Source organism: Mixophyes fleayi, chromosome 5 (assembly GCF_038048845.1).
Source record: "Mixophyes fleayi isolate aMixFle1 chromosome 5, aMixFle1.hap1, whole genome shotgun sequence".
NCBI lineage: Eukaryota > Metazoa > Chordata > Amphibia > Anura > Limnodynastidae > Mixophyes > Mixophyes fleayi.
In genome coordinates, this window is record NC_134406.1 from 102,588,790 (window position 1) to 102,877,147 (window position 288,358).

Sequence of the window (288,358 nt, forward strand, 5' to 3'; positions counted from 1 at the left end):
ACTTCCCAGAGCTATCTTTCAGTGCCAATGAGCTGTGATAAGCTATTGTCAGATGATCAATCCTATCACAATGAAATAGTTGAGGAGAGGGTGGCCTAGTTTGTAATATTAAAAAGACAATCAGTCAAACAGGCGCAAAAAATGATCAAAGAAAGGCAGCTTGTAGCAAAGAAATAGGTCACACCAGAACCTATAAACAAATTGATAAAACAACAACTAATTTGCTGACAGGCGCCAATCAAACGGAACAGATCAAACAACTCAGTATAAGTATTAAACACAAACACAAGATTCTATCTAGAAGGAAATAAAAAAGTTCATAAAGTTCATCAATGTACCAAAATCCTGAGATGTGGAAGGTTCTTCTGTATAGTTCCAATCACTTCATACTTTTCTCATCGATATATGGAGAGAGAAAAAACAAAAAACAAAAACATAGTGCAACCTGTATACTGGATTAGGGGATATAAAGTATCCCTTTGGTGCCCGTGCACTGAAAATAGCAACATAAACACCACGTGATGTAAAGGGTATTCTTTTACCCCTCAAGGGTGTACACTCACCAGATGACATATTTAACCAGGCATATACATAAATCACACTCCTCCCATCAAGTAGATCTTCCAACAGCGGGATTACACTCGACCATAATTAATCCAAAAAAAGAGATAAATGCTCCATAGTGTAAAACCATTAAACACTTTACTCGAAAAATAAATAAAGATTCAAATCAAAAAACCAAATAAAACCTCCAGACCAAACACGATAACGGGGAAAGGATGGACCCTTACTGTCCCTTAACTTGCAGCCAGCGTAACAAATGATAATATTAAGCGAGCCATCTTCCGGGCAAACACTCACATAAACTTTGCTCAGCAACACAAGAAGCAGGCCGGCTAAAGGAAATCCCCCACTAGGAGTGTCTGACGTCACAATCCCCCGTCATCCAACGTGTTTCGGCTCGCCTGGAGCCTTTGTCAAGGTGCATGAAGGGGGTCTGAGTGAAGACTCCTTATATACTCTCAATGTGCGGACTCCACTTTACAAGTCATAATCAAATAAACCTATAAAACTCCATATATATCAATACAATCAGAATATACTCCAATGAATATCTAAATAAGTAAAAATACATATAAAAAGATATAAATACAAAAAATAAATAAAATAAAATATACATAAAATTATATAGTCATAGAGGTCTCCCATCCCCCTCTTAACCGGAGATACTCTTGCTTAGCTATACAGACGTGTCATATATATATACTGTGATCAGGTAAACCCACATTACACAAACCTCAGTAAAGACAAGGAACTAATCATCTGTAAGGAACCCCTTAAGTACAAAATTGTGATTGAGACCTTCTGGGGCTAGAGTCCCAAAGTTGTAAATCCATCGCATCTCACATTTAGCTAGAGTTATAGAAGTATGTTTCTGTCTCCAATTACCTTCTACCTTCTCAATCGCTAAAAAAATTCTTTAAGCCACCTCCCGCACAATTAGGATGGCTTTTGAAATGAGAGGACACTGAGTGATTTTCACAACCCTTCTTAATATTTCGTAGATGTTCCGAAAGTCTGACCTTAAGTGGGCAGGAGGTACGCCCTACATAGAAAAGGCCACATTTACACTCCAACAAAAATACCACGTTTGGAGTGTTGCAGCTTAAAAAGGTCTTAATAAAATATTTGCGACCCTTTACTTCAAAATCAGAGATTTTATTTTTCTGATCTGTGAACGTTGCTTTGCATGCTGCACAAAGTCCACATCTAAAAAATCCCTTGGAGGCCACACCTGATCTTTTAACTTCCATAAGGGAACTTATAACTAAATTATCTTTCAAGTTAGGAGCACGTCTGTAGACAATCTTAGGGTGTTCTGGAATCACATCTACCAGCACCGGATCTTTTTTTAAAATATTCCAATACTTAGAAACTACTCTCTCTATCTTCCTGTATTGAGAGTTATATTGGGTTATAAATGCTATATTGTTATTATAAGATTTACAACTTTCAGGACGAGATTCTAATAGTTGATTTCTATTTTTTCCATTGACAAACTCTACAGCTTCATCAAGTAATTGTTCTTTATAGCCCTTACTTAAAAATAGTTTCTTCATTCCAACGGTTTGCTCCATTAATACATGAGGATCTGAACAATTTCTTTTCAGCCGTAGGAATTGTCCTTTAGAGACATTCTCCAACCACTTTCGGTGATGACCACTAGTGGTGACAAAGTAGGAATTTGATTCAGTAGATTTCTTATATGTTTTGGTACAAAGATGATTATTAATAATGTAAATACTTAAATCTAAAAAGTTGACTTCATTTGAACTAATGCTAAAAGTAAACTCTACATTAATCTCCTTTCTATTTAAGTCCTCACAAAACTGATTCAAGCTTATATGATCCCCACTCCAGATGAAAAAAACATAATCTATATACCTCATCCAAGTATACCATCCTGCCATATGGTCGTCTCTTCCCATAATGCCAAAAATAAATTGGCGTAACTGGGAGCGAACCTGGTGCCCATAGCAGTCCCATTCCGCTGGATGTAGTACTTACCCCCAAAAAAGAAATAATTATTAGTCAGAATGAAATAAATACTCTCTAATATGAAATCTTTAATAGAAGAGTAATAATTTTCTAAAAAATGTTTAATGGCCTTAAGACCATCATCATGAGTGATGACCGTGTAGAGGGACTTAATATCAGCAGTCACCAGGAACCATCCTTCCTGCCATTGGATAGACCCCAACTTCCTCAAGACATCCCCTGTATCTTTAAGATAAGATGGATTTTTAATCACTAGGGGTTGTAGATGATAATTAACCCACTGGGACAAATTAGATGATAAAGATTTAGTCCCAGCCACAATTGGACGTCCCGGAGGGTTTTGGGTGTCTTTGTGGACTAGCGGGGGATTTCCTTTAGCCGACCTGCTTCTTGTCTTGCAGAGCCAAGTTTATGCGAATGTTTGTTTGGGAGATGGCTCGCTGAATATTTTCATCTGTTACGCTAGTTAAGGGACGGTAAGGGTCCATCCTTTCTCCGTTATCGTGTTTGGTCTGGCGGTTTTATTTGTTTTTTTGATTTGAATCTTTATTTATTTTTTGAATAAAGTGTTTAATGGTTTTACACTATGGAGCATTTATCTCTTTTTTTGGATTAATTATGGTCGAGTGTAATCCCGCTGTTGGAAGATCTAATTGATGGGAGGAGTGTGATTTATGTATATGCCTGGTTACATATGTCATCTGGTGAGTGTACACCCTTTAGGGGGTTAAAGAATACCCTTTACGTCACATGGTGTTTATGTTGCTATTATCAGTGCACAGGCACCAAAGGGATACTTTATATCACCTAATCCAGTATACAGGTTGCACTATGTTTTTGTTTTTTGTTTTTTCTCTCCATATATCGATGAGAAAAGTATGAAGTGATCGGAACTATACAGAAGAACCTTCCACATCTCAGGATTTTGGTACATTGATGAACTTTATGAACTTTTTTATTTCCTTTTAGATAGAATCTTGTGTTTGTGTTTAATACTTATACTGAGTTGTTTGATCTGTTCCGTTTGATTGGCGCCTGTCAGCAAATTAGTCGTTGTTTTATTAGTTTGTAATATTATTTGGGATAGTATGATGTCACTCTGGCATAGCTAGGGAAGGAAAAGACCTTAACCATGGCAGAGATCTGACAAAGAGGTAGCAGACATAACCCCTGATTTTTCTTACAGCCTGAACAGAGGGATATGATAAAACTGAATTTAGCACATCCACTAATTACTTAGTGATAGGCACAATTAGGCAAAGAAAATGTTGAGGTTATAGTCACTTTAGCAAATATTACACACAGGTTTTCTGTTTATATTTAAAAAGAAAGGGTCATTTACAAACTGCAAAAATGTGGCCTCACAGGGCAAATGTCATGTCTGTTTGGTGGCAGAGATTTCAAGTCAGTCAATCCTTTCGCTGGGATGGAGTTTGCACTATATAGGGTCAGTCTTTAAAGAAAAACACTTTTATTGACACACAAATACCATATGTAATAAATCACTAACATATTAGAATATGAACCTGAAATAAAGACCGTCCCAATGCACAATTACTCTCATTACTCTTATTTAAGACATAAATAAGGCTCCAACAAGCATCATTTTAGGATCAAACTTAAAATATGTAATAAAGGAAGGTCCCTAACTGATCAGAGGCAGGACTTCATTTGTTTCAGAATGTGCATTTCCATATTTTCCAATGTTTTAAAATAATTTCTTAGCAAACCTTACTGAAGATCCAGTGTATCTAAGCTCATGATGGGAGAAGCAGCCTCAATGGACATTGGTGTACATCATGACATTACATTTTTGTGATTTTAAGTATTCCTTTTCAATTGATATTCATTTTAAGCCCAGGGAATAAAAACAACTAGTGAACATTGCATTAATTATGCAGAATAAGAAGAATTGTACTGTGCAGATAGTCGATGTCAGGCGCAGTCCCCGCTGTTCCTCAACAAAGTGGGGAAGGCCGCCTGACGGAACCGGCTGGGGGATCCTGTTGCTAGGCAACAGGCACGCACGTTTCCATTCCGCCGGACACTTGCGCTCTGCTCCATCCTGTTGCTAGGCAACGGGGCGCTCCTCTGTTCAGGTGGTCAGCGTGTCTAATCGCCCCTGTTCTCCTCCAATCCCCCAGCAGCAACCTTTATTTAAGACCTGCTCTGGCACCATTAGGGTTATCTGTTCTCCAGCTATTGTTTTCCTGCTCCTGTATTTTTTTGACCCGGCTTCCCTGACTTCCCTTCTGGATTGAGTTCTGTTCCTGTTATGACCTCGGCTAGTTTGACTATTCTTCTGGATTCTGCTTCTTGTCCTCCTGGTTTGACCCTGGCCTATCTGACTTCTCTGTGGATCACCCGTTGGTACCGCCTTTCTCTGTTTGGCTTAAGACCCGGACCGTTCTGACCAATCTCTATCGCTACACTGGTAACTAGGTACCCTGTGCAGCGAAGCCAAAACCTCCTTGCGGGGCTCCCTGGTGAACATCAGGGGTACATTATACTTCGCATCTCCTGGTTCAGTGGTGCTAATACCAGTTAGTGGTTTCCCTACTTTGAGTCCTTGCTCCCGAAGCCTGACAGTCAACATTGACAAAAAGCGGCTGTTCCATGTATGAAAATTTCCAGAGTCAAGACCAAAACATGAGTCTGTCCAGGATAACAGCAACTAGCTTCCTTCCTTTTATGCTGCTGGTGCCTAGCAAATCTACTCATTAGCCCTGTGCACCAGCACAGGATATTTAGCTGGGATCCTCTCATTTTTCCCTTACTAAATAATAGATCCTTCCTCTCCTGTGCAGGTGATAGTTTATACCGAACTAGTGTGCTGTAAATTCTTATTTATATTGACTTGCTGTTGTGACTGTATTTTGGATTCTGCTGTTTTGTCCTGCCCTTGACCTCTGCCTGTTTTCTGGATCTGCTATTGACTTTTTTCTGCCATGAGCTTGGCATGTTTTATCGTTTTTGACTTGGACTCTGTCAGTCTTGACTTCAGCCTGTATTACTCATTATTCTATTGACCTACACAAAGAAAAATTCTAACCACACCAAATATCAACCATCCCCAAGAATTTTGAAGATTGTAGATCCATCTAGAATATCTAAAATGTAACACCCATTTCCTTCCTCTAGTGTTGGGTGTGTGTTTTTAAACAAAATGTGCCTTGACCTGTGATATTCCCTTTACCTTCAATCTTCAGTAGCGCAGTGCCTCCACTTTGGTCTGAGTGCAGCAGGCTCTTCGTTGGGTTGTGTTCTGAATAAACAATCCCAGAGGGAGACCAGGGAACCCTCCGCCCTCTACTAATAAAACCACAAGCACTCACAAACAATAACAGTACACAAATTGCTCTTTGAAAACCATGCTGACCTGTTTATTAATCCAGTTATTTGCGGCATCTCTGATTCATGCTTAGGATGCACAATTCTGCATTGTAAGGAGCCTTACGCTGCAGAATTCTGACCTAGTAAGGACGCCGTAGTCCAACCAGTGCATCCTAAGCGTGAATCAGAGAAGCCACGAATAGTGGTAACTATACGTATGCAGTAATCGGAGGGATTATTTGTGACAGAATTTGCTCAGGGAACTCAGCCCATCGTTGGATCTTAGGGTAAGACTAGTTAGCCAGCGTTAAGGATTGGAGTTGTTACTAATGGAAAAGGCTATAATCATATTTTCCTTGTCTCTGAATGATTTTTGCACCAACACATCATCAATGTTAAAAAGTAAAAGTTCTGTGCATGACCCAACCAAATAAAATCTGTCCAAACCTCACTCAAATCTCTGAAAAAAATTGTAACTGTTTATGCTGGGAGGAGCAGAGTATAATATCCAATGTATCTGTGTTGCTAGACAGATAGACAGATCCAATTTGCTTTCTCATAGCAAGGTAGACAAGGGTATATAGCCATAGACCCAAACTGTGTCATGGTTCAGTGGCTAGAGACATGCAACAGCTAAAGTCACTTGGGGGTGACATTTACTAAAGTGCGGCTTATGGAAACAGCAGCTTTTTCTGTGCTTTTCCATGTGATTTACTAAAGCCAAAACCACTGAAACTTCCAGAAATCAAAGCTCCACATTACGCATCGCCATCCTAATTTTTTAAATTAAAATAATACAAAAGCTAAATCAAGATGTGCAAAAAAAAAAATGCAGTGGCTGTGAGAGGCAAAGACCTCAAATTGCACTTTGAGCTATTCAAAAGTAAGAAAAAAATAAATAAATAAAAAAATCCCTCCCTCCTCACTTGTAACAGCCCACTACGACTCTGTATTGGTTCCGGTCCGCTAGAGGGGGGGAGGGGGCAAACAAATGTGTGGGCAGATGAGAAACAAGTTAATAGAGCATACTGTTTAAATTTCTCCAAAATAATAAACAAAGCATAGTACCCCAATTAATCAAAAAATCTGTAATAGTGCCCCCCATTACTGAAGAAAGGAATCATAGTCCCCTGTATAATAATTATATAATGACCCCTATTTATAAATATATAAATAAATATGGGTACTTTTTACTAAATATATACTTAAATATTGCCTACAGAAATTAAATAAATTAATAAATAATATTGGTACTGTATAGTAAATTACTAAATTTTGACCCAAATTTTTCTGTTGTGCAGAGAGATTAAAATACACTTTACTGGGACCTTATTCTGTTCTTGATATAATATATAATATAATCAATATGGATAACAAAAATAACTCATAGTTGACATCAATTGCTTCAGAGGAAATCCTGATGCAAAATGAGTAAATGTCCGGCAAGTCCATCTACTTAAAGTATGGACAGTCAATCAGGAGCAGTCACTCAATGGAGAACAGAGACAGAGCAGGAGAGACAGAAGCAGATCGGAGAATACGAGACTAGCACAATAAAAATTCTGAACATACTGTTTTGCTAGAAAGACTCATTTGTTCTCCACAATGTTGACAAATGCAAAAACTAGATAATTAGGATTTATAAGATTTAATAAAGCTTAATTGATTTTATATATTGCATTTTTGGTAACTTACCAACTTAGCATGGTTTCGTAGAGCCTTTTTACTAAGGTAAAACAGCCAGCTTCAGGGGCAAACGCAGGATTTGCAGAGGGGGGGTTTCCACACCACGCCACCAGTGGGCGTGACCAGCATGCATGGGGGCGTGACTATAATTTTAGAGAGTGCTTGGCTGCTCTCCAACTCTCCCTATCCCCATAATATACATGGGCAATGCTGCGTGTACTACTGTTAGGTGCATGTAACTATCTCTTTTCGAGCAGAGCCTTATGGGGCAGGGTCCAGCCACCTCAATTATACATTGCCCCAGGCTAGGAGGGTGGTTTCCAGGCACTAGTAAACCCCCCCCCCCTCGGTTTGCCTATGAGCTTTGTACACCATCTTGGAGGTAGCAGTAACTAGGCTTCAGCCACTACTTTTGAGTGAGAAAGGTTTAGAACTATTTGGGAGCATTTCATAGCAAAATTGCATGAAATGCAAATCTCCAGAATAAAGTTTTAATAGAAAAATAAAATATTATTATATAATATCTATTTAGTGCTGGGTTGTTTTATTTCCAGTTTGCACAATTTTGTCATACTCATTTCTTACACCATTGCTGCCCATTCTTAAACGGTGCATGAGATGTACTGATTGACAAGGGCTCTACTCTATTCAATTAACCGAGAGATGTCATCAACATCCTTTGAATCATGCCTGCATCACACTATTAAACACTTACTTTGCTAACTATCCTTACTCTCCTCCCAAGTCCTCCCTCCTCAGCAGCTCTCATGATTCACTATATCTCAATGATAAGAGCAATTATTCAGCTTCATACTGTGAACATTGCGCAATCCAGTAGGAGAAGGGCTCAAGCAGTGAACCCTCCTACGCGTTGCTGGATTCTTCATATGAACACCCCTGCAAGTAGTGTTAGGACCACAGGTATATGACTGATAGCAATTGTCATAATTAACAGATATATTAAAAAGAATGGCGCACACAGAATTGTTTATGTTTATAAAATTGGTATGTGTAGTTATGCTGAAACTCAACATTTTTGTTTAAACAAACGTAAAAAACAAATCAAAATGTGAATGAGACATTTATTACATAACTGTTCCTATGTCCCCCTAATGTCATCAATTATTGAATGCATAAATTATGGTCAAATGAGATGCATTTTAGAATAAAATATAAAATTAAAGAGAAGGTCCACACCTGATTTTAGGAAGGACTATGAGATGATGTTTCTATTATTACCTATATGCACATTTCTGTCATGAACCATAAATCTGCAAAATGTTGCACAAAGTGTCAGCAAAGACAAATGTCAAATTACAGAATGTGCCATGATCTAACGTATGTACATGTAGTATAAATATAGCATAATCAAGCATAAACAGAGCACTGCACCTCTGCATATTTTCCAGTTTATGTATTAACACCTATGACTAATAATTAATTGTACCTTGGAAATGCAAATATCCAGAGAAGGTTTTTTTTTTGTTTGGAATAATATAATAGATGGTCATGTTCATAATTTTCTTGGTTAGGTCAATTGGTTGAATGATAGTAGCAACTTTTATTCTGCAGTTTCAATCATAGAGAACTGCTGTTTTGTCTTGTGACTCTCAGATATAGAGATATCTCCTGATTAAGCGTCATTTTTCTATTTAAGTAGGTGCTATATTTATTATGCCAAGACTGTATACAGCAGAGCGAAATAAGGCATTATAGTATGTAATGTATTTTATGGCCTGTATAGCTAAATAGTAATTAACTTCATAACCAATCCAAGAGCTTCATATAGTTAATTAGCAATGCTCAGGAATTATACATTTTTTAAATCTTTTTTAATAGAAGAGGAATTGCTCAAAGGTGATACTAAGCTTTGAGAGTTGTTTTCCTCAGTTCACGAAAACACAAGATAAATGTACTTCTGTAATTGTGACTACACATAAGGCAATTGTATTGAATTGTGTAGTAATTGGTGGACTGTTATCAGCTGTTATCAGCTTTTTGTGGGAAAGGGCATTTGCATTGATGCATGTTCGATTTGACATCATTTATCCTCATTTTTTAAAATGAAATGAGTTAAAAAGACATTGGGTATGATACTGAATTGGATGTACATTTGTTGTTTAGTGTAAAACATGCACGTTGGTAGTGCGAATGGCCACAAAAAAAACGTATGCCTGCATTCACATTCAGATTTAATCGCATCTTACACTTGCGACTCCATGTGACTTTAAAGTTAGGACATGGGAGGGAAGGGGAGAGAAAACATATCACTTGCAGGTACCAGCGGGTTGGGGCAAATACATACAGAGGATGATAATGGTTGCAAGCACTAGCTAGCCACTTCTGATTGGTTTATTGCGGATTCGCCTCAATGCTTTTGTGGATGTAACATACATAGTAACATAGTAACATAGTTGATGAGGTTGAAAAAAGACACCAGTCCATCAAGTTCAACCTATTTTGGATCTCCTGCGATCCTGCACTTATATTTACCTTAAAATGTTGGCTACTTTTTTTTTAGTACATGGAAAGGAAAATTATACCAGTTGTATTATAGAGGGGTTTTTTAAAAAGAAAAAAAACAACTAACAGCGAATGTGTTTTACTATCAAAACAAATGTAATTTTTTTTATTTTACAAATGGGACATTCGCAGCAAATCCACAATGGGAATACTTATCTGGACACGGGTCTTATGTATCTATTCTGTGGTTCTTAAAGACTACCTTATGGGATTGTTCTGCGATTGTCAGAACTCATTGGGTGTAAGCGGAGCCAATATTTTCTTTTGTTACAATGTACAAATGGGTTGAGAGTAAGGGAATCCAATGCACGCCTGACATAAACCTTGTGTATATGCTACTGGTACAGATGATCTGCATGTAAATATTCTATTTTACAAGCATATTTTTTGTTTAATGGATGTATATGTTCAACTGAACATCAGCCCCATTGTATCAAAAATCCAAGGCAAATAAATATAACTGAGGCAAGGAAAATATTATTTATAACCATTGTGCCTAAGTGAGCAAGTGGGAGATTGCATGAAATAGGAAGCCTTTCGAATTGCATGTGTGTCACAGATAAAGATCACTGCATGATAGGCAGCTAGACCAGTAGTTAGATAACAAGGCACAGAGAAAATGTTCAAGGTAGGAACAATCAGCTTCCAGGTGTCATTGCTTCCTGCCTTTAGCTACTGACTGTTTCTTTGTTACCAGCATTCTCATTGTATGTCTATTTCAGATACAATTATTAACTCTTTAAAGTGAAATATATAGCCCGTACCAATGTTGATAGTTATAAATGCTGTATCAAACTAAACAATGTACTAACTAACAAAGTGACACTAATGTAACTATAATTTTTATTATTGAATCTTATGTTCTTTAAAGATCCCAGGACATATAGATGTCATCTCATATTTAGTCGGCATAAAGAGAATTGATACTATTAGCGATTCACATTATTTAACGTGACTGGACAGGGGTATCCACCCCCTTTATCTTACATTCAAAGTGACAAAAATTTTAGATAAACTTGCCTATATGAACTACAGTAGTAATAGAATTTTTCATAATGCTTTAAACAGATTTTCAATTAGTTTTAAGCTATTATTCGTTGATCACATTATATAGTGTATTATATAGTGCATGGGTGGAGAAAGAACCATGGTATTTCCAACTGAGAAATGTTCTGCTCTGTCTTAAAAATTAGAGACTAAAATAACTACTGACTCAAAGGGTTGAATTGCACATTTATCTCTTTGTCACAATAGTGTCATTAATTACAATTATATATGACAAGATAAAAAAAAAAATCTATATTTTGTCCAAAATGTACTGCTTGGTAATGCAGTTTTTTTTATCAGAACAGAAAGCTGTAAAATGTGTAATCTAAAAAAAATAAAAACAGTCTTTCTTGTCTTGCAGTGGCCTGAAATAAATACACGCTGGTGTTATATGGAACTGTATAAGGTTTATATTGATCACACTTGATTTTGGATATATCCACTGCTCAACCATTCCAACAATATCACCCTTCTTATCACTTTCATTCCTATATCTCTCACTAATTCATATCATGGAAAGCTGTTAGTGAAATACAGGCTTTATTTGTTACTCTTAAAATATCCATGTCTAGTGATTAGATATGTTACATTTTCAGAGCAGAAATATAAAATAACATTGTAAAATATAAGCAATACACATTGATTTGGTGTATTGTAAAACAGGGTTAAGATAAAAGAAAAAGAAAAGAACAGGAGAACAAAACTCATCCAGAAAAAAGTGAAGAATTTAGAATGGAACAAAGTTAAACATAATGACAATACTGGGAATACACAGGCAATAAAGAAAATACAACTTATAAATACAGTATCTGAAGTTTAGCGTTATTAAATAAAGATGGTAGTTGTACATAAATAAAGCTGAGCATAAACTGTATAGCTGTTTAGCAAATTGTTCCCTAATATTCAAATACATATTAAAAAACATATATTTTACTATACTGTTCTTTTACTACAATAACTTATTGCCAAGTACATGGTGCTTAGCATCCAAACATTTTTCAAGACACTAAAAATTATGGATATGTTACCAATTTATATTTTATGTCATATTGTATTGTAATTGCATTTATCACTCAATATCGGTAATAGTCATTTTACTGACATACCACACACCGACACTACTTACCCCGACATAGTTATTACGAAAGTGGGATCTCCAACATGTTGATCTTCCCGACTGTTAAAAAAAGCTGGTCTTAAGGGGGCACTGTAACTAGGAGTTTCTTGGAGAATGTAGAGGGATTAGTAAAAAGCATTGTTCAGCCGGCTCATAGTTACAGTGACCAGCAGTAATAGTGTCGCGTTCACAAGTGACGTAATTGTGTGTGCCGGGCTGTGAATCTGTTCAAATTCTTACAAGTTAGCTTTTTTAACAGTCGGGAAGATCAACACGTCGCGGATCCCACTTTTGTAATAACTATGTCGGGGTAAGTAGTGTCAGTGTGTTAAACACCGTAATTTAGTACCCAAACCCTCAATACATACTGTAGGAGTGCTGCATGAGGGTCACATTTACTCTTACAATACTACTGCACTTCACAATTGAATTGCCTGATTAGGCCCTATTTATCCTTTTCAGAAAATTACATTATTTATATATATATATATATATATATATATATATATATATATATACACACGTATATAGTAGATAATTTACTTGAAGTAGTTTGATTGAGTATGTGTGATAGCTGATTATGTTAAGGCAAGGTTCCTAATATTATGTCTTGACTGTCTCAGTCACATGGCTGAAGTTCAGTGCTGGCTATAGATATTTGCAGTAGCAGAAGCCGTTTAAATATGAAATGACAGCATATAATTATAATATTTATGAAATACCAATATATAATTATTATTTGCATCTCTCCTTTAATGAGGGGTACATTTCTGAAATCGAAGGTACCAGGTAACTAATAATTATCCATTGCATATACCTATATAAATACCTAGACATTTTTGTAAATTGGTGTCGGGTTGGAACTGGGCTAATGATGATTTTTTTTAATCAATACTGGAAATTTTTATCAGGAGAAAAACAAGAAAAATATGACATGCTTTGTTTTGAGAAGATTATTTAAATAATTTCTCCCATAAAAAGTATATTTTAAATTACTGCACATTCATGTCATATATGCAACAATGTCACATCAACTCTTAAAAAGTTCTGAGTAATTTATTTCATAATGTTGATGTATGAAAACAGGTGTCTAATAAGTTAATAACTTTGCACACAAACTATATTTCTGAATAGTTAATTTTATAGAAATAAAAGAGACAGTGGTACAAATGATTTATAAACTGTCCATTAATATTAAGGTTCCTAAATAAAATATAGAATTGAATCATATGTTAAATAGCACTGTACAAGAAATGTTTGCAGGCACAGTTTCTTCCCCATAGAGCTTACAGACTACTGTACTTTTTACAGCGTGGGTAGAGGGTGGTAAATTCATTTTTTAATATTACAAAAAGAGCTGGGTTTCGAACCAGGTTCGCCCCAGTAAAGGCAATGATATAACTGTTATACTACTCCTTGAAACTTGACCCTTAAAATGCAAACACTGAGTTCAACAGTTTTTAAGACATATAGAGAGAGGCTATATCTTCATTACTAAACTTCCTTATTACTACTGCAGCATTTTATTTTTCCGTCTTGGGAGAATTCTTTTATGCTTTACTAATTAGTTTATTTGTGATTCATACTATAACAGTCCAAGAAGTCTTCTGTTTCATTTCTCTCACAACTGTGTATCATCCTTAGTGACTCATCTTGGTCACATGATACCATATGATGCAGACCCGCATCTCCAGAAACTTGGATTGTAGTAACATTCAAATCCTAAAGTCAGATGTTTTCCAAAACATTGATGGGTACAAAGCCTTTTTTCTTCCCACTGATGACTTTGAGAAAGCCATTCTGCTCTTTCTCTGAACTTGCACATATCTAGAATGGAAAGAAAGGAATATTTAACACTATTGCATTTCTGCATTTTAATATTAACATTTATAAACTGAAAGGCAGTAATATTGTTCAACAATTATATTAACATTGCAAATCCTGATAAATTATACACTGTGCGGTGCACTGTAAAGTGTACAAGATCATTCTTGCAGCACAAACCAGTTCCACTAACTAAAGAATAAGGAACAGGGTTCATATGTGAAGCCAGATACAGAACATTATTTTGAATAATTATTGCCTGTTAATGTATTTGTTTACTGTAGATTTATGTGTTTTATAGTTAAGAGCAAATCCAGCTACTGCGTGCAAAATGTGCAATTAAAAACATGTTGTGCTTCAATGTGGAAATATATAATATACAATCCGATAAAACCCGAGAATGGGTGAGGGGGTCACGGCCTTGTCCAAGCCTAAAAAGTAGTATAACATAGAGTTGGCCTGTATGTGTGGGCAGCATGCTCGAGCATGTAGTATGTGCTGTGCATACAAAATAATGCATTTGCACCATTTGCAAAGCAACATGGTTGCTCAGCAAAATTTGCACCTAGCTCTTTGTCAGCCCCCTTTGTGTAAGAGATCAATAATGATTTTGTTTTTAAAACCCCCAGCCCCTAAAAATAAAGAGAAGCCCATGAAATCATGGGCACAATTCATATTTCACATATTCATCAAGATGAAGCCCAACTCATTTAAACCTTTCTGTGTCATCGATAGAGTTCAGGTTTTATATCATGCCGTGCCCCAAGACATTAGCAATGTCATCATATGTCAAATGACACTCTCTCCCATAGACTTAGCATCTTCGAACTTGAGCTGGGAGGCACGCGGTTTTCATGTAATTTGCTGTGTGCAAACACGGGGAAAGTGATGTCATAGAGATCGTTATTCCTAAGCATCTTAATGTTGCCCCCAGTTACATGCAGGAAACACTAGTGACATGATCACCTGCATGAAAAAGATGATCTTTATCTAGTAAGCTCAGATTATCTCTGCCACAGTTCATAAAAAGTAGTAAAAAAAATGCTAATAATACATGAAGTTTAAAAAAAAAAAAAAAAAAGAAAAGAAAACAACCAGGTAAAGAAACATGTTCTACATTTAAATTTTCATATAGGACCAAAAATTCACCAAATTTTATGTTCTATACTGTGGAAGAGGATTACACACTCTGGGCCTCAATTGGCAGGAAAAAGTAACTTTGCAAAGTAGGTCATATCATTTTCTGATCCATAAATACAATTGATACCACTTTCATACTGCCGCCCCTGCAATATCCCGGGTTTTTGAAGCCGGGTTTTTGCAGGGGCTCCGAGCGTTCCAGCTCAGAAACACCATTCATACTGCACCTCGGACCCGGGAATTTCCCGGGTTGACCCCATTCATACTGCACATGTCTGTGCCCTGGCAATTTGAGGGAGTCATCACCAGAGCAGTTTTCATTGACTGAAAAATGAAGACTGGATGCTGCTCCAGTGTTTAAATCCTGTCAGAAAAACCTGATCTCTCTCTCTCTCTCTCTCTCTCTCTCTCTCTCTCTCTCTCGTTTTCTGTGCAACCCGGGTTTTTCCATTCATAGTGCAGGCAACCCGGGAATTACCCCTCGATAAATCCGGGGTTAAAGAGCTCGACCCAGGAAAAACCCGTGATTTTGGTGCAGTATGAATGGGGTATTACTTAAATGTACCCTTGTCTGGTGAACAGGTTACAACCCCCCCCCCCCCCCCCCCGAAAAACAAAAAAACAAACAAACCATGATTCTAGCTACCTTTTCCAGAAAGAGAAGCAAACTCTTTTCTTTCCATATGGCAGTCCAGTCTGGGCAGGTAATTATAACATGCCCGGACTAATACACCCCCTGAATGGACAGGATTCATGTCCAATCCAGTTAGGTGCTATATTAGGTACAGACCTTCCATCCATATTGCAGAATAGTGTGTCCTATTGAAATCAAGGTATCCAGAACTAAAGAATGCTCATTTTGTCTGGCTATAAAATACACCCCATATTGTCATCAGTATACTCTCCCAATCCTTTTGAATAAAAAAACATTTGTTACTTTTCTTGCAAGCTTAACAACCTCTCTACACTAAATAAACATTAAACTCAGTTCTTCAACCCTGTACAAACTATAAAATGCATAGCAGGGAAGTTTTCACCAAATAACACACATGTGACATTACCTTTTACCAAACCAAATAACGACACGGACACCAAATTAAAGTTGGAATGAATGACGGTATTTATTTATATTTAGACTAATAGGACTGTAAGGCGGACGAGAGCAGGGCAGTCAGGAACGCAAAACTAATAAGGTGGAAAGGTCAGACCATAGTACCACCAACCCAGGATCATACCTTATCTATTGGCCGGTGCTAAGATCAAGTCCAACGGCAAGACTACGCCCCCTAATTAACTCCGCCAGTATAAACCATACAAACTGGCCCAAAGGTCCTCCTAACACACGGACCAACCATGGTATGACACCATAACCACAGAGGGGTAGTGACCTATGACAAGATCACCCAAGCACCATATGCACAGTTACAGACTGCACTGCTCTCCTACTCTAACCAATAACCATACAAGATATCTCAGAATTGCAGGGAGGGCGGGAGGAATCCGGAAGCAGGAAGGCCTGTAACCTCTGAGCACAGACTTATAACTGTGTATAAGTCCCATCCCCTTCCTGCTCCTATTGGCTGAAATTCCAGGAATCCACATATCATAGGTTCTTTGGCAAGTCACTCACCTGCATGATTTTAACTGCGTTTAGTCTAAGGGACACACTTCTCTTACATTCAGTACTTCCACACTACGCACACACTGCTCACATACTGCACTAAGTACTCACACACTGTACATGTTACACTCAGCAATCAAATACTGTACAAATATCACACTCTATACTTTAAAGGAGAAATCATCTAAAAGGGAAATCATTCTGTAATGGACCCTGAAATGTGTGAATGTCATGCCCCTTGCGTCAGAATTGGATGTGCCGGCTCTAGGGAAAGGTGTAAGAAAGTGTTTGCTTGCATGGCCAGCAAAAAAATATTAGAACTCTGAGCCCTTAAGGGAAAAGCTGAAAACATGTACCTCTCTCCCGTTAGGATAGAACCACCAAGTCCAGCTAACAGGCTCAGTGGTAAAGAATGAGTGCTGGAGGACACCCCCGCAAACTCGGAGAGAACAAACAAACAAATATAAGGCCACTGTGCCACCGTGCAGCCCAATATACCTAATTTGATTCATCAAGAGAGAGGCTATATCTGTACACCCCTACACTTCAAACATTTTGGCTTTTATTAAAAATGGGAGATTTTAATGAGAGCTTATAAGGGACACAAAATCCATTATGTTTGCTCTTGCATATCAGTCTAAATAGTAGTTTTGTAAGGCTTTACTAAAGGTGTCACAGGGGCATGGCCAGATTTGGGTAGAAGTAACAAATGACATATTAACAGTATATGTACAGGCTTGCTACTCAAACCCTGACTGCTACCACCCTAAAGTCGGGTTTTAGTGGCCTTTTCCCAAATCTGGATGTATGCCTTAAAACAATGCATTCTGAGTAAAAGTAAAAAAGCAAAAATAAGAACATAAGGCTAGACTAAAATAGTAAGTGTATTTTCTTAATAAAATAAAATGATAATTTAATGAGCAGGAAACTGGTACTGTCAATTTAGTATGTAATATGTAAAGCCAGTGACATGTGCTATTTTAGTGACCTAATGTTCCTTATTGCATTATTGCATTTATTATAAAACCTGACAATACCACATTGCTGTTCCTCCAACGGTGCTGTATCTTGTGTCCCAGACTCTTAATAGCTGTCACAATGAATGAAGAGCTTAAGGAGTGAGACTCTCTTTTGTTCTGTTGCAGTGCTACAGCTGCCTTGAAAAATATAATGCTAGTAACATAGATGGCAGGTAATAATCCAGTGATGAAAAATAATAAAGTGTGTGGCTTCAAAAAAATGAAACTTGACACTTTTTCTTTTCTCCAATTGGAACTACAGAGTACAGCTTCTCTAGACTTGTTGGATGGATGTTAGAGGATGTCAAACTGGGAAGGGTGTTAGACAACTATGAACTGAGTCACAGCTGAACAGTTGCCAGGGGTCGACACTTATGACGACTATGGTATGGCATTTTGTAACAACATGTTAATTATTTTCATTTTTTAGAACACGTTGTTTGCTATAATACTTTAGCATTACACACATAGATATCATCATCATCATCATAATCATCATCACCATTTATTTATATAGCGCCACTAATTTCGCAGCGCTGTACAGAGAACTCACTCACATCAGTCCCTGCCCCATTGGGGCTTACAGTCTAAATTCCCTAACACACACACAGACAGAGCCAGAGACATAAAGAAAGACTAGGGTCAATTTGTTAGCAGCCAATTAACCTACCAGTATGTTTTTGGAGTGTGGGAGGAAACCGGAGCACCCGGAGGAAACCCAGGCAAACACAGGGAGAACATACAAACTCCTCAGATAAGGCCATGGTCGGGAATTGAACTCATGACCCCACTGCTGTAAGGCAGAAGTGCTAACCACTATGGGAAACAATGCAGGTATAAAATAAAAACATATTTATAAATCCACATTTCTTCTTCTAAATTCTGCAATGGTTGTGATGAAACAGTAAAATGTAGTTATAACATCTGATTTTATGGCAGGTATGTATCTCGTCCATTAATGCAATATTAATCACCTTAGCATTTTAATATCACATTGTAAATAATAATAATAATAATAATAATAATAATAATAATAATAATAATAATAATAATTTTAAAAAATAAACCACTTTTAATCAGTAAAAATGATTTCTGGGGATTTTTAGAGCATGACAAAGGGCTGTGGTGTCACAGAGTATTATGCAGCCTGTCTCATCCTTGTTGGAACAGTAACATTTTCTGGTTAAAATGAGATGTGTTTCAGGGAGTGCTTTGCTGCATAAATATGAAATTAGAGATATTTTTAGGCTACTCACGCACAATATGAAAATAAGTCACTTTACATAAATACTTTAAAATAATGGTGTTCTGGATAAATGAAATTACCCAGAAATGGCCTCTAATGTTTATGTGCTTATTGTTCAGATGCAAGTAGCTTAAATGTTTCTCTAACTCACATAATTAAAGTTTTCTTATGCCATTGATATTGACCAATATATCTCCGTTCCCTGGTCAGAGATCACTGGCACTGTAGCGATGTGTATGCAGCTTGCATATCACACTTTATCTTTGCATAGCTCCCACCAACATCAGTCTTAGTTCCTTATAGTCTGTTAAAAACTGTACTATTGCAAAGTATGTTTTCAAGTGCTGTTGACATTGAGTCAAAATAAGCAATGACTAGTAACAGCAGAAGTGTCAATTATTATGACGCTCCTAGCTACATCACAGAGCCAAGTGACTTAACATACTAATCAGCTATGAATGAAGAGGTTTTTTGTCTAGGGAATGGTATATGGGCTGCAGGAGGCAGCTTAGATGATGAGAAAGTGGTTGCATTATGATAGAATACAGAGATATGAACAGGCAACGTGGTGGCATTATTTGGCAGTATCATGGGCTGGGCTGTAACTGTAAATGGTGGACATTGAGACTTTATGTGTTGGGCATGTACTGTTTGTTCTGGATGTTGGGCTATGTATGATGTACTGTTTGTAATGTACGCAGTAATTTTTATTTATTTATTGTCATACCCCATAATGGTAAAATGTTCCTTATTGCCATACTGTGAACCATGAAAGCAATATACCCATACTCTAATCCACTAAGTGTAGCAGAAATGGTCAAAGTATCATATGTATCTCATACCAAATGTGTGTACAAGATATATAACTTGAGTCATAGCATATACTCAGCCAGTCTCCTAGTGATCCTCACCTCTCATCATCAAAACTCCACTGATGTACACTGACTCAGATCCCATAGAGCACCTAAAAGTGACTCCTTTAAATATTGGTTTCTGGTGTTATACCCAGTGGTCGAAGTGGACATTTAGAAGTGGTGGTATGGAAAATATAAGTGAATAGAGTTTGATATATTGATTTTTTTTTTCTTAAACACTTGTCCCCTTTATGGTCAAATGATTCTCCCTTCCCCCCAAATCTGTGTCTCTACATTCCCAACCATCCTTATTTATCAGTTGTGTTTTATCAGTAATCCTACTCTCCCATACTTCTGTTACTGCTGTATCTCTTCTACACCTTGAAACCTCTCGGACTTCACATACACATGGCACCTGGTAAGATTTTTTTTTTAAGAATCTAGGGAAAAATCAATAGAAATTATACAAACAAAAGTTTGACATCAGTAGTTATTTTACACATTGGCTACTGGGATATCTGCAGGTCTGAAGTATATACTCCACCATACTCACTTATTCTGAGAACATCTCTTGGCATGCTGCAGGAAAGAAGGGACACTGACTGACATAAAAAGTGGCTCCTGATAGGGCAATTGCTCCAGTTATCAAGTTAGAAGCCAGCTGTCATTGCAGGAATTTCAGACAGCACTCCTGCAGCACAAGAGGACCCTATTATAAGTAAGTATAGCGGACAGCCACATTTTGTAAATGACAGTGGCTACTGGGGAAGGACAACCCCAATTAAAAACCACTTCATGAGACAGTGGTTATTCGGGAGTTTGAATGGTGTGGTACAACTGTCAAACCATAATGCAGGGGACCCAGAACAAGCTCAAGGAGGAATGTAACTTTCCAAGTAGCAGAAAGGATGATTTAGCTTTGATCCATAAATTTGCAAAGAAAGGTTGCAATATAATATAACAGAATTTATTTTTTGTGAATTAAAAGTCAACTGCAGGATAGAGAAAAATATTTGTCAATAGAAAGTATATTTAAAACATTTAAAGAGACTTTGCAAGGTGATATATACTATCTGTTCTGGCCTTTTGTTATCAATTACAAACCTAGTGGGCAATACCTCTACTTGCTGAGGGCTCATGTAGAGTTGGACACACAGCTATTATTTCAATAAAATATGTATTTCTGTATTGTACATGTGTACCAAAAATGAGTATGCATATGTATATATTGTAGCATCTTATACTTATGAATCCTTTTGCTTGCAGAGGCAGTGTCACAGTGTCAGTACTGAAGAAGCCACTGGCTGGTATTCACACAACTAAATTGAGAGGCGCAGAGTCTAACGCACACCCGGTATTCACCATGGACCCGCGCAACTAGGTATGGGCTTCGCTGTGTGAGGTGCGCAGGTCACGGTTCTCCCATCTAGTCACAAGTGCAATGGATCATACACAGGATGGCAGGATAGCGAGTGCAAAACAGCCGAGGCGAGGTACGAGGGGAGTTTCCATAAGAACGGTCAGAGAAAGCCAAGGTCAGGAACTGCTGGACAAAGAGGTACCAAATCACAAAGCCAAGGGGTGGTCAAGAAACAAGCTGAAGGTCAGCAATGATAAGCAACAAGCAGGATATGACACTTGAACGCTTGAGACTGGAGAACCCATACTCTGACACCAGACTGTTGGGAGGAGGTGCCTGATATAGCTTGACATGTCCCTGATTGGTAAGGGGAGATTTTAGTGGTCCGATGCACCTGACCGTCGACATGCCTGGGGTCTACTGTGCATGCGCTTGCTGCGAAACCCGAAAGTGCATCCCATTGCTAGGCAATGGGAGGCGATTCAGCGGAGAAACAGGCGTCCATCACCGGCACGTACGCACAGTGCTAGGACGGCAGCCCCCTCCCTTCTTTCCGCACTAGAGGTCTCCTTTCTCAGAAACTGGGCCAGAAGACGAGGAGCATGAAGATCCTTTTAATTGACCCAGGATTTCTCTTCAGGACCATAACCCTTCTAATGTACCAAAAACTGTGGTTTACTTCAGGGAGTTCTCATCTTTAGGATGTGTTCAACTTCAAACTCATCCCCAGACGTGGTCCTGATGGGAGGAGGAGGTGGCGATCTTTTGTAAAATTCATTGATAACAAGAGGTTTTAGAAGGGAAATATGAAAAGAGTTATGCACTCGGAGGGAAGAAGGTAACCGGAGTTTGAAGGTAACAACATTCAGAACTTGAATAACAGGATAAGGTCTGATGTAACGAGGTGCAAACTTCATGGACGGCACTTTGAGTCTAAAATTTTAAGGAGAAAGCCACACCTTATCCCCAATATGGAGTACAGGGATCTTTTTCCGATGGCGATCCGCAAAGTGTTTGTAATGGTCCAGAGAGTGTTGTAACTTGATTTGCACCTGAGACCAGATTACGGAAAAATTGTGAACCAAATCTTGAGCTGCCGGTACAGTGGAGTCAGGTAAGTCCGTGGAGGTAGACAAAATCGGATATCTCCAAATAGGGTGAAAAAAGGGGACATACCTGTGGATTCATGCAGATGATTATTGTGGGAGAATTCTGCCCAAGGAAGCAACTTACTCCAAGTGGATTGTTGTTCAGAACAAAAGCATCAAAAATGTAGGACTCCAAAACCTGGTTGACCCGCTCAGTTTGACCGTTCGTCTGGGTATGGTATCCAGAGGAGTACTTTAAATTGATTCCCAGACGTTTGCAGACGGCCCTCCAGAAGCTGGAAACAAACTGCACCCCACGGTCGGAGATGATCTCCCGAGGGCAGCCATGCAGATGAAAAAATGTGATGAGTGAACAAAGATGCCAATTCCGAAGCAGAAGGTAGACCCTTGAGGGGAACATAATGAGCAAATTTGGAAAATCGGTCATCAACTGCCCATATGGAGGCGTGACCAAGACTGCTAGAGAGGTCAGTAATAAAATCCATAATCATCTTCAGCAATGGGAAGCGGAAGCAAGAGACTGGCAGGAGATTGTCTAGGAGTTTTGTGTCTGGCACATACGTCACAGGCCTGAAAAAACTTCTGTACATCAGGGATCAAGGATGGCTGCCAGTAAGAATGGGAAAGAAGTGCCACCGTTTTCTTAACACCAGCGTGTCCTGCGATTTTGGAACTATGTGCCCAATTTAACAAATTGCTGCGCAAATGGACATCAACAGAGGAACATCCGATAGGAGGAGTTTTAATAGAAGATTATGTCAAAGCCAAAATGTTCACAGAATTCTTGATGGATTTGGCAGGCATGGAAGTTTTAGAGTCAGAGGGATCGAAGGATTGTGAATGAACATCACCCTAAAATTCTTGGAACCCGGCCAGAAGGTCAGAATGAGCTGGAACCGACTGAAGAATAGAGACCAATGGACTTGCTGGGAATTAAGACAGTGAGCAGATTATAAATAAATGAGATTTTTATGATTAGCGAATACAGCGACCGGAAAGCAGACACCCTCTAGTAAGTAGTGCCATTCTTCTAATGCGAGTTTAATAGTCAGGAGATCCGTGTCTCCAATCCCGTAATTAGCTTCAGTGGAAGAAAATATTTTGGAGAAAAAAACTTAGGGTCTGAGAGTACCAGAGGAATTATTTTGGGACAGGACTGCCTCTATGCCTACAGAAGAGGTGTCAACCTCTAAAAGGAAGGGTATATGTAGATCAGGCTGGGTCAAGATAGGAGCCGAGGAAAAAGCTTCTTTGATAGCCTTAAATGTTAGTATTGCGTCATCAGAGCCAGACTTGACTTGGCCTCCCTTACGAGTATGCGAGGTGATAGGAGTAATAAGGGTAGAAAATCCCTGAATAAATTACTGGTAGTAATTTGTGAAGCCAATGAAGCGTTTTGTAGCTTTACCAGCTGGGGCCAGTCAAGGATGACTTTCACTTTGTCTGGGTCCATTTGGAGGCCTAAACCAGACAGAATGTATCCCAGAAAGGGTACCTGGTTTGAACAAAGAGGCCCCTTTCGATTTTACAATATAGGCGATTTTCCCATAATCGGAGAAGCACTTCTTTCAAATGTGCATGGTGGAAAGTTAGGTCCTGGGAAAATATCAAAATATCATCTAAGTAAGCCACCACTGGCTGATATAACAGATCTCGGAAGACCTCGTTGACAAATTCTTAGAATACAGCTGGGGCGTTACATAGCCCAATAGGCATAACAAGGTACTCGTAATGACCGTCTCTGGTATTGAACGATGTCTTTCATTCGTCCCCTTTCTCAATCCTGGTTAGGTTATAAGCTCCCCTGAGGTCCAATTTCGTGAAGATTTGAACTCCACAGATCCAATCGAACAGCTCAGGAATGAGGGGAAGAGGATACCGGTTTTTGACCATGATGGCATTGAGCTTGACAAAAAATATTCCCTGCGCCGGCAGGAGAAGATGATTTACGAATAAAACCTTGTTTGAGATTTTCAGAAACGTATTCGGACATAGCCTGGGTCTGCGGTAAGGATAAAGGAAATACTGTGCCCCGGGGTATGCTCTTGCCTGGCACCAGATCAATGGGACAATCTCAAGGACCATGAGGAGGAAGTGATTCCGCAGCCAGTTTGCTAAAAACATTGAGGAATTCAGAGTAGACCTTGGGGAGAAGATCACAGGAGGATGTAGCCCAACAGGAAATTACTGGATTACCAGGAATGATAGTTGTCAAACAAAATGACTTACAAGAAGAACCCCGGGAGGTAAACTGAGCACGATGCCAATCGAATTGATGAGAATGTGTCCTTAGCCAGGGTAGACCCAAAATAATAGGGTTAATAGATCGCAGGAGAACTAGAAACTTAATCCATTCTGAATGGAGAGCTCCTACCATCAGCCGAACAGGAACGGTGATGCAGGTGATAGAGCCATTAGAGACTTGATTTCCATCTACTGCGGTAAGCGTCAGCGGCTGAGGCAAAGGCATAGACCAGACTGGAATATATGAAGTTCCCCGCGGATCCCAAGAAGGCAGACAGAGGTTGAGGACCATCAGAGAAAAAGAGAATAATAGGCATAAGAAGTTCAGTTTTTTCCTGGGAACAGGGAGAGGAGGTGCCGTTTTCTGGTCTCTTGGGGCATGCAGAGAGAGGATGTCCAGATTCTCCACAGAAGAGTCAGTAGCCAGTTCTTCAAGCATCTATCCCTTTCCTCAGGAGATAGTCATGAACTATCAATTTGCATGGGCTCTTCCGTGGGGAGCACCGGAGATTGAAATTGAGGTGCAAGGTGCGGAAAGGATCGGCGACCACAATCCCACTTCTGTGTGCGTTCTTTAATACATAATGAAATTAAGTCGTCCAACCTAGAAGGCAGATTTCGTGATGCTAAGTCGTCCTTAATTTTGCCATTCAATCCTTGCCAGAAAGTAGCGATAATGGCCTCTTTGTTCCAACGAAGCTCAGATGCTAGAGTCCGGAATTGGACCACATATTGACCTACAGTAAGAGTTCCTTGACTAAGGTTTAAGAGACCAGTGGACGCAGAGGACACGTGGGCAGGCTCGTCAAACATCTTGCGGAAACTTTCATTAAAGGTCACTGAATTCTGGACAAAGGATCGTCGTGTACCCATAGCGGAGACGCACAGGACAGGGCTCGGACTGATAGGAGAGAGATTATATAGGCCACTTTAATTCTGTCTGAAGAAAAGATTTCGGGTGTGACTGGCACACTGATTAAGGAAACCGCAGCACTTCTTTGGGTCACCGTCATACTTCTCTGGAGGCGGTATACGCAACCCACGGGGGCTTGTGGAACTAGTGGAGCTGGTGGAGGCAGAAGCAGCAGTGTAAGCTTCTATTCCAGAAGAGAACCGCAGAGCGTATGGGTAATGATCCTTGAAGAGTGTCCAAACGGGAGATCACACTCTGGATGCACTGTAGAAGCTGGGCCTGATTGGCGTCTTGTGTGTCCACAAGTTGGGCTAAATGTAAAAGAAGATCCCGGGCCGAAGGTTCGTCCTGTGTACTCATAGCTAGAGGATACTGTTACGTTTGTAGTACTGTAGAAGCCACTGACTGATATTGACACAACTAGATTGAGAGGCGTGGAGTCTAACGCACCCCTGGTATTCACCAAGGACTCCCGCAAGGAGGTATGGGCTTCGCTGCGTGAGGTGCGCAGGTCGCAGTTCTCCGAACTAGTCACAAGTGCAATGGAGCGTACACAGGATGGCAGGATAGCGAGTGCAAAACAGCCGAGGCGAGCTACGAGGGGAGTTTCCAGAAGAAAGGTCAGAGAAAGCCGGGGTCAGGAACTGCTGGACAAAGAGGTACCAAATCTCAAAGCCAAGGCGTGGTCAAGAAACAAGCCAAAGGTCAGCAATGATAAGCAACAAGCAGGAGAAGGACACAAACTCTGGAGACCGGAGAACCAATACTCTGACACCAGACTGTTGGGAGGAGTTGTCTGATATAGCTTGACATGGCCCTGATTGGTAAGGGGAGATTTCGGTGGTCAGATGCACCTGACCGCTGACATGCCGGGGGAGAGAAGCAACGGGACTCGGGACTACTGCGCATGGTGTGCCGCGAAACCCGGAATTGCAATTCAGCAGAAAGACAGGCGTCCATGTATGCACAGTGCGGGGACTGAGCCTGACAGGCAGAAAGGGAGAGGGAAGGGTTGGGCAAGTGTATGTTGAGTAAAGTAAGGGTGTGATCACATAATTACAACTGAAGTATACTTGGACGCAGACTTTTTTTACCGGTGTTCGAGGGCTGGTGTAACCAGATGCAATGATGATGATTAATAGTGCTAGTCTCTTCTGATTGGCTGTTTTCTGTTTGTGTGGTCGCTATGTAACATGAAATTGTAGCTATTTTCTCACAATACTTGATATTTACATTTAGACTTTGGAAGGATAGAATACTTCTATTTCACTTTTAAGCAACATTTAATTGCATTTAATTCAATTTAATTCACCTTTGTGTGTTTGCTTTTGCATTTAATATTTTATATGGTAAATGTGACTGTCACATTTATTAATAACTGTTAATACACTATTCTCTCTTGTGCATATGACACTTCATAATTTATTATATTTTGTAAAAACAGGGTAATGCGACTTTCATATTTACTACTAACCCTGTCAAAGTACATCTCTATGCTATCTCTTCACTACTTCTAACCTATTGTGGGATGTAAGTAAATACATTCCTGCCATAAAAGTTGCACTTGCTCTTGTACAGCTGGGTGTATATTGAGATGCATCCAACTGAACATATGCATCTAAATACGCCTTTTCATGCATGCGTCTTTTCTTTTTACACTAGGATCGCAAAATGTGCCCAACTCTATATGAGTCCCTGAATGTCTAGCTAGAGTAAGCTAGACATTTAGGTTAAAAATGGTGACTTCGTACCTGTAAAAACATTACAAGAAATTGTAATAAAAAGTTGGTTTTATGCTTTCTAAATTTGTCATTTATTGCAACTTAAACGGATACTTCATTCAAAGAAAAAGGATATCATAGTGATTATTAATTTGCACATGCAGCATTAAATTAACAGGTACACTCATCAGTTGGTCATAGTGAATGTCAATGTAATATGTGTTAATAAAAAAACAGCAGCTATTAATTGTATGAATTATATCTAGAGGCACTGTACTGTGATATTATGCTCAATTTTAAATAAATTGATAGCATACAACAACTGTAGTTGCATTTTAGAATTCAATCAATTAATTTGTTTACAGAAAACATTTTTTAACACTATGTAATGGAAACGTGTCCTCTTTTAGTTATACAACAGAATCCTTAAATAGTTAGCCATGCCCACAATCTGTTAGGCCCCAATCCTCCACACCCTGGTTTTAAACAACTGAGCCAATAAACTGTGGATGATGCAGCTCCCGTTGTCGTTTGCAGGTCTTAGAAAATATGGAAGGACCCCTCGACATCTGTGCAGTTTCATTGCTTTCTGGGATTTTCCGCTAGACGAGTAGGAGCAGGACTTCTGCTGCCCCCCCAAACTTATATATTCCGATTATGTGTACTTTGGGGTAGAGGAGAGATCCCAAAATAATGGAGAAAGCCCTTGGGTTTTCCTGGAATGCTCCCAGCGCCAACAAACTGCACAAACAGCTGGGATCAATGGAACATGGAAGCTGCTGACTGGAATGTAGAAATGTGAAAAATAAAGTGGACAGCATAGGGTAGGGGGTGGAGAGTGGTCGCTCCAAGTACACCAAGCTACCAGGAGAATATGCCAATAAGTTTATCCTTATGTAACAATATGTCTCCCAAGTTCTGAAAATAGCAGGGTTGCAGTCAAAACTAGTTTTCTAAAAAGTGGAAACAGTTTTTATAAAGTAACAAAAAAGAAAAACTGAAAACCAAACTTTAATACATAAATATTATCCATCTACACAGCACTGCTCATCATCATCAACATTTATTTATAGGGTGCCACAACATATGCAGCATTGGACAGTCATCATACAAGTTATATGAATATGAGTAAACAAATGAACAAATTAACACAATAGCAAAACTGGAGAATGGAAATACAAATACAAATCGTAAAAATGCAAATAGAATACAACTAATGGAAAATCACAGCAGACACACAAATAAAAAGTCAAAACATAACAGGTACATTGGAAATAAACTAAGAAGGTGGGCCCTGTTCATGAGAGCTTACAAGGTTGAAAGAGGAGGAAATCAGAGACAGTAGGATAAAATTATACAGTCTATTGCAGGAGGAACAGGTGAAGGGAGTGATCAAAGAGAGGTCATGGAGGAACAAGTGGATGGAGTGATCAAGGAGAGGTCATTGAGTTAAGGTTTAGTAGGCAATAGTGAATAGGTGGATTAAGGGAGAGCACTTGAAATATTGGAGATTGGGGTAGAGTCTAGTTGGGTAAGGAAGGGAGCTGAGGAGCAGCATAGGAAAAATCTTGTAGGTGGGAGTGAAAGGTATTGATAAAGAGATTGAGCTGGCCTTTTAGGACAAGTTCAGACATGTATACAGAGAAGGCAGTGAGGGCTTTATAGGTGAGGGTGAGCAGCTTGAATTGAATTCTGAAGGCAATGATGAGTGAGTGTTGGGATTTATAGAGTGGTGCAGCAGAGGAAGAGCAATTGGAGAGGAAGATTAGCCTTTCCTGTGCATTCTGAATGGATTGTAGTGGGTTAAGGAGAATAAGTGAAAGGCCAGGAAGAAGGTGGTTGGGGCTGATAATAAGAGAATGGACCAGGGTTTTGCATATGTACTGAATGAGAATGGGGCATATGATTTGTCAATGACTTCATCACTTCTAAATCTAAAGGCCATTATTTGCTTCTAATTCTCCTGGATATCTCCACTGCATTTGATACTGTTGACCACTCTCTTCTCACAGACATGCTCCAATCCCCAGGTCTTCAGGACACTGTCCTATCCTGGTTCTAATCTTACCTATCTAATCTCTCCTTCAGTGTTGATTTCTCTAGATCCACCACCGTTTACTTTATCTTTTAGCTCTTCTCTATCTGTTCTGTTCTCATGGAAAACTAATTAGCTAATTTGGGTTTCAGGATCTTTCACCAGCTGTGTTCTCCCATTTCATCTTGGATGCCTTCTCACCAACTCAAACTCAATCTTTCGAAAATAGAGCTAATAATATACCAACCAGCCAACATAAATTACCTACCTCACATATATATTTTTGTTGACAACATAGCAATAAATACCACCCCTCAAGCTCATTGCCTAGGTGTGATCCTTGATTTAGAACTATCCTTTGCTCCCCACATCCAACCTATAGTTGAATCATGTTACATACATCTAAAAAACATTTCCAGAAAATGCACATATCACTGAAGACACTGCAAACACTATAATTCATACACTCGTCTTCTCCAGCATTGCCATTCCCGAATCAGACTCTCACCCTTATAATCTATTTTTCCCACAGTAGATAGATTGATTTTCCCTGCAAATCACTCTTCCATTGCTTATCTGTTAGCCTTTACATTGGCTGCCCATTTTTTCAGAAAATAAAATACTTCTTCTAACATACAAGGTCATCAGCAAAACTGCACCAACTTACATCTCTTCACTTCATCATCATCATCATCATCATCATCATCATCATCATCATCATCTATTTATTTATGTAGCACCACTAATTTCACAGCGCTGTACAGAGAACACACTCACATCTGTCCCTGCTCCTTTGGAGCTTACAGTCTAAATTCCCTAACCTACACACAGACAGAAACAAAGACTAGGAGCAATTTAATAACAGCCAATTAACCTACTAGTATGTTTTTGGAATGTGGGAGGAAACCGGAGCACCCGGAGAAAACCCACGCAAACACGGAGAGAGCTTACAAACTCCACACAGATAAGGTCATGGTCGGGAATTGAACTCATGATCCCAGTGCTGAGAGGAAGAAGTGCTAACCACTAAGCCACCATGCTGCCCTTCACTTGACTCTTCCACAAAGAACAACACCCTTCTTCACAAGATCTGCCTCTCTCATCCACACACATTACCTGCAGCCATTCCCGGTTACAGAGCTTTATTTGGGCTGTACCCACTTCTGGAATTCTCTCCCTCACACAAGAAGACTTTAAACTAGTCTTCAAACCTTCTAGTGCTCTCAGCAAACCCTGAAGAGGTGGCTTGCTTATCGAATTCCTTATTCTTAACCTCCCTAGACTATGCTCTTTCCACCCTTTACGCAGTTCACATAAATCCTCTATTGTACTATATATTGTAAGTTCATGAGCAGGGCCCTCTTACATCTCTGTCTGTCTGTAATACCCAGTCTTGATTTATTACTGTGTTTCTTCTAATAGTACAGTGCTATGGAATATGCTGGTACTATATAAATAAATGTAAAGACAGAGGGCAGAATAATAGGAAACTTGATGAATTGAAAGTGAATGCTGTCAGCATCTGAGCAGGATTTTATCCATTGGAGCTCAGTGTGTAGCTGGAATACTTCTGTAGGTCATTAAAACAGGAATGGAAGTAGACGGGAGAGAGAAGAGGTTTTAGAGCAGCTGAGAAGAGGGTATGGTCAAGCCAGTTGAGATGCCACTGTGTGCGCATAGTTTTGGCTGAAGGTAGGGAAGCAGGAGATAAGATGGGGTAGAAGGAAAGGAGATTGTTATCGAAGTTGTATATGTTGCGTAGATGGGAGAATACAAGGTTCAGGCAGTGACCATCAAGGTGAGTGGGACATGAAGTCCATTGGAAGAGGCAATAGGTGGAGGTGATGAAGAACATTTTTGAGGTAGTAGTGCCTATAACGGTGTCAGTAGGGATGTTAAAATCCTGAAGAATACGAGTGAGTATATCAGAGACGAAATGGGAAAGCCATGTGGCAAAGTTGTCAAGAAAAGAGCCATCGGTAACAGATATCTATCTACACAAGGTTAAAGCTTTCAGAGTAGAAGGGATAGCAACTCAGCTGCCAGGCCACATGGAGCTTCCACCCCTGCTGTTCAGGGGCTCTATACTCCTTTTCAATGTTTTAGGTCAGCAGGGTTATAATGAGCTCCTTGCTGTGAGACAGTCAACAAACTGTTGCGGCTCCAAAAATAAATTTTGTGAGGTGAAGGGAATGCTGGTGTTCACTTAATCTTGGGCCACAAAATGAAGTGCAGGGGGGGGGGGGTACAGTGGAGGAAGAGGAGGCAGTTCATTATGGTAAGTGTCAGTAAGGTAAATGTGGGGAGAGAAGGAAGGGTGCATTTGCATAAAAACCTTTGGGGGTCTCTTCAAAATTTTGCTATGGGCCCTCAAAGTTCTTGATATACTCCTGTCTCTCCACATTACTTTTGGCACTAGATATGTCACTGCATATTTCTTTTGGCATAAGATATGGCTCTGCACACTAAAATTATCACTAGATATGGCTTTGCCTAATAAACTTGGCACCTGATATGGCACCCTCTGGATCTAGCTGTGTACTGAACAGGGCTGAACTGAAAAGCCCTGAAAACATATGCAGTCAGCTCTGGTTAATGGAAAATAGAAGCAAAAAAAGGTTCCATGAGCAATATGGGAAGCAGAAGGTAGGTACTGTACTAAGTAAGTAATGTACTAAGACACCCATTAAAACCACCACCTTTACACTACACTACACTACACACATTCTCTTGCAGTCTCTTGTACAAGCAAACTTCCCATTACATACCATAAGTCTGTCATATACACCTCACACTGCTTTTTTATTTTAATGAAGTGCAATAAACATTTTATAATATCAGTAATGTGCAGTAATGACAGAACATCTAAACTTGTAGCAAGTTGAGGAGAATGAGGCGTAAGCTGTGATCCTATAGTTACTTTTTTAACAATAGTCCCAGTATGTGTGAACATTTAAAAAAACACATTTTCTTACAAGTGCAATTAAGCTACCATCAGTCATCATTTTGTTAAAGTTCTAACAGGCCAAAAACATAAGTATCCCACAATCACCAGAAATCAGAACTGTAAGCTCTGCTTTCAAGACAAGTTTTCTCCATGTGACTGAACTTCTTTAATAGTAAAATTAAGCAGATTACCTTGTTCATAGAAACCCGAGATAGAATATGTACCTGATTTTCTTTCAAAATGATTTGCCCTTGCTCTTTGATTCCAATGAACGTTCTTGTACAACGAAAAAGTCTCTCATTGACCTGGACTTTTTGTACAAAGTTAGCAGGAAAGAACCCAATTCTGTCCTCTATTTTACCCTGTGGGAAACAGATTATATGACTCAAGATATATTTTAATTGCATTTTACACTAAAGTCATCAGTAATGGCAAAATAAAATAATTTATTTAAATGTATTTAAATATTAAGTATGCTTATATTGGCAAACCCTGTTGTTAAATACAAAGATGTCATGGTAACATTTGAGTACAATTCTATACTGATACAGGGGAAATTAAATGGATACTGAATACAAACATTGAAATAAGTCAAAAACATATAATAGAGCACATAGAGGTGCTAACTAACCATGTCTCTTCATCAGACCTCTTTCAGGGCAAATCTATTTGATCTTGTTGTTCTTCAACCACCCTCTCTGAAAATCTACGTAATCATATTATTTCTATAGTCCAGTCCTCTAACTAAAAGGTTGAATGGAGAACTCCAGAGAGCATGCTCAGGGATATGGTGTATACTAGGAGGAACTTAAATTTCTGCAGTAACTTTTACATTTGTCAATTCATCATTTAGGTATACAGCTCCCATTTCCAGGCAGGTCATCTAAGAGCTGTTTATGAAACTTAAAAGCTCTGTATGTAATGTAATTATAAGGAGAAGATGGGCCACAAAAGGCACAAATACATGCACCTCTCAAAACATTTAAATGTATTAAATTATACATGAAGTAAGGTTACTATTGGAACCACTGAATAAGCTATGTTTTGTGCTTTGAAGCTTGTTAAAGAATGTTATGTTTTCTATCTATAATACTGGAAAATATGTTTAGATGTACTTTACAAATTTACTGTAAATAGAGTGTCCATTCAATGCATAGCCAACACATTTGGTTTTATGACATGTCTACTCTATATACAAGTTTATATCACTGAGCCTGATTCATCAAGGCACGTATCTGCCGATTTTGAGCGTATTGTATGTAAAATCACTCTGCGCATACCCAAAACCGTGAGATATGTCCGTGAACACAGCCCTGTCCACTGCGACTTCAAATGCAAACGACACTAACTACAGTCTATGATTTCAAGGAAGTTAACTGGGTGGAGAAGGGGAGTTTTGCCATAGTGAATTTACAGTAGGGGCATGCTAAACTCAAGCGCACGCAGCTACGTCCGAATCCAGCTACGGCCATCTTAATGTTACTTGTATTTCTACCGTATCTCTTGCTCTAGCTAAGTGCTAGTCTAAGGGATATATTTACTAAACTGCGGGTTTGAAAAAGTAGAGCTGTTGCCTATAGCAACCAATCAGATTCTAGCTTTCATTTATTTATTGCATTCTACAAAATGACAGCTAGAATCTGATTGGTTGCTGTAGGCAAAATCTCCACTTTTTCAAACCTACAGTTTAGTAAATATACCCCTAGGTCCTGATCAGTAGTGATGACAGTCTTGTATACATGCTATAATGTGTTTGCAATCACGAGCAAATATAAAAATTTATATTATACTCAGTAGACATAATAAATGTATTTTATGAGGGGGAAAAGTTTAAAATATGTTGTAGTTTATTTAAACTGTTTTCCCATTAATTCCTATGTTAATAACAGGTGACTTTAATTCAGTAATTTGTATGTTCTTTTGCAAATTTATATTCCACATAAGTATTGGACGTATCCTGCAGCGACTTGTGTAATAGAGCACGGCAGACCTGCCCTCGATTTCGAAAGTACACAAACCTAGAGATCCGTGCCTTGATGAATTCAGGAGTAAGCAAAGCCTAAATACGTGCATATAATACTAAGCGCGGGTTGCGTTCAGAATATGTGCCTTGATGAATGAAGTCCGTGTGTCTACAAAATACAAGGCTTCTCATGTAAATTGCTTTATATCAGGTATGTTCAATTTCCAAGCTTAAAATACCTTATTTGTCATGTATTTCTATTATAATATAACCTGGTAATCGTATTAGGGTACATGTTTTTAATAAGTCAGTAAATTATCCTTTAAATGTACATGTACACATTTTACAAACCCATTTTCTTTCCCACAATCCGCAAATGAAGGAAGAAGAAATGATACCACAAGATAAAATCTTGAAATTACAGAAAACTTAGTTACAGTTTTGTTCTTTTCTTGTATAAAAGACATTTTGAAGTACAAAGGCAATATCATTGTTGTTGGCATATTTAAAATGTACCTTCCACCAGTCTTCATTCGAATCATCCAGTATAGTTATTTTATCACCTGGTCTGCAAAAAAAAAAAAAGTGTTTTAAAGCAGCCGCTTTTACAATTGGTATACAAACATATGTGGAAAAAGCATTAAGCCATTAAAGTATTAATGGCTTTGTAAGAATGTAGTCATTGAAATATTTGCTAGCTTTGTAAGGTTTGACTACCATTGAAGTATTGTATGAAAAGGTAAGTTATTTTTTTCTGCATGAAAAACATTTGTTATTGGACAATAATAATTGGGATGGGGTACGTAGTTGCGAATGCTTTAATTCTGACAATGGGTACATATATAATAAAATGGCAAAGGGGCTTATACCGACATATAAAAAATAGAGACATACCTAAAAAGTGACATTTCTGATTTCCGACATGAGTTGGTTAAATCACGACAGCACAAAATAAAGGCAGTAAGACAGGTGACAGCTGAAGGCGTGACACTTACATTAGCGACATTAAGGGGGCAATGAGAGGACCTGGTTGATGTCTAATGTAGACACCTTGCTAAAAAATATGAAAAAAAAAATGCTAGTCCCTTTAAAAACACTAGTAACCATAGCGCTCGCAAAGTTTTTAGCAAGCACCGCACACACTTTTTTTAGCTACTTTTTAGTAAGGCGCCTCCATTAGACAGCTGCCGGGTCCTCTCATTGCCCAAAAGTCGCCTAAACTCTGCTGATTCAATAGCTGAGAGTTCTGAACTTCCACTGGCATCACTGGCATTAATGTAAGCACAAAAACTGTGCGGCGGTGTTACGAGCTGTGGCGATACGCGGCTCTCCTCTCCTGATTGCGTCACATCCGGCTTCCAGGTCCCGGCCATCACCATGGCAATGATCAGGAGGCTATCTGCGACAGCACTGTGTCCTGGCATCTGACACAGCCCTCCACAGGTGCAGATTAGATTAATTTGGTAGCTTCAGCCCCAGGTGGCTGATTAGATCTCCAGGACCTCCTCAATTCTGATTGGGCATTTTATGTATTTAAGACAGGGAGGGCTTAGTCTCCCTGCCAGTTATAGCGTTCTCTACCTGTGTAGTTGCTGACCTGCTCATTGCCTCCTGACTTCTTATTGACTCCTCGTTGTGACCCTTGCCTGGCATTGGACCTTGTCTGTTTGTTTGTAGCCCTTACCTCTGCCTGAACATTGGAATTTGCTGTTTTGCTTGTGACCCGGATCCATTAGCCCGTTTTCCTGACTACTCTGCGTGCTTCGGCCTACCACTGACCAACCACTCCATCCTCGTGGCACCTGCCTCCTGTTCCAGCTTCGCTACGGCCGCCATAGATAAACCTTTACTATGTTCAGCTTAAGACCTGGGGGCATCCAAGTACCTGTGAGCATACTCAGCTCTACGGGAAAGGCAGCTGCTAAAGGTGAAGACCTCATTACCTATTGTTCTAAAAGTTTATCTTAGTGGCCTGTAGCCCTAACAGGCGGGAGCTTCATGGAATGGGTTTCCATGGCGAGCAGCTGCATTCAAGCCTCACATCACCAAGACCAATGCCAAGCGTCGGATGAAGTGGTGTAAAGCACACCGACACTGGACTGTGGAGCAGTGGAGACGTGTTCCGTGGAGTGACAAATCAAGTTTCTCTATTTGGCAGTCAGATGGGTGAGTCTGGGTTTGGTGGATGTCAGGATAACATTACCTGCCTGTCTGCATTATGCCAACTGTGAAGTTTGGTGGAGGAGGGATAATGGTACGAGGCTGTTTTTCAGGGTTTGGGCTAGCCCCTTATCTCCAGTGAAGGACAATCTTAATTCATCAGCATACCAAGTCATTTTGGAAAATGCTATGCTTCCAAATTTGTGGCAACAGTAAGGGAAGGTCCTTTTCTATTCCCACATGACTGTGCCCCAGTGCACAAAGCAAGGACTACAAATACACGGTTTGACAAGTTGACTGGCCTGACCTCAACCCCATTGAACACCTTTGGAATGAACTGGAACGCGAGCCAGACCTTCTTGTCCAACATCAGTGCCTGGCCTCATTAATGCTCTACAGAATGAATGGGCACAAATTCCCACAGAAACACTCCAACATCTTGTGGAAAGCCTCCCAAGAAGAGTGGAAGCTGTTATCGCTGGAAAAGGGGTACCAACTCCATATTAAAGTATATGTATTTGAATACAATGTCATTACAGTCGCTGTTAGTGTAATGGTCAAGTGTCCAAATACCTTTCTCCATATGGTATGTGCTATATGATCTGGACTACATAGTAATATATATATATATATATATATATATATATATATATATATATATATATATATATATTTTAATCTTTATTTCAATATCTACAAAACTAGGTGTAAGGTGGGGGACAAAATATTTGGTAAATGGTGGCTATAAAATAACAAAAATCTGACAATCCATTTGAAGCAGGCATTTGAGTAGCCAGAAAAGGATATGTAGTAAAAATATAATACTGAACAAGAAGAATAAATTATAAGTATACCAACAACATGTAAAGAATGGTAAATGGAGGAAAAAGCACTTACAAATGGAGGACAGGGGACAAGTGATTTAATAAGCTTTTGGAAGCTATTAAAGAAAAGGGTAGTGGAAAAATTTAAAGGTTACCCCTCCCACCAACACTCTTGACCCCTTACCTAAATTATGGGGTACCTTCTCCAGTGGTCCCTTCTCTGCAGAATACACTGCAAGCTTATCAGGTCCTCCTTTGTGATACGTGGAACCCCAACAGTGTAGAGTTGGGGCTCCTAGTAGAGGGAGCCCATAATTCTGATAATGGCGAACAAGTGGAATGCAGCTAACATTTAATATATATATTAGAGAGGGTTGAATTAGCAACAGATTTTCCGTAGGAGAATGCATGAAATGTATATATTCTCTAAAAAGTATGTAGAAAATATTGGTATGATTTACTTTTAAATAGATAGATCTGTCTAATTTATTGACTCTCCAAGTTTTAATTTACAAGATACTGTATGTAGTGACTATTTTTCAATATTGCAACTGTACATATAAAGTCCTTTGTATTTGTTTTTTCTTTAGTTATGCATTGATAAAAAGCCTCAGCTGGTGTATGGTAATGAGTTTTCAGCAATGACTATTTGGTATTCTGCTTAGCTGTCAGAGTTATAAGACTTGGGCCATGAATAAACTGTGCAAATATTTCAGGTGGCAAACTTGATTTACTGTTCTGCAGTAGAAAGGTCTTCTGATGCCAGGAAAAGTTAGCAATGAAGAACTGACAATTTGTTACTGTATTTTTCAAAGTGAACCGATCATTAAAATAAACATCGGCAATAAGAACCTGTGTATTTAAGGTATAACGTACGCTTTACTGTAAGTAATCCTGGATATTATAAGTAACCTCAGATTTTTGTGACCTGTATACGAGAGCACAGCTACAGCCTTGTGCTTCTATAACGTCATAGAACCCTCAGTGACTTCTAATATTTATATAATTTACAAAGGGGGCACATACCGTGTATATAATGATGGAAACAGGTTTGGGTACATCTGTATTTCTCTTGCAGCTCACTGCATGCACAATATCACTTGTGCCAATATAAATAGTAACTGACAAATATTGTTGCAAAGAAAATTGCCAGACATGTACAGCTCGGTGGATCTTTTGAAGTGACATTTTAGAGAAAGTCTCTTACCTCATTTCTAAGTCTTCATTTTCCTGTGGTACAAATTTGTACAAGGCAACAAAAGTATCTACTGTATCCTTAAATAGAGGTTCCTGCAGCAAAAAAATATATATACATATACATCATACAATAGTAGCAGATTCTTATAAGCATATAAAATGGTTTTGACAGTATTTTTAAAGTAAAATTAATAGAAAAGTTAGCACTGCAAAAAAATAAAAAAATAAAATAAAATAATGAATTTTCATTGTGTGTATTTAATAATGGCAAATATAAGAATATGTACACAAATGATTAATAGTAACAATTAAATATTTACATTATTGTTTTAATGATCTAAAACTCTAGGGTAATCAAACTACTTATGTTACTTTTAAACATTGCAATTTACATATCTAATTCCAGTATGAGCATGTCTCTGTATCTCGAAAAATATTGTGCTCTTGACTGTGCAGTCTTAAAGGTCTAGTCCGGTGGTAGTCATGAGAGCGACTGCCATAAGCCCGACAATACTTACCCCAACATGGATTAGCCGAAACTGTCATCCCCGACACAGCGCTATATTCGACTGTTTAAAAAGCAGAAGTTTAGCAATTGTGACAAATGATGCCGGGATGCCTAAATGACGTCACTTTCAAGGACAACAGTAGTAGTTCTGGTGTTACAGGGATAAAGCAAGGAGGCACCGCCAATCCAATGTAGAAGCGTTAGTAAAACAGCTTGGACAAGCGGCGCCTCCTTGCATTACCCCTTTAACACCATAAATACTACTGTCACCCTTGAAAGTAAAGTCATTTAGGTGTCCTGGCATCTTCATTCTTTACAATTGTTAAACTTCTGCTTTTAAACAGTTGGATTAAGCGCTGAGTCGGGGATGACAGTTTCGGCCAGTCTATGTCGAAGTAAGTCTTGTTGGCTTTGTGATAGCCGCTCTACCGTACCCAACTCATATAGTTAGACACCAAGGATGACAAGTGCTATTTCTCTCCACCTTTGATGCATATGGAAAAGTACACACCTTTAAGTCATATGGGGGTCATTCACATTGTACTGGATGACTTAAACGACCATTAGTCCTTAAAAAGATCTGCCTTGTATAGGAAAGCTACTAATAATATTAAAAATATATATGTAGGAAGGAACCTAAAGGCTGCTAAATATAAAGTGAACAACTTTGCTAACATAGCCACAACAAAACTAATGTCATTGTGGATTTATAGACTGAGAGTGTAAGCTATCAAAATTCTGTGGGCCCCTGCAAATGAGCTATGACCAAAATGTGACTCAATAACTTGTTGTGTAAAACTAATCATAACTGGATATTAAAAATGAATGCAAACAAAAATGTATATAGACTCGAGGAGCAACTATTGCAATTATTTTTGTGCCATCAGTTGTATGTTAGTATTATTATTATTATTATTATTATTATTATTATTATGATTATTGTAGATTTCTAAGGTACCACAGTACAGTAGGAAAAACAGTACATACATAAAACAGTGGCATACAAGGTAGACAAAATAAACGCAGTCATGAAAACAAAGGGTATGAATAAATTATATATTAGATAGACTAAAAATACTCATTAGAGAGCTTACATTATAAGTGGGAGGGCACAGCTGAAACAAGAGGAGCAATTGTGGTTCAGAGTAAAGATTGGGACAGTTGTGAGGGTGTGTTAGTGTGAATAGTGTTACTGGTGATAAGGTCACCTCTAAAAAAGAGATGGGTTTTCAAAGAGCGTCTAAAGATGTGAAGGCTGTGAGAAAGTCTGAATGAGCATGGTAGGGAATTCCATAAGTGGGGAGCAGCATGGGAGAAGTTTTGTAGGCGAGCTAGTAATAGATGAGCATAATTATGTAGTTTCAAGATTCTATAAATTTCACTGAATATTTGTCCTAATTAAGAGTCTCTTTGTTAAAAGTTTGTCAAAGATGAACCAATCAGAATGCAGAAACGCATCATACTGCTGTCAGAATTTTTTTTTTTTCTAGTACCACTAGAATTGGCTACTTAGAGCTAGGTAGGAAAAAATATTGTGTTAGTCTCAGCTAGCTTCAAGAGCAAGGCCAGGTAGCAGAGAGGGAACTAGCAAGCTGTGGGCCCTGTGGGGAAGCTGGGAGGAGGGAATCGGGGCCCACAGTTTGCTAGTTCTCCATGCAGTGGGCCCCATTATCTCCATGGACCCAGGTGCACTGTACCTGCTGCACTAAGGGTAGTTCCGCCACTGCCAGGTAGGAGAAGAAACTTGTGTTCTCTATTTATGGCACCTCCACCTGCAGAGACCCAGTAATTTACTGATTGGAAACATTTGTCATTTCCCTGCCATTCTGCAATCATTACCATCATCATTTTTGTCACAAAATTACCAAAGGGCTAACCAGTGTTTACTTTTCATGAATATTGAATTCCTAATATACAGAGATATATTCAAACTTTATTCCTGCACAATCCTTGGCAGACAAAATGGATATAAAGGTCCAACATTACAGTTTGTCAAGACATTTAGCAAATTATCTCACAAGTTCTATCACAAGATTTTTTTCCCTAAAGCTCATTGCAGCAAATGTTATTTACCCAACATTATTCTCTATTACATTACCCAAACCCAGTCATGCACAGCAAGAAGCTACTAATTATGTGACGTCAGTCTTGCTCCCGTTCTATCTCCACATACACCTCCCCTCTAATAGGTAGTACTGACAATATATAGCTATTATTAGAGATGCCAAAAAAAAGTTACAAAGGGGTTCTTGAAATGGTAATTTGAACCAGATCTAAATTTTGAAAATTTGCAATAAATTATATATTAGATAGACTAAAAATAAATAGCCAGATTCAAGCTAGGCAAAAAAAATCTGATCATTTTCAAGCCAGATCTTAAATAAATATACTACATACTACTTTTAATGTTTTCAAATTTGAGCTTAAATCAAACACAGAATAAAATATAAATAAAAATACTATAAAATGTAGCCATTTTACAATGAATTTTTTTATAGCTTATTTCATCGCCTTTTAGCTACAAATTTTGAATATTAGTTACTACCTTAGCAGTTATAAAATACACATCAGGAAGTCGAACCAAAAACTAAGTTTGAAATTACATTTAACTATTTGAAGATTTACTATATCACACACAAGACATTCACAGATACTACAAACGTTCTCATTAAGAAACAATGAATCGCTCGGCACATCAGTAATTGATTTATTAGAGTGTCATTATGGCCTTAAATATGTTGGTAAAGCATAGCAGCATCTTAAACTGAGAAATATGCTAGAAACATCAAAATCTGGATAGATAAGTACTATTTAATCACTCTGTGCCAAAACATTTCTTTATATACTATAATGCGAACCCTAGATCCATGATGGGCAACTCGACACACTTTTGGGGCCACATGGTGCAACCCTCTAACTTGAACTTGAAGTATATTTCTGGTATAGAGGAAGAGATCTCCAAAATAAATTGGCACAGTGTGAAGTGTTTCAGATTGTTACACTAAATACCATCAATGTCAATGGACTCAATCAAAGCTACAAACGTGCTCATGCTTATATGTTTTTACTTTTACATTTTTAATTTATATTTATAATGACATTTTTATTTCTATAATATCTATATTAATTCACAATTGCAATATTATGTTTTTATACTTCTATTATATTATCATGAGGATACTGTTTCCAAAACAACTTTGCTTCCTGCAATAACTGCATAAACCTTATTTATTAATGTTTTTCCTCTCAGAAGAGTGATGTTTTAATATGTGCCACTATTGCCTTATTAGGCTCATTCACTTTCTACTGCTGTCTCAGCTGACAAGAGCACTTCACTGTTGACTGATTTAATACTGAGCCGCTGATTAAAGCAGCAATCCTACATAGACGTTTTATTTTTCTTTAAATAGCAAGTTAAGTACCTTTGAGCATGCATCTGATTTTTTTAGCTGTCCTCCTACATATCATTATCTCATTTTCAAAACCTGTCTGGGGGGCACAAAGTATGGCTGCCAGTCACGCATACAGTCTCACAGCTCTCAGCATGCCATGTGACGGCAGAGGGAGGAGAATTCAAACAGAAGATAAAATAATTAAAAGCAATAGAGAAGTAGTGTATATATATATATATATATATATATATATATATTGCCAAGCAGCTGGTACCATATATAATGTGGGATATACCGAGCGTGTGCTTATTTTTCTCTGGTTTTGTTTCAAAATATTGCCTTTTTGTCATAGCAGCTGTCCATCAAGCCTTTTTAAGGCACATTTGGGTGTGGCTCACAAGCCAGCCTTTGCTAGATGTAAACCCCTATACCTGGGAGGTAAGTGCATCTGATTTTAACTGCATTTAAATAGTGTTTAAAGCATATAGGTCAGTGTAGGACCTGCATATAATGAGGTACCCTTGACATTGGATGCTGGCTTAAGTCTTTTGATCAAAATAAGAACTAATACCTCATGTTTTCATTTTGCTAGACACACACAGATATGCAGTTTAAAGGATAAGCGCTGTCAAATTTCTTTTTGTTTTATATATATATATACAAGTTAACCCGTGCATGATACTCATGCATTCTAGTCAAATCAAGCTACTTAAGGTGTTAAAAAGGTTCTTGTCATGCATTTGAGGCTAGGCCAGGCCTCCTCAGGGGAAGAGCGTTAATGATTTTGAGCCCTCAACTCGTAAATTTAGCCTTTACTACCCCTCCCACGGGGGGAAGGGGGGATGCTGGAAGTTAACTGACTTCACTATTCTAATTTTTTTGTCAAATAATGTCAGTATACCAAATTTCAGGTCAATTGGATGACCCCTTTCTGAGAAAATAGTTTTTTCCACAGACACACACACACTAACACACGCCGCTACACATGCAGGGGCGGATCTAGAAAATGTTTGTACCCGGGGCGATGTTAGGGTGGGGCGATTTAGGCCCCGCCCCATTTCCGACTTCTGAGGCTGCCGGCGGCTGCACAGTATGTGCAGGTCTGCTCGGCAGTGACAGGCAGGGACAGTGTGCTGCCCGGCTGCTCTGATAGTGTTTAAAATACAATCAGAGCAGCCGGGCAGCACACTGTCACTGCCAAACGGACCTGCACATACTGTGCAGCCGTCGGCAGCAAATCCCTGCTAGGGGGGCGATTGCCCGATCGCACCCCCCTGGATCCGCTACTGTACACATGTGTGTTCATGAGGTAAAATTACCTCACGAAAATGAGTTTGACCCCTCAACTCGTAAATTTAGCCTTCACTACCCCTCCCACGGGGGGAAGGGGGGATGATGGAAGTTAACTGACTTCACTATTCTAATTTTTTTGTCAATAATGTCAGTATGCCAAATTTCAGCCCTTTCTGGGGTTTTTTTTCCACACACACTAAGAATTTAGTAGGTCAGTGTATAACTCTGCCCAGCAGGTGGCGCTGCAGCTTGTTGTTTTTCTATAATAGATATATATATATATATATATATATACACACACACATTTATATATATATATATATATATATATATATATATATATATATATATATATATATATTACTTCTCTATTGCTTTTGTTCATTTTATCACCTGCAGTCTATGGGTAGGTTACAAATAAACAATTTATTTATATGTAACCTGCCCATAGACTACAATTATCCCAGTTCACTTGCATGGTGCACATGAGAGTCATTAGATTGGACAATACACATAAGCTATCTCAGAGACACCTATTCAATATAAATTTTTATTCCACCCGTATTGCTTCTGTGATATCGTGCAATTCCAGTTTATCTTACACACAGGAATACTATATAGCCACATATACACACAATCCTGTCAGTCAATGAGCGCTTCACTCTTTTGTTGCAACATTAATTAGGGCTAATATCTGTCACTGCTCTCGAAGTGCATTTTGTCCTACTTATCTCCTTCACTAGTAATATAATATTAATATAAGTTTAATAAGCAACATGTATACATATTACTGGATTGTAAGTCTATAATTATTTTCATACCTCACTGGATACATTTCTGCTAACAGCTTTCGATATGTGTAAAATCATTCTATAATACATACCAGTTTTTGTTATATACGGTCCCAGGGAGCCCTAACAGTGCATGTGTTATATCTCCTTGCTGAAGCACAGGTGTATTCATTACAAACTGTCACATTTTTAAATATCCACTAATTATTATAGCACTAATTATCGTACTAATTATTTAAATTATGTTCTTGAAAACATGCACGTGTAGAGCTCTCTCAGGACTGTATTTGAGAAATACTGGTAAATACAATTTCATCATATTGATGAGAAATATTGTTGAATTTATAGTCACATAACACCTGACAAATTCAATAAAATTAGCACTTAGCACCAAGTTGTCAACTGATTCTTAACAAAAGTGTCTGCATTTAAAAATGGCATGTCTATAACCATCAATACTCTCCGTGGTTTAATTGAGAGTGAATGGTTTCCATGTTCTTCTAGTCTAAGTTGTTGATAGGATGTCTGATTTATTCATCCTTTGATTTCCCTCTGTAAGAGTGATTGCATTGTAGTTGATAATACTCTGATGTGACATATATGTCAACTTAAATATGAGATTTAGCCTTCCTGACACTGCCTACTTGAATAGGTTAGCTAAGCCCAATATGAGCATAGCCTGCAGACAAGTTCTTTGTTATGCAGTCACACAGCGTTAACTACTGTATGAATTCTAGTCAAAAACAAACTTGCCAGCTCATAGTGTAACATTTAACAGTAGTGCACTGTATATGTCGACTATTTAATCTCAACCAAGAACATTAAAATTATGTTCATGGCTATTTACAAAATGCACATGGAGTAGCCTACAATATTTGTTTTTTAGTTACTTTATATAGCACACTACATGCTGTTGTTTTCTATAACTACAGTATGCCCCTTATGACCTGGTACAATCTTGGTGCCTTGAGTGAGGGCTTTATTTTCAGTTACATTCTTGGTCATGCTTCCACAACTGGGGGAACTGAAGCATAGGACTCTGTCATTAATGAGAATGGCCCAATGGACTGGAAATTTGTAAACAGTTACAGAAACAGGTGGTTAATGTTTGAGTGAGGGTTGGTCTATAGGAAAATAAAGGCTCATCAAATAAGGCACATAGTGCACTCTAACCTCATTTTGAAAATATCATAGTTTTGTTTTTTCTGTGGTGTGACAATGTTTACACACAGTCTGCCCTCTCTCTTCTTCCTATCATGCACATAGATGACTCAAAAGAAGTTAGTAAAGTAATTATATATATATATATATATATATATATATATATATATATAGTAAGATAAGAGAAAGGGTATCCATGGTGGATTGGTGGGTTTTGTACGGTGAATCATATAGAAAATATTTTTAGGGAAAGGGTTCAGGCTGTATTTAATTTGTGCATCAAACATTCTGTCAGGATTATGAACGGGATTGTGTGTTTAAGGTGATTCCCTTGTATACTTTAGGTGTCTTGCCTTCACTGACAGAGATGTGTTCCCTCATTCAACAGTTTCAACACTAGTCATGTGACACATATTAGGCAAACACAAAAGATCCTTCTTACATTTACACACCAAAAATAATGATGGCACAGTTATTATATTGAAGGAGAGTAGCATAAATGAATGTGGGATGGGGTGCATACTGAATAAATTAGTAAAATGAGGAAAAGAGTACAACATAATGTTTTTGTGTAGCTAAATGATATGCTTTAAGGGCCAATGGGAAAACTCAGAGATGACCTTGATTTTAATCTACACAAATGTCCAATTTTTACTCAATAACAGTATTGGTAAAAGTTTCAGAGATTTCTTTAGCTACAATATTCTGGATAAAACATATATTAACATATTATAAAGCTCATGTGACATACATGTACAGTACTGCATGTGTTTTAAACTGTACAATAAAATGCGAAAAAATGTGTGAGATACAGCCGATAGATGTGTCTACTGTACTTAAAGATACGTGCTGTATAAACACTGTGTACATCAGAGTTTAAATTCTAATATGGTACATATTGGATAGTGTACTATATCATAATGGTAGTTCATTTGAAAATATTAAATATTTTTTGCTTGTGACTGTATGCTTAGCAAGTTGATAACATAATGAAATAGCTGCACAAAAACTGTTAGTTTAGGGCTTGCTATTAACTTAAAACTAATATTAACAATGACTGTATTCATGACAATTAAAACTTTTTAAAATAAAGACACATTTAAGAATATTTTGAGGAAGCATTAAAAAGCTTTGAAAAAAGCATTATTTTTTAATCTATGCAACTTTTTTATAAATTGTGATATTAATGTTGTACTGCCTTCATAATTGACCACAATTTACACTATTTCCAACTAGTCTCGCTTGTATTAAACACCCCCTAAGGTAATGTACTTAAATGATTTATTTGCAATCTGGAGTGGAAAATCTATAGAATGCACATACAGTATTTTGCCATTAGCAAAATAGTAAATCAGATAATAAAGTGAGGGAAATAAATGTATGCACTCTGAAAAGAATGTCTAGATGATAAAGATTTTTTAAATAACTTGCTTACCATATTATTAAAAGAAAATACCACAAGCAGACAGAGCACGTTCAAATTACTGTAGATGAATGGCACAATTGACCTAATTAGATAATATAGCTCATGGAAGTTAAAAATAAACTATTTTAGGCATTCAAAGACACCAGTATGATGGGTGATACAACATTTGTGACATGGGCTCTATATTAACAGGGAAACTCTGCAAAGCAATCGGTTATACCAATCATCACATATGGTAAATCAGCAACATAACGTAGTTCCAAAACCATGCATGTAAAATCTTATTATAAATGCTTTACTGAACAGCTACTAATCTATAAATATGCTGATGATTTACATCTGTGTTTAAAAGATTAAATAAAATTTACATGCATATGCATTATACAATATGTATCTCAGTTAAATATTTTTTATTGCTATTACATCTGTTAAAACCACAAGCATTACAGTTTAAAAATTCTATAAAATCTTTGTACCGTTGTATTAATGCTCTTCCGTTGCTGTTCTTCACTGAAGTGTTCTGTTCCATTTTCTATGTAGCTGAAAACTGCAAAGCAAAGGTTATTTTTCATAAGTTGGTAACTAGACTATCTAGACTAATGTGAGAAAGCTGATGGTGAACCAACTGTATTACTCATAAATAACATAGATCAACAGGCACTGACTGCATTTAAAAATTATACATGACAAAAATATCTTAGACATTATGTCAGAGCATAATAATCATGCAATATTTTGTCAGCAGAAACATAGGAATATGGTGTATTACACTCATCTTTTTAGGTTACATTGCTGAGCTCTACCTTGTTAGACAAGTAGCAAACAATTTAATCATCTTACCTCTTTAATCACTTTATTTTGGCAAACAAAGTTGCCAAAGTTAACATTAAGGTGGGAGACTGTTCGTAATGGAAATATGAAATTTTCCTGGCAAACAAGAGCTATATTGACATAAGTAGACAGTAAGTAGATTCTAGATCATTATGTGAAACTTGTGAATGGAAAAAAAACATTAATTTAACTTGCCCGGCATGTACAACATCCTTCATACAAGCAAAAAGTAAAGATCTTGAAGTAAAACAAAAGAGTAAAGATCTTCTGGAATGAATATACAATGTCCTTGCTAACAATAGTGCATCACTCTTCTGTATAACAAAGTTTTTGCCCTCTTTTGTGGTTACAGAGTTAACTAGTTAGTGAGGTTGAAAAACCTTTTATAAATTGCATTTGCTGATAGGTGATCCAAAGGAAGGCAAAGTAAAACACCCAGAAGTGTGTAACCATTTTACCCTCTGGGGGATATTTATTCATTGCCTTTACCTGGCAATTACATAATCCAATACATGTTTAAATATGTCCAGTGATTCTGCCAGTACTACCTCATTTGGCAGTAAATTTCATTAGAACCACCCTCATAGGGAAAATGCCTTTCTGTATAGTAAAAACATTGTCCCTCTAGTCTCAGCTGATGCCCCCTTGTTACCTACATGGTGTAAAAAGCGTGCCAGATAAATCTCTGGGTTTGTCCCTCAAAATACTTGTTGATATTAATTAGATCACCTTTCATTATCATTAAAGCTCTCAATTCCTGTTATTAATAAATTGGCCCATGTCTCTACTGGGATACCTTAGTTCATTTTCATTTCAATTCTCCTAAATTGTATTGAATTTTATGTATAGGTAGCACAAGTATTACTACTACCTAAAACATTACTTTACTGTAAACTAAACCTAACTTCTCTACCTAACTTGTCATTTAGTCCACATCCTTTTGTTGTATGCAAATATGGACACATTACTTAGACCTTCTATAAAATAATCAAACAATAAAGAGGATAGGATCCAGCATTGATCCCTAAGGAACATCTCTGAATATGGGCATCATGGTGGCTAAGTGGTTAGCTCTTCTGCCTCACAGTGCTTGGGTCTTGAGTTCAATTCCTGACCATGGCCTTATCTGTGTGGAGTTTGTATGTTCTCCCCGTGTTTGCGTGGGTTTCCTCCGGGTGCTCTGGTTTCCTCCCACACTCCAAAAACATACTAGTAGGTTAATTGGCTGCTATCAAAATTGACCCTAGTCTGTGTGTCTGTGTGTGTGTTTGTGTGTATATGCTAGGGAATTTAGACTATAAGCTCCAATGGGGCAGGGACTGATGTGAATGAGTTCTCTGTACAGCGCTGCGGAATTAGTGGCGCTATATAAATAAATGGTGATGATGGTGATGATATGTTACATATGTGGCAACCTTCTGCTTTCTAGCCAGTTATCTACCTTTGTTCATTTTCCCCTAGTCCCAGTGCTAGTCTGTTATTTGGAAATGTAGCAAATGTTTTACAAACTCCAAATAAATCACATCAACTGCATCAATTTAACGCTTACTTCATCATAGGAACTTATCAGATTAGTTTGGCATGAGCAATTCCTTAAAAGAACTATTTTGACAATTTGTGATTAGTTTATTCCCAAATGATTTCTGGCCCACAGATCTAGAGTTTCCAGGTTTTTGAAATTGCTATTCTATTAAATATTCGGACCATATCTGCCTTTACCAGTTTATTAACATATTTCATATGTAGTCCAATGGTACTCTGCACAGAATGTACTCAAGTGTCTCTCTATTTTTCTGGAGTGAGTGTATCCAAACAAGATCCCTTTACCATATATTGGGCATGTCCAAAATTCAACTTAATCTGGGGCAGATACAAGCTCTGAAAGTTAATGTGCTTAAGCATGTCAGGAATTATATTATTTGTATGTCAGTTACTAATTGATACTGGTGGATTCCATTGGCAAGGCCAGTCTTAGTGAGAAAAGGTGTACTGTGCCTTTAAGTAGAGCAGGTGAGTCTGGTTACTCAGGTAATAGCAATTGCAGAAATTAGTCAGGGCTTCAGAGCCACCGAGGTAGTTGTCCAAACGACAGGAGTAAAGAGCCAGAAACAGGGACAGGCTGGGCTGGGGTTCAGGGGGGCATCTGCCCCCTGGGCCAGTCCCATATTAGGCTACCTTGGGCTGGGTCGCAGGGCCACATGCATTTGTTTCCCTTTAAAATAGGCTGCTGAGTCGAGTCTTGCCGACCAGGCTAGGATTTGCCAGCAATCCCCTGGCCAGATAAATAAGTATTCATGAGCCAGAGAGGTAATCATTCAAAAGTCAGTGATTACACAAGAGAAGGAAGCCAAGAAGTTACAACTTACAAAATGCTGGTTCACAGAGACAATTTTAATAAACTGTCAATGTGCTGCTCACAGGAATCTATTTATATAGTCCTGAACCTGTCTTAACAAGCCTCCGGTGCTTGTAATTCATTCTTAGCAGTAGGTTATTAGGCCATTCCATGATGTAGGTCTGAACAGATGAGGTGACAATAAAAAGGGTGCAGTAGGTTGTTAACTGAGTCTATGGCTAACTTTGCAGAAGCTGCACTGCTGCATCTCAGTGGAGCAACCATACCATATTAGACAAGAGGCATCATTTTAATTGATGACCCCTGCGTGCTAACAGTTGGAATTTCAGAGCACATGAGACTTGCACTACAGAGAAAGTCAGAGACTGTACTAACACAGGGCCTGGAAAAGCTCAAAATACCTCTCACTCTCTTGAAGGAGTTGCTAAACTCTTTTCCCTCATCTATACTCACCTACATATTAGGGAACACATTAGTGGCCATTAGAGCCTCCATAGCACAAGCTTGGTAAACCATATATCCACACTCCATAACTAAGACAGTAGTCAAAATAGATTGCAACTTTGGTATGGAAGCTTTGCAGGTCAGATGTCTTGTCTCTTTTACATAATGAATACAGGCCTGTCAGAAATGGAAATCCCCCTTTCCCATTTGATTTATGGTCCTGGGTTAGTTCATGAGTTCTCTTGGACCTACTGGGAAACTCTCTCCTCTCCTAATACTGCAAACACTAAATAGTATCTATAATTCATTCCTTTGTATCATCTTTGTATCATCATTGATACAATTATATGATTAATAATTACGAATGGACAGTTAACCGTGGTTAGATTATATTGCAGACTGAGACTTTGGTGTGATCAATACAGGAGCTCTACATCGAAGTAATAATTTGGAAACTTAACTCTTTGATTTATTTATAGATTCTTAAACTCCCTTTACCGATCACTATAAAGTTATGATTATGGTTTTATTATGAGGATCATTTCATTGGATCAGTATACAAATATTGTAACTCCATATACATACTTTTCTAAAGCAATATCTATTGATTTTACATATACAATGAATTTACAATGAATATTGTACTTTTATAGATTGTTTTTTCTTTCTGTCCACGTGGAGGTCAATTATATCTTTCATAAATATATTTTTGCATTAAGTTTTGATGTTTGATATAGAGCTGGTTTCTTTTCTTTTTTTTTATTTCTTTTTTTTGTTTAATTTTTTTGTATCTTTAACGTTCAAGGGAATTACCATCCCATAAAGGCTATTAGGAGGGGTTTTTCTTGCTTTTTTTTCCACTGTCAAATAAAAGCATCCATTCTCAGAAAAGTAAAAAACTCACCACTATCACTGCCTCGTCTGTTTATATCCAACAAATACGAAGCATCACCTTCTTCGGGTACTTCTGCCAAATCTGTAGTCTGCATGAGATTCAATAGAGAAAACACCTTTATTATGCAATATATACATATGTTTGTAAATTATGTTTGGATTCTAAAATATATATTTGTAAATAGTGTATTTTTATCAAAGACACATGAAGAGGAAACATAGTGACAGTAGAGATACAATTTAATAATATTCAATAATCATTGATGTTCAAATTACAGGAAATTAGTTTATTGCAAAAACTATATGCATGTGAACTTTCAGTTATTCCAGTTGTATTTTTTTCTTATTTGCAGAGAATTATTAAATGCATAGATTAAACACTAGACCTATAACAAAGTATATAATATCAATACAACATGAAGGAACCGGATGGTGTCAATTCAATGTTCTGTGGTGTGGATGGTGTATAATAAAATAAAAGTTTAGGGAGAACAAAACGATTGTGGGTTTCCATACAGAACTCTTAACACCAAGGGGTATATTTACTAAACTGCGGCTTTGAAAAAGTGGAGATGTTGCCCATAGCAACCAATCAGATTCTATCTGTCATTTTGTAGAATGTACTACATAAATGGTAACTAGAATCTGATTGGCTGCTATAGGCAGCATCTCCACTTTTTCAAAATACTCAGATTAGTAAATATACCCCCAAATTCTTCCAAAGAAATGTGCAAAATTCCAGGCCCAAATATGGAATGAGCTGTATACTCTGTGGAACGCTTTTAAAATTTTTCGAATATAATGAGAAGAATATTAAAACATAAAAGAAAATAAATGGAAACAGGACTCTAGCACACTATATTCTAATTTTTTGTTACAAACAGTCAATCAGATACATATGTGGCTTAGTGGTTAGCACTTCTGCCTCACAGCACTGGGGTCATAAGTTCAATTCTCGACTATGGCCTTATCTGTGTGGAGTTTGTATGTTCTCCACATGCTGGCATGGGTTTCCTCAGACAAGCCAAAAACATACTGGTAAGCTAATTGGCTGCTATCAAAATTGACCCTAGTCTCTCTATGTGTGTGTGTGTGTGTGTGTGTGTGTGTGTGTGTGTTAGTTAGGGAGCTTAGACTGTAGCTAGACTTAGCTCCACTAGGGCAGGGACTAATGTGAGTGAGTTCTCTGTCCAGCACTGCAGAATTAGTGGTGTTATATAAATAAATAAATGATTGTTTAAAAAGTATTCTTGCCATTTCCCATATACGTGTTAATATACTGATGAGAACTTACCAGCAATTAAATGAATGCATATTAATTGGAGGGAACATTTTTAAAATAATTCTCATATTGCAATACCAACCAATCAGTAGAGAATCTAACAGACTCCTACATCCTGCCAGTTGTAGGAGCCTTCTAGGGATTTGGGAGTAGTCTGTTTTCTCATTATTTTAGAACTACTAGTATTATTTAATTAGCATGTTCAGCTAAGTCACTTGGACTAAGTCAGAGCAAGAGCAAGGCTGTTAACATTTTGTGAGAAGGGACTTCAGATCAGTTGGAGACACACAGATTGCATTTGTGGCCAGGGGACTAATTTAAATTTTTAATAACCCTCATTCTGTAATAGCCACAGAATTGTACTATGTTTACCATAAAAATTATTTCAGTTTATTGCTATGGTTTTTGTCTGCAATCACAGCATAAAGCATTTGCTACTTTTTAATGGCTGTGGAAGGGGAGGGGTTTGAGCTTGAGGACCAATTAAAGCCTCAAGTTGTGAGTAGAACTATGGCGACCCAGAAAAATCGGGGTAGGGAATGGATATATTTGTAATATATGATAATGTAGTTTTAAAAGTAAATTCCACTTTTTTATAAACATTTTTTTTAAAGTATTCTCTCACCCCCGCCCATACTTAAATTATGTGGTCACTTTGTTTGTTCTGTTGCCGTGCCTGTGACATCAGGTGAAGGGCCTGAATGTTTGGTAGTCTGAAGTAGAACTTTCCTTCAGCTACTTTTTGCCAACAACAAAGTCCCAGTGCCAATAGCTATCAAGCTGAGACAATGAAACTTTACTGTACGAGAGCAGGGACAAAGCTAGAAATGTCTGTGCCCCATAGAAAATAATAATGGGGCCTACAATACAACATCTTAAAGTCATACCAACCACAATGTCTGCTCCATCCACAGTCTATATCCAATAGGGCAGAGTATTAATAGCATTAGTAGCAATCTGGCACATTAGTCTGAATTATATAAACAGTAAATTTATTGTTATGATTTTCAAAATCATAAAACTATCTGGCAAAAATTGCTATGAAGCCATATTAAATTTGTACTTTATGGCACATTTTTTCCACTTGGACAGGGTGAAGCCCTTGGTCAGAATCTTAAAGCATCACAATAAGAGTTAAGGTTAACAGAACACTCTGCTGATATCTACTCACAAATTGGACTCTATGCCAGAATGCCCCTGGAAGCAAATCAGCGCAGTGGAAGAGACCACCATAATTAAGGTAAAAGGGATGAGAATGTGATCAGATTACTTTTATTACTTTTGAAAAATTATCTGAATTACTTTTTAATCTGGAATAAGCCTTTATTAATGTGTGTTACAAACTGGAAATCAATCAGTTTCTCTGTAGACTGGGGAATTTAGAGTGCAAAATAGTGCATTTCATTGTTTGCTCAAACAGCAGAAATGCGTGAGGACAAACATACACCAGGGGGTAAATGTATGAATCTCCGGATTCTTCATCTCCGGCGTGTTCAGCCTCTTCAGCGCTTAAATTTAAAGCGGCGCTGCATTGTAAAGGGAAACTTCCCTTTACAATGCAGCGCCGCTTTAAATTTAAGCGCTGAAGAGGCTGAACACGCCGGAGATGAAGAATCCGGAGATTCATACATTTACCCCCATGTGTTGACCTACGTTTGAAGGTGTTTTCATTTATTTCAGTGGAAACATAAATGTTCATTGAACGGCTGTGTATAACACTTCCCCTTTACAAACAATGCAATATAAAGCATTTTAAATGTGTGTAAAAATGCCTGTAAGTACTACACAATACTTGAGTAATGTGCAGTACTTTCAGACAAGTGAGTCAAGGTGCGCTTCAGATGTACAAGGAATGATTGACAAATACAAAAAGGTGAAAATTCAGATTTAAGTGTAATTCAATAAATTAAACAATAAAACTGAATATTACATGGGATCTGACATTCCTCCTGACCCAACATGTCCCCAGATGGCTATGAGTCCAGTAAAGTACTACTGCTGAGGGAGGCCTTTCTTCAAACTGTGTGTTGTCCCTCCTCCATGAATTTCCCATATTCTGTTTGGAATAGACAAGTGATAAAAGCAGCAAGGAGAGTGTCAAATATAAGGGGCCCTACAAGTTTGGGTGGAATGTTAGACCTCAGGTAAGTAATATTCAGTGTTCTTGATTAACTTAGTGAACACTAGCCAAAACTACATTTTCAATTTTGGATGTAATTAGCATTTAATTAAGGCAAATGTTAATGTTCTTGCTCTCTACAAATTTCTGTCCACAAGTATATTTTACATATCTGTCACTCTTTGCAGGCTATATAAACGTTCACATAAAAGGATAGCGCAAGTAACATGCTTATATTTTGGTTATGCGTAGTGGGAGAGAAATAGGAAAAAGTCAACTCTTTACCTTTCTGTCTATAGTCATTTTTGCATAGTTCATTTTTATCCTTTTGAAGGCAATTTACAGTTATCATTCTTTTGGAACTGATGTATACATTTAAATGGATAAAATCCTCCTTTGAACCCCCAAATTTAATGTATTTATTATTTTTATCTTAGTCACAATTATCTTTTTATAGTGAAATATATTTATAAATCTGTATATATAATATCAAATCTACAAACAAAAACTTAAAAGAGCAAGTGCATAACTGTTACTGACATTCTAAATTTTATTAAGTTTATGTGTGTGTGTTTTATCATACTGTATTAGTACTGATGTAGCAGAGCTTAAACAGGGCCAACCATTAGGTGAACCTAGGGCTTTAGGGGGGTCCTAAAACACTAAACGAGTGACATAATCAGTGTTTTTAATATCCCCCATGGCAACACCACACTGAGCAGAGGTGCAGTAGCAGCTGTGAAACTGCCGCTCTGCTCTTCCGTGTTTGTGAGTTGCTGGGAGCATGGCTCTGGGCTATGATGCCACAGCACAGAACCACACTCCCAATCTGAGGAGCAGAAGTTGCACTCTATGAGGTGTGATCAAAATAAGTGGAGTTTTCAGGGTGGACATTGCAGTGGAGACTCATTACGTGCGGCTTTGTTGGTACTTAACTTCCAGATTAATTTCCCCATTAGGTGTTATAAGTAGAGCAGAACCAGCACCCCCATGTACATTACAGAATCTGGTTAGTACTATAAAAGCATAATAACCTGAAAGCATGATTCTAATAATGGTGATGTGTAAAAATTATAAAATGGCCAAATGTACTTTATGTGAGCTCTAACTTTGCGACATTGGGAGTTATTTTCTAAAAACATACAAAAGTGTCACTAACGGCAATTGATTTTCAATGATCTACTTCCAGATATAGGTTACTGCATACATTATATGCACATTTTAATAAATAACCCCATTGCATAATTTACATTCTTCCAAAGGATCAGATGACAAGTTAAATAAAATTATTTAACTATATTTCTCACTGCTTCTTACATGTCTGGATGTCATCTGTTAGTAGGATTCTATATTATGCAACCTTTAAATAGCAATTGACACCTACCATGACACAGCATGACAATGATTCCAATTGAGCAACCAATAATTGCTCTATCGCCCCCTCATTGCCAATTTGAATTACTAACAGGTGGATATTAATTATACAGTTCTGAACATCCAGTTCTGTCTGTCACCCCAACACCCCTTAGTTCATCTTATGTTCTAAATGCGGTAGTTGCCAAATCAAGCAGATTCAACCGTTCTGACAACTGTCTTGGGTCAGAATTAGATTAAACTTTTATCAGGTGAGTTGTCAGAAGAATGGTTAATGTGTAATAAAATGTATATCATATCATATTTAAAATTAAGCAATATGTGTTGTTATATTTACAAGCTAAGTGCTGCTAGTTTGCAGCCTGTTCATACCCTACAGTTTGAACTTCCTGAATAGGGTTGAAAAGTGTGTGACCCCACCCATTTGCAGCTCAGTAGGGACCTCAGTGTAGAGTTATGTTGTGTTCTGGTTGAGGCAGAGCAGAGGCAAAACAGGTGAGACAGAAGACCAGTTGGAGACCAGTGTTTCCACTTTTGGCTTTTTTCCTTGTACTTCCAGCTTTCCCACAGTGTTTCCACCGTGTTTTGCCATTTTATTCCATATCCCCACCGTCTTTTTGTCATTTTATTCCATTTTTTCAGGAAAAACAAGTCAAGACCAGGAAATCTGGCATTTGAATGTTGAAAAACTGTTAGCTCCAGACAGGAGATCAGGAGAGCTGCAGAATAAGGCTGGGTGCATACTACAGTTTTTTCAGCAGTAGTGTGTACACTGCAACAAGGAACGATTACATTCCAAAGCCCATTGTATCGTTGATCAAGTTTTTTAAACTGAACTAAAAATCTCATTCAATGAGGGAATGATATCATTCCAATTCTGCACTGTGTATGCACTCTGCAGAATTGGAACAACAATTTAGCATCACTTGTCACTGAAGGAGCTGGCGTCCGGGGGTCCAAATAGCATGGCAAAGTGAGCTGAATTAAGCATCCCGAGGGATAAACGCAGCTGCCCTGTGCTTGGGTGGTGCCTGCAGATTGATTTGAGTACCAGACATAGGCTTCCAGAGTCGTCAGAATCGCTGCTTGCTCACAGGTTTCCCTGATAACAAGGTTCCTGCATCCAGCTGTCCATCAGACATATGAATATATATCCCTCGGGCCTGTTGTGGCACGGTGCAGGAAGGTGAGCAGGTGACAGGGCTTTCCTTGGTTATTACTCTACATGGTGTAGGATGTGTTGCAAATATATCAATAGGCTTAAAAAATAATTGTCCAGTACCCAGAAAAGAAATGTAAAACAGGTGAAGTAACTATACTTATTACACCAGTGCACATTGCATTAAGTTCTGTGACACACCAACTCTGCAACAAGGAGTTGTCAGCCAAGGGTACGGACAAATCTGCACCAGTGCTCCATTTGTCCTCTGACTGCGTGAATCACATAGTAAAGTTTCCTGTGTTGCAGTGTCTGCATTGGCACTGAAAACTTCTGTACACAGTCCAACTTATCTGCTTAGGGAGCAGTGTTTTCAATTATGTGGTGCATTGTAGCTGCATTTTGATGCAGTATAACATACTCCATTTCGCCAGAACACTCAGGTACTCAGAAATTGTCCATGCACAAGAGCTAGGCAGGTTATTAGCACGGAGGCTCCATTCTGCGGAACACACTGTCATACACAAATTACCTCATTAGATTTCCTCAGTTTCATGAACTTTTTCACCTCTTACTTGCTGACAAGTGTCAAATCAAATACACTTGTTTAACCCTTGTGCTCCAGACGAACCAATGCATTCCAACTGACAAAGTTAAAAATTAAGCCATTTGGACAAGGAAAACAAACACACTATATCCATTAGATGGACTCCCGCTCTGTAGAAGGTTATTAAGACTTTACTACCAACAAGCTGAAAAGCCTCTAAGTTAAGTGTTTAGTAGCTCCTAAGATCTGAATGGCAGAATGAGAAGGAATTCATACTGCGGGAGTCTCTCTGCTTTGGAAGATTGCATTTATTGGTTTGCATGTGCTGTGTCTACCCACTGACACCATAACCCAGGACAGCTGTCATTTACAGCCAATGGTTATGAAGATGGAGAGCACAGATCTGAAGCTAATTGAGTATAGTGTGTACACATTAATTGGCAGAGTGATCGGGAATTCAGTTATTAGTAAAATTTCAAACAATATTATATCATTTGAAATTTGCTGTAGTGTGTACCCAGCCTAAGAGAGAGAGGTTACAGCCCAAGACATGGGATTGGATGGAAACAGGACGGAGTCTTGTCCCATGACAGCTGGATTTTGAGAGGAGATCAGGAAAGTCCTGTGATTGTGAGAGAGAGCCAAGACTGCTACAGTGGCCAGATGGAGACAGAAGGATGCCCTATCCCTGAATAGCTTTAACAATGCCAAGTGGTTACAATGGCTGACTGAGAAGGAATATGCTGCAGTGAAGTGCTTGTGTATGTTGTGTTATACCACTACAGAGTAAGTGGTAAGCAACTTAGATGTCATCATCATAAAGAGGGCTGAAGAAATGTGTTAGCACTCAATACATAAGCTAGGTTTCTTGTTTTCTTTAAGGCAGTATTATTTTGTTTTATGGTTGTTAATAATTTTTAAAGACAATTTATATCTCAAGCTCTGAATTATCCGGCAGAGACCGATATCTTCTATATAAACACTAATGACTGACCAAAAGACTGTTACCTTTGAGGCTAATCCAATCACAGTGTCTATTAGCAAGATAGTAACTCACTCTACATGTCTAAATTGTATCTAAAGGAACAGGGCCTGGCTGGCAGACTTTAGCCAGGGGTGCAAACAAACAGCACAGACCATTTAGTAGCAGCCCATCTTTAAAGGGTGGTTTTCAGTACAATATACATATCAATATAAAAAAAGAGGCTAGTTTAGTGTTGCTTAACCAGTGATACTTTATTATTATAAATTATAAATCTTAAATAATGAAAATAAATAATGCATCAAAAATCAAACCTCACTTTATATTGCAGTTTATTTTTTACATCTTCTCCTAACAGCATTTTTTTTTCACATCTGGTTGATTATAATGCGTTGTAAAGGTATAACACTATATAGCTATAAGATCACAACAATACTACAACTTGTAGTACAATATTCTATGAATGGGTGACGTGGCCGCATTGAGTAAAATGTGATGGGGCCATATATGCACGCAGGGCCTGATTAAGGGTTCTGGCCGCCCTAGGCTAATACGGCCGCAGCGACCCCCCCCCTCCTCCGAATATATAGGTGTATAGGAACACTCCTGAATATGAATGTTCAGGTGTATTCTCCAGCATTCAAATTTAGACAGATTGTGCCATTGTCTCTTACCTGTTCTTGCTCTTCTCTCTTGCAACTTTGTTATCCTCTCGCTGGCTTCTGGAAAGTTGGCGTCCTGTTTTGAAAATGCAAAAATGTATTATAATGCAAACCCTGAATGATTAGGCCCTTTAGTTAAAACAAAACACTCCATTATGGCCAGCTGGAAGGTCCCCATTGGACAGGCATATATAAGCAATATCTGAATATTTGTTGTCAATCAAATACAAACCTCTACCAGCCCCATCTCACTAATATTTAGTATTCTAGTGATTGCTGAGACCACCCATGTGACCACCACACAATCATGAGATTCTGCCCCCCAAAGCTGCTCTATTTTTTAAATACCCCCTGCAGCCATTTTCCTTAACCACAACCCCCCCACAGCCATTTTCCTTAACCCCTGCTGCAGCCATTTTCTTTACCTCCCACCCTGCATCCATCCCCCTTGCAGCTATTTTCCTTATCTCCACTCTGTAGCTATCCCCCCCGTCACATCAAAACTCCCCCAGTCACATATATCAGCCCCCCTCCTCTGCTCTCCTTCATACATATCAACCTCTCTCCCTCCCTATAGATTTTCATGGCAGCCCCCCCCTCCCACCCTATAGATTTGTATGACAGTCCCCCTCTCCCTCCCTATACATATGCATGACAGTCCCCCCTCTCCCTCCCTATAGATATGCAGGGTAGTCCCCCCCTCCCTATAGATATGCAGTGTAGTTCCCCCCTCCCTATAGATATGCAGGGTGGTTCCCCCCCTCCCTATAGATATGCAGGGTAGTCCCCCCCTCCCTATAGATATGCAGGGTAGTTCCCCCCCCTTCCTATAGATATGCAGGGTAGTTCCCCCCCTCCCTATAGATATGCAGGGCAGTTCCCCCCCTCCCTATAGATATGCAGGGCAGTTCCCCCCTTCACTTACCTGTAGTTGTGCCAGCGTCACTCCTCTCCTCAGATCAGCAGATAGGAAGTGAAGACGTCCTGCTTCCTGTCTGCTGCACAACAACAGGCAGCCTGGCGATTGGCTATGTGTTGCTAACCACTGACCACCAATGCTTTTGAGCGTCGAGCCCTCCACCCCCCCCCCGCGGCGACCCCCCCTCCCCCACCCCGAAAAAAAAAATGAATGAAGAAAAAAAAAGAAGAAAAAAAAGAATGAAAAAAATAAATAAATACCCGCAGCGCCGCACCCCCCAGGACCCAGCGCCCCAGGCTGCAGCCTGGTCAGCCTAGTGGTTGATCAGGCCCTGTATGCACGGATTGCATATGCTGCCTGCACTGCATTCCCACTGGACTACTAGGCAGCCCAAAATACATTTTTATTGTCCAAACCAGCACACCCTGTAAAGGAGGAAGTACCACCCTGTAGTGCAATAATAAGGCTTTTGATTTTGTATAATTCATAGAGGTAGAGTCTGTGTATATGTAATAATGTACCCCATATTGTGAGAAATAAAGATGCCAAGACTTTCAAAACAGATGTCATGTAATGTCTTTATTGAAGTGAGGAGGTTAATCCTTAAAAAAAAAGTGTCCCCTCTGCTGCAGTGAGATTTCTTACATTATGAATACACTTCGTTTATTGTCTACTATTTATGTGTATTGTGTGATACTTCAAATTAGCACTGCAAAATTCTTAAGATACTTGCAAGTCTGTATAGTACACAAAACGTGTACATTTGAGTCAGATATGCTACAAGCGTATCTTGCAGTATTGGGCACAACAACCAACACTTGCCCTGCTCCCCCAAAAGAATCCAAATCAATACTATATTTGCCAGCCTAGGATGCTGTTAGTAAAATCTGGGAGACAAAATGTGTGGGATTCCCCCCAACGAAAATGTTAATACCAGGGCTGATGGGACTATAGCAAGAAAACCTGCAGTGTGGAGTCACGACCATCAATAGACCAGTCAGCACAGAGCTGAATTCCCTAGAGTGATTGGGCCGCACAAAAAATGCTGGCCCACACACAGGAAAAAACAGACCCATACTGATAGTACTAGGTCTATTCCCACACCCCTGAGTGGTTGGGTGTGGGTTAATAAATATTTAAAACAATATAAAATCATTTAGCAATGGTGCAATGCTGATTCCTTACACTGTATGGGTATGCTGGCACTTGTAGTATGGCAAGTGCCAGCATACACATGGCTGCCAGGGCATGTTTGCAGCTTATAGAAATGTTAAAGAAAACACAAACAGTGTAGAATAAAATTATATTTATTCTAAACAAATACATACCCCATTCCTCTTTAACCCCTTTATTTTCTCACCTACTTCCACATTGGCACCCTGGAATCTACGGTAGCCATTATAGTAGGTACAGAAAATAATGAACCCCCATAGGACACCACTCAACATGATCAGTGAAGAACCCCACAAATCACTCATAACCGGCATTGTGATTATATTTGTTAGTTGGGAAAGTCCCATGCACTGAGGTCAGAGGCGGGGGGAGCCTGGGTTGCCTAATGAATAATCAGGCTATACTGCAATGTGATCTGTTATGTGATCTGTATATTTTCAGCTGGCAATGTGGTATATGCAATGTCGCTGTAATGTGACAATTGTTCTATGCTATATGACAATGTCAATGTTGCATGTGAAATTTTTGCCACTGTTCCAGCATTCAAGATGCAGAGAGCCTTACACGATTTCTGCCCTTTAGACTACTTTATTTAAAACCAGCATGAATATATTACATTTACATATTTATCTTAGAAATGACATATGACATATTTACCTTTTTTGTGAATATATCGCTAATGAAATTTATGGGACTCTAAATACTTGGGTGTGCCATTATTTCTTAAATACTACTATACATAAAACTGACTTCCCATCAGTGGACCTACCTATCTGCTATATTTAACTATGCAAGTAAGTTTTATTAAGGGAGGGTTATCTAAAATAAACAACCCTTTTCATTTCAGCACACAAAGCAAGTAGCATATGGCAGCTCCTTTTCATGTGAATAAATGAGTTGAATGCAGAAAAATAGGGTACTTGGTGTAGAGTGCTTTATGTCAATATGGTATAATGAGCATTTATGGAAAACTAGATTGGATTGAAATATGAAACATGCATTCCATTCAAATTTAGTGCTCAGGACATGTGTCCAAATGTTAAAGCTACTAATCTAAAATATAGTTGTTGTCAGTCCTTACAATGCATTATCTGTGTGTATCTAGCAAAACAAAAGCATGAGTTATTGGTTCATATTTTCATCATAACATTTAAACCTGCAACCCGACATTAAGGGTACCTCATTGTATGACATATATGCTTCAAAAATCAGATGCACTCACCTCCCAGGTATAAGGGCTTACATCTAACAAGGGTTGGTTTGTAAGCCACACCCAAGAAAGAAAGAAAGTAGGCAGTATTTTAACACAAAAGAGGACAGAAATAAGCCAGGGTTTGCTTATTCCCACACTATTCATGTATTATATGGGATTAACTGGCCTATTTCTTCTCTGTTTTTGTTTCTAAAATTACAAATAACTATCATTTAAGCACTTTACACTTAATATGCAAATGAGAATTCAGTCTTTGACAGAATGTTTGCATTTGTGTATGCATAAGTTTATGTATATGGTACCACACAGTATAAGCAAAATATATTTACCAAATGAGTTATATTTATAAAAAAAATATTTGCAAAATGATTTTGAGTTTGTCCAAAACATACAGTATAGATTTGGTACATCCTCCTTGATACATAATAAAAACTAACAAATATAACAAAAAATGATATATCTGCCTTTAGTAAAATGATACCGTAAACACCAGATTTATTATTATTATTATAATTATTATTATTAGTAGTAGTATATCAGTAGTAGTAATAGCAGTAGTAGTATCAACATACACTTCTGTTTCCTTCAAATAATGCATTTTATTTAGAAGTATACAGATATAATACAAGTATAAAGATACATTAAGGCAACCAGCAAACAGCTGTCAAACCCAATGCTATTAGCAAATACTGTGTAACAAAAGGAGAGTGGAACATTTACATATAAACATCTGTAAAATTACTGCTAGAAATTAAATATTGAAATGTCATAAGAAAACAATGTGACAACTGGCAAAAAACCTTTTAAAACTAAAAATATACCAAGCACATAGAAATACAGTAGTAATCATATAGATATACGTATAGATATACATAAAGAAAACAAACTCTGCTAAATCCACAAAACAACACACAAACATGAACTAATCTAGCAACTGAATGTCATGTTATTCAATGTTTCATAAGTCTGTATAATCATCTCAGGCATTTCTACCACAGAATGGTTGTATATGCCAATTCTGTGCTCATACAATTACTTACTAGCTCTAGATTGATGCCAATTTCATTACCCCTGCTTTCTTATATTTACTAAAAACAAATTATCTTGTTTTGTGATCTGAAATCTATGCAAATCACAAAACAAGATTGATAATTTCGCTGAACAATAGAAGTAAGCCCTACATGTTGGGCAACAGTTAAAAAGCCACTAAACCTAAATATAATTTGACATAATATGAAAATGTATTTTAAAACATTCACAAATAAGTATGTACAAGTTCTGCTGATCTTGCAGAACTTTAGATGTAGATTTGATTCTATTTAGTGCACACTTGCTATATAGTTAAATTAAAACCATTGCAGTTTATGAAATTTAGGGGGAGGGGATAAGAGTTATTAAAATTAGGTTTATTATGTTATTTTCAGACCCCCATACATCGGAATGTCTTTTATAAATACAAACTACAGAATGTATGAAACTACAACTAGCATATTTACATCAATAAATTAAAAATCAAACAGTATGGCCCCATCCCAAAAAACTCAACCAGTCCCAGCACTAGACAGCTTTTCCATTAAAATAGGGAGACCCATGAATGGGGGTCCATCTGCTATAGTGAAAGCCAACAATATCACAGTTAACTCTGGAAAAGCTTGTGATTCGCAAAGCAACTAATGACGCTCCTGGTCAATTCAGAGGTGGGTGCTCCTCTTGAGCAGTTACTTGTGACATCTATTATTTATTTATTTATTTTACTACAATTAACTGACAAGGAAAGAAAATCTCCCATTGCATCACGCAGGACAAGATGAAATCAACATTTTTTTTAAGAATAAAGTGATGACCAAGAGGTTTTTGGTGAGTTTTATTTTAATTAATCTTCAATTTAAAAGTGTCTATATTGCTATTATAATCAGTGGTCTTATGGACTCTTTACCATTATACTGAGACCACTGAGTTATCAAAGTTCCCATCTTTTTCATTACGACAGGGCCCCACGGAGCAGATCTTTTCACCACAGAGCTGGTACTCTCTATGCTGTTGTTTGTGCCCCCTCCTTTTTTTAGAGGCTCAAGCCCTAAGCTGATCACACTGGGGCTGTTTTCCACTATGATCAGAAGTTAGGTATGCACAGGAATATTGAGGCTATGCTGTAATGAAAGATGTTATGGAGTATATAGCTGGATAAAAAGCCAACAGGAAAAGCATAAACAATAAAGTAATAAAGGAATGAGTAATTGTCATAATTAAATGCAGGAGTTAATCAGTATTGAAGTAATACTGGAGCAGATTTTTCAGTCTTAGACAAGCAAGATAATAAACAATATCACTTGCAGCAATGCTCGCGCAGATTAACACAGAATCTAGTAAATCAATGCAAAACCTCTCTTTGTGTAATAGTGAAATATACAATATCTCTTGAAGTTACACTGGACCAGATTATACAGTCTTTAGGCAAGACACGTTAATGCACAATGTATCCTGATGCAAGGCTGGCACAGATTAACATTGAGGCCAGTAATCACTGCAAAGTTCCTCTTTGTGTAACAGTGAAATAAATAATATCACATGAAGTTATACTGAACAAGATTATGCAGTCCTTGGCAAGGCAAGATAATGCACAATGTCTCTTGAAGCAATGCTGGTGCAGATTAGCAAAGAGACCAGTAATCACTGTGAAGCCATTCTAGAGAACAAAGGATAGTTATTGCAGTCTGTGCCTGTGGATTCTGAGTTGAGGTAGATGTAGACCAACAGACAGGAGCCAGGAGACAAACAGAAACAGACATGAATGATTCAACCAGATATCTGGAGCCCAATATCAACAGAGCAAGAACCCAGCAGATTTGTATGATGCAATCTAGACATCAGAATTCAAATGAATGCAGAACTAGGAACAAATGCAAGGTCAGGAACAAACTAGGGCAAGATAAACTGGACAAGATACAGGAGTCAGAAGGCATGATTGTCCAACGCTTTCCGTCACTATCACTGGCCAGTTATAAAGGCAGGAGAGGACTTTCAATAGTGCAGCTCACCAATCAGCTATTCAGGAAAGGCAGACATGCACAGCCGCACAGAACTAATTGAAAACAAGGATATAGAGAACAGTTCTTCTGAGGGAGACACACTTACACAGCAGCTCAGATTTGATAGAAAACAAGATGCAGGGAACAACCAGCTGAATCCTAACACTGGGGGTCCCTACACTGCTGGGAACCCTGTTATAGTGAACACTAGCCCAGGCTGTATTATGCTGCTGTTGGTCTGTAGGATAGTACGATTTTAGAGGAGCCACATTACCCAATTTTTTCATTATGTATTACAATTTACACAGACTCCAGTCAAACTGGAGCCAATCTGCTTGCATTGAGTCAAGGGAATAATAATTTTGTTCACTTTGATAGGTACATGGCTTAAAACGCCTGTGATTTAAGCAATCTCACCTATTAGAATCATGTCTAAAATATTTTACTTTTTTACTATGGTTTTTAAAGCTGATGCTTCATACATTGTGTAGGTTGTATCTTGGCCAATCTTAATGTTTTAATCAAAACTGACATTGTGTTTGGAGCTATGACAGTTTTGGCCTGTGATAAATTGCACATTACATAGCATGAAAACTGCAAACAACAGTTCAGTAATTCCCGCCCACACACAGAACTTTATGCTCAGAGAGACTTGCTGCAGTGCCTTTTATATACTAAGTGAAAAGAAGTCAGGTGTGCACAGAAAATAATGCTCTCCCATAAGAACACTCATTTTTCAAGTAACTTCAGATATTAAAAGTTACTTAAATGTTTATTTCTATATAAATTAATATCTGTTATTAATAGCTATTTTATCTAAAGGCACTTGTGTTTAAGTTAAGTGGTCCTGTAAATGTAAACTATGCTATATATGTATTTATTTGATTCTACTCTCCTGGGAAACCCAAACGTTAACAATATTCGATTTATAGTTAAACTTAAAGGTGCCCGGTTTGCTTATGAGCAAAGATGCATCTGTATTTTGAGCTGCATGCACCTTAATATATGTGTAACTTTAAATCTATTGTCTAGAGCATCTGGAGTAAAGATGCAACAATCCTCATCATCAACTGCATACCTCTCATAGACAACATATTTCAAGATCCATATAACTCAATGCTCTATGTTACACTTGAAAGTTAAAACCCCTCTGCACTTGGAGAAGTGAATCATAAGTTATACGCATGAGCAGTGCATGCATTTTTTTTAATCAAAATTACATGTTTACATTGTGTAAATGCATTTACATACAACTCTAAAGCATGTCCACAATGGCTATAAAGACCTGAATAATTTAAAGTTGAATCTGGCATATTCTGCGATTTTTGTGGAAAAGAAAACAGCCTTTAAGCAGTTATAAACTATACATTTGGAAAATTTTGATTGTCCCTTGATTTGGAATAATACGATTCTAATTATTTAATGTAAACTGAAACTATCATGAAAATATGATTAAACATGATTATCCATTCTACATTGTGTTCAATCAAAACTACTTAAACTATGCAATTGTAATTATTTAGATTTTTTGTTGATCTGTTTTATAGGTTTTAAGTTCGTCTTACTTTTTCAGTATGGTACTTTGAATATCTGGTTTGTATATCTTTACAGCCTGTATGTGTGGCTTTTTCTATCAATGCAATTAAAACGCTAATTATTATTTCCTAGTTAGTACTAGTAAATACTAACTATTCTTATGATTTTAAGTATTACTTTTAAATTACCAAACAAAATGCCGTACAGCCCCAGTGAGTACCATTGTGATGGATTATAGTGTTTAAAACATTAAGTACATTTGTGGAAAGTCCCAGCAAGCCCTATAGATCTATAAGCACCAGCATGCCCATTGTTGCCAGAGGCAGAGCCAGTGTCAGGGATCATTGGTACATGTATTTTTACAAACTAACCTAATAGCAAAAAAAAAAACCACATACACACCAAATGTTTGAATCTTTTATTTGACATAAATACTGACCCACATGCCTTGTTTTTCACATTATTACTCATCTAAATCAATGAGGAATCTCCTTTTCTTCCATCCTCATGTAATTCAATAGAACGTTTTTTTTCTTTAAAGAAAACTTTAACGAGAGATGTGAGCATGGGAAAACTACTCTGGTTGGTCAATGGTCTTTGAATTAACTTAATTGGCCAAGCGCAAGCGTACCCAAACAGGTGAACTAAGCTGTCATGGCTTGCTGAGACTTGTAGTTCCACAATCTTAAAGTTTTAAACACTATAATCCAGTACTCTCACACCTCTGCCCTAAGGTGCCAGAAGGAGTCCCATTAAGATCAAGCACGGGAATGGATTCACCAGAGGGTCTGCACATTTTGTTTTGTAGGCCCATTATATTTTGACTAGGAAATTTGGCACTGTGTTGACCAGCCTGAGGAACCCACACTCGAGTCTCCCTATTACAGTCATAACCAGGCCATTCTATAGCCCTGGTGCTGTTTCTCATTTGGACGTTTCCGGGGGAAGATGCACATTTTTATTCATTATCCTTTTTTTTCACAATTACTATTTTACAGTGACTATCATTAACATCACCACATTTCTTTACACCCGAAGAGAGCCACAAAAGATTTGCCTCTGGACATGTGTCATACTCTAAATACAGTTAAGTCTAGCACGGTGATCTGCAGCTCCAAGCATAGGGGACAGTAAGTTTAAGTTACATATAATTTAGAATTCCACTTTGATCTACTAAGCAAAATCAATGTCTGCAGCCCAGATTTGGACTTGCATCTAACTTAAAATCAAACCCAAAGTGTTCATATAGCCCAGACAATAAACAGTTAACCTATGAATTGTTAACCAAGCTAATGCATTACCATCCAGTCACTATATTATAGTAATATTGTTCTCTATAGACACTGAAAACTGTGACAGCAGAATAAATATGACAACAAAGCTCTCACCCAAAAACTACAAACTGAACAAGAGTGACAGTAAACCAAAAGAAGGAAATGTAATCAAAGCTATGCATTATTTTAATAATGAACTGTATGGCATTTTTATACAAAGATTATATCTTTTCACAAAAATAGTATTATGATGATGATGATTAAGATTTTCTTTAGATGAATACTGATTGATCCTGTTATCTTTAATGTGATGAGTATGCACAGCCATTAAATTAAATTTATTGGAAGGCAGAGCTTCACCCTGGCGCCAGTGACTATTGTATTGTATCTTCTCTCTGTATTAAACTAGAGTAAAAACTTGTGTTTGGGCTTTGAATAAGACCGTTTACAGAGTATTGCCTTAGTCATACTTTTGTTTCATTTATTTTCTTACATGGTTTGAATTATTTAGAGCAGGGGTGTCCAACCTTTTAGCTTCCCTGGGCCACATTGGAAGACGACGAGTTGGTTTGGGCCGCACATAAAATACACTAACACTAACGATAGCTAATCATCGAAAAAACCATAGAAAACATAGTTAACATATTAAACTTACTTGGAAATGAAGTTAGTAAGAGTTAGGAAACCTGTTGCAGAATCATTATTAAAGCAGTAGTCCCATTTCCAGCTACAATTTAACTTACCTGCATCTGCCCCTTAGTGGGGTTCGGGGAATTAAATGCCAAAAACTTTTTTTACCTCTCTTTCTGCAACCATGATTCATTTTTTTTATTGGCCAGTTTGAAATGGTCACCGATATAGGTAGCATCAGGAGGACTAATAGAAATCTACAGAGATCTAAAGATAGGGTGGTGGGAAAAATGGCTCATGGAGCAGCCTCCGATGAGGGTAACAGTGGGTGAAATTTTCACCCTACTCAGCACTGCACATTTAAAATGGTTTAAAATATAAAAAATACAATTATCTCTTAATATTTATATACATACAGAGAACACAGCTAGTTCATAATTGCATGGTGCAGAAAGTCCAAATTCAGAGTAACAACAATAAGATACTGGATAATCTTTCACTGCTGCTGATAGTTCGCGCGGGTGACTCCTCTGTGCTGCGCTACGCAATGGATGTCGGGTGTGATGACGTCACCCCTGACATTCACTGCGAGCACCACATGGAGGAGGAGACCAGGGAGGGAGCCGGAGCGCCAGCTGACGTGACCGCAAGGTATTTTTTTTTTTTTTTTGCAGGATTTTTTTTTTCAACACTGCCCCCTTGCCACAACCAAAACTCCTGCTGGGCCACATTTACAGGCATGCTGGGCCGCATGCCTGTAACAACCATGTGGACAACCATGATTTAGAGTATTATACATATACAAAACATTGCAACAGTAAAACAATTAAACCTACTGGAGCTAATTATCTAACAAATGTTGAGAAATACTGTAGAGCCACACTTTATAGTGTGCCTGTAAAGGAGGCCACATCAAAATACTTTCTATGCAATGACCTTGTGATATAATGGATACATTAACCTCAAAACATGGCCACGTCAATGTATCGTTAAGAAACAAAAGCACATTCACACACTATTATCTGTTTTATTTTTTTTATTTAATTACTATGCATTTACCCTTCGGCTATAAAGCTAACAAAAAACCGAATAAATATTTAAGCTAGCGTTGATAAGCATATGAAGGGCAGCTAAACTAGGCCTGCAATTCAAAATAAAAACTACAACAGTGTTACTAAAGCACCAAATGAGCAAATGACTAATTTATACAGCTAACTGTGATTAATAGCTTTTCACTCCTGTGCCCAAATTTACAAATGTCAGGGAGTACTCTTCCTTTTTAAGCTACTAGAATGTCTGCTGAACCTCTCTCCCACACATACTTGAGATGTGGCATTAATAAAACGCTGGCTACCCTGGTGTTATACAATCAAGACTATTTTGTAAGGCCAAAAAATATTTTCTTATATGTCCTGCTTGTATAAATTCAAGTGTATCAGTAAGCTAGTAAATATAGAATGCAATCAGAAAGTTTAAAGGTCACCTATAAAATCAGCAACTTTTTGGTATATAAAGATTGTTTTTCTAAAACTACACTGGCCATAGTATACAATTCTTTTAGATTAAGCAGAAGATAACAGATGGCAAGATGCAGCAGTAACAACAGTAACATTAATTAAAACAAACTATTACAGAGCTCCTATTGGGCGATTCGGACCCACTTCCAGAGCTGCTCTTCTTGTTTTTCTGTGCCAAAGAGGTCCCAAACCTCAGGGTTTCATACACAGGGTCGACTTTGTTACCACATGCTGAAAAATACAAAATACATTTTGACAATTAGATGCATTTTTAGTTTCTTTTTGTACAATATTTATCAAAATATCTTTTATAAACAGTCACATTAGGCACAGTGCTATGGGTGGCATGTATGAAAACTGTTCCAGCGATAGATATAGCAAAAATAATGTTGCCCAAAGCGAACAATAAAATTCTATTTATAGTGTGTCTAGTATAGTTGCCACAAACATCTGATTGGTTGTTTTAGGTTATAGCACCTTTCTTCACAGTTACCCATGGAAGAGTCTTCATAAATGTCCCCAGGTTTATTAACTACAACACAGTACAGTGTAATACAGTATATTTAACATTTTAAAAAACAAATAAAATTAACAAATTACCTGAATTAATGTATACATGAAATATGTAGAAATGGAAGCCACAGCAGGCTTATTTCAAGGACATTGCTAGTTGTGATTGGAATATTACACTTTTACACACAAGGAAGAAGGACCATTTAATTTAAAGAGTAAAAAGTGCAACTGCCTGGGCATCATTTTATTTAAAGGGCAAGAGGAGCATTTGCCTGGGCACTATCAGACTAATAATGATATTGGCTTGTAGTGGTCGGTGTCCTGTTTAAGATTAGTGCTCACTTTTCATTAATGAAATTATTATTTTTATATTGTTGTCAGAGCCACTGCTTCAATCAGGTCAGGTGAGAGCTTTATCCCACCACTCCTCCTGGCCGTGCATAAGCCACTCTCACTCCTCAGTCATCAGCAGAAGTTACAGCTTCAACAAGCAATAAAAGCAGGAGAAGGTGCATGGTGATGTAACTCACAGTGCTTGTCCTCTTGCAGTCTATGTGACAAAAGTGATGACTGACATATATCTCCTTTGGTTCCTAAGTAACCGATTGTAGGACAAAAAGCTGAATGATGTAGATCACCACAGTTTTCCATGTGTAATGTGAAAGCAGTGATTGTGGGTTTCAGAACTAAGGGGTGTGGAAAGGGAAAATGGGGGCAGCAGCTGTGGACTGCCTCAGGCTACATGCAGGACTAAAATGCCCCTGGTTATGTCTCTGCCATCAGCCGAGACCAGTGTCTATGTTTTTGTTTGGTGACTGCATGTACTGCTGGCTATGTCCTTAAATTGACAAAAATAAAGCATTTCTATTTATACTGGTTTTGACAATGTCAGAAATGGGTTGGCATGAATTCCAGTTCTCTAGATGTTAGTAAGTACTGGGGTTTAATTATGGTGCAATTACACTGGTAGAGCTTGATTAGGAGTAGCGACTAAAGAAAAAAAGTGTTAGCTGACAATCAGTGGGACTTATAAATTATGGGTGCAGTGGTGAAGCAAGACTCCATGGTGGGTCTCTGGATGAAGGGCCACCAGTGCCACTACCGACCTGCCACAATATAAATAATTACAATTATAAGGTAAAACCTTGTTATAACATAAAGTATATCATTGTAAAACATAATGACAATATGAGTGACTGATTGTGGTGCCCCTCGGCTTACCAGGCACTTAGAGCACATGCTCCACCCATATCCCAGGCTTGGTGTTGGTAGTTGGGGCATAAAAAAAGTCATGTACTAGATGTGAAACATTTATAATAAGTGTTCTTTATTTCATTCTTTGCATCTACTGCAGCTCTTTTCAGATTCTGGTTATAATAAAGGCATGGCTCATATTTGCATTTTTAAAAAGAGTTGAACGCTAACAAACATTTTTTTTTTAAAATAAGCTCACAAACAAAAACAGTCAGAGCCAGGTATATTGAATAGAATAGATTTAAAACAGAATTTAGAGAAAATATAAAGAATGGTGCTGAAATTCCAAAAAACACCAGCCTTAAGAAATGCAAGAAAAATAACTATATACTATTCTAAATATAGTAAATAGATTCTGTAAAATGATGTGTACGTCTCTGGGGGTAACCTGTCTCTCCAGTGCCTACTTCTGTAAAGTCTAGTGTGCTCTGCTTTACTCTCAGAGTAGGAAGTTGCTGGGAGAGCAGAATGTGGTCTCTGATTGTGCAAGTTACTGTGGAAACTGGGCATGTGTGTGTCTCTGGAGAAGCTGTGACAATTTTGTGAAACATTTCTAAAAAATGGAAAAAGGCAGAAATGGGTTGTCAGGTTTTATTTCTCTAAAAAGTGTTTCACTCCTCCAATACCTCATTTATAGAAGTCTGACAGCTTATAAATATGCAGCAAATTATTAGAGTCGTTTTCTGTGCGTCTTTTTTTGGGAGCCTTAAAAATGTTGCAACATTTTAACAAATGTGTCACAAAATTGTATCCCGTGAAGGCTGATCCTTTTTGGCAACATAAAAGAAAAAAATGCTATTACAAAGGATTTTTAAAAATGCTCCTCTTCAGTTATACAGCTGTTGCAATTTGTGTTCCATACTTTTTGGCTCCATTTTACCGGCAATCTGGTTTCATGAATGTCATCACATATCTGCAAATGCTACAGGAGCAGCTATCAATGTTATTTTATTGCACATCCTTTGCATTTCTTTTTCTCTCTTTTTTGCAGTTGCAAAACTGACTCAAAAGACTTTATTGCTTTGTGTTAAGCTTGACTAATTTGTATTTCACCTACAATCAGAATCCGTATGTGCTCCAGGATAGGTAGAGCCTTACATAATTTGAAGAGTAACTATCATAAAATTTAAAAAAACTAGTAATACATTTCATATATTAAGAAATAATAATTTTTATAACATGGTTGAAATTAAATAAAACAACAGAAAAAAATATAAAACAGACTTTAATATAATATCATATACTGAGCAAATACATCATAAGTGTCTTTAGATATCTGACAGGCAGTTATTGATGCCAGATATTATAAAAAAAGATCTCCAACAACCACATATTCTGATTTCTAAGTGAGATATACTGTGAGTATAAGGGTTTATTGCAAAGTTTGATTTCAAACTTATTTTCCTAATTTGTGAAACTGAATAATGTTCAAATTAAAATCAAGATCAGTGTGTTGTAATCAGTCTCTTATTAGTTTTTCAGTTTCTTGTTATTTCCACAATTATGTAAAATGTTTCTTTACATATAATTCAGACTCCTATCTAGGTGTAGGATCTTATACCTCCCCGACAATTCTGATTGGTCTTATTTTGACATAATTTTCCAATCAGGCCATACCCATGATCACCACAAACCACACCCCCAGAGCATCCAAGGTCCTAGGCACCCTCCTGTGGTAGGACACACATTGGCACCTTCTCTTCTTGAGAGAGAGGTGCCGCCTGTTACATTGTAGTCCAAAACGTCAATCCTGGGCCACTATTAACATGGTGGATCAGCGACCAGCAGCTTCACAGGCCAGAGGCTGCCGGCTCCATGTCAGTGGACGGCACTCAATGTGTGCTCCTCGGATGGTACTACGGTGAAACTAAGGTTACTGTATGAGTGACATTATGTCCCTCATTTAGTGTTTTAGGCACTCCTTAAACTCTAGGTTGCCTAATGGTATCACTGGCTCTGGCTGTATTCTGTCAGACATAAGCAGGTTTACTACCTTAGCACATTGCCCCTAGCACAGACTTAATAGCTAATTAAATAAAATGTCAAATGAGGAATTGTTCTCATTAAAGGGGCTGTCCACCATCAGTTGACTTGTTCATGTCCTCCTGAAACTTTTATTAGTTTGTTTTAGTTTCTCTGAACTATATCTCTGTTTTTTAGCCATGCCTTTATATTATCAGACAGAGATTTTGTTTATATTTTGTTTGTACCTACATACAAGACAGCCCTGTGCTCTCAGCATTGGATACAGTTGTATCCAGAAGCAGCTTTGTGTCAAATCCCAAAAAAAACAACCATAAACATTTTGCCTGATTAATAGATGGATGAAATGCAGAGGAGGGAACTTGAAAGTTAAAGCAATGTGTTTAGAAAACGTTGCAGGAACACATCAAGAAATGAAAATTCACATGGAGGTGGATAACTGCTTAAATGTGACATATGCCTTTTTTATACTAAGAAAACATTCGCAATAAACTCCAATGCATACATCTAAATCTGGGTACACACTACAATGTTTCCAGCCGATTATCAGACGATAAACAATCGGTTGGCCCTATATCACATTAGTGTGTACTCTGCAAAGATGAATGATTATCGTTCCAAAGCACATCTTATAATTTCATTTGATTTTGAAGCCAGACTAAAAATGTTGTTCAACAATGGAATGATGTCTTTCTATTTCTGCAGTGTGTATGTACTCACGACCGACAGTGTCCATAGATGTCTATGGCGTGTGCAGAGTCAGGGGCGAACGCAGGATTTAGAAGGGGGGGTTTCCGCCCCCCCCGGAAAAGAAAAAATATTGCGAGAGGGAGCTGCTGCGCATGCGTAGCAGCTCCATTTTGGCGAGTCTGAATTCTACAGCAGCCGAGGCGCTGTCAAGCAGCATCCGCGGCAGTGCTGTATTATACTACAATACAGCACTGCTGCGGACGCTTCTTTGACAGCGCCGCGGCTGCTGTACAGTACCGTTGGTTCACGGAGGGGAGGGGTTTCTGGAGAACCAGAAACCCCCCCTGCGTGCGCCACTGAGAGTCACCATATTTTCAGCTGATGATTATGTAAAGTGTGTACGCATGAATCGTCATGCTGATCAGAACCCTTTTTTTTTCTGTTGTTTGTAAAATCGTTAAAGATGTCGCATCGGGAGAAATTTTCTGTAGTGTGTACCCATCTTAAGACATAAAAAGAGTTTTTTTCTTTATGAATACTCACCAATAGGCATTACTTCCTTAATGCATCCAAACTGCTCATGTATAAGTAATGGAGAACTATAGTATCGCCGAAAACCTTTTGGCTACATAATGCCATTGATTGAAAAAAAAGAAAGAAAAGAAAAATAAATAAAAAAAGTCAGTTACATTGTTATGAAAAAAGAAGCAAATAGTTGCAATATGTTTACAGAAGACAAAATCTTACATTTATTTTACAGCTTATACCAGATTTATAAATCTACAAATCTGGCTCAGCTATCATTTCTCTTGTTCATATACATATATATAAAATAATAATTATGAATTATTCTGATAAAAAAAACATTACAAACTGATTACTCATATGTGTCATAATTTAACTGACTGCCAAAGGATGGTACTTTAATACGGAGAATCGCAAGGTTTATCAAACATTATAAAGTCTATATATACATTCTGTCACAGAATATTAATATCTTTTACTTTATTGTGCAACCATTTTAAATAATACAAAGGAAATCTGTTGTATTTAAAATGGGATACTCTCATTCTTTATTACATCCAATTAACATAGTTTGAGATAGCAACATAAAGAGAAAGGGCTAAATACAATAGTATTCCATTACATACATCAATACATATTTTTACTTGAAAATGTATGTAATAGTATTGAAAGCATATACACGTGTTAGCTTAAACCTACTTAATATCTACAAATTCAGTACTCATCTAACGATAACCTACATTAGTCATTAATTTCCCTATTCTGTTTTGTTTCATTTAATCAGCAAGTCAGCATCTTCCCTTTGAAAAACCTGCATCTAAACTATGACACAATGATACAATCTCCATATTACCCTAAATCACAACTTCAATAATTAACACAATTCCCTATAAATGTCATGAATTGGACATTCTGAAACTCTTACCATGCTCATTCTTCCAACAATGCTGAGAGTTTCCTTGCTCCCTGGCACCACCTTCAGTGCACAAGATGGTATGTGTGAGCATGCTTGTTCTATATAAAACATATCATCTCCGTCCATTGGTCCCGCATTCATGACCCCTAATTGCCCCTCAATATTTAAACCTGCTCTGGTGCCAGTTTATGAAGACTATTGTCCTGATAAGTTGACTTCAGGTTCCATAAGTGTGTTTCTGATCATTATATCCGTTCCAGTGTGTTCTTGGTTATTACAACTAATCCAGTGTGTTCCAAGTTATTGCCATCTGTTCCAGTGTATTCCTGGTTATTACAAGTATGTCATTGTGTCCCTGGTTATTATATCTATTCCAGTGTGCTCCTGTCATTCTAGTGTGTTCCAGGTTGTTTCCATCTGTTCCAGTGTGTTCCTGGTTATTACATCTATCCCAGGGTATTCCTAGTCATTACATCTATTCTATTGTGTTCCTGGTTATTACATCCATTCCAGTGTGATCCTGGTTATTAAATCTGTTCCAGTGTGTTCCTGGTTATTGCAAGTATTAAAGTGAGTTCCTCATTATTACATCTACTACAGTGTGTTCCTGGCTATTACATCTGTTACAGCATGTTACTGGTTATTACATCCATTCCTGTGTGTTCCAGGTTATTTTAATCCTTTCCAGTGTGTTCCGGGTTATTCCATCCATGTCAGTGAGCTCCGGGCTTTTTGCTGTCCCATGTGTACTTCTGCATTCACACTTGGTGCCATCTACCTGCCTGTCCAACCCGATACCTGTATGGAGGACTGAAACCTGTGGAGGGATAGCAGCCAAGCCCATATTTCTTTGACGGGGTCTCTGGTGAAAACCTACCATTCATTACACTCTGCACCACAATTGCAGGTAGAGTCATATCAGTTTGAAAGTTTAAATCCAAAAGTACCTGTGGGATTCCTGTCAATGATGTGGGGAAAGACCAGTGCCTTAAGAAGTGTGGTGCGGGCGGTGCCGTCGCCCAGGGCGCAAGGCCAAGGGGGCGCAGTAGCCGCTCACTACCTGCCTCCATACCTGCCTCTAAGAGAGAGAGAGACATTCACATTCACTTACAAGACTTTGAAGCTTCAACCCTTAAGTCCCGCAGTGGAGCGCATGTGCGTTCCACTGACAGGAAGTTCGGCATTTGGAGGAACGCAAATGCCGAACTTCCTGTCACTGCGGGACTTAAGGGTTGAAGCTTCAAAGTCTTGTAAGTCAAAATCTCTCTCTCTCTCCCCCCCTCCCCCCCATGAAACAGCTCACAATATACTAAACTCACTTAAACCTATACATATTAACTGCATAAAATATTACAATACCTATTGCTATATATTTTTGAAATATACCACTGTGTGTGTGCATATAACAATTCTTTCACTAAAGTGCTAGCCACACCCACTTGTCAAATGCCACTCCCACTTAGATGGGGGGTGCCGGTGCACTGTCTCACCCAGGGCACCAAAATTTCTAGTTACGGCACTGGGAAAGACATATATCTACATGCATACATCCTCTTATTCGACAATAAGATTTTAATTGAATCGACTCATTCTTTACTTAGCACAATATATCTTCTTCAAAATAACTTATCATATCCGTCTTTAATCTATGCTTGTGTTAGTGAATAAATCAACCTGTTATCTCAATTTTATGTACCAATGCCATAAATAATATTATACTGATTAAGTTTTGTTTTAAACTAATTTATGGCATTGGTACATAAAATTGAGCTCAGAGGTTGATATATTCAGCAATACAGTAAAATATAAGTTAATTACAGCAAGCACCATTTCACGATGCATATGCAGTACATCATTATTTTTACAATAATAGCTTTTATTATGGGTTTTTTGGTTGACGGAGGGGGAGGGGTTACAGAAGACACACATCAATACAATAAATAATTATTTTAACATTATAAGTTATGGCACAATTAAATGCTTTTAGTATATTTCTTTACTATAAAATAATTTGCATTGCTGTAAAATTTATTATGAATTAAAATATGAAATGTGATAATGATGTAAGCTGAGTGTATATCTAATATATAAATGTCTAGTATATATATATATATATATATATATATATATATATATATATATATATATATATATCATATATATGTAGATTAGTTCTAAAATACATTATGGGCTCTCACATGTGGGTTCATCAGGCATTTCAAACATTAAGGGGCATTTTTAACGCAGATTTTTGCTTGCGACTCAAGGAGCTGCAAGCAAAAATCAGCATTGAAATTACCGTAGTAACGGTAATAGTGTGCGGCCTGCATTGTTCTAAAGAACAACACAGGGAATTGAGTCTGCCTCTAAGGGTGGTGTTTATAGTGGCATCTATATGAATACAGGTTCTTAAAAAGTCTGACATGAGAAGTTATTTTGAAGAAGATACATTCTGTTATGTAAATAATGAGTTGATTTAATTAAAATCTTATTGACGATTAAGAGCATGTATGCTTGAAGATATAAATATTTCTCCACTGAATAAGGAATTGTGATTATTATTGAAATCAGGTAGGGTAATGATATATTAGATGCAGGTTATTCAAGTAGAGGGAAGATGCTGCTTAAATTAAACAATATAGGTTAGCGGAATTGATTAATAACCTGGTTATAGTTAGATGAGCATCAAGATTGATTATATAGATACAGATTATAGAATGAAGGATACATGTTTATACTCTTGAAGTACTCTTAAATAAGTTTTAAAGTTCAAATATTCCTTGGTGTATAAAATGAAAATCTATTGTATTAAGCACTTTCTTTTTGGTATATATTTATTAAAACCTCTAAAAAGGAAAAGTGGGAGTGTTGCAATAATTTTCTATAATGTACTAGATAAATCATAGATAGAATATGATTGGTTGCTATTGCAACACCTTAACTTTTCCTTTTTTGAAAAGCTTTAGAAAATCTACCCCAAACATTGCTAAATTGGATGCAATTAGGAATGATAATAATGATAATATCCTATTATCTGTAATGGTTGTACAATAAAGTAAAATAAATTAGTATGCTGTGACAGAATGGATAGATATATAGATAGATAGATAGATAGATAGATAGATAGATAGATAGATAGATAGATAGATAGATAGTATATTGTTTTGATAATCCTTGCAATCCTCTGTTTCTAAGAACGGCTCCTGGTGGTCACATATGAATAATTAGAGGCCTATTTATCATCTGGTGATTACACCAACGTTCAAAGTGATAGAAAATCTGGTTTCACACTTATTTATTAATAACATTTCACCAAGGTCTTGCCAATACTGGCAGGCATCAGTAATATGAGTCTTAATAAACCAACTGTCAATTGGTCTTAAGGGCCATATATTGTGCTTGGCCAAAGGCAGAGCAGCATTACAACCATTGGCTGATCTCATATTCCAGCCAGTCCAATCAAATGATCAATCCAATAGTTTTCGATTGTCTATGATTAACCTTTCTGGACCACGCCTGGTGGGCCAGAAAGGACACCTTTTAGGTGAGCTGGAAACTCATCAATTAGCAAGAAATATGTCATATTTAACATGCTCTAAATATTATTTATACTTAACATAATTATAAATGATGTCCCTGTGACAAAATGTTGAGAATTATAGTCTGGTTTCAATGTTTCCATGAAAGAAGATAATGCACCCCATATAGTGAAATATACATATATTATAAAAAGCATGGTGGGAATCCCATATTTTTTAGATGAAATCCCTAAATGAGGTGAAATAGTTCTAGCAATCTGTTTATTTGTGTTTATCAGGAATTTAAATTTTGTTTTTGGTGGAAAAATGGATAAACAGAGAGCCATGGGAGACATAAGCTTGCAGCCTCAGGCTTTAACACAGGTTACAGAGCCCCAATGTTACTTCTATTACTTTATATTTCAGAGTGGGTGCATTGTTCCCTATAATGTATCTGTAGTGGTTTTATGATAAATAATTGAAGTATTTTAGTATTTTATTGTCATTGTGATTATGTTTTGGAATGCTTAGTTTTTTGTTTAGTTGCAATTTTTGTTTTTCTAACTAGGGAAAGAAAAGCTGTCAGCCTGTCACATAGCTAGCTGTGTCTTGTGAGGTGATTTATCTGTGAGAGGATGCTGCATCAGGGAGAGTGCAGGACTGGTGCTTGTTGTATGTGTAATCAGTCTGACTGAGGTAAATTTGAAAAAGACAAAGCAAGTGAACAAATATAAAGAACTTGATCTTTATCACTCGCCAGCATGGATGCAGAATGTCCGAACATGACAACCATATTAAAATATTTTGTTTTCTGATGACTAGTGATGTCACAGATTGACAAATATAAGGAATTACATTTTGCAGAGGAGACAATCAAAATAAGGATCCATTTGTTTACTCACCAATTTTCCCATGCAGCGCTGAGAACTAATGGTTTCTGTACATTTGTGATGAATGCTCATCTTGCAGGCTTTACATCGCAAGCCATGTTTCGTATTAGTCCCTGTCAATGAACACAGATTTTAATTAACCCAGATCAGTAGTTCTCATGTAACTGACACGTTATTTGCTTGAAATGTGGATTCACTCAACAAACATTTAATATTTTAAAATATTCTGTCACATCAGTGATACAGTGCATTCTTTTATTCAACATACAGTAATATTGCTGGATATGTTAAAACAATTGTACTGTATTTACATATATTGTAGTGAACACTAAGACAACCGGGATACAATTATGTATTGTTCTGTTTTCTTTAAAGAATGAACAGAAACAAATTCTAAACTAATGCTCTTGAACAGTTATACAAAGTTCAACAGAACATCTAGTCCTTATGATCTGCTGCAATTAATAAATACTTTGGTTCCACCATTGACTATAAACAAATATGACTCCAACCATCATTTACAATTAATACTGCTTATTACTATAATCTGTGCTACTGGGTAATTTTAAATACTTTAAGGGTACAATTTAAATTTATTACATTAAAGTTTTTTGATTAACAATAACATTTGCTTTTCAGACCTCCCAAGTAGAACCCCTTTTATGGTCATTCACATCTCTGTTCCTTTTACAATAGAAATGTGTAGAGTGATGCTGGATTGCAGTATGTTTGACAAATAATTTGCCTTAAATATTTTTTAAAAAAAATAAAAAAAATGGAAGCGAAAATACTTACTTTTTTTTTAATCCATGGAAAACAGTGTATGTACTACTATCAAATATTTTGTTCTATATAAATAATCTAAAGAACTGACTCTCAGGACAAACATGTTTCTGTGGCCATATGGTAAATATAAAGTGGACCTGTCACTTCTAAATTCTGAAGGTGATGTATTTCTATGGGCTAAGCTGATGGTCACAAGGAACCTTATGGATATTAGGCAGAGAGGGGCTCAATAATGTAACAGTTTCAAAGCAAACTGAGAGGCTGAATACTGTCTCCTCTGTGTAGGTGACAAGTCCACTTTATAGACAGTTTGCACATTATTTGCCTGATCCATGTTCGGATATAACACCGTTTTAATGCTGTATCTTGCGTGAAATACATGCAATTGGGACATGCAATTCATGTCCGAACTTGAATGACACTTACTACTGCCTACGACTTGAATGGCGAAACAGGGGTGGGCAATGGACCGTAAGTGCATGCCAAGGGCGTTCCGACACATATGGGGCCGATTCGAGCCATGGGTTTCTTGTAAATACGCTTTATCATCCATATCATTTGCACCAGCTCTAGGGCAGATGTAAGTGCCGACTGATAGTGGTGACTGTCATGGCATCGTCTTTGTTTGGAAATACAACACACATATTCTGTGCTATCTAGTTGGACACATATTTACCACTAGATAGCACAGAATATTTTTAACCATATTTTATTTATTGATTATACTGTTAAGAGTTGTTTTTTTATTTTATATAAACATTTTTTAAGTGCTCTGATGTGACCTTATATTGCACATATGCTTGTGTGTATACTGCACCCTGTTCTATGTGTAACATACAACATGCAACATTTAGGCAGAGTGCGCCTACACATAGTTTCAAATCGAAACGCATCTTGAGATCCGTTTAGGCCTAAATATGGCCAGAAATACATTCAAGTTCACTTTTTTACCACCAGTTGCATGCAAGTTGCGTTCAGACTTGAATCGGGCCCTATGAGAACAGCATTGTTAGGTCTTGCCACTTTTTCATTATGTCACACCCCCTTCTGCCACACCCTCTACACTAGCTTACTACATTTGTTCAGTACACAAAGCACCTCCTAGTTAACATGTCAACTCATGTAATTAGAATGACATGCAGCCTCCATTTGACCAGTAAACAGCACTCCGATTTCACTGGTAGAAAGATCCTAAAATTAACCAAGCAAGACCACTAACCAGCAATTGGAGATACCCTGACCAGCACTAGTTACCGTACCACTGGACTTTTGTCACTATGGTGTATCAATAAGGAGAAATTGCTTTGAAAATGCAGACTGTCTTTCCATGACCTCCAACTGACAATCAGTTTTAATGTTGATGGGTTGCTGTTGAGGATCAAAAGGGGAGAGGCATCCAGCATTCTCAACAATCTAAAGCATCCAGCGTGGTGATTAATAGAAAATGCTTACTGCCTATTTAGGACCCAACAGCCTACCAGTGTCAAGTGAACACTGACTGGTGCCGATTGGCTGTTCTGTGTCAATATGGAGAGGCAGCTTGCAATCCTACTAGTCACAGCTTTCACTACACTTGCACCCCAGGTGGTGACTACACTCAAATTCTGAAAATACCCTGTGACAGCAGCAAATCCTCTGTTAGCTCAACTTCAGAATCCCTGCTCTAGTGCACAATTCAGAGACCTGGCTTACATGGTGACTTAGGAAAAATATGGATCATGTGATTACGAACACAAAGTCCCAGTGCTAAGAGAATAATTGCTCAGCTATAGAATTGCCTAGCTGCTGTACAACTAAATACAAATGACAATCATGGAGATATTGCATACACATGTACATTGGGGGCTGTATGTTTAGTTTGCTTAGATGCCACAAATGTCAGAAATTAAGGCATATACATGATATATTTAACTGTAGCTGTTCAGTGCATACGAACATCATATTGTATAACAAGAGCTATATCTGCCAACAAATATGTTCAATTATAGTTATTGCTTTCCAGTCCATTTGCCTATGTCATGCACAAAAAGTATTGCGTTGTCAAATAAATGGTGTTCTCAGAAGTAGCAGCTGTGACATGAGACATTAGATGTGTATCTACTTTCCTTAAGAACATTCTTTAGTAAAGCTTTGTAAAGCCATAAATTTACACCACTATTAAACATCCAAGTAGCTGCTGTAAGCAGGTGTAATTAATATACGTTCAATCATCTAAATTAAAAGTTCAGTAAATACAATAGGCTAAATGTGCTTAGCAGCAGTAAGAGCAATATTTCTTAAGTCTTTGCTGGAACTGTAAAATACTTTAAATGAAGTGTCTTTAGAGTTATGGATTATACCACAATATATATGTACCAAACATTTCATAAACATTTTCAATTCTCTATCTCTTTCTTTGTGTGTGTGTGTATACTGACTTTACATAATTCTAACGATCCCAGAAAATGAACCCAAAATATTGTTTTCTAAGTATAAAGCTAGAAATATGCGTATATCATTTTTTGTAATTTTATATTTATTTAATGGGAGGCCTGATTCAGGTTACTCATGCATCTTCATGGACCTGTCTTTCTGTGCGCTAGAACCTAGCATAGTCACAGGGCCTGACTGTGGTTGAATACATTGAAATGCCAGCACTTCCTCATTCATCAAACATTGTTTAATTTTGAAAGCTAGTTAGCAATAATCAGTGGGTTAAGAAACTATGTAACGGCTCTTGGATTCATTGTTGGACCTTAATGCTGTCCAGGTTTAGCTTGATGTTTATAATGTTGTACAATAAACAAAAGTGCAATGCACCTTGTAGTGCATTATATTATCTATTGTTTTTGGATTTTCCATAATTTTATTATTATTTCTGCAGAATTCTATACTTGGCTACTCTCTCTGATCTTCTGGGAGGCTTTCAAATTATGGGGGTCACCCCAGACTCCCAGAAGAGTAGGCACCCTCCTGGGTCTTGGTGGAGGCGGGGGTTAATGACTGCTAAGCAATGCCGTGAATTTTGGTATTTCATAAGACAGTATGGGGCCACAGACCTTTCCTACATTTGTATCCTGACCTGAGGTTTTAAAAGTTGTCAATTATGGAATTTTATATGCTAGAGTTGACTTTTTTTAAGCTTTAATTGAAATCAATGCAGTGTTGTATTGATTCAAAGAGCCGATTACAGGTAAATAAAAAATGATAAAAGGTTGATCAGTAAATAGAATGTAACACACTTGCCATTTTATGTCTATACCTTCCATGTCTGCTCTCTTACATATTTCTCCACGTACTGTATTGTCACGCAGAGATGAGTGAACTATATCAGTTTGCACTGGATTTCATCCCTGTATTACATTTATGAGCAGCATAAGCTTTACTACAAACTACCCAAAATTTGTGATTCTCCCGGACATTCAAGGAGAAGTAGACAGGTATGGGGAAGAATTGGGTCCCAAATAATCAAATAGTACAGAGTAGTTATGTAAGGCTCCTGCCAAACTGGTGCAGGAAGATTGTAGTGTCAAATAAGCCTCTAAATAAAAATCATGCTGTCATTCAATGTGTCTACCAGAACATGTAGGCAGCTCAGAAAGTAGGTTTCACTTTTTGCATGGAACTGAAAAATATAAGCAGCAATGGATCAAATGTCGAGTTCTGCTTTTGCTTACTATTCTCATATACAGTGCTGTCTAACAAACATTAACAAATATTTCCCTCCTCACAAACAATCCTCAATTAGCCCCAATGCTAAACTGAATGAGCTAGTTTTTACTATACCAGAGAGACCACAAGACCATGCTGTAATAAATACCAGCACTAGTGGTAGTACACCGGCTTGTTTACACTACAGCTAGGGTCTCTTTGCTGTTGGTGAAAACAGTCCTTAGGCTGGTCAGCGCAGGACCAGGAGGCTTTATGACTTCTTCTCCGAGGCTACCAGCATTGTGATGAAAAGCAGTGGGGTAATTAACAAGACTGGGATCCCTGGAGAGACACCTTTGCTACCTCAGTGGTCCCAGCATGATGGACTGGGGACCTAATGACCACTGCCCATTTTCTGAAAAAATCTAAAAATAAAACACACATTTTTTATCCAAAGCTTAAATGACTCCCCTTAACTGGCATTCACCATATTATTATACAACTTACTTGCTTCTTAGTATATATATAAAAAATATAATATTTATTTTTCTTTCTTGCTCCATCATAGTCTAAATGCAGGAACTCCTCCCTTAAAAATTGCTATAAAAAAATGACCCACCTGCACACTACAAACAAAAAAAGCAAAGTGATCAATGCCAGGTGCCCTCGGGACATACATTCAATGCTAGTTAGTAACAAGTGGGCAATATGGGAAAATGCTTGATATTGGCTAAGGTGAAAGGGAGTGGCAAGGATTCCCAACTTTGATCATTCAACTTCATCCATTCATACTGTGTAGGTGGGTAATTTTGTATGGATTTTTTGGTTTTGTTTGTTTTTCCCTAGTAGAACTGGGAATTCTTTCCAGAACAAAAACAATACCGGGAATTCTATAGAGAACACATAAGGCCATATTACATGCAAAATACAGTTTAAAAAAAAATAAAATTACCTAATTTTTATTACCTCCCGTAATAGTACAATTTCAGAAGTAGAGACCATAGGCTAGATTTACTAAGCTGCTGGTTTGAAAAAGTGGGGATGTTGCCTATAGCAACCAATCAGATTCTAGCTGTCATTTTGTAGAGTGCACTAAATAAATGACAGCTAGAATCTGATTGGTTGCTATAGGCAACATCCCCACTTTTTCAAACCCACAGCTTAGTAAATCTAGCCCCATGCCTCTTTTTGTTGAAAATGAGTGTGGTTCCTGTATTTGAAATCCTTAACTGAGAAATAAGCCATATATTTACTTTAATCATTCTACTTGTACATTGTCATCTTGTCTTGGGTGACATTAACAAATCATCACTGAAAAGAAAAGCTAACTGCAGCTTGACGCTCTGTAATAGCTTGTAATATTCAAATTATCATCATCATCATCGTCTTTCCATTGTTTTTATACATAGAACTATACTTTAACATATATCTTCAAAGACTGCTATTTTCAAATCTGCTGACGTCTTAAGAGCATTACCAAGGCACACAAAAGCTATGTCCTTTAAAGCAATTTCCATGATAGTAATAAAGTAAAAACATTCACCAGATGAACACTAAAATAAGCTTGTATATAAAAAGATGACAGTTTTTCCACTCACTTAAATGGCTTGCAAAACTATTATATTATTTATTGCTTGTCAAGTAATAATCTCTCTGGAATGCAAGTGTTGTCTTTGTAAACATGAAATGCTAATACATTAAACGGCACTGCGAGCAGAATTCTCATTGTCCACTCTTTATCTCCACCAGCTATAATTTGTCTTTTATTTAATAATTTACTGCATTATTGTGCAAATACATATTAGAGGTGCTAAAAAGTTTGGCATATACTGTAAGCTTCAGTAGAAACATAGACTATTTCTGGCTTGCAATGAATTCACAATAGCGGTGTTTTTTGTTTTTTTTTACTTTATAGCCCCTTGTAATAGCTTACAAAATAATACTGGGCTAATCAAATTCTTGCACAAATTTTTTTTGTGCTTATTATATCCCTACTTTACACATATGCATGTATATGTTTAATTTTCCATGCAAGCTTTACCTTTTTTAATGCTTTGTAGTAGTTGAAGCCCATGTTTTAATCTTCACATGAATATGAAAGTTTATTATATATACGGTTTTCAAGATATATGCCGAGACATTAACCTAAGAGTTTTGACATTAGGTAGACTTTTACAGTCTGCGATAAAAATGCATATGATTTTATACAGCCAATACAATGTATGAAGAATTGTTACTTCAACAAGCTATCACCAGGGAAAATGCATCTTCATCTATTCAGGATACAATACAATTTAAATTGTAGTGGCCAATATATAATGCAGAGATCTTTCTTGCTTTCCACTATACAATGTAGAGCCCATTCTTTTGACTAATATAAAATGTAGAGGCCAACTCAACAATACAGATGCCAATTTTTGATGATACTTACTATACAAAACAGACCCCAATGTCTGGTAGCAACTTTATTAGACAAATCTGGTAGCTACTATACGATATAGATCAAGAAACTTGGCTGCTATTTTACAAATACAGACATTGGTGGCAGTTGTACTTACAGTACAAATACAGATCTCAATTTCTGGTGGGTAGAATACAGTACAGACCCCAGTGCTACTTCCCCAATTGACTGCTAATAGCCCACTGTCCTTGTCCCATTCTACGGGTGGAATTCAATTTGGTGCGAGATGTCTCTGGAAAAGTCAGCGGACACTCATCGCTGCATAGTTTTTACTGAAATCTCCATTCCTTTTCTCTGACACCCCATAGAGGTTAGAGGAGAAAATGAGCAGAGATTTTGTACCCTAATAGCCTGCAATGTGCACAGTTGGGCATCGTGGTGAAGTCTGGCGTATATCGTGGCTAATTGAATTCCCCCCCTATGAGCTTGTTTCTAGAGATAGCACTAAGTGGCTGTCATATCAAACAATATAGAAGAAACCAACTCAAGTCTAATTAGAAAATACTATTCAGCAGCATCCTGAGCAGTGTACTAAAAAGGATTTTCATGTTCAAGTGGCATCTCAACAGCTTTCACGAAGATTGTCAGGGGCAGTCTAATGGGATTAGAGTGTCCAAATAAATTTAGTTATATGCAGGAGATAATAAATGTAGAATGATACACTTAAATAAAGGCCGGATGTAAGTTAATGTGCACTGGAAATATGATTGTCAATATTCATTTATCCCAGAATTATGGTGGGGGGGGGGGGGGTTGTTCCTGGAGGGATTATTGTATCTGGAAGTCTATTTAACTTGTAAACCTGCAACATCTGTTCAGTTAAAACCATCTCAGGATGGCACTAACAGAATACAAATGTTTAAAAAATGCTTTTTTTCCTCAGAATAAATAATTATTTTTACATTCAATAATGTTTAATATATTTGTTTAATTTTTGAAATTAGTCAAATCTAGTTTACACTTTTTAATTTTTTTAGTGTAACAAAAAGCCCAAATCTGTGGTTTCAGTTCCGAAGCGAGCTGGTTAGCTAGTTCACACATTCACACCAACAAAATGGTAATTTAACTCTTACTACATTGAGACAGTATTTTTGGGGCAGCTGAATAAGCCAATATGCAGAAATATAAAATTATACTTATCGCTAAAGTCAGGGAAACAATAATAGATAGGCCCCTCTGGATGTACTCCTTTCTTTCTTTATCTGTCCACATTACAACGAAATTTGTCGATAGTTTCTTGAAGACAAGTTTTTCTCACTCACAAAAAAGGCACATTATCTAAAGGCACCTGAAATGTCATAAATGCCATCAATTATTCATCATCATCATCATCATTTATTTATATAGCGCCAACATATTCCGTAGCACTTTACAATTGGGGACAAACATAGTAAACTAATAAACATACTGGGTAAAACAGACAAAGAGGTGAGAAGGTCCTGCTCACAAGCTTACAATTATTAAATGAACGAATAGTTTTACTTATCTACATATATTGCTAATTGCCCCATAATACATACTTAAAATACTAAAATATGTTACAAATTTTAATTAATTCTCTGACATTTTAAATGCATTCCCCTGGTCTTTAACTGTAAAAAGTATCATATCAAGTGACCTGATTCCCAATCCTAATGACACTATAAGGTTCCAGCCTCCAGCTACTGCAGGAAAAGAGCTCGATTTATAAAATGTTCTCATTGTGAGCTTAAAAAAACCTGTCAGGTGGAAATGAACATTCCACATTTAACCTAAATTAGGTAAAGGGTATACAAGGCTTATCTATATGTCCTATTTTTCTTTTCTTATACTACTTTCACTCTTGGGAAGATCAGTGATTAAAAGCAAAATACCCCCATGCACCTAAAAGCAGGACTGTATTTATCAAATACTGGGGAAACCATGTATCCTATAGTTCCTGGATCAGTTGTAAATATGGTCACTCTTTAACTTGGAATATTGATTGTTCTAGAATTAATTCTCCAAGGGCTGTGCACTTAATAGGATGAATAGGGCAATCGGTCCTCCCTACGCTTTGAGGTGCCCTGCTGACATGTGCACTAGATTCAAGGGCAAAACTCCACTGCTTCCTCAGCACTGCTCATATGTTCTTCCCTCTGTTTCTTCCTTCCAACACTGCACTGTCCTAATGTGTTGGTAGAAAAAGACTTCAGAAGTTCCAGTTTACTTGGTCGCCGACACAGTTTACTATTTGAAGCCTTAAGAATGCCATGCACAGGGAGCCAGCATTTTAGGTCTCCAAATCCAAACTTAATCAGAGAGAAAGTGATCTATGCGGATCTGTGTCACTTCCTCTATGACTGGAAAATGCAGAGCATGTGCAGCGGAGCAGTGACTAGCTCAGTGAGTCAGGGGAACGGGAGTTGACGCTATTGTGTTGGACTACAGTACAGTTAGTGTAGGAATCATGCCTAATGATTGTTGTACAATTAGATGTCTAAAGTAGAATAGGCTGCAATTTTGAGGCCCAAAATAAACATACAATTTCTGCCACAAAATTGTAGACTAATGTATGTATTTTAGGTTGCACACATTTTAAAATATATACTCTCAGGAGCATGCAGGGACTGAGGACTCAAAGCAGTCAGTCTAGTTTGATGCTACCTATAGCGGAGGCATGGAGTCTAATGTGAGATGGGTTTTCACCAGGAACCCACGCAATGAGTTACGGTCTTTGTTGCTATCCCCATGCAGGTTGTGGCCCTCCTTATAGGTAACAGACATGACCAGCAGGTAACTGTAACCGTGAGCAAATCTAAAGAAAGTGGAGATACCAGGATTACACTGGATAGATGGTGATACCAAGAATATACTGAATAGATGATGCCAGGAATATACTGGATAGATGATACAAGTAATATACCGGATAGATGATGAGACTAATAATATACTGGCTAGATGATTACACCAGTAATATACTGGATAGATGATGATCCTTGCAATATACTGGATAGATGATGATATCTGGAATATACCAGAGAGATGATGATACCAGCAATATACCAGATTGGTTATGATATAAGAAATACACCGGATTGGTGATGACACCAGGAATACACTATACTGGAACAGGAGTCAGCTAGCACAGACTTCAAAATCTGGCACCATATTGCAGCCTCAGCTGCTTTAAATAGTCTATGGAAAATGAGGGTGCATAGAGGCAGCAACCGGCGACAGAGAGAGGGGAAGCTCATAAATAGTGTGCATGCATGGCCCTGAGAATCAAGATGGCGGTGCCCAGGAAGGACCCGCCTCACTGGCTGGCCCGGAGGATTTAAGGGAACACAGTAGACCCCAGTAAGCTTAAAGCATGCCTTAATGTGGGCACAGTAAAGATATGCCAGTCAATATCAACATTTTTTTCTTAAAGCCCAAAAATTCAGCTGATACCTAAGGGAGATTGGATCTGCATGAAAAAATTGGGCAGAGGTGGGCCATGATGACACGATTTGCATCGACAGACTCCGGCTCTGTGCAGTACTGGGCTGGGCCTGATTATGTCAAAGGCATTATTATAGCCTTATCCAGCACTGCGCGATGGCGCAAGTTGCATAATTATGAGGTGGGGCTTTGATAATGCAAATCACATCATCATGACTCCAGCACTTGCCACTAGGATCTAAAAGTAGGCAAGTATGTCTTAACCTATATACATATATAGGTTATAACATATATATATATATATATATATATATATATATATATATACAAGTTAACCTGTGCATGATACTCATGCAATCTAGTCAAATCAAGCTACTTAAGGTGTTAAAAAGGTTCTTGTCATGCATTTGAGCCTAGCCCAGGCCTCCTCAGGGGAAGAGCATTACTTCCCGACGCAAGCGCCCTTTTTTAACGTGGTTTTGTCCACCTCATCATTTTTCTCCATCACCTCATCCTTCATCTTTATCGCCACATCTATCCAGATGTCTATCCAGACACAGGGATCTCTCTCAGCGGTCCTGAGTATCACACTCCTCTCGCTCTGTCACCCCCGGCAACCACCAACCACTCCCAACTGTCCCTTCTCCTTCAAGAAATATATATATATTATTTTTAAATCTTTATAAACACTTTCAACAATTAACAAATTAAATTAACAAATTAAAAACATCTTAGTATACCAAATTTCAGCCCTTTCTGAGTTTTTTTTTCCACACACACTAAGAATTTAGTAGGTCAGTGTATAACTCTGCCCAGCAGGTGGCACTGCAGCTTGTTTTTTTTTACACACACACACACTAACACACGCCATTAGGCTTTTATATTATAGATATATATATATTTAACCTAATGACCAGGTTCTTAGGGACATTTCTAGCATACCCCTTTCATACTGCAGCCTCGACCTAGGTTTTTGTCGGGACTTATCCCAGCATCCCAGGTCGAGGCTGCAGTATGAATGACTCCAGGTCTAATTCCTGGGTCGGCTGACCCAGGTCTATTGGAGGGGTAATTCCTGGGTCTGACCCGGGTGGCTTGCACTATGAACGGTGACTAGTGTAAAACAAAAATAAATGTATTAAAAAAAAATTATTTTAAAATAAAAGAATAAAAAGTCCTTTAAATACCTTAATATTTCCTCCATGCTGACTGTCCGGCAGGTTATATGAAGAAATTACACCATTCCTATTTACCAGGGAGAAAATGATGCATTTAAAGTGGCAATAGCAGACCCTACGCCTATATTACATTATACAGGCATGCTAAGGTATTAAGAGGACTTTTTTATTCTTTTTTTTTTTTTTTTTGCTAGACCCGGGTCTGCCCAGGTTCAGTGTGAACACGGTCGACTCGGGAATTTGCCTGTCTGGGAGCCTTGTTCCCCAGCAATATCCCGGGTTCACATACCCGGGATATTGCCAGGGTAGCACTATGAAAGCGGTATTAGAATACTGTTTCTCAATGTTCTCAAAATTCAAATTAGAAGTCACAGATTCCTGCAGAGTACTGACAGGCTGTAGACACTTTCACCCTGTTTCCTTATCACTCTAGATCACTATGGGACTAATTTATCGAAGTAATTTTCACTGGTGACAGAGATTGTTTTTGCTTTGACACAAATGTTAAGTGAGTCACTACCGATAATAACTCCAGTTATCGCTGGCCATAACCCCACCACTATTAGGAATTTCCGCCACCTGCAAACAAAAGTGTAATTTCCAAAGAACTTAGTGTTTGGTTCATTCCTATGATCAGATATATATAAATATATATACCATATTACCCCATGTATATTATGCTCCAGTGTATAAGATGCTCCTGTATAAATCATGTGAAAAAATTGAGGATAATTGGTGACTGCAAAAAACATTATCCTCAATTTTTTCACAGAGCAATTGTGCAGTGGGTACAGAGAGGAGAGACGGAGTTCTAACCCTATTGCTAATTCTGCCTTACCCTGTCAAATGGTTCCTCTGTCTGGTAAAGTCTTCTTTCTTCTGTCTGTTCTGATCCTGATGCTGCAAAGCCTCTTACCGTCCTCTTCCCGATGACCGGATGTCCAATCAGGACTTTAAAAAAGTCCTGATTGGACAAAACGCCTAATGCAGAAGTGTGCGTTCAAACTGCGGTTCACGCACCACATCCGGTCATCGGGAAGAGGACGGTAAGTGATTTTCCAGCATCAGGATCAGAACGGACAGAAGAAAGAAGACTTTACCGGACAGAGGAAGCATCTGACAGGGTAAGCGCTACTACCACTGTATAAGACGCACCCAGTTTTTAGACCCAAACATATACATGGGAAAAGACGGTGTATATATATATATATATATATATATATATATATATATATATATATATATAGATAGATAGTAGGTAAACTTGCCTTTAAAGACTTTGGCGTTTTAAATTTGCCCAGTAAAGTCGCCGACTATTGGTGACTTGCAAAGACCAGAGTTTAATACATTTACCCCAGGACTGGATAACACAGACAAAACCATGCCAATTATCTAAATTTAGGACTGCATAGAGGAAGCTGTTGAAAAAATAACAACTTGATGATGTGCCATCACTTGGAATTCTAATAATGTATGTTTGGTTGTGACAGAGATATCTAAAAGTACTATTTTAAGCCTTTTTAATAACAAGTCTTAAGGGAAAATAGATCCTTCAGGAAGAACATGAAATTATATCAATGCAGTGCCACAATGAGTATGCTATTACATATAATAAATAGATATTATATCAATGATGTCACATTCAAAAATTAGAATATACACAAAATGTATTTCAAATTTTTACCTTAGCTTTGTTTTGGATAATCAGACATTCATTACTTTTATTAAGTATGTTAAGTATATATTTATTCAATTAAATTCAATAATTTTAAAAATAGGTGTATATTTTTTTAATCTGCTCGTATAATGGGCAATTGTTTTTGAACCCGGGCCATTATATACGGACCATTGTGGAGTCAAAATTGTGACTACAGCATACCCAATGTTCATAATTTCCACAGCCCTATGGTCCAAGGCAGTCAAGAAAAGACCCACCCCTTTTCAGCATGGGCGGGTAGCCTCTGGGGGGTATGCAATATATATCCAAAGAGGCAGCAGCCCTGTGCCTACCAGACTAAGGCAATGGTTAAGAGTTTGGGGGAAGAGGAAAGCAACTTTGTTAATTATTATTATTAGTATTAATATTATTATTATTATTATTATTATTATTACTACTATGTATTATTTATATATAGTACACTTTGTATGGGAACCATTTTATAAATTATATATTTACTTTTCTTTAAATAGTACTGGTTGTGTGAAGCTAGAAATAGCAAATCTATTGTAGTTCAACAAAAAAGAAACTTGACTTGTGTATTTCTATGATATACTGAAATTTATCATGTTAAGACATTAATAATACAAGCATCTGTAAAAGCAAATCGGCTTTTTAAAATTTAACCCCCCCCAAAACCAAAAATTATATTTAAACAAACAATAAAAACATGTTGGCATGACAAGTATTATTTGACACTACATGTTAGGTTCTATATTCATGATCTCCATAAAAAATAAACTTGTGATTAAACATATTTATATTTTTAATGAACTCTAAAGCCTAAATTGAATGTTCAGTTATTAACACCCACATACCCTTCTAGAGAAAATGATGTGTTTCCTTATTTTTCTGCCTACAATTAATATTGTAATTATTTATCTATTCTTTATTGTACTTTATTATATGAATATTTTGCTTAGCAGGTTATACAAGTGTAGGTATTGTTTTCATATGCATCATAATTTTATGTTTTATCTATAGTTATTTGACACTTGTTTTTCTCATTATGACTAATCTAAAGATAGGACTGTTTCTTATAGAATTAAGGAGTAGGAATGATAGGTCTCACCAAAATTAAGGCTTGATTAAAACCTTAATTGACTCATTAGAAATGCACATAAATTATGATGAAATATGGTAACTCTAGAATTGAGAATAGAATAGAATAGAATCTAAGATACAAAAGAGTACCAAAGGGCACTAAAAGATTGTTTAAGACACTGACCCACAACACAATTTTTTTTTTTATCAATAAAATGGGATTTGGAGTATTGCTTATTAAATTGGTTGGGACTCCTGAATAACTAAAGGAAAAAAAAGATTTTTAAGCTTAAAATACTTAAGATACAATTTGCAAATGCAACAGAATCAGAATTTTCTCTATTGAGTAAACATACCGCAGTCCTCATAAAATTTTTCTGTGATCATGATCAGCATGCATCTTTTTACCCGGACTTTTGGAGCTGCAAATGACATGCCTCTTAAGAGACGTATCTTGAAATGATATCTACTCTAAATTGGTCACACTTTGAAGTGGGGAGCAAAATTTATGTGTGCATGCCCCTATTGTAAACTTGCAACCCCGATCTGTCCCTCCAGATATATTTGTGTTATTAAGTATTTGCATTTTACCATTATTTATTATGAAACATTTAATATAAAAGTTTTTTGAGTAATTTATCAGTAATTAAGTGGCTGATTTATCAAAGAAGGAGATCAAGATAACATTGCTATCCCTGAGTGACAATAATATTTACTGGCTTTTGTAGTATGTTGTGCTGTACGAGCTATCTATCTATCTATCCACCTATCTATCTATTTATCTATCTATCGATATAGATTTAGATATATATTACATATTGTGTTATGATAAGATATAGTACTACTACCATAGTAGTAAAGTTTGTATTGAGCCCTAGTTATATCTTATGGGACCAAACATATATAACATGATTAGAACCTCTTTGGTGGACAAGACATCATGCCCCAATCTCCTCAATTTAATGATTTCTTGAAAGTAACTCATGCTAAATAAATGAGCCTAAGATTAGGAACTGAAACGTTCCATATAATGTCACCTGATTGACATTAATTGCTCTATACTGACCACACAGAATTGAATGGGAAACTAGGTGAGATTAAATGAAAGTACTTCAAGCTTCCATCTACAATAAGTAAATGGCATCAAAATGCAGTAATATTAAGAATTATTTTTAAAAAAACAATTTACACTGATTTTAGTTAATTTCTGCTACAAAGTAATTCATCAATGGACTAGTATCAGGAAGACTTTAAAAAAGTAATTAACTATGTTTAGGTTAATCATGCTGAGTTTGGCTTTGACTTGACAAGAAATGGATGGATATTGCAAGTATTGGCCAGTTTCTAAGCCAACTACAAAATACATACTGATTTGTAATATATAATCTACTGTTTATGCACACAATTACATATAAGTAGAGTTATGATAATAGCTATTGTTACTCGTATTATTAATTTTCCCTCAGCAACATTGTTAAAATAGTCTATGAAATGCTAAATTTCAATAAAAGGCACTTTATGGTTTTCTTATTAAAAAACAACTATTAAACAAGAAAATGCATAGACATTATGCATATATATATTTGGGAAATGTAACAAATGAACATATACATAAATGTCTTGCTGAATGCAAGCAAAAGAGAGTTTAAACCAATTAGGTCTCATGCACCGTGAAATGGATGCAGCTAACTGAATAGGAGACAAAAACACAATAACAGTTTATATTAGGCCTATTGATCCTTTATCTGAGATGGCATCAACCATTACTAATTGGAATGTTTTTGCATCATGTAGAGTTACACATGTTTTGTAGCAATGTGGATGCTTCCAACACTTTGCAGCCCCACCAGGACCCAGAAAAAAAACCATATCTGACGCCACTGCTCCAGACATCCGGTGCCCTACTCCTCTTCTGCACTGAATGTTGGGCATGACATCCTCACACCCGGCGTTTGCAGTGAAGAGCACACAGAGAGCAGCCACGAGAAGAAGAAAAAAAAACAGAAGAGACGAAAGAAAGCAACAGAAAGGTAAGTGAAAGGGAGCAAAAACAGCATGAAGGGCACAGTGTCAAGCATCGGGAAGAAAACATTAAATTTTATTTTTGTTTTTTCATAATAATATATCTTAATATATCTTACAAATTTGCATATGAGACTTTTTCTTTTTCTTGTGGCCCACACAGTCATAGACTTTTATCATTTGACCCAATTGAGGTTTTGGCATGCCTGATCTAGTACAACCTAGAAAATGAAAAAAAAAATCTGATTGCTTGGCATGGGTAACATCACTACTTTTTAATTTCACTAGTTTTGATAAAGCTACCTCCTGGGGGTATAATTACTAAACTGCGGATTGGAGTGGAGATGTTGCCTATAGCAACCAATCAGATTATATCTATCATTTATTTAGTGCATTCTACCAAATGACAGCTAGAATCTGATTTGTTGCAATAGACAACATCTCCACTTTTTCAAACCCGCAGTTTAGTAAATATACTCCCAGGACTCTTCCTATCTCTATCCATGCCTCCAGGGGGTAAATGTATCAAGCTGAGACATTCTGATGGGTTTGAAAGTGCATATGTTGCCTATAGCAACCAATCATATTCTAGCTATCATTTTGTAGAATGTACTAAATAAATGATAACTAAAATCTGATTGGTTGCTATAGGCAACATCTCCACTTTTTAAACCTGCCGGGAACTCTGCTTAATAAATTTACCCCCAGGACTCTTTCCTACATTTCTCAGGACACACATTGAGTTCTCTCTTTCCTGCCACTTGCAGGTCTTCTCTCTCAGGACTCCACAATAGCCTTTTCCGTAACTCCTTGCCTGAGCTCTTGACTGCAACTTGCAGGTCTCTTCTGGGCCACATATAGGCCTTTTCAACCTTGTAGAGGATACTTTTTTCCCAAGCCTGAACTGTTGGCCACCTAGTGCCACCTGGCCTTTTATTATCAAACATCCCCTTCCCCAGCTCACAACATCTGGGATAAGCAACTTTGGGACAAGACCATTTGTGTGGAAGTCCCACTTCTATGACTTCAACTTCTAACACCTTCAGGGTAATTCTGGTTCTTCTATCAGTCTGTTATATGCCATGCTATATGCTCTTTATGTATTTTGGCAATCCATTGCTATATCCTGGCATCCCTGCACCAGAGTCTTCATTTCTTTTATAACTCTGTATCTTTCTTCCTGATCAGATTCTCTTGTGCAGACTTTTCACTGACCATCATCTTCTATATTTTATCACACACACTCTGTTGTAACAAGAGAGATGTTGCTCCATAGTTTTCTTGACCTCTAGTTTGGTCAATTTCATGATATGCTTCTTTTTCGATAACCTGCTTAATAATTAATAGTGTATTTATAGAATACTGTCGAATAATGCAAAATGATTTTATAAATATATCATACATATTATTTTAATATGATTAAAAAAAGATATTTGGTCAATGAAGTGTATTAAATGACATCTAAAGGAGAACTTGGGTAAACACAGCAATGTTATTTTAGCACATTGAGTTAAAAGCCCATTGTATTTCCCCACAATTGTGTAGAATATTTTGATCGCTTTAAAAATCTCAAAAACCCTTTAAAAGTGAAAAATGGTGGATTAAATGAGCTGATATGAAATGACATTTTACTCACGTCCAGTCCTCAAAAATAACATCAAGGTATTCTATGCCCACAAGGCTCTGTTTTGTACAACCTGCTTTTTCATACGCAGTAAAATACTGCTTTGCAAACATCTGCTACATGAATCCTCTATCAAGAAATGTATGCATGTAAAACATCAAATAAAATCAAATGAAATATATTGAATATAATAGGGTTATCAAGCTGTCAGTGTTGTAATACTGTCATCTACCATCTGTCTATACCCTCTGCAAATGCCAAGACAGGATAATGTTTAGAGGTGTTTCTCTTTGAATGATTATTCTAGTATAATGATTTAACAGGGGAATTCATATTTTTAGAAAATAATTGCTGATTGTATTAGTCAATAATACCTTTTTTATTTCATGAGTAAGATAATTCTTTTGACATTAAAAAGTTGGAGCGTAATTAATATTCTCAAGAGCAGGGGTGCTGAGGGGTGGTGGTGGGGGGAGGTGGGGGTGCAGGTATAAAGCACCAGTGCCTGGGCCTGCTTGGGGGCACTGGCTTGCCTGTGTAATGGGAAGAGTCACATCACACACCACTCAGGGGCAATGGAAGGGGCCACAAGTAGTGGCTGCATCGGGGGACGAAATTCCTCTTTTCTGCCCTGTGAAGAGGACACTGGCTGTGATAGGCTACAATCTAAATGGAAAGAAGAACAAGTAAGACACAATGTGTGGGTTACCAGGCTGAGATTGTTGTAAGTGGAATGTGCTAAAGGAGAATGGTAGACTAAGATTATTACTATTATTATTATTATTATTATTATTATAAATTTTTATTGGTAGGGCGCCACAAAGTATCCGTAGCGCTATACAAGGACAAACAACAAAAGATGAGTCAGAGCAGAGCGGAACTATGTATCGCCGGGCTCTATAGCATAATTTTCTATAGAGCAGAGTGGATGGGCCTCTTCCAAGCATGCAGGGTTCTAAGGCATGCACCCAATGCGAATGCATCAGTCAGAGGAGGTCTCAGCTCTGCTCTTTGGGAGAGAAGCCTTGGAAGGGGGGTAGTGCCCCATAGCCGCCACACCCCTTATTCTTCTATGAAAGAGAAAAGAAAGAGTTTTCACCCTCTGCTTAAAGGTTGAGAAATTAAAAGATTAAGAATCTGGAGGACAGTGTAATGGATTGAGAGAAAAAGTTTGAGAGAAGAGGAGCAGATTTAGTGATGTCAAGCATCTGACAGTAATAATCACATAATCACAAATCACAATTTCCTTTCCATTTAGTTATCACATAAATGTAAAACACTGCAAATTAATATATAGCTCTTAAAACTAAAATACCATATTAATATATATCAACATTGCAGCATCATACTATATCTCTCAATTTTACAGTTCTTGGAAAGAACAACACATCCCCTCCGAAAAGAGGATATGGCTGCATCATAATAGGGGCATGTCTAACTTTCCCTAAACCAACACTGCACTGCTGTATGTAGCACCGACTTACAATGGTAAGGACACAGCTCCCAACATTCCCGGCACTCTGGACAAAAGTACTGTCTGTCAGAAGGGTGGGACAATCCCCCAGAATTAGGACTTTCCTACTCAAATCAGGACAATTGGGAGGTATGATTAAACCATGTATGATTTTATTGCAATCACCACTGATTATCATCATATCAGGAGACCCTGATTTCAGCACCTTGATAACTTATGAGCATCATTTGAAAGCCAGACAAAACTAAATATGATCATATAGGCACAAGTGGATTCCCTGCTATATGCTACAGACCTATGCATTTCTTTGGGTAGACTTTGGTAGGGGATTCTTTTTCTAAACATTACTCACTTAATATATCTTTCACCTATGAGAATTCCCTATCCCAGTGAACCTATATTCTATGTGAAAATATTGAGTTGAACTTTTCTGGTAGGCACAGACACACCTACTTAAGGATTGTGGGTTCATTCACAATTCCGTTTAGCCCTTTTCCTAAGAGAGCCATCCTACTCAAATTTTCCCTGAAACTCAGTGTGTACCCTCAACTCTTTCACAGACCAAAAGCACATCAAACAGAGTAGAGAATTATTATTATAGAAAAAACAGATATGAACATAAAAACATCATAAAACAGCAGTAAAATATATTAAAAATCCATTATAATCTATTTAATGATAAACTATAGAGGTATAACTGAGAAAGTAATTTATAATTAAGTATGGCTTGTCTCTCTACGTGTTTTAATTTTCCTTTTATCCTAACACAGTGAGATGTACTTTTGAACAATATAAAGATTAAGTTATGGTTCTGGCACTGAGCATACCTTGGCTTGCCATGCCTTTAATGTAATAAATAAAATATGTGAACAGCACATGTTACTGTCCTACATTCATATTTTATTGCAGTTGGCATATAATGATATTTATAGACTACAACAGCAACTTTATTCTACGTTGTTACATTACGGAGTGTTGTATGCTCCAGCAAGCAAAGATTTAACACAACAACTTGGCTATTTAAGTTTTGGTATCCACTTAAATTTTGTTTGCTAGCAATGAGTTTTATTTCGCAGCTGAAACCTTTACACCAGGGAACAGTGGTCAAAGTGAAAGGTTAGAAGTGGCGGTATGGTAAATATACCCGAATGGCTGGGGGGAGCCTAGTTCCCTAAGTTTAGGGATTTTGATAGGTTTAAAATAATTTTAGCCCTAATTTTACAGTCATGGGCAAAAATATTGAGTATGACGCAAATATTATTTTTCACAATATCTGCTGCCTCAGTTTTTATGATGGCAGTTTGCATATACTCCAGAATGTCATGAAGAGTGATCAGATGAATTGCAATTAATTTCTAAGTCCCTCTTTGCCATGACAATGAACTTTATCCACAAAACAACATTTCCATTGCATTTCAGCCCTGCCACAAAAGGACCAGCTGACATCAGGTCAGTGATTCTCTCGTTAACACAGGTGAGAGTGTTGATGAGGACAAGGCTGGAGATCACTCTGTTATGCTGATTGAGTTAGAATAACAGACTGGAAGCTTTAAAAGGAGGGTGGCACTTGAAATCATTGTTCTTCCTCTGTTAACCATGGGTATCTGCAAGAAAACACGTGCCGTCATCATTGCTTTGCACAAAAAGGGCATCTCAGGGAAGGATATTGCTGCTAGTAATATTGCACCAAAGTCAACCATTTATCGGATCATCAAGAACTTCAAGGAAAGAGGTTCAATAGTTGCGAATAAGGCTTCCGGGTACCCAAGAATGTCTAGCAAGTGCCAGGAATGTCTCCTAAAGTTGATTCAGCTGCAGGATAGGGGCACCACCAGTGCAGAGCTTGCTCAGGAATGACAGCAGGCAGGTGTGAGTACATCTGCATGCACAGTGAGGCGAAGACTTTTGGAGGATGGCCTGGTGTCAAGAAGGCCAGGAAAAGCATCAGGGACAGACTGATATTCTGCAAAAATGTTCAGGGATTGAACTGCTGAGGACTGGAGTAAAGTAATTTTCTCTGATGAATCCCTCATATGGTTTGGGGAATCTGGAAAAACGCTTGTCCGGAGACGGAAAGGTGATCACTACCACCAGTCCTGTGTCATGCCAACAGTAAAGCATCCTGAGATCATTCATGTGTGGGGTTGCTTCTCAGCCAAGGGAGTGGGCTCACTCACAAATTTGCCTAAGAACACAACCATGAATAAAAAATGGTACCAAAACATCCTCCAAGAGCAATTTCTCCCAACCATCCAAGAACAGTTTGGTGATGAACAATGCCTTTTCCAGCATGATGGAGCACCTTGCCATAAGGCAGAAGTGATAGCTCCAGTGGGGCAGGGACTGATGTGAATGGGTTCTCTGTACAGCGCTGCGGAATTAGTGGCGCTATATAAATAAATGATGATGATGATGATGATAACTAAGTGGCTCAGGGATCAGAACATTGAAATTGTGGGTGCATGGCCAGGAAACTCTCCAGACCTTAATCACATTGAGAACTTGTTTTTAATCCTCAAGAGACTGGGGGACAAACAAAAATCCACAAATTCTGACAAACACCAAGCATTGATTAGGCAAGAATGGGCAGCCATCAGTCAGTATGTGGCCCTGAAGTTGATTGACAGCATGCCAGGGAAAATTGAGAGGTCTTCAAAAATAAGGATCAACACTGCAAATATTGACTCTTTGCATAAACTTAATGTAATTGTCAATAAAAGCATTTGACACTGCTTGTCAAATGCTTTTAATTTTACTTAAGAGTCATTCTCAAAACTTTTGGCTATGACTGTAGATGCTTTCTAACACTACTTAGTAAAATAGAAAGACATATTAAATAATGGCACTTAATATGTCATTGTCTTTTACTAAATAGTGTTAAAAAGCATCTAAAATTAGGACCCCAACCTTTCCCTCTCCTAAGTCACTCACACACACACACACACACACACGCACACACAGACACACCTGGACATATACACACACACACACACACACACGTCACACAGATGCACAAACACAGAACACCAAAGTATCTAACTACATCCTGAGATGGATGCTGAGAATGGCACTGAGTAATGAAGATAAATAGTAGATTGTTCATTCTGATCATTTGATCTCTTCTCCAAGGGTGGTTGCAACTCACTCCAACTGTTGCCTACGAGTCTTCCCGCCGAAAAAACAGTTTCAACCCATAAACAAAGTACTTTTAAGTATTAATCTCATATTGCTCATAACTTACGACCGCTAGATGAGATCGCTACTCTGTCAAAGCCAGGTTAGTGCTGATGAAGTAAGCTCTAATATGAGACCAAACTCTTTACATTTTAGAAGACCTGAACCATAAATACCTTTACTAGAATATTAATCATGTATAAATAATCTCTAATACATTTTCCAAATAAATAAATGTGGAATGGATCCGAACCTTCCTCTCACAAGACGCCACCAAAATCATCATCCACGCACTCATCATCTCCCGCCTTAACTACTGCAACCTTCTCCTCACTGGCCTCCCCCTCTCACATCTCGCCCCCCTCCGCTCTGTACTCAATGCGACTGCTAGACTCATCTTTCTCCCACGCCGCTCCTCCTCTGCCTCCCCTCTCTGCCATGCCTTACACTGGCTCCCCATCCCCTACAGAATCCTCTTCAAACTCTTTATCACCACTTACAAGGCTCTCTCCCTGTCTACTGCTCCCTATATCTCCAACCTCCTCACCATTCACACTCCTGCCCGGTCCCTGCGCTCTGCTAATGACAGTCGCCTCTCCTTCACTCTAATTACCACTTCCCACTCCAGAATCCAAGACTTCGCCCGAGCTGCACCCCTGCACTGGAATGACCTCCCTCGTTCCATCCGTCTCGCTCCCAATCTGTGCTCCTTCAAACGAGCACTTAAAACTCACCTGTTCCTCAAAGCTTATCCACCATCCACTTAACCCCTCATCTACTCTGCTCGCTATTCCCTCTCTCCCCTGGCCCCTTCTTCTCTCTCCTGGCATCACCAGCTCCCTCTTGTGTCTGATTTGTCCACCCTCCCTTAGGATGTAAGCTCTTATGAGCAGGGCCCCTCTTCCCTCGTGTCTCCATACCTATTCTTTTGCTCTGTCCTTACTCCATATGGCTGTCCCTGAGTTACTGAAGCATTGGTACTTTGTGTTTATCGTTCTGTACTGTTTCACCCTGTATGGTCTACTGTTTGTACTATGTATGGCGCTGCGGAAACCTTGTGGCGCCTAACAAATAAATGATAATAATAATAATAATAATAGAGATGCTCGGAAAACCGAGCCCACCCGAGCATAGCCAATCCGAGTACCAAGCGAGCCGAAACTGAAAATGAGGCAAAACGTCATCGTTGGGTCGTTGAATCTTGTGAGTTTTGGATACTATAAATACTGCTCTCCGCGGAGATCCGGTGCCATTTTACAGAGAGACACAGAAGGGGTAGCAGGGTTGTTAGCAGTCTCCAGTGCAGTTGGGCAGAGTCATAGCTAGAACAGAAAGAGCAGGGGTGGCAATGTTCTTCAAAGTCTCCAGTGACATTCCACTGCCTTAGCTCACCCAGAAACAGTAGAGGTGGCAGTATTCAGTAGTGAAACAGAAATTCTAATAATAGGGTTGTCAGTGTTTTTAAAAGTCTCCAATGACATTCTACTGTGTCATCAAAATGTATTCACATCAGTCCACAGAAGACCAGGAGCACCAAGAAGCTGCTGGCACCAGTCATAATTATAGTAATCCCTCTATGTCATCTGCTACAGCCTATGTTAAAGTGCATAGTGTCTTTAAGTCCGGGAAACAAAAATGAAAAAAAAAACACCATTTACCTTGGTAAAGATAAAAACACCTGTAATCAAGGCAAAGTTGACTGCTGAAAAAATATAATTGCCAACATGCCATTCAACACACGCAGTGGCAAGGAAAGAATCAGGCCTATGCCTTTATCTATGAGTTCTAGTTCTGCAACTGTAACTGAGGCAACTTCTTGTAAGGTCAGTGTCATGAACATGCTCCCAGCTGCCATGACTTTGGGGTGTTTGCTGTATGAGGTCACACGATCCCAGCCCGCAGTCTCTCTTTACCTATCACACAGGTTATAGACCTACTGAATCACCCCCAAACAGTGCTCACACCTCACACACTTCAGGTTTGCCACCACCTATTTAATACGGGCAATAGGACCCCAATATACTGTCCCACACTGGCACACAAGGCTTCTAGCTATCCACAGACTAGCAAGACCCACACCAGCAAGCAAAGAGTTAACTCGTCACACCTCCAGACTGTTACACAAATGTAAATGCAAGCACACACAGCATGTTAATCAAATGTATCAACAAATCAAACACTGGTATTCAAAGGATTAACTTGGCCGAGCTATATTCCTAACAGACTAATGGATTTGTTAGAGTATCAAGGACGCAACATATTAAATTATAGATTTAACATACAAAAGTACAGAGCAATCAGATATAAAAAATAATTAATAAACAATTAATAGATTGACACAACATACACAAGCAAAGCAGTTTAAAATAAAAGGGGTTACATTCAGAGTAGCACTGAAATGAATTGCGTTCTCTGGCCAAGGGAAATTGGCTTGGGAGATGGACAGCTTATTAATGTGAATTAATTTCCCAAAAAGTCTGACAACTTGTCCTTTCACAACACAGCTCCAGACCCAAGAAACAATGAAGTTGTCAAAAAAAATGTCCGAAGTCATAGACCACAGCTCCAGACCCAAGGCGTAGAATGGAGTCATCTTAAATGGTTCCAGGTCCTCAAAGAAATCTGGATTTTGGATCTTTCGTGGTTTCCGGATACCCTGGTAACTGGGGTTATCAATCATTGGTGACTTCCATTAAGCAAAATCAAATGGTACGGCATTCACAGGGACAGTGTGGATGTTAATGTGTGGGGCAGCAATGTCTCTGGGTGTCACCTAGGGTTTGATCAAAATGATTCCTAAAGTTTTGACCTTTGGTAGCTTCTCTCAGATATATCCCAGAGACATAACTCCCCCTTTAATAAACCAATCATAATCTCCCGCACATTTAAATACCAAACATGATGGAATTATGATGATGTGACATACCTTTTCCAAAGATATGTGATTATAGCTGTTAATGGATACTGCCAGTACCTATCATTCACAACCCTGGTGTGATTTATGCTCCTTGGTATGGAGTGGCACCAAAATATGAACTATGAACACATTTTCCTTTGAAGCCCATATTGCTATATACCTGTATAGAATTTCAAATGTGGCCATTGTCTTCAAGATTCTCACCTAGGCATATGGCTCTCTCATTTACATTTAGTGGTTCTCTGTGTTCACACTACCTTTTGAAAGGAAGTCAATTACGAAGTGGAATACATTCTCAAAAACCATGGATGTCTGTGAAATGCATATCTTAAGCAGGTCTCCTCACAAAAGGGTTTGCTCAACCTAATTACCTCCTACTGGGCTAATTGTTTCCTTTTTAAAAACATTTGGTCAAACATTTATCTGAGTTGAAAATCAGGTTCATTTATGTATCAATACAATATTTTATTTGGGCCCTGACATTCAATATTCTATTTAATCATATCAGATTTATGCTCTCATCCTGACGGTCAGTCATGACGATGCTAGACCTTGTCATTCTGACTCAAAAAGTGGTGCCCAAATACTTTTACGTGTAAAAGTTGAGCTGGATGAAAACATTAAGGCATTAGAAGGAACTGTATGTTCAGATTCAGAAATGACACAAATGCCTGAGGAGAGTCTATCCACGAGTGCTATGTGTAAGCCTGACCTTTCTGATACTGTGCTCATAAAGAAGCCTCCTTTCAGCATTTCTGAAGATGTGTGGATGAGCAGCCAAATTGTAGCCGGTGATACAGAAACCGAGGATGCCACTTTAGAATGGCAACAGGATGAGGGGGATATTTGTGTAGCTGATGACGGCAATAATGAGGATGTTGATGAGGATGATGTTGTTTGTGTAAGTCCTGCACCAGTGGAAGCGGTTCTTGCATGTGATAAGAAGAAGGCCATCTCTTATGTGTGGAATACATGAACTTAAGGACAGTGTGTGCAGAACTTGCCTTTCATTGCTAATTGTCATTGCTGAAATAGAAATAATAGGGCTGGCAGTCTTGGTCTAAATCTGCAGTCACATTGTACTGTGTTATCAAAATGGATTCACAGCAGTACACAGAAGACCGAAGCTTTATTGAGACAGACACAAATATAGGGAAGGGTGCATAAATTAAGACATTCAACAAAACTTCAAACATTGATGGGGGGATGGGTTGGAGGGGGGGAAGGGAGGGGGAGACACAAGCCCAAGATGTTATTGAATAAACAGACACATAGGGGGAGAAGGGAGAAGGAGATGAGGGAGACAGAAAATGAATCACATTAATTTGCTACATACCACTGTTTGCTCTTCTAAGAACTATAGTTTGCTGTAGTATGTGTGCCTAATGCCAGTTTTGACAACTCATAAAAGCTTAGTTTTTGAAAATGCACAGCCCATTTTATTTTGAGCACTATAGAACCAATTTAACCTTAAATATATAAGCAAAACATGAGTCCATAAGATATATGCAACTTTAAATCTAGCCTATAGATTCACTCAATGCAATAGTGCTGCCATTATCATCATTAATTTTGTAACTTGCACCAGACCCATTGAAGCATAGACATGCCTCCCAAAAGATGTATACTTGTAAGGCAAAACCAGATGCAACTCTAAGGGGCATGTTTGACTTGCATCTCCACTACCTTACTTTACTGAACTTATACATTAACATCCCCAATATGCCTCTCCGAGCAAGACGTGTAAGTATTTTTATGTGGTGCAAATGGATTTATGTCCAACTCTAAATCAGGCACTATCCTTTCCCCTATGCAGGCAGCTTTAAGGTATGCTGGAAGCCATCCTGGAAACGAATATAGTGTAGTATGAAAGCATGAAAATCAGAGTAGCGAGCTTGTTCCTATGTAATAAATATTTGCAATAATATTTACATTTTCAGTTTAGCTATTACTAGAGATGCTCAGGCTTGGTTCCTCCCAAACCAAACACACCCGAACTTAGGGGATCTGAGTACCGAGCCGACTTGTTTCGTGCTTTTTCGGATTCGAAAACAAGGCAAAACGTCATCGCGATGTCATTGGATTTCGTGAGTTTTGGAATCTATAAATACCGCCCTCCATGGCGATCTAGCGCCATTTGAGAGAGAGATACAGAAGGGGTAGCATAGAGTGTAGAGCATTTGGGCAGGCAAAGTTAGAGAATTGAAAGAGGAGGGTGGTAGCAGTGTTAAAGAAAGTAATCAGTGACATTCAGGAGAGCTCCATAGCCCCAGTGTTAAATCTCATTGCAGAAAAATACAAATACTAGTGCTGCTGGCAGGGTTGGTGTAATTCCGCATTCCAATTCTACTGTGTTATATAGGTAAAACACAGATAGGAGAGCTCCAGTGTTAAATCTCATTGCAAAAAATACAAATAATAGTGCTTACAGGGTTGATGTAATTCTGCAGTCCAATTCTACTGTGTTATATAGGTAACACACAAAAAGGAGAGCTGCGTTGGTAATTCTCATTGCATAAAATTAAAAAAACTAGTGCTTTCAGGGTTGGTGTAATTCTGAAGTCAAATTCTGCTGTGTTATATAGATAACACACAAAAAGGAGAGCTGCGTTGGTAATTCTCATTGCAGAAAAATACAAATACTAGTGCAGTCCGGGTTGGTGTAATTCTGCAATCAAATTCTACTGTGTTATATAGATAACACACAAAAAGGAGAGCTCCAGTGTTAAATCTCATTGCAGAAAAATACAAATACTAGTGCTGTCAGGGTTGGTGTAATTCTGCAATCAAATTCTACTGTGTTATATAGATAACACACAAAAAGGAGAGCTGCGTTGGTAATTCTCATTGCAGAAAAATACAAATACTGTCAGGGTTGGTGTATTTCTGTAGTCAAATTCTATTGTGTTATATTAGGTAACACAAAAAGGAGACCTGTGTTGCTATATGTCATTGCTAAAATATAAATATAGGCCTTGCAGGCTTTTGTTCTGAATTTGCACCAAAAAGTGTACGTTGTTATATACACCCAAAGAGAAGAGCTCCATTGCTCCATTGCTAATTATCATTGCTGAAATACAAATATTAGGCCTTGCAGGCTTTTTTTCTGAATTTGCACCAAAAAGTGTACGTTGTTATATACACCCAAAGAGAAGAGTTCCATTGCTTCATTGCTAATTGTCATTGCTGAAATACAAATATTAGGCCTTGCAGACGTTTGCTCTGAATTTGCACCAAAAAGTGTACAGTGTTATCAAAATGGATTCACACCAGTACACAGAAGAGCAGGAGCACCAAGCAGCTGCTGCCACCAGTTATGATGATAGTAATCCCTCTACGTCATCTGGTAAAAGTACATAATGTATAATTCAGACAAATAAAAATGTGAAAAAACACCTTTTACCTTGGTCAAGAAAAAAAGAGCTGCAATCCAGGCAAAGTTATCTGCAGAAAAAACTAAAATTGCCAACATGCCATTCTACACAAGCAGTGGCAAAGAAAGAATGAGGCCTTTGCCTTTCTCTATGAGTGCGAGATCTGAAACTGTGACTGAGGCATCTTCTTGTAAGGTCAGTCGTGACCAAGCAAGACCTTGTCATTCAGACTCCAAAAGTGGTGCCCAAATACTTTTACGTGTAAAAGCTGAGCTGGAAGAAAACATTAAGGCATTAGAGAAAAATGTATGTTCAGATTCAGAAATGACACCAATCCCTGAGGAGAGTCCATCTACGAGTGCTAGGTGTAATCATGACCATTCTGATAGTGTATCCATAAAGAAGGCCCCTTTCAGTATTTCTGCAGATGTGTGCCTAAACAGCCCGAGTGTAGCCGGTGATACACCAATTGAGGATGCCACTTTGGAATTGCAACAGGATGAGGGCAATATTTGTGCAGCCGACAAGGGCGCTAATGAGGATGTTGAGGCTGAGGATGACAACAACATCGTGCTACAGTAGAGTTAATTAACAACATTGTTACTGTTACCACTGGTGCCTTAAGGCCATTGTTACCTTGTTTACCAAGCACTTTAGCCACAAGGAGTGGCACTTTTGTGGCTGAAGTGCTTGGTTTATTAAAGTGTTCATGTCCTTTTTAAGATCCAACATAATGGTGGGCGGGAGCCCCCAAGTAAAATTCCATCTTGCAAAATATTTCTTTTCTGCCACTGCCTTGTGCCAATGTGTCCTAGATGTGTTAGGAACTGCCGTGTGTTTGAGTCGTTGCTCTGTCTCTTAGCATCCAGCCAGGTCGCTGCAGTATTTGTCCGAAAGTGTATAAAAATAATATTGTGACCTCTGAGGTGGTCAAAATTGACTGCAAATGACTTGAAATTAGTTTTATTGAGGTTAATAATAATGTGGGATAAAAAAGTAGCAAAATGATGTGATTTTACCATATTTTAGCAATTTTTCTGAAAAAATACAGATCCAAATTCAAAACCAAAACCAAAACACACGAGGGCGGTTTTGCCAAAACCAAAACACAAAGCTAATCCAGATTCAAAACCAAAACCAAAACCACTTCATGGGGGTCAGTGAGTATCTCTAGTTATTACATTAGTTTATTTAACTAATGCTGTTTAACTTTTGGTGAATTTTTGATCTTTAAATGAAATGCTCATGTTGGTAAGACTAACTCAGAGTACTACCTACTATAACATCTGTCCCACTCATTAATTAATTATCATTTTTTATTTTTCTCCCAAAATTCCATCTTATTCCTCATTTTGGTCCTAAATAGTTCATAATGGTATGGAAACATGAGAGTTATATTTAGGCACAGCATTTTCATATTTATGTACATTAATGTAAGTGCATATTACTTCAAAGTGAATGCGCTTAACAGTCACAGAGCGGAAAGAAATGTTTTTTTTCGCTGTGTACTTTCTCCTGTTTTACACAAAAAGCTGTAAACCATCCTATCCAATTACCAACGACCGTGCAGATGTTGTTTACAACAGCCATGAAAATATAACACATCACAAATGAACAAAGAGAACTGCAAGTGAAATGGATCTGAAGTATAAATATTTATAACCAAGTCGCATTGATAAATAGATATAGCTGTATGAGGAGATGTGTTCTTTAAAGTTATTTTTGCTCCTCGATAAAAAGAAAACAATACAGTCAAACAGAGTGACTGCAACACCTATTAGTCATCATGAAATATACATGTTCTTATGCTTCAGAATCAGTTTTCACTCTATAAATAAATCATCAATTGAATGTAATAATGGCTGAATCCTTTTATCTGCCAGAAACACTGAAAGAAAAGGCATCTTTATTATGTAGACAACTGGGAATATAACATAGCATACAAAGTATTATACCGGAATTGATTCAAGTCTTAACAGTTAAAATATTTAATGATTACAAAACTGTAAGATAATTATTCTTTTTAAACCTATGATACATTTATGTTAAACAGACATTGGCAGAGGTGTGTGAAGAAGTCCATAAAAGCTCAACTGCAAGAGCAATATTTATATAGCTTTAAAGCTCCATGTTCACCCATTTATGAATACTCAGCTAATGTTGTACAGCATAAGACACATTGATTAATTTTGTCGAAATGACTGGCCAGTGTGCACAGGCTTTTACAAAAATGTATGGTGGATTGATAATGGCAAAAACGCATGCATACTGTGCCACTAATCCAATGCATTAGCATTCTCCAAACTGCTGCTTCTCCATGCCCATGTCATTATCGACACCCTGACAAAAGGCCTGATTCATTAAGGATCTTAACTTGAGAAACTTCTTATTTCAGTCTCCTGGACAAAACCATGTTACAATGCAAGGGGTGCAAATTAGTATTCTGTTTTGCACATAAGTTAAATATTGTCTGTTTTTTTCATGTAGCACACAAATACTTGCTAGCTTATTTGTACACTGAATTTAAAGTTGATATTTGTGTGCTACATGAAAAAACAATCAGTATTTAACTTATGTGCAAAACAGAATACTAATTTGCACCCCTTGCATTGTAATATGGTTTTGTGCAGTAGACTGAAAAAGGAAGTTTCTCAAGTTAAGATCCTTAATGAATCAGGCCCAAAGTCATGACGTGGACATGCACCAATTAGCAAATCTCACATCTGTGGAACCTTCTCTGACATCAGTAGGCTCCTGTTCCTTGAAACAGCAGTATTAGTATTGGACAACCATAGGAGGTTGTGATCACTATATTCCTTATTCCTTAATGTCCAGAACTGTTCCCATCATGCACCTATATCCATAAATACTGGATAAAAATTGAACATTTCTTGAAAGTTTCTTGATATCCCTTCCATGTTTCGGACAACATTCCAATATCCTGTCGCTGTCTCTATCATAGGAGCGCTAAACCATAAATATAAGCAGTTTAGATAAGATGCTCTTTGATAAGCAATTGGCATTTATTGCCATTTTGTTGATTTGACATCAGACCTCACCTAAGGGAACTCCAGCTTTCTTATCCATGTCCATACCATCATGGTGATTATAACAGCAACATTTCTGCATCTAAAACATCCAAACCCTTTTGATTGATACTAATGTCTCAAACTACACATACTCTTTACCAAGGTTGGTAAAAGTCCCTGGAAGCTTTACTTAGCATAAATGCAGCTTTAAAAAATTCCAGCACACAAAGAGGCATGAACGCAAGAAGAAAGATAACACTGGAAATGTTCATTGCGGGTATAATTTACATTCACATTATAATACTAAATCAGTTAAAACAGTCAGAAGGAATTAGAAAAGTAAATCTCCTATGGCCACTAGCTTAAACTAAGGATGCATGACTGCACAACCATATGACTGACTAATTATGATTAAAAAAAGAATGTCTTCAGCAGGTCTGGTGCATGAGATCTGGTTTCCTAGGTACCCGAGAGGGCAGGGGCACACACAGGGGGGTTTCTGGGTCTCCAAAAACCCTTCCCCTGTACTATACAGCAGCCGCGGCGCTGTCAAAGAAGCGTCCGCAACGGTGCTGTATTGTATTGTATACAGCACCGCCGCGGACACTTCTTTGACAGCGCCGCAGCTGCTGTATAGTACAGTGCCGCCGAAACGGAGCTGCTGTTGGGTGGGGGGGGGAAACCCCCCTTAGCAATTCTGCGTGTGCCGCTGGAGGGGGTGTGGGTGCAGGAGGACTGCCAGCAGTCACCATTTTAAAGTGGTGCCCTGGGAAAAATGGCAGCATGGAGCAGCACCAATCAGGGGTGAAGAGCTTGGCAGTAAAATGTTGCAATAGATTGTAGTGCAGCTTTAATTTTAAAAGGCTATTATTTGACATTACTTTTACAAACTCACATAAGTTAACACAATGTCTATATTTTTTTTACCAATCTTGTTCTTAATGCAGCTCATCTTTACTCTCTAAGTAGAATATTTTTAGTAAATACTTGCAAATAAAGTTCTGCAAATGATATCTTTTGGGAATCTTTTGAGCCAGATAGGGAAACAGCAGGATTAATTTAGTTTTTCTCATCTAAATTTAACTCTCCCTGGATACATAGTGACACAAGTGTAGCCTAACAATATTGTTTTCTTTGGCTAAATATATCCTTCCCAAGATACCTAAGGATAATCTAACGTGCCTGGCCTATATATGTGTGTTCCTAGATACCTTAGGAAGTAACATATTAGCATTGGCTTCCTTCCAGAAATATGTCCTTCCAGAAATATTGTAAATCCTTCAGGAGTTTCAATAAGTGGCTATGTCAGCATTTGTAAATTAAGATAAATATTAACAAAGAGGTGCACTCTAATTATAGGATTATATACATGTTCTTGCTATTGCTGTACTGATATAGCACTTGTTTAACCATGTATGACACATTACCAGTATATTTATGCTAACAAGACGCTTTAAAGACAAAGGTCCCATAAAAATAGCCAAAATAATATCACTAATAACACTTTCAGAAATAAGGTACAGTTTACAGTTTTGAGATTGATTTGCACCAAATATTTCACTGCAACTACTGTTAATAACTACAGTTAATAATTTCACAACTCCAGGCTGTGTCTTAAGCAGTATACAGGGCATGGCATTACCATACTACATGTAGAGGTATGAAAACATAATACAGCAACACAGCTGTAATTATCATATACCTTGGGTGCCTGGAGTCAGATTTGTAACAATTTGAATTAATACAAAGGAAATTTGTATTCTGACATTATTTTAAAACAGCTAAGTGATTGTTGTTGTATTTTTTAGAATTAATCTTTGACAAGATCAACTATTCTATCGATTGTTCCTATCACTTATCTGGTCTGCAAAAAAACCCATAAAACTTTCATTTACATTCATTAAATGAAACTCTGGTTACTGGAACTGGGTTTATGCCACTAAAAGCTACCAAGATTATTTGTTTCATGGCATCCTCTCTAAGATCATTCTCCTTAATCAGCACACAAGACAACCTTGACTCCTGGTCTATGTTGCTAGTCAAGGTCAGCACAATGTGATTTAAATTTTTATTGTTTCAAAGTGTACGTGCCTCTTTCACATTGACTTGAAAAATATGAAATGATAAGATACACTATAAACTAAAGTGCATAATATTGGACGTTAATGAGAAAACCCAAAAAAATAAGAACTAAAACTTTTGGAACCTTTAACTCAAATACAGCAATATTCTTCTACAAGGCCCAATTTTACAATCTCTTCTGCCATAATGCCAGAAATTATCTGTTAAAATGCTTCCAATATCTAACAGATCTTTTTCTCTCAGTATATTGCTTGATAATATTAACGAACAAGCAATGGTCAAAGTGGCTAGTATAAAGTGATATGCCATACCGCCAGCTGCCTTCAATGTAAATATATCAAATTTCAATTACTTACCTTTTTCATACCAACACTTCTAAAATTTCATACTAACACTTCTAAATTTCCATTTGCGACCATTGTGAACTAGGGTGTAACTACCATAGGTGCAGGGTGAAGCTGCTATGGGGCTCTCAAATGAGGAGGCCCATATCCCCTGTCCAAACCCTATGGGTATATATGAGTTGTTCACCTTTCAATGAGACAAGGGGTCCCTTGCAATACTTTGCTATGGGGCCCACAAATATCAAGATACAGCCTTGCTGATGAACACTAACACAGAATCACAGAATTTTATAGTTATATAGATATACACATTGTAATGTTTGTATTTTTTTGCATTAAACAATTGCATATCATATAACAAAATATAATTCAGATTTTAATTTCCAAAGTAAATATGCAATTTATCTGTGTCCATGCAGTTTACAATACATGGGGATAATTGTTTGCAAACTGAAGGTACATTTACTATATCAAGAATAAGCAGCACAGTGGCTTAGGGGTTATAACTTCTAGCTCACAGCAATGTGGTCATGTTTATATAATTATTATTTTGCATTTATTATGTTGCATGCAAAGATAATGCATTTATTGATTTGTCACAATTTAATTAATTGTATCAACACTGAAATGGCGTATGCTAAAGAATTGAAATGAATAATATACTCCTCCATTTAGTATATTCCATAGACAAAAACCTTACAATTTAACATGTCCGATTATGGCTTGTTACACATACACAGCATCTAAAATTTAAGAAAACTATTGAAACTCTTCCACTCAAACTTCAAAAAGCAATGAAATTACCATGATTAAGGCAGAAGCCTTAATGGACATGTTCCTTACACAATACAGACATGTTATGCAGGGGCTGACTGATCAGGGGGGCAGGGGTGCATCTGCCCCCCAGGTCAGTCCCATAGTGGGCTATCTTGGACTGGGTCACTGGGCTAACTGCATTGTTTTTCCTTTATAACTTTCCTAATAGACTGCTGAGCCGAGTCACTCCCCCGGGCTAAAATTTGCCAGCCAACCCCTGGTGGTATGCCATCACATCCTGTGGTTAGCTGCAGATTCAGCACTATCATGGAGTGAGATTGCTGCCCCTCACAAAATGGTGGAAATGCTAATTCACAGAATACAAACATGCAATCTATACAAATGAAGGTCTGAGCAGCTATGTAGCACGAAATATAATCCCAACTTCTATCCCACTCAGACCTGATTTATGGATGGTAATTGTTTTAGACGTGTATGAAAATTTGGTGTTAATAACTAGACCCTGGTTTGTGAATGTACAGAGATTTGGCCCCATATTGAGGATTTAGTATTTACTAGTGCATAATATAAGTTTGAACACCAGTACCAGTTAATAAACTAACTGGTTAATTTTGCTAAAAGACCTTGTGCTACAAAGGACTTTTCATTTTCAACAGAGAGGAACTAATTTCCTTAATTTTCTCTGAAAATTTATAACATTTATGCCTGTGAAGAGTTTTCTGGCCCAATTCTACCCACTTCACTCTGACTGGCCACCCACAAGTGCCTTCTTAGGCCAGGGACCTTCTAAGGTTCTTATTAGTCACTCAGGCAAATGCAGTTAGAAAAGTACAACAGTATATTTATTGTAACAAAAACAAATCACTAGACTATTATGTACACTCAGCAAATAAATGCCAGGCAGGTTTACCACATCATCTGTCTCTTACCCCATTAGCTTAAGGAGTTACAGTCACCTGGCTGTCCTGACTTGACGACCCATGGATCTGCCGATGTATTTCACTGGTAGAGCCACCCTGCAGCTTCCAGCCATCAATTCCCAGAATGAACATCACCCCCTCCCCCCCTCCCTGGAGTGGCTCCTTATATCTAGGGTCAAATTCCCACAGTGCTTTCCCCTCCCTGGGCAAACCCCTGGGCGTCTCCTTGTTAAAAATTGGTGAGTCCTGGACTAGGGGGTTGGAGAGAGCAGTGAAGATGTGCTGTACTTCCACAGAACCTCCCCTGCCAGATTGTAGACCAAACATCTGGAGTAGTCTTGTGAGAACAATGGATACTAATTAGCCTCCCCCCACACCAGTATCTTGCAACCTGATCCCTACAAATAACCCCCCTGGCTTCACTTTAAGGACAATGAATAACAACCTCAGTGCCACACCAACAGTATACAATAAACAATTTACTTATTTAAAATGAGCTACAATGTCCCCCTATCCACATGTAATTAGACACTGCAGTTGTACTTTGTTGAGCTGGGGAACAAAAGCAAGGGCTATAAAAAGAACATGCTATAATCCACATTTTGTGAGAAACGAGGGACAGGCTGGTTAGGGTGTTATCAAACTCGTTTTGCGACAGGGGCTATTTGTATATGCTGATTTGAGCACTCATTTCAGTTTAACATAGTTTGTATTACTGATGACAATCCATTTTCATTATGTTTTTACATTAATAAATACATCTGATATACTGTATTATTATATTATATTTTACTTTAAATGTGGGAACATATACTAATTTTATGTATCTAACCTTGCTGCTTTGTTCTAATGCTCACTATGAGTTCAGTTTACACTACTGTGCAATATACTAATAAAATATTTCCTGCTATAGTCTTGTTGGCTTTATGTATCCTTGAATTGTTGTTAAAAGTCAGCTTAGGCCTTGTAAGGGAATGTAATGGCAAACATTGATCACTGAAAGCAATGCTAAGCAGAGGCTTCTACACCAATTAAATGTATTTTAAATATATTGTTATTTTGTAGTTCTACTTTTTTATGACGCTGCCTCTTTTTAAGGGAACTACTGATTTCACAGAAATCTCCTCCGTTTAGGCACATACCGTTCAGCATTGCATTCCACATTGATCACTAAAAGCCATGCTCTACTGCCTCTTTCTAAGGGGTCTATGCATCAAGCTTTTTTGCCACTTAAAATATGCGGAAACTACTGATTTCCCAGAACTATCCTCTGTTTAGGTCCATACCGTTCAGCATTGCAGTCCACATAGATTACTATGGGGACTGCGATGTTCTGCAGTGCATCAAGGTTTGATAAGCTTTGCATTGCACTGACAGGTAACGCCATATCAGGATGGTGTTACTTGTCATTTCCATTGGGATTGTGCTGAAGCCTCTCTGGCACAGCACTTCCTCCTATCACTGGCACTGCCAGTAAATAGGAGAAAAGATCGCAGGAGAGGGGTGACTTCACCAGGGCTACTCTTGGATGGCATGGTGCATCTTAGCGGTGCATAAAGTGTGCAGTGATGCATATTTATATCTAACGCATCTTAATGATGCATAGATCCCTAAGTCACTGAGTACTGCATGTGTGTATTCCAGTAAACACACAAATCTGTGAGTTACCAGTTCCACCAATTTTTGAGTGACGACAATCTCATTCCATGATAGTGCTGAATCTGCAACTAAACACAGCATGTGATGGCATACCATGTCTGTATTGCACAAGGAACACGGCCATTAAAGCTCCTACCTTTATCATGTTAATTTCATTGCCTTTGGATTTTGAGTGGAAGAGTTTTAATCTCAAATTTTATATTGTATGTATGTGTAACAAACCTTAGCAGAAAATTTAAACTGTAAGGATTTTTGTCTATTGAAATTCATAGTTGTTTGTAAAATTATAATATTTAGGTTATCGAATTCAGAAGCCTAAAATTTGGCGGCAGATGAGAACCACTTAGGTCCTCCAGTTTACACTATTTTTCTTAATCCCTAATAACCAAGCATGTTTAATATGTTCCATTATATTAGGCTATACCACCTCTGTTGGATGGCTATTACATTTATTAACTACCGTTTTGGTAAAATAATTTTTCCTTAGATCTTCTCTTAAGTTAGTACCTTCCATTTCAAGTTAATGTCTCTTTCTCAGACATAACCCCCTTCCTACCAGCTTTTCAATCACATGCATCCCCTCCCCACCGTGTTTATCTCACATTCTTCCTTTCCCACAAGCTTTTCACACAGGTCACCCCAGCATACCAGCTTTTCTCTCATGTCACCCCAAAGCATACAAATATTTCTCCCACATGTCACCCCAGATGCACAGCAGCTTTTTTTCACATGTCACCCTAGATGCCTACCAGCATTTCTCTAAATATGTTAAAGATAAATCTTTTACCCAGAAGTTTTTAACTAAAGCTGCTTTAGCTTTCTGAATCCATCTTAAAAATCTGCATGTTCATTGTCTGGAAATGTACTGCAAACCACTTTTGCTAATGGCTAGTGGTCTGGATTTTATTTTTTCTATGCCTGATTACCTTAATTATGTAGATATAGTTGCATACAGTTAGGATGTGGTGGGATTGGACCATTTTGAGCACTACGGTGAGAAAGGAGATTTGAAACAACTAAATTGTCCAAAGAATGGAAAAGTTTTACCCCCACATGAATAACATAAATACATTAGTAGGCACATAATAGATTACTATGTGCCCATGCAGCAGTTTTACTTGCTGTAATTTAACATAGAAATAAAATCTTTTAGGGTATATTGCACCTTAACAATAGGCTATATTAGATATTCTTCTGAACCTAATAATAATCAGTTTTGTTCCTTTTGCTTTCTCCTCTAATGAATTGTGCAAGGGACTAAACTAATGAATTTAATGAATCCTCCAGTAATATTTCTTCCGTTCTCCTCTAATGAATTATACCAGTGAATGGCATAGTGCTGCTGTTCTTCAGTTCACAAGCACAGCTTGGCAAATAAGATAACACTGCAGACTTTAGAGAATTATTGCATACAAATGTAAATAATTACTTACTGTTAGCTGAAACCTTTATCTGATTTTAAATACTATATTTGATACAGATTTCTTGTTATTCCTAAAAAGATTTCCCTGCCCCTTATTCATAAGTGGACAATTGTATAAAATAATGAAAAATATTTTCGTTACTTATATCTTGAATTTCAAGTATTTTCTGTGAACTTTTTATATCAGCAGCATGACAGGTAACCTTCACATGGGGGCCTATTTATTATACAGAGAAAATCCCTTTTTACAGCAAAAACGCATGTTTTCCCCGGAGTTAGGCTTCTCTCAATCTGTCATGTGGCTACCACCAGTGAAAAGTTATGCCGAGCTTCTCCCGGTAAGAACCCCCATGCACCACATCGGGAGGCAAATTGAAGAAGATTTACGGCAGTACATGTACCGCTGCATTTCTCTTATGGCGATGGCCATCTTAGGATGGCAATAGCTTAGGATATAAAGGATACACAGGAAGATATATGAGATATCGTCCTATGTCTCTACCTGTCACCACCTCACAGGTCTGCTGCAATCTCTAATAAACAGGAAAAAATATTTATTATTTCAATATGGATGCTCAAACACAGAATATTAATCTAGACTGTTTTTTAATATGCAATTCCCCCCTCCCCTATATATTTTTTGTTTCCTCTTAATTTTGTCTTATTTTCCCATTGTTCACAATCTATACCACATGTTTCCTTTTGCAAATAATCCACCATGCCCACAATTTAATCAATCACTGGGTGCAACAAAAGAAACATTGCGTATCCTTGTTTCTCCAGCAGGTTTCTCCACCAGAAACAGAAAACCAAATCATAATGTCCAGTGCAAGTTTAAGCTATAGTCTGACCTGTCAACAGCCTGGGTGCCTGTTGTATTTGGTGATAAAAAGACTGATCACAATACATAACTACCAACTGTCCAAGTATCAGCAGGACTGTCTCACTTCTATCTCTATTTCCTCCTTTGCCCCCTCTATCCACCCTACATTGCTCCATGACTAAGAAATCACCACGCGGGTCACATACTGAGGTGTGGAGCTTTTAATATCTTGAATGCGACATGATCAAAGACTTATCTCACGAGTTTTGCACTGAACTTAGCTGCTTGACTCATTGAGAGCTTTTTCTGCTGTGACACCTTGCTGAAGTTGAACAATTGAACCATCTTTCTGATTCTGCCTTGCACCCACCTCACCACAGGTAAGTACAGAGAGGGTGTGCATAGTATCAATTGAGGTGATTGACAGTCATGATCTGTTGGAAAATCAATTCCGCTGCTTCACCCTGCTGATGTAATAGTATTTCAAAATCCCAGCACCAATAGATGCCATGCAGGGACTTTAAAATGTAATTTTGTTGGCAAGTTGAAGTTGCAAAGCACTGGGGCAGGAGGCAGGGTCACCATACAGCTTCATTGCAACCTGTCCTGCAAACAAGATTCTCCTTACATGAGGACACCCCAACAGTACAAGGAAAGGCTGTCTCAGCTAAGGTAACTCATACTTGCCTTCATCATTGTATGAGGGAGCATCAAACTGGGTGTCATGTAGGAGATGGTAGCTATGACATGAGGAAGAATCAGTTTAGGATGTTATCAAGCGGGGGGTGTCAGTCTGTCAGTGGGGGGTGTCTGGGGGAATAATTGGGTTAGGCATTATCATAATCACGGTAGAGTTAAATTGGGAGGATCAATTCCAGGGACGGGGTCAGATAATAAAATATAAGGTTGCAATTATAATGTTTGTCCGGGGTGCAAGAAAGGCTCAGTTTGGCCCTGGTAGTGTCAACATTTAAATATGAACAAATTGATCGCCCACTTTCATTTTTTCTGAAGTCTTCTCAACATATGTGGGAACCTTCAGAATATTTATGCTATTGGAGAACTAGACTGTACTTTTACATTTGAAATGTAAATACACAAATTTAATATTCAAACACAGTCATTGATCAATTTCACATTTCATTTGACAAATTTAAAGTATATCTGATGACTGAAGAATTATGGTGAGGTTTCCAATGATACGTTTCTTTGTTGGATGTATATAATTTTTGCATCAGTATCAATGTTTTCTATTTGATTTTAATCAGTGTTGTATTAAATAATGTTTTTCTTTATAATATGTTGAATGTCAATAGCATGAATTAATTCCTTCTTCTGGAGTGTAGAATGAACATTAGGAATTCCTGTTGTTATTTGTCTAGTAAAAATGATTCCTTATGAGGATACATATTGAAGATTTAAAATAAATGCAGCAAATGCATCACAACAATTTTGTAATTGAATTTAAGTTCAAAAGTATAACAAACCAACTGAAAAGAACAAAATTAAAACCTGAACTATTGTTGACACCTACCTCATTACTCATTTTGAAAACCTTTGTTAATCCAGATTGAAGACTGGTGATAACATACCATTTACCACTCACACTCTATAATTATAACGTCGCAAAAAGGCCATTGCAGATTATTTGAATTGAGAGTCTAATCATCTGTTTCCATCTTAACCTGAATAACAGAACTGGGTGATACACTGACAGTGTTCACATTTTTTCCACTACGATTCTACAGCTGTGTGATGGGTTGACATAGGGGAGCACAAGATTGGTCTGTTTTGCTGCTGCCTTTGCCTCTCATCCCACCAGTTCTGAATACATACAGTGCAGTACACAAAGTTTCTTGGGAAATGTAATACCTGATTCCAAAGCTCACCTGCATCGACAGGCAGGTGCACAGAAGAGAGAGAGGGGTGGAAGGGTCCTGTATGTCCCCATGCACTGGAGAGTATGGGGTAAATGCAGGGCTGCCATCAGGGGGGTAAGGCCAGTCCTGTTGCGAGAGGCCCAGACAGACTAGGGGGCCCGGACAGACCTCTCTCCGTCTGTCCGGACCCCTCAGTCTGACTGACCGTACTGCCCCTTCTTTCCGCGATGCCGCTGCTCCGCCTCTGAGGCACTGAGAGGCTGGGAGCGCGGTGTGGTGATGTCATCACTGGGCGCATCACGCCCAGTGTATCAGTGACCGGGAGCTGCAGCATTGCAGAGGAGAAAGTAAGTTTATTAGGTGTTCATTTTATAGGCGAGTGGTGGGGGGGTTACATTAACTGTGGGGGTGAGGACATTAACTGCGATTGGTGGGGGAGGAGGGGGACGTTAACTGTGATTGGGGGAAGGGGACATTTTCTTTAGGGGGAGGGGAACCTTTACTGTGATGAGGGAGTGGGGACTGGGGGGAATGTACTCTGATGAGGGATAGTGGGCGTATGTATGGCGAAGGAGGGGGCCCATGTATAAGGAGGGGGGCCCATGTATGGAGAGGGGGGCCCATGTATGGGGAGGGGACCCATGTATGGGGAGGGGGCCCTGCAAGATTAATTTGTACTGGGCCCCACAGTTTATGATGGCGTCCCTGGGTAAATGTATCGAGCTGAGAGTTTTCCGGCGGGTTTGAAAAACCAATCAGATTCTAGCTATCATTTATTTAGTACATTCTACAAAATGATAGAAACTGATTGGTTGCCACAGGCAACTACTCCACATTTTAAACCCGACGGAAAACTCTCAGCTTGATGCATTTACCCCTACATCCTTTTGCATGCTAAAAGTGATGATCGGGGGAAGTAAAGTCAGAACCTACTGAACCAGGGCGGTTTGTAATTAAGGAGGAGAGAGATGCTCAGCAGTTTGGCCAGAGAAGAAGATGAGTTCATAGAGGAAAGTGCCGCCATGAAAGGAGGTCCAGCTATCGAGAAGAGTGTTGGCAGAAGAGATACAGAGTGCTTATAGAAGAGGGAGCTGGAACAGAGTAGAGTTTTACCAGAGGAGAGAGCATTTATAGAGGTGGTAGACTTTGTGCTTAGCATGTAAGGTGCTGTGCATCCTGCCCATGGAGAGGGAGAATGTGCCAGGTACACCAAGAATCATTTTAAGAAGGGTTCAATTTGAGAGGAGTCAATAGATTTGTGAATGTTTTTGATCTGTAAGATATTCCTTCTAGCTCTATTATCAAAGTCCTCCTGTTTGTCTACAAGTTGTTGAATGTCATTGTAGAAGAACCCCATGGCTTCTTCAACCTCTGGTTGGAAATGAATGACCTCCTCTAACTTGGTGTTCACAGTCTATCCTCACCCCAATCTCAGCATCCTCAGATTGTAGCCCTACAACCATGTTCTGTATTTCAGATTGAACAGTCTGTTTGATTGACTTAATTTTGGAAAGTAATCAGGCAATGTAACTTTTGATTATTAGCTCTGTAAATTTCTCCACCAATTCAGAATAAGGTGCACTGCTTTTTAAATCTGATGGACGTGTCTCAGCCTGTTCTTTCTTTTTTCTTTTGAAATGGGATAGTTCCTAGCAGACCCTTGATTTTTTCCCCTTAGGCCTTTTATTTTTCTTAATGACATTACAATAAAGAGAAATAGCGCAGTTATAGAGAAGGAAGCTGGCACAAAATAGAGTTCTGCTAGTGGAGAGAGCATTTATAGAGGAGGGAGAAATTGTGGGCCCCAGAGTTGATAAACTACTAACCAGTCTAAAGGTTCAGCACTATGCAGGTACCCAGACGTGGACTATATTCAGTGCAGAAGAAGCCCAGAGCCAGTCCAGATGTTTAGAGGGAAACTAGGTCTAGCCCAGGTGTCCGGAGTGACTCCACAACTGGTCTAGATCAGAACTTTCACAGTCGTGCCAAATTCTTGGTCGAGCAGAGAGAATATATATTCATTCAGCCTAGTCACCAGACAGCTGGGAGGCCTATAGGGACAATCAGAGCCTTTTGAGCCATATTTCAAGTACCCACCTGTACTTAAAATCTGGCATTGACTCACATCATGTTTGAGTAACCATTTTGACTTTGCACTGCACCATGTGCAGTGCTGAAATTGGGCTTTCCCAAATTGGTGTTAAAGGGAAAAGGAACATAGTTAAGTTTAAACATTTAACACAATATTTACTTTAAAAGCATGATTACCAAGGAGCCAACTCCTGCAATACATGTTTCTATGTGCAGCCAACTAGTAGCAGTAGGGTAGAGGAATCATGGCTAATCAAATGGCTAAAGTTTGATGCATAAATCTATTTAGGCAATGATAAGTAGCCCTTGCCCCATCAAATAGTGGATCTAGTTTATATAGAACATATTAATATCGGTGGTTTATCCATCCAGATAAGTTGAGTAATGGCTTAGGTTAGGAGATAGGTTTTAATGTAAAGAGTGAGGAATGATTAGCTAATATAGCTGGGATAATATTATTATTATTATTATTATTATTATTATTATTATTATTATTATCTATCAGGAAGTATAATCCTCATATCATCTGCAATTATCTTGTCTGAATCAAAGCTGAGATGATTAGTAATAAGAATAACTATCCCATCTTTTTTGCCTGGAGCCACATGTATGGAATACAGCAGAGCCTTTAGGCAAGCAGATTGATCAAACTTTCTTTGGAGCTTGTTGTGAAATTAGTTTGTCAGAGATTAGATGATCAGCATCTGGGGGGCTCTGAGAAGCAAGGGATATTGTTATGAGAAAGACTAAGGTCTAGATTTACTAAACTGCGGGTTTGAAAAAGTGGAGATTTTGCCTATAGCAACCAATCAGATTCTAGCTGTCATTTTGTAGAAGGTACTAAATAAATGAAAGCTAGAATTTGATTGGTTGCTATAGGCAGCATCCCCACTTTTTCAAATCCGTAGCTTAGTAAATCTAGCTCTAAATCTAGACAAGCGATGAAGAGCTTTATCTGAAGTCCTTTCTGTGGGTTGGCTTAACTCATGTGAAACCATCAAGCAAAAAGATGAAGCCCAACTTGTATTATCTCATTGTCTTTCCGACTCTTAGTATTGTGTTTTAATGCATACCTTTTTTAGAGTGGTCCAAGTCAAGTCAAGATTCAATAAGAAGCCTCTCTTTAGCTTTAAAATAGTGGAGCCTCAGTATCACATCTGTTGAGGAAGGTGAATGACTGGGTTTAGCACGTAAGATGCTATGTGCCCTGTTCATGAAGTGGTAGTCAGGAGAGGGATGGTGCCTGGTGCACCAAGAATCATTTTAAGAGCAGTTCAAATTGAGAGGAGTCAAAAGGTTTGTGATTGTTTTTGATACGTAAGTTATTCCTTCTAGCCCTATTATCAAAGTCCTCAATTTGTCTATGAGTTATTGAATGTCAATGTAGACATAGATTTTCTCAACCTCTAGTTGGTGTTAGAGTTGAATGACCTACTTTAACTTGATGTTCATAGTCTCAGTCTGTTGTTTCTTTTGGAGAAATGGGATAGTTCCTGACAGGGAAGAATATAGAAATATACTCTTCAGATGTGTAAAGACCTCACTAGCCCGCCGCCACATGACACAGCAGAGGAAAGTCTGAAATAAATGCAGCAAACTCCTTAGGTCTTCCCTAAACCTCCTCTCAGAGAGCATCAAAGTGGGAGAACAGAGGTAAGGAAGCACATAAAAAAACATAACACTGGTCATCCTCCAGGCAATTATTCTCTTGAGTAAATTTTACGGTTTTACTGCTCCTCCTTAGGCAAATCGCCTGTCCCCTTAAAGTGTTTTACAACACTCCTCTGACAAATCAGGTCTTTTTAAAGAGGGCAGCAATTACCTTCAGGGGTTAGAAAGAGGTTCTTGCTCTATTATTCTATCTGGTGTAGTGTACTTTCTGTGTGGCCATGCAAGATCCAGTGCTAACCAGTGCTGCTGAAAAAGCCAAGGGAGCCAGCAATTGGCTCCTAGGTACAGGTTCTAGAGTTTAGAAGAGTCAGTGGACTATGCTACAAATACTGTGGCTATTAATGAATCCATGTATTTTAAATATTATAAATTCGCATTTATATTAGAAACAGTGAGGTACTCTAACAAAAGACCCACCTGCATTGCTAGCTGGCCATGGCCCTTTCATTCGTTTTTGCTTTTCTGACTTTTAAACAGAATAATATTCTTTTCACTCTCTGTTTTTACTATAATACAACTTGCAAAAGTGGGGGGACATCTGGAGTACCCATTTATCAGTCTGAAAAGCTCTGATGTATCCTGTAAAATTAGGCATACCTCCAAATATATGGAATACCACATCTTACTATCCTTAGTTTGCGGTTCTTGCATATCTTAAGCTGTATCTTGCGCTGAGCCTGTAGTGGTAAAATTAATTTAGCCTAATAATTCTATTACTCTAGAATGCCAGCAATCTCATTATGATTTTCCCAACAATGTTTAGCAAACCCATATTGTGATTTGCATTGTCAAAAAGGGTTTTGGTTTTTTTTGGGTGCTAACGTCAATATTTATACAGTGACTTCAATAAAAAGAAATGTACAGAATAATAGGCAAATAGAATGGAATGTCCCTTTGCATTTCTCCACCTTCACGTTAAAGTTCTTGCTTTAGTAATTTGTAGCAGTTGCTCTATTTATTGGTGATTGGCATGTAAAATATCGCAACCTAACAAGAGGGTCCGATTTCGAGCTTGTGTAGCTGGATTAAGTGCATATAGAGAAAAAATATCAAGCCTGGAAAATTGATTAAGTTGACTGAAATGATCCACTGAGAGCGACACTTTTCATATTGCTATATATTAGAAGTTTTTGAGTATTGCTTTTGATTTAACAGCAGTTTCTCCCAGTGAAAACTGAATGGTGAACTGTTAATTTTCACATAACAGAATGAGATTTTCAAATGGGCTGTAATCAATTTATTACAGTATAAAACACTTCTCTTACCAGTGGCTTCTATGTTCTATTGAAGGTAACCATCAGTCATTCCAGGAGGCAGCAATTGGTGAGAACCATTACTAATCTACCACTATCTGGAGAATCACACTATCTGCTGACATGTAATTACTGGTCTTTTATGTGAACATATGACATAAGATTACATTGATGCTCACTTGGAAGAATTACAAATTGAGGGCAAGAATGATTTGCTGTTTTAAACTCCCAACTACCAGTCAGATGTGACACATATGAAGGTCTCTGAGAGGTCAGCACACTTCAATTTTAATTATAACATTGGCCTATTACATTATTATATATGATGACTAACTTCATAGCTGCCGATAAAAAGTTAACATTTTCAGCTCATGTGAAGCTATGAAATGACTTTAAAAATAATATTGTTATATGTTATGCAGTAATCTATTACTTTTCACGTATCTGGAGTAATACTTCACATAAATAATGTAGGTAATTTAGAATAAAAAGAACAGCTATAAACAGTATGTTCTCATTCAAAATATTTGACAGTCCTACATTGCGAATAAATACCCATTAAATGACAACTACTAGAGTTCCTTCAACAAAACAATTATCCTGCCTTGGCTGGATTTCATGCAAGTGGCATCCAGTTGTGATAGAGCTAAGGCACAGCTGATTAGCAGAAAAACAGTAAGCTGTCACGCAAACCTTCAAACATACTTTTTATACAACAGCTTTTTTTAACACCTATAAAACACCATAGGGAAAAACGTTTTAAATAGCTAAGCTGCATGAAATAATAATTGAAAATAGCTCATTTACAAATCATAACGAATATGTTTAATACTTTTTCAGGTTCAATTGTACCTGTTTTACTACACAACACTTATATAAGTGCACTCCACTCTGCACTTTCACTGTAAATTTGAACAGTATTGCATACAATGACACTGAACAGCTGCTTAATTAATTTCAACTTTTCCTATATACTCGTGTTTGATCCTGAACTAAGGGCCTAGTAATCAATGTGCGTCGATAAAGTTAAATTGCTAATGCCGCTTAACTATCAATAAAATATCACCAAGGCAGCTGAGCGATAAGAGATAACTTACTGCTTCAATGAGCCAGTCTTTGGAAATATGAACATGTGTCCAGCTAGACAGTTCAAACATGCACAGTGGAACTGAAAGTCTAGACTGTAGGAGGCAAAGTCAAGTGTTTGTGTTACTCTGAAAAGTAACGCGGCTTGCGCACTATTATCATTATTACGGTAATAGTGCGCGTAATTACCATTATTACGGTACCTTTAACGCAGGGAGCTGCAAGCTGAAATCCGGCTTAGAATTACCGTAATAACGGTAATAGTTTTAACACCGTTTTACTTTTGCAAGTAGCACGGACAATTGAATATGCCCCTAGAATTTTAAAAAAAAATTGTATCAAAGTATTAAATAAATATTTATTTTTTACACATAGAAGAATTCTTTATTCAAAAAAAGAATTTTTCTATGATTTCTTCTATAATATCCATTCTTTGCAGCGAACCCCTTTGATAAATAGCCCCAGAGTTGGAAGAGTGATTTGCTGGGCCACAAAATTTGTGCAGCAGCCCAGTGATGCCCTCCTCTCTGCTCTCAGTAGAGAAGAATGTGTAATACTCCCCTAAAGCAGGATATCCCTTTAACATGTTCTGGAATTGCTGGCAGCCATGTATGTGGCATTTGGAGTGAACAGCTTGCATAGAACATACTTGCCTACATTGGCAAGGACACCTCCGGGAGATCAGGGGGAGGTGGGCGTATTGGGGGTGGAGCCTGATGGGGCACGTCATTTGACCCCACACCCAAGACATCACTCATGGTTTCCGGCCAATTACAGCAGGGGATGGGGCCACAATAAGGCGCAATTTGAGTCCTAAGCCCCGCCACCGTCACTTTACTATTGTGGCAATTAGTAACTGGGAGGTTGCTTCACTCTCCTGGAAATTGGGGAGTCTCCTGGACATTGCGTGAGAGTAGGCAACTATGGTTAAAATTTTAGAGGAAAAGAGAAGTACTATAGGAAGGAGGAGCAAAGTGAGAGATAAAGAGAAATGGAGAAGATCAGAGAAACTGCAGCTGTGATACAGCTAAGATTTATGATACGGTAAACAAGAAAGTGAAAGGCCAGGCTGAGAAACAGAGGCTGTGAATCGCATAAGCAGTATGCAAACGAAAGGACCATCAGTGTAAAGATAACAAAGGTTATTATCACCTGCAACAGTCCACATTACACACTCAATACTCTAAAGACATAAAGTATTAACCCTTGATTAACCAGCTCAGGATTTGGTTTACCTGTACACCTGATTGACTGCACATTAATCTTACTGTAACATAAGCAACGTTGACCTAAAGAAACAACATCATTTGCACAAATCACCCTTTATTTGTGCATCATTTTCCAGAAGGGGCCCCCAATGTTTTAATGCTGAATAGTACTATTAGATCGCTTAAGTAAATTAAGACCTTTATCTGATATACAGAATTTAATATATATTTCTTCTGCATTGTTGATGTTATTGTGAATGCCTATTGTACCTACTGTGGTCTGTTTATAATTGCATGTGGTTTAGTACTGTGTATTGTATCTTTGAATGCCATTTAACCCAAGGCCTATGTTTATTAACAATCTTATATCTGGGGCGAGCCTTAGAATCTGCAGACTTTTAAAAAAGCCCTATAGCGACGCCCAGTTATCCCTTTGTCTGTGTACTGCTGGAGAAACTTCCTCTGCCATGGTGTGGGTGCTATTAAGTCTTGCCAAAGCCAATGCAGAATCATAGAAAGAAGAGTCACTAGGTCCACGCTACCCAGAGCCGTAACGAGGGTGGTGCGGGCGGGGTGACCGCCCCGGGCGCAAAGCTAAGCGGGCGCAATGGCCACCCGCCCCCTGCAATTTACCCCAAGAAGGAAGTCTTTTCCTGAAGATGATAGGTGCTGTGTGCGCGTTTGCACACAGCACCTTTACGGGTCCCAGAAAACAGCCACAACCATAGAGGCTAGCGGCGCCGGATCCCTGCAGCTGACGTGGTCACATGACCTAATCACGTCACGCTGCTTTCACTGCAGAAGAGCCGACAGGTGCCAGCATGGAGAAGCGAAGAGACACTCTGGGAAGTAGAAGTATAAGAAGCATTGGAAGATTACCGTCCCTCCGCGACTGTAAGTTCAAAGACCTTTTCATTTCTGTCATTCTTTGAAGTTTTCAATCTCTGCACTGCCCGCTGAAGCGGACAAGTATTGACATTCTATCTACTAACTGTGGTAGAATTCGCTACGTTTATGAATGGAGATATCCTTCATTAATACACAGGGTTTATAATGGATGGACAAGATTCAAACCCTCATTTTACCCAGCTGCTTGAACCAGCCATTGTTTTATTGCAGGGGGACTATTGTTTTATTACCTGCAACTCGTGAAGCATGCTTATATTTGAGATTGTACCACTGTGATTTATATGTTATCATTGTGTTCACTGTGCTGAACTTATTGGACTTCTGTTTCACTGTTCTGGCCAGCACTATCATCTTTTGTTGTTAACAAATAAACTTGCCTATTTTACTTATGTTTACAGCGCCGAGGTATTTCTAATAACTCTGTGGTAAGTAAACTACTGAAGGGAATGAAAAAGTGGGGAAGGGGCTGGGAAAAATTAACAATTTATTGTTCCAGGGCTATTTGTTTGCTATATCTATGAGCTTTTATATGTATGCTTTTATTAATAAATATTGAGAAAGGATACCTATGCTTCTTCGTTTTTTAGCCAACATCTAAGTTAGTGAGCTGAATCTCAGCCTGTGCCAAGTCACAGTAGATAGTAGGTTATCCACTCACCCGTTTCACATGAGGTTGGAGCAACTCTAGACTCAACTTCCCCCAAGGTCTGAAAATCAGGATTTATTTTAAAGTTTCAACGACTTTGCACCAAATGATTATGTATCAAGTTTCAAAGAGAAGAAAGAACCATACCTATGATTGAACTTTTTTAGATTTCAAGTAGGTTGATATATTTTTTTTTGCACATAACTATCATTTGTTTATTAAATGTGTTCCTACATTAGTAGTGTACATGAAAATATATCAGATTTAATATGCTTCTTATCTATTGAATTATTTCCCTATCAGCATTTGACAGAAAGAAAGAATGAGCGCATGATTTTTTTATCTGCTATGTATTGCTGTCAAGGAGGGAGACCTTGCCAATCCTGCAGCTCTTGTATCATTTCCAGTAATTGGAGTGCAGGTTGTTGCTATTTTTTAGTGGAAGAGCTTGGCTGGCCTGCACAGAGCACTGACCTTAAGCCCATCGATCACCTTTGGGATGTATTGGAATGCCGACTCCAAATAAGGTCTTATCGCCCAACATCAGTACCCCAATCTCACTAATGATCTTGTGGCTGAATTCCTGCAGCCATGTTCCAAACTTTAGTGGAATGCCTTCCCAAAAGAGTGGAGGCTGCTATAGTAGCAAACACGGGAGTAAATTAATATTAATAGATTATAAACAAAAAAAAAAATCAAAAAATATTTATATATATATATATATATATATATATATATATATATATTCATGCATTTGCAAATATGTGTAACAGAATTCTGTCAGTAAAGTGCTAGCCACACCCCCACATTAGGTTGACCACACCCACTCGGCAAATGTCACTCCCACTTAGATGGGGACACCGGTGCCCTGTCTCGCCCAGGGCACTAAAATATCTAGTTACGGCACTGACGCTACCCAAAGGTACCAACCACCTTATCCTAAACACTTGTGCCCATACCATCACCCCTGGTTTATCACAAATGGAGGTCTCTTCTGAGCATGCGCTGTAATGCGGTATTACCAGAAAAGGTTTGCGCAGCCCCCTGCAAAAACAATAGTTATACCCCTGAATAGACCCCTAAATATTATATAGCCTATGGCCTTAAAGGGACTGTAACCTCAAACATTTTCTTTGCTTAATTGTGACTAGCACAGTTGACTATATATTAAACATAGTTTATTCCTCCCTCTGGCAGGCTTGTACAAACAAAATAAGTTGTTTTAAACATAATCAGAGCGGCCGGGCTGCATCCTCTGTCTGCCTATCTCTAGGTCTGTCCCTGGGAGAACTAGTCTAAACTACTGTGCAAGTATCAATGATCCCTATGACTAGCTCAGTTTCCAATGTGGATGACATATGATCACCATGCAGTGAACACATGTATACTTACAATATGAGAAATGCACTTATTACCCCATCCCTCATAACATTTATATACCCAACGTAACATTAATTCCTGCCAAAACACTTACTAATCCCTGGAACCTGTGCTCTCTCTGCAACAGCCCCATATATAGAGCAGAGGAGTGTAGAGAACAGGAGAGGGGAGGGAAAGTAGAAGGAGAGGCATGGAGAGAAGAGGCTTGATAAATTCCTTCTGTCTCTTCATGTAATGCAAGACAGACTCAATGATGTTGAGATCAGGGCTTTGTGGCCATACCATCACTTCAAGGACTCTTTCCTTGCAAGTTTGGGGCTGCATTTCAGCAAATGGAGTTGGGGATATGGTCAGGATTAATGGTGTCCACAATACCGAGAAATACAGGCAGGTACTTATCCATCATGCAAAACCATCAGGGAGTCGTCTGATTGGCTTCAAATTTATTCTGCAGCAGGACAAGGACCCCAAACATACAGCCAATGTCATTAAGAACTATATTCATTGTAAAGTAGAACAAGGAGTGCTAGAAGTGATGATATGGCCCCCACAGAGCCCATCATCCACTATGTCTGGGATTGCATTAAGAGACAGAAGGATTTGAGCAAGACTACATCCACAGAAGATCTGGGGTAGCTGCAGCGTTCCTTCAAAAACTGTGTGCAAGTGTTCCTAGAAGAATTGATGCTGTTTTAAAGGCAAAGGGTGGTCAGACCAAATATTGATTTGATTTAGATTTCTCTTCTGTTTATCCACTTTGCATATTGCTCATTGATAAAAAATAAACTTTTAACACTTCTATTTTTGAAAGCATTCTTACTTAGCAGCATTTGTTACTTACCTAAAACTGTTGCATAGTACTGTTTATCAGCTTTTAGTAAGGATATAGGTCAGAGAGGCATGTCAGATCGATTTAATTGACTATAAATTATTCAGGTATTACAGGTACTATATGTAATTTACCTTTAAAATGCACAGATGTTTGTAAATATACATTTGTAATACTGAGTAAATTTGCTTATTAAAGTTTGAACACATAATATATTCTTGTTCCATCACTAAATATAAAGTGTATTTGCTATACTTTTAAAATCCACGATTGAAAAGTAATTAAAAAGTAAAATGAAAACAGCAAATTCCTGGATGGGATCGGTTAGAATCATAATGTGAAGTTTAGATGTGAACCTAGAATTACCAGTATTCATACTGTGTGATCTCTGCTGAGCTGGGATTCATTTATTACCCTTTTTAATTACTTCAATGTCACAATCTCCAAAGAAAATAGAAGAAATTGGATACCAGTGAACAAAGTGGACACATGTTAATGATACTATGAATTGACAAACACTGTCAGGGATGACTATGGGGTAAGTCATTTTCCACCTGACCACTACACAGTAGACAGGCAATAAATTCCCCTTAGATAAATCCAACTTTCATTTGACAAGTTGATGTCTCATGCTATTGTTGAGCATATTGTACAGGGCTTGTAAATTTCTTCAGCTAGACAGTTAAATCATGATACCTTTCTTAAATGGAAATAACAGCTTCAGTTTCCTGACTTCAGTTGTTTGTACTGCAATACTAGATGGCTCAAAAGGGCTTTTGCTTATAGTTCCTATATCTGAAGTTATCATTTTATCTATCCTCAAAGTCAAAAATTATTTAGGTATATTCTTCAGTATTACAATTATATTATTTTAGTCTGTCCAGAAATTACATCAATAATTATGCTGAAGAAATGACATGAAGAGGAAAATATATAGCATGAGGCATAATGACCTTTGATTATGTATTCTAGGGCTCCATTGCACTATTTTTTTAAAGCAACCTACATGAGGTACAGTCAGCACATGCTGATCTGATTGCAAGTAAACACAATAAAGTAAACACAGCACTCTGATGTAAATTTGGCACATTGTTTTTTTCAGAAGCATTATGGTGTAAAGAGATAGGCACAGTAATCAGAGATCAAGCCCTCAGATTCTCTAAACTTCATTAAGCAAGGGGCTTTAGGGGCACCTTACTTAACTAAATGATGTTAAAAAAACGTATGCATATGAACTGCCCTAAGTAACGCTTTTTACTTTAACCTTAAGTAACCCTTGAACATTACTTAAGTTGTTTAAGTAAGGCACTGTTGTTACTTTACAAGCTCTACACACACACAGAACTAATTATTTAAGTAACGCTCTGGAGTTACTTAGATAATCAGAGCTGCTGCACACATAAAACTCTTTAAGTAATGGTAGTGTTTTAAGCACTGCACATGTGCGGAATTAATTACCTCTCCCTTCGCCCAAAGATCTATGTGACAATGATCAATGAGAAGGGTTGACAGCAATCGTTTCATAAAGATTGCAGTTATAATTGTTAATATATAAAGGAATGCATAAAAAATGTTATCAGTATAATAAAAAGTTAACCAGGTTTAACCATGTATTATTAAATGTTTTAAGAAGTATTTAAAAAGCATGTGATGAGCTCCATTTTGTAAATGGATCAAATTCTGCCAATAACACCGTTGAGCGAGGGTAGATCTGGAGATTCTATGAGGGAGCTAACTGAGAAGTCGCAGCACTGCAGATGTGACATATAAGATTATTACAATATTTATTAATACCAGAAACTGAGCGTGGAAGGAAAAATAATTCAGGCGAGAATGGAATGTCAATGGTTCTGATAGATCATGATCTGATGTATTACAGGCTGGTGAAAAAATTCATTTTAGAAGTGCAGAAATATATAACACATGCTTTGAAAGTAAGTGCAGAACTGAGCAGGGCAGATAGGTATATTTCCCTAGACACCCAATGTCCTAAGTCAAGATTTTCCTGCCATCAAGACAGGGTAAAACATTTTATAGCTGCATTTGAAATATTGCTAGTGAATAATAATATTTTTACAATTTGATTCTATACTTTGATATTTTTATTTTGATACATTCTAGTGGTTTATTTCTTTTTAATGAAACTTTTGGGGCCTGGAATTTTAGTGCTCGGGGCCCATTTCTCTAATCTGTACATTGACTAACCATTCTTATAAGACTGCAAATTAAACTTTTATAGTGTGATCTTTTGTTTATTTAGTTGATATCTCTATTTATTATAATATGCAATAACAATTTAATGGGCTTCTCTAATGGCTTGTGCTACTGTGGCTGCATCTCTCTGTTTAGCAATTACAGTTGTTATGCAGATATAAAAGCTAATTGACAACAGCTAGAATAATATCTCATTGAAACATTATTCACAAACATTTCTGCAATTCTCACTCAATCCAATCATATCCTAAGAACATATCAGCATTTCCAATTGGGTGTTAAGACATAAAAAAGTGGTAATTAAGTAATTTGTTATAAAAACACTGATATACGTATTTCTACCTATAGATGAATGTGCCTAAAATGTTGAATTCACAGGTCCCAAATAATAAACAATAAACCAATTAACCTCATTTAATGGGCTACTTTAATATAATCTTACTCAATTAATGTAGTAACATTAACTCTGAACACAGTAAATAAACAGGCTTGAGTAAATATTCAGAAACTTTGAAAGTGTATATAACACTAATATTTTAGTCTCCTCTCCTGGAATGTCTGGGAGACTCCTGAATTTTGGGAAGTTCTCTCCGACTCCTGGGAGAGTAGAGCACCTTCCCGGATCCTGCTTCTCTTACTTGTGAATTGGGTGGGGCGAGCCTTGATGACGTAGTTTGTGTCATCAGTCCTGCTTCCCCTGAGCGAGGATGCAGTTTGCCTGCATTGGTGGGCAGGGCCTGATTATGTGAATCACCTCGCCCTCCACTGCATGATGGCGCAAATTGCATAACAACGTTTCTCCATATTTGCCCTTTGGACTACGGGATTTTCTGGATGAGAAGTCCAAAAGATAGGCAAGTATGATATTATCTCTGACTTATAAAACATAAAAACTCTGCATTAGTAGAGAGTAAAAGAGACTGAGCTGCTAAAAAACATACAAACTGTAAATACGCTACAGGCCACCAAACTAAAGATGAAGAACTCTTATTGAAGCAGCTCGAATTGATGAATCAAACTTTTGATAGAACCAATCTTGAAAATGTTGAAATTTGCCTTTTGTTCAACTACCATGGTGTGTAATTTATAACTGCTATGTAATGTTCAAATTCGAAGATCATGTTCACAGGTCATAGATAAAAAAATGTTAAATAAGCTATAAAATGTATGAGTTTAATCATGTTCAAGCTTAAATGGCTCCATTTTATAATATTTTTAACGTTTGTTTTAATTGAAACAGTGAAGATTACAGTGGTTTAGTTTGAGTCGCAGTTCGCATGGAATAATGTTGAAAATACTATACATTGTAGCAATTTAAGCTCAAACAAACACAAAATTCAAACAGTGTTGTACTTTGTAGAACCTGTTTGCCTTAATTGAACTAAGCTTGTTTGTTTGTTTTACAGTTACATTAACAGACTTTGAAATATGTCTTTTTTTATATTTTTTGCATAGCACAATGATGTCGCTTACAAAAAGTAAGTAAAAATTCAACTAAATATATTTCGTATTTAATCAATTCTATATCACTAGAGAATATCAGAGCTGAGAGTGATATGGAAAAATATCACAATTGTATGTAAGATTTTTTGGAGAAAGGCTCTAAACATTGCCCATTTCAAATGATGAGAGTTACGGTCTAGCTGAGCTACCCTTTTAACCTGTGTATTATATACTGTATTCCACAATCCTTGCTCTGTGCAAATAGTACATACACCAACAAACATGAAAAAGCTTATTGTAAATATTAAATTAAAAAAACCCTAGTCATTTAACACTATGTCAACTGAGTAAGTAGATAAAACTATTTTTTTTCTATATTAAGCTTTTTAATGTCAGTAACAGGGACGGATTGCCCATAGAGCCTACTGGGACTTTTCCAGGTAGGACGTTGCTGTCAGGAGTACACCTGGGGGTAAATGTATGAACATGCGGGTTCTTCAACACCCGCGTGTTCAGCGTGTTTGGCGATTAAATTTCAAGCGGCGCTGCATTGTAAAGGGAAGTTTCCCTTTACAATGCAGTGCCGCTTGAAATTTAATCGCCGAACACGCTGAACACGCGGATGTTGAAGAACCCGCATGTTCATACATTTACCCCCTAATGTCTTTTATTTAGAGGGGGGGATTATAAAAAATATTCATTTACATTGAAGTCCACAATAGAGATAACTAGTCAGGCTGGTCCGCGGCCTCCTGGTTAATTGATTAATACAACTGGACGCCACCTTAATACCTCCCTCTTGCCTCATTATCAAAGTAGGGGCCATATTGCTACAGTGCACAGCCCCTACCTCCTCTCTGATGGGCAGTCCTGCTCACATGCCGCAGTGAGACCCACTTATTTTGCACCGCAGCCGCACTGTGCAGTCCCTGAACGCCTGGACATCTTGCGGCAAGTAATTCTTCAGAAAATTATAAATGATTAATTATATATAATTATATGGGGTCACTAGGATACTCTCTTAATTGTATGGCAGTCACTAGGATGCTCTTTGTATTGTGTGACGGTCACTAGGATGCTCTTTGTATTGTCTATGTATCACTAATACTGGCCAAATTATTATACAGAACAATATAAACCTTGCAGTACATTTTGTGTGGCGCATCCATGGAAGTATTTTCCTTTAATTCAGAAAAAAATGTTTTAACTGTTGATGCTAGTGTGTTCACAAGTAATACCAGTTTTATTTAAAAGTATGTGTTTTTTCTTTGAAATCCCACCACTGACAGCACCATGTTTGGGATACCCTAATGTTTTGCATACAGGAAGACAGAGGCAATGTGCCTTTTTATTTTTTTATTTATATATGCTGTTAGGGAAACCTTTGTAATGATTGGAGACTCAACTACTATTAAATTAATGCTAACTCTGATATCTCCATGTTGCTAGATTAAGTTCCTGCACTCACATAACCAATGTGTGTATTCAACTCACTGGTGTGCTGGCTCTGCCTACTTGTATTTGCTCCACCTTCCAGTGCAATGCTTTGCCTACCTGTGTGTTTGCTCCACCAACTGTGACAGGCAGACTCTGCCTACCACTACGTTTTGCATTTTCCTCGCCTAAAACCGGTGTGGCTAGGGCTAAAAGTGAGCTAACTCTGCCTACTTTCATATTGTCTCTGCCTACCATTTATTTGGTCCAGCCTACATGAGGTTAATTTTAGATTTTTTTCCAGGGCCACTTTTAGTTAATAATCCACCCCTGGCTAGTACTTATGTGATATTAAATTGCACCGACTTGATATATCCAAGATAGCTACTTTATAATACTTTATACATCAACCATGATACAAGCCTTACCTACAATCATGTGGTTACATACATCACAGAAAGTGGGCTTTTTAAAGACATGCTCCTGGAAAATGTGTGCCTTGCTGTCGAGTGGCTGTGTTACTTTGGTAGGGGATGATGGCTGAATCTCTGAACTTTGGATCTGGCTGGCATTGATTGGACTGTCTTCTGGCTCCAAATCTACTTGGAATTTCATGTCGCTATTAGTTCTTTGGAAGAAGTTGTCAGCACTTTTACTCCGTACACTCTTGGTCTTGAATGAGAGGGATTTCTTTAGTTTCTGGAGCTGCAAGCAATAAAAGGATTTGGTTGTAAGAGGTTTGGCAATTATATTTTTAAATATTTGAAGTACATTCATAAACTCTTAAATTAAATGTGCAGTAAATAGCAGACAGCTCTTAGAATTCTTAAACTATAACCATGTAAGTCTCATAACATCCTGTCAGCTACCATCTAGCTTATACATAGCAAGAACTTGTCTTCGCCCAGTTAACATATTTCTCAAATTAAATATAAAAGTGTACATTTTCTTGACTGCTCTCTTCTTCCTCTCACAATTGTTTTTTAAGTAAATTTAGCATTGTTTCTGAAGTTAGGTCACAAATTTTTAACACTCTAAAATCCAGTATTTCAACTATTGGCTGCCTATGTTATTTTTATGCAGGGATGGGAAGCCTTGCATGAGAATTAGTACAAACAATGTTTACAATACATAGTGTTGTACAATGCCATTTGCTTAATTAGGAAAACTCTAAATAGTTCTGATACCTCTCATCTTGCTTTCTGTTATACCTATAGCCTCTAAATATACACAGCTGAAACACTGATACCTATAGCCTATAAACAGACTAACCAAAATTTTTATGACATTTGTTAAATAATTGGTTGCAAAGGATCAGATTTATTTTAAAAAAATATATTAACTAAATGAGAGTAGATTTACTAAACAGTTGTTTGCAATTTTCATCATGTTAAAAGGTAATTACCATACACCTGCCAGCAACAAAAGTGATTATGATTAAACCCAACTAAACATCAGCTATTCCTGATTAGGTACCAATCAGGAGAGGAATATGAAAGAAGTTCAAAGGCATTAAATGTATCATGGAACGCTGTGAAGACTATCATCAATAATTGCAGAAAACATTGAATCACAGGGACATTGGCAAGATCAGGACTTCACCACAAAGTTGATGACAGGACAAAGAGAAAAGGACCCTACCTCTACCGACTGTGGCTTTACAAACGCTACAAATGGCTAAACAACTGTTGTCAGGATTTGGGGAAAAATAGTTCCACACATAAGAGGTGGATTTTTAGGTCTTGTGCTCTGGCATGACAATGGTCTTCTTTTTATCACGTGCAAGAACTGCTTCCACTGGTGCAGGACTTACACAAACAACATCATCATCAACAACATCCTCATTAGCCCCCTCGTCAGCTACACAAATATCCCCCTCATCCTGTTGCAATTCCAAAGTGGCATCTTAAATTTGTGTATCACCAGCTACACTTAGGCTGTTCATGCACACATCTGCAGAAATGCTGAAAGGAGCCTTCTTTATGGGTACACTATCAGACAGGTCAGGATTACACACAGCACTCGTGGATAGACTCTCCCTTTAGGGATTTGTGTCATTTATGAATATGAACATACATTTTCCTCCAATGCTTTACTGTTCTCTTCCAACTCGGCTTTTACACGTAAAAGTATTTGGACACCACATTTGGAGTCTGAATGACAAGGTTTTGCTTGGTTATGACTGACCTTAGAAGAATATGCCTCAGTGACAGTTGCAGAACTAGCACTCATAGAGAAAGACGAAGGCCTCATTCTTCCCATGCCACTGCACAATTTTATTTTTTCCTGCAGATAACTTTGCCTGGATTACAGATCTTTTTTTCTTGACCGTTTTTTTTTACATTTTTGTTTCCATGACTTGACTTGACACTATGCATTTTAACATAGGCTTTAACAGATGACGTAGAGGGATTACTATCATCCGTGTACTGCTGCGAGTCCATTTTGCAACACAGTACAATGTGACTGCAGATTAAGAACAACACTGCCAGACCTATTATTTCTATTTCAGCAATGACAATTAGCAATGGAGCAATGGAGATCTCCTCTTTGTGTTTTATCTATATAACACAGTACAATGTGACTGCAGATTTAGAAGACCAAGCCTGCCAGCCCTATTATTTCTATTTCAGCAATGACAATTAGCAATGGAGCACTCCTCTTGGTGTTTTACCTATATAACACAGAACAATGTGATTCAAGATATAGAAGATCAAGCCTGTCATCCCTATTATTTTTTTTCCAGCAATGACAATTAGCAATGGAGCAACAGAGCTCTCCTCTTTGTATGCTATCCATATAACGCAGATCAACGTGACTACAGATTTAGAAGACCAAGCCTGCCAGACCTATTATTTGTATTTCAGCAATGACAATTAGCAATGGAGCAATGAAGCTCTTCTGAATGTCACTGGAGACTTTGAAGAACACTTCTATCCCTCCTCTTTCTTTTCTATCTATGACGCTGCCCAACTGCACTAGAGACTGCCAAAAACGTTGCTACCCCTTCTGGGTGCCTCTGTGAAATAGCATTGGATCGCTGTGTAAGGCGGTACTTATAGAATTCAAAAGGCGAGACCCGAGATCCAAGGACGTAACAATGACGTTTTGCCTTGTTTACAATTATGAGGGCGCACATAAGTACCGAGCCACTCGGATCTGCTAAGTTCGATTGTGTTCGGTTATCGGGGAACCAAGCCTGAGCATCTCTACAATAAATCTGCAATATGCCTGCATACATCACTATGTGTTGCTGCATTGTCATACTTGGCTAAGTGGTTAGCACTTCTGCTTCACAGCCCTGGGGTCATGAGTTGAAATCCTGGCCTTATCTGTGTGGAGTTTGTATGTTCTCACCATGTTTGCGTGGGTTTCCTCCGGGTGCTCCGGTTTCCTCCCACACTCCAAAAACATCCTAGTAGGTAATTGACTGCTATCAAAATTGACCCTAGTCTCTCTCTCTCTCTGTCGTCTGTTAAGTGCATGTTAGGGAATTTAGACTGTAAGCTCCAATGGGGCAGGGACTGATGTGAATGAGTTCTCTGTACAGCGCTGTGGAATCAGTGGCACTTTATAAATAGATGATGATGATGATGATGATGAAACATGTGTACTGAAACATTAAACATTCAGGGTCTGATTCATCTTTGGACACAACATGTAGTCAACTTGTGTTTAAAAAAATGATCATTGACGGTTATCACTATCAGCCACTTACACCTCTGCTGTAGCTGGTGCAAATGATATGGCTAAAAAACCCATACTTTAGAGACACCCAGAACTTGAATTAGCCATATCTGCACGCCCTCGGGATGCCCTTACTGCACATTGCATATGTTCATCTTCCCCTTCACTCCCCCGTTGCACCGTTCAAATTGTAGGTACTAGTAAGTGTCATTTGCATTCAGACATAAATTTTATGCAATTGCATTCATTGGCGTAAAGTCCATTTCTGAGCATGCGCAGAGCTATTTCACGCAAGACAAGGCACGCAAAGGGACTTATGTCCTAGATGAATCTGGCCCTCAATATCCACTATGTTTCAAACAAATAACATAAACAAAAAAAATAAATATGGAATTGAATATGGAATTTGGCACTAGAATACTCCATGGGTCGAGGTAAAGATATGGGTACCTGGGGAAGTGTGGAAGGGGCTTCAGTAGCTGGCATCATTATGAAATAATTATAAGACTTTGATTAGCTGGGCTTCCTAGAGAACTCTATTTATATAACGCTGACATATTAAACAGCGCTATACAGCTAGTAACCAGAGAAAACAGGCACTCTAAACCATATCTTAGCGCAAACATATACACATATATATACATGGTCAGTAACCTTTTAATATATGTACAATTATTTATCTACTTTCATAATTTTTTAACTGTTTAAATGATGTTTTTTGTATAGAACTTAAATAGTAGAACAAATTTGAAACGGGATATAAACAAATTATATTTATATCTATTTTTATAAGCATAGTGTGTAAAAAAAAACACATTAATTTTTAATGAGCTACTGTTTGCAATTTTATCACACAGACCCAAAAGGTTAGGTGGTCCATAGAGACAGTAAGCAGAGAGAAAAACAAATGTGTTTGGGCTATTAGGAACATCCTATTAAAACACACTACTAAATAAAAAAAATCATCACCAATTTTAGAGTACTATAAAAAATATCTTGTGACATTTTACGTAGGTATAGTCATAAATTATATATTCCAAAAAAAATGTCAAGTGAAGGTTTTATATTCAGCCAAATCCTGATTAAACCAATGAATGTTATGTCAAAAAGCTGTATATCTTGATGTCAAATAAATATATGGAACAAAGAAATTGAGAAATATATTTGTCAGTGTAAATGCTTTAAAGAAGAACTAAACATTATGAATAATATAAACATGCAAACAAGTTTAATTTTTAATGGTTTATTCCTTCAAAGATTTCCTTAACTTCCTTGTGTCTGAAAGGCATGTGTCTTCTTGGATGGCACTAACATTACACCAATACGGGTGAAAGCTTCACCTTATACATCATGGGGAAGCCTATTTAACAAGGATGGTTGAGGTACAAGTATCATTGCAATCCTTGCTCTATTATGGCTAGCTAAGGATGCTCAGAAGAGACCCTCTCTATGCTCTTTTCAAAGCAGAGAGGGCTGTCCAAGAGTTTGTAGCTGTATCGTCGGGCCCCTAGCCACACATTGCTATGGGGCCTGGTGATGCAGAGTTCCGCCCCCTATTAAGGCTTGCAATATGTTTATAATACAGCACAAGTTTGCTGCTTCTGATTGGCTGACTGCGGATTGACCTCTCTTAAATTATTAGTGTTGCTGCTATACTATATGAAGTTGCGACTATTTATTTGCATTACTTAATTGATATTTCCATTTGCAAAGCAGCAAGAAAGAAGATTCCTATTTTAATCTTAAAGGAAATAGATATTTGTTATTAATTGAATTTAAATTGTATAGCATCCCTCTGAATCCTATACTGTTCTCCTTTTTTATCTTACAATTAATGGGTACAGCACTCAAGTTATAAAGACTCTCCCTCTCTTATCTTTATCCGTGACTATTGGGCTCTTCTTAATTGCCTCAGAGAACTTAAACTTCTCCTTTAATACCTCACAGAAGATAAAAGGATTTAACTTTTAACTCTATCCTTTAGATACAGGACGTGTCAAATCTACCATGTCCTTGGGCACATACATTCTTTAATTTTATTAGCATTTCAGTATAATATATTTATGCCTATTGTTTTCCCTTTAGTTTCTCTCTTTTTCATATAATAGTTAAACTGCTCAGGTTTGCTTCTTAATTTACCCTGCTCTGCTCATACTGGGACACACCTCTTCTAAAACCAGCTTGAGCCAAACGATTGGACGAGATCATGCACATCACTAAAGAAGTGTGCTGAAAACTTTCTGACAGTCGCATTGTCCTAATGTCTGCTGCCTCATTATTGCACTAGCCAGCCAGCATCATCCACACATGCACACTCACACTCACACATCACACAACTCAACTTGCATACATTACAAATACACTTTACATCATACTTGCCAACTCTCCCGGAATGTCCGGGAGACTCCCGCATTTTGCGAGGGTCTCCCAGACTCCCGGGTGAGTGTGGCAATCTTCACTAGGAAGTGCCCCACTTCCTAGTAAAGTGGGCAGAATTAGATCCCAAACGCTACGATTCCCGGTGAATCGCGGCGTTTGGCCCCGCCCCCGCTGTCAAATGACACTGGTGTAAATGATTTCATGACGTCACAGGGGGTGGGGCTAAAATGAAGCGATTTTGGCCGCCCCGCCCCCCCACGCCCACCTCCACTGACTGGCTCCCGGAAGAGAGCTGAAGAAGGTAGGTAAGTATGCTTTACATTTTATAGCCCATATGTGTGCAGTCAAAGATCTGTGGCAATTTTGCACAATGTGTGTGGCCAGGTTTAGTGGGCGCCTATTTTAGAAATGATTTATTCCATGACTGTTAAGGCCTTAAAAGTAAATTAATTTAAAAATATCTTATCCATATAAAAAATATCTTATACATATAATTAAAAGATTATTTCTAACATAATGTTTGATAAATAAATAATAAAAGTATTTGCCCAAACCCACATCAGTGAGTCACCTTCTCTTTGCTTCAAAAATGGCTTTTCTAATGGCATAGCAGGGGATATAGCAATCAAACCTCATTAGCGCATCTAAGGAGGGAAAATTATAGCATCATGAAGTGTCAAGAACGACATTCATTATTGATTTGACATGTAATTTTGAAGGGTTACATCAAGCCAATTAAATCACATATATTATCATTTTTTATCCAGACTCATTGCACAGGTAAATATGTTTTTTACTTTCTCATAAACAGTTTTTAATGTTTATATTATGTTTAAAAATAAAGGATTACATTTTCAGCTACAAAATGCATCTTGAGCCTCTGTTTGCCAGAGGAGCAATCATGGTAGTGGAAGAATTAAATCAATTTGATGTTTACTGATGGTCAGGGAATTTGCTATAAACAGTACAATTGATGATAATGCAGGATTATATGAACTGTCCTTTATTTTTTGTGATTCTCAGAAAACGTAATTAAACATTTTACAGTACTTCCGTAATCACAGCATGTTGTCATATGTTGAGAAAACACCTTCAAATAACTAACATGGCCTGCTAGTGTAGGTGTCCAGTGCCCCAGCTAACAAACCTTTTGAAGCCTATTTATCATTCTGCAGCAATAAGGAGAACCATTATTGTGGCATTACATGCTAAATAGGCTTCGTCATGCAAAGCAACCTACTGCCAGTGGGGATTACCTCTTGATGTATAGGGGAAAGCCCTATCACCAATGGAAAAAAACTATTTTTCATGGCCATAGAGCTTTTGCCCTTTGATAAATATGCTGTCCTAGTGTTTGAAGTTCATTTAATCATGAATGTTAGTACTGCCCAAAAAAAAGATGCCTTAATTGTCTATAGAAGACAAATCCACTGTAAAAAAAAATAGGTAAAAAATAGAACACAACACAACACTCCAAAACATGTCATGAACACTAGAAATAATTATATTACACTTTCATTATATTTTAAATACAAAACAAAACAACTGATATTGTACACTATAATCACTACTATTATTTGATTTTCTTACAAACCATTTAATCTTTTATTTACCTCTTATTTTATGAGTGCAACTGGATTCCTGCCAATATTCCTAATCTCAATCAAAACATGGAGCCTAGACTTCATGAACTAAAAGCTGGGATAAACACACCAAGACTTCCAAGACTACTGTGTCTACAGCATCTTCATACTGAACTACAGTGAAGTTTCATTTCTTGTGAGTTTGCACAACAATAATGCTTTAGTTCATCCTAACTATGGGCCTGATTCATTAAGGAAAGTTAAGCAAAAAATTGAGTAATTTTTCTTATTCAACCTTTCTGGACAAAACTATGTTGCAATGCAAGGGGTACAAATTAGTTTATTATTTTAAACATAAGGAAAATACTGTCTGTTTTTTTCATATAGCACACAAATATTTGATTGCTTATTTGTACACTGAAATTTAAAGTTGACCTAGGACATTGTCACGAACGCCCAGCCTGTCCAAGATACAGCAATCTGAACAGCTGTCCGTGACTGGTGTCACCTTAGTCACTTATCAATGAATACACCTTCTCTGTCACCACAAAGGATTTATTATGGTGTCCTTACGTTCACCAAAACCAATTATTAATGTTTCACACTTAAATCACATACACATGTGGGGCTTCGTAAGTTCACAAAGAATCATGGAGAAAGTATTAAATTAATTTTAATCCGAAAAATGTTTCCAAAGCTTAGTTACAAAAAAGTGAATAACAAGACATACAATAAATTGCACAAATAAGTTTCAGAAATAAAATAGGAAACTAAACCAGAGTGACTACAAACTAGTTAAGACTTGGTGTGTGAGAGAATACAAGCCTAACTGCACTCTTGTGTATCTGATTGTATTGCCTTGTTTTAACATAATAATGTATTAAAATATGTATTTATCGCATTATTAGGTTGTCTACAAATAGTGTAATGCCATTTCTGCACATATGCATCCGACACTTCCCTCAGGCGTATACACACACAGGTACTCTTTGCTTAAGTTTTTTTCTACATGTGTCAAAGCCACATATGTGTCCACCTGTAACTGAGGACCAGTCTGTATAGTTAGTGCATATTAAATAAATTCATGCATAATAAACCTGTGCTGAAAGAAACAATTGTGTCTGACGTTTACAATTACAGTATGTTTCACCTAGGTTCCTAACATACTTGTTTTTAAAACCCCAGGTGAATGTTATTGTATGTAAGCTGCTGAAGGGTTATAGGTAGAGATGCTCACTGACCCCAGTGTTTTGGTTTTGGTTTTGGATTTGGATTACCTTTGGGTTTTAGTTTTGCCAAAACCGCCCTTGCGTGTTTTGGTTTTGTTTTTGTTTAGCAATTTCTTTTAAAATTATTTTTTTTGGGCTAAAATCACATAATTTAGGTATTATTTTGTACCTACATTATTATTAACCTCAGTAACACTAAATTCCAGTGATTTCCATTCAATATTTACCATTTGGTCACAATATGCTTTTCAGCCAAATACTGCAGCAATCTGGCTGGATAGTAAGCGACAGAGCAATGAATCAAACACACAGTAGTTCCTAACACATCTAGGACACATTGGCACACAGCAGTGGCAGAAAAGAAAAGTGGTGCAAGATGGAATTGTTATGGAACCAGTTATGGCTCATTTGATCGCTTCACCTGTTTCTTGGATAAGTGAGGTAATTCTACAGCTAATACATGGCAACGATCGCTCCACCTGTTTCTTGGATAAGTGAGGTAATTCTACAGCTAATACATGGCAACGATCGCTCCACCTGTTTCTTGGATAAGTGAGGTAATTCTACAGCTAAAATATGGCAACAAGCGCTGACCCCCCCGGGATGCATGCTTTTATCAGACACACACCAATCCAGGGTGCCAGACAATGCACTAAAAAGAGCCATTGTAATTCCTAGCAAAAAGCCAGTTCATCAGTGAGCTTTGAATCAGCCCCAAAATATAATCTAGTTAGGTACCTTTCATGTAAAGTGCAGATTACAAACACAGCGGATTTTTTGGGACTGCCCCACTGCACAGGCACTGTTGGATTCCTTGGAACATGAACATAAGGACAGTGTGCCCAGAACTTACCTTTCCCTCCCACCCACCCATATGTTGGATCTTACAAAGGACATGCACACTTTAACAAACCAAGCACTTCAGCGACAAGGGCTGCCACTTTTGTGTCTGATGTGCTTAGTATGTTTGGGCCCCCACTAAACAAGCTATCAATGCCTTAAAGGCATGTTAGACCAACAACGCTGTGAAGTGAATTCTACACTATCAAGATGATGTCATCATCATCTTCAGCATCATCCTCACCCTCATCAGTGTATACATCATCATCATCACAGACTATTAATTCATCTCCGCTGGAATCCACCATTACAGAAGTGTCAGTACTTAGATGTATTTGCCGGTTAAGGTCTTCCTCGTTGAAGATGTAGTTCATTCTGATGAACATCATCTTTTACACATTTTTAGAACGTAACCTCCTACGTCGATCACTGACAAGGTTCCCGGCTGTGCTGAAAACTCTTTCTGAGTACACACTGGAGGGTGGCAAGCTTAGGTATTGTAAAGCAAGTTTGTATATGGGGGTTCAAATACAGTGCTATATTAGGATTTCAGCACTCAGAAAATTCAGCTCTTTTATAAGGGTGTATATGAGACCCCAAACACTTTGTAGTGCAAATTCAGAAAAATACCCACCCTCCTATTTCTACTCTATCACTTTGCCTGCTCTATATATAGACCTAACCCTTCTCTGTCCCTCTCTCAAATGGCGCTAGATCACAGTGGAGGCGGGTATTTATTGATTCAAAAACTCGTGAGATCCGACGATGTCACAATGACGTTTTGCCTCGTTTTGGAATCCAAATAGGCGCAAGTCGGCTCGGTACTCGGAACCCCAGAGTTCGGGTGGGTTTCGGTTTCAAGGAAAGCGAGCCCGCCCATCTCTAGTTATAGGCCTGCTGAAAAACTGGTTTGTTAGTCAGGAGTGACCAGTGTTTAGGTGTTTATTTTGGAGTTTACTTTTGTTTTCTTACTGAAAAAAACTGGCTGAGGTCAGTTGCACGAAACCTTTGGACTTGAGTGAAATCTCTTGGCTGCTATAAACACCATCAACCCCAGGAGACGGTACAGAACCCACCTACCCGATCACACCATATACAAATACGTTTTTTGGGATCCTCTTGTACTTGAATACGGGCATACTTGTGTGCAATTACTGTCCGATTTTAAAAAAATACAAATTGGGTTCACTTTTAGTTCCTTGATGAATTAGGCCCTAAATGTTTATCTTAGTGTCCCCAAAACTGATCCACAAACATTTATATTAAGGAACTTTACAGAGTAATAAAAATGTGTTACATATAATATAATTTGTGAAACCCTCTGATTTGATTTAGCGGTGGAACCCTAATAATCCAGTTCAACACTGTATAAAGTTTAAAGCCTTAGATAAGTGTTGTTCAGTAGATTGATCTCAGGACCTCAGACTACTCTGGGTTTTCATTGTGTTCCTATTGTATAGGTTCAGCACACAGAAGGTATGAAAAGAACATAGTTATTAGTTTACACATGTAAGCACTGCAAATCTTTTTTTAAAAAATATTATACAGTAGATCTTTTACATACCATTGACTACATCGCTTTCATACAATTTATACAACTGTAAATATTTTCAGCTGAATACACTGACAGATGTTTTCTAAAACTGCCAATATCTGACAACTTCAAGATTCCTTTATAAAACATCTTTATAAATTAAGAATCACTTTTCTTACACTGTGTGATATTTGCTCATAATTTTGCTTGCCAGAGCTACTGGAATACCTCACATGTCACTGTGATTTTCTCTCTCTGGCTTTTAATGAAACCTTTGAACATCAGATCAAACAGCTTTTCCATTGGTTCATTTTCATTTATAGTGGTTTTGTTGAGGCTACAACGATTGTCAGCGCTGCATAAAATGCATGTGGTATTGAAGTTAACATTGGTTCATACTCATAGTAGAGAAACTGCTCTTCAGATACAATCCAAGATTATTTATTCATTTAAAATAATAATCTATCAGAAAGAAATACATTGAGAATAACCTCTCGTTTTCAAGAATGTCCTGAAGATAATAGTTCCCTTCTAGAAATGTTTGGTTTGTGGAATAATTGAAGTGTCAGGTCATTAAAATTTCAAATTTAATTTCTGTTTTATACAGAGAAAACGTCACATAAGAGACATAAAGGCAAAAAAAGGTAAGACTTTTTCATTTTGTTAGCTTTTTTGGTACAATTTGTTATTCATAAAAAAAAAATGTCATCAATGATTTTTATTAAAAAGGATTTTCAAACATTTTGGGGTATAGAAAATAAAGAGGTCAGGTGAGGGTTAACATGGGGAATCCATGAGGGAGACAAACCATATGCTCAACATTAATATTAAGCACGTTATTTATCAGGGAGAAAACAATCAAAAATATTTTAATCTCTAATGTTTAACATTTGCATTAATTATATATTTTCTTATCACTGTCATGAGATGAGCTACATTTTATAAATCTACTCAAACTATGGAGGTTTAGGCACATTTTTGCAGACTGCCAAAAGATGGGACAAACTTTGCTATGTACAGAAAAATGTAGAAATAAGTAGGGCTACCATGAAGTATGAAAACAGAAGTCTGAAGAGGGAAGTGGCAATCACAAATTAGTAACAACAATTACTATAGAAGTGAAGTTTGTTTGAGAAAATAGCACCCTGAACCCAATGGTTCCCTGGTTTTCTAAGCAGGATATTAAACCCCCTGTTTCAAAGTAGAGAGTCTTCCCTTTCAGATGAATTCTTGAACAAGGTATTCTTGGTTCCTCTGGTAAAACACTAAACCCAGCCTTAATATTATAGTCTTAATTCTGTTACTATTGTGTCACTGAAAAAAACATGTTCCTCACATCATACTGGAAGCATGGTGGCTAAGTGGTTAACACTTCTGCCATACAGCACTGGGGTCATGAGTTCAATTCAATTGTAATTCCATTGTCCAAACTTACATTCATAAAGTTGCTTTCTTGGGACTAATATAATAAAAAAGGAATAATAAAATGATGGACCTACCTAATATTAGCACAAGTCCTAATCAGACCCTTCCATAACAATAGTCCAGTTGAAGCTCTATCCTCCTATTCTGAGTTTTAGCAGTGCTCTAACCCTATCTTCTGAAATTCTAAATATATAGAAAACTCACATAACATAAGTTGTACATATAGAAAAGTAAAACATATTGTTGGCTTGTACTGCAGTGTTGTAATCACCACTTTTGGGATTTAGTTTCTATTCTCCACTCTGCTAACAAGATCTTTGCCCTAGGCTTATTAATGCCTTAAAGCATCACTGGAAAAAGGGGTTAAATGTGGAAAATATATCTTTAATGCATTCCTTAGATTGACTTCATTAGATTGAACATCATTAGATTGAACAACTAATGTTGTTGCAGTTACATTTACACTTACGAGGTTATTAAAAGGTTGTATGTGCGACTATGCATGCACAAGTCATAATAGCGTAGCAGTTGATTGATTACTTTAAGTTTGATAACAAGCTATAGTAGCTATATTTACAAGATTTGTATGTAAGATAGGCATGGACATTGTAACATTATGTCAGGTAAGTCATAGGCCATGTGTCATAGCTAGAAATATGAAGGTTATATTAGTCTTGACAAATAGTTCACTGAAAAAATAAGACCAGTCAATCACAGGCACAACAAATCACACATATATAGAATTGGATACTAGATTAATAATCTGCAACAAGAGCTGTTACCAGTAGTGTCCCACAATATAAATATATAAAAATGGATTCAATGCCATAACTAGAAATGGTAGCACCTGGGGCAAGAAGGAAATTTGGCATCCCCCTAAACCCTCCATTCTAACAAAATTAACATAAAATATTAATTATCTGCGCCCCACTTCGTATTTGTGGTTGGCCACTCACACATCCCTAGTTACAGTCATTAATGAATCTCAATCTTCTGTTGCTTCATGGTTTCATAGAAACTCCAATAACTAGCAACATAGAATTTAACTTACCTTTCTTTATAAATCCTTTATATCTGGAGGTTTTTTGAACCTTTAATTCAACCCCAGAAATATGCCCTATAATATATATACAGTATATATATATATATATATATATATATATATATATATATATATATATATATATATATATATATATATGTGTGTGTGTGTGTGTGTGTGTGTATATATTACTGAAGGACTGATTCAGTTCTAAGGTCCAATAATAAAGCAAGTTATTACCTAATGGTACAAAGACCCATGTGGAAATAAAGACATTAGTCCGGGGATGGACAGACAAAAGTTGATGGGGAGCATATTAAGCTATCAAAATGCTTGATATGGTTTTGACGTGCTTCAGGGGGTGGGGGTATGAGCATCACAGGGTAAATTATAACTTTTTTATATCCCTAACATTAAACCAAAGATTTAAATATTGTTTAAACACAACACATCAACTAATGTATCTTTATTAGTCATATATCCTTTCCCAAGTCCAGGCCCCTACAATTAACACTACCTCCCATTTTACCAAGTTCTCCCTTCCTCCTTATCCTCTCTTCTTCTGTTAATTGTGTCTTCACCTATCATCATCATCATCATCAGAAGCAGCTATTTATATAGCTCCACTAATTCCGCAGCACTGTACAGAGAACTCACTTACATCAGTCCCTGCCCCATTGGAGCTTACAGTCTAAATTCCCTAACATACACACACACACAGACATAGACAGAGAGAGACTAGGGTCAATTTGATATCAGCCAATTAACCTAATAGTATCTATACCAATCAATATCCACTATGTAAATACTTCCCATCCTGTTACAACTCCTACCTCCATCCTCTTTTTTTAAGTTATTTTTCATTTTTTTTGTTTTGTTAACTATTCTTTGCTTTCAACAAAATGTGGAACTTGTGTATCTACCTGTTATTAATGTTGCACTTGAGTAAATTTTATAAAAAAAACATTTAAATTACATATATTAGCTTTATCCCTCTCTGGTATGGATGAGGTAAAATGCCACCATATGAAAGATATATTTTGTGATAGTGATATCAGGTGTTGATAAAGATAATTATAATACACACTGTTGAAGTACATTTGATAAATTGTAGTGACTAAATGTGACAAAATATGACAAAAGAAAGTAGTTTCTCAATTGCAAAGCAGGAGTGACATCATCTGCATTGTCAATGAATCTTTATGTAGAAGTATCAACATCTGTCTTACATGGCAGCCACTATTAATTAGTCAGTTAGGAGCTCCAGTGGGAAAGTAATAGTTAGCACTTTACCCCTAAGAGTTATACCTCAGCGTGGCATTAGACAGGGCTGGATTTACAAGGCTGGAAGCTGTAGAAACACAAACCTTGGTGCCTTAAGTCCCGCCCCCCTCAACTTGAACATCATTTTTATACAATCTTCTATAATAGAAACAAATGGCAGCGCTAAAAACCCAGCCGGCTAATCATAAAAAAATAAATCAAATGACATAGTCACGAATCACCATAAAATAATACATTTATTCATGTCATTAAACCATATTAAAACCAATTTGAACAAATAGAAATAACCAGTAAAAAGCATCCATAACAGTATCATAAGTGTAATCATGTATATGTGTCCACCTAAATGCAAATGGCTCACAATATACTCCGATCGGATCATTTTTATACAAAACACTTTCTAGCTTTAGTCCTGTCATAGAGTCAGATATAGTGTCACATTATGTCCTCCTCAGATAAAACATACCCAACTGTCCTGGTTTAAATGGGACAATACTGATTTGAGGGGACTGATCCAGCAGTCAGCACATTTGTCCCAACTGAAGGGTAGTGGGAAAGTATGTCACTGCTCACAATGATGAGTAGGGGCCACACATACCTCTTACTGGTCGCTCTGACAATCCAAAGGTCTATTTCAGTAAGGGTAGTAAACTTTGAGATGGCCTAATGGTTTGGCAGGCATACCTAAGGGAGAAGGGTGGAGTGGTCAAGCCCGATCTTTGTATTCAATTTGAACTGGGGCAGATGTTGGGAGGTACAGATAAACTAACATCGGTTGATTCTTCACATTCCCTCCTGTTCACCTGTCTTTAGGATGAAAGAAAAAGGTTTAGCACAAGCATTAGCAGGAAAAAAGCCCCTTCCTAGCATCAGCCTCTGGTCCCAAACCTATTGTGTCTGTTGCTCACGCAGTTACTCTGTGTATGTGTTAGTATGTGTTTGTATAGGTATCAAAATGTAGATTTGTTTGCCTTCACAGAAAAAGCAATTATAATACTTACAGCAATTAAAATTACCCATCTGTTTATGGACCAAACATCACAACTTCCTACAGTCAGTATGTGAGGCGAAGACTGGCAGCTGAAGGGTGTATAAGAGAGTACTCATCTCTCCTCACGGTATATTATCAAACAGAGTGGTTCATTGGTATGCCTATAGGATAGGACACAGTTCAGCGGCTGTCCTGTGCTTTCTGTATTAGATGCAGTTGTATCCAGAGAGCAAATTTGTGAGATGTCCTAGAGAAAATAGAATTCTTCTTGATGAAAATACAATAAGTATATGGTTGAAAAGCATGGGCGTAAATTTGTTTAAAAAAGAATGTATCCAGTTAAAAGTGATTAATAGTGATTAATGTGAACAATTAACACAATCTTAAAATATTGTTTGCATTAGACTATTTTCTAATACAAGTATTTTAAATGGAAACATAATGCATAGACACAATTTTACATTTAATGCATTGAATTTATACAATGGGCCTGATTCGTCAAGGCACATATTCTGAGTGCAATGTGCATTTTGGCTTTGTGCATGCCCAAATTCATCAAGGCATGGATCTCAAGATACATGTACTTTTGAATTCAGGTGAAGGTCTGGCGTGCTCTACTACACAAGATGCTGCACGATTCGTCCGGAGGCTATGTGGATTATAAATTTGCAAAAGAATGCACAGAAAAAAAAAAAAAAATATATATATATATATATATATATATATAATTAATACCACCAGTTAAAAATAAAGGCATTAATGATCAAACAGTAGGAAAAAAAGTATAAGAAATAAAAATACATTAGTATGCTGTCAATGTCTATTGAACATGAATTTTTTTTTATGGTTGCTCCTGACTGAAAAACACATTTTACAGTATGTATATGAGACTGATCAGGACATAGACTAGCCCTGTAACTGAAGCAAGAGATACGGCAGAAAAACAAGTAATTTTGAGCTGCCCAAAGCTTCATTCGGACGAGGCTGCGTGCCTTCTAGTTTGGCACGTCCCTACTGCACATTGACTACGGCAAAACACCCCTTATCTGCCCTGATCACTCCCCGAAATCGTAAGTTGAAATAAGTGTCCTTTGCATTCGAAGACGGAGCAGACAGAGCAACGTTTTTCTGGCGCATGACCCGGTTCTGGGCATGCGCAGTGATTTTGCGTACAATACGATCTAAATTGCCACATATGTTGCCTTAATGAATCAGGCCCAATATGTAATTTCAAGCAGTGTCCAAGGTGAGCAAAGCTATTAGTCCAACTGAGAAAATGTTGTGTCCCGTTTAATCGTGAAGGTTGATTAATTTTTGATTCTCTTCTTCAAATAGACACTACCATTTCAGACGAAAGTTCGGATGGGGGAAAAAAGGGGTGAGACATCAAAAGTTTTCAGGCTTCCAGTAAAGCAACAGGTGTGGCCGAAACAATGTCAAAGCTGCAAGGATATCTCAACGAATTGAGGAGAAACATTAATGATGTGGAAAAAAATTTGTTCAGCTTGAAAAAAACTATTTTGATTTGTATCACATATATGAGAAAATACTGCCAGAAGGATCTAGCCAGCTCAAAATTTTAATTCTCAATACAGTTCAATCATAGTCAAATCATACAGTCATGGAAAAAAGTTTTGAGAATGACACCAATATTATTTTTCACAAAGTCTGCTGCCTCAGGTTTTATATACTCCAGAATGTCATGAAGCGTGATCAGATGAATTGCAAATTGCCATGACAATGAACATTATCCCAAATACAACATTTCCACTGCATTGCCTGCCACATAAGGACCAGCTGACATCAGGCCAGTGATTCTCTCTTTAACACAGGTGAGAGTGTTGATGAGGACAAGGCTGGAGATCACTCTGTTATGCTGATTGAGTTAGAATAAAAGACTGTAAGGTTTAAAAGGAGGCTTTTGCTTTAAATCATTGTTCTTCCTCTGTTAACCATGGCTATCTGCAAGTAAACACGTGCAGTCATCATTGCTTTGCACAAAAAGGGCTTCACAGGCAAGGATTTTGCTGCTAGTAAGATTGCACCTAAATAAACCATTTATCGGATCATCAAGAACTTCAAGGAAAGAGGTTCAATAGTTTTGAAGAAGGCTTCAGGGCGAGCAAGAATGTCCAGCAAGGGCCAGGACCGTCTCCTAAAGTTGATGCAACTGCGGGTACTGGGCACCACCAGTGCAGAACTTGCTCAGGAATGGCAGCAGACAGGTGTGAGTGCATCTGCACGCACAGTGAGGCGAAGACATTTGGAGGATATCCTGGTGTCAAGAAGGCCAGCAAAAAAGCCAGTTCTTTCCAGGAAAAACATCAGGGATAGACTGATATTCAGCAAAAGGTACAGGGATTGGATTGCGGAGGACTGGGGTGAAGTAATTTTCTCTGAATAATCCCCTTTCAGATTGTTTGGGGCATCTAGAAAAATGCTTTTCCGGAGAAGCAAAGGTGAGCGCTACCATCAGTCTTGTGTGAGCTCACTCACAATTTTGCCTAAGAACACAGCCATGAATAAAGAATGGTACCAAAATATCCTTCAAGTGCAACTTCTCCCAACCATCCAAGAACAGTTTTGTGACGAACAATGCCTTTTTCAGCCTGATAGAGCACCTTGCCATAAGGCAAAAGTGATAACTAAGTGGCTCAGGGATCAAAACATTGAAATTTTGGGTCCATGGCCAGGAAACTCCCCAGACCTTTATCCCATTGAGAACTTATATCCAATCCTCTAGAGGCGGGTGGACAAACAAAAACCCACAAATTCTGACAAACTTCAAGCACTGATTAGGCAAGAATGGGAGGCCATCAGTCAGTATGTGGAACCGAAGTTGATTGACAGCATGCCAGGGCAAATTGCAGAGGTCTTCAAATAGAAGGGTCAACACTGCAAATATTGACTCTTTACATAAACTTAATGTAATTGTCAATAAAAGCCTTTGATACATTCTCAAACCTTTTGGCCATGAATGTATGTAGCATTCAATCATAGTTAAATCATATAGTTCAAATATGTGGATTTATAGACTCTTACTAGAAGAACAACACTACCACGCTGACATTTCTAATAAGCTACACAGAAGTGCAGATTTTTGTGGGAGATTGTGTGCTATCTTGCTGCTTCTACATAATTATCCTAATCATGTAGAAAAAAAACTGTATGGGGGATAAACAAAATACCAACTACAGAGCATTGATACAATTCCTGATTATACATCAGTGATGCAAAGTGCAAACACTGATTTTAATACTTTATATTTGAGGAATCTATCAAGCATGCAAAATTCATAATTGGGTATTTTATACAAATCTAATTCAGTTTTGCAATCACTGCCTTATCAATCTAGGAGTTTCCATTATTGTACTTTTCAAACTGTGTGGGTCTCCTCCTTACATATATTTAGTATTATATGTAAAACAACAAAGACAGAGAAATAATCTTATACTATACATTATATCTAACAGGGACTTCTCTCAGGTAAGTGATTTTTAGCCTTATAACTTGCACCAGCTACAGGGCAGGTGTAAGTGCCGATAGATAGTGATGATAGTCGCATATGCATGCAAGAACATGTGTTTATAATTATTATATTAACAGGTGTTAATGTATTTAATAATTATTTTTATCTGTGCATTCTGATAACACTAAATATACATATACAGTATGCATAACTTGCAGAGAGGCAGAGGTCCATAATCTGGGGACTTTGATGCTCGATGATCAAACTCATCTCAAACCCATGCCTATTTACAGATCATTTTCTATCTGTCAACATAAGTTGTCAGCAGCAACGAAATTAAAAGTTCATCCTCCCATGATCAGAGAATGACACACTCGCACAACCCCTTTACATTATTCTTTTAATCAGCCTCCATTTTGGATTTTCCATAAATAAGTGTTCTATATAGATAAAGGATGGGAGTCAGCTCTTCCTTAACCTAAATGTGTATTGCTGTCAATGGGAGTGGTGAAGGGGCTCGTCCCAGTCCCCGACCAATGGTAATAGAAATGTAAACTCCCAGGCGCAGGTACCGGAATAGTGAATGCAAATAGATAGGTGAATGAGTCAATATAAATTGTAGAAGGAGATGCACTGTAAATGTACAAAATGTATTTATTAAATGCAGATTTATAATCAATTGTACCAGTGCACTGGGTTTAAAGATAAATAAATGAGAGTCAAAAAGACAAATGCCGCCCTGGGTGTAAAAAGAGTCCAAACAAATGCCAATCTAGCAATTTATAGGTGGAATCATGTATCGCTGGTTTAGAAACAATGTAAAGTTCATATACACTTAATGGTCAACCTTGCAGTCTATGGTGTCCATATGGTGTAGGAAAAAAAACATTTGTTGAAAAATTTGAAACACGGGGTACATGTTTCTGGGGTGCCCGAATATGGTCGAATCTCGCCTATGGCGATTGTAGGTCAGCAGTTAAAAAGTTCAAGACGGGGCTGTCTGTGGGACTAACCATTTGGATGCTTGCCCGGTGAGCCCCGGTCCAGAGGTTGCCGTTCCATTTCCGCTCGGTATAGTTGACCCCGAGTTCAATAGATCCAGAGGATAACATCCTGTACAGCCATACCTGAGTCCTCACATATGTGTCCGCATCGTCTCAGTGGTAGGCACTGGATGTTTCGCACATGCGCAGAGGCGCGTAACAGGCGTTCCGAATGGATGCACAAGTAAAGAGAGTAAAAAGCTCATGAGCTGTCAATAAATGTAGTTTTATCAAAACATACGCGTTTCGCCCTTGTGGTCTTCGTCATTGAATGTCTGATAAGAATTGAATGGACTTTCTAAGTCGTCCATTTTAAAGGGTGGTTTGATAACATCTGTAGCTCCTGATTGTCCTTCCAGAGGATTGGCATCCAGGGGAACCAGGATGGGCGGTCCTAGGTTTCTCCATAGTGTTACATGGTAGAGAGTAGAAAGATGTCCGATGGTAGATACCACACATATATTGATATTCTCAGTTCTATAAATATAATATAGTAAAGACTCCTTTATAAGTCCAAGTTGCTTACAAAAAATAAATAAAAGAAAAGGAATGAAAAGGAATGTCATGATCGTTTGTGTTACACAAAAAAGATGTGTGTAAGGAATAAGCATGATCCGTAGACCCTGCAGTTTAGGGACTGGCAAATCAGACTCCCCAAACCTAATGGAGGTGAGGGATTAGAGGTGGATTTGGCGTAGGAACAGAAACAGGGGGCCCCCGCCCCCGACCGATCAATACTGCTGCTGAGCACTTTCAAGGGCCCCCTGGATGCCATAGGCCCCTGGGCTGTAGCCCAGTTAGCCCTATGGTTAATCCGGCCCTGCTTACACATGGCATGATGTATTGAATGGCATCAGTATACATTAAGTAAGTGTGCCCAATGGCTGGTGATGTTAAATTTAATAGGTATTGTATGAAGTACCTTGCTGGGCTGGTGGGGACATGCTTATAGATGGGAAGGTTAGTAAAAACAGTTGATGTCAAACGCGATGTTGAGGCCATCAGGTGATAGAGTTTTGAGGTTATATATCCCTTGGGTCTCAATCTGTGATATGAGTTTGATAAAGTCCCCTCCCCACCATTGCTTGTTAACCTTACAAATCCCTAGAAAGTGTAATTGGGAGGAATCATGTTCGTGATGTATGAGAAAATGCTCGGGAATGGGTTTTATGTTGGTTCCTTATGTTTCTTAGATGTTCAGCAATCCTAGTAGAGAGTTTTCTAATAGTTCAACCCACATACTGTTAGCCACAGGGGCATTGTAGAAGGTATATCACACCTTCTGAGTCACAGGTAAGTCTGTCTTTAATTCTGAAACTTTCCCCAGTGGTGCTCGATTTAAAAGTGGTTATGGGTTTTGTGTCTCTGGTTCTACTAGTTTTACATGCTAGACATTTATTGCAGTAAAAGAACCCTGGTGCCTTTTCATTCAGCCATGTGTTCTCTTTGTTTCTTCCGTTATCTGGTGGAATAGTCTCCATACTAGGCTGTTTTTCAGGTTTGTTGCTCTTTTGTAGACAAAAGTATGCCTCGGAGGGTGTACCTTATTGAGGTCACTGTCACCCAATAGGATATAGCAGTGTTTCCTAATGATGTGCTCAATCTTCCTATGATTCCTATTATATCTTGTAATGAATGGGATGACTACTGCATTCTGGTCAGGGTTCTAATCCTGGTATTGTTTCTTCTTGAGGAGAATGTCCCTATATGTTTCCCTACGTTCTGAGTAGACGCCCTCTATATCTCTACTCTCATATTGTTTTTCTAGAAATCTGTCTTTGAGAATGCTGGTCTGTTCATCATAGTAAGCAAGATATGAGCAATATCGTCTAAGACGTGTGAACTGGCCCTTTGGTATATTCTTAAGCCAGTTCTTATGGTGAATGGGTATAAAATAATTGCAGTCTACCTGTTTGAAATGGGTCTTGGTTGCAAGGTGTCCACTTTCTATAAAAATGATCAGATCTAAAAATTCAACTCTCTGATTACTGATGTTGCTGGTAAACTGAATATTGAGATTGTTGTTATTAATGTACTGGATGAACAGTGAGAGTTGGTCCCTACTACCGGCCCAGATGCAGAACACGTCTATATAGCGGCACCATTTGACAATGCTGCCATGGAATGGATTGTTGTTCCATATAGTGGTATCCTTCCAGTGGGCCTCAAACAGGTTCGCGTAACTGGGCGACAAACAGGTTCGCATAAGTGTTCTATATACCTTGCTTTCATTTAAATTATGTCATTCCACAACATGAAATCTAATTTTTGCCATTTGTGGCATAATTAGGTACATACATGCATACTCGGTGAGAAACTTTACCAATGTGCCAAGCTCTTCCCACTAGAAGATGCAAAATGTTGCACCCCAGTAGACTCCACCAGCTTGGCTCATATCTGTTTTCTCTTGCGATAAGGCTTTCGCCTTTTGATAAATTGGCCCTCACATCCTTAGGCTAAAAGCGATCAGCAATTACCTTTATTTAGCAAATACCTTTTTCAGCTTTTGACAGCCTATCACTTATCACAAATACAACAAATAGGTCCATTATTTTACCATTCATCAAGTAAAGACATGGGCAGAATTCAATTCCCTCCGACTTAGCACATTGTTAAAGATATTATTGCAGGGAGCTACGAGCAAAAAGCTGGCGTTGAAATTACCGTAATAACAGTAATTAAGCGCATTATTACCGTAATAACGGTAATAATGCGCAGGCCGCATTACTTTTACCAGTACCGCGCTAATTGAATTCCCCCCCCATATATTCAAAATTTTGCACCTAGTGTTATTGTTGTACAGGTGACTTAAATGTACTGTGATGAATCTGAAAGGGAATCAGCCAACACTGCAAATATGTGATTGCTTTTAAATTGTTTTTAGCTAAAGATTTTGAACAAATATGGTCCTTTGAAAGTGGAAACATGTTTTCAACCAATGCATCATCACTGATTTTAGAAATAATGCACTGTATATTTATTATCTTTTGTTTATATAGCGCCTAACATATTACACAGCGCTGTATACAGGATATATAGTATGGTTTTGGACATCAAACATGCTAAGAAAAAGCTAATTTCTCCATTAAGGCAGTGCCCATTGAAAGGTTATTTGAACTAACGCACTAAGATCATTTTTTCATGACAGCAACAACTAGTTTCTTTGTCAGCTATTCATCAGCTTTCTCTTTTTTTCGGGAGAAGAAGAATGAGGTGCACTCTTACTGAACCCTGAACTTTCCAAGGTATCTGTTGTTGTTTGCTTGTTGAGAATAGTCTCACACATGGGACAAATGTACTGTTTCATATTAAATGGTGTCTTTTAAATGCTCTGTAATGTGTCTGGCTAGCTCATCTTTCGTAATATAAACACAAGCGGTATGAGTCACAAAGGATTGCAATTGATATTGTCCAGAAGAGATCTATTACATAAGTATGCTGGCAGGAATACAATGTTGATGAATACAGTCTATGTCACACAGCCACTGATATTCATTGACAAACAAAAGTGTGCTATTTTGTGAGCAGCTGACCTTTATATTCGCTGTAAAATTAATTTTTCTTCTACTTTCCACGGCTGCATAAGCACCACTACACAAGCTATAGCAAATTATAAAAACCAGACATTCAGTATCACAAGGCACTTAGCATATTATTTAGTAAAATAGCTCACTACTCCAGAAGTAACAATCGGGGTACTCTGTAATTATCAACAGGTACATAAACTGTAAAGGCAGCAGGAAATATATATATATATATATATATATATATATATATATATATATATACTTTCCATCTGTGGTTTGGAATAAAAAAAAGCTTTTCTTTAGTAACACAATTTTTTGAAAAAAGCATTGGTTCCAAAAATATTGCCACTCCTATTATTAATATTTGGTGAAGCCTTCCCTGGCGTGAATAACAGCACTGAGACACTTTCTATAAAGCTTAACAGGGTTGGAGAACACTTGTTGAGAGACCTCCATGCAGAACTTTTCCAGTTCCTTGATATTCTTCGGTCCCCGCTTGTGGACTGCCCTATTCAATACACATCACAGGTTTACAATTGGATTCAAATCTGGAGACTGAGACGGTTGTTGCAAAATTTTGATTTTATGTTCCGCAACCATTTCTATGTGGCTTTTGATGTGTGTTTGGGGTTAATTGCTAACGCCACCTGAGCATGGTAGCAGCATTTACTTATCACTAAAGCCCCGCCAGGGGGTAGAATCAGTGAAAGGGGAGCTCTTTCCGATGCTTCCAGTAGGCTGCATGCTCCTCCTCTCCTGCCTATCCACACTTGCAGGCATATCAAAAGCATATTTGCCTACTCTCCCGGAATGTCCGGGGGACTCCCGAATTTTTGGGAGTTCTCCTGGACTCCCGAGAGAGCAGGCAAAAATCCCGGAACCAGTTGTCGCCACTGTTGGAGATGGCGGGGGGCGGAGCTAAATGCAGCATCATGGCCACGCCCCTCGATGGACCCCCTCCCAGACAGCTGACACTAAACGTAGGTAAGTATGATCAAAAGTAATAGTGGGCATGTCATTATAAAATTTTGTATGCAGTGAAGGAGCTTACAGCTGTTTTAGGATAACAGCCATTTGAAACAATAAATTGGTCTGAAAAATTATTTCTTAAAGCTGCGATAAGCAGTGATAAGAATTTATAATTACCGGGCTGAAAATGTGGTACTTTAATAGGCCTCTTAATGCCAAATCCCATATGAAGTGCACAACTAGATCACTAATTTATGTACTGCAATGTGTCTGCTCCCTATATTATGTAGGATTGAGCTCCAAGGAGCTCGAAAAGAGCATTCTTGTACATGCATACAATTAAGTACATGCCAAAATATTTGGAGAACGTCAAAATTCGAACAAGTGTATCAAGATATTTTAACTAGAGATGCTCACTGACCCACATGTTTTGATTTTGGTTTTGTTTTTGGCAAAACCGCCCTTGCATGTTTTGGTTTTGGATCTGAATTTTTTTTAAAAATTGCTAAAATATGCTAAAATCACATAATTTTGCTCTTTTTTTTGTTCCTACATTATTATTATTAACCTCAATAACACTAATTTCCAGTCATTTCCAGTCAATTTTGACCACCTCACAGGTCACAATATTATTTTCATATACTTTTGGACAAAAACTGCAGCTGGCACAAACACAAAAAGTGAAAGCACTTAGGAACAACAGCAATTCAGCCCCAAAGCAGAAAACCCCATAAAATCACAGAGCAGGGTCAACGACTGCTAAGGTGCATGGTGCGTAAAAGATTCCACAGTTGATTCCACAGCTGAAGAGTTACGAACTTTCACTTACATTAATGTAAGCACAAAAACTGTGTGGCGAGAGCTTAATGGAATGGGTTTCTATGGCTGAGCAGCTGCATGAAAGCCTCACATCACTAAGACCAATGCCAAACATTGGATGAAGTAAAGAACAGCGACACTGGACTGTGGAGCAGTGGAAACGTGTTCTGTGGAGCAGAGCCATGACGAGGCCGGTGCGGGCGGTGCCGCCGCCCCGGGCGCAGTCCCAAGGGGGCGCAGTGGCCGCCCGCACCGACTTATGTGTGAGGAATGAAAAGAAAAAAAATAAAATTAAACAGACCTCAGATTCAGACTGCCGGCCGCCCGGCGCATCCAAGATGGCGGCCGGCACCCGGCTCCACCCCCTTCTGAACTCTGCCCTCTGCCTCAGCGTCTGATGTCATGATGTTGCTAGGCAGCAGAGGAGCAGAGAAGCAGAGAGGAGCCAGGCAGCGACGGCTGGACAGGAGGTAAGTTTCAAAGCAGGGGAAGGGGGATGTAAGCTTCAATTATGGAGGGGATGTAAGCTGCAATTATGGAGGAGATGTAAGCTGCAATTATGGAGGGGAGGGGGGGATGTAAGCTGCAATTATGGATGGAGGCAAGGGGGGGGGGAATGTAAGCTGCAATTATGGATGGAGGCAAGGGGAGGGGGGAATGTAAGCTGCAATTATGGATGGAGGCAAGGGGGGGGGAATGTAAGCTGCAATTATGGATGGAGGCAAGGGGAGGGGGGAATGTAAGCTGCAATTATGGATGGAGGCAAGGGGGGGGAATGTAAGCTGAAATTATGGAGGGAGGCAGGGGGGGAATGTAAGCTGCAATTATGGAGGGGGGAGGGGATGTATGCTGCTATTAGGGAGGGGGGAATGTGTGCTGCTATTAGGGAGGGGGGAATGTGTGCTGCTATTAGGGAGGGGAGGAATGTGTGCTGCATCTTGCTATTATGGAGGGGGGGATGCTGCTATGCTTTATGAGGGATGGGGGGGGGGGTATGCTGCCATAATGTGTGAGGGAAGGGGGGTATGTATTAATATAATGTGTGATATGAGGGTAGGGAGGTTGGGTGTCTCAGTACATGGGTGGGAGGTAGACTATTAATTTAATGGTGATGTTTAGGCGGGGCTAATTATTTAATGGGTACTAGTTTATTTGTGGGGTGCTGGTGGGTCAATTTAATTTATTGATGGGGCTTTTTAATTTAATGGTGGGGTCTATTAATTTCAGGTGAGGTATTTATCTGTATTGCAGTCACAAGAATGCTCTCTGTATAGTATGGTGGTCATAGGAATGCTCTCTGTATTGTATGGTGATCATAGGAATCCTCTCTGTATAGTATGGTGGTCATAGGAATGCTCTCTGTATTGTATGGTGATCATAGGAATCCTCTCTGTATAGTATGGCGGTCACAGGAATGCTCTCTGTAAGGTATGGCGGTCACAGGAATGCTCTCTGTAAGGTATGGCGGTCACAGGAATGCTCTCTGTAAGGTATGGCGGACACTAGGAGGCTCTTTATATTGTATGTGTGTGTGTACATGTGTGTGTATATATATATATTTTTTATGTAAGTGCACATCCACATTATTTATGTAATAAATGTATTGCTATACAGCATTACACTATGTGAGTTTCTTCCTCTCCATTATCCTGAATACTACTGAGTATATATGAAGTGCCAGTTCCGGAACCTTTCAACATTGTATGAAGCATCTGCTTTTCCCATGGGGTAATAAGGCTCAACTTGATTGGTGAAGATACCGGTTATACCTACAGATAAGCTTTAAAGATCTTTTATCTGGTACGCATATTATATTGGCACGGCGCTGGTGTTCTAGAGTGGTTCCTCATTTCCTTCTTCCTGTTGATCCACTATTATTACCTGAGTGTCTATACCTATTTAGTGGTTAAGATTCTGACTTTTGGTACACCTTTCTGTATTTTTATATACAGTATTATACTATTTGGCGCCCCCTCCCATTTGTTTTGTGTTATATATATATATATATATATATATATAATTATATTTAGTGTGATGGTGACAAGGGGGAACAATGATAGAGATGGCTCCATGGCACGGTGTGATAAAGGAGAAACTGTTATGGAGAGCACAGTGGGATGAAGGGGCAGTGTGATACAGATGGTACCATTACATTTATGTTTTAATTTGTTTCAGTGAGTTTTATTTCAATAACCAATTAATTTTTTTATACAGCTAGCATCTGATAGCTGCATTTAAAGTACTTTGATTCTATGGAGGCTTATTACATAAAGATCCTTACAAAGCCAGACCAAGAATAATGGAGAGGGAGGGGGTTTCAGTGCGGTCTAGAACTTGTAAAGTGCTAGCCATGCCCCCACAGTAGGTTGACCACACCCACCCGACAATTGACACTCCCACTTAGATGGGGGGCGCCGGTTCCCTGTCTCGCCCAGGGCACTAAAATGGCTAGTTACGGCACTGCTGTGGAGTGACGAATCACGCTTCTCTGTTTGGCAGTCAGGTGGGCGAGTCTGGGATTAGCAGATGCAGGGAGAACATTAAGTGCCTGACTGCATTATGCCATCTGTGAAGTTTGGAGAAGGAGGTATAATAGTATGGGTCTGTTTTTCAGGGTTTGTGTTAGGCCCCTTATCTCCAGTGAAGGGTAATCTTAATGCTTCAGCATACTAAATCATTTTGGACAATGCTATGCTTCCAACTTTGTAGCTAGTTTGGGGAAGGCCCTTTTGTATTCCAAAATAACTGTGCCCCAGTGCACAAAGCAAGGACTACAAAGAAATGGTTTGATGAGTTCGGTGTGGAAGAACTTGACTGATCTGCACAGAGACCTGACCTCAACTCCATCAAACACCTTTGGGATGAACTGGAACCGAGATTGCAAGCCAGGCCTTCTCGCCCAACATTAGTGCCTGACCTCATAAATGCTCTACATAATGAATGGTCACAAGTTTCTACAGAAACACTACAATATCTTGTTGAAAGCCTTTCAAGAAGAGTAGAAGCTATTATCGCAGCAATAGGTGGACCAGCTCCACATTAAAGTATATGCATTTGAATACAATGTCATTACAGTCCCTGTTGGTGTAATGGTCAAGCTTCTGAATACCTTTGTCCATACAATGTATGTATAATTATTTATACAAAAAGCTATTTGCTCAGTAACAAGTTTTCTTACCTGTTATAAATATTGTTTTTTAGTTTTTTATTCTCTTATTGAATATTTAGATCCCTTTTCATTGGATCCTGATTACCATTACTTGTATAAAAGCCTTGTCTACACATTACTAACAAAAGCAATAAGACACACCCTGATGGAGCTGATAGAAGTATCAGTTCAAAAGTGCTTTGGGAATTTTATTGTGTAACCATTGCAAAACTTCATGGCAATGCACCACAGAATATTGTTAAACTCCACAAGCAAGTTGTCTGCATGCATTGAAAACTATATATTTTGTAACAATATAGGGAATTTATATTGGCTTGTTGCTGGTACCCTGTAGAGCAGTGGTGGGCAACCCGATACACTTCAAGGGCAACATATGCAGCCCTCCGCCATCCAAAAGGTCTGCACATTGCCCTTGATTTAAAAACAACAAAGCACCCCAACATTACTCATCCCAAAATGTACTCACCTATATGCCATACAGACCTCACCACATGCCCCTCATATATCACTCAGACAAGGTCACACCCCACTTAAACCTCCCTGCATGCCCTTCGCAAACCATTCAGAATTCTCCACGTCCCGTCACTCAGACCTCTCCACATGCCCCTTAAGACCTCCCTACATGCCCCTCACATGCCACTCAGATCTCCCCACTTGCCTCTCCCATGCCACTCACACCTCCCCACATGTAACTCACACTTTCCCACGCTTTTCTGCCCTCCCGGTGCCAGCAGAGGAAGAATGGGGAGGAAATGGTCCAGAATGTACTGCAGTGACTCTTCCTCTGATTGGTTGCTCTCCCTGACCTCCATGCAGCATGCAGCAGAGGTAACATGATGAGGGAGCCAGCTGTTTTACATACAGTCTTATTCTCTGCTTGCAAGCGGGAGCCTGGGGGCCACAGGTACAGGCTTTTTTATTTTCTAATGTGTTTCCAAATACTGCTCAATGTTGTCATAACTGCTGTCCATCTAGCTTTTTTAAGGCTTTTTGGGTGTAGTTTAAAAACCAGCCCTTGTTACATGTCAGGAAATTTGATTTTAACTGCATTTCGGTGTTGTTTGACTTGCAAGAATGCGGTAATGACACCAATGCTTGAATAATGCAAGCTTAAATGTTTAGCTCAAATATAATTTTGCTAGATACATACAGATTTATAATAGTAATGTTAAACACTAACAATAACGGGGTAATGGTACCAGATACATATATATCTGGTAAGCATTATTTGATTTCTTTCATACCAATCTTACATGGTTAGTGTGCTTAGAGTGAAGTCAGAGGAAGGAGCATTTAAGGTGCGGTTCCAGCAGGGTGATAGTTAAAAATTAAATAGATATTCCCTTAATAAACACATTAATCTCAAACTAGGACTGAAGTTTTGTTCTGATTATACAATATTGCTAAACATAACTTTTTCCTACTTTTTAAATACAAAAATGAATCAGATGCATTGTCTATGTGCTTATTGTAAGGTTAAATGTTTCTAAATGGAGATTTTAAATACCATTCTCCATAGGTATAATGTAGGTATAGTTGTTTATGTCTCCCACGCTCCGCAAGTCCTTTGATTATTGCATATTCCAGGCATTCAAAAAGCAAATCATAAAACAAAGCTCCTGAAGGTTTTTTTATTTAAACAGTTGCAATATATTTCTGTATTTTTTTCATTAGATTAAGCACAAAAGAAATGCATGTTCTTTAAGTACACACGCAATTCAACTTTACAATATCACAGGAGGCTTGAAATTATGTTAAATGTTGACCCAAAATGGAGCTCGTCACACAGCAAGCTTCCTCACAGGAACAAAAAGTTGCTCTGTCAATGGGAGAAGTCCTAGCAATGTCAAAGAGCCTATGCTGCCATTAGTGCTTCTCTCAGAGTGACCGCTGATATAACGCAACTTGGTGCTATTACATCGTGCTATTACCAAATGACAATGCAAGAACATGGCAACTCTAGTGCAGGGTAACTGAAGCTGAGCAATGGGTGCTATAGAATATTCTGGACAGCTTAGCTCCTTATAATCATACACCACAACCGTTTGACTTCTGGACTCAAATCTTAGTAATTGGGCTTGTGATGCACAAAATATTCTGCATGGTTGGGTAGTAGTCAGTTTTGGCCCAGTCGGCAGGTATGTTCATGTATTGTATGTTTTCTATCTGGTCGCTAGTGTTTATACGCAAGGGTTAGATCCAGACATGACATTATCACGGACCTTAAAATGTAACAGGTAACATGAAATCCACTCCAGGGCAAAGCCTGGTAGATTTGGAAATGAAGTAGAAATTGGGATCCTCACTTTGACAGTGCGGATTAGTTTCCCCCGAGTGGCTATCTTAGAGGTGAGAACATATGAGTTCCCTGTTGGTATTCCTCCTGTTGGTGAACCTGAACCCAAAATACATTTGCTATAATGTTTTTCAGGAGACAGGAAGAATTTCAATCAATCAATTAAAATAGTCTGGTTCCGAAGAGCAAAGGATATACCTAATAAGAACTCTTATGGGGGTAGGGAAAATGTGTAGGGTCTAGCATTTTAGAAATGTTAAACACACCCCATTGTCCAAAGGTATGATTTTTAATTGTTGAGACGTCTGGTTTACTTTACTACATCTAAAGATGGCATGGCTAAAATAGAGCTAAAATACCTTAAATTAAATATTAAAGTATTGTCTGCATAGAAAATGATCCCAGAAAAACACAGCTTCTCTTGGTGAGCAAAAATAATGTGCAATATCCCTATGCTATATTGTAAGCCAGCAGTCCATATTTTTCTACATTTCCTCAAACTTATCATCTGCTCTCCCGGAATTTACGAGAGGTTACCGAATTTCAGGGGGTTCTCCCGGACTAAATCTTCTTTTACTTGTTGCACTGCATGAAACTTGGAGATAATGATTTTATAAATGACTATAAAAATATTCTAAATGTGTTTATTGTGCATGCTACCAGAGCCACATTTATGGATTACTCTACTGCCACTATGTAGTTCCACGTCACTAAGTGGGCAACATAATCAATGTATCACTGTAATAGTTAATATTCCCTGGTATCCATTAATGCTGCAATTCACGCATTTCTGACAGAGTTTTATTCAGGCATAATACTAATTCTGATGTTAGGAACACACGTTCCTTAAAATATTGACCTCTCTCAAGCTTAATATGACTACTTACTCAAAGGGCTATGTGTCACTTCACAAAAGATCTGTGAGAACTTATAAATAGAAAGTCTCCAACATCTATTAAATAGTTAGTTCTGATGCTAACACATGACCCCTTTTGCAGCGGGGTTCTAGGATTTTAGTTACACCACTGTGATGCTACTTTGGTGTTTCAAAATCCATACCAAATGAACCTCTGGTGATATATCTATATCTATCTATCTATCTATCTATCTATCTATATATATATATATATATATATATATATATATATATCTATCTATCTATCTATATATATATATATATATATATATATATCTATATCATACTTGGTAACTTTGAAAATCTCTGTTCGGGGGGGGGGGGGGAATCTTCTTGTTGCCTCCTGGGGGCATGACCATGCAAATCGTGTCTTTAGGCCCCAATCAGAATGCTGCAATTAGCCCAGCCCCCACCCGCTTCTCCAATGAAGTGGCCAGGATCTGGGAAGTTGCATAGCTCTCTCGGGAGTCTGGGAGAACTCCCAAAAATTCAGGAGACTCCGGGAGAGTTGCCAACTATGATATATATTATATACAGGGGCAGGCTGGGCGGTTCCCATAGTGGGCTACAGTGGGCTGGGTCACTGGGCCATTTGCATTTTTTTCCTTTAAAATGTTAATAATATGCTGCTGAGTTGAGTCATTATCGTTATTATTATTATTATTATCGTTTATTTGTTAGGCGCCACAAGGTTTCCGCAGCGTCGTACAGAGCACAAACAGTAGACTATACAGGGTAAAACAATACAGAACAATAAACACAAAGTACCAGAACTTCAGAAACTCCAGGCAGGCAAAATACTGTAAAGACGGAGCGGAAGAACAGGTGTGGAGACAGGAGGGAAGAGGGCCCTGCTCATACGAGCTTACATCCTAAGGGAGGGTAAACAAAATCAGGCACAAGAGGGAGCCAGTGAAGCAAAGGGGAGAGTAAAAAGGAGCCAGGGGAGAAACAGAAGAGGTGAGAGGTTAGGTGGATGGTTGGTAGGCCTTAAGGAACAGGTGAGTTTTAAGTGCCCGCTTGAAGGAGCACAGATTGGGTGAGAGACGGATGGAGCGAGGGAGGTCGTTCCAGTGAAGGGGGGAAATGCCCCCCAGGGAGTCATGCCCCCAGTCTAAAATTTGCCAGCCCTCCCCTGATTATATATTGTGACTTTGTGTGGGCATGCGCAGATCAATCGGAGGTTTGCCGATATCACACTCGCGGAGTCGGCTTTCTTCTGGTCTTCAGTGCGCACGCGCAAAATGGCGCTATTTATAGAGACGCCACTGTGGCGCTACTAATATCTATTTCACCTGATGAAGTCTGGCACCTATTTCAGACGAAACGCGTTGAGAGGTATTATTGCTGTATTCCCATTCAATCTGGGCTTATGGTTTACCTGTAAGAGGCTTATGGTCGTTTACAGATAGGCTCACTATCTGCTACTTGATATGTAAGGGGCTTATGTTCATTTAATAAAATTGCATTTTTGAGATAATACATCTTTGGTCCCTTGTTTGACCCGTCTCCTGATGCATTCAGCTTTTTATCCTGGCATGGAGAGTGTGTGACCTGTTATCAGCATTTCGTGGGCCATTTTTACAGATAAGCTGAAAAGATTTTACTTCTGGTACGCACATACATACACAAGTGTGGCCTGGGTAATTTTTGGAGTAATTATTGCACTTTGATCTCTGGTTTACTCTCACCATTGTTGACGAGGATTGGTTGTGTTTCGGATCCATGTGATCCCAGGGCCATCTTAACAACATTATGGGCCCCCGGGCAAAGGAGTGCACCGGGGCCCCTATGTATATACAGAGATGTATAGATGTATAGAGATACAGATATAGACATAGATATATAGAGATAGAGATAGATAGATGTACTTGCTTCAGGATTATTTATTCTAATTAAGAGCCCTGCCTATAGGGCCCCCTTGTCTGTGGGGCCCCCGGGCACCTGCCCATCGTGCCCAATGGAAAAGATGGCCCTGTGTGATCCTATTATGCACTATTGATTTCCATATAGTACTACACTATTGTGCGCCTCCTCCTCTATTCTTTTATATATATATATATATATATATATATATATATATATATATATAAAGAGAGTGAGAGAGAGACTATAACAATAATAATACCTTATGATGATCATGCTATTAAAAGTTTGTAATATACTGCACTATCACTTCCTTTTATCTGTTTTTTGTTTGTTTTTTAATACAGTCACATGACTTTATGTGAAGAATAATGTATCAAGCTATTTTTGTGGGTCAGTAAGAAAAAAATATTAAAAAATGAACACCATTATGCACATGTTTATTACATGTAGTACTAGTATCATATTTCACCAATATTGTGCAGTAAAAATGAAGTCTCACACCAATAAAAAATTACCTTTTATCGACAATTTGATAAAAAATATTGGCAAGGCAACTGAACATTTAATCAGCTGCCTGATTTCAGGATCTACCTCACTTCCTTTGCAGCATCTCCTCAGGATGCTGTTTCTTCTCGGCAGCTTCTGCCTCTGGGATTGGATTGGACATTATTATCTTTATTATTGTGTTTCATTGTATATATTATGGCAGTACCTCTATGGTGCTGCTATTGTGCTTTTATCCCTCTCACTACTAGGGATTAACCCAGCAGATCCCAAAGTGTGCGCCGCGGCTCCCAAGGGTGCCGCGGCGCTGACTCAGCCAGGTAGAGAAACCAGCCGCAGCCAGAAAGAGAAACAAGAAAACAACAACTTACCAACTTACCTCCTCCCTCCTCGCTTCTCACTGAATGTCGGGCGTGACGTCATCACGCTCAACATTCAGTGACAAGCGGCAGGAGAGAGGAGGATGCTGGGTCCCGGGATTGGTAAGTTGTTTTTTTTTTGTTTTTATTTCCTCTTCCTGTCCCCTGCGATACAGAGGGGGCACAGAGTGTGTGAGGAGGCTGAAGAGGGGACAGAGTGTGAGCGGAGACTGCAGAGGGGGCACAGACTGTGAGCGGAGGCTGCAGAGGGGGCACAGAGTGTGAGAGGAGGCTGCAGGGGGGTACAGAGTGTGAAAGGGACTGCAGTGGGGGCACAGAGTGTGAAAGGAGGCTGCAGTGAGAGCACAGAGTGTGAAAGGAGGCTTCAGATGGGGCACAGAGTGTGAGCGGAGACTGCAGAGGGGGCACAGACTGTGAGCGGAGGCTGCAGAGGGGGCACAGAGTGTGAGAGGAGGCTGCAGGGGGGTACAGAGTGTGAAAGGGACTGCAGTGGGGGCACAGAGTGTGAAAGGAGGCTGCAGTGAGAGCACAGAGTGTGAAAGGAGGCTTCAGATGGGGCACAGAGTGTAAAAGGAGGCTGCAGAGGGGGCACAGAGTGTGAAAGGAGGCTGCAGAGGGGGCCCAGAGTGTGTGATGGATGCAGAGGGGGCACAGAGTGTGAAAGGAGGCTGCAGAGGGGGCATAGAGTGTGAAAGGAGGCTTCAGAGGGGCACATAGTGTGAAAGGAGGCTGCAGAGTGGGCACAGAGTGTGAGAGGAGGCTGCAGGGGGGTACAGAGTGTGAAAGGGACTGCAGTGGGGGCACAGAGTGTGAAAGGAGGCTGCAGTGAGAGCACAGAGTGTGAAAGGAGGCTTCAGATGGGGCACAGAGTGTGAGCAGAGACTGCAGAGGGGGCACAGACTGTGAGCGGAGGCTGCAGAGGGGGCACAGAGTGTGAGAGGAGGCTGCAGGGGGGTACAGAGTGTGAAAGGGACTGCAGTGGGGGCACAGAGTGTGAAAGGAGGCTGCAGTGAGAGCACAGAGTGTGAAAGGAGGCTTCAGATGGGGCACAGAGTGTAAAAGGAGGCTGCAGAGGGGGCACAGAGTGTGAAAGGAGGCTGCAGAGGGGGCCCAGAGTGTGTGATGGATGCAGAGGGGGCACAGAGTGTGAATGGAGGCTGAAGAGGAGGCACAGAGTGTGAAAGGAGGCTGCAGAGGGGGCATATAGTGTGAAAGGAGGCTGCAGAGGGGGCATAGAGTGTGAAAGGAGGCTTCAGAGGGGGCACAGAATGTGAAAGGAGGCTGCAGAGGGGGCACAGAGTATGTGATGGATGCAGAGGGGGCACAGAGTGTGTGATGGATGCAGAGGGGGCACAGAGTGTGTGATGGATGCAGAGGGGGGCACAGAGTGTGTGATGGATACAGAGGGGGCACAGAGTGTGTGGTGATGCAAAGGGGGCACAGAGTGTGTGGTGATGAAGGAGGCCACAGATCGTGGAGATGAAGGAGGGCACAGTGTGAGTTAGCTGTAAATTATTCTTTGACAGAAATATAATTGAAAAAAATATATAAAAAATGTTTTTCTCTTGGATTTATGTGTATTATTTTCGTATGCAACTAAATAAGTATTTCTGTCCTGACCTAAATACTTATTACGTTTTTTTTGACCCAACTACTTATAAAACTGGAGTGCTCGGTAATTATTTTAGAGGGGTGCCTTGGAAAAATTATGGAGACTCTAAGGGTGCCGCGAACTGAAAAAGTTTGGGAACCACTGGGTTAACCTGTTGGACTAATCATCTCTTGCACCTGGTGGTTCCCTACTTCTACCTGCCTCTCTCTATTTTCTGTGCTGGTCATTGCTGTTTGTTGCCTCTTCTTATGGGTTTGTTCTCCTGCTGCTCCTGTGCTCTCGGACTGCCACAAACTGCTGCTGACATCACTACTCCAGATTTCTCTCCACTTACCATTCTGCCTGCATCTGCTGTATTTCTTACAACCAGTATTCAGTATTCTCAGAAATCCCTGTGCAGTATCAGCAATATGTTTTTTGTACTATTTTTCAGTATTTTTTGATCATTACTCTATAGCTGTGACATTGAAGCGTGACACCTGAGCGATACTTGCTTAGAGTGTTAAGGCTTACTTAGATTTGACAAAAGTTAAAAAAGAGCAGGGTGTCTGGTGTTTATAGGTCCCAACTTGCCCCTACCCTCATATATCCCTAATACAGTCATGGAACAGTACAGCAATGTAGGTCAAAGCTCTCCTCCCCATCCACCTCTATCTGAGTCTGGTATGTGTGAATCATTATATGACGTGTGTGGTTTGGGAGTACATGTCATTTTCTCTGTCCCCATTTATTGTATAGGCCTTCTTACAGTAAACACACTTAGAGTAAATCGTGCCTCGGGGTATAACTTGGTGAAGAGAAATTAAATGAAACACTGGATAAAGAAGCAACCTATATTTTTAATTCCCACCGTGAATATTTGGAGAGTGCAAGCTTCTTCACCTACAATACTTGTCCTGACTGGACAAAGACAATCTCTTTGATCACTATATTTGATTCCACAATCTGCTATAATATTAAATATAAGATATGAGTCCAACCACCGCTCCACACCCAAATCCAGCTTAGCTTCACCCCAAAACAACCATATACCAGTTGAAAAGATGAAAATGAAAATACAGAAAGAGAAGTGATTTAAGTGCTTTGGTCCATCTAGCCATTACCAAATGAAAAAGTGTTAATAAACAATAAACTACTGAATACTTAATTGCTGGTCTTTTTTTGTCTTGGATAAACTGCGAGTTCTTGTTCTCCAAAACAATCATGCAGATAAAATAAACATCAAGAGTGTAATACCATTAATACAACAATAAATCACACATTATATGTACTGCAATGTACAAAAAAACCCAATGAAGTGTTTGAAAAGTGTTTAGAATTACTCTAATTCGTGCTCCAGAAATTGGGTCATCGCATCTGCTGCCCCTAGTGGTAATGAACTCACTAGAGCTATAATTAGAGATGCTCACTGACCCCCGTGAACAGGTTTTGGTTTTGGATCTGGATTAGTTTCTTGTTTTGGTTTTGGTTATGGCAAAACCGCCCTCGTGTGTTTTAGTTTTGGTTTTGGATCTGTATTTTTTAGCTAAATTCCTAAATATGCTAAAATCACATAATTTTGCTCTTGCTTTGTTCCTACATCATCCATTATTAACCTCAATAACACTGATTTCAAGTCATTTGCAGTCAATTTTGACCACCTCACAGGTCACAATATAATTTTTATACACTTTCGGACAAATACTGCAGCGACCTGGCTGGATGGTAAGCGACAGAGCAATGAATCAAACACATGGCAGTTCCTAGCACATCTAGGACATATTGGCACACAGCAGTGGCAGAAAAAAAAAGTGGTGCAAGATGGAATTGTCCTTGGATCATGAAACCAGTTATGGTTCATTTGATCGCTCCACCTGTTTCTTGGAAAACTGAGGTAATTCTACAGCTAATACATGGCAAAGAGCACGGACATCCCCAGGATGTGTGCTTTTATCAGACCCACACCAATCCAGGGTGCCAGACAATGCACTAAAAAGAGCCATTGTAATTCACAGCAAAAAGCAAGTTCATCACTGAGATTAGAATCAGCCCCAATTCCCAAAAAATTATAATATAGTTAGGTACCTTTGACGTAAAGTGCAGATTACAAACACTTTGTGCAATACTGATGAAACAGCAGCAAAGTGGAAGGTAATATATTTAGACATCCATGCTTACATTACTGAGGCTTTACAAACACTACAAATGGCTAGACAACTGTTGTCAGGATTTGGGTAAAAATAATTCCACACATAATGACAATTAGCAATGGAGCAATGGAGCTCTCCTCTTTGTGTGTAACCTGTATAACACCATGCAATTTGACTGCAGATTTACCCAAGCCTGCCAGCACTAGTATTTGTATTTCAGCAATGACAATTAGCAATGGAGCAATGGAGCTCTCCTCTATGTGTGTAACCTATATAACACCGTACAATTTGACTGCAAAACCAGAAGAAATGCCTGCCAGCCCTAGTATTTGTACTTTAGCAATGACAATTAGCAATGGTGCAATGGAGCTCATCTCTTTGTGTGTTACCTATATAATACTGTACATTATGGGACTGCAGATTTAGAAAACCAAGCCTGCCCTATTAATTCTATTTGAGCAATAACAATTAGCAATGGAGCAATGGAGCTCTCCTCTTTGTGTGTTACCTATACAACACTGTACATTATGGGACTGCAGATTTAGAAGACCAAGCCTGCCCTATTAATTCTATTTCAGCAATGACAATCAGCAATGGAGCTCTCCTGAATGTCACTGTAGACTTTGAAAAACTCTGCTACCCCTTCCTCTTTCTATTCTACCTATGCTGCTGCCCATCTGCTCTACAGACTATGCTACCCATTCTGTGTCCCTCTGTGAAATGGTGCTGAATCGCCGTGGAGGGTGGTACTTATAGAATCCAAACTCACAAAATCCAATGACGTAACTATGACGTTTTGCCTCGTTTTCAATTCCGAAAAAGCGCAAAAGTATCGAGGCGGCTTGGCTCGGTACTCGGATCTGCTAAGTTCAGGTATGTTGGATTCTCGGGGAACCGAGCCTGAGCATCTCTAGATAGAATGAAATAAGGCCTTATGATATAGTGCTGGGCTGCATCAAGTATCAAAGTCTTCCTAATGGATTCAGCATACTCAGCATTCAGATGTCCACATTCATAAAAATAAAATGTAGAAAGGAAAAAGATCTAGCGTAATATAGTTTAGACAAAATACTTTAAAATAAAAAGTCTATATTACACTAACATTTAAAAATACCTTTCAAACATGACAACAATAACAAAGCTGGACATACAAATTACTCCTACCAGAAGGTGCATAATGCTCAGACAGTATAATAAAGATCTTTAGAAGTCCTCGAGGTAAATAGTTACTTGATAATCAGACGGGGTCCAGGATGGTGTTGCTGGTTATAGTAATGTCATCCCATCACATCATTCTATAAAATCAACCACAATGGTAAAGCTAATTACACCTGTCTAACACAGAAATAAAACACATGAAGCTTTGCACAAATCATCATCAGGAGGAGCTGTTCCTGCAGAACCAGAAGTCAGGATGTCTCAGAAAAAATTGCATTACCAGAGCAGTGTTTTGCCATTAAAAGTTCAAGATGGTAAGCAGAAGTATCAATGTAGAGATGCTGTTTTCAAAGGTGCAGCAATAATGTTCTAAGTCAACCAAATTACAGTATTCTGCACAAGATAATCAAATCTGCTTCTGGTAACCTGGAAGTATTCCAGCAAAACATGAAGAACAGAAAATTGAATCATTCGCAAAATTGAGTCAATAACACATGCACAAAATAACTGCATTTAAAACATGTCTAAATCACAATAAAACTTATTAGAAAATGTAGCTTTAAAATACACTTCATCATAATCATCTATATAGTACCACCAATTCTGCAGCACTGTAGCACTGTATGGAGAATATTTGTTATTTACATCAGTCCCTGTCCTATTGGAGCTTGCAGTCTAAACACACACACACACACACACACACACACACACACACACACACACACCTTACAAACTCCATACAGATAAGGCCGGAAATAGAACTCATGACCCAAGCACTGTGAGAAAGAAATGCTACCCACTGAGCCACTGTGTTGTCCTACTCTTCATGGGGTTTATATGTAAGGTGCTAATAGAGGGAGTTATTGTGCATGTGCGTTCAATCAGACCAGTGGCGGAACTAAATGGAGTGCAAGGGTGATGCTACTGCGGGCCTGGAGATGAGTGGGTTGCGGCCCCATCTCCGAGGCCCCCGCCACTCAAAAGCAGAGCTGAGGCCTCTTCTGACCTTTAAAGCTATTGCTGCTTTACATTTATCATGCAAAGTCGCTGGATATTGGCGATTTGTAAAAATCACTATTTGATACATTTACCCCCAGATCTTCAGCAATGCTCCTGAGTTGCAGATTTATGGGACACCAAAACAAATAAGTTGTATGCAGCCTCCTCTTACAATTCATGATCTCAACAGGACAAAGATTTTTTTTTAAAACAAAGCTAAGACAGTGGGCGCCAGTGGGCAAGGTTCAATAGTTCTATTTTTATTTAAACTTTTTTTTTTTACATGAATACGTTCCAAATTCAAGAATGCGCAAATACTTCCATATATATATATATATATATATATATATATATATATATATATATATATATATATATATACTAATATTCTGAAAATAAATATTTAATAAATAAAGCATTTTTTCTCTTAATAACCCTGGTTATGGCACTAAGAAGACTACCACCACTTTCTTTGTTATATAGGCTACCCCATACTTTACCTGAATCCGGTGAGAGTTTTCTAAGGTGTGAACTGGTTAAGCTGGGTCATGAATGCAACCAGATCAGCTGGTGAAGTAGTAAGACTCCTCTTATCACTGCCAACCATTATTGCCAGGGAGTATCCATGTTATTAATAAATTGTGCCAATAATTGATTTTCTGCTGCTAAAATAGGTGGTAAGGAAAACCGTCTCAGATTTCCTATAGCATATGCTTGATTGCCCACAGAAATACATATACATTTACATTCTTTGAAATTCCCAACACAGGTCTATTCTTTTCCATGTTTTTTTTCTGTGATAAGCGGTGAAAGAAAATCTTTGGCCTTGCTATTTTAATACATTTTTATTGAAGTTGTAGAAATAAATGCATTTTAAGTCAGTTCCATGTTTTTGCATATTTATTCTGCCATTTATAATTTGTGATTATCGCACTGTTTATATTCCTTATTCACTTTGAACAGGTTTGGCATCTACCACGTGTAGACAGCAACAGTCAATCGGTGAAGATAATCTATTTAGTATACAATACACCCAAGGTTATTTGAAACGCTTGGAGATTGTTTTTATTTCTTATTGTTCGGTTGGTTGGGTGGCTGCTAGGAAACCTGGTGATGAATCAGGCCCTGTGTGAGAGACTCATGTATTCTGCATGAGTGTGTGACATGTAAATATGTGAATAGCGCATAGAATGAAAGTCACCTCAAACTTTTCCTAACAGTGCAAATCTCTCCACTAACAGATTCATTCCCACTGCTACCATAAGTATTTGGGCATGTTGGTACATTATAACACAAAATAAGCGTAACAACAAATTGAGACCCTTTTCCCTGGGATAATGGCGTCATACTCTGTATAATGTATATATATTTGGTCCCTCTACTGTACACTATGAAGAGGTAACTGATTACATTTTGGGATAAATATTGTTGAGCTCACTAATGATGTTAAAATAACTAATGTAAAATAACTATTGTAAAAGGAAATTCGTTTCTTACATGTGCTCTCTTCTTACATGCGCAGCAGCTCCATTTATGCAGCACTGTACTATACAGAAGCCGCGGCGCTGTCAAAGAAGCGTCCGCGGCGGACACTTCTTTGACAGCACCGCGGCTGCTGTATAGTACAGTGCCGCTATATAGGGCACTTCTTTAGCGGAGGGGAGGGGTTTCTGGAGACCCAGAAACCCCCCTGCGTGCGCCACTGATGCCCTTAAAATAAAAATATATTCATTACACTATTCTACCAAAAAGAAGCTTTAGCAGTTATGAAAAATGCAGCATTTAATTCACTTGTGTATACTAAGACATAAAAAGCTATTCCTTGTGAAACTGGCACATCATTAAAATGTGAAAATTGGCCAGGTCATGGAGGAGAGAAACTCATTAAGTAGTAAAGCACTTGGTGGTTGCATTAGCCAATTCTCTATTATTGTGTAACAGTGAGTGGTGACACCCAATGAAATGGGGGATAGAAGACCACCTTGAGATCACTCAAAGTCATTTCCAACGCATTGTGAACACTAAGAAATAGAGTTTGAGTGTGTGCGTATACAAACAAAAGTGAAAACTGAAGTAGATAAACATAACAGTGATTGTATAACATTAGCCACACGTAAAAGCCTTATTATAGATCCAAATAAGATCAAATATAATGCACCCAAAATTGTAAATGTAGTATTGGATGTAGTGCACGTCCAAGTTTAAGAGCACGCAGGTAGACTGGTAGGTAGGTGCATTCCTTCCAACTGTCGCGAATAGCTATGAGCCGTTGCAAGACACACATGTAACTGTTGTATGCAGTGATGCAAGGGTGGGTTTTTTTGGAGGAAAAGGCAGTTGTTCAGTTCAACCTAACATTTCAGAGATGCAAGACATGCCCCCATTGTGATGCAAACACACCTCCTCCACATTTGGCCATGCCCATGTTACAACACAAAAAAATTGAATGTTGGGAGCCTGGCAAACACACTACTAAAACAAATAGTATATTAATAAGTGGCTATATACTATATATAGTATATATCCAGTGGTAAACGGCAAGTTGGTGTGCAAAGTGTGGACTCTGGTGGATGGAGGTGGATTTGTCAGACTCAATTCCGAACACAGGCTTAGCAGTAACAGTATAGAGCAGAGCATTGGGAACCATGCTGAATCTGGCATATCCGATAAGTGCGTTTTATTTTTTCATATAAAACATTAAACTTTATCCAATACAAAAGGAAATAAGCAATTGCAATTGCATTGTTATCCAATCCCTAGTTCTATTGTTGCAAGCTACATTTCAGTCCCAAGATCTAGGCAAGGTTTTCCAATAGCAAATAGACATTAATTCAGACCACTTTCAAACAAATCCAGCAGAGGTCTTCATCAAATTTGTGAAAAAATGCTTACAGAAAAAAAACCTGTGTGTGTTCTTAAAAGAGCTAAACCAGTCTGTGGAGCCACATAGGCAACTTATTTAAAAATATCTTAGGAGTCATTTCTATTAATGGCAATGGATGTATGCCTTGACTGGCTAATTAAAAGATCTTTTTGACTCCTAGCTTCTGAATTGTACATTTTGTCCACTCAGGTCCTAAAATAATCTGTAGGTGGATTTAAAACTAAAGTATGAGATCAGTATCTGAAACAACTAGAAGGGATAATTTGTTTAAATGGAAAGGTTAGTATGCATAATTGTCATAATACTGCCATGGACAGTGCAAACCAGTGTTAGTGAACACTGCATCGCATATAAATTGACACTAACCAGGCTACATCAGTAATGGTAGGTTTAAAAAGACAACATATTAAATCATTAAAATCCATGTGCATTTTCATTTTTCCACCAGAGTTACTAATACAGTATACATAAAACACCCTTACACTGACACCAGTATTATATCATGTAATGTTTGATATCTATTTTAAGAACCACAATGCTTAAAGAAGAACTCCATGTAAAAATATCATCTCTACAGTGTCTAGCAAAACACTCGGAAATCATGCATGGGCCCCTGAAGTTTACAAGTAACTTACCATGCCTGTTTCTACAGTTCCAAGACTCACACCCTGGAGTACAGATTAGCAAAATTTTCAAAACAATTGAAGGAACATTTTTCAAATTTGGCCACAAATATTTGCACAATTCGCTGGTAGAATTTGACATTAAGGGGTATATTTACTAAACTGCGGGTTTGACATAGTGGAGATGTTGCCTATAACAACCAATCAGGTTCTAGCTGTCATTTTGTACACTGTACTAAATAAATGATAACTAGAATCTGATTGGTTACTATAGGCAAAATCTCCACTTTGTCAAACACGCAGTTTAGTAAATATACCACTAAGTGTTTCTAGGCTTTGCCCAACCACACCACACAGCAGATTCTATAAGCCATTATCCACGCTCTTGTCCAAGCACTCAGCGCAAGAGGAACTCAAAGACTATATTGCAGAGACTTCACACAACTGCTTGTCCCAGAGCAAAATTTGATATGCGTGGAATTTCACTTATGTTATAGCATTTAAAGTTCGACTAAAGCGCCCAAAAGATAGATATAAACTAAAACTTCAATATGCTAATAGCAAAATTTTTCTTTGAGTGTACCCACAGCTCTTTGTAGTGCAGTACTTACTGGTGCCTGTTACTTAACAAGATGTAGCGGGTAAATGAATTAAACTGCCGTTTTTGAAAGTTACCGATATTCGGAGACTTTGCAGGACAAATTTAAAACGGCAATGCTTGCGTTTACAGACATTGCTATTTTAAATTTGCCCTGCAAAGTCACCGAACATCGTTGTTAACTTGGACTATATTGTATCTATCTGTACAATATAGGTTCAATAGATTGCAATGGTGAAAGTGCAGTACGTGAAAATAATATGGAAAATGCATGATTAAAATGTGTCTAAACGGTGCTTTAGTTATGTATGTATGTATGGATATATATATCTAGCTATATCTATCTAGCTATCTAATATATATATATATATATATATATATATATATATATATATATATGAGAAGATAAGGATAGGGCACCCAAATAGTGTAGTACTTCAGGAGTATAATTCAGAATCTTAGGTAATATATATATGCGAACCAAACTGTCACGTTATTCAAGCAAGTCAAAACCTCATTCCAGAGCTTTCAAAGAACTCATAATAAACTCCGAGATGCAAAAACCAGAAAAAAGTAGAAAGAGAAACCAGAAATAGTGTATTATCCTTTTTCAGGAAAAAATTGTGCACATCACTCCTAATCCAGTGCGTAAATGCGTACCAGATAGAGTGCAATTTGGATCTTATCTGTATATAATCCGATGATCTGTATACAGTTTCATGATCCTTGTATCTGCACAATAGCTGTGTACCTCATACAGAGAAATCAAATAAAAGCCCACATGGTGTAGTATGTTTAGACACGCAAATTTTAATTCACAATAATCTATGATAATACACTCACAGAGTTAACATGTAAATTGCATTTTATCTGAAATGCTAATCTCCACAATGCGGTAGATCCTAGGTCTGTTTGTACCCTGGGTCAGTTCCACCAGTTATTCCACCACATGCAGCAATAGCATATCAGATAATCCGTACAGTAAATCTCAACGCGTTTCATCTATTAGTATATTAGACTTCATCAGGACAAAGTTAGCAATAAGCATAGCTCAATCGTAGTTATTAATATACTGTGCAGCGCCACTTTGCGCATCTGCATTCCAAATAGTTTTTGTCATTTTGCGCATGTGTATGCGCTCTAATACATAATACACTGCGCATGCATCATAAACAATATTGCGCATGCGTATTACATATACTAGCGTCAATTATACATTAGCCAGGACATGAAACATTGTACAGTACAATATAGGTACAATATTGGTACAAGAGATTGCAATGGTAAAAGTGCAATACGTGAACAGAATATGGAAAATACATGGTTGAAATGTGTCTAAACTGTGCTCTAGTTATGTGTGTGTATATATATATATATATATATATATATATATATATATGTATATACATACACAAAAGTATTTGGATGCTTGACCCTTACACCAACAGGGACTGTAATGAAATTGCATTCAATTGCATATACTTTAATATGGAGCTGGTCCCCCTTTTGCAGCAATAACGGCTGCCATTCTTATTGGGAGACTTTCCACGAGATCTTGGGGTGTTTCTGTGAGAACTAGTGCCCATTCATTTTGTAGAGCATTTGTGAGGTCAGGCACTGATGTTGGATGAGAAGGCCTGGCTCACAATCTCCGTTCCAGTTTATCCGAAAGGTGTTTGATGGGGTTCAGGTCAGGGCTCTGTGTGGGCCAGTCAAGTTCTTCCATACCAAACTCATCAAACCATGTATTTGTAGTCCTTGCTTTGTGCACTGGGGCACAATCATGTTGGAATAGAAAAAAGCCTTCCCCAAATTGTTGCCACAAAGTTGAAAGCCTAGCATTGTCCAAAATGACTTGGTATGCTGAAGCATTAAGATTGCCCTTCACTGGAGATAAGGAGCTTAGCCCCATATCATTATCCTTCCTCCACCAAACTTCACAGATGGTATAATGCAGACAGGCAGGTAACATTCTCCCGCCATCCGCCAAACCCAGGCTCCCCCATCTGACTGCCAAACAGAGAAGCGTGATTCACCACCCCATCTGACACTTGGCATTAGCAGAACTGTTCGAAGTTTCAGAAAATCTTTAGCCATTGAACATTATTTTTACAAGACACTGGTAATATTTTAATGATTGGCTAAACTTTTCAAAGACAGCCAGAAACTGTGAAAACTGTGAAGCACTAATTGGTGCTTTTAATAGTACATGTACTAGCTATTAACTGTATAGGACACTTGGCTTAATTTAGGAATTCATGAAAATTTTCAAAAGAAAACCACATCCTGGTCATAAAGAGTGCTATGGCACTTTTACTCCCAGTCCTCTGTTTAAATGAATCAGAGCTTTCACTTACTGAAAATTAAGAATAAAGACATTTACACGGAGTAATAGCGCTTGACACATACTGCTCTTCTTTATGTAATTTCAATGGCAACGCCTTAAAAAGTATAAAGACTTAAGTGCATGGATGTTCTTCATAGAGAGCAATAGCAACAGTATTGATTTTGTAAAACCTCCAAACAGGTCACTGTGTAGTAGAGTAGGTTTACTGATACACTCAAACATATAGAATAGGCAAAGAAGTACATTTCTAACTTGTGTTAACTAATGAGTTTATGCATCACCGTGTACTGTGTGTACATATTGTGCCTTCTCATTTACTTCTCTCACTAGCACAGCACATTGACCTGTGTCTTCATCTGTGGCTTGTGGCGATGTGCAAAGCATTCTTCCACCAGGGGACGACTTGGGAGACCCCTTTCACCCTACACTTTAAAAGACAGCACAATGAACACACATTTTCTTAAAGCACCTTGGTATTGGTGGACCATTTAGGGGAGTGGTAGGATGTAAATCAAATGGTGGTCATCCGCTTTAAAGTATCATTCAGAGAATAACAAAATCACAAGAATAGTGCACATTAACTGTAACAATCTAGTAAACACAGTTATCTTAGTCAGTGCAGATTCAGCCGCAAGCACACCTAATGACAGTGACACAAAAACGATCAGAATCACGCCACACTTCTATAGTAACTAAACTATTTACTGGACAGTGCATTATCACAAGTCTAATGTCATTGGGTATCATTGGTTTACTTAAACGTTCGTAAAACGAGTTATGTGTAAGTCTGTGGAATGTGATAACAACTATGGGTAAATAGAAAAATCCTGTGACAATGGATACAAACCCCAAAATAGGTGTATAGTCTCCATCAACTCTCCCACAGGCATGAGCCTTTAATGAGACAAGTGTCTGTATGGCTCAGTCTTTCATATGTGACGCCTGGCTCTATACTATTCAAAGGTTAAACTTATCTGTCAGCGAAGTCAACCAAGGAGGGATGAGGTTCTGCAGTAATTCTTTAAGACTAGGCCTACTCATGCTTGAAGTCCTTTCTTCTAACATGCAATTGGCCAGGATAAGGAGTCTCTCTCTATGACCATGGACTTACTTTAAGTTCCTCAAGTGTCAAATAGTCACATAGATCTTCTGGAAGCACTAGGGTTTTTATCACAGGTAAAACATTCCCCACATTTATGGCAGTGATACAGTCTCTCTCTCTCTCTCTCTGTGGTACATTCACAATCTCCGATGCTGCGGATGGTGATATCCCCTTGTTTCTTACCAAATGCATCTCTGGCAATCGGAAGACCCGTTCTCTATTTGCAGTTTCAGCTATTAGCTCAATAGTAGTCTCTTGGGTATCACTGGTACGGACAGCCCTTTTCTCTGCTGTGGTGGAACTCTCTTCTTTTCCTCAAAGCCCTGGGACTCTTGTCAATGTCCCTTTTCAGCTGTTTCTCTCAGCCACTGTCCAGTCAGCCACAACTTGCCTCTCACTCTGCCCATGCTGATGGAGGGTGGTTTGTGTATACCTGCACTCTCTCTGGTCCCATGAACACCCTGTTCTGGTGCAAATTTCTCCTCACATCACACTGCTGCTCCTTCTCCTTCAAAAGCTAATCATTGGCCAAGAGACTATATATTCCTACTGGAATATAAATCTCTTAAGTCCAGTGTTTTTTTCGGCTTGCATCCAAGGTTTGTCTATAAAGTGTAATATCAATTTTGCCCTCTATTGAGACATTTTATTTTACTTTAAGCAGAGAAGCAGGAAGGATAGTGTCCATGGGAATCTGGTAAGCTAGGCACCAAACAGCAGCTAGCATTGAGACCAAAAACATCAAACGTGTTCTCATCAGACCATAGAATTTTTCTTCACTTTGTATGTGGGTCTTCTGTGGGCTTTCTGGCAAGCTAGGTGAGATTTGATGTGAGTTTTTCAACAATGGGGTTTTGTTACCACTAGAGATGTGCGCTGATCCCCGTGTTTTGGTTTTGAATATGGATTTGGTTCTAAAATGTCTTCATGTTTTGGTTTTGTTACAGGTTTTGTCCAAAAACCCTGAAAGGTTTTATTTTTGGATCTGCATTTAATTAAACATTGAGAAAAATATGTAAAATGGTGTGATTTTGAGCTATTTTTACCCTTATATTACTATTTATAGCATTAACATTCATTTACAGTCAATTGCAGTCTATTTTCTATTTCCTCTTCACAACTATCCAAATTTTCACTAATTTTGATCAAAGTCTGCAGCAAGTTGGCTGGCTAAAATTAGTGACAGAGTAGCTGCAAAAATATATCGTAGTTTACTAAAAAAATACCATCACCATTTCTGCTTTCATTTTCTTTTAATTCAATTCCATTCCTCACATTATAAGTCAACGTTTCAGTCCTACATTTGAACCTTTGTCAAGACAACCACATACATCAACATAAAAGACAGATATTAACAAAACCATGCAATCCCAGATGGTCTTCAGTTGCAGCTGATGATAGTCTGCATATCATTGCAAAATATATGAGGCAATGGATCCCTTGTATTCTCTACAAACAATATGCATGCCGCCCTGGAACGCATAAACCGGAAGTGCCCAGACTGGAAGTGCGGAAGCCGGAAGTACACAAACGGGTTTTCACTATAACAACCAAATACAGCGGTTCCTAGGTGAGTCACTGGGGAAGGTGTGCATTCCCCATGAGTACCTAAGACATGTACCAAGGAGGTGCAATAACTCACCTTCCCAATCAAATGCACACTCTGGAGGAAATAACCGGAAATGCTTTGATGTACCTCCTGTATAACAAGCTTTTTGGTCCATATTTTTGTGGAAATGCCATTTTGCCTCATTTTCAGATACGATTCTGGCGCAAAGAATCGAGTCGTGTTTTGTATCTACTCAGAAACCCAAATATCGGATCTGTCGGATTTCTCAGAATCCGAACTGCTCATCTCTAATTACCACCCAATAAATGTTTATAAAGTGGACACTTTCTCATTTCTCTGTCATGGAAAACTGTTACTAAGTCAGAGATTCCATATGTCTCTATGCAGCCTTCCTAACAGGTGCCCTTCTCGTATAGATGCTTTCTTTTGCTCAGTTAAGGAGGATGCCGTTTTAAGCAAATTCACAGTTGTGCCCAGTGGTTGAAGTGAAAATTTAGAAGTGGTGGTATGGAAAATATAAGTTCATGGAATTTAATAGTTTCACAATAAAGGCAAGGGAGAAGTGGCAGTATGGCATACCATATACCAGCTCACTTCGACCACTGATTGTGCCATATACTCCATTTATTTTATGAAGGGCTTAGCAGTGCTCTGGGACATGTTGAAACTGTTTGAAATTGTGTTATTTACTTATCCTGATTGTATTTTTCAATAAACGTTTCTTCGATTTGATGAAGCTTTTGTTTGGTAATGCATTAACTGTTTCACCTCTCACAGACATGTGTAATTATATTGAAATTAACTGTGTTGAAAGACTTTAATTGTAGAATCAATCCATTTGTTATGTGATCCCTGAAGACAACTGATTGCGCCAAGGTTTATATAGTTGTTTCATCACAAAAGGAATGTCTATTTTAATTAATTAAGGCAAAGTGGTAAGGATTACTGCTTCACCGGGCCAATCTTTGCAGATGTGCACAAATATGAGCCACCCGGCCGGCTTGTGCATGTGCAGTGGAACTGCAAGACCAGATATGAGTGCTCAGTTCAACTAATGTGGGGGGAAAAAATAAAAAATGTAAAAAAATAAATTACATTTATTAAAAAGGCATATTTCAATATATTCATTCATTTAAAATATGCTTTATTCAAAGCAGAGTTATCTCCGGCAGGAACCCTTTCATATTCAGGGTAAAGCGAAAAAATGGCCAAACACCAGCGAATAAAAACATGTATGTCCCATCAATACAGCTTTTTGTCCTTTAAAAAATCAACCGCAGTACTGCCACTTTATGCCATTAGCTTTAAACCTAGGCTGGAAGTGGCATTATATTGAGGACACAATAATAAAATGGGTGACATATAGAAATCATCCATTTTTAATGCTCTTTTATACCTGGAAATAAATGAAGGTGGAGGGAAAAAAGGGACATTCATGCAGAGTTATTTAAACATCACTGCTTGCTGTATTTAATATTAAAGTCCTGCCAATGTTACTGCTGCTTTATCAGTTATATAATGGAATAGCACATTAAGACACAGTTTGTTGGCACAACAATTTATTCTGACACTATCATTAGAATTATAGTACTGCTTGTTTAATTTACAATTACTATTGCCATGAACTAATTAATGACTTGATAAATAGAGCAGTTTTTTTTTATAAAATTGCATTAAATGATAAATTCTGACTACTGTACAACACTGCGGTTACAAGTCACTGTATGTTATTTTGTTGCTAGTTTCAATTGTGTCATTAAAGAATAATAAACACAACAGAGCTGTATATTAACAAAATAATTCTTAGTATGCAGTTTTAAGCCAGCAACTGTTGCTTTTGATTACTTATGCTTTGTATCAGTAGATGGGCAGTATCCCGTGGAATCCATCTGTTCTTCTGCTTATCCACTTACAATGTGGATCCTCTCCCTGTGACATCATAAGGGTTACCATAGCAATCACAGACAACATGAAAGAAAGAGGATTTCTCCTGCTTTCAGGTGTAGATGTTTCTATGGAAATTAGACTGTACAGTCAACGTCAATTTACTAAAACCATTTTCAGCTACCAGACTTGATAAAGCGTAATAGGAAACTATTATTCTCTGATGCACATGAAGCATATGTGTCAGCTACTTAATAGATGACACAGACCGTTATTGGCATCAGTGAGAGGAAAAATACATTTGTGATGTAGAAACATACATGCTATAAATAGCCTTTAAAAAATAAAAGCTGTGCCTTGTCTGGATTCTATAAATTCAGTTCACTCAGAAGGCATAGACTAAAAGGAAAGTTTGTGCATACCTTCTCTCTTAAAAAGATGCTTTGCGTGCACCTCTATGGCCAACGTATTCTCTGGGGATGCAAAACTAGGAAAAATTTCACATCCAAGACAAAAGCTGCTGCTTCTCCTATTGCTAATAATTGGGGATAGTGGTATGACTGGTGGGATGGCACCCTTCCAGGCTGTTAGGCTAGGTGTTTTCCATCTTGCCAAGCACATCATTCATTTAATTGATGCCCACAGTTTGCCTGGTGGAATGGAACTCGTGCGGACTGTTACGCCAGGCAGGTGCCATCTCACCAGGAGGGGTAAAACAAATGATTGATGATTTAGGTAGACTAGAGGAATGGTCAAGAGAGTGGCAACTACAGTTTCATTCCAAGAAATGCAAAATCATGCACTTGGGTCTCAAAAACCCAAAGGCTAAATATAGTAGTAATGGCATAATAATGGAAACTACTGAAGAGGATAGGATCTAGGAGTCACTATTTCAGGTGACGTAAAGGCAGGTAAGCAATGTAACAAAGCAATGAGAAAGGCAAGTCAGATGTTTGGTTGCATAGGGAGAGGAATCAGTAGCAGAAATAAGGAAGTAACAATGCCACTGTATAGGTCATTGGTACAGCCTCATCTAGAATACTGTGTTCAGTTCTGGTGGCCATATTTCCAGAAGGCTATACATACATTAGAGACTGTACAAAGAAGGGCAAAAAAATGGTGCATGGACTACAACACAAAACTTACCCGGAAAGACTGAAAGATCTTAATATGTATAGTGTGAAGCAGAGAAAGGAACGGGGGGACATGATAGAAACTTTCAAATTTATCAAGGGTTTGAACAAGGTACATGAGGGAAACATTCTTAAAAGGAAGAGAAGTACTAGAACATGAGGACATGCACTGAAACTGGAGGGAAGTAGGTTCAGAGAAAATTTTAGGACAAACTACTTCACAGAAATGGTAGTTGATAACGGGAATAGCCTCCCATCAGAGGTGGTAGAGGCTAATACAGTAGAGCAGTCTAAACATGCTTGGGATAGACATAAGAATATCCTTACAAATAATAAAGGATCAAATAGGGTTTAAGGTACCGTCAGTTAATAAAATAAATGGTCTGACTAGATGGGCCAAGCGACTCTAATCTGCCGTCAAATTCTATGTTTATATCTTTCCAAGCACTGCAGATGTTCCTGTCCAAGTTCTATCTATGTATTAGACAATTAGAACCTGGGTTTTTGTTCAGTCACTTCCCTGCACTGGTAGCCCCCCCCAAAGGTCATCATAACTAACCTGACGGTTCCCCTGTATCAAAATGTGTCTATTTATATGAAATAATCACTATTTTGTAGATATGATAAATGTGTATGTATGGTGATAACAATCCACTGCACTTGTGAGAAAGTTATGTGGCCACTGAATTGAACAGGTCAAATGAATATCATCAATATTTTTATTAACTTCTCATAAAAGCATCAAATGCAGTGGATGTGCAAACAAATGCAAGAGCTACATTAATAGTGTTTATAATCTAAGTAATATAATTTATATAATGCATAAGTGAAGGTAATATATGTATTCTTTCCGGTAACTTATATATGTATACAGTGGTCAAAATGAAAATGTAGAAGTGGTGTTTTGGAAAATGTAACTGTATGGCCAAGTGGCAGCTATCCCCCGAAGCTTATTGGAATTTGATAGATTTAAATTAATTTTAGCCCTACTTTCAGACACTTTTTAACACTATTTAGTAAAGTGCAAAGACATATTAAGTGCTACCCCCTCTCTGTTCTCCACCTCTTCCATATTACACACACATACATGGGACACACAGAACATATTTCCCAACATGTCAGGGGGGTGTGAACACATCATGATGGAGGCATAGCCACAACACAATGGGGGCGTGGCATTAGGCTGCCCATTTGAAACCTCCCTTCCCCCAATGTTCTCACCCTTGGAAAAAACCCAAAATCGGGACTGTCCCACTGAAATCGGGAGAATTCGGAGATATGCACAGACAGAAGGACATGCAGACACACACACACACACATAGAACAGAGACTGTAAAGTACCTGTCTGTGTCCTAAGATATATGCTAATAATGTTATTGATCAATGTAGATTAATGAAGAAACATAAAGCAGAAATCTAGTTCATTCTGAGGGGGAGAACCTAAATAAAGTTTGCTATAACAACAGTTTCAGATGAATTAATGTCTTACAGTGTGTCTCTATTTCTGACTGAGTGATACAAGCAGCAGACATTTTTCTGGAGACCATAATGCACAGAGGTCTATGCAGATAGCTCACCTACTGTGGCTTCTGCATTAGAAACAAATTTGTTTGTGACAATTGATCAGCAAGTGGTGAGTTAAATGAGCAGTGTGGAGAAGTGCCAGTATGACATACCATCCTATACCAGCCCAGTTCAACCACTTTATGTATAAATAGCAACATAATTGGTCTGATGTTATTGCTTATAATCAGTGAAGTGAATAATCACAGTTCAGAAAAACTTGTGTATTATATGGAAAAACACACCTCATACTAAAAATTATTATGGATACAAGAATCCACCTAAGAGATTTGTGAGTTAACTGTATAAGTCTTCGGTGACATCTAATATGAATATAATTTATAGTAGCAGGAGCATTGACCATATATAAACATTCATGTTATGTTTTTCAGTCCCTCGATGTATAGAAATATCTCACTAAAACAGTATCAGTATCTCGTTTTCCACATAAATACTATTAATTTTATAGTATGCACCTTGCGCTTGTATAAAAAATGTTTATTATTATAGCAAATTATTAAATTAATATTTTAAAGCTTCAAAGATAAATAATGTAAGAAGGTACAACTTCTCATCAGGGGAAGTCAAATAGCTTATACATGAACAGAGTACAGTAACCACATTTGAAATCATGGATTTGCTGGTCATCCTATGAATGAATACTCCTCCGTACAATGACAATGATAAAGTTGTTATCCATCAAAGAAAAAATATATTGGTTCTCAGAAGAAGAATAAAGATAACTGTATGCATATATTTTGAATGTCTCGCGCTGTATTGTAAGACAGCGGTAATCAATAAATGGATAGATAAGTAGGCAGAGGAGACGAGTGGCCAGCTCACCTCACTCACCCCTTTTGTACCCGTTGGAGCAGGTACAACAGTTTTTTGTTATATAACATTAATGCACGTTACATTTATATTTATATATTAGAGATGTTCACTGACCCCCTTGTTCTAGTTTTGGTTTTGGTTTTGGATCTGGATTAACTTTGTGTTTTGGTTTTGGTTTTGGTTTTGGCAAAACCGTCCTCGTGTGTTTTGGTTTTGGATTTGGTTTTGGATCTGTATTTTTTAGAAAAATTGTTAAAATCACATCATTTTGCTGTTTTTTTGTTCCTACATTATTATTAACCTCAATAACACCAATTTCAAGTCATTTGCAGTCAGTTTTGACAACCTCACAGGTCACAATATTATTTTCATACACTTTCGGTGACACAAACACACGGCAGTTCCTAACACATCTAGGAAACATTGACACACAGCAGTGGCAGAAAAGGAAAGTGGTGAAAGAAGGAATTGTACTTGGATCATGAAATCAGTTATGGTTCATTTGATCGCTCCACTCATTCCTTGGATAACTGTGGTAATTCTGCAGCTAATACATGGACAGAATGAAGTGGGCGGTCATGTACAAGGAGCACCTCAAAAGAGGGAAAGGGATCCCGGATATCCCCACCTTGCTGCGAGCCTTCTTTGTCTGTAACTACATCCGCAGAACTCTTATTGAAAAGAACATTTGCCCTGCTGGGAAGGCCTATGTCTCGCTTTTTCCTCCTGCCTCTTTGGAGGACCCTTGGTTGGGACAAGTGGGACAGCTCCTTCCCTTACAACTGGACTACACCTTGGATTTACCTGGATGTTGGATAATTTGCGAGAGAGCACCATCTGGAGGGACTTAAACCAGACTTGTGGAAGCCAAAAACTATCCACAAGCTCATCAGAGCTAAAGACATTATGGAGTCTTTTCCAGGGCTCTCTGCTGCAACAACAAAACACGTGTGGGAGAATTTGGCCTCTAAGAGGCTAATAGACACAAAGACATTGGACTCTCAGGACATTCATGCACTCCCGGAACCTGTGCCGATATGTCCACTGCCTATTCTGCATCACCAGAAGGGAAACAGTACAATAGCGCATTTTTTGGGATTGCACAGGCACTGTTGCAGTGGGGCACATGAACTTAAGGACAGTGTGCCCAGAACTTGCTTTTCATACCATTCGGAATTTTATTGATTGTTTCCTGGGACCCACACCATTGGGGCAATCCAGGAGGCCAGGCGCCTTATGAACTGCTTTAAGGATGCTCTTTGGCTTGCCAGGAATCGCTTCACCTTGAAAAGGGAGAAGATGACCATCCAGGACTGTCGCAGGCTGATCCACAGCCTGCAAAGAGACTTTAACACCATTGACAGTCCTGAGGAAGAAGAAGATGATTAATTTTCTGTCTCCCTCTTCTCCTTCTCCCCCTATGTGTCGGTTTATTCAATAAAACCTTGGGCTTGTGTCTCCCCCTTCCTTACGCCCTCCAACCCATTTCCCCATCACTGTTTGAAGTTTTGTTGAATGTCTTTCTTAATTTATGCACCCTTCCCTATATTTCTGTCTGTCTCAATAAAGCTTCGATCTTCTGTGTACTGCTGTGAATCCATTTTGCTAACACAGTACAATGTGACTGCAGTATTTGTATTTCAGCAATGACAATTAGCAATGGAGCAATGGAGCTCTCATCTTTGTGTGTAACCTATATAACACCGTACAATTTGACTGCAAATTCAGAAGAACAAACCTGCCAGCCCTAGTATTTGTATTTCAGCAATGCCAATTAGCAATGGAGCTCTCCTCTTTGTGTGTAAGCTATATAACACGGTACAACTTGACTGCAAATTCAGGAGACAAGACTACCAGCCCTAGTATTTGTATTTCAGCATTGACATTTAGCAATGAAGCTCTCATCTTTGTGTGCTACCTATATAACACTGTACGTTTTGGGACTGCAGATTTAGAAGACCAGGCCTGCACTATTAGTTCTATTTCAGCAATGACAATTAGCAATGGAGCAATGGAACTCCCCTGAATGTCACTGTAGACTTTGAAAAACACTGCTACCCCCTCCTCTTTCTATTCTACCTATATTGCTGCCCATCTGCTCTACAGACTATGGTACCCATTCTGTGTCCCTTTGTGAAATGGTGCTGAATCGCCGTGGAGGGTGGTACTTATAGAATCCAAAAGTCGCGAGATCTGACGATGTAACGATTACGTTTTACCTCGTTTTCAATTCCAAAAAAAGCGCGAAAGTACCGAGTCGGCTTGGCTCTGTACTCGGATCTGCTAAGTTTGGGTGTGTTCAGTTTTCAGGGAACCGAACCTGAGCATCTCTAATTTATATATGTGTATATGTGTATATATATATATATATATATATATATATATATATATATATCTATATATATACATATATATATATATATATCTCTATATATATACATATAGATATATATAGATATAGATAGATAGATATATAGATAGATAGATATATGGATATGAAATTAAAAATCACTGCACCAATTGAGACCATATATATTGATTAATTTTTACATGTGTTTACTTTGCATTGTGTTTTTTTTAATGCTATGTGCTTCATTTCAGTGTGTTTGTCATGTTTGATACAGTTGATGGCTATACATTCCTCTTTTGACAGCATTTTAAAATGGAAATAAATACACATATTAAACACCAGTGACTTAGTGAGAAGGTAGCCTTGGTATGTGACCTAACCAATCTGCATGCATATGTGACAAATACTCATTTTCATCATTATCAGTGCCGTAACTAGACATTTTGGTGCCCTGGGCGAGACAGGGCACCGGCGCCCCCCCCTTCCCATCTAAGTGGGAGTGGCATTTGACAAGTGGGTGTGGCCAACCTAATGTGGGTGTGCCTAGCACTTTACTGAAAGAATTTGTATATGTATGTGTAATATATATATATAAATATATATATATATATATATATAAATATATATATATATATATATATATATATATATATATATATATACACACATACATACAAACACACAGTGGTGGGATTCCAATAAATTAACAACCGGCTCTCTGGACTATATAAAGTATGCAAAAAATATATAGTGATAGGAATTGTTATATTTTATGCACTTAATACTCAAATAAGAATTGTGATACTAAATTGTGTGTTTTATTTGCATAATGGGTCGATGTAGGTTTAAGTGACTTTAATATATTGTGAAAAAAAATTGTGATGCCTTATCCTTGTCTGTGAAACGAGAGAGAGAGAGAGAGAGAGAGAGAGAGAGAGAGAGAGATCCTCCAACCGTTTATCTAAAACCTCTGCTCCACAAAAGGAAATCTTCTTCTGCAAAACTAGATTTACCCTTGGCAAAGCATGCCCTGACTCCACCCAACTTCTCCCCTGAGCCTGTGTCGCTTTCTGATCCTCCGCAAAAGCCACCATTTGCAGTGCAAATTTAGGCACTTTCGCAAATCAAGGCACCCGATAGAACCAAAGCTGGTTCTGCAGGGGTCATTGGGTGTTTTGTGTTTCTCAGATGTCCTCCAGAGTGTATTTACCATTCGCAGTGATAGTTCTTCTATATTGCTAATTTATTGGAAGTGAATATTTCCAGGAATACATTTTCAGTATATTCCAGGCCAGACTCCTCATCACTCTGCTTGGACTATGTTCCTTATTTACATCGATTTTACTCTGAACACCAAATTTTAGCATACTTTTAATTCTGTGAGTAGACACTTTTGTTTGATCAGACCAACATTTACATACCCTCTTCCATAGCTTTATTGAACCAATGCAATACTGCCCATCACAAAATAATTGGGATTATATGATTAAAATGAGCAATAAAGCTTAAATGCTGCCCCCTATAATACTGGTACCCCTAGGCAAGTGCCTAGTTCACCTACTTATTAGGAAAAGCACCGTCCTTACAGCATTTCCATATTAGGCAACAGCAAGAATATTACATCTGAGTTGAACATGTCTCAATATAAACTGTATTATTAAACTAAAAGGGAGAAAGTCCCTGGAATCGGCTGAGACCAGACTGCAGATTTAACCCCTTAAAATTGTATCATTATGAGACATATTCTTGGTCTGTTGGTTGATATTTAATTTCGGAAGTCATCATCTTATCAGCGTCCACTCTTCTCAAGAAACAAAAAAATGTGCTGATCAACAGGGTATGTTTCTACAGGAGTGATTTTTTTTGGGAAGCAGTGTGCATTCTCTGACCATGAAAGAGTTAATTCCGTATGAACTATAAGATTATAAGCTTTATTGAACCAATGCAAAGCTGCTATGTGCAGTATCTGAATTCTACTGACACCCATATCTCAGCACATTGTATATCATTTCCTGAGAGAGAGAGAATGAAAATGAAAATGAGATTATTTACCCTACAAATGAGGACCTGCATAGATGGGAGGGGACAAACAGCAGACCTGGAGGAGAGCGCAGACACGAAGCAGCGGTGCATCACTCAAGATGTGCCTATGACTTCCGCAGTGGAACGCATGTGCGTTCCACAGACAGGAAGTTTGGTATTTGGAACGCAAATTCCGAACTTCCTGTCTGTGGAACGCACATGCGTTCCACTGCGGAAGTCAAAGGCTTTTTTTTTATCACTGCCAACAGAGCTAGGTAGCGGGCGGCTGCTGCGCCCTCTTTGGGCTTGCGCTCGGGGCGATGGCACCGCCCGCACCACCCTAGTTACGGCTCTGATCATTATTATATTTACCAACAGTGACTAATCCTATCTCAGCAAGAGCATTTGCTTTTTAAAAATTAATTTCCAATATTTTGCTTCCCGCCAAGTCCTGCTGCTTCAAGCATCATTTTGGAATCTTTCTGGCATTAATTGCTTGTTTATTACTCTGTTTGTACATCATTAAAATAATTATGTACAGTAGTAGATATAAGCACAGCTGATGATATCATACCAAATGTCGTAAACCAATTGTCCTATTTTGTGATACATCACAAAATAAGACATCATAAAATGGAGTGACTATAACCATACATAGATAGTTATGCTGGATACAACTATGATTTCCATCTGTTTTCTATTATTACGTTGTACATATTGGCTTATTTTACAATAAAAACAATTTTTTCATTTAAACTATTGAAATGTTTTATATGATCCTACATCTTGAATGAGTGTCATGACATGAAGAAGAAACATATAGGACATGAACAAGTTGAACTCACAAACTGGTTCTCAATGTCATCTGAGGCAAGATTAGTTCATGGGCATAATGCAGGTTAGCAAACAAAAGTGTGTGCAGTAGGTACTACTAGTAGAGATGTTGAATTTTACACTGAGTTTGTGGTTCATTGGGTCTCATTCGCAAAGTGCAGTAGATAGACACCAAACATTGCCTTGGTTTTGAACAAGTGAGCCTAAATAGACTTCCCAATGCACTTCAAGGTGCATGTCTACTCTCCACCTTCGGAAGGTAGTGCCTCAACACACTTGAAGTACACTTACGTTTGCAGGTTGGCACAGGAAAATCTGAAGAGATGTTAAGTGTAAATGTCAAAGTCCAACCTCTCCTACTTTAGAACCACTTCTTTCATTGAATTAAACTTACAACATTTCTCCTAAAATACTGCTAATTTAGCACCATATCCAGCATAAGTTAGTCATCACACAATGGGGATATCAGGGCTCCCTTTTTTACATTTAAAAATGTATTTGAAGCTTTATTTTCACATTGGGCAAAGTGCATTTGGATAAGAACTTCTCTGCCAAAGTGAAACTGAAAGGTACAAAATGGGTCCCATTTAAAGTATACCCGATCTCTGCAGCTTTGATCTGGTGCTACATTCAAGTGTATTTGCAAAGTGAAAATAGCTGTGCACTTTTCTGCAAAGCAATGGATGACATTTACCTTATTTTAATAATCATGCTCAGCAAAATAAAATCTCATTTCTGTAGTATTCCTTAAAACCAGGCACACTGTTGAGCAAAGTATACACCCAAATAAATCATGACACAATGGAGATGTGCAGCTATGTGCTGTGTAATTAAATAAGTGTAACTGCATAACAAAACACGTACACTCAAATTTTGTGGTCCATATTTAATCACCATATCTGTGTTTCTTTGTATTACATAAGGTCATCTACTGGAGTGTACAAGTTCCATAGAAGTTGCTGCACTGGAAGAAGGACACACTGGGATCTTATACGTGTTTTCAGCGTATAATACGCTTTTTTACTTCTGAGCATGTGCGCAAACCACTAGTTTTATAACTAGTGCTTTGTGCACTTGCACAGAAGAAAAAAGTTATATTATACAGAATTTGTATCCAATTCAACATGACCCTCACATACTGCAATTTTACTCCTTAATAGATGTAACAGCCCATTCATTCTAAATACATACAATGCAAGCATATATTTTGTGAAAAAGTAAGATCCTTACATTATCATTTTATGATGTATATATGTAGGATTAGTTTCCAACGCTGACAAATTTGTCTTAACAGTATCCCTAGACCTCAGCACACAGATATTTATGTGCATACTCAGAATTGTTATACTCTCAATTCCTCTCAAATCATTAAATCAAAGGTTAAACGGATACACCTTATTTGCATCCTAATTGCTTTCTCAAAAAGCAAAAACATAAAGATCCCTAGAGCCTGATGCTCTCTTCAGATTTGTACATGTATTGACAGCAACATGCAAGTTCATCCATTGGTCAGTAGTCCTTTATGCCCAGAAGGAACATGGAATCACATTTGCCACTATAAACAAGCTTATTTTTTCATAATGGCCTAGTGTCACTTATCACAGATTTAACTTTCCCATACACAATGTACCTGTATCTATCTACTTAAGATTGAGTGGCCTTTGAATGTCATTTAATAAAATAGAAGCAATTGTCTAATATACACACAATAATGAAATTGAATTGTGACACTTTGGGGGGTATTCAATTGTTCGTCCGGACCTCCGGAAAACTCGCGCTCTAAAACTATTACCGTTAATACGGTAATTACTCGCTGAATTTCAGCTCGCAGCTCCCCGAGTTGAAATTCAGCTAGTAAATTACCGTATGAATGTTTTTTAAGCGCAATTTTACCGTATTAACGGTAATAGTTTTAGAGCGCAAATTTTTCGGCCGTCAAGCCGAACAATTGAATACCGGGGGGTATTCAATTGACGGCGGGATCGCCGAAAATCCCGCGCTCGAAAAATATTACCGTTAATACTGTAATCCTGCGCATAAATACCGTTAATACGGTAATTTACTCGCTGGATTTCAGCTCGCGGCTCAGGGTATTAACGGTAATATTTTTCGAGCGCGGGATTTTCGGTGATCCCGTCGTCAATTGAATACCCCCCTTTATATCCAAATATATGCCACTGTAAAATTACCAGATTTAAGATTACCAATATTAAATAATTAGTATTGCAAAGCATCTGTGCCCAAACAAGCTCTTGCACAATTTTATTAAAACCCTTCAAAATATGAATTTGGCCTAAGCAGCCAAAACTTGAGGGATTAGCGGTTTACAATGTCTTCTATAAGTAGCTACTAAAAGAATAATGTGCACCATTTACATGGCAAATAAAATGGACCAGTAGTTATATAGCAGTGGAATAATTTAATTACGGTACCACAATTAGTAGAGCATGAGCTCTCTCTTTGATGACTACCCACCACAGGTGAGAAATAACACAGCCATCTCCATCCTGATTCTAATTTAAAGGGGAAGATTCATTTGAATCTGCCCCATAATGTCAGTTTAAGAACTGAGATTTTAGAGGCAAAGCATCAACTGGTCCATAGATTAAACTCCATAGGGAGACAGTTGTACCTTGCATTATATATGTGCAACAGCATAGTCATATAAGAAGAGGAGATTATAAATGTACGTTATTCAATGGTGCAAATGGTAAGAGATATTATGTAGTTGTTGTATACTATTGTTCTTACACTGTATGACTCCAGAGGCAAAATTATATAAAGAAACAATCTTGAAAATAGCAAGCAAAACAGATGGTTTAATCTACCTGCTTTTGTAAAGCTACAAGATTATAAAAGCAAAGCATGAAAGAAAAAGCTATTTTTAGCATGCTAAAAAGCCTTTATAGCCATCAGGTAACCATAACTAATCAGAATTGAACTCCCTTTCCTGTAACCCTGAACCTTTCCAGTTTGGTTGTATAATAGTATAATATTAGTAATGTTTGCTCTGCTGGCCTTCTGTCATAGTAGCAAAATTTTGCTTTGATCTTTTTTTGATAAATAGAATTCCATAGAAGAATAGTGGAATCATTATATATTCATTATATGCAGAAAACACCCATTATAAACCTGTTAATGCTTGTTCATGCTCCAGAAATGTTCTCCCTTGCAGTAAATTATAAAAAAAAATATAAAAAAAATAAAACAGGCAAAATTAGAACATGGACTGGACTAAGAAAACAAACAGGCCATTAGCTACTGTGTCCCAAGTTTACTGGGTTCCAAGTTACACAGGATACATGGTTCTTGTTGTTCTGAACAACTTTTCTGTTATTATAACTATCCTTAATTTCAACACACTGTCTCAGGTTTTAAGGATTTGTGTTTGGGAATTTTTGTTATTCTTCAGTATTGACCAAAATTACAGCACATTTTTTTTGCTATTGTGTATATAATAGGCAATTTTCACAATTGTTTCCTATTCTTTGGCCTTTATTAAGTAATATTGCTTAAAAAGATTAAATAAAATGCAACATAATAACTGTATAATCACAAAACACAGTTTAAGGATTAAAGTGCACCAAGTTCTGCCAAGACTACACCTGCTAAACAGCAAAGTGTAACTAGAAATGATGTATATGTGAACAATAAACTGTTTACAGATATGTTACTATACAATATTTTATCATTTGGGTCTACATGTTGAAGGAATGTGAATGTATTGTGAATAAACAGAAGGAGCCTCATTTAGAGTCGGACGCAATGTGCGTCTAAGAAGTGTAGGACTGGGAGTGTGCCGCAGCTTGGTAGGGTATTATGAGTGGCAAGCAACCCCAGTCGCGTCCCACTCGTAATGCCCTACCGAGCTGCGAGCAGTTCCTGCAGCTAGCTAACGCTTGCGCCACCTAATTCCTGCCGCACAGTTTTAGCCCTTTTTTGAAGTGTGTTACATCTGCGCCGCACTGAGTCTAGGATTTACTTACAGGGTCACGCCTTCAAAATTCCATGTTCTGCCCTTTCTCTCGTAGTGAGCCGCAAGCTGTCGCAAGTGTAAATTGCGTCCAAGATGCAGGCGGATATGGTGCTTGCTGCACATGCGTGATAGTGTTTTTTGTTCAATGCGCCTAAAATGGACTTTGTGTCCAACTCTAAATGAGGTCCAAGATGTTTAAGGTTAAATTGAGGAGCTAGTGAAAACTGAACAGTTATTTTAATGAATTATTTTTTTCTTTTCTTTCTAAGGCTGTTTGTTTATGGTCCTATTTCATCTTCTGCTTTGTGCACATCATTATTTGAAATAGTCACTGAAATCAGTAAGCTATGTTTACACATTTGTTGCAGAATTTGATTTTGTTCCAACATGTTTCCACTGTCCCATTAGTGCAGATAACTCTGCTATATTAATTTACTGTTTAGGTTGCATAAAGATGAAGATTGGTGTTTTGAGGGAGTCATGTTAGCTATCAAAACGCACAACATGTAGACTATAAAGCAGCTGGTCTTGGCTTCTATGATAACCACACTACATCATTGTGCACAGAAGCTGACCTAAGTTGCAGACATCATCGGCATAGAGTACATTCCATGCCAACCATTTACCTTACATTGTGCGTGCACACATATTAACATTTCAAAGCTGTATCCAGTCTGACAGGATAACCTGTCAGATTGTATTGTATCTCCAAAATAGGTAAGGTATGCTTTTCAAGAACATTAAGCCCACATGTTTAATCTAATGACACAGTAGATTTATTTTAAACATGTTGTAAATTTGTCTATTTTTTCAATTAACAGTCACGGAACACACATCCGTGTGTATTACCATCTACCACTGCAGCCAATGAATGACATAATACATTACAATAATGATAAGCAGCTACTGTCGGTGACATTCAGACGCTTAAGAGGTTATTCTTAAATAAATAGTAATATCATTAGCAATCTTAACATGTCACCCTGCACAGGCGTAGTGTTAGTGTTATTGCTTAAGAGCTGTCACTTGCATGCTTTTGGAGGAGTATGTAACAACCTGTAGTAATACCAATTCCAAGTGCAACGACAAAACGAAATACCTTTGATTCTTGACTGCTGGTGGAAGCTGGAGAGTGAGGCTGCTCAATATTTCCAAGTTCATCCTCCTTCTCTATACTGTCTTCCATGGTGCTGCTTGGAGGAATCATTCTCTGCTTTGTAAGAGCTGTTTATTATTTCACCCGTACCGTTAATTAAAGTGAAAAAGTAGCATTTTATTGAACATTTGCTGTTACTTGCTTTTCCTATTAGTAAAGGTCCTCATGTTTAGTTGTATTTAAATTGCCGGGTTATCTTAATGCAGGCTCTAGATTGCCTTTTCTTACGATCCGATCTGTGCTGTATGTCTATTCTTCCAGGCAAGTTGTGTTTTGAATAGAATTGCTTTTGCAGGGCTGCGCAGCGTGTGATTGAATTGTGTTCTCCCTTTATAGTAAAAAAGCCTGGAGGTATGGGACATGGAACTGTGGCTGTCAGACCTGGTGATCAGGATAGAAGTGAGCTGAAGCAGAAATCCTGGGCTGCTTACACATGAGGCATGAGAGGGAGGAGCTGGGTATAGCTACAGCTTAGGATAGCTTGCATAGGCATGTGCTGCTGCTGTCATCTACTACTGCACAAGGAAAGTGTGTTGAATGGACTAGCAGATGGCTTGAAAGCATTTTGTTTTCATTGGTTAAACGTTGAAAGCATTTTGTTAAATATTTATCACATACCCAAGAAATGGATACCACAAGGAGAAAAAAATTACATTGACGATGTTTTGTTTTGAAAAGACTCAGAGGGTTGCTGTATACAGAATAATTGAATGTTAGAGATGAAAACACATCTATCAGTATTTAGTGACAAATTGTTGTAAATTACTCTACGGCTGTAAGCAGTAATGTTTAAAATGTAATCCATAAAATATGAGTGTTATGTGGATTCTTAGTAAATAGTCTCAGTATCTATAAGAAAACAATCAAATCCACACTTTACAGTTCCCCACCTTTAAAATATGTTATGAATAACATTGATTATCTTGTTAAAAAAAGGCACCTGTTAAGGTGCGGGATATATTAGGCAGCAAGTGACCAGTCAGATCTTGAAGTTGATGTGTTGGAAGCAGGAAAAATGGGCAAGTATAAGAATCTGTTTGACTTTGACAATGGCAAAATTGTGATGGCTAGATGACTGTGTCACAGCATGTCTTGTTGGGTGTTCCCAATATGCGATGGTTAGTACCTACCAAAAGTGGTCCAAGGAAGGACAACAGCGAAACTGGTGACAGGATCATGAGTGCCCAAGGCTGATTGGTATGCACAGGGAGCGTAGGATAGCCTGTCTGGTCCAATTCCACAGAAGAGCTACTGTAGAACAAATTGTTGTAAAAAATGAATGCTGACTATGATAGATAGGTTTTTGTACACACAGTGCATTGCAGTTTGTTGTGTATTGGGTTGCGTAACTACAGACCAGTCAGAGTGACCATGCTGACCCCTCTCCACTGCTGAATGAGCCTACAATGGGCACCTGAGTGCCAGAACTGGACCATGGAGCAATGGAAAAAGGTGGACTGCTCTGATGAATCATGTTTTTTTTAACATCATGTGAACGGCCGGGTGCATGTGCGTCGTTTACCTCGGGGAGAGATGGCACCAGGATGCTCTGGGAAATCTGCTGGGAAATCTTGGGTCCTGGCATTCATGTGGATGTTACTTTGACAAGTATCACTTACCTAAACATTGTTGCAGAAAAGAACACTCCCTCATAGCAAAAGTATTCCCTCATGGCAGTGGGCTCTTCAGGCAGGATAATGGTGTTGACTTGGCCTCCAAATTGCCCAGATCGAACATCTGTGGGATGTGCTAGTAAAACAATTCCAAGCCATGGAGGACCCATCCTGCAACTTTCAGAACTTAAAGGATCTGCTGCTAGCCCCTTGGTTCCAGATACCACAGGACACCTTCAGAGGTCTTGTGGAGGACATGCCTTGACGGGTCAGAGCTGTAATGGCAGTACAAGGGGGACCTACACACAGGGGCAGGCTGGGGGGCAGAGGGGCATTTGCCCCCCGGGTCGATCCCATAGTGGGCTTCCTTGGGCTGGGTCACTGGGCCACCGGCATTTCTTACCATTAAAATGTTCCTAATAGGCCGCTGAGTCAAGTCTTGCCATCTAGGCTAAAATTTGCCAGCCCTCCCCTGCCTACACAATATTAGCAGGTGGCTGATTGGTGTATTTATTAGCTGCTATATTGTTCTGAGAATCATTGCACTGTTAAACACAACACATGACAATTGCATGTTAACAACTATTGCTGGTCATCTTAAACCTTGAGACCAGGAAAAGACCCTAAACTGGAGTGATATGGACCCCTTCCTCTATACATTACCTGCAGTTTTTAAACCAACCACGTCCCTGTTAAATATTTTGCTGAGGATCTCTGTAGCCACTCATTCTCCTTACTGCACTGTTTATTTCAATTTCTATTTTACAAATAAAAAGCAATGAACATGTAACACATTTAAATACTGTCAATACTGTCAACAGCATCAATCTAAATTTCACACGTACACATAGACAGTCCATCTCCTATATCTGTTCCTAGCTCCTTGTGATGCATTTGTAAGCACATTTTTATATTAAGAAATATACAGAACCCCAAATTAATGCTGGAGTAAATGATATCTAAAGCTGAAATAAAAATATATTCTAGTTGATAGAAGTCTTTAAAATATTAACACAAACTTTATACTTTAAATAATAATTATATAATTACCTTTATAAACAAATATCTTTGTTATGAAAGAGCATGAGCACTGTTGATATATAAGTTCATGGTGGGCCCTGACACCAGAGGGTAGCAAATAGGGTTCCTGCATTATCTGCCCCCTTCTAGTGCCTGGTTGTACCTGTGGGAAGGGGAGTACTATATTGGGGGTCATATATTGTCCGCTTTCCACATAATATCAAGAGAGATGGATAAATATTATGGCCAACCCTGCGCCTGGCATCAGAAGGGTGGTAGGTAGTGCCCCAGTGCTGGGCTTGGGGAGGTTTTTTTCAGTTGTCCCCACACAAGGGGGTGGCATATTTATTGTTTATTTGTTCATTTGTCTATTCAATATTAATATAGAAAATATTGCAGTAACCGTTGATATCCACTATTGCTGGTCACTGCAGCTTATTAGACAGGGGGAAGGCTTGGGGCTAAGGGGAGATCTCTGTGATAAAATGAGATTTAAGCTTATCTCTGACATTCTATTTGAACACTGACAGAACACAGCAACACATGCTAATATAATTGTCTTGTGCTGCTGTGTCTTTTCTGACAGGTCATACAAACATGCACTCTGTCTCTTAAATGCACTGTTCCATTTTTACTCAGAAATATCTCTAAATTAAAAAATAGTAGATTCTTAATTTAACCACACAGTCCACCACTGTGTGAGTGACTGACTGTCTACGGCAACCCTCAGCACTTATTTTTATGTTTTGTTTTTTTCTATTGTTTTCTGTAATTTTTTTAATGCCTGGGGCGTAGCCTTATGCCCCAGGCCCTGAATGTCAGCCCAGGATGCTTAGACTGCACAGCCAGTTAGAAAAGCAACTGATCCAATCTCCCTGTGGTAAAAACAAAAAGGCACAAACTACAGCGCTGGGATCGATTACACCAAATACCCACAAGTAATCCGTGTAGGAGACAATAAATGGCAATTATTTATTATGTAAAATACATACATCAAATTAAAACATGGTCTAAAATCATCACTGGCCAGTGGATAGTAAATGTAGATACACACTACTATAACAAGCACTCCAAACAGCTAATAATATATATCGTAGCAATAAATCAAATATCAAAAAATGGTTACACGGCTGAGTATCAATGGTGGTTCTAGGACAAGGACAGTCAGAGGCTAAATTAGGAAAAGCAGCTTCGAAATCCAAAGTGAGAACACGGTGTGGCCACACCAATTAAATTCCGGAATAGTGGATTCCCTTTACAAGGGGCTGACTCACTCCACTTTTTTTTCCACCCATTGCCCTCTGCTCTTTCCCTTCTCTCCCCTCCTCTCTTGTTTCTCACATTCTCCCCTACTCCTCCATCTCCTTTTCTTCCCCTTCATCTCTCTTTCTCACCTTCTCTCCCCTCCTGTTTCTCTCTTTTTCCTCTGCTGCTCTTGCTACTTTACCTCTGCATGGGCCAGCCCCCTTTTTTCACCTTTCAACACATGTGGGGATTATTCTGACTCCCCAATGTGCAGAGACCTGTACGAAGCAGACAGATTGCTGCTATTTACAGCAATTATCAGAGAAAGTAAGTGTAGTGGTGGGGTATTAATTTAAGAGATCACAGTAATAGTCCCCACAATTAAGAAATCAGCCCCACATAACTCAAAGTTGCCAAATCTCCCGATATGTCCGGGAGGCTTTCGAATTTCGGGTAGGTCTCCCGGACTCCCGGGAGAGTAGGGAATACTCCCGCACTTGCTCACTTACTAGTGAAGTGGCAGAATTAGAGCCGTGATGACGTGATTCTAAGGGAATTGCGTTATTTTGGCCACGCCCCGTTGTAAAATGATGCATACACATTGATACGTCACAGGGGGCGGCGCCAAACGGACACAATTCTTCAAACCCCGCCCCATCCGCACATACCCCCCCTGGGAATTCCCGAATGGGGAACTCAAAAAGTTCGAAAATATGAAATAACTTTATTAACACCCGCCAGCCCCACATGGCTTTAAACACCCCCACATGGCATTTATACAACTCCCATATCAGCCACCACATAGCATTAATGCACCCTCATGGCATTAATATATGCGCACATCAACCCCCACATGGCATTACCATCCCCCACCTAACATTATTACCCCTCACATAACATTGACACCTCCTCCACACCAGTGTTTCAAGTAATTACTTCACCCTCCACACTAAACCCCTGTCAGGCGCCGGGACGGACGCCTTCTATACACTCGTCCCGTTGCCTAGCAACGGGACGTCACTTCCACCCGGCAGACCGGATGTTTGGGCGCATGCGCCCGAACATCGTGTCTCCATTGCTAGGCAACGGAGACGCTCAGGGCCGCTACCTATCGGCGGTCAGACCAGCTGACCGCCGACCTCCACTCCCACCAATGATTGGTAGATGTCACTATTTAAGCCAGCTAGTCCTTCTCTTGGCTCCTTAGTTATATATATCTGTGGATATTCCCTACTTGCACCTCCGGAATCTGACCCCTGCCTGCCTGACCACTGTCTCGGATTACCCCTGGTTCCAGTATTGATCTCCCGGCTCTGACCTCTGGCTTCCCGACTTCTCTCCTGCTTGACTCCTTTGTACCTCGTTGCCCGCACGGATTGTTCATCTAACCTCGCTGGTAGCTACCTGGGAGGGCCGCGACCGACACCTCTCAGCGGCTAAGTCCAAAACTCCTTGCGGGGTTCCCTGGTGAAGACCTGGGGCGTGGTTAGACTCCGCGCCTTCTTGCATAGCAGCGCAGATACCGGCAGGTAAGGCCTTCCGACTACCCTGCTTGTGACAACCCCAAATAATATTAATATTCTCTGACACCATCCCCCACATAAAAAAATATACCCCCTTACAAAACATTAGTACTCTTCTCCAATACATTTAATTATTCTTAAAGAAAATGTTTTGCAAATTAATAGCAGAGCTAGTCCCTATTAGGCCAGACCTGGCCCCAACAATTCCAGTAATTTGGATCTTCTGCTATGAGACCTAAAGTCCGAGCGGGGCCCTAGGTTGCCTAACAGGTGAATTTCCTGAATTTATTTAAACAAATATCTGAATTTCATTTTTATCATAAACAACTGTTGTATCACTTCCTGTTGTTAATTTTACTTTTGTCATATTAGGAAGAAGATTATTGCAATAAAATTGCTTGTGTTGCAGAGCATAAAGGAGAATTAGTAACAAAGGTGCTGCTGCAAAGACGTTTGCCTTTTTGCGTACTGTAAAATATGCAAATGTGGCCACAAATAGATTGTACGTATATGTGGGAATGCGGAATTGCTGAATTGAACGCATCTGAGATTTACGCCTGCTTACGACTGGAGAGACGGAACAGAGGAGGGAAGGGACAGTCTAAGGCAGGTCGACTACAGTACGGTTGTTTTCACGCAAATGTGTATGAGAATGAGCAGCACATACGTGATATATTTGTCATGAGGTAAATCTTTTGAAGCTGCTAGAGAGCAGGTGGAAATACATGCTGATGATGACAACCAGAACCATTACCTACCTACTTCTGATTTGATGATTGTGGAATCGCCTCGCCACTACTTCCTTCATTGCTGGCAGCTGTGTTACAAAGAAAATCAAAGGGGAAAGAGGAGGGGGGGGGTACCGAAGAGAAAAAGGGGATAATGTTACATATCACGGACAAATATAGTGTCGAAGTCAATTAATTGGATGAGGTCGGCTAAATTGATTAATATTGGACTACCGTGCGATTGCGATTAGTACCCTATGTAATATCGGGGGTTAATAACGTAATCACACAGATAAACAACACATATTTGTAAATAGTACACTTTTATTAAAGTTCCAATCCACATTCATCTATTATTAAATGTATTAGATATTATTTGTACATAATTAATATTACCATAAAGGTAATTATGGTTCAGGTCCTCAGAAATGTATGAAGTTTGGTCTTCAGTCAACAGAGCAGCAATCATACATATCAATCGTTAGTTATGAATAGTATGAGATTAATACTCAAAGCACTCTGTTTATGCGTCAGTTTAAATTGGTTTTTCGTCGGGAAGACACGTATGCAACAGTTGGAGTGAGTTGCCCCCACCTTTGGAAAGAGGATCAAATGAACAGACCTATGACCAGCAGTCTACGGGGACACCATAAATCCTGGACCACTTAAATACTTTCTTAGTGTTATCTGTGTATATTTGTGACACTGGCCTCTGGTAGAGGAATGGTCTCTTTGCAAGCAGACATTAGCTTTGACAACTGTTCCTGGATCCAGGGTGTGCAGTATATGTATCGGTTGTACTTTGTAACATTCTTACTATATTTTGCTACTTATTGCTATTAAACTCTTTGCTGCTTTGGAACCACATTGATTGCATTGGGCAATATTTATTGGTGACAATTTGGGGGCTCGTAGAGCAACACCACATTACTCAAGGATTCGCAAAACCTACGGATTTTGGTTTACCAACAAAGGGTGGGAGACACGTCATATAAAGGTAAGAACGCAAAATAGACTGTACCTTTTTATCATCCAGTGTTGCTAAACCAAATATCCACTTTGTGTGATCTAAGGGGTGCTGGTGAGAACCTAGGGACAAGAAAGAAAAATTGTCATTTTGCAATTAAAATGTGGTTTGCTTGCATAGGATACACATATATTTTCCTGTACATTTGCCACATGTTTAAACGGTTATATTGATAGATATTGCTTTTGTCTTTTCTAGTGAAAGGAGTTGTTAAAACCTCTGAGAAGTTGTTAACAACATTTAGGAAAGTATTTTTCTGTACAGATAACAAAGGTGTATGTGAATTGTGTGATTGTTGTTATGCACGTCTAGTTGCTATGCAATAACGATTGTCGATTGCCAATATGTGGTTCCAAAGCACAATGTGATTTAATAGCCAAAAGTAGCAGAATAACAGATCAAAATAAAATAAGTATAGCCGTTACTTATTGCATGCGCCCTGGATCCAGTGTACAGTCATTCAGGTCTGAAGGCTTTGGTCAAGTAGACTGTCCACTAGGTCCAGAGCCCCTGCTTATATACAGTCAGTGAATACAGTAAAACAATGCAGATGATTTGGCTTGCTTCTATAAGTCCAGGCTTTAGGAGGGTCCAGTGTAGTGCAGGTCATAGGCCAGTTCAAATGAAAATATCCAAAGGTGGGGGTCAGCTCTCCAGGGGATGCACTCCGATTTTCCCACCAAGAATCCAGTTTAAACTAGTCTATTTACATTACACAGACAGTATCATTTTATACATTTATTCCCTATCATCGCTAACTAGAGTATGCAATGTGCAATCCCTTCGGCGAAGGAACCGGACAACTCCGGATAAATAGGGGATTAAAATGATACTAAACATGACATATTTCTTGTAACCTGAACCTTTGATTTCACTAACATGTATATAACTTATAATATTAACCTTAAACCTTGCTACACTTTGACATAACTAACTATGTGTTGCAACAACAATTAGTGTGTACTAATTACAAATGTGCACATTCGTGTGAATGCGTGTAAATGTGTTAAACCTGTTATTGCCACGTGTTGCGGCTGGATACGCTTCTCCACACCGTAGGGTGCTCTACGCATAATTCTCAGACAAAGACGATCAAGTTTGCTAGATATTAATTGCAATAACTTTATCCAATTATCTGACTGATATTGTGAAGGTACAGGTTAAGGACAAAGGCTACTGTTGAGGAAACGGGTTATAAAAAAAATAACATTGTAGAAGTTGAGAAAACAGGGAATAAAAATTGATCCTGAGGTAGGTATACAAGATATACATTGAAAACAGAGGTTTTCATGATAATCCCAATTGTAATTGTGTGACGTACAGATAACTAGTATCTGTAAACTGTGGGATTGGACAGCACGTGTTGCATATGCAACTGTAATTATGAATTGTGGATGGTCGGAGAAAATTTGCTGGAAAGGCTGGTATTGCTGAGATCAATATTTAGTGTTGCCAGTTGTAAAGTACTCAGCAGGAACTTCACTGGAAAGGCAAAGTATTGTTAGTGCTGTGAAGCGTTGAGGAGTCCGCTTCCACACGGGCTCTAAACCTTGATATTTCCATTCTCTCAGTTGAAAGTGACTGTGTTAGAGACCTCGATGTGCAGAGTATGCTAACAATCACGTGAATTGTTTAGTGGTACAAAGTGGAAAAGAAGTGAGTGGATACAGCTTATAGAATTCGTCCACTGCCACCAAAAATCTTTAGCGGCAGTTTTGTGCTGCGAAGCATTGAGGATTCAGTTTCCAAATGGGCGCTAAACAAACGTGTAAGATGGCCGATATAACTGAAGTACAGGATAAGCAAGGACCTATATATTATATTATGGGGGGTATTCAATTGTTATCGTTAACGGGAAAAAACGAGCGCTCAAAAAATCTTAGCGTTAATACGGTAATTACTCGCTCAATTTCAGCTCGCCGCGAGCTGAAATTCCGCGAGTAAACTACTGTATTAACGCTTTTCTCGCGCAATATTACCGTATAAACGGTAATATTTTTTGAGCGCTCGTTTTTTCCCGTTAACGCTAAAAATTGAATACCCCCCTTAGAGTGTAAAATATGATGTGTACGCAATGGTGTACTGTGATAAATGGCTCACAATGACCGATGAATGTGTAAATAAAATAAGTAACTTATATCCCGTATTTAGTGATATAAAAGGGTGATATTTTAGAGGTATGGGGTTCTAATCTCCCTAATAGTCTGGCAAATGTATGGATGACCATTTAATAATGTTGCTTATGACTATTACTGTTAATCAGCTCTTCGCAAAGGTAATTCTGATTTAAACTAAGAAATATAGTTCTTATTTTCCCTTAAATCCATAGAACCAATATCCATATAATAACTTATGCTTATGTCTTCAAGAAAAACGTACACAAGATGTAGCTTCACTTAAAACGTGTTGTATTATTAATTAACATTCTAATTGTAAAACTTTTGTATAAAACAACAGTATAAAAGTTTAACAGTATTTTACACAGATTTAATTTACTCTTCTAACATAGGTGGTATAGTATAGATTTTCGAACAATACATTACATTCATTGCCTTTTTTATAAATAAACAAATCATTGTGTGTGTGTTTTCATAAACTATTGTGTAGTGTTTCAGATAGTGTATGGCTATGGGTGTATGAGCTTTACCAATTGCCAAAAGATGTGTGACTATTGTGTGTGTGGGGAGGGGGAGGAGGAGGAGGGGAGACTTGTGTGTGTGTGGGGGGGGGGGGGGGGGGCAAAGATTAGACTCCAGAAAAAAACTTTTTTTCATCCATTTACAATTCTAGCATCCAAGCACTGGAGGCATTTTATCCAATCATGCTAACAAACCTTTATACTAAACAATCTGACCACTTCCTGAACAATCCTATCATTTGCTATGCATCTAAGTGCTGATTTCAGCCACACTCTTCAACAAACAGCATAGTAGGCTTCACCCTGTAATCACACACCTTCATTACACAGTATTTGCAATCTCCATTAGCCTCCCAACACTTCACAATACTTAATGTGTCCGACTTTACAAAATGCTTTGATACAAGTTACAAGCATGTGTTAGCCACATGTGCTTGTAATGGCCATCAATGAACAGGGTCCAGTTCTTAAACCTCTAGTAATATAGTTGTAAGTCTACCACAAATATCTTTTGTACACAGAAGACATCTATTTAGTGAGAGCCAATAAGGCATATTACAAAAAAGACATCTATTCAAAATATGTTTTGTAAGAAACACAAATGCTACCTTTTAAAATCCACACATACTGACCAAAACTTCATTAACTCGATTTTAGTCTCACAAATGCATAGCACTACAGGAGCTAACACATTGTCAGCCATCTTTCCACTCTATCCAGCCACACTGCTCAACCACCTCAAATGTATACAATTTCTATTATGACACAATTAATTTACAACAGTCACATATTAATCACACACTTCTTTAAAGCTTTTTCCCTTAACTCAAACAGCTCACAAACAGTGTAATCACAACAATTCCATTCAAATATGCTACTGTACACAAGCTCCCATATACACATATATACTTACACATCTTCACAGTTACATATTTTAACTATATTCTATTCAATCCATTCAAAACTCCATTAAACCAACACAGAAATATATATATATATATATATATATATATATATATATATATATATATATATATATATATCTGCATTCAACTACCTTCCTTCAATCTATTCAATTTCCATTAAAACTAAATGTTTCCTGCTAGCCAGATTCTAATATAAATGGCCCCACCAGGCCCCTCATATGCACAAACCTCCATTGCATTAAGCTTACAGGTTCCATAAGTTGGGAGCTGTCTCTGCATGTCCTGTCTGGGTCAAAGCAGGGAAGCAAAAGAGAGCTGTGTGTCTCTGCTAATGAAAAAATTCACTCACACAAGTGGGCAGAGACCTTCCACAGGAAGTGCTCACAGCATGTAGCTTACCTCAAAAGCCAAGACCTGTTTTTCTCAGGTTTTCACAAGTCCCATATTAACATGTGGGGGAAGGTATTTACATTTGTTACTGAAAGTGAATACAATATATATGAGATTATATATATACTCTTCTTCAAGTGATATGAAAGGTAATGTTTCAGAAGTTTATAAACCAACTGTTGTTTCAGCCATTGACTATGCATTTAATATACAAGAAGTGCCATGTAGACAAGGAAAGGGAGTGGTTCCACCAAAAGGGGCAATGGCTGAAATCAGTGAGAGTGGTATAAAAGTCAATAGGCGGGGAAACATTGATTGTACTGAAACAGTGCTTCCTGCAATTAGTCCTGAATGTAGTGAGTTGGTGGACTTACATCCAGTCTGTATGATAGCAGTTCCTAATGGGAAAGCAGAAAAATATGGTATAGTTCCCATAAGACGTAGCAATGTATTGTCCATGTACTAGATCTGAGCTTCATTCAATTATGTCTGATTTCCCAGACCAAATTAAAGATTTGGCCAAATTTCAGAAAATTGTTAAAAATTTGGGTAATGCTCATGAGCCAACTAATAAAGATTGGTGAGTGGTGTTGAGAGCCTGTCTGCCTCTAAATAATAATATACAGAAGTTTATTAAGGATTGTGACTGTATGTTGGAAGTAAATAAAGGCCTGATTCATTAAGGTTCTTAGATGAAGAGGATCCTTATTTCAGTCTCCTGGACAAAACCATGTTACAATGGAAGGGGTGCAAATTAGTATTCTGTTTTGCACACAAGTTAAATACTGACTGTTTTTTCATGTAACACACAAATACTTGATAGCTTATTTGTACACTAAAATTTAAAGTTGATATGTGTGTGTTACATGAAAAAACAGTCAGTATTTAACTTATGTGCAAAACAGAACACTCATTTGCACCCCTTCCATTGTAACATGGTTTTGTCCAGGAGACTGAAATAAGGATCCTCTTCATTTAAGATCCTTAATGAATCAGGCCCTAAGTCATTAACCGATGAAGATGATCAAACCAATATAAAACATATAACCTTCCAAATGGGTGTGTACTTTAGTGAACTGGAGGAAAATGTTCACTACTAGACAAAAAGATGGTGAACCTGCATCAGATTATTTTTCTAGAGCCCTGACAGCAATGATCAAATATACTGGGTTATCAGACACAAAAGATATTGTGCATCACAAGGAGGTAGCTGTTACAGTATTATTGGATGGCTTCAGGGAACATCTAAAAACCAGGGTACAAACCTCTTTACCTAATTGGAGGGGAATCACAGTAGACACCCTTAGGGAATATACTGTAGAACATGACAAAAATATAGGTAAAAGGAAGGAGGTACAGAGTGAAAAGTTAATGATGGTAAGTATCTGTCAGACGCCGTCCCTTTGTCTCCCCGCTGGCCGGGGACGGACGTATTCCTCTGACTAAGCGCTCCGTTGCTAGGCAACCGAGATGCTCTTTCCGTGGGTCGCCAGGCGCATGCATGCCAATTGCCATGGCAACGGGACGTGCTGTGGGACTTCCTGTCAGTGGTCAGCGCGTCTGACCGCCACCCACTGTCCACCAATGAACTCCTTCTCCTCCCTATTTAAAAATTGCTCTGACACAAGCCAGAGCAACTAGTTTACCTAGCCTCCAGCGTTCCATGTCCCAGTGCATCCAGTTTGATTTCTTGTGTACCGACCCGGCTCCCATTGACTTCATTTTGGATTGCCCTTCTGTCTCATACCACACTCTCTGGATTGACCCTTGGCTTGCTGACCACTCTTTGGCTCCTGATTCTGTGCCTTGTTTGCCCGCACGTTGCCAGACCACAGCCTGTATGACCACAATTCTCATCACCGCCTCTCGGATAGCTTCCCAGGAGAGCCGCGACCTGTACGTCGCTTGCCGCAAAATCCAAATTTCCTTGCGGGGGTCTTTGGTGATGACTGGCGACGTGTTAGACTTCACGCCTCCTAGTGTTGCAGTGTCAATATCCGCAGGTAGCTGTATTCTCATTGTGACAGTATCTCTGCACTAGAAGGACTATATACACGACCACAGACTCACAACACATATTATGAGGAACGAAAACGGCAGGAGACAGTGAGGTGCTTCAGATGTACTAAAGAGGGACACAGAGCAAGGAACTATAGGCAGAAAAAAGATAAAGGGGAACAGGGGGACAATAGAAGATATGGGCCACCTAGAAGAGAGTCACATAGATATCAACAAAGGAGAGATACATCCAGGCAAGGGCTGGCAAATATTAGCCCAGGGGTTAAAACTTGACTTAGCAGCCTATTAGGAACATTTTAAAGACAAAATCTGGAGGTGGCCCAGTGATCCAGCCCAAGGTAGCCCACTATGGGACTGACCTGGGCGGCAGATGTCCCCCCATACACCTGCATACACCTGTCTCTGAAGTTTCCCATCAGTTGCCCGCACACATTATAGCAGCAAATGCTCTGCGGGAAAACAATAACCATCACTATATGTTAGGTCATACCTGTATCTTACAACCAGTTAGATTAACTGAAAATCTTAAGGAAGAACCCAAAGTGACAGTTGATGTATCTGGTGTAAAACAAACCTTTCAAACGGTTTCATAACCGCGACGCATTCATCGGTGCTCTGAAGGGGGTAATGTAAGTTTTACCCCCCTTCAGAGCACCGATGGGTGCGTCGCGGTTATGGCTGACGTCATCAGCTGATGCCGGGTTCTTCACGCATCGGCATGAGTTCCACTCGATTTAGTCAGAAGTCGTCCTGCAAGCTGGTCGGGGTGGGCGCCCATCGGTGTCTCCGAGTCGAGGTATGTAGTGTCGTTATTTTCAGCTTAATTATTTTGTACCCAACCTGTGACATTAGCTACACAATTTGGTGCTAAGTGTTGCACATACATCCCCAATAATACAGATGACTAAAGAAATAATTTACCTGAAAATGGACGAGATCCTACAGCAAAAATAGGAGTTCTGCAAGAACCATAATTCTTCACTGTATGAAATAGAAGAAAAAGTAGAGGGATGGTTCTCGTGGTTAAACCCAGAAAAATGGTTCTCAGGTTTAGGTGAATGGGTACAAGAAATCATCGCTAATATAGGTAAGCTCCTTATCCTTATATTTGGTGTCTTTATAGTTATTGGTGTCAGGTGTGTTCCTACTATGTTGAAGTGTGGAAAACGTTCTAATGAAATGAATCCTGAAAATGATAACGTAATGGTAATGAGATGTACAGGTACCACTGTAAATGAAGAATTGCATTACAATCCTGAGATTTAAAGTATAATTAGGTGACAGCTTTGTGCACTATCAAAGGGTGGAGCTGCAAAGTCGAGTAATTAGATGAAGTCATCTAAATCAACATTGGTTTACCGTGCGATTGTGATTAGTATGCTATGTGACACCAGGGTTAATAATGCAATCACACAGATAAACAACACACACATAAATGTATTAGATATTATTTATACATAGATAATATTACAATAAAGGTAATTATGGTTCAGGTCCTCAGAAATGTATGGAGTTTGGTCTCATATTAATCCATATTTTACCAGCAGAAATCCGGAGTCAACAGAGTAGCGACCGCATATAGCGATTGCTAGTTATGAATAGTATGAGATTAATACTCAAGAACACTATGTTTATTGGTCAGTTTAAACTGGTTTTTCGACGGGAAGACACTTATGCAACAGTTGGAATGAGTTGCCCCCACCTTTGGAAACAGGATCAAATGAGCTGATCTATGACCAGCAGTCTTCTGGAACACCATAAACCCTGGAGCAATGAAGAACTTCCTTAGTGTTATCTGTGTATATTTGTGACATTATCATTGTTTTTTCTAAACCAAACAGTATATAAACTGGCCTCTGGTACAGGAATGGTCTCTTTGGCAACAGACATCAGCTTTGACGACTGTTCCTGAATCCAGAATGCACATCTTTGTAACGGTTGTTCTTTGAAACATTCTTTTTGTATTTTGCTGCTTATTGCTATTAAATCAATTTTGTGATTTGGAACCACATTGATCGCATTGGACAATATTTATTGGTGACGATAAAGACAGACATAACAATACAACTACAAGGAAGTAAATAGACTGAAATCTGGGCATGTGTGCAGTGGCAAAAGCTGGATTTCTAGAGAGCGGTTTCCATGCCACGCCACCAGTGGGCATGACCAACATACATGAAGACGTGGCTATAATTTTAGGTTGTGCTTGACTGCTCTCCAACTTTTCCAATTCCCATCATATACATGGGTAAAGCTGCATGCATTACTGTTAGGTGCATGGACAGAGCCGTGTGAAGCGGGACATACTTTCCAACTGTGCCTATAGTTACAAAGTCCTGACTGAGTATGTCAGTCCCCAAAATCGGGACTGACCCACTAGAATCAGGGCAGTTGGTAGACTGTCCTGCTCCCTCCTACCGGTCCTTAATAATAATAGGAGGGCAAGTGCTGGTAGGAATTTCTTATAGTAGGAAGTTGTAAAACCATCTGGGCCTGGGCAGCAGTATTTTTAAGAGATTTAACCATCTGCTTTAGCTCTTCAGTGGAGATGTCAGTATTAAGTGAAGCTAACTGGGATCGTGACAGACTTAGAAGGTAGCATAATTCAAGAAATTCTTTGATCTCATTGTCAAGCGGTCTTACAGTTTGGAGTAAAAATTATGGACTTGATTCACAATATTCTAGGGTCATATTTATGGAGAAAATTCTAGTGTGAATTTTCTTAGATTTAAGCTTCTGTGCTCGAATGGAGTTCTCCTCAGTCACCTCTATCTTAAAGCCTCTGACAGAGTTACTGCAGAGTGCTGACCGCTTTATTGGAGAGGATGGTTAAGTTGGCCCCTGAGTGCCAGAAGTTTTAAGTAAGTTTTCTTACGGTGATATTTCGCTGTCAGTATTAATATTGAGGATTCCAGGTTAGAGATTCAAGTCCTCAAAGACTTTTTCTCAGTGGAGGTCATTGTCGAAATGTTGCCTTATGGGCTACCCAAACTACGGAGGGTGGACGAGTTATGTTCTCTGAACTCTGCAATCACCTAAGAAATTTGATTGCTATTTTCTTTTTCATGTATGAAGACTAGATATGTGTAAATCTACATCCAGGAAAAATGCCTACTGGTGGGACCAGGACACACTACAGACATCACAATACTTGCATATTGTAAGGATTATATCTATGCGTGAACAAACATAATGAGGAGCTGAAAAGTGGGAGTAGACCTTTGCTGATGAATATAGTGTAGAATAGGGAGTGCTATGCTTCATCTGCATGGTCCTGGTGGTATAGTGTTGCGGAACGGAGGCACCACCGGGTACCGGATGCAGATAGCATATGCACCTTCTGTGCCCTTTAGTTCCTGGCTCTGTCTTAAGGCTTCCATCTTATAAGCAGTGTATGAGCTGCATATGCTCCTGACTCTCAGTTACATCTGGTTATACTGTAATGAGCAACGTGTGAGTTGCATATGTGAGGGAAAATACGGATGTGCAGCTTACCAGTGTTCATCTGTATGTAATATATTGATGTGCTTCACGAAAGTGTAATACATAATGCTCATAGAGACTGTTCTAAATTCAAAGTGTATCCACAAGAACTGTTGACTGCCTGCAGATAATAGAATACCTGTATACTGCAATATATACATACAACATATATTAACATTTCACTTTATGCTATGTATCCTGTTACAAATAAACCAACTTTCCTGGTTAAGTTTGCTAATGTGTAGATTGTCCTCCTTCTCACATTTCACTGACACCTATTGCAGACATTGGCCCATATGTTCTGTCAATAAGTTCTGCCAATACACAGAACAGGACATGCATCATAGACATTATTGTTTCAGCAAAGCTAAGAACTTATGTGACTCCCTAGGAGTTCTTGTGACAGAAGCGGAAGGGGGGATTTCTCTTATTTTATATCAAGCACCACATTTTGGTCACCCCTTAATGTCACGCAGCACCTGCGATAATTTAAGGAAGTACACGTTCAGAAAGGCCCTGTCCCACATTGGTGGCATACACCAAAGCAATAGTGATAGGTGTCTAGTGGATTGCCCCTACATGCACTTTGAGTCATTTAAAGTATTGGATAGCCATTGTGCACTCCTGCTGGAGATTTAGCCCAAACACATTCAATGATAAGATTGTAAGATCCATGGTGGAAGGGAGGTTGGTTTCACTATCTTAGTGCTCATATGTCTCAGGAAGACATGGATCCAGTCGCAAAACTTAGGAAAAAGGCTGTTATGGAAGGGACATGTTAACAGAGGATGAGAGCTGGGGTTCTGAAGGGAGTTGGGCCATGGGCCTGACAAGCAGGACTTGGTTGCTGGCACAATATGAATGGCATATCCTGTTTGGGGAGGAGGCCTACAGCCAGAAGGAGTAAAAAGGGTATAAATCGGTTGAACACTGTGCAAGGCCAAGGAGAGTATGAAGGGTGTAATATTTTGGAAAACAAGAGACCACCCCCAGTGGCCACACTGAGGCCCAGATGCCAAGGGATAGGCATGAAGGGCTGACGTGTAACTCAAGCTCTGTTTACAGAGGCAAAATCACCCATGAAAAAACTGTGACTGTTTCTAAATGTGGATTGCAGGATGGGGGAGGCCTACATATAAACAGTTGCAACAGGACAAATTGAGGCTTTAGAACAATTAAACTTTTTCAACAAGGGCCTAAATTGAAAAACAGAGAGTGACCCTTTCCTTCCACACTAGTTTGATACAAGTATAGCCTTCACTGGCTACGGTGCTGGTGAAGATATTGAAAGGGCTGGGTGGCAATGTCACATTAAATAACATATATTAAGAACATGCTAATGAACAGAGAGCTCAATTGAGTCATCAAAACAATTTGCATAATAATAATATGCTTACAGACCAGAAGTCCAATAAGAATGGTAGAGTGTCGATAAGCCATCTTTGTAACAGTGGGAACAAAAATGAAGAGCGAAACAAACATGGAAAATAACAAGATGATAGCAATTATAAAGCCTTAGAGTTGAAAAAGAGTCAATCTCATCCTCTCAAGATTCAAGCCAGGTCCGGTCTGGCAACAATGGTTTCTGGCTAGAGGGTGAAGCAGTTGTGCTGTTGTCAGAGAAGCTAGAGGGATCCCAACATCCTTGAGCATGAAAGCAAATTACTATTTTGCTCGGGGATTGATCCAAGGGAGGTTAAAGCCTCAGTGCTCCATCAGCTTGACCTAATTTGAAGTCTACAATTAAGGAATTCGGAAGGCCTTGTTCAAGTAGCCCCTCTAAATAGTATGGAAGAATATCTCTGTCCACCATTTCGGGGATATTATTGAGACAGACATTGTCTCAAGCGGTTCTCAATGACCGCTAGGTTTTCCTTCATTAACTCTAGTTCTTGAAGTCAGAGAGCTCTTGTTCCAAAAACTCTTGATAGTTGCAGAATTTAACTACTTACTGTTCTAGTAAGTACATTGGAATAACGCCTGCTTCATTGAATTCCTGCACAACAGCCCACATTTCAGCCTCAGCTTAGGGGTAGATCAATTTATTTCCAGTTCTGGGACAGGAGCTATGGGCTATGGAACTGCACATGCTGAGTGTGTAATTGAGGTGTCACGGTTAGTGCTTCTGTATCTGGACCTTTTAATTATTTAGGCCTGCACACGTAATTATTTGATTTTGAATCTCACAAGTGCTGGTAGGAGCACCAAGGAAGTTCCAACAATCTCAGCAGGTGTTTGTGTTGTCAATAAGCTTGGAGGCAGGGGATATTTTTGCACTCAGATCAGAAGTTACACCTTGGTAAAACAGCTAGATACAGCTTGTGTGGATAATTTATCCACATGAGCTCTGGTATTTGAAAATGTTGCTGAGGATACAACTGGGTGCAAGAGTTATTTGATGGAGTCTAGTCCCCTCTAGCAAGGATAAAACTAATGGGAGTCAGCAATTAAGAAAAAATAGAAGTAAAGACCAATATAAAGTGTCAGATGCAAAAAGACCAGATGAATTGGGTGTGCAGCACACCACGCTAGTAGCAGGAGTATAGTATTTAAAGGCCATGCTTTCCCATACATAGTGGCATTAAAGAGAATCTTTATTTTTTGTGACATGATAGTTTTGGTCTTATGTTATATGAGCATACCTTTGTTTCCAATAAGAATTTTTGATAGCACTGTTTGCCGAAATAGAACAATTTACTTAATTAAATGATGAATATGTCCAAGGGGCATCCATGGGACTTTACTGCATTTTTGATTAATTATATCAGTAAATATGATCTATTAGGTCCGTTGCAAAAGGTCTTTTAATCCTAGAACGTAATGTGCTAATCAGGAATGACAGCTTGGTGTGTTAATGGAGGATTTGGATACTAAGGGGCATATTATTAATGGATGCATATACCCTCCGTTAAGTATCATCCCTTATCGCAATGATAAGGGATGATATTTTGTGGCCATTTATTAAAAAATCATCCCAGGACAGAGCATGATGCTGTCTCAGTGATGATTTTTCTTTACCTCTCAACTCTGTTAGTCTGCATTGCACATGCGTGACCTTAGGTTACCAGAGGGGAAAGTGGGAAGGATGCAGAGAGTGATCCGAAGATCCCACTACTACTATGCTCTTCCCAGAGAGTAGGATGGCTAAAGTCATCTTCATATGGCTTTAGCCATCGAGGTCAAGCTCCAAAAATTGGTCCACACCACAGTCCTCATTGAAAATGATGAAGATTGTGGTTTAACGCAAAACTTAGCCTAATGCTGGAGATATCTATGATATCTCCTGTGTTAAGCTTTAGTTACATAGAAGTGATACTTAAAATGCCTAAACCATGTGAAAAAAAAGCTGTAAATAGGCCCATAAGATACTCCCTTTGTCCTATATAAATATATGTTACTAGATCAATCATGTGGCATTAATAAAATCTACTTGAAGCAAATGAAACGCGTTGCTTTATGCTATACCGACATACAGTTCCTATCATTTAGAAGAGGAACAAGTCTGATCTGTCATTTGTCTGTGGACAGTTTGAAAGAGGTGGCAACTAAACACTGGTTATATTTATTCAGAGTTTATTTTTTTTATTGGGATTCTTAGGAAGAAATCAAATACTAATTTGAGATGTACATCAACTTTATAGAGGCAGGTACGCTTATACTTGAATGCTTTAAACAATCAGATTATTATTCTTGTCCACTGGTTATTTTTCTAATATAGTATATAAACTGAGGTTGCTTATTGTAAAGAGATATGTTTAAATAGTTTTTTAATTTAGGTTTTTTATATAATTTTTTAATCGAATAGATTTGGTTATTTCTTAAGTTAATCAGTTCACCTTGTAAAGATGATTTCTTCTAGTACCATAATTGTATTGGATTGAATTTTTTTAGCGATACTCTTTCCAGCATTATTCATCTTTGGTATTTGAGCTGGGTCTGCTGTAGACTTTGTAGGGGTGTTGCCCATGTGGTTTAGTGTTTTTTTAATGTCTTCCAGACAGAGGGGTACACAATGAGCGAGGTCCTGGAGCTTTAATAGAGGAGGGCAAAACATCTGCTTGTCTGTCAGGTGTTTTAGGTGGGGACCCCTAGAACTATATGGGGTGTCTTGTGTATTAACCCCTGAGGGGACTCCCCTGCATGCTTGTATTGGCCTTCCAGTATCAGACAAAACACAGTAGTTAGGCAGAACAGAAGGTTGCTTCAGAAGAACCCCTGATGAAAATGCAGCAGGCCAGAGAGGAGAAAGTGACTGCCAGGTAAGAAGATGCAGGATATACAAGAGAGTCAGTTGACTCAAGATGGCGGACTTATAAGCCCCAGAGTATAGCGAGCACTGGTGATGGCCGGAGTGAGACTAAAAACTCGAATGGCAGCTCTATATGTTAACAAGCTGTTGGACACATGGTAAAATAAGACTTTTAGCCATGAAAGGCGATTGAGAGGCGGTCCCAGCAGAACTCGCAGGAGATTAATATACCCACAATGGCTGCTAGGCAACGCCCTCTGTTATTGACAATTTTAAAATGAGTTAACACCTTAATCTTGCTATGTATTTTAATTTTTTTCTTAGTTATTATGTGCTTTTTAAACTTAACATCCCAGGATTAATACCTGTAAGACTAATTTTTAATTCAGCAGCAATGAGACTAATTATGCTCCAGGGAGCATGTCTACAGGTCATGTGTAAGCCACTTTGAGGTTGAAGACACAGAGTACACCCATCTCACATCATGGAAACTATGATGTGTAGAATGCCCTAGAATCTGGATCATTTCAGACCACCATAGCTATAGCAGCAGATCAAACTGCTTTCAGTCGGGTCTTCAAATGGGTACTATGGCATTCCTGTTGTGCATCAAACAGTTAATTAATATGCCATTGGATGAGGAATCCAGTTTGCTGATAAAACAGTATTTTATAATATTGCTCAGTTTCCACATGTCATAGGGGAAGTGGATGGTACTCATCCACTGGTACTTGTCCCATTCCAGACCCTCCGCCTCTCCAGGGTCCGGTGTGAAAGTTGGGCCTCCTCCGTCGGGCTCGCTGCGTTGCTGAAGGGTCCTCCGTCTTCTGGTGTTGTCCGCATGCGCAATTCTGTCTTATTTATTCTCCTATTCCCATGCATTGGTTGATTTCCACTCCCCCTCATTCAGTTGCCTATTTAGAGCACCTGTTCTGGCAATATGATGCCAGAAATTCATGTCCTGTTTGAATACTGCTGCTAGATCATTTGGTTCCTTTTCCCCTGGGTTTCCTTTTGAATTCGGGTGTTCAGTTCCCCTGTGCTTCCTTTTGTAATCCTGGTATCCTGTATTCTGTTGTGTAGTGTCCTATGCTTCTCAGCTTATCCTGGTTTCCTGTATCCGATACTTCTCAGCTAGTCCTTGTATCCAGCATCCTATGCTTCTCAGTTAATTTTGTTATTTTGGAACTGATAAACAATCTCTAAAGAAGCAGCAAAGGTGAAATGCGTAAGTACAAGTCTCCAAGACACCACAGATTACCTACACTCTCAATTTCAGACGCCAGCATTCATGCCTCCAGTGACTTAAGACTTCCACCAGCTATACAATCTAATAGGGACCGTTCCGTCATCCCCATAACAGTGGGAACAGGCGCATCGGGACTTTTTTGGACTTTTTCTCTATTAGGTGTGACAAGACCAGTCACTAATTCGACAGCAGCAAAACCAGCTCGAGGAAGCATAAAACACTGCAGATCTACAAGGAGGACCGGCAGTACAGCACCCGCAGAGACCCGATCACCAGGGGAAGAACATGCCACAACATACCTCCCTGTGCATACTACATAACTGTATCCTTTTCGGATGTAAGGATTAGCCACCATAATGTTGTCAAACAAAAGCATGCCACTATCCCTATAGGATTCTGCTAAAGCACTCATAGCCATTGTTTGTAGGAACATCTTTAAAATCTTAATGTTAGACACACACCCATCAGTGTGTTAAAGACAACTTACCAACGATTACCTAAACCACTCATTAGTTACAATAAGACCAGCTGTTAGTTTAAAAAAAAGTTGTATAACAGAAAATCTCTTTAAACTTTTAGTCACTGAACAGCTTAATTAACATAAACCACTGTTTGTTATGAACTACCTGTATCAGTTAAAATTAGTGCTTGTGTTAAATGCTCAGTAAATACACATAGCTGATTTATATATATATGTGATATTTGTTTTTATGTGTTTATTCTTTAGAAACCATGTTTTGACTATACAAAGCCTTCCTTCTATCTTTCCTACTAACTGCACTACATTTTCACACATCAGTATCACAGTACACTTAGACCTTTCCTGTTTAACAAAAAAAATCTGTTTTTTGAGGCAGGGATAGTTCATATCAAGTCTGAAACACTTTCAATTAGTCAGCACTAAGAGGATCCTAGATCTCATTATGGTATCCTGTATCCGGCGTTTCTCCGCTAATCCTGGTATCCTGCTTCCTTTGCTATATCCAGTATCCAGTGTCTTTCAGCTATCCATTTTATCTGTATCATGTATCCAGAACTCCTCACTCCTATATTAATTCCAGCCACAGACACATACAATTTTGCACATGCCTCCTTGAGGTTGGTCATATAATGAACATTTGGGCTTCGCAAAGCCCATTTTAATTGTCTAGACATTGTTTTGTGTGGCATATTTGGTCTGAGTGCTATTTTTCATAACATCGCCTTTAGGAGTGGGGTGCCTTATAAGGCGGAGATCTAGATTGTTGTGATTATAAAACATTTTGGCACATTAATTCCCCCCCCCCAAAAAAAAATAGATTTGTTGATGACCTCAACACCGATCTCACCATGCAGCACCTATTTTCCTACTCAAAACAAATGTATTGCCCATCTTTACTAAGAACAACATATACTCTGCTTTAATATTTTTCCTCTATAGAATTAATTGCAAAAAGACCAACAGAATGGGCTCAATATCTTTATTGTGTACAAAAGGTAAAATTATATTTATATATTATTTTTAAAGTCCTTTTTCCCAGGGCAGATATTAGATGGAGTCATATGCACCTGGTTCCATGTGGCCTGAGTACTGGGGGCTGCAGGAGCATAGGCCTCAAGATATGCCTGAGAGGCCTCTGCTCCCTTAGGCTCAAGCTCACTGGAGCCAGATGTGGGGTCAGGCCTTGGAACCGCAGGCCTCATCCAATTGAGGAGGTCCACTAGTGCTGTGCCAACCTTCACTATAAATCCGCTAAAAGGCGTATTCGCTACCAGCAAGATACCAGTTGCTCCATCAAGCAACTTCAACTCTGGTGAAGCTAATTAATAACAGCACAAGATCCTTGCTAAGCCGCAGCGGAAGGTTAGGAAGCATAAGTCAGAAGTTCATTTTCATGGTTCTTTTCAGAATATGTCAAATAGGAGCAAATGCTACAGGACTCTGGAATGTTGTAGTTAAAATAATGTGTGATTGTTAGAAGTCCTCACCCCAAAGAGAAAAACATTATATGTAATTGTTATTAATAAGTTTAATATTAAAAATTGTAAGCAAACAAATATGAAAAAGGATTACAATATGAGAATTAGTTATTGTGACTAGTTTCTTATTGCCACACCCCTATAAAGTTTTCTCAAAGTTTAACGTAAGCTATGCAACCAAAACAAATATTCACAATGTGAAGAGTGTAATAAAAGTGAAATACTTTCTTTAAAATACCTAAAAATTGAGATTGAATAAGCATGTAGGTAATCAAATGTAGCATATTATTCTATTTGAAAAACCATGTTTGTTTATGTAGGGATAATACTGTAGGCGTTAGATGAGTCAGTGTTGGCAAATGTTGTCCAATTGATGATGTTTATGTAACTTCAGAGAGTGTGCAAGTGTTTGCATTAATTTAACTTGATTATCTAATGTTTTCATCTTTTTGCCACAAAATCCAACAATCTGTATTTGCTTACAGATTCAAGTATGGGAGTAAATATTTGCATTCTGTAAGAGACATGTATAGTAAAAGTGTCCAAGTAGCGTAATTCATAGAGGTTTCTACCTATTCTGGGCATGGGAGCAGTCTTGATTACTTCTGTTCTGTAAATTACAGCTATGTATAATTGTTGCTTTGCTGCACAAGCCTGTAATTGACAATTGCATAATCCCAAAAAATATAAGCAACAAAAAAAATGTGAAAAAATATAAAAATCAGCAACCCCCATTCACCAAAATGATGTGTGTACTGTATCATTATGGAATGTTTACTTAATGAAAATAAATGATTATTGCGGTACGAATAGATTGCTTTTTTTAATCACAGATGCTGCTGACAAGGAAGTTCCTCCTTCAACACAAGCATACCTGGATGTCCTTAAACAGAAATTAAAATTATCCAAGATTGTCTGGGACATATATTTTTTGATCAAATCTCGCTATATTATTGGGGCAATAACATAGCATTGTCAATGGACAATACATTGACAATCAATACAGGGTAAAAAGGTAGAAATAATCATGTTCCAAATGAATAAAAATATTTCCTAATGGGGATGTGGCAGTACACCAGAAATACGCAGTGTTAATGTAACATTTGTGTATTTATGTATGACTCTACTTTAGCTAATGAGCATATTTCACGCTATATGATCCTGTATGTTCTGGGTAGATTAAGGTGTAAGTATATCTGATGTACTCTTGCCGTAACTGTAGAAACGTGCAGTAGCAGTCCCTCAGTCTTTGTGCTCAGTTCAAGCTCTCCTGTAGTGTGATCTTTCCAGAAGCCTGTTTATTCCTAGCCGATGACATCACACACTGGCCACTCCCACAATGCCTTGTGGTTACTGATAAAGGCAGACAGTGAGTAACAAACATTCTACATTCCCCTCAAAAGCATAGTACAGTGCGTAACAATGTAACATGGTAATATAAACATGCCTATATAAACAATAAACTATGTAACAGTGATAAGCTTGTCTGTAGTAGTTATATGACAAACTTTTGGACCCTGGGATTGGGCTTGGATATCCTCCCAGATGTGGTCAGATGGACTGGGGTTTATTTGAGATCTACTCTCAGTGCCCTTATTGACAAAGTGAGTTGTGCGAGGGCTCCCAAGCACTGGTTGCAGGAACTGTTTGACCAGTATGCACTGGTGGTGTCAGTGAGTTTCTTGATGGGGTTGACACCTCTGCTGAGTCAGTCACCTGGAGAAGGTGTCACCTGTGTCCCTCAAATGTATTGTCCTTGGCCTGCACACTGTAACTATTTTGCTTTGTGGACTGCTCTATAACAGCAGCCAGATGATCATAGCCACATGGGGTCTGTGTGCACATGGCCTGATGTTGGATGAGGGGTGCCATCCTTCTTGTGTCACTTTCTCTGGTGCACCTTTCTGGCTTTTGAACCCCATTCTTAACTCTCGATTGTAGTTGTGACTTGAGAATTGTGATCCTCGTGCAACATGACATCAGACTCTGTGCTGGTGATGGCAAACCATCCTTTAGCATGTTCCTCAAACTTAGTACAGCAGCATACATCTCTGTTCCATCATACATGTATGTACACTGCTCAAGCAGATGTTTGGAGGAACGTACTGCCATCTCAGCAAGTCCATGGGATTGGAGTATAGTGGACTACTGGTTACATGTTTAACATCCCATCTTGTGTGAATCGCTTAAATTTACATACTCATAAATTCCATAAGTTGAAATCCCCCAATGCCCTTACTTGCTAAAGTGCCAGTGGAAAGTGTGGAGGGTCCTTGAATACTATTAGGGGCAATCAGGTTTCAGGCTTTTTATTTTATCCAAAAATATCAGGAACACACTCAGGGTATTTTTTCTGGCTTTTCAGTTAAAAAAACAATAACCCAGAATCCATACAATAAAGATATTTAGTTTTCCATTGATATAACATCTCTCTTTTAGAATCCCCATTGCTTCTTACTCATATCTCCCAATGTTTCTGATTTGGACGGCACTGTTATGATTCTTAATCCCCAAAGGGGAAGGATCTGGGTGATTTGGGGCTGGAGTCTATTCTGGCCCTATTTTGCTATTTTAAATGTTGGATATGTTATGCTTTATTCCACATTAAAACTATTTCCCAGTTTAAAATACACCCACTATTATTTAGTAAATGCCACTTAAAAAAGGATTCTAATATTAAAACCTATTTATGTTTCCTTTCTTTTATTGATGGTCAGTGGACACCTCCCCCTTTTTTTTGCTTTTTCCCCTCCAATTTACCTTTATTTCCCTCTCAGTTTCTATTTCATTGGTGGCCAGTGCACAATATCCAATGTTAGAGATTAAGAATTCCGTATGTGGCCTACAAGCTCTCGCTGCTCTCTGACATAGCTGATTCCACAGTTATCCATTGGTTACAGATCATACAAATTGTGCCATTCAATCAAGTAACTAAAAATCCCTAATGAAGCCCCAGCCTAAATACTGGAGTTTATTTTTATAACAAACCTAGGTGAGGAAATTTGGAGCCGAATATCTACCATCCAATTTCTTATAACATTTTTATACATGCAGCATAAAGATGCTGAGAGAAAACCATTTAAACTGAGCTGCAAGAGCTGCTTATTATAATCCTTGCAGTGAAAATCAAATAATTTTGTTGGAAATTAAATCATAAAGGCTCCTACATAATAAAAAAATGCAAAAAAAATCATCTAGCTATTACAAGCTATGTATTCTTCAAAAAGGGATAGCTCCTGTAGCGCTGACCAGGCATCGAATTTCAGGGGATACAAGTAACACTTTCAGGCAATTTTACAAAATACAATACATTAATATAATATTGCATAAACAAATAAAAATTGTTAATCCAGGTGATGTACTCGCATATAATAAATAAGTACTCAGAAGAACGAGAAGTGTGTTTATCATTTCAAATTCTGAATGGATTTCTTGACTATTTATAGCCACTTACTTAAAAAGAAACCATGTCTTGTGCTACTAATACAGTCAATGTTAGAATGTTAATTATATCAAATGTTTTGTTATTTTCCCTTTGAATGAAGGTTTTGCTTATATGTGAATTTTATTCAAGTATATATATGTGCCAGTTATAAAGTCTTGGGACACAATTTACTCCTCCATTATATATGGCTATCATCATCATCATTTATTTATTTATATAGTGCCACTAATTCAGCAGTCAGTATGAGATAAGGCCATGGTCTGGGATCGAACTCATGACCCCAGTGCTGTGAGGCAGAAGTACTATTCGGATGTAGTAAAACTACATTCTGCAGGAGTAACATTATTTAACTTTGTTTCATTAAAATAATTATCTGTCTCAGATTTATAAAAAGGCTTATATTAGTTTTAAATGCTGTGTTTATATTTATATTTTGATAACAAACCCTTTGATTATACTTTATTTGATGTATGATTGTCCTTTATTCGTATCAAAGGCATACTTGCCAGGGTGAGAGGCTGTAGAAAACACGGTGGAAAGGGGGCTGGAGAGAATGGGGGTGGGGGAGATGATGGCTGGAGAAAATAGGGGGTTTGAGGGGGCTGGAGAAAACAAGGGAGGGATTCAGGGGGCTGTGGGTTGGAGAGAATGCTATTAATGTTGGAGCTGGTTGGGAGGAAGGAGGCTTATCCTTTAAATTAAACCACTATTATTTTAATGTTGCAAGGGGAAGGATGCCTAATTAACATGGGTGCTATTCATTTTATGTCAGTGCTGTATGGGGGGAAACAGGCATATTTATTAAATGGGAATGCTATCAATTAAATTCTGTGGCTGACTGGGTGGAAGGAGGTCTGTTGATTAAATAAAAAAAAGCCACTGATTTTATGTCCAGCTGGTTGAAGGGGAGGGAGGCCTAGATTGTTCAATCACTGCTCAACTTTCCAGAAGGTGAATAATATATATTTTCCAGGCAGAGCTTCAACATCCCAGAATCCGGCCAAGCAGCAACATAGCTTAAGACACTAGCAAGAGCAGGTAGGCGAGCGCAGCACAGTGTTGGAGAATGGTCATGCTATTACAGAGAGTTAAGCGTGTTCACACTCTAATATGGCTATGCCTCCCTGGCACAGGGGGCGCTCCAGTGTTCATTCTTGCCCAGGGCACTAGTTACTGCTCTGGTACTCACTAACTCAAGCAATTGATATCAGTTTTTTAATTCTAACTGTAAATTATGCTATTTTTTTTTAGTCATAGAAATATACTGTAGTCTAACAATTTATTGAATGTTTCTGCTTAGAATACCGATTTATACATTTATTCCTTGTTGATGGCAAGGATTTCTACTATTGATGGCAGCTGATAAAAACGACAGCTGTAGCATTCACAATGCAATTAGAGCTTTACATTACTAGGGATTTTAGCATGAGTTGTTTTTCTGTATATGATCAATTTCAGCCAATGTTACTCTTCATATGAATTATATATGTTATTTTTATGTGTTGAACCTTAGTGAAATGTGGTTGACCAGCGCCACACCACTAAATAATCACAAAATGTAAAATCTCACAGTCCCAGTTTGCAGCCCCTAGGGAATTGGAAAGTTTCCTGTGTCTTTCCACAAATGGTGTTCAAACATCCAAAGAAAATCCCTTGCTCAGAGTGGAAGAAGTTAAATCAATATAATGTGTACTGTTTCTTTAAATTTCTCAGATGAAAATCAAAAGGGGATTTATCTTTGGACGTAAGTCTCTTTGTGTGAGGTATGTTATGTGAAATTGATCTGCACAAGCTCAGAAATTAATTTTATGCAAGTGAACGCAAGTGCATGCAATTCAAGTTCAAATTCAAATGACACTTCTGACTCCCTACAATTTGAAGGGTGGCACGGGGGAGTGAATTGGCGTACACCTGTAGGCAATGTACAGCAAGGGTGTGCCGAGGACGAGAGTACACACACTTGTCCGATTATATTATTGTCAGTATCTCTCAGGTATGTGATTTTTAGCTGTATCACTTGCAGAAGCTACAGGGTAGGTGTAAGTGCTGACTGATAGTGATGATGGATGTGTATGCATACTAGAACATTTTAAACCAAAAAGAGATGTGCTCATCTTAGCAATACATTTCCTAATATAGAAAATTGAAATCTGAATAGTCATCTAACAATCTTCTATCTATATCTAAAAAAGTGTAAAACCTACATTGCTGTTCTGAATCGTAATACCTTTTAAAATGCTTGATCATATGATTAACCAGCTCATTGGCTAATGCCATTTTATATACCTTTGGTTTCAAAGCTTATGCATATCTCTCCTCTGAAGAAACCACAAGTCAGTGGTGGAGAAACAGAGTTGGGTACATATTTCCAACAGAAGAAATACAGACTCTTATCCAGCTGACGTGAAAGTGCCGACAGGGTAAATGTCGGTATTTCAATTTGACTGACACTGAGAAAATACTAACATTCTGATTGCCTAGTGCTGCCAGCCTAGTGCTGGTCAGAGGAAAATCAGGAAGAGAAACAGTGTGGGGGTCCCCCTGATTTTCCTCCAACCAGCCCTAGGCTTAGCAAGCTGGAGCTGGTGGCACTATAACAGTGGAACCTGCAGCCTTTCTAGGCGTACCCACCCCTGTGCTGACAGCACTAAGGCTCTGCCCACACTCCTCGGCTGTGGGTGTGGGGCAATAAATGGTTAAAAATAGAAGAGAAGAATGAAATGCTATTTTACATTGATGGACTACAAGTCCCAGCAAGGCCAGGCTGCAATTAACATTCTGGGCATGATGGTGCTTGTAGTACTACCGGCACCAGTATAACCATGACTGCCAGGGCATGCTGGCACTTGGAGTATCACAAGTGCCAGCATGCCCTGACACCCAGGGCGGCTGGGCCCTGTAGTGCACCAATGCAAAATGTAAATTAAAGACACCTATCGTTTAAACCACGTTTAAAAAAAAACATTCATACTTGCCAACTCTGATTTTTATCTATACGATCCAAATGGCGTTGTTAAAATACAAAATGTGTGGAAAAAGAAAATCTTGTCTTGCAGCTTGATCCCCAAAATAATCCGCAAAAAGGAAGTCGTGCCACATAATGAATTATGTCAGCCAGCAGGCCTATTTATAAGTAATAAATAAATGTTCTAGATTCCCCTGGACTACCTCCAATTGCTGCAATATACACCTTAGGTAAACATCCAATTTAACCAATATTACAAAATATCCAAAAAACAAATAAAGTGTACTGTGCGCTATTGGCACATTATACAATAAGAATTATTATTATTATTATTATTTATTTATAAGGCGCCACAAGGGTTCCGCAGCACCGAACACAGTACAAACAATGGACAGTACAGGGAATAACAGTACAGAACAATAAACGAGTAATACCAAGACTTCAGAGACTCCAGGCAAAGCAAATATAATGGAGTTGGAGCAGAAGAGAAGGTAGAGAGACAGGAGGGAGAAGGGCCCTGCTTATAAGAGCTTACATCCTAAAGGGAGGAGAAACAGACAGCCGGCACAAAGGGAGTCAGAGGGGGGGAGCAAGCACTCAACTCTACAGAGGAGAAGCCAGGAGATGAGATCGAGCATAGAGGGAGGGTTAGGTGGAAGGCTTTAAGGAAGAGATGGGTTTTGAGTGCCCGTTTGAAGGAGCACAGGTTAGGGGACAAATGGATGGAGCATGGGAGGTCATTCCAATGCAGGGGGTCAGCTCGGGAGAAGTCTTGAATTCTGGAGTGGGATGAGGTGATCAGAGTGGACGAGAGGCGACGGTCATTGGCCGAACGCAGGGACCGGGTGGGAGTGTGGATGGAGAGGAGATTGGAGATATAGGGGGCAGTAGAGTGGTACAGGGCCTTGTAGGTGAGGGTAAGAAGTTTGAAAAGGATACGGTAGGGGAAGGGGAGCCAGTGAAGGGCAAGGCAGAGAGGTAAGGCAGAAGAGGAGCGGCGGGAAAGGAAGATGAGCCTCGCAGCTGCATTGAGTATAGAACGAAGAGGGGTGAGGCGAGTGCGGGGGAGGCCAGTGAGAAGAAGGTTGCAGTAGTCCAGCCAGGAGATGATAAGCGCGTGGACAATGGTTTTGGTTGCTTCATGAGAAAGGAAGGGCCGGATGCGGGCGATATTACGAAGTTGGAAGCGACAGGATTGGGCAAGGGATTGAATGTGGGGGGCAAAAGAGAGGGAGTAGTCGAGGGTGACGCCCAGGCAGTGGAGTTGGGGAACAGAGGAGATGGTGGAGTTGTTAACAGTAATGGAGAGATCCAGATGGGATGAGGATTTAGACGGAGGGAAAACAATGAGTTCGGTTTTAGCAATGTTAATTTTGAGAAACCGTGAGGACATCCAAGAGGAGATGGCAGAGAGGCAGTCAGATACACGAGAGAGGAGTGGGGGGGAAAGATCAGGAGAAGAGATGTAAAGTTGAATATCATCGGCGTATAGGTGATACTAAAGGCCGAATGAGGTGATGAGAGCACCGAGGGAGGAAGTGTAGAGTGAGAAGAGTAAAGGGCCAAGAACAGAGCCCTGAGGGACTCCTACTGGGAGGGCAGAGGGGGGGGGGAGGATGAACCGGAAATGGATATAGAAAAAGAGCGGTTGGTGAGGTAAGAGGTGAACCAAGTAAGGACAGAACCAGAGAGGCCGAGAGAGTGAAGGGTCTGCAAGAGGAGGGGGTGGTCTATGGTGTCAAAGGCTGCAGGTAGGTCCAGGAGGATGAGCAGGGAGAAGTGACCCTTGGATTTAGCAGAGAGGAAATCATTAGTTACACTGGTCAGGGCGGTTTCAGTAGAGTGGAGGGGGCGGAAGCCAGATTGGAGGGGGTCAAGGAGGGAAAAGCCAGAGAGGTGACAGCTGAGGCGACTGTAAACAATTCGCTCGAGGAGTTTGGAGGCAAAGGGAAGAAGAGAAATGGGGCGGTAATTGGCGAGTGAGGTGGGATCAAGATTAGGTTTTTTGAGAATAGGAGAGATGAGGGCATGTTTGAAGGAGGAGGGGACAGTGCCAGTGGAGAGAGACAAGTTGAAGAGGTGAGATAAGTAGCCACAGACAGGGGGAAGAGAGAGCGAAGAAGGTGAGAGGGGATGGGATCCAGGTGGCAGGTAGACGGGGGAGAAGAAAGAATGAGGGAGTGGACTTCCTCGCCCGAAGTAGGGCGGAAGGAGCACCAAGGTGGGACGCGGGGGGAGGGGGAAGGGAGGAGCGGAGAGGGGGGCAAGAGAGGAAAGGGAGGAGGAGATATCAAGACGGATGTTCTAGATTCCCCTGGGCTACCTCCAATTGCTGCAATATACACCTTAGGTTGACATCCAATTTAACCAATATTACAAAATATCCAAAAAACAAATAAAGTGTACTGTGCACTATTGGCACATTATACAATAAGAATAGTTCTTCATTAATTATACTTTAGCCTACTGCACTTGGTATTCCCAGGTGGTCTCCCATCCAGGTACTAACCCAGTCCAGAAATATTAGTACTGCAATATCTACCTACGTTCACTGTTCTTGCAGTCCAGAAATATTAGTACCAGAGATTAAACTACGTTCACTGTTCCTGCAGTCCAGAAATATTAGTACCAGAGATTAAACTACGTTCACTGTTCCTGCAGTCCAGAAATATTAGTACCAGAGATTAAACTACGTTCACTTTTCCTGCAGTCCAGAAATATTAGTACCAGAGATTAAACTACGTTCACTGTTCCTGCAGTCCAGAAATATTAGTACCAGAGATTAAACTACGTTCACTGTTCCTGCAGTCCAAAAATATTAGTACCAGAGATTAAACTACGTTCACTGTTCCTGCAGTCCAGAAATATTAGTACCAGAGATTAAACTACGTTCACTGTTCCTGATTGGTTTGTTAAAGTGCAAATGTCCTATTTCAACAACATCAGGGTGGCTGGGAGGGCCCAAGGACAATTCCATCTTGCACCTCTAGCAAACTCTTGCAAACTGCCATCCTGTCTGCCACTGCAGTGCCACTCCTAGATGGGCCACGTGTTTGTGCCGCCCACTTGTGTCGCTTAGCTTAGACATCCAGCTACCTCGGTGCAACCTTTTGGGCTAAAAACAATATTGTAAGGTGTGAGGTGTTTAGAATAGACTGTAAATTAGTGGAAATGAATGTTATTGAGGTTAATAATAGTGTAGTAGTGAAAAAAAAAATAATATATGGATTTTAGCACTTTTTATGCTTTTTTAAAAATAAATCAGAACCCAAAACCCAAAATCAGAACCAAAACCTTTCGTGGGGTGTTTTGGCAAAACAAATCAGAACCCAAAACCTCAAGCTAATTCATTATGCAGCGGGACTTACTTCAGTAAGGAAGTAGTTTAGTGTAGGCATGAGCGGGCTCGGATTGCGCTAATCCGAGCCCACCCGAACAGTGCGGATCCGACGGGATCCAAGCACTGTTCGGGTATTTCCGGCGGCAAAAAAAACCGAAACAGAGGCTCTGACGTCCAGTCTCTTGTCGGATCTCGCGAGACTCGGATTGCATAAATTCGCCGCTTGCGCCCGCCATCTTCATTCGGGCTCAGATCAAGGAAGAGGGAGGTTGGAGTTTGTAGTGGTGCTCTGTCCTGCTGATCAGTCCAGTGGTGCTTTTGTCCTGTGTTCTGTCCTGCTGAGTCCATTGGTGCTTTGGCCAGTGCTCTGTCCTGCTGAGTCCAGTGGTGCTTTTGTCCTGTGCTCTGTCCTGCTGAGTCCAGTGGTGCTTTGGCCAGTGCTCTGTCTTGCTGAGTCCAGTGGTGCTTTTGTCCAGTGCTCTGTCCTGTTGAGTCCAGTGGTGCTGTGTCCTGTGCTTTGTTCTGCTAAGTCCATAGTTATTTTAAAATTTTTAAACAATCATAAAAAAAGAAAAAAAAATAACAAAAAAATTATAGAAAAATAATTTAAAAAAAATATTAAAAAATTATACAAAAATCTTTTAAAAAAAATATAAAATAATTATTTAAAAAATATAAAAAAAAATTCTAGTGCAATATATTCTTGCAGTCCAGAAATATTAGTACTGCAATATTTACCTACGTTCACTGTTCTTGCAGGCCAGAAATATTAGTACTGCAATATTTACCTACGTTCACTGTTCTTGCAGTCCAGAAATATTACTACTGCAATATTTACCTACGTTCACTGTTCTTGCAGGCCAGAAATATTAGTACTGCAAAATAAAAATACGTTCACTGTTCTTGTAGTCCAGAAATATTAGTACTGCAATATTAAAATACGTTTACTGTTCTTGCAGTCCAGAAATATTAGTACTGCAATATTTACCTACGTTCACTGTTCTTGCAGTCCAGAAATATTAGTACTACAATATTTACCTACGTTCACTGTTCTTGCAGGCCAGAAATATTAGTACTGCAATATTTACCTACGTTCACTGTTCTTGCAGTCCAGAAATATTAGTACTGCAATATTTACCTACGTTCACTGTTCTTGCAGTCCAGAAATATTAGTACCAGAGATTAAACTACGTTCACTGTTCCTGCAGTCTAGAAATATTAGTACCAGAGATTAAACTACGTTCACTGTTCCTGCAGTCCAGAAATATTAGTACCAGAGATTAAACTACGGTCACTGTTCCTGCAGTCCAGAGATATTAGTACCAGAGATTAAACTACGTTCACTGTTCCTGCAGTCCAGAAATATTAGTACCAGAGATTAAACTATGTTTACTGTTCCTGCAGTCCAGAAATATTAGTACCAGAGATTAAACTACGTTCACTGTTCCTGCAGTCCAGAAATATTAGTACCAGAGATTAAACTATGTTCACTGTTCCTGCAGTCCAGAAATATTAGTACCAGAGATTAAACTACGTTCACTGTTCCTGCAGTCCAGAAATATTAGTACCAGAGATTAAACTACGTTCACTGTTCCTGCAGTCCAGAAATATTAGTACCAGAGATTAAACTACGTTCACTGTTCCTGCAGTTCAGAAATATTAGTACCAGAGATTAAACTACGTTCACTGTTCCTGATTGGTTTGTTAAAGTGCGAATGTCCTATTTCAACAACATCAGGGTGGGTGGGAGGGCCCAAGGACAATTCCATCTTGCACCTCTAGCAAACTCTTGCAAACTGCCATCCTGTCTGCCATTGCAGTGCCACTCCTAGATGGGCCACGTGTTTGTGCCGCCCACTTGTGTCGCTTAGCTTAGACATCCAGCTACCTCGGTGCAACCTTTTGGACTAAAAACAATATTGTGAGGTGTGAGGTGTTTAGAATAGACTGTAAATTAGTGGAAATGAATGTTATTGAGGTTAATAATAGTGTAGTAGTGAAAAAAATAAATACCGTATATACTCGAGTATAAGTCGACCCGAATATAAGCCGAGGCACCTAATTTTACCACACAAAACTGGGAAAACTTATTGACTCGAGTATAAGCCTAGGGTGGGAAATGCAGCAGCTACTGGTAAATTTTAAATATTAAAAATAGATAACTTTACTGAATGCTGGCCCCTCGATAAGGTCTGAATCATGCCCTATATCCTTGTGCTACCTCCCCACACTATATCACTTCCCCACACTACAATGTAACAGTGTAATGTGGGCTAGTTGAAAGAAGAGAGATTGCTAGACTAATGAAGGAGAGAGGGAGATGGCTGCTATTTCATAAATAAATAAATAAGTAATAATAATATAAATCAAGGGGATTTTTGGATTAGACTGCAGCTAAATCTTAATAATGATAGCGCTCAATTTTTAATATACTGGTGAGAAATAGAAAAACAAATGTAGATATAAAAACAGTCTTAAACCAACCTTATAAATTTGATAGTCCACAAAGAGGTAGGGAAGTCCAGCGGTTCTCCTAAGATGAACCCTAGGTGACAGAAAAGGGGATCCCCATTTGAAACAACAGCGCTAATTCCACGCTGAAGACGGTAATCCACGGAGGTAGTAGAGAGAGCGTCTGAGCTCAGCTGTTCCCGACGTGGCTCTGCGCAGTGTGACGTGATGTCAGAGGTCACTCTGCACAGGCTCCACCTGCACCACCCACCTTGCCCGCTCTGCTGCAGCCTGCATTGCGCTCAGTACGGCACCTCACTCTGCTGCCGCCGGCCACCTCAAGCAGGGACTTTTCATTGTCCTGCAGCTTCACTCGAGTATAAGCCGAGGGGGGGCTTTTTCAGCACAAAAAATGTGCTGAAAAACTCGGCTTATACTCGAGTATATACGGTATATGGATTTTAGCACTTTTTATGCTTTTTTAAAAATAAATCAGAACCCAAAACCCAAAATCAGAACCAAAACCTTTCGTGGGGTGTTTTGGCAAAACAAATCAGAACCCAAAACCTCAAGCTAATCAGAACCCAAAACCCAAAACCCCAAAAGTGGCCGGTGCACACCCCTAGTTTAGTGTTGTTCTACTGAATTATAATTTTTTTGCCAAGCATGATCTGGCAGGTTTTATTTATTTTTTTAAAATATTTATTTTTAGCATTGTTTACTGCTGTTGGATAAATTAATGTCGACAATCACAATGTTGGTATTTTATCAGTGCCAACTTGAAATACCGACATTTACCTTGTTGGCATTTTCATATGGGCAGGATAAGTGTCGGTATTTGTTCTGTCAGAAATATCACTACCGGAGAAACAAGTTAGAAAATTGAGATATACAGATAAGACTTTTTTGTCTTCCTTTTGTTGCTGCATTCTCTGAACATAGCATGTGGCAATAGTACCATTTATTTGGATGAATGTTCAGACTGTTCATTGAGAAATGTTGGTATGTGCCAGTCATCATTAGAAATGTGAATTGCTATACATGGTACTAAAAGAAGAAAGAATGTGCACTCATTCATCAATAATGTGTCTATGTGTTTCCTTTATACTATGGCACTATGGACATTTAACCTAATTAGCTATTTGGAAGTGGAACCTGTGAGGTCTCTAAATCATCTTCACTAGGCTATATCTCTGTGGCTACTATATAGTGGATGATACCTAATTCTATCTTGGATCAATTCACTATAAATCATATTTTATAAAGTAATAAGGACACAGCAGGCTGTGGTTGTCCCTTTGGATATCTCACGCTACAGAGTATTTGTTTATTATATGTTGTTTATATAGGATTACGTCAATTAAATTTATAATTGTTATGTTACATTCTATTTAAGGATATATTTTATAATGTTACTTATATTCTCTGTGTTTCGATGCATGGAGAACGTTATCCCATAACACTGAATCTATCCCTGTTATTTGTCTTTATTAATTAATGCGCTGCGGTGCCTCACACCTCAAGCTGTAACCCTGTTTTTGCCAACTGAAGATTTTACAAGCCTATACATCCTTAGTGACAGTTATTTACTTAATCATGTATTATTCTATTGTGATCTGAAAATATATCCATGGCTGACAAACACACTAATTTTTACAAAAATTGTCTGCTTCTGATTTTCTCACTTGTTTTTAATTTACTGAATTAATTAATTAACATTAAAAATACCTTTGACTCCATTAATCAGACCACAGTGCATCTACATTGCCTCAGTCAGCATTCAAAAGGTGATTGCACTGTTCTGACTGTCATCCAGCTTAGGATGGAAATCTGACAGCTGATCAGGCTGTGGAGAAAACGCATATTCTGAAGCCAGCTACCACCAGATGAACTGTTCCTTTGAAGATGCCGTCTACCAATGCCATATTGTATCTGGGTCACCTGTATTACAGATATTTGTATTCATTCAGAGGAAAATGGTGAGAGGGTATACAGACTTTGGTGTGGGAAATATGCTGATCTAAGAGTGTTTGCTGCTTTGCAAAGATGTGTCCCATAAATGTATTATCCTTATTGGGTGTACATATTGGGATATGTGGTCCTACCTAACTGCCAAAGTCCTTCTTACTATAAAGGGTTGAAGCTGCTGATCTATGTAAGTCCTTGTTTACCAGCTCTGGTATTGACAGAGCCTGGATGTATTTTTCTATCCACTGTCCATGGAAGGCTCCAGATTTTGTGCCCTCAAAACATGTTTTCCATTTACCCTGATCTTTTCTGTCCAAGGTAAAACCTCCAAAAGCCTGAAAACTGAGAAAGTATAACATATACTGGGACGTGCAAGAGGTCCTTTTTGGGGAGGATGTTGAACCATAAGTTGATTATAATGTGGAGTTATCTGACATTAATGAAGATGTTGTAAACCCCCAAGCCCTCCTTTTAGACCTTAAAGTGTCTCAAAGTGAAGAACCTGCTTTGGGTTAACCATGGAAATTGAAAATCAAACTTTTTTCCAATTTGTTTTTCACACATTTTCTCTTACATTCAAGTAATGAAAAAAAGGCAACAGTTATGAAAAATAATAAAAAAATTAAAACTAGAATAGAAGGGTTGGAAAAGTGACCAGATCCCTGTTTTAATTCTTTGTGGAGCCACCTTTTGCTGTAATTACAGCCTTCAGTCTGTTTGGATATGTCTCTACCAGCTTTGTTCACCTAGATTGAGGAAAATTTGCCCGTTCTTCCTTGCAGAATTGTTCAAGTTCAGTCAAATTTCGAGGTGTGTGGTGATGCACTGCTCTCTTCAAGTACATCCACAGACTTTCTATCGGATTTAAGCCAGGGCTTTGACTTGGCCAGTCAATGACCTTCATATTCTTATCCTTAAGTGACTGGAATGTTTTTTTGGTGATATGTGTAAGGTCTTTCTCATGCTGGAAGGTGAACCACGTACCTATCTTTAGCTGTCTAGCAGAGGGCTGCAGGTTTTCCTCAAGCATTTGGGTGCACCTGGCACCATCCATCTTCCCTTCAATCCTAACCCATCACCCAGTCCCTGCTGAAGAAAAACATACACCCACAACATAATGTTGCTGTTTTTAGCATTGGGTTTTCTGGCCCAATGCTACCCACTTCACACTGGCTGGCCACCCACGGGTGCCTCACTATGCCAGAGAAGTCTACCCAGTACCTGCTAGGATTCGTATAGTCACTCAGGCAAATGTAGTCAGAAAGTAAAGCAATACATTTATTGTAATAAAAACAATCACTAGATTATTATGTACACACAGTAAATAAATGCCAGGCAGGTTTACCACATCATCTGTCCCTTACTCCACTAGCTTAAGGAGTCACCTGGCTGTCCAGACTTGACGACCTATGGATCTCTCTGAGCTACATATGTAGACTCTAGTAGAGAATGACGACTCAAAACCAGATCTTGCACCTTCCATGGATGAAATCTCAGAATGAACACCACCTCCCCCCCTGGAGTGGCTCCTTATATCTACAGTCTAATTTCCATAGAGCTTTCCCCTCTCTGGCCAAACCCCTGGGCATTTCCTTGTTAATGATTGGTCAGTGCTTGACTAGAGGGGGTTGGAGAGGAGACTGAAGATGAGCTGTCCTTCCACAGAACCTGCCCTGCTAGGTGGCCTGTCTGGAATAGTCTTCTGAGAACAATGAAAAGTAATTAGTTTTCCCACTCCAGTATCTTGATACCTGATCCCATAACCCCTTGGCTTCACTTTAAGGACAATGAATAACAACCTCACTGCCACATCAATAATATACAATAAACAATATACATATTTACAATGAGCTACAATGTCCACTTATTCACAGGTAATTAGACACTGCAGCGGTATTCTGTTGGGCTGGGGAACAAAAGCAAGGGCTATAAAAAGTACATGCTATAATCCACATTTTGTGAGAAACAGACTGATTAGTGTGATATTAATACCTCGTTTCACCACAGTTGCCACCACCATGCTTCACAGTAGGTATGATGTTCAGTCTTCAACTGACTTCACCATTTTAGCTTTTATATGGTGGGAAGCCTTGGTGTATCCTTGAGCTTTTGAGAAAATCATGGGTAATCCCCGAAATCCAGACAAGATGTTTCTTCTGCAAATTTTCCTTTTTCTGTTGTACCCAATTGAGCTACAATTTTCTGTGCTAACTGATTAACCTGTTTACAGGCAAATCCTGGATGCACTGTTCCCACAGAACCAGCACACCTCGCACGTGGGACCCTTCCAGGTAATCCAGATTTATTTTATTCAACTCCACATGATAACAATGTTGCAATATGTTTTGCTTTGCATAAATTTATATTCTGGGCGGATGGAGGCATGGCCCGCGGCCACAGCCTCCATATTATATTATACATTATAATATTTAGAAATAATTTTCATCATAAATGAAGAATTGTCTCAAATAAGGAAAGTGTAATTACAAAACTGAGATGCCCTTGATGTGTTGCTAGCAGAAAGAGGAGGAGTATGCAAATTAATAGGCAAAGAGCGTTGTGGTTGAGAGGCATTTAGTAAAAATTAGTGAATTACAGAAAGAGGCAAGGGAAATTAGAAGACAGACATGGGATCTTTTCTCATGGATAGGTGCAGGTTTATCCTGATGGATGCCAGGTATAGTACAATTGTCACAAACTCCCAGCTTGCCTCAGATACAGCAATCTGAAATAGGTAGCTGTGACTGGAGTCACCTTAGTCACTTAACAATACACTTACAACTTTTACATCTTTTCTGCCACCACAAATGATTACTATGGAGTCCTTGTGGTCACCAAAACCACTTATTAATATTTTACATTTGTAGGATGAGCTTCATAAATTCACAAAGAATCACGGAGAATATGCTAGATTAAATGTATTTAATCCAAAAAATGTTTCCAAGGCTTAAGTGCAAAACAGTTAATAACAAGACATGGGTTGCACCAATAAGTTTCAGAAAGAAAATCGAAAATAAAACCAGACTCACTAACTTACTCGTTTAAGACTTGGCATGAGAGGAGTACACTTTGGGAAAAATGGCACACTCCAACCTAGGCAGGTTTCCCCATAGAATGAACACCATTACTGGGTTAGGCAGCTGATTTTAACCTTCCTCACACTGCTCCCACTCCCACCTTTGGAAATTAACTCTCTCAATGTCAGTGCAGACTGGTTATTAGAATGACACAGGGTTTTCGATATGAGTAACCTACTTCACACCCTCCCTGGGCCTGGTTACATTGAAAAGATTCTTATCACTTTTACAGGTCAAGCTCATGTCCTTCAGCAGAGCACACTTTGTCATTATTTTACAAGGTTACATAAAAAATACACATGGTCATACATGAATATTCAGGAGTAGTAACAATCAGTGATTAGGTGCAGTACATAATCAACACAACAATATACAGTAATGAGTCTTGTGTTCCTAGTGATCATTTATATCATTGTGAGATGCCTTCCTATACTACTTAATGTCTAAGCAAGCAAGGAAGGAAAAAGATTTTATGAGAATTTTGGAAGAGGTGACATAATAGGGTAAGCAAATTAGATGATACCTGAGGTATCAGAGGCTGGATTAATATAGAATTGTTTGAAAATTCAGTCTGGATTACAAAATGGAGTCTAGCAGCCAAGTTTATTTTCATATGCTTCAGCTTTAATGAAACTAAGTTTTGCAAGAAATGAAAATGTTTATAACTTTAGTGTGTCATGGAATGCACCCTTTGCAAGGCCGGTTTGTCTTGTACTAGTGCTTTTTTAGAAAATTGGTAAGAAACTTCAGAGACAAGGCCTCATATTTTAACATATTAGGGCTGGTTCATTAAGGAATATAAGGCAAAATAAAGGAGTAATTTTTTTCCTGGCAAACCATGTTACAATGCAAGGGGTGCAAATTAGTTTATTATTTTGCACATAAATTAAATACTGTTTTTTCATGTAGCAAACAAATAATTGATATCTTTATTTTCAGAATGAAATTTAAACTTCATCTAGGACATGCCCTACCCTAACTATAAATCTATCCCCTTATTTTAAATTTACCTCCTCCTCCAATGCAACATGGTTTTATCCAGGTGCTCCTTTTCTTGCTTTCCTGTCCTTAATGAATCAGGCCCATTATGATTAAGGAGGCACATTTTTTGAGTAGAGATGTACACAATTAATAGTCCAATCAGTGTAAAGTGTCACTTATTCGTCAACATTGACATGCATTCTATTAGGTGTCTATGGCATTTGCTTTTATCAAGCAAGATTGTAAAAAGCATCATAAAACATATGCTGGGGCCGTATATATTAGTGACACATTACTCTGGTCTAAGAGTGTCAGGCCGTAGGCCTCTTGAGGATAACAAGAGTAGGACACTAACCGGTATTAGCGCTACTGAACTAACAGGTGCGGAGTCTAACATACCCCTGGTATTCGCCAGGGACTCCCGCAAGGAGGTTTGGAACTTCGCTGCACCGGGTATCCAGGTCGCGGTCCTGCTAGCCAGTTGCCGGTGTAGTATAGAAGGGTCAGATGGTCCGGGTCAAGCCAAATTGGGAATGCAAGGTACCAGGGAGAATCCAGAGGAATGGTCAACAAGCCGAGGTCGCGGAGCAATATGGGTCACACAGAACGAAGGATGATCGACAAGCCGGGTCACAACGAGGAAGCAGGAACACTGGGAGCACACTCAGGAGACTGGAGAAAGGGAAGTCAGGAACACTAGGTATGGAACCTGTTACTCTGGCACCCTAATGGCGCCAGAGTCAGGTTTAAATAGGGAAAGAGCAGCAGTTGATTGGAGGACTCAGGGGGGCGGCACGCCATGGTAAAGTAGCGTCCCTTTGCCTAGCAACGGGACGGAGGCATGGCGCATGCTCCCGACAGGCAGCCACAGGAAGCCGCAGCGGGTCTGTTGCTAAGCAACAGAGCACTCGGTGGAAGTCGGGCGTCCGTCCCTGTCTGACATAGGATCAGCGGGGACGGCGCCTGACAAAGAGCTCACATTTGCCAATCAAATTGGTTGTTGGTATGAGAGCCTTGCTGTATATTACTATGAACTAGGGGAAATGTGATTGCTGTATATTGCAAGAGGCTTGCAGCACAAGTTGAAAGGCTCAAGATGAATGGATTGCTGTGTGATTTCATATAAATGCAAAAACATAACTTCAAAGTGTATATTAAAGAAGTATGACATCTTTTTAATGGTGATCAAGGGGCTCATGTAGAGTTGGGATTTAAAGTATGGGATGCAGTTTACACTTATGTTGTAAGCAACGGTCGAAGTGGAAATTTAGAAGTGACGGTATGAAAAATGTAATGGGATTGTAAGTGACTGGAATTTGATAGTTTTACAATGAAGACAGTATGAGAAAGGTGGTATGGCATACCACCATATACACCCCCTCTTTAAGCACTGGTTGTAAGTGCAAATTGTGTCCAGGTCTACATGACCCTCCAAATGTGCACAACCTACTGCTTATGGTATTTTTAAATGGACACTGAATTTAACCTTCCAGTATCTTATTGGTCTGTGGGAGGAAACCATAACACCTGGAGAAAACCCACACAAATAAAATGAGAAGTTGCAAATGCCACATAGTGACCTGGTTGAAATCTGATCCATAGCCCCAGTGCTGTGAGAAATATTTTTACTCTCATACATTTTGAAATATTGTAAAGTAATCAGCAACCCTCTGAATGGGAAGACTGCTTACTTAAAGACCCTTAGTACATAATATGAATATTACATTTTATAATGAATTTCAGAAAGGGAAATATTTTTTTCTAGCAGTTCTCACATTTATTTGGAAGGCAGCTGGAATATGTGAACTTGCTATTGGTGCAATATAGCATTTTTATAGTACTGTTAATTTGTTTTTGAAAAGTCTATTTTCCCTCGACAATGCGCAACATCTAGTGATACAAATTATGTTACGTAATCTTTCCTCCTACTCTACTGAGATGCTAAATGCATATGGAGATCATCAGCCGGGTGCCAACTGTATGTGCAAAACATTATTGTGGTTAAACTATTACTTGTTCCTTAACAGAACTGTATTGGCTATTCAAATTACATGCGTATGTAAAATATATATATTTTACATATATATATTTCATGGGTCTGATTTGTAATGTGTAGCAGTTTTTGCATATTAGCTAATTATTTGGTGAATGCTATTTAGAAATTAAGATTTATTGCTTTGTCGTGTTGTCATGATGTGTTGTCGTGAGGTCTCCGTCCAGCAGTCAAACAATTGTTTACAACCAAAAAATTATGTTTTCCATATTTGTCTCTCTGTCACTTTGTCGCATTGTCACGTTGTCGCTGTGTGGTCTAATAGCTTACATTTTCATTACTAACTAACTATGTAAGATTTGGCAGTTTTACCTTTTTATATGCACATACATTTTATATACACATACAGATTATGTTGTATTTCACACTGACTGCTTTGTCTTTTAATGCGCTTCCCCTTTGTTGTTCTATTTATTATATCCAAGGAAGCAGCAATTCCCAAAATACCCTTGAAAGCGCTTACCATTGTTTTATCATTGCACTATTTTAAAGTGAGCAGCATTCATATGGCAGCATCTACTTTCACATACACCCTTAGGAATGATATTGAAAACATATTTGAAATCAAAGAGACTTTTGTAGAGCCTATACCAGAGAAAACAGAATTTTATTCACAGTTTATGCAATTTGAAAAACTTTGCATATCTGAGATAAGGCAATGGTGGGAAGTAACCACCTTGAGAAAATATTTGGAACTTAATATCATCCCAAGAGGTCTCCAATGTCAGAAAAATCCCACCTTCAACAGGGGCGCATGGAGGATTGTCGGGGGGGGGGGTTTCCCCCCGACCCCCCCCCCAAAAAAAACCAAAAAAACCAACCTGAGAGAGAGCTGCTCCATTTCATCAGGTCTGTCCTATACAGCAGCCGCAGCGCTGTCTAAGAAGCGTCCACGGCGGTGCTGTATACACTACAGCACCGCTGCGAATGCTTCTTTGACAGCGTCGCGGCTGCTGTATAGGACAGTGGGCACTTAGTTAGCGCAGGGGGGGGGGTTTCTAGAGACTCAGAAACCCCCCCTGCGTGCGCCACTGTTCAATCTACACCAGCTTTATGTGATGCCCAACAAGAAGCTAACAATACTACTGAGAACCTTATACACAACATTGAAAAAACTAAAAATCTATAAAGAATTGGAGGAAAGAAAATAACACTTTCCCCTGATTCTGAAATTTTTTTAGACTTCCTATTTGGGACAGAATAGCCAGAAACCTCAAAATCCAAAAAGACATACAGCGGAAGAGAGGAAACAGAGGAGGCAAAAATATAACAAAGAAAAAATATTCTGCCACAAATTTGAATACAGGAATATTTAACATTAGCAGCACTCATCTTTCAGGCAGCCAACTTAAACTACTAAATAAAGGGCTTAAATTTGCCCCACAGTCCAAACCTGACAAATTTGAAATGTTTATCGATACACAAAAATTTGTACGAAAACTCTGCCTGAAAAAATATTTTATGAGGAACCCTATTGCAGCCCAACTTAATGTTCCTCTTAATAAGTACACTCATACTTCATGCAAACCATCCAGCACTTTTTTTTCCCCAATTGGTGAAATGTACATTTATAGAAACATTTCAAAAGCTTGTTGAAAAAGACATTGGGCTAGATTTACTAAGCTGCGGGTTTGAAAAAGTGGGGATGTTGCCTATAGCAACCAATCAGATTCTAGCTGTCATTTTGTAGAAGGTACTAAATAAATGAAAGCTGGAATCTGATTGGTTGCTATAGGCAACATCCCCACTTTTTCAATCCCGCAGCTTAGTAAATCTAGCCCATTGAGTCATTTTCACCCTCCCATTCTCGAACTAAGACCAATATGTCTAAAGAAGAAACTCAAGCACTGAAGGAAATAAAAAACAACAAAGACATCATCATAAAACCAGCCGACAAAGGTGGAGGGATTGTGATAATGGATAGAGAAAATTATATCAAATAAGCCTACAATTTATTATCAGACACTCTAACATATGAGAAACTCCAAGAAGACCCTACTAGAAGGTTTTAAAAAGAATTACATGACCTTCTTGATGAAGGTCTGAACTTGGGCATTTTAACCAAAAAGGAACATGATTATTTATTTAATCCCAACCCAAGAATTCCTGTGTTTTATCACTTACACAAAATTCATAAGTCCATCCTTAACCCTCCAGGTCGTCCCATCATTTCCGGAATTCAATCCATCACCTTAAATTTGTCAGGGTACATAGATACATTTCTTCAACCTTTAGTTACTCTCCAACGTAGTTACCTTAAAGACACCACTAATTTTCTACAGGCACTTAATCAAACTACATGGAGAAATTCCTATACTCTAGGAACATGTGACGTAAAGTCACTTTATACTATCATTGACCATGTGGATGGGTGTGCCCATACCACTATCTCTGCACCAGCACACAGCTGAAAAATGAACAAACGAATTTCATTCTCAGTGCTATTGAAATTATTTTACAGCATAATTACCTTTGGTTTAATGGAAATTATTACAAGCAACTAAAAGGCACCACTATGGGAACACATTTCGCATAATAGTTACGCGAATCTGTTCGACGCCAAATGGGAGGACGATTATATATGGAATAATAATCCATTTTTGAAAAATCTTATTATGTGGTACAGATATATTGACGACGTGTTCTTTATTTTGGATGGCTCCAATGAAAACCTCCAGAGATGTATTATCTATATCAATGACAATAGCCTTAATTTAGAATTTACATTGAATATTAGTCGTGAACGAATTAATTTTCTAGACCTAGAGATTTATATTGAACACAACTCCTTACAAACAAAAACCTTTCTCAAACCAGTTGATACAAATAATTTTCTACGGGCCAACAGCAATCACCATCCAACGTGGATCAAAAACATCCTGAGTGGTCATTTCAAAAGACTGCGTCGAAACTGTACCCATAAAGAGGTCTTTTGAAACAAAGTGAAGAACTTAAAGAACGTTTCTTGGAGAGGAATTATAGCGATAAAACGCTACACCAAGCTTTAGAAGATGTAAAATATTTAGAACAAAATGGCCTCCTTAGCCATAAACTGTTAAAATCATCTTCCTATCATTTATTACTAAATTCAACAGTAATATTGCACCATTGGAAACGTCCATCAAAAAACATTGGCATATTCTTAAGATGGACAAGGAAATTACTTCAATTATACCGGATAAGCCTAGAATCATATATAAAAAAGCAGACAACCTTTGGACCCTACTTACCAGTAGCTACATCCCCGTCTCTAACAACAAAGGGGCAAATAGTCTTATGTTAGGTTTTTTCGGTTGCAATCAGTGTTTATGCTGTAAAAATAAGGGAACATTCAGCACTAAACCTACTACCAGCATAACCTCTCGCAGCAATCTAAAAACTTTTTCCATTAAATCTCACATAAATTGTAATACGGAGGGTGCCATATATATATTGGAGTGCCCATGTGGACTCCAATATATAGGCCGGACAAAAAGAAAGGTCCAAATAATGGAACATATCAACAACATTAAAAAAGGTCTTACCACGCATAGTGTATCAAATCCCTATTTATCACATCACAAGTCAAACCCTAAAGGACTTATTTGCGCTGTCATACAAAGAGTTAAACCAAACTGGAGAGGAGGAGATTTTACAAAACATATCTCCCAAATAGAATCCAATTGGATCTTTTTACTCCAAACACTGGTGCCTTATAGCCTTAACCTAAATCTTGAACTCAGCTCATTTTCATAACTTTTTTTTATAACTTTCTAACCCTTTATCATCGTTTTAATATCTTATGATATATTTATATTTTTCTCTTTTACACATCAGCCTTTTATAATGAACTGATGACAAGATTGCCACCTATTGACTGATAAGTCAAAGAACTTCACATATTTTTGTATGTCTTGGAGGAATTATGTTTTATGAATAAAGTTTTTCTAATTGAAGGCTACAGAGAGTATATATAATCTCAGCTGCAACCACAAATCCATCCTTGAAAAAGTCCGTCCAGTGGATGAAACACGTAGGTTTCTACTTTGACAAACAACCTTTTTTTCCCAAACCGCGACCCGTCCACATCCACCTTTGCGGCTCACCTGCGTTCCACTATCGGAGTTCGATGCTATGGTGGAACTTGCAGCCTCTACAGCGGATGTATAGGGACAGCGTTAGGGTAAGTCTTTTTATGCCTCAGCGGCTTTTTGCTTACATGCCCAATACCTCCTTCTATATCCTCAAAAAAGAGCTGTAAACATTTTTAATACACATACAGTTTATGTTGTATTTCCCACTGACTGCTTTGTTTTTTCTTGCGCTTCCCCCTTTGTTGTTCTATAGTTTTACCTTGAGAGCTGTGGAAGATATTCCCCAACAAATAAATAAACAAACAAACTTCCTCTTTTATATATAGATATACACTATATGGACAAAAGTATTTGGCCATACCTGTTAATTATTGAATTGAGGTGTTTCAATCAGAACCCTTTCCAGAGGTGTATAAAATCAAGCACCTAGCCATGCAGTCTCCATTTGCAAACATTTGTGATACAAAATGAGTTCTTCTGAAGAGCTCAGTGACTTCAAGTGTGGTACTGTGATAGACCACCTTTGTAAAATTTCATCACAGAGCGGGGTCAACTACTGCTAAGGCACATGGTGTGTAAAAGGTCGGCAATGCTCTGTTGATTCCATAGCTGAAGAGTTCTGAACATCCACTGGTGTTAATGTAAGCACAAAAATTGTGCGGCAGGAGCTTAATGGAATGGGTTTCCTTGGCCAAGCAGCTGCTTGCAAGCCTCACATCAAAAAGAACAACGCCAAGCATCGGATGGAGTGGTGAAGAGCACACCGACACTGGACTATGTAGCAGTGGAAACGTGTTCTGTAGATTGACGAATCACGCTTCTCTGTTTGACAGTCAGATGGACGAACCTGGGTTTGGTGGATGCCGGGAGAACGTTACCTGCCTGACTACATTATGTCAATTGTGAAGTTTGGTGGAGGAGGGATAGTGGTATGGGGCTGTTTTTCAGAGTTTGGGCCAGGCCCCTTAACTCCAGTGAAGGGCAATCTTAATGTTTCAGCATACCAAGTGATTTTGGACAATGCTATGCTTCCAACTTTGTGGCAACAGTTTGGGGAAGTGCTTTTTCTATTCCAAAATAACTGTGCCCCAGTGCACAAAGCAAGGACTACAATGACATGGTTTAATGAGTTCGGTGTTGAAGAACTTGACTGGCCTGCACAGAGCCCTGATCTCAACCCCATAGTGCACCTTTGGGTTGAACTGGAACGGGTATTGTGAGCCTGACCCTCTCGTCCAACATCAGTGCCTGAGATCATAAATGCTCTACAGAATGAATGGGCACATAATCCCACAGAGACACTCCAACATCTTGTGGTAAGCCTTCCTAGCAGGGTGGAAGCTGTTATCGCTGCACAACGGGGACCAACTCCATATTAAAGTACATGTATTTGAAGACAATGTCATTAGAATTCCTGTTGGTGTAATGATCAAGTGTCCGAATACTTTTGCCTATATAGTGTATATATATACACACACACACACACACACACACACACACACACACACACACACACACACACACACACACACACAACTATATCTATCTAAAGAAAATATTCCATAAAAAACAAAGTAATTTAAGCTACAAAAACACCATTGCTTGCAATTTAATCAGTTAATGGACCTCATTTAGGAAGCCCAAACCGGCTGCGGCATGTTTGAAAATACTCTTTGAAGCGCTCAATTTGCGCTGCTCCACCTACATTTCTGCCAAAGTTAATGGGTTTTCATGGATTGCAGCAACTGCAGGGAAGCACATATTTGCAAAGGTTGGTGGGAGGAGTTGGGTGAAGTAAGGATTTTCCTTGTAAAGTATGGAGTAGTTTTGCACAAACTATTACAAACACTATTATTTACTTGCCAGGGTACGTTTATTCAAATAAGATTAAGAGTAGAGAGGGTGCATTTTTAGGGAATTTCCTTTCTTTCCAAAATGTTGTTCAGGCATTTCCACTAAGCAACAAAACTTAAATTTGCATCAGCTCCAAGTTGGTGGAGATTGAGTATTGTCCTTATTGAGTCTATATTTTCGTCCTATACTTATAATGGCATGCATTTTGCACTTTCCAGTTGCACCTCACTGGAGATTTGCATTTCTGGGTGCACTTTGTAAAATTTAAAAATGAAAAAATGTCACATGTATTGAAGACAGTTCTGATGTCCCCTGAAGTTCGATTTTTCAACATGCCAGCTAACCTAGGTAAAAATCTAGCTTCTGGAGACATCTCCAAAGAGAGTTATGTAGGTGTATAGTGATGCACCGCCATTTGTGATATACACCCGGCACACTCCGTTATTGAGGTCTATCAATAATACTGTGATAATACTTTGTGATATTTTTTTCATATATCTGTATATATATGCAATCCTTTTCTCCAGATGAGTTTGGTTATTTCTATGGCTTTAGGGGGAATTCAATTACTCATTATGTGCCGCCGGACATCACAGAGTCCGGCTGTCCTCATTTCTACGGTACCGCACAATAAAATAAAATAAAATCAGTGAAGATACGTTGCTGCTGATTGCTTTCACGACCATTCCAGAGATACACCACCGCAAATAGTAGGTAATTGATTTGCCTCCTTAAATTTATAACAATATAATATTGTTGTGAAGAAAATGATTGTAGAAACTTCAAGTATCTATTAATTCTACTATTCTGCAGCCAGTAAATAATTTTTCAAAGATTGAACTGAAAAATAATTCAAAACAATTTTGTCTTTTAATATGATGTTTTTGAGCAAGAGATTATTTTCTTTGTTCAACAGATTCTATTAAAATTAAATAGGAAAAAAGTTTCACATTTACAAACTGCAGTGTTTTGCTAATATAGCCACCTATTTTCCTGCGATGTTAGTGAAATCAAGCAACAATTTTTCCTGGAGGAAACACTTTTTTAATGGTACATTATAATTAAGGTATATGCTTTTCAGTTTTATGTGTTCTTGTGTCTTTAACACCACTTATTGATTAGTTTCACTGGATCCTATTTTGCTGCACACTATCCCACGTAACAGCCATCTGGCTCTCATCCCCCATAAATAACAGTAGGAGGATATCATGGGGGAGTAGCCAACTTTCAAGTAAACATACTCTTATTATGTTAAGTAAAGTTTTTCGTGTTCCCATTCTAATACACTACACTTGCTTCATTAGCTGTCCTATAAACAAGTCTGTTGTTCTGTGCCACTAACATTTATTTTTAAGCAAAAGATCCACTTCAGTATAAAATGTAATTTTGTGTTAGCCGCCAGGTGTTATAGTAAGTCAGAGGGAATCACTATGAGCCTGATTCATTAAGGAAATTAAAGCAAAAAAAAAAGGAATAACTTTGCACCCTGGCAAATCTATGTTGGCATGGACTAGATCAACTTTAAATTCAGTGTAAAAATAAAGCTTAAAAGTATTTGTGTGCAACATGAAATAGCATCCAGTATTTAACTTATATGCAAAATAATAAACTAATTTTCACCCCTTGCATTGTAACATGGTTTCTCCAGGAGCAAATTTACTCCTTAGTTTACTTTCCTTAATGATTCAGGTCCTATTGCTCTAAAACATGCAAAAAAGGTTTCATTGCCTGAGAGCTAAGGAAGGACCATGAAATAAATTAAGCTAGGGTATTAAGACAGAAGAACAATAAAAAAAGTCAAAACAGTATTGTAGCTTACTGTAGGCACAGTAGATATTTTTTTAAAAGACCAAATAAAAATCATATCTTATCATACAATACACTTTTTACATGCAATTTTGAGTCATACGTCTGTTAAGTTTATAGGGGGGTTTATATAATGTAAGGAAAATGTTTGTCAGCACCCTAGGCAAAGCTTCAGCCTACCAATCCAACACCTTAAATACCCACTTCCCCCTTTCCTCCATCTTTTCTCACGCATAATTCCATGTCAACCAGCTTTTCTCTCACATGCCACTTGCCCACCAGCTTTTAATAAACTGGTTTCTGCTGTATCTATGTAACTTTATTATTTACTAATACTAGGGTTTGTATGTTTGTGAGCTAGAAAACAGGGATACCCATGTGAGATGAAGTTTTTTTTATTCTGCAAAAAGCCAAAGAATTGTCATGATCAGCTCACAATGATGTAGATTCCTATCGCCAGCCAAAATTAGCACTAGCAAAGCAGAGGGGCAAAGTCTAACGCTCCCCCCTAGTTTTCACCAGGAACCACTATAAGGTGGTATGAAGGGACCCCCCCTCTTTCAAACGAGAGTACCCCCTGAGTCTGTACATGCCAGTATGGGGATGTGGGATCGGGCACTTTATCCCTTTATTAACTGGCTCTTCAGATTTTTCTGTAATTTAGTGACTGAATGCAAGAAATACTGGTGTGGGATGGATAAATACTGTTTTATATTTTCTTGTGACTGGGAGTGCTAAGGATAAGTGGGAATTGTCCTTTGCACTTTAGAGATATATGTGAAGGACCTCCCACTCATCCTTAGCACTAGGGTTAATATCTTATGGAATCAAATTTCTATTTTGCAGAATATTTCTTTGTTCCAAACCAATGTAATTTAGCTATTATAAAAGTATAATACATTTCTTTCATAACACACTGTTTGTTATTGTGAAGCTTGTATGGAGGTGTGCATACATTTTTGGGCTATTCAATGTTGATCATTTACATGTTTTTGGTGGATAACAAACTGTGCTTATTGGTTACAATCCCCCAATAGCACTGAATATACATTTAGACAATACAGTAGAATATGGGCAGAAAAGCATTTCAATTGTACATTTTGATAATTCTGGACATTGGTCAACCTACTTCTGCCAATATTCCAGCCAATCATTATCAGGTGAAAGTACTACAGAGCAATTTAGGTATGCTTCCATATTTTCTGTACACAATTTTAAGAATTTGTTGGTTCTTCATTATCATTTAAAAAAAATCATCCGCATCATTCCATCCAATACGGATTTTTTTTAATCCGATTTTAATAGATTTTCTCTTTCCCTTGGAGAGGGATTTGGTGACAGTTTGCTGAATTTCACTATTGCATTACCACATTAAGTTGTTGGGAACACACTGGCAATTCATCATCAATTCATCATCATCATCATCATCATCATCATCTATTTATATAGCTCCACTAATCCACAGTGTGAACAAAGAACTCACTGACATCAGTCCCTGTCCCATTGGAGCTTACAGTCTAAATTCCCTAACACATACACACAGACTGAGAGAGACTAAGGTTAATTTAATAGGAGTCAATTAACCTACTGGTATGTTTTTGGATTCTCAGTCATATTTTCATTGAACTGTATTAATGACAGAAGAGTTTCTGTGTTTCTTGGCAAATATGCAAATATTGACTTCCTTTCAGATGCAACAAAAAGCTCTCTTTTTTCCACTATTTTTTTTATCAACTACACAAGTTCACAATGAATTATCTATATATTTCTACATCTATATAGCTAATAACAAGTACGGGAAACAATTGTGTTTTTTTGCAGTCTGTGTGTTATATTGTAGAGAAAAGAAGATTTTTTTATATTGTAAGAACAAAAAAGTGAAAGCCATACATGCAATGCTACGGAACTATTTATATAGTTAGGTAGCAAGTGCAGTGTGCACACCAGTGTGCAGTAGTCTGGGTTACTAATTGTGGTGGAGCTCCAATATCGCTTCTGCTGCGCTACACATCATGGCTTGAACTATGCATAATAGGCACTAATGATCTGTACACACCGTACAGTTACACAGAATAACATGTAATTTGACAGGATGCTGATACCAAACAAAGAAACATGTGCTCAAACAAAGTAGAGGAAGTACAGCTCAACACAGAGTAGTGACTCATAATTCCAAGCAGTGTCCAGTTGTGGGGGTGGTGGTGAAGGTCACCACCCCAACCTGAAGCAGTGCATTCTAGGTTAAGGTTTATAATCTGTAACCCAAACTGAAATAGGTCTCTTTGCCATTCACATTTATACACCTAGAACCTTTTTGGACATTCATTGGACACACACTACAAAATAAGATATATTTTCCCTGCACTAACATCTATACCTTCCTGCATTATCTGTCTGTATCTGCTTGCATTTTATATACATATTGTTTTATACAATGCTTGCATATATATTAACTTTCTTAACCTTATCATCTATTAACGCTATGATCTGTCTGTATCCGTCTGCATTTTATCCATCTATTTTGATGAACTATTTCTTAACTTTACCATCTATTTAGCTTTAAATAAACCTTCTTTACACTCCAATGGACTCTGGCTCCCTCCCCCACCTCCTTGATACCATCTCTCTCAGGCTTGCTTTTATCTGCAGGCCTGTACTATCTCTCTCAAGCCTAAACACGTTTCACACATGCACTCGTGCACTATTTACTTACATACACACATGCATGATCAAACACATGCATGATGCATGCTGTCATTTATCTCTCTTTACTTACACACACTCACACACAAACACACACACACACACACATGCTAGTTTCTTGTTTTCTCTCTCTCTCTCCATTAACATAAACACACATTCACAAAGAGCAAGGACTGATGGTACACCCTTATACATTATATCTGTCTTTCAGCATACACATACTCGTACATACATATACACACATACACACACATGGATAATCCCTGAATTTACATACACAAGGAAGAATTACTGGAATATAAAGTTAACATAGCAACAAAATAGGGTAACACATAAGATTTGAATTATAAACTTACTTCTGAAATGGCTTAGTAAAATATTTATTAATATCATGTCGGTTGAAACTATAATGTATTATCTGTATTCTATGCAAGCATTTTATGTACCGTATACTTGATCTCAAAGCTATCTTTGTAAACTAAAAGATTCACATGTGTTTGTATGTTTAGATAACTGAGAGGAAGGATAAATGCATGGTTTGTTTATACTGGTAATGCAGTATAGTGAAGTGAATGATAGATTGGTATTTATCTTGCAATTAACATGTAATGGTGGTCTATCTGACATGGAGGTCAATAGATGTGTAATATTTAGACAGTATAAAGCCTGTTCAAACAATGGAATTGCGTAAGTCGCTCTTACGGATTTCTAGTAGGGGCGCGTTCACAGTTGGTGTGGTACAAGGCAAATGCTTAAAAAAAGGTTGTATCAAACAAGGACATCTGAATGTCACAGGTGCGTGTTATTCGAAGTGACTAAAATAGTGAAAAAGTCACACATTGCACTATATATCAATAATTGATGAGATTAGTTCTTAACAAGATCAAAGGCATTGTGTCATAATTATGGCAAATCACACAGATCCCTACAACACTAATACTCAAAAAGACCATGCACAGATATTTTTCCTCATATAATCCAACATCATGATTGTCTGTAAACTCCTTTCATGAGGTTTTAGATTTGATAATTTGCTGATTGGATTCTTTACATTTCATGCACTATAAATATAATTTGTAGCTATTTATTCATCAAATTTTTGGCATATCAGAAGCTATTCGCAAATTCATCTGAATTTCAGAGTTAGTCAAATTGATTTGTTCATTTCTTTTCAATGTGGCCATGAGGGCAATGGCATTCACTGTATTATCATTTAAAATAATTCAAAATCATATCTATGTTTTCATACGACATTGGCATTTTTAAAATTTTTGGTTAATGCAACAATATTCCTTTTCATAATTTTATATTAAATAATGAGTAGAAGAATAATTGGAATGGTGCAACTGCAATACAGCCAATGCCAAACACTTTTTCCTAAAATAGATTAAAGTTGTTAGATTTTGTACAAAATTGTGGTGCTACAGATTAATATTTGATGACGCCATTACAGAGATTAAGCATGCAAAGTTATTTATTTAGGATAGCTGTTTATTAATATACAGCGGTGCTGTGATATGACCTTTTTTTTGTTTTCAATGTGAGTCCCTCCAACCGAGCATTCTGAAGATGTATGGATGTTGGCAATCCATTCCCTACACTTGGAGATCTGCATGAAGGAGCTATTAATATCACACCACATCATGCCAGGTGGACTGGAATCTGCCAGACAGGCAGGGCCGCCAAGAGGGGGGGGGGGGGGTGGATGGGTATTAAATACCCATGCCTGGGAATGCCAGGGGGCCTGGCCCAGGCCCTCACTGCCGACAGTGTTTTTTTTTTTAGTTTTTTTTTCTTAAACTACATTTTTTTTCTGTTGTGTTTTTTTCTTTTTTTTTGTGGCGGGGGGGGGCATTCGTTGCTGGGGGGAGCACTCACGTTGTAATCGCGGTATCGGCATCTCTCCTCTCTGCTCAGTTTACAGCGAATGTTGGGCGTCACGCCATCAAGTCACGCCCGACATTCAGTAAGGAGCAGCACAGAGAGGACCCAGCAAGAAGAGAGAAGACAGAAGACAGAAGAAAAGAAAAGAGATGAAAGAAGTCAATATAAAGGTAATGGAGGCAAGGGGAGGAAAAAGGGGGAAGAAAGGCACAATGTGGATGAAAAAGGGGAGGGAAGGCACAGTGTGATTGAAAAAGGGGGGTAAGAAAGGCACAGTGTGATTGAAATAGGGGGGAAGAAAGTAACAGTGTGAATGAAAAAGTTTGGGGGGGAGGGGAAAGGCACAGTGTGATTAAAAAAGGGGGGGGGAGAAAAGCACAGTTTAATTGAAAAATGGGGGGAAGGCAGCATGGCACAGTGTGATTGAAAAAGGGGGGGGAGCAGCATGGCACAGTGTGATTGAAAAAGGGGGGCAGCATGGCACAATGTGATGAAGGGGGGGTCAGATGAAGGGGGAAAAGCAGCATGGAGGGCGCACTGTGATCATAAGGGGGCACAGTGTGGTTATGATGAAAGGGCACGGTGTGTTCATAAGGAGGCCCTGCATGGTGATGATGAAGGGGCACAGTAATGTGTGTGTGATGGCACAGGGGCCTTGTGGCAATGTAGTGTGTGTGAGGTAGGTGGTGACTACTTAGTGCTATTTTGCTTGTGGGGCGATGGTGGGGCAATTTAATAGTGGGGACCATTAATTTAAGAGGGGGTGGTTTGGGGGTTATTGAATGTATGGGGTGAGTTTGGGGAGAATGAGATCTCTTTATTAAATGTGACTATGAATTATTCAATGTCAGTAACGGTCGCGGGAGATAGGTATATTTATGAAATGTAAATACTATTAATTTATTGCAGGGGCTGTTTGCAGGGAGGGAAATAGGTTAATTTATTGAATGGGAATACTATTATTTTAATGTTGGGGATGGAGGAAGGCCTAATCATTACTTGTGGGTGCTATTGATTTAACGCCGGGGTTGGTTGTAATTTTCTAAATGTACCCCTTCTTTTTTCCAAATAGGGCCTCCAACATTCCAGGATCCAGACAAGCAGCAACTAAAGAAAGCAGCAGCCACAGGTGGTGAAAGTGACAAGAACAGGTAGGGGAGAGCAGGACAGTGTGTGAACTGTTGTGATTCTAGTGGGATAATCCCAATTTTTGTTGATTGTTCTGCCCAATGTAAAGGGCAGGCCAAGATTGTTAACTCATTATATACTCACTGCATTCTTTATATACTACACTATGGTGTTAGATGTCCTGAAAGTCAGGAGTGCACAACAATGCAGGTTTTTTTCTGTGGGAGGGTGCCCCAATAATGCATAGCCATGCCCCTAATCGTATGAACACACCCACAGATAGTTTGCAAACAGGAAACATGTGTTTTTGAGAGAAACAAAGAGCGTGACTGCAGTAACTGGCTGAGGAGGGAACCTCACCAATACACGGACTGTTTATTTTTGTGTTTAGCCATTAGATTGAAAAGGGTAAGCTGCTTAGCTGGCCACCTGGTAGAAGGGGCTTAAAAAGTGAGGCAGTGCCCTGAATCTCCATCTCTAATTGTTTGTATTTTACAGTTGAAGCCAATTTATTATCAAGCTTTGAATTATAATATATATATATATATCAATATCTATATATAAAATATACAATCTATATAGACAGTGGGGGTGTATACGGTGGTAAGCCATACCACCACTTCTCCCACTGCCTTCATTGAAAAACTATCAAATTCCATTTACTCACATTCCCATAATTTCCATACCACCACTTCTAAATTTCCATCTCACCACTTTAAAATTTCTATTTAGATAAAAAATTTCCTAGACAGTTAGTAAGGTTGAAACCTGTCACAGTAACTAATCTTCAATTTTCTCACTTCAAATGTGTTAATTAGAGGTGTAATATATTAGAAATGATTTCCAGGTTGGATGCATTTTTCCCCATATAATTAAATAGGCGTAAAGTACTGAACTTACAATATGATATAATGTTACACAAAAACATGTGTAATTCTATATGTTGTCATTAAAGACACCACAAATCTCAAAATTGATATTAGCTGAAAGGCTAAGTCAACTTTCATGGGCTTTTTCCTTTTAGTGGTCATATGTACAAAATAGACAGTAATAGGTATGTTTGCTATGTATGAGTTCTAGTGGAATGTATGCAGCATTTACCTCTTCTGCGGTACTTCCGCAGCCATACTATCCTCTGTCTATCACCAGCCCCCACCACCAGGTCATATTCTCGATAAAGGCTTTGAAAAGAATAACATGAACACCATAGTGCACTATTCAGTTCAATCCCGATAACATTGAGTTTTTGACATTTTGGAGAAGGGTGTTTATACACAGAGGATTCCATACAGCCTGCCTACCATAGAATAGGAATATATATATATATTTATATATATATATATATATATATATATATCAGCTATTCATAGGAAAGCACACCTGCATTGCAGCCCAGGTGCAGAAAACAGTTTTTCAGAGGGAGATATACCAGCACAGCAACTCAGGCTTTATTAAAAGCAAAGATGTAGGGAACAACCAGCTAATCGCTAACTGAGGGTGCGTCTTTAGTGCAGGACAAAGAGGAGATTGGAGAGAGAAGTGGTTAAAGGATGGCAGAGAAGTAGTAGGGGTGAAGACCATGTAGGTTGCAAAGTGTCCACAGGCTTTTGGGTGCAGAATGGCAGGATGGACAAAGGGAACATTGGAAAGAGAGGAGATTGTGGTCAGAAAGTGGGAATGATGAGTTAGAGAAGTCAGAGATGTCACAGAGGTGAGAAGGCATAAGTTCAAAGGAATGCCCATCACGGTGTGTGATAGAAGAGGTCCACTGGGTGCGACCATGGGGGTAGGTTATGAAGAGTAGTAGAATTACCATTAGCATTATCAATAGGGCTGTTGAAGTACTGAAAGGATGAGGGTTGGCAGGTTGGAGGAAAGAAAGAGGGAGAGCCAGGCATCAAAACTTTCAAGAAAATGGGAACTGGGGGCCTGGGTGATGGTCGATGACTGCAACACAGACGTGGAAAGGGTTGAAAATACATATGGTGTGAGTCTCAAAGGAAGAAAAGGAGAAGGAGGGGACAGGGGAACAATGAAAAAGGCGCAGTTAGGAGATAAAAGGATACCTATGTCAACACCTTGGTAGCCATCAGAGTGGGGAGTGTGTGTGTAAAGAGCAGACCAAAGGAGAGAACAGCAGCGGAAACAGTGTCAGAAAGTGAGGTTGAAGGAGCAAGAGAGTAAAAGGTCATGGATGGAAGCAATCTTATTACCGACAGATCTGGCATTCCAGAGTTCACAGGTAAAGGGGAGGAACTTAAAAGAAAGAATGGGTATAAGTTCATATTGGTTGGAGTAATGTGGAGGTAGAGGAGTATAGTGGCAGGAGGTAGACAGCGAATGGATGGTGGGAATAGGGTGACGGAAATGGAAGGTAAGATAGTTGGTAAGAGCAGATAAAATTGCTGGGAGGGTGAATTGGAAGAATCAATATTGGTAAGTAGGAGAGTGAGGGGGTAGAAGCTGGATGTGAATAGAGTATGTGGCTAAGGGGAGGAAGGAATGGAGGAGCCAAGAAGTTTTGGCATGTGCAGGTTTCGGAAACTGATAGGAAGAATAACGAAGGCCTCAGAGAGGAAGGCAGGTGAACAAAAGAGGACATGAGACTTAGAAGGGAAATGCTGGAAGGAATGTTGAGTCTGGTGTAGATAACTGTAAGGTAGGTAGCTTATCTGTTGAGGGGAAAAATGTAGAAGAGTCACTGAAGGTTTGCATGGGTAAAGGTTATCAGGAAACATGGTGGATAATCAGTCCTTGGAGCATTGTACAGAGGTGAAGGAGCAGGGAGGTAGGGGAGTCCAGCAGCATGGAAGGGTCAGGTCGATGCTGGAGTAGTTAGGATGCAGGAGGCTATAGCTGGCGAGGTGAGAAGGCCAATGTAGATGGAGGACCTTATTGTTGCAGAGAAGCAGTGACAACGTTGGTGACAGGGAATTTATGCCCAAAATGTGCTCCAGGGATCAGGGCTGTTCTATAGGTTGCAGTTGCTGTAGGGAAGCTACTGCTGAGTAGACAGAGTACCAAGCAGATTTTCACATTAACATAGGGCAGAAACTGCAGAGTGGACTTTGTGAGGGGAGCTGGCAGATGCCAAGTTGTTGATTCTAGGAGGGGCCTTTGTGGGGAAGAGAATTATGTTCACGTCTGGTGTACGTTGGTGCTTGTCCAAGTGACAGCCTTAGATCCAACTGACATCATTTGGTTTGGCTGCACCACCACTCAAGGCAATATCTCTGGCTCCTCTCAGCATTAGAGGGCTCAGGAGCTTCCCTCTTATATCCCAGACTCTAACACCTGATTCTTAGCAAATGGCATTGTGTCTCACAGACTTTAGACGGATGAAAACAAAACAGAAAGATTTTTTTCCTCTCCGCTCACACGTAATACTTTCCTGGGAAGGGGGTATTTAGATATTTCTTTGCCACAACTTATATAGACATGTATCTAACAGGATGCATATACTAGAGATGAGATATATTTTTAAACTGTTCCATAGAATATTCACATTATTAAAATATGCATGTTTCGTTGGTGGAATTTGACCTTAAGGCTTTCAAGTCCAATCCCAACCACGCAGCAGAATCAAATGTCCGTCGTTCCAGGTCTATTCATAAACTATAAATTAAAAAAAATGCTAATTTACAAATACAGTGCGCAATGGCAAAGCAAAAAGGGAATCTTGCAGATTTATTACATAAGCCAAAAATCTGTCAAACGGCCTGTTTTGCTATAAAACCATGACCTATTTGAATAGATTTCCTTTAAAAATAAATATAGTAAAACAATTCATTATAGTTTATTAAACTGTCTGAGGACACATCCAATAAACTAGAAAAAATATCAGACTTATTTGGAATAGAGGTTACTGCTTCTTATCTGTCAGGTAGACAACACAATGGCCTTATTATTGCTCCTTTGGTGGTATTGCAGTTTTGCCAGTATGCTGCATTATTTAAATTATTTATTTGTTTGACTAGGGTATGCACAGCATGTCAGTAAAGTATTTTAAGAGCTCACTAATGTATTTTATGAAATAAATACATTTTTACATTATAAATACTAGAGATGTGTGCTGACCCTCGTGTTTCGGTTCCCAAACCAATGTAGGTTCTAACCCAACTTCGTGTTTCGACTTTGCTACCGATTTTGTCGAACAAACGTGAAAGGTTTTGGTTTTGGTTTTGGATCTGGATTTAATTGAAAATTGTGAAAAAAAGGTAAAATAATGCCATGTTGAGCTGTTTTTGCTCCTATATTACTATTTATAGCATTAACAATAATTTCCATTAATTTCCACTCTATTTTCTAATAATCCCTTCACAAAGGTCCCAATTTTCTCCAATGTTGGCCAAAGTCTGCAGCGAGCTGTCTTAATGAAGGATTTTGTAAGTTTACCATTATTGCATTGCTTTCTCTGATTCAATTAAAAAAATAATAAACTGAATAGTGTTGATCTCTCCCTTTCATTGCACCCAAACCCCCTTCACATATCCAGACTTACTATTACTGTAATTGAATAAATAAATAACCACAGGGACACCATTGTATATTTTTGCAAAAGGTCACAGTCAGCTAACACAACTAATAGCAAAACCAAACAGTGGAAAATCAGATTGCTACTACACCACTGGTCCCAGCACTTTTTCTGCCTCTCCTAGAAGTCAAGATGGAGAGGAGGAAATGGAGCATGAGGCAGGAGCTACCCGAGGAGCTCGTCATGCCAATCAGCAGTGGGAAGGATATAAATAGGAGCTGCCCTTTAGAGATGGGAGAACAGTCATTTGGGATAGCACGGAGTCTGAATAGAGCAGATAGTCTAGTCTAAGTGTCACACGCTGGGTCTTTGGTGTGGCTAAATCGAAGCCCGGCACACTTACCTGCCCGCCGGCTTTCCTCTGACATCTCTGGCCTGCCGCCATCTTCTGCTGGTAGTCTGAGCATTCGGAGACCCGATCTGCTTTCATTCCTCTGGCAATCATTCGTTGGTTCCCTATACAGTCTCCCACTATTTTAGGCACCTCTTTTATTTAGTCTGTACCTGTTCTTTAGGTTACTGTTTTGTTAGGAGTTGGATGTGTTTTCTGCTGCTCTCCCTGCAAACCGCAAACTATTACTCCTTCCACCATTCCAGTGATTTCAGCCTTGCAGACGGCAAACTATTACTCCTTGCACCATTCCAGTGGTATCAGCCTTGCAGACCGCAGACTATTATTCCTTCCACCACTCCAGCAGTATCAGCCTTGCAGACCGCAGACTATTCCTCCTTCCACCATTTCAGTGGTAACTACTCTGCAGTCCACAGACTATCACACCTTCCACTAATCCCTTGGTATTAGCCTGGCAGTCCACAGGCTATAGTATCTCCCGTGATCTTCTTCTACTGCCTCTTCCCCTGCAAGTCTCACCAAGTACTTTTGAAGAGGGCATGCATAGTGGAGGCAGCTAAATCCAAACCTTCTTGTGAGGGTCCCTGGTGAAGACCATCTACTATGTTAGATTCCATGGCTCTGCAAGTAGTAGCATCTAACTTGGCAGACCAGGATACAATTATCCTAGGCACCGTGAGTCCAGACAGTGAAGAGGATTGGAGAGACTTGGGGGCCTACTTATTAAATAGCCTGAAAACTGCAGTTTTGGGGGAATTGCTACATTTTCAGGCTTCAATGCTATTTATTATTAGAGGATTGCAGCAGAGATCTCCGTTTTTCTGATGCGTTCCTAGCCTCTTCAATCGCAAATCTAGTCCCCATAATTTTCTATGCGGACTGCAATTTTTCCCTATTTATCAAGCTCCAAAACTCAGCTCTTCAACAGCTAACGCCATCTGAAGCTGGTGTTAAATTCTATGGGCTTCCCTCCCTGACAGGTTTTGTACTCCCCACCCATTGTAAATTCAACCAGGCGATAGGAACTTGTCAGTGAAGTGATCGCGATTGTGTTCACTTTACTATAGATTATTCACTGGGACAGGCTCCTTGTCTGGCACCGTCCCTGCATCAAGATCAAGAAGCCGGAACGGCTGCCTGTCATTTCCGGCCGAGCTCTGTTGCTAGGCACCAGAGAAGTAGTCTCCCACGGCCGTCGGAAACGCTACTCGAGCAGGCGCTGTAGCGCTCCCCATTGCTAGGCAATGGGATGCTATTCTCAGCCTTCGGTCGGCGGTCTGTGACACTTCTGACTGCTGACCTATCATGTCCAGTTTTCCTCTATATAAACCTGACCACCATTAGGGTGCCAGAGTATCAGGTCTATTTCCTGCCTCCAGCGTTCCTTTGTATTTGTGCTTCTGTTTTCACCTGTATTGACCCGGCTTGTTTGACTACCCTTCTGTATTACGAGTCCGGTTGCAGGTAGGAGTTTTTCACACAGAGTGGATCAAGGTCCTTATTCTCCTGCAATCCATCAATCCTATCATCCTGGGGTTACCATGGCTAAGGACACATACTCCACAGTTCGACTGGTCCTTCTGCAGGGAACATTGCCTGTCTAAAGTCCTTTCTTGTACTTCTCAAGTTCCTTGTTTTTCTGTATCTGCCCAACTGGCTCTTCCTGAACCCTATATGGAATTTCAGGATGTTTACAGCAAAGTTGCATCTGAAAGGTTGCCGCCACACCGTCCATGGGACTGTCCTATCGATCTGATTCCCGGTAAAGCTATCCCCAAGGGATGGGTGTTTCCTTTATCCTTACCTGAGACCGAAGCCATGTCCGGGTATATATCTGAGAATCTTCAACAAGGCTTCAAGGCTTCATAAGGAGATCCTCTTCTCCAACAGAAGCAGGGTTCTTCTTCGTAAAAAGGAAGGATGGGTCCTTGAGACCGTGTATCGATTATCATCGTCTCAATGCAAATACGGTTAAAAACCATTATACTTTCATTTCGGAATTATTTGATCACATTCCTGGTGCCCAAATATTCTCCAAGCTATAACTGAGAGGAGCCTATAATATGATATGCATTCGCAAGGGTAACGAATGGAAAACTGCCTTCAATACTCGGGATGAGCACTACGAGTACTTGGGCTTTGTAATGCTGCTGCAATTTTCCAGGAATTTGTAAATGAAATGTTTCATGGCCTACTTTACCACTCTGTGATAGTCTACTTAGATGATATTCTAATTTTTTCTCCCGACCTCATCACACAAGCAAGTCAAGGAGGTCCTTTCTCGTCTACGGTCATATCACCTTGAAAAGCTTTAAAAATGCCTGTTCGAGTTCTCTCAGGTACCTTTTTTGGGCTCTCTGGTCTCTGGGTTAGTGTTAGGAACTTACCTTGTTCCCGTTCCGCTGCGCTGTCAGCGGGAGCTGACAGCGGTGTCCATCTCTTCAGCGCTTCTTCTGTTAGCGCTGCCGCACTTCCGGGTTCTCTCTGCTGCTGATCATGTGACTCCTGGGCGGGGAATTCAAACTCCTATATCTTCCCTGCTCTGACACGCTGCCTGTGTCAGAGCAATGTGTTTCCTGTTCCTGGCTACAGTCCCTGTGTCCTGACTCCTGTGAACCTGCTCCCTGTTTACCCCTCTATTCCTCCTACTCCTGTGTACCTACCTGGCTGTGACCTGACTATTCTTTGGCTTATCCCTGGCACTACGCAACTGGACTATCTTCTGTGTACCGACTCGGCTGTGTTACCAACTATTCTCTGGATCTCCCTCTGGCACCGCATACCTGATACCTTCTGTGTACCGACTCGGCTGTGTTATCAACTATTCTCTGGATCTCCCTCTGGCACCGTATACCTGATACCTTCTGTGTACCGACCCGGCTGTGTTACCAACTATTCTCTGGATCTCCCTCTGGCACCGTATACCTGATACCTTCTGTGTACCGACCCGGCTGGGTTACCAACTATTCTCTGGATCCTGCCACGCACCCATTGCCTCCGTGCATCTCCCGGTTACTGTTCCAGACCTACTACGCATGGAATTAACGGTTAGTGCCTGTACTTGCACCGCATTGTCTATTTTCTTGTCTGCCTGCCATCACTTAGAACTTTCTCCCTTACGTCAGTAGGCTAATCTGGGGGCCGCGACCTGCGGTTCTTCGGCAGCTAAGCCCACACTACCTTGCGGTGGTTCTTGGTGAAGACCGGAAGGCCGTTAGACTCCGCGCCCTAGGTAAGCCTGTGCTAATACTGACTAAGGCATCAAAATCGTAACAGTTTGCTCTGACCCTTATCTAACTGATGGAAGCGACAGGGAATCCCACTGCGAGAGTACTACTGGATAACTTAGCGGCTCAGGTTGAGGAACAGGGGAAAAATCAAGAACAGTTATTACAGATTCTTCAGACTCTGTCTAACAGGTTGGATACGCTCCAAGCAGCTCAGGTGGCAGCTCCTAATCCTCCACCTGCTCCGGCCCCACAGCCTGCCCCCGCTCCAAGCGGTTCAGCTGTATCTGCTCCCACCACCTCTCAACTCCGCATACCTAACCCACCCAAGTTCAATGGGGATCCTAAGGAATGCCGAGGCTTCTTGAACCAGTGTGCTATTCAATTCGAACTTTTGCCCGGAAACTTTCCCACACAGAAAACTAAAGTCGCTTATATTATTTCCTTATTGTCTGGTCAAGCGCTTGCCTGGGCTTCTCCTCTCTGGGAACATGATGACCCCATTCTCCATAATTGTGCCACTTTCTTGGAAACCTTCAGACGCATCTTTGATGAACCCGGACGAGTCTCCAGTGCAGCTTCTGGACTCCTCCGTCTGCGCCAGGGTACCCTTACTCTGGGCCAGTATGCCCTTCAATTTCGCACTATGGCGGCCGAACTTCGTTGGAACAATGAAGCTTTAGTGGCCACATTTTGGCAAGGCTTGTCCGATCGTATTAAGGACGAGCTAGCAGCCCGAGAGTTACCCACTACCCTGGATGCTTTGATCTCTCTCTGTAACCAGATTGATATACGTTTCCGTGAACGCACTCAGGAGAGAGAGAGTTCCCGTCGATCTACTTTCTGTTTGGCTCCTCGCTTCCAAAGTCCTATTACACCGGAGGAAGAGCCTATGCAGTTGGGAAGAGCACGTTTATCCCAGGAGGAAAGAGAGAGGCGGTTCAAGAATCGTTTATGCCTTTATTGCGGGGAACCCGGTCATGTCCTGAGTCAATGTGGGAAGCGCCCGGGAAACGATCGGACCTAACTGATGACGGAGAGACTAAGTTAGGTATGCACATTCTCTCTCCTATGGATTCTAGTTTTTCTATCCAAGTTATTCTGCAATATACTGATAAACAATTGTCTCTTCCAGCGTTTATTGACTCCGGTGCAGCGGGGAACTTTTTACGAGCTGACATTGTAGAGCGGTTATCATTGCCTAGGCAACCCTTAGATCCACCTATTGCCATTACAGCTATAGATGGCAGTCGTATCATTGGAGGATCCATTAAGAACAGAACTGTCAACATGTCTCTACGCATTGGAGCCTTGCACACTGAGGAAATCTCCTTCTTAGTCATTCCAAAGGCTATCAACCCGTTGATCTTAGGCCTACCTTGGCTCAGACTTCACTCCCCCACTTTAGATTGGCAGAAACCAGAAGTTCTTGCATGGGGTTCAGAGTGTCATTCCCGATGTCTTCCCAGGATTCATAGACCCGCTATGGGCTGTCTTCCAACACCCTCCGGTATTCCTCCTCAATATCATTCGTTTTCTGATGTCTTTTGTGAAAAGGAGGCTTCCAAGTTACCCCCTCATAGACCTTGGGATTGCTGCATTGAATTGTTGCCGGATAAGATACCACCTAGAGGACGGGTATTTCCATTATCTCTACCCGAATCAGAGGCCATGTCCCTATATATTAAGGAGAATTTAAACAGGGGTTTTATCCGGAACTCCTCGTCACCCGCAGGAGCAGGTTTCTTTTTCGTAAAAAAGAAGGACGGCGGATTGCGTCCTTGCATAGACTACCGTGGCCTCAACGCCTTAACGAAAAAGAATAGGTACCCCTTACCATTAATCTCTGAACTCTTTGATAGGATCAAGGGAGCTTCAATTTTTTCTAAACTGGATTTGAAAGGGGCCTACAACCTTATCCGTATTAAACAAGGGGATGAATGGAAGACGGCGTTCAATACGCACGATGGGCATTTTGAGTATCTTGTCATGCCATTTGGACTTTGTAACGCTCCTGCGGTTTTTCAAAATTTCATTAACGAAGTTTTTCAGGATTTCCTGTATCAATTTGTTGTCATCTACCTAGACGATATTCTTATTTTTTCACCTGATATTATTACTCATCGCCATCATGTCTCCTTGATTCTTCAACGCCTTCGGTCGCATCATCTGTACTGTAATGTGGACAAGTGTGTCTTTGAAAAAACGCATCTTCCTTTTCTTGGTCACGTGGTTTCTGGCTCCGGATTACGTATGGACCCTGAGAAATTAAAGGCGATTTCTGATTGGCCCCAACCGGTTGGACTTAAGGCCATCCAGCGTTTTATTGGGTTCTCTAATTATTACCGCCACTTTATCAAAGGGTTTTCGTCTGTTATTGCACCCATCACTTCCCTGACCAAGAAATCTGCCAACGCTAAGACCTGGCCACCAGAGGCGGTAGAGGCCTTCAAGTATCTTAAAGAAGCCTTCATATCGGCACCTATTCTTCAACAGCCAGATTCTTCCTTCCCCTTTTTTCTCGAAGTTGACGCATCCTCCACTGGAGTAGGAGCTATTTTGTCTCAGAAGAATTCTACTGGAAAGTTTTCTCCCTGTGGCTTCTTTTCTCGTAAATTCTCATCCACCGAAAAAAAACTACGGCATTGGAGACAGAGAACTACTTGCTATCAAATTGGCCTTGGAGGCCTGGAGACATCATTTGGAGGGAGCCAGATTTCCTGTTACTATTTTTACGGATCACAAGAACCTGCTTTATCTACAAACTGCATCCTGCCTCAATCCCCGTCAGGCCAGATGGTCTTTATTTTTTTCACGATTCAATATGATCATTACCTTCAGACCAGGGTCCAAGAACAAGAAGGCTGATGCTCTCTCTCGTTCCTTTGATTCTATGGATACCGAAGAAGAGAGTGTTAGGTCTATTCTAGATCCGGAATGTATTTTGGCTACTACTCCTACTCGGGTGATCATTCCTCACGGGAAGACTTTGGTTCCTCCACATCTCCAAACTAAACTCCTTAAATGGGCTCATGCCTCCCGTTTTTCTGGTCATGCCGGTATAAAGAAGACCTTGGAATTTATCTCCCGTAGTTATTGGTGGCCGGCTATCCGTTCGGACGTTCGACAGTTTGTGACGGCGTGTTCCACTTGCGCTCAGAATAAAGTTCCTCGTCAAGCTCCATACAGTCTGCTGCAGCCTCTGCCAATTCCGGATCGACCTTGGAGTCATCTCTCCATGGATTTTATCACAGATTTACCCTCCTCCAGAGGGTTCTCAGTAGTGTGGGTGGTCACCGATCGCCTTTCCCGAGCCGCTCATTTTGTGGCATTAAAAGGTCTCCCTTCTGCTCCTATTCTGGCTCAACTCTTCATTAAAGAAATTTTCCGCCTACATGGCTGTCCAGATATTATCGTTTCTGATCGAGGAACTCAGTTCGTGGCAAGAGTTTGGAGGGCCTTTTCTCGTCTTTGTGGAATTAAGTTAAATTTCTCTTCTGCATATCATCCGCAAAGTAATGGTCTCACGGAAAGGACGAATCAAGAATTGGAGAAATTCCTCAGATGTTTCATTTCAGCTAAACATGATGATTGGGTTGATTTATTACCTTGGGCAGAATTCGCCCACAATAATAATTCACACGACTCTACCTCCATTTCTCCCTTTTTTGCTCTTCAGGGATTTCATCCTAAAGTTCCACCCTTCAAAGAGTTAACCGCTTCTGGGGTTCCTGCAGTGGATTCCCTTCTATCGGACTTCTCGTCTAGGTGGGATCTTATCAAACGCAAATTACTTCACACCTCTGCCATCAGTAAAAAAGCATTTGACAAAAGAAGAAGACCGTCTCCACTACTTACTCCTGGTGACAAAGTGTGGTTGTCTACAAAGAATCTTCTCTTGTTGGTTCCTTCTAGGAAATTCGCTCCCCGATTTATCGGTCCCTTCAAGATCATTGAGGTCATTAATCCGGTGGCCTTTAGATTAAAATTACCCCCTACCTTGAGGATTCCCAATGTCTTCCACATTTCCCTTCTCAAACCACTTGTTGTTAACAAATTCTTCTCTTCAAGAAGACCTCCTGCTGCTATTTCTGCACCAGATCAGGAATTTGAGGTGAAGGAGATTCTAGATTCTCGGATTTCCAGAGGTTCCTTGCAGTTCCTGGTTGACTGGAAAGGTTACGGTCCTGAAGAGCGTTCTTGGATTCCTGCACGAGACCTTCATGCTCCGAGTTTGTTGAAGAAATTCCATACCAAGTTCCCTCTAAAGCCTTATAGGTTGTCCGGAGGCCACCCCTGAAGGGGGGGTACTGTTAGGAACTTACCTTGTTCCAGTTCTGCTGTGCTGTCAGCGGGAGCTGACAGCGGTGTCCATCTCTTCAGCGCTTCTTCTGTTAGCGCTGCCGCACTTCCGGGTTCTCTCTGCTGCTGATCATGTGACTCCTGGGCGGGGAATTCAAACTCCTATATCTTCCCTGCTCTGACACGCTGCCTGTGTCAGAGCAATGTGTTTCCTGTTCCTGGCTACAGTCCCTGTGTCCTGACTCCTGTGAACCTGCTCCCTGTTTACCCCTCTATTCCTCCTACTCCTGTGTAACTACCTGGCTGTGACCTGACTATTCTTTGGCTTATCCCTGGCACTACGCAACTGGACTATCTTCTGTGTACCGACTCGACTGTGTTACCAACTATTCTCTGGATCTCCCTCTGGCACCGCATACCTGATACCTTCTGTGTACCGACTCGGCTGTGTTACCAACTATTCTCTGGATCTCCCTCTGGCACCGCATACCTGATACCTTCTGTGTACCGACTCGGCTGTGTTACCAACTATTCTCTGGATCTCCCTCTGGCACCGCATACCTGATACCTTCTGTGTACCGACTCGGCTGTGTTACCAACTATTCTCTGGATCTCCCTCTGGCACCGTATACCTGATACCTTCTGTGTACCGACCTGGCTGTGTTACCAACTATTCTCTGGATCTCCCTCTGGCACCGTATACCTGATACCTTCTGTGTACCGACCCGGCTGTGTTACAACTATTCTCTGGATCCTGCCACGCACCCATTGCCTCCGTGCATCTCCCGGTTACTGTTCCAGACCTACTACGCCTGGAATTAACGGTTAGTGCCTGTACTTGCACCGCATTGTCTATTTTCTTGTCTGCCTGCCATCACTTAGAACTTTCTCCCTTACGTCAGTAGGCTAATCTGGGGGCCGCGACCTGCGGTTCTTCGGCAGCTAAGCCCACACTACCTTGCGGTGGTTCTTGGTGAAGACCGGAAGGCCGTTAGACTCCGCGCCCTAGGTAAGCCTGTGCTAATACTGACTAAGGCATCAAAATCGTTCTGCTGCGCTGTCAGCGGGAGCTGACAGCGGTGTCAATCTCTTCAGCGCTTCTTCTGTTAGCGCTGCCGCACTTCCGGGTTCTCTCTGCTGCTGATCATGTGACTCCTGGGCGGAGAATTCAAACTCCTATATCTTCCCTGCTCTGACACGCTGCCTGTGTCAGAGCAATGTGTTTCCTGTTCCTGGCTACAGTCCCTGTGTCCTGACTCCTGTAAACCTGCTCCCTGTTTACCCCTCTATTCCTCCTACTCCTGTGTACCTACCTGGCTGTGACCTGACTATTCTTTGGCTTATCCCTGGCACTACGCAACTGGACTATCTTCTGTGTACCGACTCGGCTGTGTTACCAACTATTCTCTGGATCTCCCTCTGGCACCGCATACCTGATATCTTCTGTGTACCAACTCGGCTGTGTTACCAACTATTCTCTGGATCTCCCTCTGGCACCGTATACCTGATACCTTCTGTGTACCGACCCGGCTGTGTTACCAACTATTCTCTGGATCTCCCTCTGGCACCGTATACCTGATACCTTCTGTGTACCGACCCGGCTGGGTTACCAACTATTCTCTGGATCCTGCCACGCACCCATTGCCTCCGTGCATCTCCCGGTTACTGTTCCAGACCTACTACGCCTGGAATTACCGGTTAGTGCCTGTACTTGCACCGCATTGTCTATTTTCTTGTCTGCCTGCCATCACTTAGAACTTTCTCCCTTACGTCAGTAGGCTAATCTGGGGGCCGCGACCTGCGGTTCTTCGGCAGCTAAGCCCACACTACCTTGCGGTGGTTCTTGGTGAAGACCGGAAGGCCGTTAGACTCCGCGCCCTAGGTAAGCCTGTGCTAATACTGACTAAGGCATCAAAATCGTAACAGTTAGGTCTCCAAATGGATCCGGCTAAGGTGGAATCAATTCTTAGCTTGCCTCAACCCAGTGGCCTCAAGTGGCCTGCTTCATTGGATTTGCTAATTACTGTCGCCAGTTTATTAAAGGATTTTCTACATTAATTGCCCCCATCAACACCCTTACTAGGAAAGGGGGTTCTTGTAAAGTTTGGCCTTCTGATGATGTAACACCCAGTTACAGTCATGACGGATCACAAAATTCTGACGTACCTTCAGGAGGCCCAGTGTCTTAATTCTTGCCAGGCCCACTGATCCTAATTATTCTCTCGTTTTGATCTGATTTTGACCTATTGTCCAGGCACTAAGAATTTTCAAGTTGATGCCTTGTCCAGATCTTTTGACTCTTGTGACTTTACTTCTCCTGCAGCTTCTCAGATCATTCTTAACCCAAACAAGGTTGTGGCCTTAACAGGTTCTTCGGTGCATACTCCTCCTGCTGGGTGCTCATTCGTAAGTCCTCACCTTCGTCCCAAAGTCATGAAGTATGCCCACGAATCCAAATTTGTCGTCCATGCCGGGGGCAAGAAGACCATTACCCTTCATTCTAGACATTACTGGTGGCTTTCTCTTGGTTCCGACGTCTGTGAGTATATACAAGCTTGTCAAACTTGCGCTCGGGATAAAGTTACCAGGCAACCAGCCTCTAGATTGCTTCAACCTCTTCCTACTCCAGATTCTCCATTGTCCAGCATTTCTATGGATTTTATAACAGATTTACCTCGAAGTTAGCGCTATAATACCATTTGGGTGGTGGTGGACTGTTTCACGAAAATGGCTCACTTTATTCTGTGTAAAGGTCTACCTTCTGCGTCTGAACTTGCACATCTATTCATTAGCAACATATTTTGTCTCCACGGTTGTCCACAAGATATCATCTCAGACCACAGTGTACAGTTTATCTCAAGATTTTGGAGGGCATTTTGTAAGAGTCTGGGGATTGATTTTAAGTTATCCTCCGGTTACCACCCACACACAAACGGTCAAACCGAACGGGTTAACCAACACCTGGAAACCTTCCTACAATATTATTCCTCTTAACACCAGTAATCCTGGAGTGATCTCCTTTGCTGGGCTGAGTTTGCTCATGACAATCACGTTCACACCTCTACCGGATTTTCTCTCTTCTTCACCATGTCGGGCAGACATCCGGTTCTCCCCAGTCTGGCAGAGGTTTCTGTCTCCTTGGTTCCCACAGTCGATACTGTAATCCATGACTTTTCTCAGATCTGGAGTAGAACTCAAAAGAGATTCGTGGAAACCTCTCAATGCTGTAAACAATCTGCCAATCACCATCGCAGGAATTTTGCCGGTTTTGCACGTAGAGGATCGTGTCTGGCTATCCAACCGCAATCTCAGACTTTGCGTTCCTTCTATGAAGCTGGCCCCCTGATTCATTGGTCCCTACTCCATCTACCAAGTTATCAATCCTGTCTCCTATAAGCTTCACTTACCTGCCTCTCTCAGAATCCACAATAGTTTCCATATCTCGTTGCTCAAACCATTGGTTATCAATAAATTCTTTAAAGAACCTTCTTCTCCTCCTCCTGTCAAGACCTTGAGTGGCGATGAATATGAGGTGGAAAATATTGTTGACTCCCGTCTTCTTCAGGGTAAGACTCAATTCTTGGTCCATTAGAAGGGCTACAGAGTAGAAGAAAGATCATTGGTCGACAAAGAAGATTTGCATGCTCCTCGCTTATTATCTAAATTCCTGAATGCAGAAAAGAATAGAAAGGGGGGGAGTACTGTCAGTCACCGTCCCCATATCGCGATCATGAAGCGGAGACGGCTGCCTGTCATTTCCAACAGAGAAGCAGTCTTCCCCGGCCATTGGAAGCGCCTCTCGAGCAGGCGCAGTAGTGCAACCCGTTGCTAGGCAACAGGACGCTAAAATCTGCCTTAGGTTGGCGGTCGGAATCATAGACCGCTGACTGATCATGTCCAGGGTTCCTCTATATAAACCTGACTCTGGCACCATTAGGGTGCCAGATTATCAAGTCTATTTTCTGCCTCCATTGTTGCTTTGTATTTGTGCTTCTGTTTCACCTGTATTGACCCGGCTTGTTCGACTGCCCTCCTGGATCCCGTTTCTGCTTGTGTGCTCTCCTGGTTTGACCTCGACTTCCCTGACCATTCTGGTGGAACTCTCTCGGCACTCCATTGTCCTCTTGGCTCTTCGTGACTACCCACTACACTATTACACTGTTGACTGTCTTGGAGAACCGCGACCTGCGCACCTCTGGGAGAGCCCTGTGAGTTCCTTTTACAGTAGAACTTTCAAGCTAATCCATAATCAGAGAGGGAGACCCCTGATCTTGATGAGGGACATGTGAGTTTAATCCCTGAGTTGACAGAAAAGTTTTCACCTGTTATATAAGTGATTTGGATTAGCACAAAAGAGACACAAGCCCTGTTTCATTCATATGTGACCCACAAGTTGCAACCACCTTCTAGATTGATGGTCAATTGCATACGTAGCGTTACCAGGGAATATTAGCAGCAAGTCAGAAACTCCTGAATAGGGAAAAAATCCATTAGATACTGTAAATCTGTGAAAGTGCTATACAGCTTACCTGTTATTGCTGGACATAACCACTGCCTACATTTATGTCCTAAGCATCCATGTGTAGCACGGGTTAACCACGCAACATGTCTAATATTGTAATATTATGCTGCATTGCTATTATGATTAACTAGACAAGAGTGAGATTTGCGTGATTGTTCCATATTGTGTGGTGTTTAGGTGAGTAAGTGAGTTACACCACGTGCCTCAACAGAAAAAGTTGTAAAGAAAACTTTAGTGTATTGGAACCACCTACATTCTAGGGGGCCTCCGGCATTGTGAAGGTCAGTTATGAAGAGCACAAGCTGCGTACCTCAAAACAGCTTGAATTTGGATAGGTGCATCTGCATAGCCCACCAAGTTCACTTCAAGATGCTCACTTCCTCTCAGCTCTCAGGAGCCACCTCCACAAATTAAAGTGCCTTGACGTGCCACTAGTACATCTTTAGATGTGGATAGTGCAAAAGTGTATACTTCACACCAAAGTTCCAACCTCCAACCACTTTAGCTCTTTTTTTTTTTAATCAAATACATATTTTCCACTTTTTGTCCTGAAATTATGCTTGGATTAGCCTCTTTTGTGGCTGACATTAGTCACAAGAGTGTGAGGACGTGGGGCTTAGATAAACATTTATTACTGATGACAATTTTATGTGTGGAGTGTACTTTACAATGCCTGTAGTGTGCAGGGAAATGTGCTTCTCTGCTGAAGTACAACATGGAGGGGCAAAAACTGGCACCATTAACAGTTATAGGATGAGATCTCTGGCAGCTTGAACCTGGTGCAAAATTACAGTACTTTTTCAGAGCAGCCATTTTGAACTTCTTAATTGACAACCAATAATTGTATTCATTCTAGATTCTACATGTGATTATTGTATTTGGCATGTAGTTATGTATATTTGTAGTTACACCGGATATAATCAGCTTGCAGTCAATGATTACAGCTGTAATTTATCCATCTTCTGATGGGTGGAGTAAGGCAGACTGGATAGTTTCTTGCTGAATACAGACTAAGGGCCTTATTTAGAATTAGGAGCACCTCATAAAAAGGGAGCAAACCGTGTTGCAATGCAATAGGTGCAAATGCATTTTTTTTTAATTTTTTTTAATGGACTTGTTTATGATGACTAGTATGTAGTGTGTGTCTTTTGTATTCTTCTTCCAAATTTAAATGGAACTTCCCAATATGCAGAAAATATGCAGAGTGGGCTTGAAATAAATATAAAATGTGTGTGTGTGAGTATATATAGATATACCCATCATATTCAGCATAGCGGTAAATAAACATAATATATTTCTCACCTTTGTATTATTTGTTAACATTTGCTCATTTTTTTTAAAACTATGCTTGCAAACACTTTCAGGGGTTGTTCAGGTTACCTAGATAGCTTGATGACTCATAAATAGCAAATGGATTAGCTTGAAAATAGTAACAGGAGAAATATAAGCAGTAAGTAGAAACACAGGGGAGGAATTCTAAATTATATGACCTTATTCTCTGGTGCAATTCTGTGAAAAATAGTCTTTTTATAACATTGTAAATGATTGCTCCTTGGAAATGGAATACTGTCTCTTGCTAAGGTAAACCGAGGCAAATGCATCACTCACTTTTTTCTCAAACCCCTGAAGCAGAATGAACAGTTCACCTCTGTAACTATTAGTGAGAATTCTATTGCAGTCTCCATGAGGATTAATTAGCACCAAGGGAGATTAAAGTCACACATTTTAGATGTCTACAATATCTTTTGAAACTAAAAAGTGCCCTATCAGGTTTAATAACTCATGTTTTAACCTAAATACAAGGAAATAAATTCTATTCCCATTGCTTTAATACATTACAACTTGGCAGTCTGGATTTTTTTGCGCACATCAAAGGCAGTTCCACACTCCATTCTTTAATATATTGACTGCTCTACCTGCTTTAAGGTCTTTCGGGGAGGTGATAAAACAGGGCTCACATCAACAATTTTAGACACAGAAGAAGAAGAATTTCAACATGGAACCAGGGGCAGACTAGCAGTAGTTTAACCCCTTTGCCGCTGAGGATTTCTCACCCTGTGCTGAGCCTATTTTGGCACTTTTTGTGGCTGCTTCAAATGAGAGTACCCCAGAGTCTATAGGTGCCAGGATACAAGAGATTTTTACCCTTTTAGTTTCCTTACAACATCCCTTGCCTCCTCAGATTCTGAAGTTTAGGGCTTGAGGGCCTTCACACTCAGTGATGTCATGCACTGGTGCTCAATGTTATCATGTGCCACCTCTACCTCCAGTCCTCAAAATCAACATATTTGACCACTTTAAAAGTATATATGGAGGACACGTCCCACTTGTCTGTAGCACTGAAGCAGTTAAGTAAAATGAGTACAATACTATATATTATTGGATACCATAACAACAAATTTATAAAGATAATTCATCCCTCTTAATGGAAGAAAATTTCATGCAAAATTCTGATGCACATACAGTAAATTAAATAGATTAACTTAAACTACACCAATTCAGGCTTTAACAATAGATACATTAATTATTTATTTATGGTAATAGGATATGGTTACTAGAATTCCAACTGAAAAATACAACTACAGACCAAAGATTTAATAAATTACAATGGTGTAAAAGACCGAAATCGTTATTCATCACCTAACTTAAAACAGTAAAACATAATACACGAAAAACCATAAGCAGAAGACATCTCCACATCCCCTCAAAAATGTATAAAATGAATGGTTGAGTGCACAAGCTACAAAGCTGCTATAATGAAAAACATAAATTATTGAATCACAATAACAGATTATATGATGTAAAACATAATACAATTACAATGTAAATAGCATACAGGGGCTATTTATCAAATGGAGAAAAGACCTATGACTGGCAAAAAAGGTGTTAATAAAGCATTTTTTCTATGTGTAAAAATTAAATAAGTAAATAAACAGATAAATATATATATAAACAAAAATATATTTATCCTTGGCACTCAACATGTAGAAACCAGGGGTTCAGGAGGGATGTGTTCATATTGTTTTAACAAAATAACATTGATGCTCCGCACCAAATACACAATTCATAAACAAATTGAAGCACATTATGGGCTTCATTTAGAGTCGGATGCAAAGTCCGTTTTAGGCGCATCCAACAGAAAAATACTATTATGCATGTGCAGAAAGCACCAAATCTACCTGCACCTTGGACACTTGCGCCTAAAACAGACTTTGCATCCGACTCTAAATGAGGTTCTATCTATCTATTTATCTATCTATCTATCTATCTATCTACCGATCTATCTATCTCTTTACCTATATACATATATAAACACATATATATATATATATATATATATATATATATATATATACATACATATAGATAGATAGATAGATAGATAGATAGATAGATATAGATATTATATATATATATTATATATATGTATATATATATTTATATACATATATATATATATATATGAATATACATATATATGTATGTATATATATATATATATATATATATATATATATATGTAGATATGAAAGCCCAAATCAATTCACTCAGCTCCACTGAGCATGCCGGGTCCTACATATGCGCCTATCCCCTGAGACTGGTCGGTGAAGTGGTAATTTAACACTTACCGCTCTTTGCCAGTATCGCCAAGGCAGCTGAGTATCACTGCCACAGCAATATTTTGTTGATAGATTGTGACGCCTGGTGACTGATAAATAGGCCCCCTAGAGAAATAGCATAAGTCTCTGTCTTATGAACCAGACTCTATTCTATTTAAATCAGAATTATTTCTCAGATGCAGAAATAACCAAACAATTAAAAGTGGCAAAAAGTAGAAGTGCTATTTGTTACTTGTCTGGTTCCAAATCATCGCTTGACTGATGAACTCACTAGAAAGTCATTCTGATCAAGGAAACAGGAAAAACAGCATGCCACATGAATTTAGTCAAAGATAAGTAGAGATGCTCGGGCTCAGTTTTCCGAAAACTGAGCCTACCCGAACATCGCAGATCCGAGTACCGAGCCAAGCTGTCTCGGTACTTTCGTGCGCACTCGGAACTGAAAATGAGGCAAAACGTCATTGTTGCATTGTCAGATCTCACAAGATTTGGATTCTATAAGTACCGCCCTCCATGGAGATCCAGCGTCATTTCACAGACAGACACAGAAGGGGTAGCAGGGTTGATGGTAGTCCCCAGTGCAGTAGGGCAGCGTCATTGATGAAACAGAAAGAGGAGGGGTGGCAGTGTTTTTAAAAGTATCCAGTGACATTGCTCTCTGCCATATCTCACAAAGAAACAGGAGAGGTGGCTGTGTTCTTGCCTGTCTGCAGTGTTAGTGCCATTTCTCATTGTCAGTGCTGAAACAAAAACAGTAGGGGTGGTAGTGTCCTTGTCACTCTCCAGTCACATTGCTCTATGCCATTGTTCAAACAGAAACAGGAGGGGTGGCAGTTTTCTTGTTATCAGCCTCCAGTTACATAGCTGCGTGTCATTGCTTATACATAAACAGAAGGGGGGTTGTGTTCTTATAAGTCTTCAGTGACATTGCTCATACAGAAGCAGGAGGAGTGACAGTGTCCTTGTCACTCTCCAGTCTCCAGTCACATTGCTCCTGTCACGCTCCAGTCTCAGTGTCGTTGGTCACACAGAAACAGGGGTAGCAGTGATCTTGTCACTCTACAGTCTTCAGTCACATTGTTCTTGTACTCCGCTGATCTGTTCCACCTCCAAGTGGTAATAGTTGTGGTTCTCCGTCTGCTGCAAACCCTGTATACCACTGATCTCTGCTCACCTGTTCCACTTGTTAGTGGTAATCACTGTGATCAACGTCCGCTACCTATCCTGCATGCACCGCTGACCTCCGCTGATCCGTTCCACCTCCAAGTGGTAATAGCTGTGGTTCACCATCTGCTGCATATCATGTATACCGCTGATCTCTGCATACCTGTTCCACTCGTTAGTGGTAATAACTGTGATCAACGTCCGCTAACTACTCTGCATGCACAGCTGACCTCCACTGATCTATTCCACTCCCAAGTGGTAATAGATGTGGTTCGTCGTCCACTGCATATCCTCTATGCTGCTGACCTCTGTCTAGCTACCTCACCGTGGATTGCCCTGTCCGGGGTCATCATCTCCTCCTCTCCAGTGTTCTACTAGAGACTCATGTACCTGCCTTTCATTGGGTCTTACTCCTCTGTGTCAAGTTGCCTCTCAAAGTCACCTCTCTGTCCTGTCTCACTGGGAACTTCCCTACGGGTCCGCGACCTGCAGGGTGGAAGCTGCTAAGCCCAAATCTCCTTGCGGGGATCCCTGGTGAATACCTTCCACTCTGTTAGACTCCGCGCCTCTGGGTGAGTCTAGCAAATACCAGCTGAGACAGCAGGATCTCACTCATCCTTCGTGTACAATCCTGATGGTGATGCTATGAACAGACTCAGGTGTCTTCCTGTGTTGGCCTGTTTTGACATTTTTAGGGTGTTTTCTTTTGTTTGCCAAACTGTTAGAATCTTTTCTCATTCTGTGGAGCAGCAATCAGGGTTGCATGTGTGGTTGACTCTAGCCATCCTGGAAGCAAGATGTGTTGAATATCTAGAGTCGAACAAAAGACAAAAAGTTCTGACGGTTCCCTTAGGATTGCTGACTTTCCCTCATGAGCAACCTGCAATTGAAATGGGAAGCCCCAACGGTATTTGATGTTTTTTTATGTAATTCCTCTGTAAGAGGCCTGAGCATTCACCATTGTTGGAGCGTATACCATGAAGGATCTTGAAACACCTGAATAGCTTGGCCGTTGAACTCGAGTTATCGTAATTTCCGCAGGATTTTTGCCCTCCTGCGTGAAGTAATGTAGGCAGCAGATGACATCACTGGGGCGTTCCAAAGGAGCTCCACCTGGTCGCAGAGCCCTATGGGCTTTGTCAAAAGTAATCACATTGTCCGGTGGTTGTCCCAAGACTTTGTTGCTTCCAGTGTTTCTAAGTCTTTTTGGAGGGTACTTCTTTTTTTTGGCAACATATGGAGCAGTTGCATGACCTGGGTTATATCTGGTTAGTGTTTGGTTGGCGATGACTCTGCAATCTGTGTCTTCGCTGAAAGAGGCTCAGGTGTGGATGGGTGAGAAGAGCTGTGAGATTAGGCCATGTCGCTCATTTCTGAGACAGTTGATGATTTCAGGAATGTACACAGGTCCGAACGTTGAGGAGTTGCTGAGAACGGGGGGGTTGGAGGATGCACAAGACAGTAATTGGATTGTATGGGCTGCGCTGTGGATGGGGGTAACCAATCCCCTTTGAGATTTGTAGACGGAATGGTCCACAGGGCGCTCAAATATAATTGAGTGAAATGAAATGGGTGATAGCTGTTAGATACAGTGATTAGTGTAAGCTCTCAGTGGGATATGCATGGTGATTTGAATTAAGCCAACAAGTGTGAGGAAACAGATAAATGATTAAACAAAATTCACAAAGTACATATAAACAGTCATAAAGGTTACTGATGGATGCAAAGTAATTGATACAAAGTAATGTAATGGATAATGGTAATAGTAAAATGTCCCAGATGACTGCGATATAATGCCAATGTTTGGTAAACAGCTGGTGTTTGCCTAGGATGGTTGTGTAGCATCGATGCTGCTATGATCCTCTGATTTTATGTGAGGATGTAATTACCTTATCAGAAAGAAGTGGTGCAGTAGGCTGCAGTCTGATCGCCGTGGTCTCTCTCTGTAGTCTCCCTCTGTATGGCTGTGGCTGCTAGGAGCAGGTCGAAGTGTGGGCGGTAAGGGGTGTCCAAAGACGGCTGTGTGAAGTCGGTGATGTGCGCTCGATACGTTGTTGGATAGACGCTGCCGCTTCTGTGGCTTCCGGGTGTCTGTGTGCATCTAATTACCGCGCTTGCGTGGAGCTGGGTGCTCGGATGAGGAAAAACAGACTACATAGTGAAGTACTGCCACACAATTTATTCCAATGTAAATGGTTGCACTTACATCAAAACACTTGATAACAGGCACAAAGTAATCAAAGTACAGAATGCTGGAATAGATGTTTCCGACGCGTTTCGTCCTATCGGACTTTCTCAAGGAGTTGCTGTTGACTTTCTGGAGACTCTCTTGGTGTTTCCTTTCTTGTCTTTGCCCATCTGGGCTCTCAGATCATACAATTAGTACTTTGCAAAAAGTCAGTCACTTGTTAGTTGCAGTACATATGAGGATGCATGAGTTGTCACTGGTTACTTTCCCATCTGTGACATTAGCAGCCATAACAGCCATGGAGTGGCTACGTTTACATTGGTGTATCTAGCATCTTATCAGGAACTCAGGAACTTATGTCAGGAGCTCAGGATAGTAGACAGGAAGGAGAGTGTCATGAACTTGCCTCTTTATGCCCCCAACTCACCTCTCGAGGTGCAGCCAGACGTAAGTGTAGGAATAACGCAAGTCTGCGTAAGGACATATGTCTGTGCACACTTTCTGAACTTGCAAAGAAACAATACGCTGTACATTCTACTCTGCATCAGACCTTTTGGGTCTATTAACTCTGTTTTATAGAAAAAGCCAGCAAATTTATATGGAAAATTTGTATATAAGTGATATCTTATTGGTTAGCAAATCTGTCTCACAGCACTGGGGTCATAAGTTCAATAAGTTCAATTCCTGATCATTGCTTTATCTGTGTGGAGTTTGTATGTTTGCGTGGGTTTACTCCAGGGTGCTCCGGTTTCCTCCAACATTCCAAAAACATACTAGTAGGTTAATTGGCTCCTATCAAATTTACCCTAGTCTGTGTGTGTGTGTGTGTGTGTTAGGGAATTTAGACTGTAAGCTCCATTGGGGCAGGGACTGATGTGGGTGAGTTCTCTGTACAGTGCTGCAGAATTAGTGGTGCTATATAAATAAATAAATAATGATGATGATGATGGTGATGATGATGATGATGCCCAGCATGGGCTGGTTGAAAATGTATAGCCCAGATGGCGAGACTCGGCTCAGCAGCCTATTAGGAACATTTTAAAGGAAAAAAAATGCAGGTAGCCCAGTGACCCAGCCCAAGATAGCCCACTATAGGACCTGCCTGGGGGGGGTAGATACCTACCTGCCCCCCAGCCCAGCCAGTCCCTGGTGCCCAGGGTGTAGGTCTCCCCTTTATGTGTTAAGTCTCTGATCAGAAGAACATATAGATAACTAATTGTATCTTACAAAAGTTAAATTGTATTGGTAAAGCAGAATTTTGGGGTGTTAGATTTTTTTATGTTGACTTCCTAATGATATTTGTTGTATTCTTGCATGTGAAGACTAAATATTTGGTAGACTGACTTAAAGGCAGCATCTGCTTTTAAGGTCCAGTGTGTTCACATTATTGTTTTGCCCCAAGATATAACAATATTCTAATATTAACATAAGGCAATGCCAGATGTCATTGCCTTCAGTAAATGACACAGATTACAGGAAATATACCTGAAATTTCAGCTAGCGATTAGCGACATATAATTTTTTCATTGCTTTTAAATGAAACCTTTATTATAATTTCCACATTAAACTTTGTATGCAATGGGTCACTTCTCAAGGTCTGTTTTTTTCCTAGCTTTTTTATTTAGCTCTTATTGAAGACTTCTCTGGATCTGAATTACTTCAAGTTAGGGCTCTAAGCATTTATGAAGAAAGACTTCCCTGGCAGGATGGAGGAGAAATTGCTGATGTCTGCTAGTGTCTAGAGATGCTCCATCTGTGGCAAGTTTATTTCTATGG

At 39.0% G+C, this 288,358-nt stretch overlaps 1 protein-coding gene across 1 annotated transcript; it reads right to left on the reverse strand.

The window, feature by feature from the left end:
- Positions 1–11,745: 11,745 nt before the first annotated feature.
- STAC (SH3 and cysteine rich domain) lies at positions 11,746–205,355 on the reverse strand. The gene is made up of 11 exons (XM_075212630.1): positions 204,820–205,355; positions 139,576–139,852; positions 81,256–81,356; positions 75,938–76,019; positions 71,070–71,185; positions 51,549–51,627; positions 47,490–47,560; positions 38,453–38,535; positions 34,778–34,829; positions 32,523–32,660; positions 11,746–14,092 (listed from the first exon to the last, which is right to left on the reverse strand). Exons 1-11 carry the CDS (start codon positions 204,925–204,927, stop codon positions 13,994–13,996), a joined length of 1,206 nt encoding a protein of 401 aa, XP_075068731.1. The 5' UTR covers positions 204,928–205,355; the 3' UTR covers positions 11,746–13,993.
- Between the last annotated feature and the right edge of the window lie 83,003 nt (positions 205,356–288,358).

What these genes read in the sequence shown, in the direction of transcription:
- STAC (XM_075212630.1), bottom strand. Translation starts at nt 204,927, where the DNA reads ATGATTCCTCCAAGCAGCACCATGGAAGACAGTATAGAGAAGGAGGAT. An exon ending in ATGTAACCACATGATTGTAG is followed by an intron (nt 81,357 to 139,575) that starts GTAAGGCTTGTA and finishes GTTCATTGACAG; the next exon opens with GGACTAATACGAAACATGGC. An exon ending in AGCGCTGCATGGGAAAATTG is followed by an intron (nt 76,020 to 81,255) that starts GTGAGTAAACAA and finishes GGCATTATGTAG; the next exon opens with CCAAAAGGTTTTCGGCGATA.